A 287,446-nucleotide genomic window follows, 5' to 3' on the forward strand; every position below is an offset into this window, starting at 1 on the left:
AGCATCAGTGACTGCACAGCATGAGTTCTCCTATTAGCAGCTATTATGCTTTCACTTTCTTCTATTTATTTTTCCCTCTTTTCTTTTCTCTTAAGACTTGCTTAGCAAAAAACAGGGCCAGGATCACTGGTGAGGTGTGTCTCCTCTACACCACCAGCACCTGTGCAATCCAGCTCAATTAGAGTAGCCAACCCTCCAGGAGTTGCCTGGAGTCCCCAGGAATTAATGATTATTTTTTAACTAAAGCTTATGTCATGTGATGAAATCTCCAGGAAAACAGCCAGCCAACGTTTGCAGCCTTAGGCTCAATAGCTGGTTTAACTGCTTCGGGGGATCACCCCAGTGCACAGGTGATTCTGCAGTGACATTGAGCCGCTGTACAGTCTGTTATAACCCGTCTCTGCTGCCAGTATTGCGGGAAAAGGAAGTGTGGTCAGAGGAAAGAGGCCATGGCTAAGATGCCCCCAAGCCACACCAATTCTTGGCTGTGGCTTCAGCTCCTTGTAACCAGCTTCAGCTCCTTTGCAACCAGCATAAGATAGAGCAGCGGTCAGGAAGGGGGCCACCAACCCTGCACAGAAGCCACAGCAAGATGGGAGGAAAGCACCCGTGAGCTTTTAGCCACCTTTCCACTCCATCCCCTTGGCTATGCTCTGTGTAGTTCATCCCTACCCCAGCCTCTGGCCCAAACAGCCTGATCCTTCACTGCTTTTGCACCTCGTTTAGTCATTTCCTCCTATTCAGAGAAATGAGTGTAAAACACGACCACTGCTCTGAGCGAGTGGAGAATTCTGACTGGTAATGTTTTATGTTCACCTTCACTCACATTGCACATGTATAAATAGGGTGACCAGACAGCAAATGTGAAAATCGGGACGGGGGTGGGGGGGGGTAATAGGAGCCTATATAAGAAAAAGACCCAACAATTGGGATATCTGGTCACCCTACGTATAAACGGTAATACAAGGTGCACGACGGAGGAGACTCAGGACCAGTGAATATTGAACCTAGTCGCCCTTCTCACTCCTTTACATTGTAACCTCTCTGATTGAATTTAGGTGAACTGCTCCGAGATCAGAGGTCACAGCTCACGCTGCACCGATTCAGTATGAACTGAGCTAGAAATCAGATTTTGGCTTCAATGATACTACACACAAACCCACTAAAAGAACATAGTTAAGACTGCAAAGTCAAGCACTCAAAAGCTAGGAAATGCCAGAATGAAGGTTGTCTGTGCAATCTTAACACAGCTGCTTTGTGCGTATGTCACCCCACTGCCAAATTTCAAGTCCCTGCTCCAAAGCAGGTTGGGAGGGAGGGGGGGCAAGAACATTTTTAAAAGAAGTCTCAATAATTTTTTAACATAGACAAAACAACGTATTTTCCCCTAGGCTCTCTCTCAGAAAAGCTGAACCATTTTGGCTGAAATTTTCCAAACCCATTCAGCCTGCGGCAGATGCCCAGCATGGAAAATTTCAGCAGAAACGGTTACAGTTTGGCAAAGTTATAAACAGCTGTAAACAAGATCTTATCATGTGAAGTGTTGGGCAGGTTTTGCTTCCAGCCCTGCCTCTTATATATGCTACAATGGGGCTGCTCCAACAGTACAAAGCAGCCCCAAAGCCAGCACACCCCAACAGGGAGAAGAGCCCCAGTCTTGCTAGCACCAAACGTTCAAAAATAATGGCCAAAAATCATGATTTTTTAGAAGTCCAGGCGAAGGAGGGAGAGGGAGGTTAACAGAGAAGGGAAACTCAAGAGCAGAAAATCCTTTTCATTCCCCCTGTAAAGTGAAGAAGAGTTCTAAGCTTGTGCAGATCATCAGCAAAATGGAATGAAATGCCCTCTGATGAACGAGGTCACTCCAACACTTCGCTGTGCTTGCCAGAATGTGCCCGGTGCATTCAACCAACAACATGTTCCTGGGCTGCTCACGTCACGGCACAATGTCAATTTCAAAAGGCAGCACAGAAGCCAGTGCATTGGGAGGGGAAAGGAAGCGAGAGGAGAAAAGCAGCCCAATGATGCCAATATTGCAGCTGCTAGGGCCAGATCCGCAGCTGGTGTAATTCAGCAGAGCTCCCATTAAAGGGCTATGCTGATTTACATCACTAAGTTAAAACCATACATTCAGATAAAAATCAGAACCTGGGGTGCCGCCGCACCTCTGGCTTGAAGTGGTTTCCATCATATCCAGGGTTTACAGTTGGGTTCATGGCTCTCAGCTCCCCCACTATACACATTGTTCCAGCTCCCCTGATTTCAGAACCCTGTGACTTAAAGTCAATGGAGCTGTGCTAATTTTCATCAGCAGAAAATCTGGCCCAATGGCCAGTGCCCGTGTGTAAAGTGACGAGCCAAAGCAGCATGACTTGATAGTAAAATCACACGACACTGTCACTACTGCCAGGTAATTTAAATGGGGGAGGAGGGAGGTGATTGTGAACAGAGCAAAGTAAAGTAAATTATGCACTCCTGGATATAGCAAGAAGCAACCTGGAAGGGTTTTCATGGGATGAACAGAGTTTGTTCAGAGCCAGACGTTAGCAACTCTAAATAAATGAATTGCCTCCTCTTGCTCTCAGTTCCCCAAAAAACAAAAACATGGATAGAAACCTTTCTTGCAATTAGACTAGCTTTGAACTTGTGATGCATGGCATTGAATTGAATGTGATATGGTCAGAGGAGGTCTATTGGGCATTCAAAGAACCCCTGGCTCACTATGACTTCTGGCGGAGGAGGATAGTACAAGCAAGGGTCATGTGTCAATGAAACCTCTCCAGGTCTGGATTAGCTAAAGAGCCAAAAGTCTAGATGCTTGCCTGAGGATCTTTTCCAAACTATCCAAAACTCATACATCTGCCAAAAGAAGGCCTAATTCATGCATGCCTGAAAAGCTGATGCCCAGTGGACCAGGATGCATAATCTTTGCACCCATTCCCAGCTCTGCACAAGCTGTAGTGGTCACACACTGTAAGTAGAGGAGTACTTGTGGCACCTAACAAATTTATTTGAGCATAAGCTTTCATGGGCTCCAGCCCATTTCATCGGATGCATAGACTGGAACCACAGAAAGAAGATATTTATACATACAGAGAACATGAAAAGGTGGGAGTAGCCATACCAACTGTAAGAGGCCAATCAATTGAGATGAGCTATCATCAGCAGGAGAAAAAAAACTGTAAGTGTGACACTGTAGGGATGCAGCATGTACATCACAGGTCAACCCACCAGGTCTGGCACCGACTACTACTCCTCTAGCAAGGATAATCTTTGCAGGCAACAGCACACAGGGGGAGGAGGAGGGGGGAATTCTGAACACAGGTCTGTGAACAGACTGTGCTGTAATTGCCGGTAACTTGAACTGGGCCCTATGGGTCTTTCCTGTGAGATTTCCAGATCCATTTTTTTCAGTTCTCCTGCCCCAGGTCAGCATGAGGTGGCACGGTGCAAGTCTCTTGCTGTACTTCACTGCTTGGAAGGTGTGACCAGGAGTCCCAGTTAAGATTTTCATCATACTGTGTGAAGGTGGAAGTATTTCTGTGTGAGGGATCCAGTGATATTGACTGAGCAATGACAAAGTACAGAGCATCATCTCATCACCGCAGCAGGGAGCAGTGCTGCCACTGAAGGTTTTTTGGGGTAGCCACCCTGTCCTGACTTAGGGGTAGTACCCTGCCCTATTGGGACACCTCCAGTCCCTTGAAGTATATCCCATTTGGGTGGGACTTTGAAACAATTCCAGAGTATCTGCTTAGGATAAGCAGATGCAGCCACCCGAATCGTGTGACATGTTGACAGCTCTGGAGGGCAAGATTTCTAAAGTAACAATTTTGCTTATTAAATGCCTGTACAGTAAGGACCCTATCTGGTCTAATGCATAGAGCAAGAGAGAGGCAGTGAGGGCTTCTGGGTAGAGCTGGGTGAAATTTTTCTGATAAAACTTTGTTTTGCCAAAAAAAAAAAAAAAAATGCAGTCAGGTCAACCAAAACACTTCATGACTCCATGGTAAATTTGCCAAATTGTCTCAGTTAAAAAAATTCAGAAAAAAAAGTAAGATGTTTCATTTTGACATTTTCTAAGTGGAATGGTTCAGGTTTTTGATTTGGAATGACTGAGCATTTCAAAATTTACTTCCAGCTTATTCACTTTTTCTAAAGGGTAAAAATAGCCAAAAATTAAATGAAATGTTTCATTTTGGGTCAAACAAATGATTATTTTTTCCTACTTCTTTGGTTCACTGAAAAAAAATCAGAATTTTTCAGTTTCGGGTCTGCCCCAAATACATTTATTTAAATTTTTAGTTCAGCCAGTGAACTGAGACAACAGTTAGTCACACGGCTTCTCTTCTTGGCTCTCCCGCTACAATTTTTGTGCGACTCTGGACAAGTCCCTTCCCTTTTCTGTGCATCAGTTTCCCCATTAGTAAACGGGAGCCAGTTGTGAAGCTTAAATAATTCAAGTTTATGAAGTGCCTCCAGATGCCAGATGGAAGTTATCTCAAGCCCTATATAACAACAAATACGATGGGCCTGATTCTTCGCTGCCTTGCACTTGTCATCACTGACACCAGTGCAAAGTGCTCTGACTGGAAGCCTTTAACATTCAGCTTGCGCAGGGCTAAATGATGCAAGGGAAGGTGCAAGGCAGTGGAGACTCAAGCTGCAAAACTGCCTTTGAAATGAGAATGTTTTTCTCAGTTTCCCATAAGGTCTCAATGGTTCTCTAAGGCTTCTGTGCTAATAATAGTAATATTCTGTGAGTTATTACAAACCATGACCTTGCTTGACTATCTAGCATCCCTGTAATGAGGCCAGCTTGTGGCAAAAGGCACATTTTCTGAATACTCCTATCTTGGAAAACATACAAGGTCTTAGAGGCTTGTAACAAGATTAGCTAAGGCAGAACTTTAAATCCCAAAGCCTCGGAAAAAAGCCAGCCAGATTCGTTGGAGCCATTTGTATCTGATGTAGCTGGAGAGCTCATTTGCAGTGCTGACCAGCAGGGAAATGAAAGGGAGAATGTCAGTGTGGAGTGGGGGGAAGCTGAGAGAATTTACATTCCAAACTCCTTCCTAATAGCCAAGTGGTGAGAAGAGACACAACTTGTGTTTATGTATTACACTTTCCCAGCAGGCGCCCTGCCCTGTGTATGTCTGCAGGGCTGGGGACAGGGGGGATGAGAAGACTGGCCTCTTTAGATTCTAGAGCGACATAACTAGAGAAAAGACATAGGAAGAAATCCTGGCTCCATGGAAATCCATGGGGGCTTTGCCATTGACTTCAGCCAAGAGAGGATTTCACCCAGAGAACATACACTAAACTACACCAAAAAGCACTCTAGTGGGTTGGGGCCCAGCGAACGCTCTTATTCCCCCACCTGTCTCCTCCCTCAGGTCTCTGTCTTCTTTTGTGAATTGTTCCATGAAGATATGGTGCCAGTTACAATGGTGGTTTTAGTGATGGTGACACCTGTTCAGAAGGACCTGGACCAGAGACCTAGCACCTCATTTTACATGGTTCCCTGCCCTGGACAGCCTTCAGATGGAAGGCTGGTGTGATGCTTAGCAGGGCAAGGATGGTGGTTTAATCTCTGTAACGCAGCATGTAAAATGATGGCACCAGGTATATGACTTCCAGTACCATAGTATCTGAGGACTTCATAGTCTGGGGACTTCGCTGAGGCAGGGCAGTACTGTTATCCCCATTGTACAGATGGGGAACAGAGAGACAGACTATGTGACCTAGCCATTGGACTAGCTTTCTGCTTCTGTCTGTATTGCTTTACCAGTACCCTGAGCCATCCAGCTTACCTGAAACAATCCTTTTTGGAAGTTCAAACCAGTTAGCTTAACTTTTTCATTTTTGCATTGCTCTCTTTGTCCTGTTGCCAGCTGGGCATGGAAGTAGAAGAGTTAAAATAACAGAGGTCAGGTCAAATTACAAAATTTCACAGAGATTGTGAATATCCCAAAGGTCACAGGATTTTTGACTTGACTCAATGTAGAAACAAGGACTAGAGCCAAACTTCCACAAAAGTTCAGGGGTGTTGGGTGTGACGTTGCACTCTATATGATCTTATAAATATATGCTAATGAGTGAATATAATGTATCTGAAACTAGAAATATGAAATATAACTCTGAGGGCCTATTGTAATTATGCAAAGTGTGAGCCATTAATGGTGGTTTGGAATCTTGATGGCTCCCATCAACCAGGACAATTGGGATCCAGGGTTTTGGTACAGGCCCAGCTCTACAAAATACCAAGGAAAAGTCTGTTCTGCTGACATTTCCATCCCATCTTTGTAGACTCACGGGAGTCAGATTTGTTCAGACAATCATTAAGAATTTGGGGACCTTGTCTGAACTTCCAAACCTTCTGGAGATTCACTCCTGGCTAATTGTAATTCACAAACTCCACCTCCAAAGAGACATGTTGATTCTACCAATCTGAACTAGTGGATAGGTGTCCAGAGTTTTAGTTGAGCACATTTAAAAAAGAATCTCAAAAAACGACCATCATAAATGGCACTAAATGGCCCCACAGCCTCACTGACACGCTCAGTGGAAAGGTTAAGAAATGAATGGACCATTGACAATGGCACTGCTACAGAAGGTCCCTCCACGGAGGCACACTAGTGAGAGAAGCTTCCCCTGCTGCTACCCATGCTCTGTGTGTGTGTGTGTATTATACATTATATATACACATACACACTGAAGATAAACAGAGGTGTTCATTCTCCAGAGCTAATAAACCAGCACCTTTCACCAGAACTAACGTCATTTAAAAATGTAAAAGAGAATGGGGTTGCGTCTATTTTTAAACAGCTCAGAAAGAAAGTTGTTCTGGAAGAGAAACAACTTAAAAATAGCTCGAGAAATCTGAAAGTGGACTATTCTCTAAAGATCTGTGACCTACTGAAATAAAAGGAGGGCAGGCTTTGGGAACCTGATTTTGGCAAGTCAAAGGACACAAATTCCAGCGAGTGTTTCATTTTATGATGCAGTTTGGTTTATGTGTGCTTTAAAACACATCCTGTTACTGATGGGGGTTTACACAGCATCAGAAATGGATATGGTTTGTTAAAGACAAATAAACAACCTGTTCCATACCCTGAGGAGCTGACAAACTGAGTTCTAATTTTACAGCCTAAGTATCCAGTGAATGATCGCTTTAATGTGTCCACTCAGTTAGGAGTTTCATTAGCTAGGAGAGGAGTCTTACAGCTCCTTCTAAAAATGGCCAGGTTTGTGCTAGTATATGGTTCAGTAGGAAGGTAATGTCAGAGGTGCAGGCCTGTCACAAAGAACACCTTGTATTCAGCTCCCTCAAGCTTCAGGCTTGGGATGTCAAGTTCCAGGCGAATTTCGGTTGTATGGGAGGTAGGAACTAGCGAGGAGGCTTTTAAGATAACAAGGGCCTCTACCTTCTAGGTCTTTGCATTTGGTAACCAGCACCTTGAATTTCATCTGACAGGCACAACAGAGTCAGTGCAGGGAGAGTATCCTGGTCACTCAGAAGAGAGGAAGCTCACCAGATGGAGCTTCTAGGTGAATTCCACGTTTAGCCTCATGTGGACCCTATTGCTGTAGAGTAGCCAAGAGGCTACGAAGGCATGGATGGTTGAGGTGAGATCTGTATCTAATAGGAAGGAACACAGTCTCTACCACTGTAGGGGAAGGAGTGCTGTGTGGGTGACTGAAGCAAACTGTGAGTCTAGGAATCTGGGAGCAGTGGGGAGTCTAGTAAGAACAAGGGTTGTAAACCCCCCTCTGATGCCCAGTTGAACTGTATTTTGCCAGGCCCTTAAAACACTTCTCCCTGCAGATCAGCATCACCACCATCTTGTCTGGGATGAGCTGCAGCCAGCTGGCTTTATTCCAGCTTCCAATTACTGCCAGACACTGGGGGGGAGTGTGCCAGCAGTGCTGTCTGGGTCAGAGGAGAGGAAGACACAAAGAGGGGGGCATTACCAACCCACAGCCTCTCACACTGTCTTTCTCAGTAGCGTCATGTAGCTGGGAGAGAAAAGAGATAGCAGGACTAAGCCCTGAGGGACCCCACAACTGAGTGTCTCTGGGAAGAAGGAGCAGTCAGCCAGCTTCACCTGCTGGCAAGGAAGAGAAAGGGATGAGGGGAACCACTCGACAGTGATTCCACCCACCGTTGCTGGATTGTGTAGCTGTGTGAGCAACACCTGGTGATCAACAGCCTCCCAGAAGTTGAGAAACAACAAGGAGTCGGGTGGCTCCTTAAAGACTAACAGGTTTATTTGGGCATAAGCTTTCGTGGGTAAAAACCTCACTTCTTCAGATGCATACTGAAATTATGCCCAAATAAATCTGTTAGTCTTTAAGGTGCCACCAGACTCCTTGTTGTTTTTGTAGATACAGACTAACACGGCTACCCCCTGATACCAGAAGTTGAGGAGGATCAGCAAAGACATCCGGCCTCTGTCCAATGTCCTGACGAGATCACTGACCTCTGCCCAAAGCTCCCAGCTGCTGGACACAGAGTGTGGGCAGTAAGACCTGCCGCTCATATCGTTTGACATTGGGATGCTTTAGCCACATCTCAATAATGCCTGGGTCTGGATGCATGTTAACTACTCTGGGTGTCAGAAATGGCAAGATCAGTTTCCATTTGTTCCAGGATCACAGGTACATAGAGACAGGAAGGACCAAGCTCTACCAATGACCATGGATCTCTGTGGAGATTGGAGGAAACTAAACAAGTCAGGTGTGTGGCCTATCTGAATCTCAGTGATGATCCTTGCTTAATCCCCAGAAGGAGGAGAAAACTCCCAAGGTCCTCGCTTGTCTCTACTCCCTGGAGACTGGGGAGATGGAATTCTTCCTTGCAGCGTGAATGAGAATCACTATCATGAAACATTTAATTGCATTTATATTCTGAGATTGATTGATCAATCCCTTGATCTAAAGCCTAACTACTGTGATATCTAGGCATGAACCACACAGTACTGAGAACTGTCTATTTTTTAAAGTCCTAATAAGGTGGATTGTGCCTTGATGCCCCATATAACTGTACCCTGTCCCTTGATAAAGCCTTCCTGTTCCTAATCTCAATCTCCTCCACTCCCTCTCCCTCGCTCAGATGATGCGGAGTGCCAGCAAGTCCCTCAATGGTGTCATATCTGTCCTTTTTATTCATTGCAGGGTTTATTTTTAGCCTGAAACAACTGCTTCCTAAAAATGGAGTTCCTAATGACACAGGAGCTGGGCAGAGCTATGTAAGGTATCCAGGGCTTGGCCTCGCAGCTTCTCCTGTCTGTCTCTTTGTCTTCAGCCCAGGACTGCAAAGTTTGCTGCTTCCCACTGGCCTGGACTGATCATTAGGAAGGCAGAGGAAACTTACACTCAGTTCAAACTTCACCCTGAGCCTTTGGTTTCTTCTGGCTCTTTTCCCTTCCCTTCTCAGAGATATAAGAAAAGACACCCCACGCTGTCTCCCAATGAAGACAGCTTGCTGGCTACTGTCAGGTTTTTACCTGTTCTTCTGCTGCAGGGCTGAAGAGGGACTGGACTTCCCCACCTATGATGGGAAGGATCGGGTGTTTGACCTGAACGAGAAGAACTACAAGCAGGCCCTGAAGAAGTATGACGTGCTCTGCCTGCTCTTCCATGAGCCTGTGGGCTCTGATAAAGTCTCTCAGAAGCAGTTCCAGATGACAGAAATGGTACTGGAGGTAAGTGCTGGTGCATGTCTGGCTGCACAGCTGTTTCAGCCAGGGTTTACTACTGCAGTGCAGTTTGGGGCCATCTGGACTAGCCAGGGGAAAGGACTCAAAAGGTTCAGGTGGGACAGATCCCCAAAGTATTGGGTGTTGAATTCAGCTGAAACCCTTGGGTCTGGAAATCTCATGAGAATAGGTTTTCCGGTGCTGCTGTTAGAATTTCTGTATCCATCCAAAACCAAGAAACCTTTTTCTACAGAACCAACAGAAAACAAGATGATTGAGCTTTCCCAACTCTCTGGAAAGAGTTGAGGCTCCAGTTTGAATGCTGGGCAAATTTTCAGGTCACTTCACATTTTATCCAAGCTGTTTCGCCTGTCCATATTTTGGACTTGAACCCAATTTTCTAGCCCACTAGGAGGGCTCAGCAGAGGAGCCCTTACTAAACAGTGCTGCAAAGACAATACTTAGCTGCCTTTTTTAAAAAGCTCTCAGTCCCTGCCAATGCTTAATCCTTTGTGCTCCCCTGACATTCAGTTGCCTGCTTGGAGTCTTTCTGTAGCTTCTTGTTAGTTTCTTCAATATAACTATCGGTTTCTGAGCTGGAGAATATGTGATTAATTTCCCAGCAAGGAGAGGTTCTAATTAATTGATCCTTTGTAAAGGGAAATGCAGTAAAAATTACATGGTAAATTTGTAGCACTGGCTCCTGCTCATAAAGGTGCCTGTAAACTACTGGGTCATATTGGGGTGGGGGGCACCTGAATTTAAGGGGGGGGGCAAGTGTCTTTAGAGATTCATTTTCCACCTTGGTTGAGGAGGCTCCCCTAATCTCAGCTCAGAAAAAGTAAGGAGAGAAGAAGGGACAGTTACACTTTGCTTCCCAGACCTGGGGTTTAAATGCGTTGCATCCTAATAGCATGGCAATTGAAAGCTAGAAAAATAGAGAGACCTGCTGAGGGTTCACTATCCTGACAGCATGTTAATCCAGCTTCAGAATTACCCATACAACTTAACAATGAAGGTGACAGAAAAACTAAGGAGATTTTATTCGCCCATCAAAACTATTACTTGCCCCAGGTGAAAGAGGAGGTAGAGTTCTCGGCAAAGCTGGGTGATCAGCTGAGTAACTTAACTGCAGATCTCTAGCCGAGAGGTTTGTACTGATGCTATAATTGCATTGTTATTTAATAGGATAGTTATGTGCTACATAAATGGCAATCGATTACTAAATACATATTTATGGAGGCTTGACAGAAGGTATCTATTATATATTACAGGTGCTATTCCCTGCCAAAAATCTGTCCATGAAAGTCTGTCACTAGCTATCTTATTAAATGTGTATGTGAGAATTCCCCCCCTCCCCTGCAAGGGACAGTCCAGTGGTTAGGATATCATTAGCTTTGGACTCTGGAGACCTGGGTTCAATTCCCAGCTCTGCCACAGACTTCCTGTGTGACCTTGGGCAGGTCACTTAATCTCTCTGTGCCTCAGTTCCCCAGCTGTAATATGCAGATAATAGCACTTGACAGGGATGTTGTGAAGATAAATACATTAAGGTGCATGCGGTGCTCAGACACTACTGTTATGGGGCCATAGAAGTACCACAGATGGATAGAACTATCATTCAAGGTGCTACCAAAATAAAACTCACTTAAAATGTACTCCTAAGAATCTGCCTGTTGGCCTGAATGAAGTGCGTTGGTGGGGTTTGTCTGTTCATAGAATGCTTTGGTGTCCACAGGTTGATGGGGCCTGGCGGCACACTGCCATGACATTCTTAGCGGAGATTGTTGGAAAGTTTTTGTTCCAACATTTTTCCATCAGAAAATACCATTTGACTAACCTGAAATTTTCATGAAATGGGCTCAATTTCAGCAAAATTTCATTTGGAAACAGATTAGAAAAAATGTTTTGAAAAGGTCAACACTTCCCCTTGTGACCTTTTCAGGATGGAAAGTTTCAATTTTTCATTTCTAAATGGCTTTTTGTTTCAACATTTTATATAATAGATTTAAATGAAGGGTTGAAGTCAAATGAAACATTCTGAGTTTAGCTAAATAATTCCCCCTCGCCCCCCGAATTTCTATGTGCAAAAAATTTTGGCTTTTTGTCCATCTTGGAGATTTAAAAAAAAAAAAATTGCCAAATTTTTTTGTAAGATGGAAAATCTATGTTTCAACCTGTGCTAGTTCTGAGTTCTTGGTTGCGGGAAGTGGGGAAACAGGGTTCTCTAACAGCCCCTGCTGTAGGGCACTCTGAGGCATGAGAGCAACTTCTCATACGACGTTGTGGTGGAGGAGGAGGAGTGTACAGGGAAGGAGATGAGACAGTGTCACAGGGATGGGGTGGGCAGAGACAGACCCTGCTTCAGAAAAGCAAGTAAGCACCTCATTAAAGTTAAGCACAGGTTTAAGTGCTTTGCTGAAACGTGGCCACAATGAGCAGACTGGAGAGTAATACATTTTCAAGGAAGCCACAGCTAGTGTGACCAGATAGCCAGTGTGAAATATTGGGAGAGGAGGTGGGGGGTAATAAGGGGACTGTCCCTATAAAATCAGGACATCTGGTCACCCTAGCCGCAGTGCAGCCTCATGTGTACCTGCAAAGACATTCGCACAGTCTGATCACATATGTCCACTCTGACACGTTCATTTTCAGGGTGGTGAGACAATGTGCCTTGTCAACAAGCCATTGACTTGTTGGAGTAGAACATGTAGAGGTAACTGTGGCTGGAACAAGTGACCCAGAGGTTGACAGAGCCTGGAGTAAGACAATAAGTGTATATTGGAGCCTCCACAGTTCGCTTTTGTTTTATTAGAAGTGCAGGAGTCAAACCGGCAGTGGTGCTCTCAGCGCCACCCACAACCCAAACCCTGCCCACTCAAAGCCCCTGTGCTCAGATACTATGGGCATGGGCACACTTTAAACAGTCAGACAGCAAAGAAGAGTAATGCCATAGCGATGGTGCATGGGGATTGCTCATTGTATCTTCAGGTCCCTCTTTAGGGTCCCACCCTGGTGTGCACGGGGGTCCCGTGCTGGAGTCTGGAGTGTGCTGGGCTTCCTCGCTGGGTCTGGGATCCTGCACTGGAGTCTGGAGTCCTACTCTGGCCTGCAAAGGGGTGGACTCCGGTTCTCTGGCAACTGCTACTCCTTCCAGGTGCAGGCAGCGAGGAGGTATTCCTCAGCAGCTGTAGTTCCTTGGACCTGCTCCTGCATTTGCTGCCTGCAGGGAAGGAACTATGGCTCCCACAGCTCCCCCATGGCAGTGGCTGCCAGTGTGGCACCTGGTGGGGGAGCAGCAGCTGGGGCTCTTCTGCCAGCCTCAGGCAGCTGCATTTCTGATTTTGTGCCACTCTCTCTGATTGTGGAGTGGTGCCACTAGGGGCTGGAAGGGAGTGTTGCAAAATGGCAGCAGAGTGGCGACGGTAGGGGTGTGTGCCAGCTGTTTCTAAGCCCTGGCTAAAGGGCTTTTCTCTCTTGCTCTCCCCTTCCCCCTCCCACCATATTAATTGTTATTGTACAGCACCCATGGTGTGCAACTATAAGAGCCGCCATCTTGGCTGATCCTGGGGATTGAAGCAGAGACTTTCAGAGCTAAAAATATTAGTGTCTACAGCCTAAGTGAAAGAGCAAGGCTGGACCAGACCCCTGTCCTCTGTGGCCTGGGGCCACAACACACACTGATCACTGGGTTACACTAGGTGCTTCACAGATAAGTCAGCAGAAAAGTTCCCTGATGATCTCACTCTAAATAGGCAAAGTGCAAGACAATGAAGCTGAAGGGAGAAACATCCCTCTCCTGCCCTTTCCTTTGGCACTCTCCCTTCCCCCCTCCTTCTCCTTGGCATCCCAACCTCACTTCCTCCTGTTTCTCCTCCCCATTGCCTCCTCTGCTCTTGTGTTTTCCAGTCCCCCTCCCATTTGAGACACCTGCCTCTGGACCCATCTCTGCAGCAAATGTAAATTGAATCATTCCTCCTTCCAGTGGGACAGCATCCATCTCTAGGGATAATAATAATCCATGGGATTAGGGGCTTTGCTTCTAAAATGGAAGGTTTTAGCAAAGGAATTCAGGTTCTCAAATACTGACCAGGCAACTTGCAATCAGACATGGCCTACATCCCTGCTCCCCTCCTTTGTTCCTTGCCATGTGGGCGTGTGCAAGATCCTTAATAAAAAGAGGCTGAGCTAGCCTGACCATTTTAAGTATCAAAGCAGCAGCATCCGCAGGCTGAAGTTTCATGAAGCATTGTCCTAGCACAAATTAGTCTTGTTGAAGTTAATAGAAGAGGAACATGCTGGTGCTTCCCATTCCAGAAGAGGTCTAGCAGCACACTGGTATTCTGCCCTCACAACAGCCAACACAGGCTGCTTTAGAATGCCTCTGCTCATAACATACTTGGCCAGTTCTGAAATACTCTAGATAATGGGCTATTCCTCCTCCGTACCTGGGGAGATCAGCTCCTGAGATCGAATTCTCTCTCTCCTAGCACATAAGGACTAATATTCTTAGAGATGAAAAGGCAGCTTTTGCATCCAGCACTGGATTAGGATTAACATGGCAGTCAGGGGTCAGGTTTAAGGCCCAAATGGGACAAGAGTTTGTGTTTGGGTTAGATGGCACTGAAATCTCACCAGCTGTTCTCATGAGATTTGGGGCCAGGACAGTGGAAATTTTATGAGATCAGCTATTCTCAGGATAGATCCACCAATTTGGGCTGAATTCCCTTGAGAACAGATGATTTGTGCGAGAACTCAGATGTATCTGAAATAGAAAATAGGCCTGTCATAGCCCTGGCTTTGCTCCCACTGCTAGACACTCACCAGGCTTCAGACACTGGACCTGTGTGCTTTTAAGCTCGTCTGAGTCTGGGTAGGCTCCAGCACGGTTTCTTTCCTCGGCCTCTGGCACACTTCCTGGACACAGATTGTCTGCTACTCCTTCATGGAAACGGGTTCTGCAGCCCTGCTGCCATAGGCCCCCAGGACTAGTGCTGATCCCCTCCAAGCATTCCCAGAGTTAATCACTCCAACCTTATGGGCATCTCTGGTTTTACAGTTCATCTCTTCAGGGACATGTGACAGTGGAAGCACATAACAGAGGCTTTGCAAAGGGTTCCAAAACCAATTATTCTCCACATTAGCTAGCACAAGAGATATACAGATCTAGACAAGTTAATAAACTCCTGGAAGTATTTCCCTGCCTCAGTTTCCTCACCATTCTTGAGCGATTTTTGGGCTTAGGTGAAAGTCCTCTAAGGAGTCCAGAATCTGCCCTCCCCTCTCGTGACTGCACGTGGCTTCTCCAAATCAAGGAGTCTTCTCTCTAACCTCTGCAGCCAGCTTCCTTCTTCCTCAGCTGGTCCTGCAGTTGGAAAGGACACCTCTGCTCTGCTACAAGACTTTCCCCTCTGTTCCTCTCCCCCACCTAAGCTTTTCTGTGAATTCCGAGTTTTTAAAAACTAGCACTACCACCTGGTTTCTTTGTTTGCCTGTTTGGGGATTTTTCACTCTCCAGACCTACTTCTGGTATGAGCTGGGAGGTGATCGGAAAGCCTCCTCAGCATACCCACTGTTCAGCCTGAGCATAGGCATTAAGTTTAACAACCTCTTTTGTTTGTTCTGTAGCTTTGTCCAAGTGAGGGAGTGGTCACGATGCTGATATGCGTCAGGGACCCTGTTGGCCCATATTTGAGTCACTACACATTGAGGCATTCAGTAATACAGCAATTTCATAACATTAACCAGAATTCATAAAAAGAACAGGAGTACTTGTGGCACCTTAGAGACTAACAAATTTATTAGAGCATAAGCATATGCATCCGAAGAAGTGGGCTGTAGTCCACAAAAGCTTATGCTCTAATAAATCTGTTAGTCTCTAAGGTGCCACAAGTACTCCTGTTCTTTTTGCAGATACAGACTAACACAGCTGCTACTCTGAAACCTGTCAGAATTCATAAGTTGTACATACACTCCGCAGATCACCACAAGAGCCTTCTCGCTTTGACATGGAAATTATAGGGGTGACTTCAGCTTTGAATCTGATTCACCCCAGATATTCAAAGGTGCTAGAGCTTGGGGATCTAGTTTTGCACAACTGTAGTCCAGTATTAGTGCACATAAAACTACCCACTCTCTCTAGGCACCCATGTTGTACATTTGGTCCGTCTCCTTGATTGACTGAAAAGGAGGTCATCCTTCTTCACTGAAAATATGCTCATGAGATGGGGACCTCAGTCCAGCACCCAGTGGACAGGTATTCACAGTACGCAAGCCAGGTTAATTAGCACTGATTGGCCCTCTTGCTTGCAGCATGAGCAAGAGAGGCCAAAGACTGAATGGGCTACAGAGATTGAACATGCTTCTAACTCCTAAGGACAGTTCCTCCATGGCACAGATAAGGCACATGTGTTGGGCAGGGTGCATGGAGGAAGCTTGCACGGCTCCATTTGCCATATCTGTTCTGGGGATAAAGAGAAACTTTCGGAGTCCATGGCTGCCAGCCAGTCCAGCAACTTTCATCAGCACTAAATTCATGAAGGGGGGAAAAAAAGAAAAAAAGGGGGGGGGGAAGGAGAGAGAGATCATGCTCCAATACCCTGGCCTTGTGGGCCATATGTACTGCTCTCTATCCACCAGCTACTGCATAGCAGAGAAGGAGCACTGATGTGCAGTAATAACACCTAGAGCTGTGTGTCTGTACAGCTCAAAGCACTTAAAAAAAAGGGGGGGGGGAGAGAGAGCAGATAAGCATCATTCTTCCCATTTTGCAGTTGTGTGAAATGAGGTCCAGAGCAGCCAAATGACTTGTCCAAGGTCACACAGCAAGTCAGTGGCAGAGTCAGGAATAGAACGCAAGTCTACCCACACCTTGGTCTGTGCCCTACCTACTTGACTATCTTCCCTCTTTAAAAGACAAAGCACCCTTACCAAGTCTCAGCAGGGAGTTTTGACTAGGTGTGAGGGGTTAGTAATACAAAACTCCATGCTTTGCCCCCATTCCTGTGTTTGAAAGGGAGAGTGTGTGCTAAGATCAACCTCTGGTACTCCAGCTGTTCATTGCCAGATGTCATCAAGAAGCCATCAGTGAGAGTTCCTTGTTGGCTAAAGCATTATGAAAGTAGAAATGACAGCTGTTTGTTCTAGGAGCAGGGAACAACTAACTCCAGGCCCTCTAGAACTCTTCTTTCCAAGAAAGTTCAACGATCAACTGGTCCTTGGATATAACCAACACTATGCGGCTGCTACATGGAGACACTACAGAGCCCTAAGGGAGAAGAGCTTGGGCTAGTATCCAGACACTATGCAAAGCCAGGGCTGCTACGGAGCCCCAGGTGATCCTAACACCGGGTAGGCAGCTGTGCTGTTCGCCCAACTGGATAGCAAGCACACTCTGGGGCTGCCATGCAAGCCTATTAAGCCATATGGATTGCTTCATCTTTTTATTGTCCTCCCTTATAGCATCTATATAACAAGATTTGAGGATTGTCATTGTGTCAATGAAGCCTAGAACGTCTGTTGAGTCAGTGTGAACTAATGGAAACAGCTATAATCATGGTGGAGAGCTCCTTTTGTTCAGAAGATCCCAGTGATGATTGACCCTGGTGATCTGCAGTCAGTTACTGTCCAGTTTTTAAGTGCTCAGCCTTTCTGATTTTATGAATTTCACTGGTGTGGTGTACAGGTTAAAGACAGACATGTATCTGTGCCATGCATGGGCTGCAGGTACAAGAGGCTAAGCCTCCCCAAATTGGGCAAGAAATGCCAGACGCAGCTGAAGAGTTCAGATCCAGATGTGAATTCTCCCAAGTCTACAGGAGTTTCAGATCCAGGAATCTGTCTCGGAACCATTTCAGGTATCAACACAAAAACCCAAATTGTACCTGGCAGAGGGTCACAGCCCTGAGCCCTGCTCAGCACCAGCCAAGCATGGAGAATAGAGGGGGTAAGCGACACTGACCAAGGGGATGGTGCTTTATGCACCAGCCCCCGGACACTGAGGTGCTGGAGGAGGGATTGCGCTCCCTGAGCTCCCACTGAACCAGGGCAACTACACTGCCCTCAGCATGGACCTGTGCATTAATGATGGAATCAGGCCTGAAGTTTAAAAGGAGACGCTCTTATGCTTAGACAAAGCAGGGCAGAGGAAATAGGGATTAGAAATGGCCTCATCACCACTGATTTCACACCTTCTTTCCCCCCCCCCCCGTGCCTTCTTGCCTCAGTTCTCTTCAGAGGGGAGTTTAGTTTTGTGGGCCAGTTGCACGGTGTTAGGGCAGTTCTAGTGTCAAATACTGCAAACAGAGGGGCAGGCCAGCATAGATAAATGACATGCCCAGTTCCACATGGCTGTTCAGTGGGTCGGCTGCCCAGCTCAGTCAGCAAAATAACCTTCCTGGTGATGCCATTGAGCAGTGGTTAAATGAAGTGCCAGGGAGCTGTGTGGGAATCATGCGGAGACATGACTGGACCCCAATCAGTGTCCCTTTAGCTCATGGTTGGAAACTTGTGCCTTGGCTGAGAGCACACTTCAAATTAGGAACGCCCAGTTCAGATAAAAATACAAACCTAATAATGTTCAACCTTTTGTCAGGCATCTAAAGAGCCTATTAAGTTCCCACTGTGCAGAGATACTCCACTGTGTGTAATTAATGCCCACAAAGCTGCATGCCAGGATCACTAGCTGAGAAATCCACCTTCCAGTGGGGGGACAGCCAGAGAAGGGGCTCAGCCAGAGTGTGACTTTTTGGTGTTGGCGTTTTGTCTTTCAAGGCCTGCTTTCTGATTTGAGGGGCAGCAGCCTTCTGGAGGGGAGCCTCGGTGCTGAGTGGCCTCCCCATCTGGTTCTAATGGAGAAAGGGGGAGACTGGGTGATAAGTCGGCTCCCCTCTGGTCCCAGTGCCGGAGGGTATGATCCCCAGTAGCCACTCAGCTAGGATGACCAGACAGCAAATGTGAAAAATTGGGACGGCCTGGGGTGGGGGGCAATAGGAGCCTATACAAGAAAAAAGACCCCAAAATCAGGACTGTCCCTATAAAATCGGGACATCTGGTCACCCTACACTCAGCTGAGCCCCACCACCTATGTTCACCCCTACCAACACACTCCAAGACTCAGATCTCAGAAACCTGTGGGGCTGTCTGGTGCACAAGTTCTCAACAGCCCAGAGCCCCACTAGCAGAGCTATGGTGACAGATGCAATAGAGAGGCAACTGGGCACCACCACCCAGCTATTGCTGCAGCTGGAAGGGGAAAGAGGGTTTCCTTCTGCCCAACAGGTCATCTCTAGTGCTAAAGGCAGGGAAAGCCAATCACTGGGTGGAAGTGCAGGGAGGGAGACAGTCTATTATCCTGCAAGGCTGCACATGGACTCAAAACATTTGACTAAACACCCAGGTCTTTGGCCACTGCTCCAAACAGTTTCCCAGCATTTTCGACACTCAAGGACAGCCAGTTCCTGACCATCAACATATGCTTTAGCTCAGAGCAGTGGTCTCCAACCTTTTAATGCCCAAGATCGCTTTTTGAATTTAAGGGCAACCCAGGATTTGCCCCACTCCTTCCCCAAAGCCCTGCCCACTTCATCCCCCCCTCCCTCCCTTTCACCAGGCTGGGGCAGGGAGAGGGGTTTGGGAGAGGGTGCGGGCTCTGGGTTGGGGCTGAGGTGTTCACGGTGTGGGGTGGGGCTCCGGGCTGAGCCTGGGGTAGGAGTGCAGGAGAGGGCTCTGGGCTGGGGCAATGTTGGGGTGCAGCAGGCAAGAGGGGGTGCAGGGTCTGGGAAGGACTTTGGGTGTGGGAGGGACTCAGGGCTGGATGTTGGGGTGAGGGGTGTGGGCTCCCACCAGGCAGCACTTTCTTCAAGCAGCTCCCAGTCGGCAGCACAGTGGGGCTAAGGCAGGCTCCCTGCCTGCCCCAGCCCCATACCATTCCAGGAAGGGGCCCAACATGTCCCTGCAGCCCCTGGAGGGGCATGTTGCCCCTCTCTTCAGGCACTGCCCCTACAGCTCCCATTAGCCACAGTTCCCCATTCCTGGACAATGGGAGCTGCAGGCAGGAGCAGCGCCTGCAGGCAGGAGCAGCAGGCTTGCATGTGCTGAGACCCCTGGGGCTTGCTGGCCACTTCTGGGAGTGGCATAGGGCCAGGGCAGGCAGGGAGCCTGCCTTAGCCCCACTACACTGTCAGAGCTCGTGATAGACTGGGAGATTCTCCAGGATCAACCAGTCGATCACAATCGACCCGTAGGTGACCACTGGACTAGATGATCGTAATGGCCCTTTCTAGCCTAAAAAAAAAAAAAAGAATTTCTCGCTGGCCTTTCATTTAGGACAAAGCATCAGTTTAATAAACCTGCACTCTAAAATGGGCTGGAGGCTAAAAATGGGAAATGTCCTACCATCCTCAATCCCAAAGCTCATTGTTATCAAATGTGCCCTGCTGGAAGCACATATGGGCCTTCCAGTTGACTCCCATGGCTGAGATGTAGATTTTGCTCCCAGAGGCTGCGTGCACTTGTAGCTGTACAGAGGTCTTGAAAAGAAAAGGGGGCGGGGGAGAAGAGGGGGAAGAGGATTCAGATTATTGGACCTGAGACAGTTGAGTAGCATTGCCTTAAGTTTGTATTCCCTTAGATGAGTCACCTTAGCATAGAGGAGCCACCGGAAGGGCAGGAACAACAGGGAAATGTAGAAGGAAGAATGCAGCACCTTGCGGAGGTTTCCCTTCATTCTCTCTCCTTCCTTTTCAGTCTCTTATTCTTCCAGCTATGCAGACTGGAAAAGAAACTGTCCTTGCTTAGCAGGAAGCTATTAATGCCAACTCCCTCTCACAGGGTCTACTTACCACATGTAGCACCTCCTCCTGGCCACTCTGGGGAGTCCACTTGTTCCAGGTCTGGGGTCCCCTTCTGCTCTCTGTTGCTACTCTCTCTGCAACTCCAAGTGCTCCTCCTTCATGACTTGACCCTCCAGTCAGGTCACTGCATGTTTCCCCCTTCTGGGGTACCAAAGTCTTTTATTACCAGCAGTCTTCCCATTCACTGCCACTTCTCCAGTGGCTGACAGGGGAACCCAGGCCCTCTACTCCAGGTTCCAGCTCAGGGAGCCTCTATTCAGCAGCCAAGGTCTGTTCCCTTTTCCCTGAGCCTTTCCTTACCTTCTGGCTCTCCACCCGTCTCTGTGCTTGCCAGCCTCATCACAACTCCCTTCTCCCAGGGAGTAACCATAGGCTAACTGCTGCTATAGCATCAACCATCCCTCCCAAGGAGTGACTACAGACACTTCCCTGCAGCCTCTCTGCTATCAGTTCCCTGGCTTTATAAAAGCCAGGCCTGTTCCCACACAGGTGAGCTTCCCCTAATTAGGGCTTTCCTCTCAGCCTTCAATCTCCCAGCTTGCAGGCTAATTGGCCCAGCTGGCCTCCATTAACCCCTCCAGGGTAAGTGTAGGGTGAACACCCCATCACACTCCCCCGGAGATCCAAATTCATCACCCCTGTCCATCCCTGCCGGTCGGGGGAGCTGAGAAATGCTAGCATTACAGTTAGTGCGGCCCTGCCAGGCATGAGGCCAAAGGAAGTTCAGGCCACAAAACAAGCTGCCACCCTACAATGGGAAGCAGACAAAGCTGAGATTTCCCCAGGGCTTCCCCCACCTTCCCTCGGCTTCTCTGACATTTGCGAAAAAAACTGACATAAAATACAAGCCTCGGCATGAGCATTAATATTTCCATCAGAATTATAACCATCCCTCTCTGCGAAGTGAAGGGAGAATGGTCAGCTGCAGAGCTCAAGAACTGCCTTCCTCACAGTCTGCCCAGACAGGATGCCTCTCTGCCCCTCCTCTAGTCTACCCAACCTCACTTTTGTTATTATACATCCTGAGATTTTGGAAACAGCCTTGAGGGCCTTATTAATCACCCAAAAGCTTTCAGCTCCAAAGCCTAAGCCCAAGTAGGTCCAGAGAGCTCTCCCTTAGGCCCCAACAGCTCTGGAAAGGAGATGTTTCCTCTCCCTGCGTGAGACAGAGGTTCATGTTGCTGTTATTCCAGCTGTCAGTGATTCAGACTCATAGACTTTAAAGCCAGAAGGGACCATCATGATCATCTCAGTCTGGCCTCCTGCACATCACAGGTCTCAGAACTTCACCCTCCCAACATAGGCGCCAACTTTTCCCGGCACCGGTGGGTGCTCGAGCCCCCCCAGCCCTGCCCCAACTCCACCCCTGCCCCCTCCCACACCCATTCCAACCCCTTCCTCAAAGTCCCCCCCCCCAACTCGGCCCCCTCCCTGCCCCTATTGGACCCTTTCCCCAAATTCCCGCCCCGGCCCCGCCTCTTCCCCGAGTGCGCTGTGTTCCCACTCTTCCCCCCTACCTCCCAGCACTTCCCGTGCAAAACAGCTGTTTCACCGCACAAGTGCTGGGAGCCAGGGGGAAAAGCGGAGACGCAGCGCACTCAGGGGAGTAGGCGGAGCTGAGCTGGGGAAGGGGGGCAGGGTGGGGAGCTGCCAATGGGAGCAGAGCACCCACCAATTTTTCCCCATGGGTGCTCCAGCCCCGGAGCACCTACAGAGTCGGCGCCTATGCCTCCCAATCCTGTAATAGATCCTTAACTTCTGGCTGAGTTACTGACATCCTCAAACCATTATTTAAAGACTTCAAGTTACAGAGAATCCACCATTTACTCTAGTTAAACCAACAAATGACTCATGCCCCAGGCTGTAGAGGAAGGTCGTCCCCCTCCCCCACAAGGTCTCTGCCAATCTGACCCTATATATGGCGATCGGTTAGACCCTGAGCATGTGGGCAAGACCCACCAGACAGACATCTGGGAAAAGGAACAAAGAGTCCTGTGGCACCTTATAGACTAACAGACATATTGGAGCATAAGCTTTCGTGGGTGAATACCCACTTCATCAGACTCAGCATACCTGGGAAAGAATTCTGTGACCTCTGACACCATCAGCCATGAGGTCATGCTGACTTGCCTTTAAGAGCTGGGGTGTGTAGAACAAATTGCTTTGGGCTGACTCCACTAGTTCCTCTCCAACAGATGCCAAAGGCCCATGATGAGCAATGTCCCTCCTCCCTGAGCTCTTATCAGTGCCGCTCCACAGGTCTTTGTCTTGTCAGCCCCTTTACTCACCATCTGTGTAAGGTCTCTAGAGCAGTTCATGAGGCACCATGAGCTCCATTTCCATCAGTGTGCCAGGAAACCCTGCTCCACATCTCTTCTGTATCCAGTGCAAACAATGCTGACTTCTAGTTGTCCCAAAGTCTGCAGGAAGTTGGAGCTGGTTCAGACTAGCCCCAGGGAAGATGGAGGTGATGCTGATAGGAACACAAAATGCATTGAGGAAGTGGAAAAAGCTATGACTCTATGCTCCACAGAAGGCATCAGCCCCCAGGGTTAAGACAGTGTGCCAGGGTTGTACTGGACTCCTGGGTGGTCCTGGACACTCAGATAGCAGCAGTAGCCTTAAAAACACCATCTATCATCTTCCCTTAATCCAGAGGCTGCCCCTGACCCTTTGGCCCCCAGCCATCCCATACCTGGATACCCTGCATGGGCTGGGCCCTGACTAACTCAGAGATCACCTCTTTGTCCACAGCCTACTACAGATGCTGGGATCCATCAGGTTGTTCTGCCTGACTGAGAGAAGGCAGAGACTCTTAATTGGCAGAGCAAGGAATTAATGGCGGAAGTCCCTTGGCTGTGGAACTCCCCACCACTGTAAATCAGGATGAGCCTGAATTTTGCAACCATCAGGGGAAAATGTAGGACTCGTCTCTTTGCATAAGGCCCTCCCACAACAACAGTGGGAGCAGAATGACATGGAAACAAATAACAGGATCATCCCATTTAAGGGAGGAATGTAATACTAGGGAGAGAGGAGTCCTCTCAGACACAAAGCTGCTATTCCGAATGCTGTACATAGCACCTAGATCCTACGGGGTGGGACACATTATGAAAGCACAGTACCGATAGGAGAGAGATGGGCTGTGCATTGCCAAATGTGCATGGAATGTGGAGCCTTGAGAGTCCAACTGCTTTGCTCATGTTCAAATCCACCCCTGCCTGCCTTGAACTCCTGCTGCACCTCAGGACCATCTAGCATGACCAGTTAGGTCCAGTTCTTCCAAGACAGCCTTTTTCCTCCCCCTCACCATGCAGCTGTTATAGCCAAATTTCTCGCTGTTGAAGCAGACACCATGACAAGGGCTCGGGTGGGCCAAACCTTCAAGGGATCTGCTTTTAAAAGGCAGGGCAGAGATGGCTGTGTTCGCGCATTAGAGCCCCCTCCCTCCCACGGTCCTGAGCCAAAAGGATTGTTGAAGTTAGAAACATTATCTGTATTCAAATCCCACTGGAATCAGAAAATACTGTAAGTGGATACATAAATGCCAGATACTGTATAAACCAGGGGCAGCCAGCCAAGGTGCTGTGTCTCTGGCATTCTCTGTGCTCTGATATTTGATGGTGGATCAAATGCAGTGGCACGGAGAAGGCCATACCTAGGCAATGCATCAGACTCCCCCAACCAGCTGGGGTTAGGGCAAGGGCAGTCAGGCTGGTCAGTTCCTGTGTAGCTGGCATTACGGAGAGATTCCCCAGTGCGGGACTCTGGAGTGCCGCACATGGGCACATGCTGTACGGCATACCTGACGTTATCTCAGTGTGACTGTCCCAGCAGAGCAGTCTGTTTGCCTGCATAACTCCCTGCTCAGTGCTCGCACACTGGCATATTAATACATACCCTCACAGAAACACTGCCAAACACACATACCCACAGAGAGAGACACGTCCAGAACTACTCCCCCACACACAACACATACCTTAATAGACCCAGCTCCAAACACACATGCACACACAGAATTCCTATCACACATACACACCTCCAGCCATACTTTCCCCCTCACAAACTCTAACAAACACATATGCACACACTATCTCTCTCTCACACACACACACATACACACACACTGTCCTACCACAGAGGCTCTGATCCCATCCCCCACATTTTCCTACACACACTTACCCCAACCACCCATGCTCACAGTCGCACTCACCCCGCTGCCTGTGCCATGCCCCCACAAAAACTCACCCCCATTCACCCAACCACTCTTATACCCGAACGCTCATGTACACATGTGCCTATTCACAATCCCATCACGCAAACACCCTCGCTCACCCACACCCCCTCACGTCCCCCCCCCCGTCCATGTGCACATAGCAGGTGTTTACACCTCAAAAGATGGAGACACATTTCAGAGCCCAGTTAAAGGCCTTTAGACACACCAGCCCAGATCCCAGTGTGTGGGGCCAAGGAGTGTTTGGCTGATAATAGCCATAGTCTTAGTTTCTTGGGCTGAACATATTTTACCTCAGTGCTCTCCTCTGGTCACAGGGCAGGCAGGGGCTCGAGTGCTGGACTCGGGGCCTGAGGAAACTGTTATTGGTCTATCGAACGTCCTCACTGTGGCAATCTGCTTACAATACTGAGTATTGCTCAGGAACCTCATACACTCCAGTGCTCACCATTCCTGTGTTCAGCAAAGAGGTTCTCTGGATAGGCAGCCCCTCATAACATGGAACAGGAAGGGACTTCACCCCCCACAGACCTCTGCTTAGCTGGCTAAGTACCCTAAAAGAGGGTTTAATCTTCCTCTGAATCATCAATTGCTACTACCAGATGCCTAATGCGGGTTTACATGGACAAATGGTCTGAACCAGTAGGGTAGGAGGTGGGGCACCTGGCTAGTGAGACCAATGTTCTCAGCCAGTATAGCGGAAGGTAGAATAAGGGAAATAAGAATTAAGTGCCCTAAGGGTATACTCCACTATGACAGAATTCTTTATGTTTTTCTGTATACAAACAGTAACCATAAACTTTCAGACTATCTGTCTTAAATAAGGAAAACAACAAAACAAAACAAAACAAAAATAAAGTCTCCATGAAAGAGAGCCCAGTGAGTGTCTCCTTTGTAACATGCTGCATCAACTCTGCCTCACAAAATGGCAGCTTCCTTCACCAAGGACAAACCCCAGGAAGTTGTAGAGAGGAAACAAAATCAGAATAGTTATATGACTAGCTACACTACAAAGGGGAGGACTAGGGTGACCAGACAGCAAGTGTGAAAAATCAGGACGGGGGTGTGGGGTAATAGGAGCCTATATAAGAAAAAGACTCAAAAATCAGGATGGTCCCTATAAAATCGGGACATCTGGTCACCCTAGGGAGGACTGGGGGTGAAGAAACTGGAGCAGGCCTGGGAACATATCCTTTGGGGGAATGGGAAGCATAGGTGTGAGGGGCGGGGGGATGGACCTGGGGGCACATTGTTAGGGTTAAGGGAGTGAGAAGGCAGGGTGTGGGGAGGGGATGTCCTTTGGAGCAAGGGGGAGTCTGATTGTAAGAGTGGGGTGGTAGTCGAGGACATATTTTGTGGGGGAAAGGAGAGCATAAGAGTAAGGAAGTGGGGTGCAGGCATGGGAGCACGTACTTTGTGGAAGGGGAGAAGAGAAGGAAAATTTCACAAATAATTGTATTTCCCATTGTCCAAGCAAAGCATCTAACAGCTTAGCCATTAAAGTGCCTCGTTTTGCCCTAAAATTTTGGCAAAGGGTTTAACTGCTGCCAATGAATGGTGATGACTTAACCACGCATCCCTAATGAGAGACTCGGGTTCTGTAGCCAGCGTTTATCTTTCTTAATCTCCTGTCACCCTTGGGTTCAGACACAGGCTATTTATAGGAGGGAGGTTAGCATGCTGCACTTCTAAGGGCGGCAGCAGCTCAGAGCTATTGTGTGACATTCAAACTAGCCGGGAGGCGGGGTGTGGAGAGCACAGGATGCCCACAATGCTAGGCCCTGAAATGGGCCTTGCATCACTCATAAATCATGCCACAATCTGCCTGAAGGTTTTCTTTCTCCGTCTAGTCTTGTGGTGGCGTCCAAATGTAGCCATGTCCTAATAGGGGCATCCCTTTCCTACAAGCCATGGAGCTCCGTTCCTTGGGTCATAATGTTCTTCAAATACCAGTATGCAGAAAAAAGAGCCGTGGGGTTTTGTGGCGGTGAGCTGCCTTGTGACACATTCCTGGCCATGCCTCCTCCTTCCCCTGGCATACCCTCTGCCACACACACACATACACACCGATCTGCCCTCAGCACGCACCCTGAAGCAGCAGCTCTTGTGAAGGCAAAGAGGCCCATGCACCAGAAGTATTCTCCAGGGGCAGGGCTTTCCAGCTGCTTTGCAGCCTCTTCGTGTCATTGGCACTGGTAGGGTCTGGGGCATTCTGTGTGGCAGAGTCAAAAAGGCTTGTCACTTGGGAGCTGGGACTGGGTGGGACTGGAGGTGGCCATGCAGTGGAGCGGGCTATGCTTAGTCATTAGAAGCCATTTCCTGTGCTATCTCAGCCAATTTGTACTGGGATTTTGTTTGTCTTGTTGCCAGTATCCAGCTGGCCTCTGAAGTTAATTGAAACAGTCTGACTGGCTAATTTGGATCCAGTGACATCATAGCTCTCTGCTTCCCACAGCACCATATCTCTCCCAAACGGCTGAAGCATGTTTGCGTTGAACACTCCTGGGCTTCTGGTTCATTCAGGAGAGACAGTGACAAAGGGGGCAGAGAGTGGAGATGAAAAGAAAAACCCCTAGTGACCAAGAGAAGCGGCAAGAGAGGCAGACAGCCGTACATGCTATTCTAGGAGATAAGGCACTGGTCTGTATTTCAGGGTTCTACTCAGCCATGCCCCAGCTCTGCCACTGACTACTATGTGACCTTAGGCAAGTCATTTCATCTCTCTGCATCTCTGTTTCCCCTACACATGTCCTGAGCAAGGCAATGACTTGGGCACAGTTCGTCTTTGCAGTGAGTTTGGCCCCCAAGTTTCCGGTTGTTATCTGCTGCTTACTGTGAGTAGAAATCTCTGGGTTAAAATAAGTGGGTTCCCCTCTGCCTTGTGCCATAGGCTGGGGACTATGTGTTTTATATCAATGCAAATGGATCTTTTTTCAAAGGTGCCTCCCTGATTCGGGCTGTGAGCCTTCTCCCAACACCTGACTATCTGAGAGTAGTTAGCAGCAGATACTATCTTAAGCCAACCCAGGTCTGTAAGCAAGTGGGATGAGATCCAGTCACTGTGCCCTATGGGTAGCATACCTCAGCCAAGAAATGGCAAGTGATATGATCCACACATCAATTCTGCCCAGAAAGCAGAATGTGGGTCACTTGTCACTATGGTGCTGTCCCGGTTGGTCCTGATGACTTTTAACTGTCTTGTGGTGTTCATTTGAAAGACAAGGTGGGTGAGGTAATATCTTGTATTAGACCAACTGCTGTTGGTGAGAAGGACATACTTTTGAGCCACACAGAGCTCTTCTTCCCACCTGGAAGAGGTGCTTAGATCGTCACAGCTAAATTCAAGATTGAACAGACTGTTTGGCATAAGTAATTAGCACATATTCTAAGGGACCATTCAAGGTGAAGTGTCCTGTAGTCATAGGACAAAAAGGGGGAGTTAGTGGGTTACAGATCATTGTAATAAGCCATAAATCCAGTGTCTTTATTGAGACCATGATTTTTAGTATTTATCAGAGTTATGAATTTAAGCTCCCAGGCTCATCTTTTGAAGGTGCTGTGCAGGGTTCCTTTGCGGATGAGGCCTGAGAGGTCAGACACAGAGTGCTCACCCACAGATGATAGGGTGTTTTTGTCTTTTAGCATTTTCCTGTGTGAGTTCATCAAGAGCATATTGTCCTCATTTCACCCACATAATTGTTATTGGGCATTTAGATAGAGTGACCAAATGGCAAGGGTGAAAAATTGGGAAAGGAGGTGGGGGGTAATAGGCGCCTATACAAGACAAAGCCCTGAATGTCAGGACTGTCCATATAAAATTGGGATATCTCATCACCATACATTTAGTGCACTGGATGAAGTAAACCACATGTGTAGGACCCCTGGAGCTTGAAAGATGAGTTGTGGGGACTGTTGATCATTGTAACAGATGCAGTGGAGATATGTCTGCAGGTTTTGTATCCGTTTTCTGGCAGGGTCTCGTGCCACTTTGAATTGATGTGTCCTGGTCTGTGGGGAGCTTGCTTCTGATGAGCTTGGCGAGGTTGGGGGGCATTGTTTGAAGGCCAGAAGACGGGGGTCAGGAAAGATTTCTTTCAGGATGGAGTTCCCATTGAGTATGGGTTGTAATTGTTTGATGATACCCCTTATGGGTTCCAGTATGGTGCGGTAGGTGCCAACTAGGGGTGTGCGGTCAGATGGGGGTTTATTTTGGTATTGAAGTAGGTTCTCTCGGGGTATTTGGGTGGCCTGTGTTCATGGCATTTATGTTCCTGTCTGGGTTCTCCTACAGCTGGCTGCCCAGGTCCTGGAAACTAAAGGTTTCGGCTTCGGGTTTGTGGATTCCAAGAAAGATGCAAAAGTTGCCAAAAAGCTGGGTAAGTTTCATCTCTAAAATCTCTGAAAACATACACAGAGCACATGGGAAACGTACCACACTGACAGCCCTGGAGAGGGCAACCAACTCATTATCCACAGGACAGAACGGTAGTGACAGCTTTCCACATGCATGCTGCCCCACCCAGCTCTAAGGGAATCATTCACTGTGTAAGGGCCAGAGGGGAGTTCAGGATCCATGGTCCTTTCCCCCTTTTAGCTTCCTTGCTGAGACTGCCAACAAAGAAGCCAGTCCTTGCTATTTGTGATGGCTGGATGGAGACTCACAATTCATTTAACAGAGCGTTGTCAGAGGGTAACAACCCTCCAATTCCCTTAAAGGACTAATGGACTTAATATATTTGTCCTGTCCAGGAGGGGGCTGGGCAGTACAGAACATCCATTTCTGGGGGGAAATGCAGGACTGGGGTGTGTGGGGGTCACCCTGCAGTATAACCCAGGCTGGTGAGAGCCAGGGTGTGGCTTGCATGTGGAAGGCTGTTTGTGAGCAGCCCAGATAGGAGCTACTTCAGCAAGGCATTGTAAGGCACCCAAGGTTGCAGGGCAGGGGTGACAGCCCCACACTGATCCGGACTATACCCTGGTATATCACAGTGGCGCAGTCAGTCCTGCACTGAGCCAGATTTGAAGCAGTGATGTAGAGCTGAAACTTTCCGTAGCATATCACCAGTCCCCAGGAAATCATCCAGTCCCTTAACACATCCCAAGCTCTTCCTGGAAGATCCTCCCCTCCCCCAAAGAAGATGGGCACCCATCCACTTATGACTATGCTCAGGCACTGTTAATAGACTTTCTTTTTCCTGTCCATTTTCTCTCTCTTGTTCTTTCTTTTCAAACTCTTTTTTTCTCTTCCTCTGAGCATGGTGGTGGTTTTGGGGTTTTTTTGTGGCTCTCCTTCCTGCACCCCACTTAGCAGGAGGCTACAAACTGCTTCGGATAGGAGCATTCACTGGTGGCAGGTTGCAGCTCAGTTGAATGTTACAAGAGCAGAGGAGAATAGCTAGATTCTGTAGCCTGCTTCTTGAGCCTGCAGTTCTATACAAATGAGCACTCCTATGGTTCTCTACATTAGGGGCTACTATGGGAGGAGAGGGAACGGGACTCTCAAGAAGCCAGTCATTGCATTACTTCATGGTTGTGGGTGCATATTTATATTGGGAATGGTAGATCTGGAGTCATGCTACTTTCTCCACCCCCAGTGTTCTCCTCTGTCCCCTGCCCCCTAGACTACTTGTGATCACCCCTACAGGGGCTTGCCTCTCTAGTTGTGAAATATTGCCATCCCTAAAATGGATTCAAACTGATGACCTACTATAAGAGGTGTAAGGTTGCTGCATTTCACCCCAGGAGTGGCTGCATTTCAGGAGTGGGTGATATCTTTATATCTAGTCTGTGAAGCACTTTGGAATCCATCTATATACATGGTGCCACACAAACATAAGCTAGGCCTAGGTGAGTCTTAGAGAGTTTGAGACTCACTTTGGCTTATTGCTTAGTTCTTATTTTATACAGACTTGGCACAACCATCTCTAGGGATCCACCCACAACCATGAAGGCTAGATCCCAGATCTGAATCCAAACCAATTTTCTGAAAGTTCTGGGGTGTTTGGCTTTGGAACACCAGTTAGAGCCCAATATTATTTATTTGTATTATTTGCTTAGCAAAATTCTTGCACTTTAAAGCGAAAGAAGCCCAAGTCATGAAGCTCACATCTGAATCAGAAACTGAACTTTCTCAAAGTTTGAGAGAAAACTGATCCAAGGTTCCAGCTCCGGCCTGTCCCTAGTTGTGACGTCTCTCAGCGGATAGATCAGATTTGTTTCCCACAGGGAACTTTCACTGGCAAGTAGGCACACGCAGCTGGGCTGCTAACCATATTTTCCCAGAATGCACCATTAACCCTTTCTGTAGCATACTGACCATGTTGCATCTCTTCATCCCCTTCTTCCAGGCTTGGATGAAGAAGGAAGCCTCTATATCTTCAAAGAGGAGCGTATGATTGAATTTGACGGGGAACTGGCTGCAGATGTCTTGGTTGAATTCCTCCTGGACGTAAGCACAGATAAGATCAGAACTGGGCAAATACTTCCAAAATGTTTTTGCAAATATTTGCCTCAAATGAGCTTCAGCCCTATTTGCAACCCCTTCTTGTCTGAAAACATGACTTAATTACCCCACACGCTTTTGTATGTCACAGACGAGGGATCTGACTTCAGTTAGGGAAACAGTTGAACCGCAGGCCCTGTTTAAAGATAAAACCGTAATGGGGGCTGGCAGCTAATTTTCTGGGATAGCAGGAAAAACTCCATCTCTGCCTAAAACCAGGGTAAGTTACAGGAGACCAGAAGTTGGTGGCAAGAGATATGGTGCAGGGCCTGGTTTATAACAGCTTACTGCATGGATGGTAGTGAAGCTACTTTTAATTTACACTAAGTAAATTAGGCAAGAATCAGGCCCACAATATGTGCATCCCACTTGTCCTCAGCTTCTCATCTGGAAGATGGCACATCCGTCAGCATTATGCTGGGTTACTGAGTCAGTACTAGGGTGACCAGATGTCCCGATTTTATAGGGACAGTCCTGATTTTTGGGTCTTTTTCTTATATAGGCTCCTATTACCTCCCACCCCTGTCCCGATTTTTCACATTTGCTGTCTGGTCACCCTAATCAGTACAGGCTTGCAGGGAACAATGCTGCATATTGGCTTCCCACCAGAACGATGCTACTTCCAATATTGCTCCAGGGCTGGGCTCAGGGTAGGGATAGGGTCTCTGCTTTGGTGTGATAATGATTCTATGGCAACGACTTTGTGGCCCCCCAGCACTTTGCTATCATCAATAGCTGTTATAGGGTTCATATCCTCTGTCGGACAACCACTAGAGGGTCCTATAGTAACAAACACTGGAGCTGTTCTGGTTTTCCAGCTACTTTCTAGTAGGAGATAGCAAACACACATGATGTATACCCAAGCGTCATTATGTAGCACAAGTCGCTTGGTATGATGTTTTGTTTGATGTATTTTGACATGTGCATATAAAACATATGCAGTGACAAAAGAGAACAAAGATCTTCTCTTCTCTCAAGAGGTGCCTTGTAATAAAGAAAATCCCAAACAAACAAGGGACAAGAATGACAGAAAATATCTAGTGTGTGAGCAGAATTGTCCCTTAAGAAAATGGGCCCAATTCTCTCTCATACAGCTTTTATACTGATCTCTCTCAGTAGATAAAGGGGGGAGGGATAGCTCAGTGCTTTGAGCATTAGCCTGTTAAACCCAGGGTTGTGAGTTCAATCCTTTAGGGGGGCATTTAGGGATCTGTGGCAAAAATCTGTCTAGGGATTGGTCCTGCTTTGAGCAGGGGGTTGGACTAGATGACCCTTCCAAACCTGGTATTCTATGATTTCCAGTGCAGTCACTTCTGATTTACATCAGTGTCATTGAGAGGGCAATCAGACCAATCCTTTCCTTGTCTGTGGCAGCTTAAGAAATCAAAGGCTGAGGTATGCACTAGACTTGGGTTTGAGCTGCAGACAGGTCTGGAACCCCTTCTTCCCTCAGAACTTGATTTGATATAACCCACTGCACAGATAGGGTCAGCCATAAAAATTCAGATTCAGATCCAGACTTTCCAGAAGTCTCTGGTAGTGTTAGGCCTAACTCTGACTTGCCTTTGAAATTACATTGTCACCCAGCATCATTTATTTGTTTACAATGTCTTCCCCCTTTAGCCTCAACCATTTGCACTAAAGGAATTCAAATAACCTCATGTTGATAATCAATAGTTTGTCAATGTAAAGGAGCAGACTCACGCCTGCAGGCGCCTCCTGCTGGTCATCCAGGGAATTAGCTCTCCAGCCTCTGGAGCGCCCTCTGCAGGCTGGTGATCCACCTGTCCTCTCCTTCTCAGCTCCCATGTCCCTCCCAGGACCCCAGTGCCCCTTGCTCTGGGTGCTGCCCCCAGCAGTACCCACACACTAGGTCTCCCCTCCCAGGGGAACCCCCACCCACTATCCCCACCTTGCCTCAGCACTAGCCCACTGCCAGTCACCAACTAGCCCCCGCTCCCTGGGGCAGACTGCAGTACAGACCACACATCACTGGCAAGGGGGGTTTGGACCTGCTGCCCTGGACTGCCCTCTGCAACCCCCAGTACCCCTTGGCCTTCCACTAGGCCGCAGCCTGGGGCTTTCCAGGCTAGAGCTCCCCAGCCCTGCTCCACTCAGGTATACTATCCCTAGCTTGCTGCAGCCAGGCCCTTCTCTCTCTGCACTCAGAGAGAGACTGCTAAGCGTCTGGCTGCCCTGGCCTTTATAGGGCCGGATGAGTCTGTTTGGGGCGTGGCCGCAGCTGCAGCCACTTCCCCCAATCAGCTCAGCCTAAAGGCTGCTTTCTCCAGCCACAGCCCCCTCTGGACCGGAGCAGGGTTACCACCCCGCTACAGTCAATAATCAATAACCAATAATTGGTAGGAATTTTAACTGTGATTATATATTTAGTGAGAAGTGTTCTCTCCAGTTCAGATGAGTTTAATAATAACAGACCTCTGATAAGTCAGCTTTGATTGTATTTATTAATCAAACAGTTAAGAAAAACAGTATATACACAGGGAGGCATACAATTACCAATAGCTGTGGAAGACCTTCCCTGTAGTTTCTAACATCTGACATCCAGTCTGCCGATGATCTTACTTCCCCTCTGATTTAGGAGCAATCACAACCTTGTTACCCTTATTGTGTGTCATTCTGGTCTTTATCTAATTTCTCTTTCTGGTACATACATCTCCTTACCTGATTTCCAAGGTTCCTTGTTACATTGCAACTTTTCCAACTGTATCATCACCTGGTGGCTAGTCAGTGACTATGCCCTTTTTTGGATAATTTCATCCGTTACACATCTTGTGGCCAGCACACTGTAAGAATAGATCTTAAAAATAGCATTCAAAATAAGCGAAGGGTTACTGCACAGTAAAATTCCAGTCTTTGTTAGATATTGTTATCTTAACTGCAACACTATGGGAGTCTTGCTCCCAGGCAAACCTTAAAATCTTTCTTGGCCTATCTTAAGTGTCAACACTCAACCTCATCAACAGCTATTCTCCCAACCACCCCTCCAGCCTCTCTCAGCTGCTGATCACTCATTCCCCCCAACCCAAAGACACCCACCATCCTGCCTCCTAACACTCATTCCCCCACCCCACCAGGTTCTCTGTGTTCCTTTGGGCTGCTGATTGCTTCTTCTGTCTTCCCACAGCAGACCTATTCCTCACCCAGCTATCTGACCCTCATACAAACCCCTTGGAGATGCCCCATTCTGTGGCCAGGTCTCAAATTCTCCCTTTCCACCTTCTCTCTGTCAACCATTCACTTCCCTGGTCCAGCCTTCCTTACTGACAGCTCCCTTTGAGAGTGCTCTCAGCCAAATCGACTGCGGGTTCCTTGCCTCAGGGCTGGGTTGAGAACCTGCTGTCGGGGTTGGGTAAGGCTTCTGGCAGCAGGGAAGCATGCTAAGACCTCCCCTTTAGGCCCTCTGTAAAAGTAGCCTGTAGAAGGCTGGTGCTGCAAAAGTAGGATTGCTTATCAAATACATTTGTCATGGCAGTTGCTGGAGGACCCAGTGGAAATCATCAACAGCAAGCTGGAGCTACAGGCCTTCGACCGCATTGAGGACGAGATCAAACTCATTGGCTACTTCAAAGGAGAAGACTCTGAACGTGAGATTGACCTGTTCCTTGCTCTAGTCTGGTTGGGCTCTAGGAACAAGGTGGGGGATTCCTGATCAGGGATCTTAAGAGGGGAAGGTGTGCCAGAGAGGATCAAAATCTCTGTCAACAGGTGGAGGTGAGCTGAGAGCACCTGGAAATTTTGATCTGCTCTCTTTGTTTGAGCTTATTCACATGTTAAATAAAACAGCAAAAAACTGTACAGCAAAAGCATAGGTGTTCCAATCCTAATCCCACTGTAGGGTCGTAGGAGCAGCTGTTTCGGAACAAACCATTGGCCCATCTACTCTGGTTTCCTATCTCCCTGCCACAAGTCGTCCAGCTAGTCCTGTATCCTGTCTGTATAATGGTCCATGCCGGATGTTTCAGAGGATAATGAAAACCCTCCAAAACAAAGCACCTATCTGTGCAATGCTTATACTATAGTGAGGAAGCTGCTCCTGACTCCAGCTGGGGAGCTGATATCAGCAGTCATAGCGGAAACTCCCCCCACCCCCACAGTGAGGGCTAAGGGAGCTTGCATGGACATCCAGGAACTCACTGAAATCATTACCACTAGTTTAGCTGAACAGGACTTTCCAGCTGATGGTACATTTCTCAGACTGAGCTGCAGCTTTGTGTGTGGGAGGGTGGCTGCGGGCACTCTTGTCATCGGTAGGAGTTGGGACCAGGAAATTACCTTGCTCAGTAGGGCTGCTTGGAAAAGTATTTGCATTGCAGCATTGCCTGCTGGGATCTGTAGTTTCCATGGGCTACCCTTCTACAAAGATACCTTGGGAACCTGCAAATATTTATACAAACAATAAATCAGCACCAAATAGTTCTTGTTTGTAAGTCCAATAAAGATGAAAAAGGCTTGGTACTGTTATTATCTGCAACATGTTATAATAGCAAAACTTTGCATTGCCTCAGCTCCTTCTGCCCAAGGATCTCAAAACGCTTCACAAACAGCAATGACCTTAGCTTCACAACCTGCCTGAGGGGTGGGTAAGCACCATTATCCCCATTTTATCAATGGAGAGACTGAGGCACAGAGTGGTCAATTGACTTGGGTAAGGCCACACAGCAGCTGAGCCAGGAATAGACCCCAGTTTCCTGACCTCAAGGCATATTCCTTAGGTATAAGAAAGTCCTCCCTTCCCTGCTGCGTATTAACTTGAGTCCTCAGGGTCCTGACTGACAAGTTCCACTGGGTTTGTGTAGAGCACAGTTTGGTCAGATACCTTTGGAATCTTTTCTTTAATGCCCTTTTCTGTCATTTCTCCTTTCAGATTACAAGGCATTTGAAGAGGCAGCGGAACACTTCCAACCATCCATCAAATTCTTTGCCACCTTTGACAAAGGGGTAAGCATCCGGAAACACCCTCCTGAGAGCTCACAGTCTCCTTTCTGCACAGCCAAAGTGCATTCAACTTAGAGTTCAGGATTAGGCTAACAATGACTGAAATCAATGAAGTTAAGATCAGGACTTTCCCAAAGCTCAGCAGATTGGGAGTTTTCAGTCAGGGTTTTGAGAACCTGACTCTAAATTCCGTCCTGAGCCCTGATGCATTACTCGGCCTTGGCAAAGAAAATGCTCTTCTTCCTGGAAAACAAGAGGGGCTTCTATCCCCAGCCAAACAAAGCAGTGACCGCTCTGATCTAGGTCGTTGTCTAAACACAAAGCACCAGGTTCCAGAGACTGTTGGCTTCAGTGGGGTTAGACCAGGGATGAATTTGTCTCAAAGAGACAATTCTGCTAGAAGTCTCTGACCTAAATTCAGCGGTGTACATTATACATCAGGTGTAAATTAGTCAGAAAACAGCTGTGACGTCATGTAGCTTGAACCAATTTGGCATTCAATGAGTATATAAAACAAGTGTAACCTGCTCACGGGGAGGGCGGGGGGAGGGGGGCTTGATTCTGGGTTGCGTGTGTAAAGTGAACACTTTAGCTATAATTCGGTGATTAATTCTAGTGTATGTGAAAAAAGTAGACCATCCCAATTCTCCAGTAATTTCTACTCCAGACTTGCACACAGCAGTATACTGGGGTGACTGGGGCAGCAAACGTGGGGGCTTTGCACCCACACCCCCATTTCCCTCTGTTCAGTATCACCAAGTGTCATACATTGGACCTGAGACATGTCTCTGGCCCTCCCACTCTGTCATGCATTTCCTTAGCCCTGCTGAAATGAACTTCCCCATTCAGCAGGGCTGCAGGGACCAAGTGGCATTTCCCGGGGTTAGCTGTGAGACTGTCACTGAGGACAGGGAGATTGTCTCTCCTCCTCCTCTCCCAGCCAGTGAGGATCCATTGGGAGCAGGGAGCAGAAGGTGGGTGAGTGGAATCACTCCTGCCCCGGTGCCTCTCTAGCAGGAATAGGTTGTGGTACGGGGGCAGGCTAGCATAACAAGGGATGAAGGGAGATGGGGCAGAGTGAGGACTGAAGGAGGGACGGGGACAGAAGGCAATAGCCTTGGAAAGGGACAAGAGCTGAAAGGGGAAGCAAGTTAATGGGCTGGGGCAGACGAGGAATAATACAGGACTCTGGGGCAACTGTGAATAGCCTCACACATGAGGAGCAATATTAGACAAGAAGGTGCAGTAAGTGTTACACAGTAAGTTGGCAGGTAAAACAGACTCAGCTGTGGAGAGGATCTTTAAAAAAGGGAAGAAGGAGGATCCGGGGAACTACAGGCCAGTCAGAGTCACCTCAGTCCCTGGAAAAATCATGGAGCAGGTCCTCAAGGAATCAATTATGAAACACTTAGAGGAGAGGAAAGTGATCAGGAACAGTCAGCATGGATTCACCAAGGGGAAGTCGTGCCTGACTAACCCAATTGCCTTCTATGATGAGATAACTGGCTCTATGGATGAGGGGAAAGCACTGGATGTGTTATTCCTTGACTTTAGCAAAGCTTTTGATATGGTCTCCCACAGTATTCTTGCCGCCAAGTTAAAGAAGTATGGGCTGGATGAATGGACTGTAAGGTGGATAGAAAGCTGGCTAGATCGTCGCGCTCAATGGGTAGTGATCAATGGCTCCATGTCTAGTTGGCAGCCGATTTCAAGCGGAGTGCCCCAAGGGTCGGTCCTGGAGCCGGTTTTGTTTAATATCTTTATTAAAGATCTGGAAGATGGTGTGGACTGCACTCTCAGCAAGTTTGCAGATGACACTAAACTGGGAGGCGTGGTAGATACACTGGAGGGTAGAGATCGGATACAGAGGGACCTAGACAAATTAGAGGATTGGGCCAAAAAAAAAACTGATGAGGTTCAACAAGGACAAGTGCAGAGTCCTGCACTTAGGACGGAAGAATCCTATGCACTGCTACAGACTAGGGACCGAATGGCTACGTAGCAGTTCTGCAGAAAAGGACCTAGGGGTCACAGTGGACGAGAAGCTGGATATGAGTCAACAGTGTGCCCTTGTTGCCAAGAAGGCTAACGGCATTTTGGGCTGTATAAGTAGGGGCATTGCCAGCAGATCGAGGAACGTGATCGTTCCCCTTTATTCGACATTGGTGAGGCCTCATCTGGAGTACTGTGTCCAGTTTTGGGCCCCACACTACAAGAAGGATGTGGAAAAATTGGAAAGAGTCCAGCGGAGGGCAACAAAAATGATTAGGGGTCTGGAGCACATGACTTATGAAGAGAGGCTGAGGGAACTGGGATTGTTTAGTCTCCAGAACAGAAGAATAAGGGGGGATTTGATAGCTGCTTTCAACTACCTGAAGGGGGGTTCCAAAGAGGATGGAGCTCGGCTGTTCTCAGTGGTGGCAGATGACAGAACAAGCAATGGTCTCAAGTTGCAGTGGGGGAGGTCTAGGTTGGATATTAGGAAACACTATTTCACTAGGAGGGTGGTGAAGCACTGAAATGCGTTACCTAGGGAGGTGGTAGAATCTCCTTCCTTGGAGGTTTTTAAGGCCCGGCTTGACAAAGCCCTGGCTGGGATTATTTAGTTGGGAATTGGTCCTGCTTTGAGCAGGGGGTTGGACTAGATGACCTCCTGAGGTCCCTTCCAACCCTGATATTCTATGATTCTATGAGGCCCACCCCAAGAAGGGGAATATTTATCAGCTAGAGGATGAGAAGCACATGTAATTTTGCTTCCTTGTGGATAGGCAGGTCATGCACCTGCTGGCATTGAGAAGTGGAGTCTCTAGAGACAGACCTGGGAATCAGGATTACTATGTTCTGTCTGCAGCTCAGCACATGAGTCACTATGAAATTTTAGGCAAGTGTCTTCATCCCTGTGTGCAGCAGGTCTCCATCTGCAAAATGAAGATAGTAATAATTAAATTACCTGCCTCCCAGGGGGTGTTTGGAGAAATTGATGGTTGTACAGCACTTAGTCCTTGGCTACACTTGCAGCTGTACAGCGCTGTGAGTTAAACCTGTCTTCGTACAGCTGAGTAGGGAAAGCGCTGCAGTCTGTCCACATTGACAGCTGCCAGCGCACTGTCGTGGCCACATTTGCAGCAATTGCAGTGCCATTGGGAGCGGTGCATTATGGGCAGCTATCCCACAGAGCACCTCTTCCCATTCTGGCGCCGTGGGTTGTGGGAAGGGGCCGTGGGTGCGGGGGATTCTGGGTCCTGTCCCAACACCCCATGATGCGTCGCTTCGCATCCCAGAAATCCCTTTGTTTCCGTCCACCTTTGGTGCCATCTTTCAACGGTTTCTGTGCAGCGCGATCTGTCCGAACTGCTGAGGCGTATGCTGATGAGTCTCGCCAGCACGTCACGTTTGGCTATCGAACTATTCCTTAAGATCCAAAGTGACAGTGAGAATGAGGAGTCCGACGATGCTATCGAGCCGCGTAACGCGTATGACACAAAATTGCTTGTGGCATTCACGGACATGCTCAGCACCATGGAACGCCGCTTTTGGGCTCAGGAAACAAGCACTGAGTGGTGGGATCACATCGTCATGGAAGTCTGGGATGACGAGCAGTGGCTGCAGAACTTTTGGATGAGAAAAGCCACTTTCATGGGACTGTGTGAGGAGCTCGCCCCCACCCTGCGGCGCAAGCACACGAGATTGAGAGCTGCCCTGCCAGTGGAGAAACGGGTAGCTATTGCAATCTGGAAGCTGGCAACTCCAGAAAGCTACCAGTTGGTCGCCAACCAGTTTGGAGTGGGAAAGTCAACCGTTGGAATCGTGTTGATGCAAGTTTGCAAGGCCATTAATCGCATCCTACTCAGAAGAAACGTGACTCTGGGTAACGTGCAGGAAATAGTGGATGGTTTTGCACAAATGGGGTTCCCTAACTGTGGAGGGGCGATAGATGGGACGCACATTCCTATTCTGGCACCACTCCACCTAGGATCCCAGTATGTTAATCGGAAGGGGTTCTCTATGGTTCTCTATGGTTCTCCAGGCGCTTGTGGATCACCGTGGGCATTTCATTGACATTAACACAGGCTGGCCAGGAAAGGTGCATGACGCACGCATCTTTTGGAACACTTGGCTGTTCAGGAAGATGCAGGCCGAGACTTTTTTCCCAGAGTGGAAGATCACGGTAGGGGAAGTTGAAATGCCCATTGTGATCCTTGGAGATCCCGCTTACCCGTTAATGCCGTGGCTCATGAAACCCTACACAGGGAGCCTTGACAGCAGCAAGGAACGGTTCAACTACAGGCTGAGCTGGTGCCGAATGACTGTGGAGTGTGCCTTTGGCCGTTTAAAGGCCCTCTGGCGATCTCTGTATGGGAAGCTGGACTTGGCCGAACACAGCATCCCCGCGGTTATATCCGTGTGCTGTACCCTCCATAATATTTGTGAAGGGAAGGGTGAAAGCTTCACTCAGGCATGGACCTCCGAGGTTGAACACCTGGAGGCTGAATTTGCACAGCCAGAGAGCAGGGCTATTACAGGGACCCACTGCAGGGCTGCAAGGATTAGGGATGCCTTGAGGGAGCAATTTGAGGCTGAAAACCAGCAGTGATATCTGGTGCCCTGCATGGGACTGAAGTGCAGTAGTTCCAATCTTTAGGAATCAGTGTTTGCTAAGCAGATTTGCAGTGCCTGTTTATTTCCTGGGCTAAGGAATCTTATTTTATGCAATAATAAAGAATGTTTTCAAAGCCAAAAAATCCATGTATTGAAAAGAAAATTTATTTATTGAAAAGAAACACAACTGCTTAGGAATCAGAAAGGGCAAGGGGGTGGAGTGGGGAACGGTACAATCACAGATTCGCATATGTCCTGCCTGGTGTGCTGTGCAGTGAGTGCTGCACTTCAGGACAGCTATACTGCATGGTGATGGGGGTTGAGTGCAGAGGGTAAGGGTCGTGGTTTTCAGGGCTGGGTGGTGAAGATACTGGTGTTGGAGGCAGCGGGTGGCGTGAAGAACCCGGAAGTTGGGGAAAGTGGGTTGGAGGTGACCGTGGGGCACAAGGGAAAGAGTTTTGGGACAAGGGCTGTAAGGGGGGGCGTTTGCGGTACTGCTCCTTCTGCATGGCTACCAGCTCCTGGATAGCGTCTGCTTGGTGCTCCAGGATGCTTATGAGCCTATCAGTGCTTTGCCACCGGTGCGCTGCGTTTTCCTGGCGGATCCTGCTTTCTCTCTCCCTCCAGTCCTGTGCTTTTTCATTCTCTTTAATAGATTGCCGCATCACTTCTTGCAGCATGTCTTTGGTTTTTCGCGGTCTCTTCCTGAGTCTTTGCAGTCTCTGAGCAGGAGATAAGAGGGACGGCTGAGGTCTCAAGGTTGTTGCAGCTGTATAGGCAAAATGCAACATTTAACAGAGGCAGCATTGTTTATACCAGACAGAGTAATGATTTCACCCGCACTTAAGGAGGGCACACACAGGGTCTACACAATAGCATAATTTTCCCGTCCCAAACAGAGCACACATAACCCACGGGAGCCTCAAAATGGTGAGTAAGGGGGACTGATTGTTTCAGGGCTGTACTGTCCTCTGGGTTTCTGTGCCTTGGGGAGAGCCAACAGCTTCAGGGGGCACCTACACTGAACACTGTCCCAACATTTTCCACAGGAGTTCCTCCTGGATGATATCTCGCTGAGGGTGACCTGGGAAGCAAGGGAGGGTCTTCTACTGCAATGCGGCTTCCGCCCTGGCCCATATGCAGCTTGCCTGTGTGCAGCAATGGTCCCCCTGCCCTTATCGGCACAGTGGTGCGGACACGTTAGCCTGGCTGGGACAAGGACCATAGTGGCTCTCCCGATAAACCTGCGCAAGCGCATTGCACACGTTCTGGATGAGACATTCGAAGAGATTACCGAGGCCGATTACCGCGATGTGATAAACCACATCAATGCACTATTCGGCATCTAGGCATGCATGCCTAACCCTCCTCTCCCAGAGAGCCCACACCGAAAAAATTCCTTCCCGAAAAAAAAAACCGCTTACCGGGAACCTGCTCTTCTGTTTGTCCTCCACCAAGTACCGGCGGCTGCGACTGGCTACCTTCCTCCTGGCTCGAGAAGAGCTCCTGGCTGCATGCCTCCAGGGATTCCGGGGTGTCTCCATCCGCTCCACCACCCTCACTCCTGTTTTCCTCCTCCTCCTCCCCCCACACACCGGCTCTGAGGTGTCCATGGTGGTGCTCAGAGTGGAGGTGGGGTTAACCCCAAGTATCGCCTCCAGCTCTTTGTAGAATCGGCAGGTTGCGGGGGGAGCACCCAGTGGCCGTTTGCATCGCGGGCTTTGTGGGAGGCACTCCGCAGCTCCTTCACTTTAATCCTGCACTGCAGGGCGTCCCGGTCATGGTCCCTTTTCATCATGTCCTTTGATACCTTCCCGAAGGTATCGTAATTCCTACAGCTGGAGTGCAGCTGGGACTGGACAGCTTCCTCCCCCCAAACACTGATGAGGTCTAGCAACTCGCCATTGCTCCGTGCTGGGGCTCGCTTGGCGCGTGGAGGCATTGTCACCTGGAAAGATTCGCTGATAGCACTCCACGCCACGCCGGGCTGAGCAAACAGGAAGGGGATTTTTAAAATTCCTGGGGAATTTTAAGGGAGGGTCACATGGTTGGTTACCTGAGGCCAGGGCAATAGAGTTTGAACTGATGACCAGAGTGGCTAGAACAGGCATTGTGGGATACTGTAGAATACTTCTGGAGGCCAGTCACAGCGCATTGGGCAGCCACACTGGTGCCGCAGCGCTGCAGCGGCGGCGCAATACACAGTATTCCTCTCGGGGAGGTGGAGTACATGCAGCGCTGCAAACACGGAGATACAGCACTGTAAGTGCCTTGCCAGTGTGGACGGGGAGTGAGTTACAGCGGAGGCTTTACAGCGCTGTAACTCGCAAGTGTAGCCAAGGCCTTAGAGACGTGTGGATGGGAAAAGGGTTATAAAACACAAATGAATATTCTGCTTATCAAAAACCTGTTCATCACTGCAAACGCAACAGCTTGCAATAGTGCTTCTAAGATCTAGAGATGGTCCCATATCTAAAATTTGGTTCCAGATCAGGATTTTGATCACTCCAGGTTTTAATTTGTCCCTATTATAAGGATAAAGGCCATTTTTGCAATTCAGATGCAGATCCTGGTTTGGATTTGAAAACCAAGGGGTGAGATGTGTGGGCCCAGTTCTGACACAGTGTTTGAGGCCATTACTGTAGAAAGCAGTATTGACAAGGGAAGGATTGGGCTATGTGTGCGACAGATGCCCATTACAAGGTGTGCTCAGAGGACACCACACTCACCACTCCTCTGCAATAGGGAAGACATTTGCTAACCCCGGTGGGTATGTCAGACCTATTCACCTGTAACTTCTGTGATTGCCATAGGTTGCAAAGAAACTAGCTCTGAAGCTGAATGAGGTGGATTTCTACGAGCCATTCATGGATGAGCCAGTTCATGTCCCCGACAAGCCTTACACGGAAGAGGAGCTGGTTGAGTTTGTGAAGGAGCACAAAAGGTACATAGCCTGCTGTTCAGGGACTAGGGGCTTGGGCAGTTGGGACTTGCCTAGGAAGCATGTCACCTCAGGGTTGCTGGTGCCAGTCCAAACCATCTCAATAGTAAGTGAAGGTTACTACCATCTGTTAGCTGCCCAGTGGCCTATGTGACATTAATTTTGTGAGACTGTGCCTAATTCCTAGTGTACAGGTTACAGTGCCTCACAACCAGCCATTCTGAACTAAGGATTGAATGGAAATTGAACTCCCCTCTTCTTCACAGAGGTGGTTCCTCTACGTCAGTGGTTCTCAATCCGCGACCCATGGGCCGCTTGCAGCCCAATCAGCACACAGCTGCGGCCCATGTAGATGTACAGGTAGTATATATATTGTGTGGATGCGGCCCACATAACACATAGACCTGCCTATGCAGCCCACAATGGTAAATAGGCTGAGAACCACTGCTCTAGGTCCAGATTGAGACATACTGATAGCAGAGTGTGGAAAGCATGCACTGCTCATGCAGTTCCTTCCTTTGTGGAGAAATAGAAGGCCTCGTTCTCCAGGGCTGTCAAGGCAGCACTAAATGCAGTCCAACCCCACCCCGCCCCTGACTATCTTCTGCTCCTGATGTTAAAAATGACCCATCAGCACGTGTACTGAGCTAAGACCACGGTGCATTATTTGAGGTGGGATAAGAGGAACAATACTGTACTGTGTGCTTGGTCTGAGTGGGCTGATGAAGGAAGCTACTTCATATGTGGTTATACTGGGCCTGGTCTGGAGAAGTTTCCACTCAAGTCAATGCAAATTGTGGATGCTCCAGACCAGCTTTTATATTCAACTAGGGATGGGGCAGGGATAAAAAAAAAACCTGGTAGCCCAAGATTCTGGACATGCCTAACGAGGTTATTCCCATCTCAGGGGTTAAATCTATGTATGCACCTATGCATTTAAAAATAAAGTGCAATGGAGTTCAGACAGGGCATCACCCCGCACATATAAATTGCTTTTCCCAACAGTTATACATATCCAAATTTATCCAATAGGCTATCAAGGATCAAGAAAGGATTCAAGGAAAACATGGTCACCAACGGTCTCATGGGTCATAAATGGGATTAGATTGGTGATTTTTGCTCATGCACATGAGGTTAAACTCATTGTGAGGTTTAGAGTCAGGAGGGAATTTCCCCTGGATCTGTGGGCAAAGAACTCGGAGATGGTTTCACTTTCCTCTGGAATGTTGAAGAAAGCTCCTGTCCATCAGGTAGGTTCATCCCCATCATCAGTGTCCTGCTCTTCTTGGACTGATGTGGAAAGCTTTGGCCCCCAGCTCTTCCTGTCTTTTTCAACACATTCTTTCCATTAAACAGCAGGAACAGGAGGCTGATTAAACACTCAGCCAAACACCAGGCCCTGAGGTTCTCCATCTGCTGCTAACCATCAGCAATGAAAAGGCAAAGGAAAATCTCTGACCCTCACAGATTGCAAGATGATACGGCAGGTTTGGTGGGAGGCAGGGGACGACTGACGCCATCTGCACCCAGGATTGGGGCGGGGGGGAGGTAAAAGGGGTTTAATGAAATCATATATCTGTGAACATCCAGCCCATCAAGAGCCTATTGTGTCATGAGGAAAATCTTCAGGTCCCAGTGATGTGTTCCTGGCAGCTCATTTTGAGTCCCTCACAACAGACAAGCTCTTCCTGTCCTGCTTCTGGACCTGGGGCATACAACTACATAAGCCAAAACTGGAAGGTGCATTTAGCTGGAAATGGAAATGACCAGCCCTGTATGGAACATGAGGTTAAGTCAGCAGTTGAGCTCTTTAGACAACTGATGAGGAGTATATCACTTCCTCGCCAACAGATGGAGTACAGCCCCCTCCCAGCTGAAGATTCATTTCTCACTCCTCCCAGCTTGCCATCTCTCAACCCCTCAGAAGTACTCTAACCTGGCCTTTTGCTGGTTCCCTACATCTCCCAGCTACAGCCTCCTGTATGTTCCTGCCATTTCCCTGCTCGACTCCTATGCACGTCTCCTTCTATCCAACCCACCTGCCATTCACTCGTTTCTCAGTGGTCAAGTCAGCAACAGGCAACAGAGAGGCAGGTTGGACAGAGTTCAGAAAGGGAGTGTGGCAACGGATAGAGGGGCCACGTGGGAGAAAGAACGTATTACATTAGTGCCTGCTACCTGACATCTACAAGTCCCTCAGACATTTTGTTGTCTGGAGTTCTCCACTCGGGAACTAGCCAGGTCCTGGAATCACTGTTTTGTATTGGTGCCATGGCATTGTAGAAAGCTATCAAATGTACAGAAGCAACCACTCCCTCTCATGTGCTATGATGACTCTTCAAGGGCTTTCCTCCACCTTGCAGCACATCTTCATTAGGTACGCACTCCACCCTGTGGTGAAGAGTTGCTGAATCACAACTTCACCACCATCCCAGAGCATGCTGCTGTGATTTCACCTAAGCAGTGAGAGAAAAGAGAAAGTGGGCTAGGAAACAGGGATGTGGAGGTTCAAACCCCAAAAGAAGAGCGGGAAAGGAATAGCAGAGAGAGTCTGTAGTGAATCCATGTGCTGCAGGCAACAGGCATAGTTAGATGTCTTCAAGTCTCCAGGGCCTGATGAAATGCATCCTAGAATATCTGAGGTATCTGAGCCATTAGCAATTATCTTCGAAAAGTCATGGAAGACAGGAGAGATTCCAGAGGATTGGAAAAGGGTAAATATAGTACCCATCTATAAAAAGGGAAATAAGGACAATCTGGGGAATTACAGACCAGTCAGTACCTGGAATATGGTGACCAGATGTCCCAATTTTATAGGGATAGTCCCGATTTTGGGGTCTTTTTCTTATATAGGCTCCTATTACCACCACACCACACTCCGAACCCCTGTCCCGATTTTTCATACTTGCGGTCTGGTCACCCTAACCTGGAAAGATAGTGGAGCAAATAATTAAATAATCAGTTTGCAAACACCTAGAAGATAATAAGGTGATAAGTAACAGTCAGCATGGATTTGTCAAGAACAAATCATGTCAAACCAACCTAATAGCTTTCTTTGAACGGGTAACAAACCTTGTGGATGGGGGAAGCAGTAGATGTGGTATAGCTTGATTTAAGTAAGGATTTTGAGTCTGTCTCACATGCCCTTCTCATAAACAAACTAGGGAAATACAACCTAGATGGAGCTACTATAAGGAGGGTGCAAAACTGGTTGGAAAACCATTCCCAGGGAGTAGTTATCAGTGGTTCACAATCATGCTGGAAGGGCATAATGAGTGGGGTTCCGCAGGGATCAGTTCTGGGTCCAGTTCTGTTCAATGTCTTCATCAGTGATTTAGACAGTGACATAGAGAGTACATTTATCAAGTTTGTGGACGATACGAAGCTGGAAGGGATTGCAAGTGCTTTGGAGGATAGGATTAAAATGCAGAATGATCTGGACAAACTGGAGAAATGGTGATGAATTGGATGAAATTCAATAAGGACGAATGCAAAGTACTCCACTTAGGAAGGAACAATCAGTAGCACAGATACAAAATGGGAAATGACTGCCTAGGAAGGAGTACTGTAGAAAGGGATCTGGGGGGTCATAATGGATCACAAGCTTAATATGAGTCAACAGTGTAACTCTGTTGCGAAAAAAGCAAACATCATTCTGAGATGTATTAGCAAGAGAGTTGTTAGCAAGACACAAGAAATAATTCTTCCACTCCACTCTGCGCTGATTAGCCCTCAGCAGGAGTATTGTGTCAAGTTCTGAGTGTCACATTTCAGGAAAGATGTGGACAAATTGGAGAAAGTCCAGAGAAGAGCAACAAAAATGATTAAAGATCTAGAAAACATGACTTATGAGGGAAGATTGAAAAAGCTGGGTTTGTTTAGTCGGGAGACGAGAAGACTGAGTGGGGACATGATAACAGTGTTCAAGTACATAAAAGGTTGTTATAAGGAGGAGGGAGAAAAATTATTCTCCTTAACCTCTGAGGATAGGACAAGAAGCAATGGGCTTAAATTGCAGCAAGGAAGGTTTAGGTTGGACATTAGGAAAAACTTCCTAACTGTCAGAGTGGTTAAGCACTAGAATAAATTGCCTAGGGAGGTCGTGGAATCTTCATCATAGGAGATTTTAAAGAACACCTGTCAGGGATGGTCTAGATAATACTTAGTCCTGCCATGAGTGCAGGGGACTGGACTAGATGACCTCTTGAGGTCCCTTCCAGTCTTACGATTCTATGAGTATATAATTCTTAGCCTAATCTCACACACACTTGGGGGAGTCATAATTAGAACCCTGATTCTTCAACTCCAAATACAAAGGCTTTGTAAAGGTTCATAAATTCAGCTTCACACTACACCTGCATGCTACAGCAGGACAGTACGATCTCCAGTGCATGGCTCAGGAAACTGATCTATAGAGCAGTGATGTGACTTGCCCAAGATCACCAGCAGATTAGTGCAGAGCTGGGAATGGAAGCCAGGAGATTTGACTCTCGGTTTCCAGACCAGACCGAATTCTGCTCCCAATTGCACCAGTGTAAATTATGTAGTAATTCCACTGAGTACAGAGACGTTTCTTTGGATTTTTACATCCATTTAACTGAAAACAGAATTTGGCCCACTCTGCTTTAACCACTAGACCATACCCACTTTCATGTCGCTGTGCTTCCTACTTCTGAGTGGTTAGTGTCCAAATTCCATCAGAGAGACTACTCGTATGGGGCCAGATCCTCAGCTGCTGTAAATCAGCTTAGCAACATTGACTGAAAGGTATTTTTAACCTTAATTGATATACCTGACTTCTCATTAGGGCGTTTGCTCTCTCAGGATCTCCAGTTCTTTTACAGCCCCAAGCAGTTCAGACATTTTGAATAAGCATCCAAAATTTAGGGTGTTTATTTGAATCTAACCTCCCAGTTCTTTGGGGGTTCCTCTATCTCTAGTGTAGATATATTCGGTCAAATTCTGCTCTCAATTACTCACATAAAACCCATAGGTCCTAATTCTTCTGTAAATCTGGAGTAACTCCATGGAAGTCAGTTGAGTTACACTGAGGTAAAACCAGCAGAAGTGAATGGAGATTGTGGCTCATTTGGGAAGTGTGAGTGTAAATGGCCCTGGATTGTTGTAGAACTATACCTTGTCTTCTCAAAAAGCTTATGGGCCACATTATGCTGTCAGTTACACACAAATGGGACAACCCATGGTGTTTGGAACCATATCTCCAAAGTGTCTCCAGTAGGGTGTGACAACAGAGTTGTACCAGTATAATGGTGATGAGATTACAAGTTTGGGTGATAAAGGTAATAGTGTTGATGTAATATACTTAGACTTCTGTAAAGTGTTTGCCTTGATACCACATGACATTTTTATTAAAAAATTAGAAACATATTAAATGAACATGGCACACATTGAATGGATTAAAAGCTGGCTAGCTGATAGTTCTAAAAATGTAATTGTGCACAGGGAATCATCAAATGGGTGTTTCCAGTGGGATCCTGAGGGATTGCTTCTTGGTGCTACACTATTTGACATATTTATTAACCCCGTGGAAGAAAATATAAACTCATCACTTATAAAGTTTGCAGATGACACAAAAATTGGGGGAGTGGTAAATAATGAAGAGGACAGGTCACTGAGACAGAGCGATCTGGATTGCTTGGTAAACTGGGCTCAAGCAAACAATATGTGTTTTAATATGGTTCAGTGTAAATATATTCATTTAGGAAAAAGAATGTAGGCCACACCTACAGGATGGGGGAGTCTATCCTGGGAAGTGGAGACTCTGAAGAGAATTTGGAGTTCATGGTGGAAAGTCAGCTGAACATGAGTTCCCAGTGCGGCACAGTGGCCAAAAGAGCTAATGTGATCCTTGGATGCAGAACCAGGAATCTCGAGTAGGAGTAGAGAGGTTATTTCACCTCTGTATTTGGCACCGGTGTAACTGCTGCTGAAATAGTTCCCGAAACAGTTCTGGTGCTCACAATTCAATAAGGATGTTGACAGATTGGAGAGGGTTCAGAAAAGAGCCACAAGAACGATTAAAGTATCGGAAACATGCCTGATAGCGATAGACTCCGGGAGTTCAGTCTGTTTAGCTTAACAAAGAGAAGGTTAAGGGGTGATTTGATTGTAGACTTTAAGTATCTACATGGGGACCAAATATTTAATAATGGGCCCATCAATCTGGCAGAGAAGGGAATAACACGATCCAATGGAGGGAAGCTGAAGCTAGACAAATTCAGACTGGTAATAGGGCATAATTTTTTAACAGTGAGGGTAATTAACCATTGGAACAATGCACCAAGGGTCGTGGTGGAATCGCCATCACTGACAATTTTAAAATCAAGATTGGATGTTTTTTCTAAAAGATCTGCTCTGGGTATCATTTTGGGGCAGTTCTATGGCCTGTGTTATACAGGAGGTCAGACTAGATGGTCACAATGGTCCCTTCTGGCCTTGGCATCTATGAATCTATGAAATGAGAGCAGAATTTGACCCTTCTGTCCACACTCAGAAGGGGGTGAATCCCACTGGTAGGTATCCGCTCCATGATTGCTTTTTCCATTCACACCAGCAATGTGAATAACCTGCCTGCATCCTAAGAGAAGGTGCTTTTCTTCTTTCCAGAGCCACCCTGAGGAAGCTGCGCCCAGAAGACATGTTTGAGACCTGGGTAAGCATGCAAGGGAGGGAAGCCTTTAGTCCCCTGAAATCTTTGAATGAGAAACAAATCTGCTCTGGCTCGTGAATTACTACAGAAAAGCTCCAAGCTGTGATGATTAGACAGCAGCATTATCCCCCAAAGCCTCTGCAGCTTTACGAGCACATTGGATGATTATGCAGCTTCATCCATAGCTTCCAGTGTGTACAGTTTAATCACATGCTTAAGTGCTTTGCTGTTTGGAGATAGACTGCTGAATCGGGGCCAGAATCAGGGACAATGGTGTTGAATGCACAGTGCTGAGGAAAATCAAAACATAATAACTATAACAATTCATCTCCTCGCGTAAACTGGTCAAATGGCACTCTGGGTCAAGATTTAAAGAAGCAATTTCCCAGCACCTTAAATAATTGCTTCTTGGAGCAGCTGGGTCTAGAGTACAGAAGAGGAGAAGATATTCTCACTTCAGTGTTAAGTAATCACTCTAGCTGGTTCAAGATGTAACTCTTATTGAGCCTATAATGGTGACTACAATATACTCATATTCAACATCCTTGGGTAAGGAATCCTCTATTCACCTGTAGTGTTCACAGGATTAATTAGATAGATCAGCCATGTAGTATTGTTTCTGGATGACTTATGGAACTTACACAGCATGAATTGTGAATGTTACAATAGATATCCAATTCAAAATTCAGGCTGGGATTGTTAGGTTAGTCACATGAGTTACAGAACAAATTGTACATTGATTGTAATAGCCACAGTTTGAATGAACTGCAGTTAAAAGAGTCTGAAGAAATTCACCAGCAATTTGAAATGTAAGAACATAGGCAAGAATTCCATGTTCTGTGAACAGGGGGAAAGTGGTGACATTCATAGAATGAGTTATTTGCTACAAATGACTCAGCTCTAATAGGCATGGGTGTAACATTAAAAGCCAGTCAGGAGCTCCAATTGTGTCCAGCATTCTGACAAATTCACTTAATATTATTCATTCATGGCGTTGCCACCCATGGTGCTTTACAGACATTGAAGAAGATACGATTATTTCTCCAAAGAGCTCAGGGCCAACATTTTCAACTGTGTCTGCTTGGCTGCCCAATTTGAGACACCTTGGGCCTGATTTTCAAAAGAACTGATTGCAGAATTAGTCCTTGAGACAATAAGGAAAGAAATGATGCAACGAAACCTTGACGATTGAGTCGTTCAGTCTTTATGTCTTCTTGGACCCAGGGTTTTCAGTTATTTTTTAAATATGGTTTTCATATATTGGGTTAAATCCTGGCTCCAGTGATGTTAATGGTCATTTTGTTTTATCATTGACTTCAATGGGACCAGGATTTCACCCATAGTGATTTTGATTTAATATTAAATATGTCATAATATAGTCTTGAAAAAAGCATGGATTGTCAGTGCTGGAAAGTTTGCTAATAACCACAGTGTTAAAATACAGGGTTTTCATCCATTAAGGTAAGGAGATTTTTATACACAAGAGATCAGGGGCTAGATTCTGATCTCAGTTACCGAGGTGTAAATTCAGAATAGTCACAGTGGCATCACTGGAATTACTCCAGGTTTACACAAGTGCAGCTGAGATCAGAATCTGGCTCCATTTGTCTAAGGAGAGAGAGATTTTTTTTTTAGTCTGTTGTGCAATGATCTTGCTGGCAAATGTAAAGGAAAAACAAAACTGCAGGCTACACAATCTGTTTGTGGTCTGATTTCTGTAGCAAATCTGCCCTAAGTATCCCTGTAAAAATGGGATTCCCCAAAGAAGCTAGGACAGGCCCGACACCGTCTCTTGTTTTTAAAGATAATGTTTTCCATTTAATCCTTTAGCTTGTTTTATTGTGTTGTTGTTGTTCTTTTTAGTTTTGGATAGTGTTTTTGTCACCTCTGGGCTCAAAGGGGAAAAGAAATTAGCATTTAGATGGGAATTTTTTCTTGCATTAAAATCAATTGAAATGAAAACTGGGATCGGCAGAGGATGAAGAAACTGAGGCTTTACCGTGGGATAATTCCGAGACGACTTTCGTAGCAGGTGCACAATAAACAGCCTGGCTGATACATTGGCTTTTGCCAATGTCATTAGCCAAGCCCTACTCGCACCCCCACAGCTTTCATGGAGCAAATCACCCAAGCCTCTCACATCAGCCTCATCTAAGTCTGTCAGATCTCACAAAGACACCCATCTGAGCCCCATCACCTCTCACTGACCCCGTCTGATCCCGTCACCTTTCACCCGCCCCGTCTGAGCCCCTTCCCCTCTAACCTGCCCCGTCTGAGCCACCTCCCCTCTCCCCCGCCCCGTCTGAGCCCCTTCCCCTCTCACCTGCCTCATCTGATCCCCTCACTTCTCACCCGCCCCTTCTGAGCCCCCTCCCCCTCCTCTCCCCCGCCCCGTCTGAGCCCCCTCCCCTCTCCCCCGCCCCGGCTGAGCCCCCTCACCTCTCAACGACCCAATCTGATCCCCCCACCACTCACCCGCCCCGCCTGAGCCCCCTCCTCTCTCATCCGCCCCGTCTGAGCCCTTTCACCTCTCACCAACCCTGTCTGATCCCCTCCCCTCTCACCCGCCTCATCTGATCCTCCCACCGCTCACCCGCCCCATCTGATCCTCCCACCGCTCACCCGCACTGTCTGAGCCCCCTCCCCTCTCCCCCGCCCCGTCTGATCCCCTCACCACTCACCCGCCCCATCTGATCCCCCCACCACTCACCCGCACTGTCTGAGCCCCCTCCCCTCTCACCCGCCCCATCTGATCCCCTGACCGCTCACCCGCCCCATGTGAGCTCCCTCCCCTCTCACCCGCCCTGTCTGAGCCCCCTCACCTCTCACCCGTCCCGTCTGATCCCCCTCCCCTCTCACCCGCCCTGTCTGATCCCCTGACCACTCACCCGCCCCGTCTGATCCCCTCACTGCTCACCCACCGCGTCTGAGCCCCCTCCCCTCTCACCTGCTCTGTCTGATCCTGTCACCTTTCACCCGCCCCGTCTGATCCCCTCACCTCTCACCTGCCCCGTCTGAGCCCCCGCACCTCTCACCTGCCCCGTCTGAGCCCCTCACCTCTCATCGACCCTGTCTGACCCCCTCACTGCTCACCCGCCCCATCTGAGCCCCCTCCCCTCTCACCCGCCTCGTCTAAGCCCCCTCCTCTCTCATCCGCCCCGTCTGATCCCCTCACCTCTCACCCACCGCGTCTGAGCCCCTCACCGCTCACCCACCGCGTCTGATCCCCTCACCTCTCACCTGCTCTGTCTGATCCTGTCACCTTTCACCCGCTCCGTCTGAGCCCCCGCACCTCTCACCCGCACAGTCTGATCCCCTCACTACTCACAGTGACCCCCCTCCAAAACCTCATGCTCTTCACCTCTTACAGAGACTCATTTGAGCCTCTTCATTGCTCCCATTATTGGAGGAGGAGGGACACCAGCTGATGCTATTGGCATCACTCACCAGCCCAGAAGGGGCATGTCTGTGGGGGGTGGGGCATGGCCATGGCCCTGCACACTGAGCACTGGCAGCAGGGAAGCATTTGGGAGAGTTCAGGCTCCAGCTAGTGTAGAAAGACCCTGTACTCAGCTGGCTCTCTACAGCACCCCATGGGGCACTAGGTCTTCTACAGGAACAATGCCTCTCCACCACTGCCAGGCCTGCAGGAGCATCCTTATCTCTCTTAGCAACTGCGTCCAAGCCTTACAAAGTGCTCTCTTCCTCCTTCTTCTCTCCCCGCTTCCAACCCTATCGCTTGGCGTGGTGGCCTCCTCCTCATCTTTCACAGCAGATCCCATCCAATGCTGTGCGTTACTCCACAGCAACCCCAGCCAAACTCTTCTTTGTGGTACCCATCACCTCCACATCTCTACCCCACCTAAGCCCCACCCTCTAATGTCACATCATGACTCAGTCTCAGACGCTCTTAACAGTGCCCCTCTCTTCCTCATCCAGATACTTCTCCTCATGGCACCCCGTTTTTCCTCATCTCCAACAGCAACCTGCGCTCGAGCTGCCCCTCCCCCTCTCAATGCTCTCTCCTCCTCTCTCCTGACCAGTCAGTAACAGCTTTCTTGTCCACAGGAGGATGACCTGGATGGAATTCACATTGTGGCCTTCGCCGAAGAAGACGACCCGGGTAGGAGGCCCTTCCCCACCTCCACATAACTCCTGTCTCTCCCCACACCTAGCTGGAAATCTATTGTACCTAGGATCAGCTTTGAATTATGGTTGCCTGGTATGAGCCTCACACATAGGCCCTCTTCTCAGCCCCAAGGTCTTACACCACCTCACCCCTTCTTGCTAGTTGCTTTTCCTGCAAGACTCCTGCCTCCCAGCCCCACAGTGTGTGTTACATCAGCTTACACTCTGTTAAACTGACTCCACATCTTGGAGCCACCTTCTCCTCCTCCCAATCCCTTCCCAATCCCAATCCCTGCACTGAGCATCCCAGGATCTGTGCTGATTCTAAAGGGAAGTCTCTCTCCCCTTCACAAGTGCAGCCACAAGGAAGCGTCGCCCAGAAGGAAGGTGTGTCTGCTGCTTTGCAGTTCAGTTACCATACCTTACCTGGCATGAGAAAGTTTCCAAAGCAAATGCAGTCTGGCAGTTGGCAAGCCTGTCAGACCAGTTCAGCAGGGCCTGCCTCCATCGAGCAGCGAGAACCCCATACACAAAGTGGGAAAAGGGAGAGAGGGATCTGGAGTCAGGATGCTTGTGTGAACTTTTAGCCAGTGAATAAGAATAGCCTCAGCAACTACACCAGTTAGGATTAAATTGCAAGGATTATCAATCCTCATGCTCCAAGCCTTAAATTGGTCACCAGCTCGGGTCAGGAAGAAATTTACCCCTCTCTCTGGTCAGTGTGGCACAGACAAGCGATTCGTGAGGGGCTTACATCTTCCTCAGAAGCTTTTGACTCTGGCAGCTGTTGGAGATAAAATAATATTCTGCATGAACTATTAGTTAGTTTCAGATGGCAGTTCCTAGAGTCCTACTGCACAAGCTGAGTGAGCAGAGAACAGGATTCAGGACCGTTAGTTTTTTTGTCCCAATTCTGCCAGTGACTAGTTGTGTGATCTTGGGTGAAGCACTTAGGATGAGATTTTCAAAAGTGCCTTAGTGATTCAGGAGCACAAGTCAATGGAATTTGTGGTCCTAAATCACTCAGGCATTAGTGAAAATCCCACCCTTCACTCGCTCTGTGCCTCAGTTTCCCCATCTGTAAAATGGGGATAATGCAAATGCCCCACTTCACAGAGGGATTACGAGGCTTAATTGATATTTCATTCATTTTGATATGCTCGGAGGAAGGCTGCTAGAGAAGTGCAAAGCATTGTCATGTAGCAGCCATCATCACAAGGAACAGAGGTTAGCTAGAAACTTTTTAAATAAAAAGGAGCCTTGTACGCCCTCTTTAGCCTGGACATTGCAACAAAACAAGGAGCGTGTATCGGGGTGCTTGTTTGAGAGACTAGGAGGTTCATATATATCATTTCAGATGGCTTTGAGTTCCTGGAGACTCTGAAGCAAGTCGCCAAGGAGAACACCAACAATCCTGACCTAAGCATTGTGTGGATCGATCCTGATGACTTTCCTCTGGTGAGTGGCAGAGGATCATTTCCCTCCTTGGCTGTTGGGGTGTGTGTGTGTGTGTGTGTGTATGTGTATGTGTGTGTGTGTGTGTGCACTCATCCTACCAGAGCACACAGAGAATGTATAGGAAGAGAAGAGAAAATGTGGGAGAAGTTGAGACATAACATGGCAAACTGGGAACTAACCAGCTAGGATATACCTCCCAGTCAAATCTGCATGACAGTGCTGGAGAAGAAACTGATCTGGTGTTGCCACCATTAGATGGATGCTTTTGGGACAGCCCACTGGTTAGCTCTTTACACTGCCACACAAGACAGCCCATCTCTGATTTCCAGGACCAGACTGATCACTGGATGGCTTGTTCTTCAATAGCCAGCTGGCTGTGTTAATATGAAGTGGTTGTTTAAATACCTTTGTCTTAGCTTCCTTTTTTCCCCCCCAATTGCTGCAGCTCATCACCTATTGGGAGAAGATCTTCAAGATTGACCTATTCAAGCCACAAATCGGGGTGGTAAATGTCACAGATGTGAGTATGACAAACACAGCAAATCCAGTAAGAATCTGAGATGCTAAGAAGGACAAGACTTAGGGCAAAATCCTGGCCCCGGTGAAGTCAATAGAAGTTTTGCTGTTGACGTCAGTGGGACCAGAATTTCACCCCGGTGAGCAGAGCAAATGTTAAGCCACAAAATTTACCTTTAGATCTGGATTTTCAACACTTCAAAGTGCAGGAATGTTCAGATCCAGTTTCAGTTTGGGCCCAGTTCTACTACTGAGTCACTTGTAGGCTACCTCTGGCCAATGCGCAATTGTTCCCTACAGACTGTTCCCCAGTGCTTTATCCAACTTAATTTTAAATGACTCGTACAAGCAGGGGACTGGACTCGATGACCTCTCGAGGTCCCTTCCAGTCCTATAATCTATGATTCTATGATTCTATGAGGTTTTCATCACTTCCCCTGGGGTCTTTCCTAGTCAGTCACTCACAGTAGGGTCTTATTTGCATAGAATTCTATAGGTCTCAGCAGAGAAACAGAGCAGCAAAAGATAGCTTAGGGACTGAAAGAAGGAAGAGGGTAGCTGCATGATAAAACCAGAAGGGCACAGTTTGACTGTGTGAGGAAAGACGGTCACTAACAGACAACAGTGAGCAGCTGCACAGATTAAAAAAACAGTAAGAAACCCGAAGGATACAATATAAATTGACAATGGTGGGAACTTCGTGGAAAGAATATTGAATATCAGGGCTTCCTCTAGGCTTCCAGCCCATTGTGAGACCATTGTGTTCAGTGGCACTACGGAGAATTTGATCACAGGCGTAGCATAGTGTCAGTGGATGTATCAGTCTTCACAACCGTGAAGCAGATGAGGGTGAACTCATGTACTTAGACCACAGCACTGGGTTTAATGTACAGGGAGCAGAACTGGTCCATAAGCAGGTGCTGTTCTTACATAGGCACCTGGCTGACAATAACCACACTAGCATATTCTCTCTGAGGTCTTTTAATGGAATTTAATTACGCCTCACTTTCCCCCAGGCCTTACGCAAACTGTGAGTGTAGCCGTTCCTTCCCAACTGCACACCCCCGTAGTCTAGAACCAAAGGCCCTTTTCTAGCCATGACACTGCTCGATCACAAAACCAGTGAGGGCTCCTGCACGGCTCGAGCTGCAATGGGGCAGAGGAGGAAGAAAGACTTAATTCTTCTCACTGCCTAGGGTAGGGGAAGCCCTTGTCATACCTGTTCAACAGGTATATCCAATACATTCCACCATGCAGCCATCCCAGCACAGAAGAGTCACAATCCTGGCTTCACTCTGCCCAGAAACACAGGCTGGGCCTCCAGTACTGCCGGCAGCACTGACCAGCCATCCCCGCTTCATGTTCCCTAGTGACGAGAGCCACAGTGAGCCTAGCCCTGGGGAGGGTGCACTAGACCAGAGGAGTGAGGGAGGTTCCCCGAGTCCCTCCCCACCCATGCACACAATCTGGGGAGTATAATTCAACTCTTACTCTATTTCACATGCATGCACAGTAAAACAAAAGCTAAGTAGCCCCGTCCTATTGCACTTCACAAACACATGGAATTTTCCTCCCAGGTTGGCAACTGTTTCTAAGTCATGCCATTGTGTTACCATGGAGAGTGCAAATCAACTCAAAACATACCCATGTAACCAGTGCAGTTGCTGAGAGGTGCTGAGTCCTAACTCGCATTGGAGTCCAGGGTGCTCAGCACATCCCAGGATCAGGCTCTGGGTGACTCAGACTTTGCCATTGTGCTACCTGCCTGGGTTTTATGAGCAGTAAATCTTGCCATTAAAAAGCTATTATTTCCACTGTGTTGTACCAGGCTTGTGTGGGACTAATGTCGGGTTGCAAACTCCCTATGTATGTACTGACAGTCAGGTGAGGGACCCAGTCCTGCTTCCAAGCAACAACTAACCATAAGGAACAGTCAGGAAAATAAAATGCACGTAACATGCCAAATGGCAAGACAATGGAGGAAAAAAAAAAAACATTTTCCTCATTCTGACAGAAACGTCGAGATTATCTGAGAACTTCTAAGACATACTCCAGATTTACAGGCTTCTTCTTTTCATGGCTGGATGCTGTGAAATGTAACCTTTTATAACCATAAAAAGGAGCTGTCTGGAAACGCAGCAGCTTGGGAATCAGAATTCCCTCAACTATGTAAATACTCATAACATGGAGTCTGGGTTTAACGACCCTTTTTGTGTTTGAAATTTTGTTAATAAAAAATCTGAATGTTAATTTGACCTCAGAGGAGAGTCAAGAGGGACTTCAATGGGCTATGACAATTTATGCCAGCTAAGGATCCAACCCTTGGGGTCTATTCCTGGCTCTGCCATCTACTTCCTCTGTGACCTTGAGCAAATCAGTTCACCCTTCAGTTTCCTCTTCTCTACAGCAGGGATAATGAAACCCATGTGTATCGGAGGGATACTACAAGATTTCATTTGCTCCTATTTGACAAGTGCTGTGAGATCTGTGGATGGATGGTGCTGTAGAAGGGCAAACCAGTAGTATTATTAAGTAACTCCAGGCCTGCTCCTGCTCCTACTGGAGTCAGTGGAAAAGTTGGAAATGTAGAAAAACAGCAAAGTTTGGGTCAGAAGTTATCAAGCAGCTACACAGATTACCAGATGTGGCTGATTTACTATTATGATTATTTATATTGTTACCCCTTCTGACCCAAGTGGCTAATCAAAGTTTGAGGCCCTGTGTGTGTTCCACATGGAAGTAGAAATTGGTGATGGGGGCTGATGTTTTCTTTGGTGCAGCCTTGTTTATTTACAAAGAATGGACAAAGTCCTGTTTCTCTGAACACAGTAGGAATCACATAGCAGTAGACGGTTTCTATGTTCACTGTTCCAAGCCTGCCTTTCCAGCCAGAACTCTGTGTCCAAAAAGCTTTTCTCTTAAATAAATAAATTAATGGAGATATCCCATCTCCTAGAACTGGAAGGGACCTTGAAAGGTCATCGAGTCCAGCCCCCTACCTTCACTAGCAGGACCAAGTACTGATTTTGCCCCAGATCCCCAAGTGGCTCCCTCAAGGATTGAACTCACAACCCTGGGTTTAGCAGGCCAATGCTCAAACCACTGAGCTATCCCTCCCCTTAGATTTGTTTCAGGGCCACATTACTGTGCTTTCAGGCAGTGTCTGCTTGACTTTCTCACTTTACTTCTGTCTTGCTTCTGTCTCTCTCTTCTGTTGTCTCTCGGCTTGTGTTCATTTTGTACCACCTACCCACCCACCCGCACAGAGGCCTGGCCTACACTAGGGATTTATATTGCTAAAATCCACATGCCTGAAAGACGCAGCTATACAGACCTAACCCCCAGTGTAGACAGTGCTAGGTCAACAGAATACATTTTCTGTCAGGGAGGTGGGTTACCCACGCTGACAGGAGAATCCCTCCTGTCAGCATAGGTTGTGTCTACACTGAAACACTGCAGCAGCTCTGCTGAAGCATTTTAAGTGTAGACTAGCTCACACACATGCACAAACAATCCCTAATGGAGCTCTCCACCCACAAAATCCAAATCATTGAGTGGGCTCACATACCCCTTTGTCTTAGATGGGGCTGTTTATCTGTCTCTGAGCAACCTTAAATGAGGGGTGGAGGTTACAACAGTTTAGATGAGGTTTAAGCCAAGCCATTTAACAATATTAAAGCAGTGGATAGAGGCCCTGATCAGAAACTGGGGCCATGTTTTGCTAGGCCCTGTATGTACACATATTAAGGGACGGACCCTGCCCTGAAGAGCTTACAGACTAAGGGCTTGTCTACTCTTAGAGCACCACAGTGGCTCAGCTGTGTCGCTGCAGCTTTGCCGCTGTAGCGCTTCAGCATAGACAAGCGTGGGTGGGTTTTTCACACCCCTGACTGATGTAGTTAAACCAACCTAATTTTCTACTGTGGACCAGGCCTAAATAAACAAGGCAGGGGAAGGAAGGAAACCAGAAGCATGGAGAGATGAAATGTCTTACATAAGATTGCCCACTAGGTCATGTAGGAATAGAACCCAATGCCCTGGATCCAGCGCCCTGGATACTAGTCCCAGATATGTCCTGTTAATGAATTTGCAGCAGTTGTTTGCCTTTTAAGTAATTTTAAAGTTATATTAAATAGACACCAATGGAAATTTATGGGAGTAGACCAGTTGGTAGCAAGAACATGACACGTAATGAGATATTGGCCATGAATGCCGGTTACCCATTGGAACATATTTACTATCCAGAGGTTATCTAGACATAGGCACTGAGTCCATGGGTGTTCTAGGGCTGGAGCACCCACGGGGAAAAATTAGTGGGTGCTCTGCACACACTGGCAGCCAAGCTCCCCTCACCCCCCGCCCCACCTCCTCCTCCCCTCCTGAGCGCGCCGTGTCCCAGCTCCTCTGCCTACCTCCCAGCGCTTCCTGCCCTGGGAAGGACAGTTGTTTGGTGGCATGCTGGGAGGGACGGGGGAGGAGCAGGAATGTGGCGCACTCAGGAGAAGAGGCGGGGCCGGGGCGGGGATTTGGGGAAGCGGTTGGAATAGGGGCAGGGAAGGGGCGGAGTTGGGGTGGGGATTTTGGGGAGGGGTTGGAATGGAGGCAGGGAACGGGTGGGAAGGGGCGGGGCCTCATGGAAGGGGTGGAGTGGGGGCAGGGGCGGAGGGGGTCGAGCACCCAGGGAAAAGCGTGGAAGTCGGTGCCTATGTATCTAGAGATCTTTCAGAAGAGGTGAATCCCATCATTTGACCACAGCTTTGCTATAGTTTTCTTTGTAAACAAGCTAGATTGTTGACCATAGGGGTTATAAGAGTTTTAGTTCATTCTCCTAAGTATGTTTTCCATTTATCTAGAAGGACGTTTTAAGGAAGGTGCATTTTGGTGCGGTATAAGAAAAGAAAAATGTTGGGCCTGATTCAGCACTGCAATGCTCCAGTTTGACAGTGATGTAAATCCATTGAGATGCACTGATATAAAACGGAGTAACACCATTTCCATTGACTTCAGAGGGAGTAGCCTCTCTGTTCCCATCACTTCTCTAGAAATCCGCCAATAAAAATACCATTCTGTTCCAGGTTCCCACTGCCTATTCTCACTGTGGCGGTGTATCAGTCCTGCCACTGTGCATTGCAATATACTGCAGCTATATTTGCCACACAAGCAATGAGTCTGATTCAGCTGTCTTTACTCACAGGAGTAGCCCTCATTCACCCAAACAGTGCCATTGAATTCAATGGGACTACTCGCAGGGCATCAGGATCAAGCTCTGTATCTCTTTTGATAGTTTCCTGTTTGATAAAGGAAATACTTGGGGATCTAATCCCTCCCTAGAGGCGGAAATGTGACCAGACATTTTATCAAAACATACATCAGGACCCCAAGCAAATTAGGTCCCTCAGGCAAGGAAAGACTTTGCTTTGGGGATTTCATTGCTCCAGTGCCTTTCAAAGCATGAACGAATAGTGTCATTATCTCCGCTTTACAGCTAGGGAAACTCCATAGTCATGCAAGGAATCTGTGGCTAAACAGGGAATAGATCCCAGGTCACCTGAGTCCCCTTCCACTAGACTATGCCTCCTCTCACTACTCCACAACTTTATTTTGTACAGTGTCTTTCATACCGACAGAAATCCACAGTGGTTTGCAGCTTTAAATGATATGAGCAGAGAGAAGAGTTTAACACATACAGACCAGGGGGATGGGCAGTATTTTCTGCAGATTTGGAATGAACTGTGGAGTCAGTGAGGCAAAGAGGTGTTATGGGAAAAGGCTCTTCCAGATGGCAGGAGCTGCTGTAACCCCAAGAGTGTCCCTCCAGACTGTGTGATAGGCCGGAGAGAGTGCTGGCAGGAGAAGAGTGGAAGGCTCAGGGAGATGAGTAGACATGATGAGGTCTGGAAAATCCAGTGGAACAAATCCATGGAGATAGTTGGAGACAAGGAGAGGAATATGAAACTAATTTGTGAAATGGGCTAAAACCAGAGGAGCTACTTCCCTATGGACTATTGGTTAATATAATTAGCTAGCTGGTCCAATAATGAGAAAAATGTGATCAAAATGCATGCTATTACCTGCCCAGTTCCTAACCATCAGTTTAAGAACATGATCAGTTCCATGCAGTACAGCTATTACAATCTTTGGCCATGTCTCCACTACAAAAACTATACCGTCATAAACCAGTAGTATAGGCACAGCCTACAACGATGGAAGGGGTCTTTCTGTTAGTGTAGGATCACCACCATCCCAAGCAACAGAAGCTAGGTCTTCTGTCACCCTCGCTGAATGTACACCAGGGGCCAGGCTACAGCGGGTGGATTTGTCACAACCTTGAGTGATGTAGCTATGCTGACCTAAATTTTAAATGTTGCCCAGGCCTTAGTAAAGCAGTACTGAGTCCCCCTGTTAGAAAGGGGGGGCTAATCCTGCCAGCCCCTGCTTGACATATGAGCTAATCCCACCGCACCTAGTTAGAGAAATGAGCTAATCCTACCCCTTCCTTGGAGAGGTGAAGTAATCCTACCACCAGCCAGCCCCTGGTAGGGAGGTGCTCTGATTTCTTGCTGTGTTATCTGTTCCTTCAGGCAGACAGTATTTGGATGGAAATCAAGGATGATGATGACCTGCCCACAGCTGAGGAGCTGGAAGACTGGATAGAGGATGTGCTCTCTGGGAAGATAAACACGGAAGATGATGACGATGATGACGATGATGACAATGATGATGACGACGACGATGATGACGATGATGATGACGACGACAATGACGATGATGATTAGATTTGACCCTGTACAGTTTGTCTTCCGGACAGTGAGCATTTTTCACTTGGGGCAGGTTGCTGTACCTCCTAAATGGCTGTCCCGCCTACTCGGCCTTATGAAGACTGTTTCCAACGGTCACAGAATACCCGTCTCCTCCTCCTTTCCCATCCCTCCTGCTCCCAACACCAAAAACACTCCTTGGCCTGGTTTCCAGAGGTTCTGCACACCCACAGCCCTCAGTGACATCAACAACAGCTGCAGATGCTCAGCACTGCTGAAAATCAGGCCTCACCAGTACGGACAACAGAAATCTGCCGGGAATTTCCCCTGACGTTTCTGTGAGTTACTCCTGGGAAAATGGTAGGGGGCCTTTCTCCGTGTCACCAAAGGGCGTGGGGAGCTAATTTCTATTTCCATGCTAATTGGCCTCTTATATTTTAAAACCTAATCTCATTGTAAGATACCAGGAAGGTCACTGAAAAATACTGCCCATCACATTAAACAAAACATCCTTCACAGCTGCTCAGCTAAACAGCACAGCAAAGACCACAATATCCCACAAACTCTGCTTTGGGTGTCTGGTACTACTTCACTGATGACATCATAAATGCCGTGGTAGTTAAAATCTCAATTATCCGTATAATGAAAGAATATTCCCTTCGTGCAGAGCTGTGCAAAACAATTGCACCCAAACCCATGAAACCTGCCTGGATTGGTGTGTCACTGCAGGCTCCAAACTCAGGCGAGGTTGGTGAAAGAGTAGAAATACGGATGGGTCAGAACATCAGGTCTGAAAGATCCTGAGGAGTTCAAATCAAGGTCTGAATCCAAACTCTGAGGTACAGAAACAATGGACTAAAATGAAACATTGATTCCTGACCCCAGAGCTTTGAGATAATCCAGATCTGAACTCTGCCACTCTGATCCATCTGTATGATGGGTGGAACCAGAGCACCATATACGAACTACCTGAATTTTGGGGAAGTTTGCATCCACATCTGAATCTGGATCTAAACTCTCTGTCTTAGGCCTAGCTCTTCTTTTAAAGGATCCTTAGCTGATTTGTCGTTGTGCATTGAGATCACATGAAATACACAACTTGAAATTACATACGGGGCACACCCCGCCATACGTGGAAATCAAAAGAAACGTTCATAGTAATCCACCCACAAGCCCTCCCATTCTGCATGACTGTACAACCCTAGAGTTCTCTGAACCTTATTCCTGCATCGCATCTTTTCCAGTGAACAAATTGCCAGACGGGGACAGGTCTGTTCAGCTTCACTAGACAAGCTCATTGGATGAATAATTTTGGTGTGGTAACCATCAGTGAAAGGATCAAATTGTCTGGCTTTTAAGTAGTTGTGGGACTGGATTTGAAAGTTATACTCCACATAAATTGTTCACACATCCCTTAGTACTAAGGGGGCAGCCTCTTTTGGCTGCAGACTCTAAAGGACATCACAGCATTCATCTGCAGTCAAAGGGTCACTCACAATAGGGGTCAGAAACTTGATCTTGCAGAATGCAGGGCCGTCTGTGAGAAATCCATACATAAACCAACTTGACATCTTTAGGGCTCATGGATTTCCCTCATCTGCAGATTTCAATTGTCCTGCTTTATTAGGTTTTAGTGCAACAGAAGGACGATCTGAGGACATTCTTACCCGTAGGAATTAATCCTCAAATTGTCTTGCCTCATTAGCTTAGTTAGGGTCTGTTTCTCCTCTCTTACTAGAGATACACAGCCTTCTGATCTTGTTTACACTGGGGCAAATCAGAAGTAACTATTGAAGTCAATGGACTTAATACCGATGTAAAGCTGGTGGAGGTGAGATGAGAATCAGGACTCATTAGGTCACTGTATTAATGTGAATTAGCCCAACAAGAGCTAAGGTTTACACTCCAGAAACTGCCTCTGTCTAAGTGAACTGCAAAGCAAAATTTTATAGTGCTATCTATATCTACATATAGCTATAAACCTGCCCTTTCCTGCTTCTGTCCCAAAGGTTTAAAATATGTGCGTTGTGGGGGTGGGGATTTTCTATGTATTTACATTTGGAACATCAAGCGCTCACTTCCCTTTCTGTTCTAGAAGACTTGGTGAGAGCTTTGGAGGATTTGAAGGATGATGTCACTCTAGGCTGTGCTGTGAGCTGTCTCCTGCTTTCTTACTGCTTCCGGAAAGGGGGTGCTAAGTCTTAACCCTTCTCCCATTGGTTGAGGTGAGGGGGAGTCACAGCTCAGTCTACAACCACCAGTGATAACCTTATGGTTCAGACTCTCCAGAGTTCTGCCCAAGATCCTCTAGGGTGACCAGATGTCCCGATTTTATAGGGACAGTCCCGATTTTCTTATATAGGCTCCTATTAACCTCCCACCCCAGTCCTGATTTTTCACACTTGCTGTCTGGTCACCCTAAGATCCTCCAGCACAGAGAGGGATGTGAGGACCTGGGACGCCTCGTGTAAATACCAAGCAGGATTTTTATTTAAGTGTGAGGACATCTTTATGCATTGTAAAGTGCAGGAAAGGGTAAAGCCAACATTTTTCAGTCTCTCTTCTCAGTTCACCACTAAGGGACAGATCCCGCTTGCATCCTCATGTGGGAAGACTACCGGCTTTGCCTTCACCTTGGGGCTACACACATGAGTAAGGCAAGCAGGGTTTCACCCTTCCTGGCTAATCAGAAAGGTTTGCAGATTACAAGGGAATAAAGACCCCATGCATTTTTGTCCTCACCGTTCACAACATTAGCTGCAACCCCCATTATAATCCCTGTTATAAAACACATTTTAGTTATTTATACAATTTCCTGATCTGCTTCTCTCTCTTTGAAATTATGACCCATTCTCAGGAGCTGTTTGGGTGACATCAGCTACGCTGAGCAGTTCTTCGATTGGTCTGAACTGGCTCATGGGAGGGTAATTCCAACATGAGTAGACACTGAAACAGACACAGATTTGTAATCTGAAAGTATAATTAATTTATGTGAACATGAAGAAAAACAAATTAGTTATTTTATCCTTTCCTGGTCATTATCACTAATGGGACATCCCAAATGCTCACTAGCTTTCTGCATGCCTCTTTTCAGTGTCTTTTCTGCTCTAAGGACCTGGCTACATTAGGTATATTTGCATCACTAGCTACACTGGTGCAAACCTCTCCCATAGATGCACTGTGCCAGTGTAAAATGGGGTGAGTTGCATTTGTGCAAGCCCCACCTACCATGTGTCTTGCACTGGTGCAGCAATATTGGTAAGGCTACACTGATACAAAAAGGCATTTTAAAGCATCAGGCAATATTTATTTTGGGAAAAGAGACACTTAGAACATGGATATGTTCCATGCAGAAATTGGTGGGTGATGTTGTATCCTGTGCTGTGGGATTTCAGTGCTTCATAAATTGGACTAGAAAGCTTTTCTTTGTATTATAAAATAAAAAGTTAAATATGCAACTGTCATCCCTGTGGCCTGTGAAGTTGCTTTTGGTACTATCCTTTCTCCCTCCCCATTCTTCAAACATGGCTTTCTCTGCTTCTCTTCACCCATAGATCATCTGGGAGCTTTTTAACTTTACCTCTTAATTAAAAAGCTACAGCTATTTAATTCTCTTCCGTTTTTTGCCTTTTTAAAAAATAAGTAAAATTTTAAGGGAGGGGAGAAGGAGGCAGTTCTGGCAATGAAGAAAGCAGGAGGGAAAGCTTATTCGAATGCGTTTTTTTCATTCATTTGGAATGTCCCAAATGCTCAGTAGTTTTCTGTCTCTTTTCAGTACCTTTTCTGCTATGATTTTACAGAATGGGGCAATAGCTCTTTTGGGGAAAAAGGAGTGATTAGAATGTTACCATGTTCCCTGCTGTGACTGGTGGGATGTTGGGGGTTCTGTGCTACAACTGGTGGACCATAGTCTCTTGGGACCTATGACTACTACATCTTACAGTCACTGGTCAAGCATTAAACAGCTACACTCAACTTTGCTAATGAATAGCAGTAACCATGGAAGGAAGGGTGCTCAGTGATTGATGGGGGATGGTGCCTTTTACTTCTAGTTCGCTGGTTTGAATGCAACCCCACTCAGTCATTATAAACCAAAGGCTTCTTGGCTTACAAGAAATGAGATTCCTGGTGTTGCTCCCATTCCCAGAGCACGGGGACTCACATCCCAAAAGCCACCATAGTTGGCACTAGTTGGCCTCTTTGTTGTCAGTCTCAGCAGAGACTGAATGAGTCCTGGAGATTGACTTCCCACCCCTCGAGTTGGTTCCTCCCTGTTAGCCTGGAGGCACCATTGTGAGGGCAGCATGATGGGGGAGGGTGTTGGCGTTTAATCCATCACTACCAGGCCCATATTCACTAGGAGAGAAAGAGACATATTCAGTCCCGAGGGCCGTCAATCTAGCTTCTTTCATGGGCCACTGATTCAGTTAAAAATAAAAAGTCAATGAGTTATGAAGGGGACCAGCAAAAAAATGTTTTTTAATGTTGGCCTTTCTGAATGCTGGCTATCTCACAGGATGCAACTTGTTAGCACTCACATCTTAGCAGAGAGTCCCTTTCTCCAAAATGTTGATTAGTTATTTACATTAAACAGATGGTAATAAAAATAAATAGAAACGAAGGGCCAGGCCCTGACACTCCCCCACCCCCATGGATGTCCCTTTGTGTTCATCAGCCAGTGCAAAGCAGTTACAAAACTACCTTCTTGCTACCCAAAGATAGTGGGGGACTCCCCAGGTGGCATAGGGCCAGCATGGCTGTTCCTATGCCACCCCATCCCCTGTCCCCAGATATAGGGGGAAAGGATGTGTCCGGAAGGCCGCCACATCTTGCCAAGCCCTGGCTGCTGCAGCAGTCTCTTAAGAGTCATTACCAGCATGTGTGGCTTAGAGAAGCCCGGAAGTGGCTCTAAATTGCACCTAAGGACCAGCCTGATAGTCACAGGATAGAAGAAACATAAAAGTGCTTTAAAGCCACTTTAATGTGCCCCTCCCCCTCTACACCTCAAGCTGTAACTGGTGCAGAAGAGCCATTTGCCAGGAAATGCCCCATATTGTTTTAAACCCTCTGACTAATAGTCACTTAAGAACATAAGAACAGCCATACTGGGTCAGACCAATGGTCCAACTAGCCCAGTATCCTGTCTTCCGACAATGGCCAATGCCAGGTGCTCCAGAGGGAATGAACAGAAGAGGTAATCATCCAGTGATCCATTCCCTGTCGTCCACTCCCAGAGTCCCAGCTTCTGGCAAACAGAGGCTTAGGGACACCCAGAGCTTGGGGTTGCATTCCTGCCCATCCTGGCTAAGGAACTTATCTAGTTCTTTTTTGAACCCTGCTACAGTTTTGGCCTTCACAGCATCCCTGGCAAAGAGGTCTACAGGATGACTGTGCGTTGTGTGAAGAAGTCCTTTCTTTTGTTTGTTTTAAACCTGCTGCCTATTAATTTCATTGGGTGGTCCCTGGTTCTTGTGTTGTGAGAAGGAGTAAATAACACTTCATTATTTACTTTCTCCACACCAGTCATGATTTTATAGACCTGTATCGTATCACCCCTCAGTCATCTCTTTTCCAAGTTGAAAAGTCCCAGTCTTATTAATCTCTCCTCATAGGGAAGCTGTTCCATGCCCTTAATAAATTTTGTTGCCCCTTTCTGTACCTTTTCCAGTTCTAATATATCATTTTTGAGATGGGGTGACCAGATCTGCACGCAGTATTCAAGGTATACCATGGATTTACATAGCGGCGTTAAGATATTTAGTGTCTTATTATCTATCCCTTTCCTAATGGTTCCTAACTTTCTGTTGGCTTTTTTGACTGCCGCTGCACATTGAGAAGATGTTTTCAGAGAACTAGCCCTCCTCAGGCATTCAACTTTTACTCTATCATCATCATTTCACTGGTTCTCCCATAGAGACTTCTGGGCTAGGCAAGATCTGAACTGTCACTGTAGCACACAAGCAAAAAATATCTTTAAAAACCAACATGCTGGTCAGGCCCTCTTTACCCATCAGAAAGAAGCAAAAAAGGGCACAAGCCCACTGCTCTTGCTTTTGCAGTTCACCTTAGATGGCTGTAAGAAAAGGGATCAAAATGGTTAAGCGAGCCAGACGCTGGGTGATCTCAAACCATTTAAGTGACAGCTTCAAAATGAAAGGGAGAGAAACACATTGGAACACATGGTTTATCTAGTAGTTTAAGACTCAGTAACCCTCTGGATGTGCAGGAGGATGCCTCTAGGGATGATGGCCATGAGATTTAACTGTCCCTTCTCTATGTCTGGATAAAGTATTCAAGACACCCTTGAGGATTTCCTCGCCAGAGCTGTGCTGCTCAGCCAGACATGCTCAGTCAGGATACAGGGTGCTTTGCTGACTGTCCGCACACACCATGCCTAAAAAATGATTCCGTGGTTTGTTATCAAGGCTGAACTTATTTCTGGAAATAATCAGTTGGACTGAAATGTATCTGATCCTGCCACCTACTCCCACAGCCCTCTGAAATTAGGCCAGAATCACTACAATTATTTTTGTTTCATGCTAGCTTTGGCTATTACTGGAGGCTCACTCCACAGCCATCCTCACACAGGAGCCTGGCTTCTTGAGGCTGTAGAAGTTGTAGAACTGGGCCAACAGGTAGCACGCGGTGGGAGAGCAGATTGCTCTCTGTGCACACAGAGCTTGGCACAGAGCTTTGATACTCTTAATACCACAAGCATCTAGTGTTCCACTGCTGGTGCTGGGCCTGCCTGCCACCTGTCACCACTGGCATCTATGCAGAGCGGATGTAAGACACTACCACGTGGTGTACGTGATCCACGGTTCCTTCCGGCCATTTTGCACAGATTGAAATGAGGCTACAAGGCACGAGATGGGGGAGAATCAGGCTCACTTTGCTCAGCTAGTCCCCGGGAGATGTTCAATACAAGGCTGAAGAGGTGAGGACAAACTTTATAAAAAGCTCCGGGGGTTCCCTGCTGCTCACAGACCTGTGTCTGGAGCCAGATTACAAGTGGCTCGTGTGATGAAAGCAGAGAGCCTTCCCTAGTGTCTCAGCTTCCCTCCTGTAGCCTACCTCCATGCTTTCTTCTCGCTCTGGGCCTGACTCTTCTCTCACTCACACCAGTGTAAGTGAGGAGGAAGTCAATGGACTTACACCAGGGGAAAACCAGTGTGAGGAGGAAATCAGGCTATCCCTTGCCTCCTTCCTCTTCTTTTTCCTCTCTCTCGCCATCTATCTCACTCTGTCCCTTGCTTTCTCTCCTGAGTTCTCCCTATGCTCATTTTCTCCTGCTCCTCCCTCTCCCTTTTCTCCTGCCCTCCAATATCTGTTGTCAACGTCCATTTAAGGACAGGGCTAGAAACTGTCCCCACTACCTCATCTCATCTCCGTGCTCTGTCACTGCCAGGCGACCACACTGCTGCTCACAAACCTACCGGTTCGGGAAGCACGCACAGAGCTGCTGCTGCCGCCTCCCCATCCACTTCAAGCAGGGGAACTGTCTCTAAATCAGAGGTCCCCAAACTATGGGGTGTGCTGGGGCATGAAGGAACTTTTGGGGGGGAGGATGCATCGGGCCTGGGCCAGTCCCCACCCAGCTCTGGCCCCACCCCCAGCCATGGCCCCAGCTCCCGGCCTTGCGCCTAGCCCTGTCCCCAGCCTTGGCACAGCTCTACACCTGGCCCGGGTCCCAGCTGTGGCTCCACTCCTGCCCTCAGCCTCGGCCTCTGACTGCAGCTTCATCCCCGCTCCTGACCCCAGACATACCCCCAGCTGCAATCTTTTCCAGTTGTGCCAAAGCCCTGGTCAGTTGCAAAGCAGAGTTTCTTCCCAGATTGTTTCCTGCAGTAACTAAAGATGCGACGTAGCTCTAGTTTGTACTCCAATAATGTCTTTCTCTGTGGGTGGCTGAACAGTGGCCAGAGAATGAATCCAAACACCACATTGCCACCTGCTCCTAGGTTTTGTTTTAAGCTTTGAATCCAAAATGTCATAGGCCCCCACCCAGTTATTTCCATAGAAACACACACAATTAGGCAGCCAGGTTACTGAGCTGCAACCAATAATCATATTAGTCAGAATTTCTTTTTTTTTTAAATCTCATACAAAACCACATCTGACAGCACTCCAAATCAGCAGCAAACTAGTTATGGCCACCCCCTGAATCGTTACAGAACAACACAGTTGGTATAAATATTGGGCCTAGTATTTTCAGTGCCCAGGAACTCAAGGCTGGCCTTTGCAAAAACCAAATCAAAAGATTTACAGCTTCCCCACCTTGTCTCTCCAAAACACACACACACCCCCCTCCCTTTTAAGTTGTATGTCTGTACTGCTCACGCTGTTCCAACATGGTAAGCAGTTCTGTGCTGGCCATAAAACATTTTCTGAGCAAGCTGAAAGACTGTTGAGATGATTAAAGGCACTTTACCAGGAAGCCCCCTGCCCAGTTTTCACTGAGGTTACCTTTACTAGCAGTAAAAAATGAAAATTCAATCAGAGAACAAGCATGTATCCACTTGGGAGTCAGATTATCGCCTTGTAAAAGAAGGAGGAAAAATATTAGGGCTTAAAGAGTAGCGTTGTACATGTAGCAATACAACCGTCATGTCTTTGTTTTAAGTGCTCTGCACTTTTATGTTGCTACTATGGGCGGCCGGTGAATGAGCCGTTGGGGGAGGCTACCAAGAGGCCGCGTCCCTCCCCGCCAGAGCCCAAAGCACAAGCACACACCCTGTGGGCACCGGCCCCCCCGTGCATCCCCAATCCCAGGCCCGGAGTGCCCCCAGCCCCAGTGTGCCGGGCAGGCAGGGCAGCTGGAGCACCCCCCAACCCCAGCACTGGGCAGGAGGCACAGTCCCAGCACCTTCAACCCCAGTGCTGGGCTAGAGGTGTGGCCCCAGCCCCCTCCAGCCCCGGGCCTTGTGAGCACCAGGCCCAGCCTGCCCCAGGCTCTCCACCATGGAAGAGCAGGAAGGGAACTGGAAACAGGCAGGAGGAGGCCTGGGAGCAGAATGTGGGCGGGGCCACACCAGGCTGTTTGGGGAGGCACAGCCTTCCCCAGCCTATGCTACCCACCACCTTTGGTTTCTACACTTAACTTGGTAGAGTAGTCTACACTACAAAGTTAAATCAACATAAGCTACCTTGCACCAACTTACTTGTGCACGTGTCTACACTTACATGTGTCTCCCACCAATGTAAGCGCCCCGTTACGGCGACGCAATAACACCATTCCCTGAGTGGGATTGAGCCATGGTTGATGTTCTGAGATCAATGCAGTGCGAGTATAGACACTGTGTTACTTATGTTGACCCTAACAGTCCTCCAGCAGCTCTTTCACAATGCCCGGCACTGACCACTCTGGTCACAACTGTGAACTCCACTGCCCAGGGCTCATGTAGACTGGAAGCCCCCTCCCCCCATACACTTTAAAACCGCATGAATTTTTTTAATGCCTTTTCCTGATTGTCCAGCGTGGCAAGCACACCTAGCAGCTCTCCTGTGTTGTATGCAGCCACCCAGCTTACCATGCCCGCTTCACGCTCCATACATGCTCTGGCCTGGAGTAGACAGTAGATGTTGGATCTCCTGGGCCTGTGAGGAGAAGATGCTGTGCTAGGGACCAGCCATAGAAACATTAACAGCTACGAGCAGATTGCATGAGGGCTGCAGGAGACGGGCTATGACAGGGACCAGCAGCAGTGGCGCGTGAAAGTGAAGGAACTGCAGCAGGCCTATCCAAAGGCCGGGGAGGCAAACAGCCAATCGAGCGAGAGGCGCTGTGGGGAGTGGGGAGGGGAGAGCTGGGCTGCTGGTGGGTGCTAAGCACCCGCTAATTTTTTCTGTTGGTGCTCCAGCCCCAGAGCACCCACTGAGTCGCCACCTATGTGTGAATGTATTTCCCATTTCAATGATGTACTGCTGGTGCCTTTCAATTTAACAGGACACAGCTATTGACTTTTCATAGAAGAGGTAATGGCTGGTGCTAAGTGGTGCCAGGCACAAGGACTCCAAAGTAGACATGTCAATGGGCATGTCTTATTTAAAACTTCAGGGGAGCAAGGGAAGGGAGTTCTGAACCTTAACTGTCACTCTCCATTGTGACTATACTGACAATGGTACCTCTGCCGCTGGGTGTTTTATCTGCAGCTGCTGCCATTGCAGCCTTGAAGAGTTCCCTATCCACACCCACAGAATGCCTCAGATACAGATGAGAGAGAAGAGGACTCGGGATGACACGTTCTGAAAGAGCTCGCAAGCCAGTGCGGCATTGGACCGTGAGCAGAGGGCCTGGTGGGTGAATATTGCAGCTGTATGGAGAGGGAAAGAGCAGACAGGAGAGCGGCCCAGGAGTCCCAGCAGGAAAAGGAAAGGGAGATGCACCAGGACATAATGGCGCTTCTCTGGCAGCAAACACAGAGGCAGCAGACTCTTGAGGACCTACAGGTCCAGCAATTCCAGGCAGGGCCATCTCTACCCATATGCAAAGTACGCAGCTGCATAGGGCACCAGGAAATTGGGGGCACCAAATTTCCTGGTGCCTTGCACAGCTGCGTGCTGCTCCATCCCCTGCTCCACCTCTTCCCCATGGCCCCCGCCCCAGCCTTGCCCTCACTCCACCCCTTCCCCAAATCCGCCTCCCCTGCTCCACCCCTTCCTTACCCTGCTCCTTCCCCGCCCCAGCTCCGCCCCTGAGGACTGCAGCAGGGCTGGGCCTGCACTCACCGGCAGTGGGAAGTGCCGCGGCCCGGCCCTAGCTGTGCCGCCGGTGAGTGCTGGGGGGTGGTTCCCCCTTGTCCCCAAGCCAGGCCCCCCCCCCCCCCACGATGGCCTGGGCTGTGGGGGGGGGGGGCTGCGTAGGGCCCCAGAATAGCTAGGGACAGCCCTGATCCCAGGTTAGCTTCCCTTTGCAGTCCATGGAGAACTCCAGTCTAGTGCCTCCCTACATCACCCCACTCAAATATTCCACATGTCATCAGGGGCTGCAAGCCCTACTCCTACCACTCCACTCCAGGAGACAGTAAGGACAAGCACAGCTTCACATACACTGACCTGGGAGAACCACGGTTGATGTATGAGTAGCTAAAACGGACAAGAATGTTCCTTCCTCTTCTTTAAGCCATTTTCCATAAATTTATTAAGGTTTTGACGTATTTGCTTTTAACTAGCACAACATGTTTTTTGAAGTGTTTTCATCATTCAATAAAACTGTGTTGTTTGGGAAATAATTCTTCTTTATTAGTTCCCAACATATGCTTCAGGATGCCTGGCAGTAGTAAAAGTACCCAATTATTGGTACTGTACAATGTGATGCAACTCAGAGGATCAATGACAAACACAGTGTGATAATCATAGAACCATAGGACTGGAAGGGACCTCGCAAGGTCATCTAGTCCATTCCTCTGCACTCGTGGCAGGACTATGTATTATCTAGATCATCCCTGGCAGGTGTTTGTCCATTCTGCTCTTAAAAATCTCCAATGATGGACAGTTAGGAAGTTTTTCCTGATGTCCAACCTAAACCGCCCCTGCTGCAATTTAAGTCCATTGCCTCTTGTCCTATTGTCAGAGGTTAAAAAGAACAATTCTTCTCCCTCCTCCCTCTATGTACTTGAAAACTGTTATCATGTCCCCTCTCAGTCTTCTCCTCTCCAGATTAAACAAACCCAATTTTTTCAATCTTCCCTCATAGGCCATGTTTTCTAGACCTTTACTCATTTTTGTTGCTTTTCTCTGGACTTTCTCCAATTTGTCCACATCTTTCCTGAAATGTGGCATCCAGAACTGGACACAATATTCCAGTTGAGGCCTAATCAGCGCAGAGTAGAGCGGAAGAATTATTTATTGTGTCTTGCTAATAGCACTCCTGCTAATACATCCCAGAATGATGTTTGCTTTTTTTGCCACAGTCTTACACTATTGACTCTTATTTAGATTGTGATCCACTTTGCTCCCCAGATCCCTTTCTATAATACTCCTTCCTAGGCAGTCATTTCCTATTTTGTATGTGTGCAAATGATTGTTCCTTCCTAAGTGGAGGACTTTGCAATTTGTCCTTACTGAACTTCATACTATTCAGACCACTTCTCCAGTTAGTCCAGATCATTTTGAATTTTAATCCCATCCTCCAAAGCACTTGCAACCACTCCCAGCTTAGTATTGTCTGCAAACTTTATAAGTGTACTCTCTCTGTCATTTTCTAAATAATTGATGAAGACATTGAACAGAACCAGACCCAGAACTGATCCCTGCAGGACCCCACTCAACATGCCCTTCCAGTTTGACTGTGAACCACTGATAACTACTCTCTGGAAACAGTTTTCCAACCACTTATACACCCACGTTATAATAGCTCCATCTAGGCTGTATTTCCCTAGCTTGTTTATGAGAAGGGCATGCAAGACAGTATCAAAAGCCTTACTAAAGTCAAGCTATGCCACATCTACTGCTTCCCCCTATCCACAAGGCTTGTTACCCTGTCAAAGAAAGCTATTAGGTTGGTTTGACATGACTTGTTCTTGACAAATCCATGCTGACAGTTATTTATCACCTTATTATCTTTTAGGTGTTTGCAAATTGATTGCTTAATTATTTGCTCCATTATCTTTCTGGATACTGAAGTTAAACTGGCTGGTCTGTAATTCCCCAGGTTGTCCTTATTTCCCTTTTTATAGATGGGCACTATATTTGCCCTTTTCCAGTCTTCTGGATTCTCTCCCATTTTCCATGACTTTTCAAAGATAATCGCTAATGGCTCACATATCTCCTCAGTCAGCTCCTTAAGTAATCTAGGATGTATTTCATCAGGCCCTGGTGATTTGAAGACATCTAATTTGTCTAAGTAATTTTTAACTTGTTCTTTCCCTATTTTACCCTCTGATCCTACCTCATTTTCACTGACATTCACTATGTTTGATGTCCAATTGCTACTAACCATTAATGTACAGCATGCACCACAAAACTAATAGGTGCATTGTCAGTGCTACACTCAGAAATGTGCACCAAGCACTACACAATTCCTAACAGAGCCCCAAAGTACAGGGCCAGTTAGAGCACAGCCCATCACAACACGTTACTGCAGCTTGCTGTTAAAGTGCTCTTTCAAAGCCTTCCTGAGCTGTACAACTCCACATTGAGCTTTTCTGATAGCCCTTGTGCCTGGCTGTTCAAACTCAGCAGACAGACACTCCACCTCCACCACGTCAGCAACTTTTCCCCCTTTGCCTCACAGATATTATGCACAACACAGCAGGCAGCTACAGCGATTGGGATATTTTTCTCATTGAGATCCAAGCTTGTGAGTAAACAACGTCAGCATCCCTTCAATCTACCAAAAGCACATTCAACTATCATTTTGCATTTGCTGAGCCAATAGTTAAATTGCTCCTTGGTGCTGTTGAGGTGATCAGTGTACGGCTTCATGAGCCAGAGGAGTAAGGAGTAGGCTGGGTCCTCCAGGATCACTATTAGCATTTCAACATTGTCCATCGTAATCCAGTGGTCAGGAAAGAAAGTCCCTACTTGTAGATTTCTGAACAGTCCTGTGTTCTTAAAGATGCAAGCATTATGCACCTTCTCTGACCAGCCAATGCTGATGTCAGTGAAATGTCCCCGGTGATCCATCAATGCTTGCAAAACCATCAAAAAGTAGCCATTTCTGTTGGTATATTCTTTGGCAAGGTGGGCTGGTGCCAAAATAGGGATATGTGTGCCATCTATCACCCCACCACAGTTTGGGAACCCCATTGCTGCAAATCCCTTCATTATGTCTTGCATGTTGCCGAGAGTCACAGTCCTGCAAAGCTGGAGATGATGAATGGCTCTGCATACTTGTATGACAACAGCCACCACAGTGGATTTTCCAACTCCAAAATGATTTCCCATTGACTGGTAGAAATACGATATTGCAAGTTGACACATGCGACTGCCACTAGCATCTCCACTGTCGGTGCAGATCTCATTCTGGTGTCCCTGTGCAGGAGGGCCGGGGTGAGTTCTGCACACAGATCCAGGAATGTGGCCTTGCATGGGTGGTAGGCCTCACAAGCCACAAGAGGCTGAGCCTCCCCATACAGCGAGGTGTGGCCCCACCTATGCTCCGCCTCCAGACCCCTCCTGCTTCCTGCTCTTCCCCTGTGGCCCAGGCTGGGGCTGGGACTCGGGGTGGCTGGGGCCAGTGCTTGTGCTGCCTAGCACTCCGGGGCTGGGAGTACTGGGCTTGGGGGCACTGGGGCCACACCGCCCGCCCAGTGCTCCGGGGCTAGGGGTGTTCGGGCACCCCGGGGCTGGGGGACCAGCAGCTGCAGTTGGAGGGGGTCTGGGCTCTGGCGGGGAAGGGGGGTAGAAGAGGCAGGGAAGGTGTGGGGCATTGGGCAGAACGGGAGGGGGCAGGGGCCAGTCTCCCCAAACAGGCGGCTCACACGCTGCTCATGTGGCTTTGCACATCCAAAAGTTCTGCAGCCACTGCTCGTCATCCCAAGCCTGCATTACAATGTCAGAGCTCATTTCTCAGGCACATAAGTGGTGCTCCATGATTTGCAGCTGCTTCATGACCACCACCAAAAATCTTGAACTGGTTCTTGCTATGTCCCACAGCAGTCCGCCCTCAAGGAAATTATCATGTTCCCCATGGCTCTTGTTGTGGTGCTGCAACTACCAGTGGATCGTGCACCCTGTGTTTGCAATGCTCATCATAGTGCAGAGCTGTGCAGGCTCCATGCTTCTGTCAGAGATGATGGACAGCGACTAGTCCTGCTTGGATTCATGGGATATTCAAATTCGGTGCAAAAGACATGAGATAGAGATGGCATTATGGGGCTGAGAAAGTTGCATTATGGGAACTTGACCCTACAGTACCAGTCACCCCCTGCGTGACTCATTTCTGCCCCAGCATGTATCACCAGAACTTCCCAAAACATGGTGCGCTGGACGATGAGTTGCACAGTGAGATACCTACCCATGGTGCACTGCACTGTGCATCGATAGAAGCACTCCTGGTGAGTACACACATCGCCAATGCCAGAAGCCCAGTATGCACGTACCCAAGTGATATACAAACTGCGACAGCTTTATGCCGCCATAACTTGCATTGGCCAAAGTTTTAGTGTAGTCATGCCCTGAGTCAGCGATGCTGCAGCATGTTACAGAGAAGACGAAAACACACACACACACACACACACAGTGCTCTCTCCTGCTGACTTGCCTTTTCATTGTTGTTTTCCTTAAACTAAAATAAAAGTAATTCAGGGTCATGGTCTCTGGCTGATCTCCATGTATAGCAAATGGAACAAGCAACAAGTGTCTTGTGTTCCTAAAAGCTCATGCTTCAGGGTTTCAATTAAACCCTGAAGCATGAATTGGAATTTCTCCCCAAATGTATCATGGCAGGGTTTTTTTTTTTTATTTCCTTCTCAAGTATTATGTACAGCCATAACTGGCAAAGGGACATTGGATGGGGTGGGGCTCTGAGGTGGCACCTAGTATTCTGTCTCTCAGGGGCTTGCCTGGCTGGTTCTTGCTCACAGACTCAGGGTCTAACCAATTGCCATATGTGGGATTGGGAAAGAATTTCCCACAGGTCAGGGATTATGACTTAAGGCCAATGACGGTACAAGCACATAGGAGGGACGAGATGGTATTTCCTGTTAGACCCACTTGATTAGGGACCAATATCTAATATGTGCCTGGAGAAAGCCCTCTTCACAGGGCTGCCATTACTCTCAGGGTATGTCTACACTATGAAATTAGTTCGAATTTATAGAAGCCGGTTTTATTGAAATCGGTTGTATACAGCCGATTGTGTGTGTCCACACATAAAATGCTCTAGGTGCTCTAGTCGGCGGACCGCGTCCACAGTACGAGGCTAGCGTCGACTTCCGGAGCATTGCACTATGGGTAGCTATCCCACAGCTATCCCACAGTTCCCGCAGTCTCCTCCGCCCCTTGGAATTCTGGGTTGAGATCCCAATGCCCGGATGATGCAAAACAGTGTCGCGGGCGGTTCTGGGTACATGTCGTCAGGCCCCTCCCCCCCCCGTCACAGCAACGGCAGACAATAGATTCGCGCCTTTTTACCTGGGTTACCTGTGCAGACAACATACCACGGCAAGCATGGAGCCCGCTCAGCTCAGCTGAGCTCACCGTCACCATATGTCCTCTGGGTGCCGGCAGACGTGGGACTGCATTGCTACACAGCAGCAGCTGTAGACGGTGTAGCATGAGTGATAGCCGTGGGGCTGGCAGCCGTAGGGCTGCATTGCACCAGCCCCTTGCCCTTTGGTAGGCGATGGTATATTATGACTGGTACCCATCGTCGTCATACTGGAGTGGCTGTCAATCATGGCCACCTGGGCAGACATGTTTCGATGATGATGGCTACCAGTCGTAGTATACTATTTTCTGCCAATTGCCCAGTATTGTCTGCTAAGCACCCAGAAGAGGCCGAGGGTGATGCTGGGTGCTGGCGGACGTGGGGCTGGCAGACGTGGGGCTGCATTGCTACACAGCAGCAGCCCCTTGCCTTTTGGCAGACGATGGTATATTATGACTGGTATCCATCATCATCGTACTGGAGAGGCTATCACTCATGCTGCACCGTCGGCTGCCAGCTTAAGATGTAAAAAATAGATTTGTTCTGTATTCATTTGCTTCCCCTTCCTCCGTGAAATCAATGGCCTGCTAAGCCCAGGGTTTTCAGTTTAATCTTTGGGGGGACCATTCTGTGTGACAGTTGTTCGTGTTTCTCCCTGTTCCTGTACGCCATGTCGTCACTCGGCCCTCCCTCCCTCCCGCCCTCCCTCCTTCTCCTGGTCCATCAGATACTACTTTTGCGCCTTTTTTCTGACCAGGCGCCATAGCTAGCACTGGGATCATGGAGCCCGCTCAGATCACCGCGGCAATTATGAGCACTATGAACACCACGCGCATTGTCCTGGAGTATATGCAGAGCCAGGACATGCCAAGGTGAAACCCGGACCAGCCAAGGAGGCGATTGCAGCGCGGCGACGAGAGTGATGAGGAAATTGACATGGACATAGACCTCTCACAAGGCACAGGCCCCAGCAATGTGGAAATCATGGTGTCACTGGGGCAGGTTCATGCCGTGGAACGCCGATTCTGGGCCCGGGAAACAAGCACAGACTGGTGGGATCGCATCGTGCTGCAGGTATGGGACGATTCCCAGTGGCTGCGAAACTTTCGCATGCGTAAGGGCACTTTCATGGAACTTTGTGACTTGCTTTCCCCTGCCCTGAAACACCAGGATACCAAGATGAGAGCAGCCCTCACAGTTGAGAAGCGAGTGGCGATAGCCCTGTGGAAGCTTGCAACGCCAGACAGCTACCGGTCAGTCGGGAATCAATTTGGAGTGGGCAAATCTACGGTGGGGGCTGCTGTGATCCAATTTGCCAGGGCAATGAAAGACCTGGTGATAGCAAGGGTAGTGACTCTGGGCAACGTGCAGTCAATAGTGGATGGTTTTGCTGAAATGGGATTCCCAAACTGTGGCGGGGCCATAGACGGAACCCATATCCCTATCTTGTCACCGGAGCACCAAGCCACCGACTACGTAAACCGCAAGGGGTACTTTTCAATGCTGCTGCAAGCCCTGGTGGATCACAAGGGACGTTTCACCAACATCAACGTGGGATGGCCGGGAAAGGTACATGATGCTCGCGTCTTCAGGAACTCTGCTCTGTTTCGAAAGCTGGAGGAAGGGACTTTCTTCCCGGACCAGAAAATGACCGTTGGGGATGTTGAAATGCCTATCGTGATCCTTGGGGACCCAACCTACCCCTTAATGCCATGGCTCATGAAGCCGTACACAGGCAGCCTGGACAGGAGTCAGGACCTGTTCAACTACAGGCTGAGCAAGTGCCGAATGGTGGTGGAATGTGCATTTGGACGTTTAAAAGCGTGCTGGCGCAGCTTACTGACTCGCTCAGACCTCAGCGAAAAGAATATCCCCATTGTTATTGCTGCTTGCTGTGCGCTCCACAATATCTGTGAGAGTAAGGGGGAGACCTTTATGGTGGGGTGGGAGGTTGAGGCAACTCGCCTGGCCGCTGATTACGCGCAGCCAGACACCAGGGCGGTTAGAGGAGCACAGCAGGGCGCGGTGCGCATCAGAGAAGCTTTGAAAACGAGTTTTGTGACTGGCCAGGCTACTGTGTGAAACTTCTGTTTGTTTCTCCTTGATGAACCCTCCAAACCACCCCCCCCAACCCGGTTCACTCTACTTCCCTGTAAACCAACCACCCCACCCCACCCTCCCCTCCCCAATTCGAGCACCGCTTGCAGAGGCAATAAAGTCATTGTTTTTTCACATTCATGCATTCTTTATTAGTTCCTCACAGAAGTAGGGGGATAATTGCCAAGGTAGCCTGGGATGGGTGGGGGAGGAGGGATGGAAAAGGACACACTGCATTTTAAAACTTTAACTCTTATTGAAGGCCAGCCTTCTGATGCTTGGGCGATCATCTGGGGTGGAGTGACTGGGTGGACGGAGGCCCCCCCACCGTGTTCTTGGGCGTCTTGGTGAGAAGGCTATGGAACTTGGGGAGGAGGGCTGTTGGTTACACAGGGGCTGTAGCGGCGGTCTCTGCTCCTGCTGCCTTTCCTGCAGCTCAACCATACGCTCGAGCATATCAGTTTGATGCTCCAGCAGACGGAGCATTGCCTCTTGCCGTCTGTCTGCAAGCTGACGCCACCTATCGTCTTCAGCCCGCCACTTGCTCTTTTCATCCCGCCATTCAGCCCGCCACCTCTCCTCTCGTTCATATTGGGCTTTTCTCATCTCCGACATTGACTGCCTCCACGCATTCTGCTGTGCTCTATCAGCGTGGGAGGACATCTGCAGCTCCGTGAACATATCGTCCCTCGTCCTACGTTTTCTCTTTCTAATGTTCACGAGCCTCTGCGAAGGAGAAACTTTTGCAGCTGGTGGAGGAGAAGGGAGAGGTGGTTAAAAAAGACACATTTTAGAGAACAATGGGTACACTCTTTCATTACAAGGTCGCATATTTCGGCTTGCAGGCAGCCATGGTAGGCCACAGTGTTTTGGCTTTTTTAACCTTCTTAACATGCGGGAAAGCTTGCAAACAGCAGCGCATTTCCCATATCAAGGATGAATTGGGTTGTCCATTTAAAATGGGTTTTCAATGTAAAAGGAGGGGCTGCGGTTTCCCGGTTAACATGCGGCACAAACACAAGTAAACCACCCCCCACACACACACACACACACGATTCTCTGGGATGATCACTTCACCGCTCCCCTCCACCCCGTGGTTAACAGCGGAGAACATTTCTGTTCAGAAGAGCAGGAACGGGCGCCTCTGAATGTCCCCTTAATAAAATCACCCCATTTCAACCAGGTGACCGTGAATGATATCACTCTCCTGAGGATAACAAAGAGAGATAAGGAATGGATGTTGTCTGCATGCCAGCAAACACCGGGACCATACGCTGCCATGCTTTGTTATGCAATGATTCCAGACTACGTGCTACTGGCCTGGCGTGGTAAAGTGTCCTACCATGGCGGACGGGATAAGGCATCCCTCCCCAGAAACCTTTTGCAAACGCTTTGGGAGTACATAAAGGAGAGCTTTCTGGAGATGTCCCTGGAGGATTTCCGCTCCATCCCCATACACGTTAACAGACTTTTCCAGTAGATGTACTGGCCGCGATTGCCAGGGCAAATTAATCATTAAACACGCTTGCTTTTTTTTGTGTAATGTTTACAAATATTTACAAAGTTACACTCACCAGAGGTCTCCTGTGTGCCCTGAGGGTCTTGGGTGAGTTCGGGGGTTACTGGTTCCAGGTCCAGGGTCACAAACATATCCTGGCTGTTGGGGAAACCGGTTTCTCCGCTTCCTTGCTGCTGTGAGCTACCTACAGTACCTCCATCCTCATCTTCCTCGTTCCCCGAACCGTCTTCCCTGTGTGTTTCTCCAGTGAGAGAGTCATAGCACACGGTTGGGGTAGTGGTGGCTGCACCCCCTAGGATCGCATGCAGCTCCGCGTAGTAGCGGCAAGTTTGCGGCTCTGCCCCGGACCTTCCGTTTGCTTCTCTGGCTTTGTGGTAAGCTTGCCGTAGCTCCTTAATTTTCACGCGGCACTGCTGTGTGTCCCTGTTATGGCCTCGGTCCTTCATGGCCTTGGAGATCTTTTCTAATACTTTTCCATTTCTTTTACTGCTACGGAGTTCAGCTATCACTGCTTCATCTCCCCATATGGCGAGCAGATCTCGTACATCCCGTTTGGTCCATGCTGGAGCTCTTTTGCGATCCTGGGACTCCATCACAGTTACCTGTGCTGATGAGCTCTGCGTGGTCACCTGTGCTCTCCACGCTGAGCAAACAGGAAATGAAATTCAAACATTCGCGGGTCTTTTCCTGTCTACCTGGTCAGTGCATCTGAGTTGAGAGTGCTGTCCAGAGCGGTCACAATGAAGCACTGTGGGATAGCTCCCGGAGGCCAATAACGTCGAATTCCGTCCACACTACCCCAATTCCGACCCGCAAAGGCCGGTTTTATCGCTAATCCCCTCGTCGGAGGTGGTGTAAAGAAACCGGTTTAAAGGACCCTTTAAGTCGAAAGAAAGGGCTTCGTTGTGTGGACGTGTCCAGGCTTAATTCGGTTTAACGCTGCTAAAGTCGACCTAAACCCGTAGTGTAGACCAGGCCTCAGAAAGCCGGGAAACCTGGACAAACGCCCCTTCCTACCATTCTAGGGCAGCACCTCAGCATTATTGATAATCTACTACTGCAGGCCAACAGGTATACATGAATCAGGGCTCTATGAGTTAGGTATGGGGCATGGGACCTGAAACAGACATTGGTTCCTCTGTAAAAGTAACTGATAATCAGTGCCATCCCTTGGATGGGGCAAATTGGGGCAACTGCCTCAGGCCCCATGCTTTGGGGGTGGGAGGGGGGGGCGCACTTTGATAAAATCGGAACTGTCCTGATATTTAGCCCTTTGTCCCAACCGATGTTCGATCGGGACACCATTTCCCCCCAATATTCAGGTGAAGAGGGGCGTGAGGAGGCAGGCGGGCAGGCGCCGAGAAGGAGAGCAGCAGATGGGTGGACGGGGAAGGGATCCACCGGACAGACGGGGAGGAGGAGGCGGCAGGCAGAGGGGTGGGTGCTCTGGGCAGACAGCGAGGAGACTAGCAGGGAGGCGAGCAGCAGGCAGGCGGGTGAGGAGGTGAGCAGCAGGCAGGTGGGAGGGCGATCTGGGCGGACAGGGAGGAGACTAGCGGGGAGGCTGATTTGTCCTGGGTCCTGCACCCCCCTAGGGATGGCCCTGCTGATAGAGAGAGAATATGCACAAGCAGGATTCTCTCTCTCGCACACACACACACACACACACACACACACACACACACACACACACACACACAGTATCACACCATCCTCCCCCTCCCACGAACATGCTGTGCACACATGTGTGCACCTGTGTAGCAGACAAAGGGGTGTGTGTGTGTGCACACATGACAAGAGGCAAGACACACACCCCCGTTGGCTTATCTGTCAGTACCAGAAAGGGCTGTAACCCAAGCCCAGTGCCTTCCTAGTCCAAGATAAACTCAGATCAATCTTTCAACACCACGCTCTGCTGGCCAATCCCAACAACAGGTCTGCCCTTCCTTCATACCCAATGTGACATAACCTGCTGCAGAGGGATCCTATTCCCCAAGGTACCCCACCCCTTCCAGTGCTTCAGGGCCCAAATACTCAGCACACATGCCTGTGACCGGCCCCAAGCTTAGACTCTTCCCACCCCTCAGAGAAACCTCACTGCTGGTTCGGATTCTGGAGCGAGTGCCAGGGTAGCTCAATGCCAGCAATAAAGGCCAGTGACATAAGCCGGAAGGTTGGTTCTGTGGCCTTGAAACCTTACCCCTCTACCCAGCCTACACAAGGTGTTTTGCCAGCTGAAAATGACAAGCCATTAATTTCAGACCCTAGGACAGAGGGACATGCAGCAGCCATGTTTGCTAGCACCATCCAGGGCCGGCTCCAGCATTTCTGCCGCCCCAAGCAAAAAAAGCCGCGATCGCAATCGGCGGCAGCAATTGGGAAAAAAAAAAGCCGCGATTGGCGGCGGCAGTTCAGCGGCAGGTCCTTCTCTCGTAGAGGGAGTGAGGGACCTGCCGGCCCCGAATTGCCACAGGTACCGCCCCTCTCCATTGGCCACCCCAAGCACCTGCTTGTTAAGCTGGTGCCGGCCCTGGCGCCATCACTCCCTGCAGTGCTTCAGAGCACCCATGCTGTACACCCAGCTCATGTAAAATCGGTGGACCCTGCCCACACGCAGCTTTTCCCCCAGTGAGTGATGGGACCCCCCCCACCCCACACTTCCCCGCACAGCTCTCCAGAGTCGCCGCTTTCTGACCAGCCATGGATTTTGGGTCTAGTCCCAATGCATCAGTGGACCAACTGGTCTCATTCAGAGTCAAGAAACTATTCCAACAGCTGGCTCCACCCTGCCCAAGGACAGCCCCTGAAAATCTCCTCCCTGCATGCTGAGGGCACCATGGACAAGGGCAGCCAGAGGTCCGTGCTCCTGAAGCAATCCCAGCCGGCAGCTCCAGCTGCGAGGTAAGGCACTTTAAACTCCACAAAATGGTGATAAACAAGCCTGGCAGAGCTTTATAAGTTACCAGTCGTGGGGCTGGATCCTGTGCGTAGGGCACACCCTCAAAGCTAAACCCTCGTGACTTTGATGGGAGTTTGGGTGAACTGGAGCTGTAGCCTCAGCCCCATATTTCCAATGAACTCATGGCTTCCCCTTATGATTCAGACACAGGATTCAGCCAGGCAGAGCCCAGTGCCTTCCACCACCTCTGCTCCTTGAGCCAGTAGGGTGGGGAGCAGGGCCAGAGGGCATGACTAGGGACTCCATCATGATCAGTGGGTAACATGAGGGGTAGACTACCCCACCTCAGCCTGCTGTGGGGATCTCACCCCTTCCTCAAGCACCTGCTGCTAGCAACTACCAGAGACAGGATAGTAGATGGACACTGGGCTTGATCCAGTCCAGCAGTTCCTCTCAGGGCACAAGGAGTGGCCAGCAGTGACTAGAGCACCACCAGGTAAATCTGAGGTTTATTATTTATTGGAGGGATAGAGTAGCTTGCTCTCATTTGTGCCTGTAATTTATTTTTCACTGCAGTCCCTCTACTATTTCTTTCAGATCATCAGGGACTGATCCTTAGGCAACTCCCAGCGCTGGGCACCACAAATGGCACCGCAAACAACTCCCAGAGTGATACACCAATCAAAGGGGAAAGGATCAGGAAGCTGGGGGGGGTGGAGAGGGGGAGTGGTGTTGAGCAGTGCCAAGTGCTTCCCCACCACCCTTCCTGTTTCCTACTGGTTTGAGATTAATGCTTTGTAACCTTGTTTGGTAATCCCAGGAGGAGAAATCCCCTTCTGAGGCTCTCTGCACTAATGTTTATCCACTAACTGCTCTTATCTCTGCAACTGTTGGATTGTATTTTTCATAGCACAGCAGCATCCTGTGGATTTTTCCAACCGTTTCTACAGCAGTGCTGACGGCAGCCTGGTAAATGCTTGGCCTGTGGTGGGGGCACAGCTCGTGGGGATGAAGCTGGGAGGCCTAGCGCATCGGCACCACCGTTTGCAGTGCCCATGGAATCACTCCACACTCTTGTTCCTACAGTCTGCAACAAAATTGTACAAGTCGAGCTGGTGACCAGACATGCTGGAAGGCTGTTCCCCACCTTGATTCTGGCAACAGACGAGAGCTGAGTCTCTGTTAGCTGAATCATGTAACCAGAGTGGTGGTAACGATGCCTTTTTGCTTTATTGATGATAAAGTGCCTGAGAGCTATGTTGGTTTGTCTGTTTGAATATAACACGGCCTGAAGTTTGTAGACACCAAAGGCACCACCCCAAAGTACTGCTGCTTCCCCAGCCCCCTCGGACTCTTGTGGAGGTGAGACTCCAATCAGGAGTCCCAGCGAGTTTGAGGAACAGCTCTGGTACTTCATGATTTGGTTGTGTGCAGGGTGGCGTGAGCTCAAAGTAAATAAAAGGGAGCAGGTAGTTTTACTTACTGAATTCTAACTCCTTTCCCCCACTGCCAATTAGCTCCAGACCCTCCTCCTGCATTTCCTCCCACAAATCTGAGATTTAAGGCATTCAGCACAGCCTCCTACAGGTCTCATTGTTCAAGAGTGATAAATGAGCACGCCCCCTGTTGTGGCAAGACAGATGGAAGAGGCCTAGAATCGGGCAATGAGGGTGATTGGAGGTTTAGCCTGAAAAGGCTATGGCACTTGTTTACAGGGTACCACTCTCGAGGTGTAAAGAACGCTCAGAGAGGGGGGGGAAGATGTTTCCCAGGCTGAAATAATCAAAGGAAGACTACGTAGGAGCACAGAATTTCTGGTTTCAGTTTATTTTCAGAATTTTACTGTACAAAATATGCAAAGTGTAAAATGGTTTCATGTTTCAGTTCAAAAACAAAACCATCAAGCTATAACTTAAGAGAACCCAGCTTGGAACAGAACAATTCACTCTGCTAGACACACAGTGCATGAACATCACAGACACCAGGAGTTTGCTACTCAAGTTCACAACTGGCGGGGGAGGGGAAACAAAAACCGATTTCAGAATTTAGTTCAGACCACATATCACTGCAGTTAAAGCCACATGTGCAGCAAGAGGCTGGTTAGTGTCTATTCATTAGAAAACCTCAGCAGAACCCACCGTACTATATGCAGTTTGTGTAGAAAAAAGTAGCAGGCTGTACATTACACAGTGATCAGAAGAGTTGTGTGGAAGCCGGGAGATCCTGGCCCCTAGTACACAATAACGTTTATTCATTACAAGATACAGGCACAGAGGAGTGTAAGAATCCTTCACAGATAGATCTCCGTGCAGGCAGCGAACCACAGCAAAATGAACACACGTGTGTATGTGGCTCCCAAGTGAATTAGTTAGTGCTGGTGAAAGGTGCCAGATCAACAGTCCTAGAGAATTCAGTACTCTCTATGCACAGGACAGGCACGGGTGGCAGAGGCACAACGCTTCCCCTACACACTGCCCTGCCATGTGGGGTGAAAATTCTGTCTCTATTAACTGGCCCCTTTCTCGGAGAGGCCATGCTCGTGGCAGTCATGGTGCTGTGGAGACCTAGCCCAAGAGGAACCAAACAGATCAACACGGAAGTTGCACAGGTTACTGACCACCTGTCAGACGGTAACTTTTGGTCATCATCTTTAATGGAGTCGGAGCCAGCCAACGGCAGGAGAAAGGAGCTGTGTATCCATCCCATTGCCCACCTGCAGCCACACAGCCCCCCGACAGAAGTAATTTTATGACTCAGTCCCAAGAGTGCTTCGTTCTCCATACAGTCCTAATGGGCATTACTGAACAACCACCCCTGGCTTTAGGCATTAGACAGGAATAATGCACACACCTACAAAGAGACAGCACGTACAAATACAAGCTGAATGTGAAAACAACAGATATCTGCACATTCATTTCCTATTCGTCTAAATGTTGATTGCGTGGCAGACTGAAAACTTAAGGACATTTTGAAGATAAAGTCTGGAGCCAGAATACAGTTCTCCCCAAAGACCCAAAGTCAGTTTTATTTATATTTTTTAAGAGGGGAGGACAGATTTGCAGGCTTTTTTAATGTGATAGCTATTTTAGCTTAATTGACTTGAATAAATCTTCCTGTGAAGTGGGGCAAACAAATTTGTGATCTTTCAGGCTTCTTTATCATTACTGTTTAAATAAATTTATGCCAACAAGACTTTAAAGCAGTCCACGGGGCTAAATGGAATTGCCAGTTTTTAAGAAACTGGTAGTGGTGTGATTTTCTAAGATTTTTGGTGGAGTCCATGGTGGCAGGGGAGGGGTGGGATGGGATGGGATAGGATGGGATGGGGTGGGGGGGGGAATGGAAGTGTTTCCTGTAGCTGGGAGGCAAGATTGGGATTAGGATGGGATCCACCCAAGAGCCCTGCCTTATCATGAGTTCCAGCCTGTGCTCCTGATGACATCCATCTCGGCTGCTACTAGTTCCTCACCAGGCTTTTGGCCTGAGAAACAGAGATCAGGCAGATGGGAGTGGAGGCTGGAGCAACAGAGGAGGGAGAGTGGGTGTTCTTGGCAAATGGGTCATCAGAGGCAGTGAGCCCAGCAGAGGGGGGGAGACGGAAGAGGATAGGAGTAGCCATGGGCAGAGGTACTGAAAGCTGGTTTACATTTATCACCACTGTCCCCATCCAAAGACACTAATGACTTGCGTTATTCCTCTGCTATGGAGGAACGGGGGCTGCTGTCAAGGCGTATGCTAGTTCAGACCCTGCTCTGCAAGAGTTGTGTCATGTCATCCTTTCGCTCTGCTTGCTGCCTCTATTCTCAAGCACCCCTGCCCTCAAGGGGAGTGAGATTACCAGCAGCCACCAATTCTTCCACTACCACCCTCTTCCGCTATTGATAGAGCGCACTTGGTGGAGGCAGCAGTCACCCTAGCCCCCTGGCAGCAAGGGTTGGTTGGGGACCATATCTGCTCCACTCTGCCCCACGTAGGGTGGGAGCGCTACCACCAATCACCTTGCTCTAGGTCCATTCCAATTCCATTCCTTCCCCACCCTGCAGAGCAGAGGGTCAGCGTGCTGAACCCCCATGCCGTGGTGAGAAAATAGTAGCGCCTCAACAGTGTTTCTGGTGGGCTGCTCAGTTCATACACTGCCTTTCCCCATGCTACAGCCCTCGTTATGGGACTGGCAAGAACCAGGAGACAAGCATCTGCCCCTTCGTTCCTACAAGGGGCCAGGGACCCTAACATTTTCATTATCCATTCACTCCACTCTACAAACACCACATACCACTTTACTACAGAAAAGTCACCTCAACTATCTCCATGGATCTTAAACTGATCACAGCAGCTTTGCTTGCATCTACTTGGGAGGTGCCCTGCTAGACCCCTCCAGGCTTTAAGATTTGCACCATGCTGCTGACTGAGAGCAAAGACGTGAAATAGTGTCTTTGGCAGTCCAAGCTACATAGTGGGGAGTAGGGGAAATAGCAGGGAGCAAGGAGATGGCTTGCCGCTGAGCGACCAGGAGACCTAGCTCCTTAGGGAAAGGCTCAGCCTTACATGGACTTCATCTGACATTGTTCAATAGGAATTTCCTCGGTCACTTGGCTTATGGTCAAAGGCTGGGGTTCTTTAACACTTTAAGTAGGTATCCATTCATTTAAGAGCTTTCCAATAAAAGAGAGGAGAAAAGGGGAGGAGGGTCAGAGTGAAACAGCCCCCTTCAGAGCAAACCTTCATTGCACTGTGCTTCCCATGGACGTGAGCGTAAAGCAAGGACTGTGGGATTGGGTTGGAAATGCTAACACTACCTTGCTGTCTCCCACATCTGATTCTCATCCACTAACAGACTATAAACGGCAAGTGAAATAGGCCGGTCTAGTTTCACTGTTCAATTCTTTATTAGAAGACAGTTTGTGCTTCGATAGCAAATCTCAAGTCACTTCACAAAGGTTAAGTTTAGCCTCACAACATCCCTGTGAGGTAGATGATATCATGGTCCCCGCTTTTGCAAATGGGGAGATGAAGGCCCAGAGAAGTGAAGTAACTTTCCTAAGGTCTCACAGTGATTCCCGTGGCAAAGCAGGGAATAGAACCCAGGAGTCCTGGCGCCCAATCCCCCACTCCAACCACTAACCTCTCCTTCCAAGCTCAGCAAAGTGCAGAAAGGTAAACGGTAAAGAGTAAATGACCTTTTCTCTCTCATTTGGGTTTAGACCTCTCAGGCATTAGCAGTAACAAAGTTAAGGACATTCCATTTAAAGGAGGTTTATGCTAACAGTGACAGACAGAAATGATGGCACTTTGAACTGCAGCAAGTAGGTTATGTAGCAGCTGTGAAGACACTCGGCTTCTATTTGGTTTTATGTTAAATCCTTACATGCATTTAAAAACAGAAAGACGTGTTTCCTGAGCAAAGTGACTGTCAAAACACTTCCAGTTCTGAGGTGGTACAGCAGGAATCATGAAAGGAGGAAATTCATACTGGGTGCTTTTGTTCTAAATTCACACATCTGAGCCAACTGAACCAGGGTTGGGGCCCTGAATTCAGACAGCCAGTTCAACCCTGATCACAGCTTTATCCAATTACCCCCACAGTCCCTGCCCCACAGCCCGACGGAGTCTCTTCTCCAGTTGCATTTGTTATCCAAAGGTTAAAGAAACTCATTTTTTATGACGCATCATGCACAACACTATGTGACTTTCGTTTAAAAAAAGGGTACAAAACCAACAGCGTTTTTAAAATTAATATACAGCAAAGGCCATAACTGTTAAAAACCAACAAAGACTGCCAGAAAGCCTGCCTGAAAGAACTGGGTGTGCTTTAGGGCTGGGGAAATCTATAAATGTCTCATGCGGCAGTGAGACGAGATTCTCCCATAGACCCATCTCCCTCCACACCCTCCAACCACCAGTGCAATTTGGCTTCTTTGTAATCGTTCCTGGTGCATAAATACAAAGGGGGTAGGGTCCTTATAAATACCATAGGAGATACCTAGGACCAGCAGGAAGGGCCTGGCAGACCACAGATAGACCATGGCTTGAAAATCACCACTTTAGGCCCTGGTTCAGCAAGTTGCTTGAACACACAACTGGTCCCATAAACTTCAATGGGACCTGCTTAAGTATCTTGCCTTAGTGTGTTAAGCATCTGTCTGTAACAAAGACAGGCAAGCAAAACAAAGACATTCACATTGTAAGAGACTTCCCCCCAGACTTTCCTTTTAATCAAAATAAAGTTAGACATAGTCCCAAGCCAGGAAATCCCCCGCCAGATCCGGAACTGAACTTGCCAGAGTCTGGAGGTCATCTGGACCTGGGTTTTGGTTTAGCTCATGAGAGAAGTAGGAGCTGGCTCTGGAGTGGAGACCTGGACCCAAACATTCCTTGAATTCAGAGTGCAGGGAGAGGGTTCAGATCCAGAGGTTCTGTTTAGGCCCAGCTTTAAAACAAACCTATTTAAAAACCTTGAGAACAGAGCTGCACTGACAGAAAAAAAGCCTTAAAAGTAAGTTCTCTGGAGAGCTAAGTGCCCCTCACCCAAGAATAAACAAATTCCAGGCTAGCTTGGTGACTAATACCTAGGAGAACAGTCACACAGGGGTAAACGGTCAAGACTTTTTTTTAAAAAGCAATTGCAACATTCAGACGCAGTTTGGTCTCCCTTAGCTACAGCAGAGTTGGGTGGGATGAACATACTATAGTGCATTTATATATACTGTCTTAAAGAACTATGGCACTCAACCACATGTGTCAGTCAAGGTCTGCCCTTCCCCTGCTCACACTCTCTCTGGGCCCTGTGAGGACAGGGGTTAAGTGTTCCCCCTTCCTTCGAGATGCACTTGAAGCCCTTCTAGAGTATGATGCCCACATTCCTGCGCATGCTCCCTTTGTTTGGGACCAGGCTGTCAGGGTTAGGGTAAACTCCACACACCTCCTAGGAGAACGTTTACTCAGCCAGGCTGTAACTGTGCAAATACATAGTGAGAGGGGGGTGGGGAGGAGGTGATAACACAACTGACCCCAGGAGCTGTTGCTAGAGAAACACATTCAGAAAGCTGCAAGAGGGGCAGAGAGGAGAGCGAGCATGGGACATTCAAATTAGTGGGGCAGGGATTAGAGATCAAGGGGCCGAGGGGGAGAGTTGCACCATGCACAAATCCCCTGACGTCTCATTAAGACAACTGGTAATAATTCAAACAGCTGCAAAATGAGCAGTGCCCGTACACTGATCCGCAATACAAGCAACTGAAGAGACTGAAGGAAACAGATGGCAAAACCCACCCCTGCTACCTCCTGGTTCACAGGGGTCCAGTGCTATTGGAGAAGAGCAGCCCTGGAGGGGGAAGGGCTCTTCAACCACAAGACAGCCTGGTTTACAAACAACTATCAATTCTCTCCCCACTCACCACGCTCTCCTTCCTAAGCAGAGGGGAACTGCAAATTCTCCCTCATACACAGACTTCTATACATGAGAAAAAGCTGCTTCCCCATAGAAATCTACACGTGCAGGACGCAGAGACCAGGTCAGGCCTGAGTAAGGGAGATGTACACACACTACTGAGCACTGCAAGGCAGGGCTCCAAAGGAAACATAAAGGCCGTGTTTGTTCACACAGTCTACAATATGCCTGGAAAACAAGGAGGACCATTTTGTCTTAAAGGCTGAGCTAACTCAACCAAGTTGCCTTGTGAGCTTTTAAGATATTACTCTCTAGATAGATATCCCAACCCATTACCCCCGGCCCTCCTTCCAAATAAAGTGCAGATGGTCAAATATTACTGGTCTGTCATCTGCCAGTTTCAGTCAGCATTGGGGACACAAAACCCAAAAGCAGAAGAAGAAGAGAACACCGCCCCGCACCCTAAACCGAAGTCTCAGACTGCAAGCGAAGGACAAATTTGTGAGATTTGGGATCTATGAACTCTTCCGAGAGTTTGATGAAGGGGATTTTCTTCACATTAATTACAAGGCTGAAGTCCAAGCACTTGAGAACAAAAACGACACCATCCCTTAATGCACTTGTGACTGCTTCTTCACTGACGAGCGTCCACTGCTTGGAGAACCAGCGATCCCTGTCATATTGGAGGGTTGGGCCTGGATTGATGTAACGCTCCAGGAATGCCTAGACACAGAGAGAAACACATACAGAGAGAGAAAGAATGAATTGGTGCCAGGGGAACTCCACCCCCTCATGACTCAGGTCTGCCTTGACACTTTCTTTCAATCTCATGATTTAGCCCTGCGGACAGAGATATTCCCTGTAGCGAATTGTTTCAGCTAGCACACTTGGTAAACCTTCCTCTCCTCCTGCCATTTCCTACCCCTAGGACCTGATCAAGTAGGTGACAGCTAGAGATTTGCTTTATCTCATCCCAGACAGTTCACAAAATTATGGCTCCAACTTCCAGTTTCAAAATTGTCTTTTAAATATAAATTTAGCACTAGGGAAAGGTCCGACAGCGCTGGAGAGTGGAGGCCTCTCTCTCCTAGGGTTACCATACGTCCGGATTTTCCCGGACATGTCCGGCTTTTGGGGGCTCAAATCCCCGTCCGGGGGGAAATCCCCAAAAGCCGGCATGTCCGGGAAAATCTGGAGGGAGGGAGGGCTCGGTGGTGCTCGGCCGGGGCCTCTTTGGCTGGGGTCAGCGGTGCCGGGGGCCGGGAACCAGGGGCGCGGTGCCGGGGGCCGGGAACCAGGGGCGCGGTGCCGGGGGCCGGGAACCAGGGGCGCGGTGCCGGGGGCCGGGGTCCGGGCCGGGAGCCGGGGGGCCGGGCCCGCGGGGCCGGGAACCGGTCCGGAAGCCGGGGTTGCGGGGCCGGGCCCGGTGGGGCCGGGAGCCGGGGCCGCGGGGCCGGGCCGGGAGCCGGGGGCGCCGGGCCGGGAGCGCGGGGGGCGCGGGACCGGGCAGGGGTCCAGAGTCGCGGGGCCAGGCCGGCAGTGCTGGGCGGGCCGGGGACCGGCGGTGCTGGGCGGGCCGGGGGTGCTCGGCCGGGGGCCAGCAGTGCTGGGTGGGCCGGGGGTGGTTGGCCCGGGGCCGGCAGTGCTGGGCGGGCCGGGGCCGGCACCCCAGGGCCCGAGCCGACCCAGGCTGGAGCCGCCGGGGGGGGCCAGCCTGGGCCGCGCCTCCTCCCCCCCCCCTTACCTGCTTCAGGCTTCCCGCGAATCAAATGTTCGCGGGAAGCAGGGGAGGGGGCGGAGACTTTGGGGAAGGGGCGGAGTTGGGGCGGGGGGGGGGGGCGTGGGCGGGGCTGGGGCCCCGTGGAGTGTCCTCCATTTGGAGGCACAAAATATGGTAACCCTACTCTCTCCAGAACGGAGGAGCCTGGGCAAGGCACAACTTCCCCTCCACCATGTATACAACTCACTGCCAAAAAAGCCCCATCTTTGACCTGGAGAAATCCCCTGTCCCGGTGGGAGGAGATTTCAGTCTCCGTGACCCACTCAGTCCTTGGCAGGAAAGTACTTTAGCTCAGACACCTGGAAGAACAAGCATCACTTCAAGCAGTTTACTTGATGTTGTATTTTAAAGTTCCCACTGCAAACTCAGGGGGCAAGTTCTGCTGTCAACACACATCATGCCAAGCGCCCCCTAGGATTCCAACGCTGGTATTAGGTCATAACAGACCCCGTGTTTAAAGCCAGCCTAAATGCCTGTCCTGCCCACAGTGTCTCTGCTTCTATCACATATGGTTACTAATACTGGGTAAGATAGTAAGTGCTTTCGCACTCCCTCAGTGGCCTTCATCCCAAAGGGGACTATATGTAAAGCACCAAGCCTCACTTCACCCAGCACTCAAATGCAGCCCCCTCTGGAAAGGACGGTGGCAGCCATTTAACAGTTGCACAGCAACTGAGGGCAGGAAGCGAAGCATAATCATTCAGCTGCATCTGCAGGGAAATGTAGAGAGGCAGAATGCAGTCGTACGAACTGGGGGTTTGGCCAGGACATGAAGCCTAGCACTCCTTTTCTCACACACACACACACACACACACACACACGTAACGTGCCACGGAGTCATTAGCAACCGCAGCTCCTTGGGGAGAAATCCAATCCAAAGAACAGCACCCCCGACGCTGCGCCTCTGAGGTCAGTGCTGGCAGTGGGAAAATTGCTCCTTCCTGAATCACCCACTCCACCCCTCCCACCACCCTAGGGCACAGAGCTAGAGAGCTTCCTACTGAATTGCTAACACCACTTCCTGCAGCAACCTGTGCTTTCCTTGGAGGTCTCCAAACCAAGGATCAGCCAGGCCTGACCCCACTCGATTGGTTAGAATTGCGGAGATCGCAGCTCATTGATGCTCACAGCTTAAAAAGGCAGATGGGAGAAGGGGCAGTGGGATCTGAGTTCACTCCAAGACCTAAAGCCAAGTTACAAGCAAGGGACTGAAACATACCAACTGAATCATCAATAGCAGCCCTCAAGTCTCATTACTCTCTGCCTGACCCCCATTCTCCCTCACATACACACCCCCTGCAGCTCTGTGGCTCTAAAGCTGAAGGCAGCATTACCTTGGGCGTCATGTTGTTGGTGATGCAGAAGGACAGGTGCTGCAGGATGCTCTCCATGCTGTGGTAGTGCTGCTGCCGGGTGGTGCGAAGGTATTTCTGCAGAGCCCTCGCCATGGATGGGAAAATTGCCTGGGCTGCCTCACGGGGATCCATCACTTCACCTGGAGCTTTCTGCTGTTCCTCCGCCTGGAGACGTTTAATGTGAGTGAAAGCCTCTTCCACTGCAACCACAAGCCTGCAAAAAAGACACGAGGAAGCCAGATTCACCACCAGGGAGGACGGGAAGGTCCTGTAGTTAGGGCACAGATTGCTTGGGAGTCAGGAGATCTGGACTCTATTCCTGGCTCTGCCACTGGCTCACTGTGACATGTCAGGCAAGTCACTTAACCCCTTCCGCAGAGAGGGAAACAGAGGCCTGGGGAGGTGAATTGGAGTTTCCTTTTTCTTGCACAAAAAGTCACCCAGTACGTCAGTGACACAGCCAGGATTAAAACTCAAGAGTTCCTGGCCCCAGTCTTGCGTTCAGGTCACTAGACAGTCCTGCCTCCAGTTGCAACTTTGGCCCACAGCTACTCTCATATTGAGTACAGAGGTACGAGAGTAGTGGACCCAGCATGCATTGCTCCAAGTTTGATCTGGGGGAAGGTGCTTGGCTCAAGATAGAGCACTGAATACACTGGGACCCATAGTCTCCACACACCTCTCCATGTTCATGACCTGCACTCTATTCCATTTTATACAAGCTGGGGTGCAGTCCTCAGGCTCCTGGCAGGTTGCCCAAGTGGCCCTGAATGCGGCAAGGGTTGGGTTCCCTGTCCTAGCACAGAGCACTTGCAGCCAAGAACGCATCCTATGCGAACCATCCCTGTTTCAGCACAGCTGTGCAAACAAACTCAGACCACACTGGAGCAAAGCAACAGATGCCAGAGGATGTTCAAAAGCTACCCTAGCTGAGTTTAACGAGTAAAAGAGAGCACTGCAGTTAAAGGAAAGCTGTTAGATTGTAAAATACTCATGTTTCACATTGGATTAAATTAATGGAACTAAGTCACTAATAACAACTTTTCTACAATGCCCTGCATATAAAACCTTTAGATATTAACGCAAAGAGAAGCTGTACTGTCAGCCTGATCATGTGTAGGAAGAAAGAAATATTAGAGACGAGCCAGAGACACAGAACGCTTCAGATAGATACGTGCAGGAAACAGCAGGAGGTCCTCAGAGCTCTTTTTAGTTAGGTTTTGATGTTTTCAGAAAGCTTCCCCATGTATATGCCAGCAGGCTGCATCTCCTACTAAATGAAGGTTTGTCTTTAAGCCAGGAGCTGCCCTAGCTGAGCTCAGTGAGTAGGTGAAAAGGACCCAAGTTGCTAGATTGCACAGAAGGAAGCCTGTGGAAGCCCAGAGACACATGCTTCCCTTTTTGCTGAGAGACTGGAGAAAGCCTGACCAGCAGCAAGGGGTCAGGCTGAGCTAGCATGAGACAGACATCATATCAGCACTTCACTGCTGACTCTAAACCCTCAGTTAGGGCAACTTGTTTAGTCCCTCTGGTTACAACGGAAACCTTCCAACTGCGACTCAGCTCAGGGACTGTCAGTCTGCTGCAAGTGGCCTGCCTGAAACAATAGCTCGGAGGAGCTGCCTACCCAGGTTAGCTTCAGTCGGGTGTTAATTCTGAAGGCGATTAACACCCTGTAATCAACATGCTGAACTCGTACGCACAGAGGACCATTCCAGCAGAAACATCCAGCTACTCATGTCCCTGCCTCTACCAGACCTGTTCAGATGGACAGTAAGACTACAGCGTTTAAGCAGAAGTGTTGTACTGCCGTGTCAAATGCTGCATTCACCTACTTCTGAAGGAGGGAGAACTCCTCCCTGTAGAGACCAGGTGGCACTGACAGTGCTATGGATTCAGCCCTTGGATTACTTGGGGAAATAATGGGATTTCATGCACTGAGCTATTATGAATTTCTCAAGCACTGGACCCTTCCCTAATCCATAACATTCTGTTAGCTGATCTGGAACATTTACACATGTTCTTTGCTTATGTATTTCTCTAAGCACTCCCTGTCCCAAGCCATTGCCACCCCTGGGTGTCTCTTTTTTCCTATACCTTTTTAATATAAAGGACTTTATTTATACCAAACCACTCAGTCCCTTAAACAAAACCCTCTCAACCCAATTCCCCGCTTTTTTATTGGGCCCATCAAGCTGTTCAGATACAGTTAAGAGAATCCAGCATGCCAGCAAACTGACTGTGGCGGGCAAACAGTCGCTGCAACATGAAGGAGACAGCATTACCTTGCTCGACGTTTTTTAACTCTGCGATCATGGTCTGCTTCTTCATAGTAAAGCTCATTGTGACTGGAGTCTCTGCGCCGGGCGGCAGCAGCGATCATGGCCCGGGACTGGCCGGCAGCATTGTTACCTGGGCCTTCAAGGAGAAGCAGAAGTAAGAGGAAAAGTTTACTGTTGCAGAATGGGAGTTGAAAAGGCTTAAAATCCAAGAGTGCCTGTCACAGGCAATTGGTGGGCCAAGTGGGGCTGTACCTGCCCAATGCTCTGGGGGGGGGGGGGGGGGGGGGGATGTCAAAAACCCTCCCTGCAGATACTCCCCCAGGGGAAGCATGCATAGGGAGGGAGTATTTCCTGTCCACTTCAACTGCTGCAGTCAGTGGAGATGGGAGAGAGAATTCAGAGGGGATGAAGTAGCCAAACAGTTACAGTGACTGACTACACCAGGGGTAGGCAACCTATGGCACGCGTGCCGAAGGCAGCACGCGAGCCGATTTTCAGTGGCACTCACGCTGCCCGGATCCTGGCCACCGGATGTTCTTAAACTTTTTAAAAACCTTATTTACTTTACATACAGTTTAGTTATATATTATAGACTTATAGAAAGAGACCTTCTACAAATGTTAAAATGTATGACTGGCACGCGAAACCTTACATTAGAGTGACTAAATGAAGACTCGGCACAGCACTGCTGAAAGGTTGCCGACCCCTGGACTACACAAACTAGGAGACAGAGTGCTAAGGATGTTACTTACCATCCGCTATATACATTTTCAGTTTGGCTACAAGGGCAGCTGGAACACATCACATTTCAGCAACAAGACAATGAGAGAGCACAAGAGGAGTTGGGAGGGGGAGAAAGACAGACAGAAAAGAAGAACATCAAGAGACATGGAGACAACAGCCACACACAGGAAAACACAGAGCTATGCTGGGATGTCTGGGCAGTGACATCATCTTTAGACAAAAGACAGACACTTTAACAAATGCAGTTACTGTTAGAGAGAAGTGACTCTGCAGAATGTAACTCTGGGCTCCGTACTGGTTCTCTGTGGGTCTGAAAGTTACATCTGTCTAAGAGTTTTTATGTCTATTAGCAGAGCCCACTCAGCTCTAGGAAAGGGAGCTGGAGTCTGCTCTACATTGCATATCGATATCAAGTAAGTATCTATCATTTGATTACTAGTGATGCTTTAACAGCCCAGCTAGGTTCTGTGATCCCACATGCAGCGTGCAGCGCTAGGAGTTATGGAAAAGTGTCGTCATTTGATGAACAGAGCACATCAGAGTCAGAGAAAGACATATAAAACAACCCCCAAAATGTATACATTTTTAAGAGCCACTTTTCCTGACTGTAACTATGCTTTAAGAGCCAGTCTATGCCATTAAACTTGCTTGTTTACACATTATCAATTCTGTAGGGTAGACAGGCCCAAGAATGCTCTTCTCACACAATAAGGGCTGCTTTTTTCTTAAAAAGAACATGGTTTCCAAGAAATAAGTTTGATGTTTAATGATGAATAGTCTAGGAATTCAAACAAACAGCTTCTCCGGAGTAAACACTTTAGATTTCATTTGACAGCCTCGATGTGTAGTGGTACGGCTTAGGAGAGGCGCAGTTCCAGTTTGGTTTAGAATTATTAATTGTCTGATTCATCACGCGTGGTGATGAAAATACAGCCTTTGGGCAAGCTCCCATTTTGCCAGCACTATAGGGACTTAAGCAAGACCTCCTCCTCCGCCCCCCCTCCCCCCGGCTGCTGTAACACCAAACTCAAAGGCTGCCAACAAATTGGAGGTCTTAACAGCATTACTGTCCTCTCACGCGGAGAGCATGCAAGACAGATTGTTCCACTGCCAAGAAGGTCCTGGCTAGAGCTACACAGTCCACTTAGTAAATCCACAGGAATTCTTCTAAAGGATATGCTTCTATGCCACTGAGTTCAGCGTGCATTAAAAAAACCCTGCTGCACAGCAAGAGAAGCTATCCAAAAGCTCGGCAAACTCTGGGATTGCACAGTATATTACAATGGCTAAAGTCCTGCTATATTCATTACGGCAATAAAGCCAAGAAGTACCGAGAGACCAAGGAATTGACAATTATTGTAAGATCCTGTGTTAGAAGCCACTAGTGCCGCATATAAATGCTTTATGCTCCTGGAAAGTTGGGAGTTCCTCCTATCCAGCGTCACGAGGCACTTGTTTCTAGCCCTGCCAGACAAAGATTTTGGAACTGAAAAAGCATCCCATCCAGATCCCTAGCTTGCTTTTGTCTACTTGAGTTCTGACAGGATTTTAAACTATGCTAGCTCACAGACTGCTAGTGCTAGAAAAATCACTGGATTTTTCCTCTGAAAGTTTGGAGTCCCAACTTTCCAATGGTCTGTATCATTAGCCTCTTCCTGCAGCAGCTGTGCCCTGCCACCTCACAGTTATGCTGCAACTGCACTAGAAGAGATGGTAATTGGAACAATGTGACATTAAATAAGCCTAATGCCTTACAACCTGAAAAGGCTGGGAACACTTTGGCGGGATCAAATTTGGAAATACCTTCCAGACCAGTAAGTTCCCCCTGACACTAACCCATGACCAGAATGAAAGAGAAGGTTTCCACCTGGTCAAAATGGTTTTTTTCCAAGACTCCCTCCCAAATACACACAAACATTGCCCATTTCTACAACAGAATATGCCAACTTACATCCCTTATTACTGATGTTACTTACTATTTCACACACCCCGCACTTCCTGCACTAGCCAGGACCAGAAGTGCTACAAAACAAAGCTGCCCCTCTCCGGGTTTCTGCCCCCCCCCCATCAGCAGCAGGTCTCACTAGAGGAAGCTGCTCTGGCAACATTTCCAGGTCCAATTTTTGTTGTCTCTAAAGATTCAGAGGAGATTTGGAGAAGCATCCACAGCGCCTCTGAACCCTTTGGGGGCACCGAGCAATGCAAAGCAAGATATAAGCCATGTGCGAAAGACAGGGCAGAAGTCTTAGATTCATCTCCCACATTCCTGTTGCACGTGAAAAACAGCCGCTCTCTGCAAAGTCAAATCCCCTCTGAACACACCCTGCTGCAAAACCTTTCAGTGCTAATCCACACATGTACAATACAGCCCTGATTTTTCCAACTCCTGTGAAATTAAAGTTGGCCGTGTTTCCTGGGACAGCTCCTCTCCTTTGTATTTTAGCTTCAGCCTGTTGAGTTTAAAAGCTTCCCTATAGAACTGCAGCTACCCAATTACTGGAACACCTGATTTTATCAAGGCTGTGGGTGTCCTGACACAACCTTGGCTTGTTTAAACCTGTCTTATTTAGAGTCAATCAGCAAAGAATTGATTCAAGTTTGGTTTAACTCAGGCCTTGGCTACACTTGCAGATGTACAGCGCTGTGAGTTAAACCTGACCGTGCAGCTGAGTAGGGAAAGTGCTGCAGTCTGTCCACAGTGACAGCTGCCCAGCTCACTGTCGTGGCCACATTTGTGGCAATTGCAGGACTATTTGGAGCAGTGCATTATGGGCAGCTATCCCACAGAGCACGTTTTCCCATTTTAGTGCTGTGGGAAGGGGGCGTGGGTGCGGGGGATTCTGGATCCTGTACCAATGCCCCGTGATGCATCGCTTCGCATCCCAGAAATCCCTTTGTTTCCGTCCACTTTTGGTGCCATCTTTCAACGGTTTCTGTGCAGCGCGATCTGTCTGCGGGAAATGGAGTCCGAACTGCTGAGGCGTATGCTGACGAGTCTCGCCAGCACGTCATGTTTGGCTGTCGAACTATTCCTTAAGATCCAAAGTGACAGTGAGAGTGAGGGTGAGGAGTCCGACGATGCTATCAAGCCGCGCGCGCGCGCGTACGACACGAAATTGCTTGTGGCATTCACGGACATGCTCAGCACCACGGAACGCTGCTTTTGGGCTCGGGAAACAAGCACCGAGTGGTGGGATCACATCGTCATGGAAGTCTGGGATGACGAGCAGTGGCTGCAGAACTTTCGGATGAGAAAAGCCACTTTCATGGGACTGTGCGAGGAGCTCACCCCCACCCTGCAGCGCAAGGACACGAGATTGAGAGCTGCCCTGCCAGTGGAGAAGCGGATGGCTATTGCCAGCTTCCAGATTGCAACTCCAGACAGCTACCGGTCGGTCGCAAACCAGTTTGGAGTGGGAAAGTCGACCGTTGGAATCGTGTTGATGCAAATTTGCAAGGCCATTAATCGCATCCTACTCAGAAGAACCGTGACTCTGGGTAACGTGCAGGAAATAGTGGACAGCTTTGCACAAATGGGGTTCCCTAACTGTGGAGGGGCGATAGATGGGACGCACATTCCTATTCTGGCACCACTCCACCTAGGATCCCAGTACGTTAATCGGAAGGGGTATTTCTCTATGGTTCTCCAGGCACTTGTGGATCACCGTGGGCATTTCATTGACATTAACACAGGCTGGCCAGGAAAGGTGCATGACGCACGCATCTTTCGGAACACTTGGCTGTTCAGGAAGATGCAGGCCGAGACTTTTTTCCCCAGAGTGGAAGATCACGGTAGGGGAAGTTGAAATGCCCATTGTGATCCTTGGAGATCTCGCTTACCCGTTAATACCGTGGGTCATGAAACCCTACACAGGGAGCCTTGACAGCAGCAAGGAACGGTTCAACTACAGGCTGAGCCAGTGCCGAATGACTGTGGAGTGTGCCTTTGGCCATTTAAAGAGCCGCTGGAGATCTCTGTATGGGAAGCTGGACTTGGCCGAAAACAGCATCCCCGCGGTTATATCCGTGTGCTGTGCCCTCCATAATATTTGTGAAGGGAAGGGTGAAAGTTTCACTCAGGCATGGACCTCCAAGGTTGAACACCTGGAGGCTGAATTTGCACAGCCAGAGAGCAGGGCTATTACAGGGGCCCAGTGCGGGGCTGCAAGGATTAGGGATACCTTGAGGGAGCAATTTGAGGCTGAAAGCCAGCAGTGATATCTGGTGCCCTGCACAGGAGTGAAGTGCAGTAGTTCCAATCTTTAGGAATCAGTGTTTGCTAAGCAGACAAGCAGACTTGCAGTGCCTGTTTATTTCCTGGGCTAAGGAGTCCTTTACTTTATGCAATAATAAAGAATGTTTTCAAACCCAAAGAATCCATTTATTGAAAAGAAAAAAAAATTATTTATTGAAAAGAAACAAGGGGGTGGAGTGGGGAATAGTACAATCACAGATTCGCGTATGTCCTGTCTGGTGTGCTGTGCAGTGAGTGCTGAACTTCAGGACAGCTATACTGCATGGTGATGGGGGTTGAGTGCAGAGGGTAAGGGTTGTGATTTTCAGGGCTGGGTGGTGAAGATACTGGTGTTGGAGGCAGCGGATGGCGTGAAGAACACGGAAGTTGGGGAAAGTGGGTTAGAGGTGACAGTGGGGCACAACGGAAAGAGTTTTGGGACAAGGGCTGTAGGGGGGGTGGCGTTTGCGGTATTGCTCCTCTTTCTGCATGGCTACCAGCTCCTGGATAGTGTCTGCTTGGCGCTCCAGGATGCTTATGAGCCTATCAGTGCTTTGCCGCCGGTGGGCGGTGCTTTGCCGCCGGTGAGCTGCGTTTTCCTGGCGGATCCTGCTTTCTCTCTCCCTCCAGTCCTGTGCTTGCTCATTCTCTTTAATAGATTGCCGCATCACTTCTTGCGGCATGTCTTCTTTGCTTTTTCGCGGTCTCTTCCTGAGTCTTCGCAGTCTCTGAGCAGGCGATAAGAGGGACGGCTGAGGTCTCAAGGTTGATGCAGCTGTATAGGCAAAATGCAACATTTAACAGAGGCAGCATTTTTTATACCAGACAGAGCAATGATTCCCCTCGCACTTAAGGAGTAGAAAACACACAGGGTCTACACAATAGCATAATTTTCCCGTCCGAAACAGAGCGCACACATCCCACGGGAGCCTCAAAATGGTGAGTAAAGGGGACTGATTGATTCAGGGCTGCACTGTCCTCTGGGTTTCTGTGCCTTGGGGAGAGCCAACAGCTTCAGGGGACACCTACACTGAACACTGTCCCAACATTTTCCACAGGAGTTCGTCCTGGACGATCTCTCGCTGCTGAGGGTGACCTGGGAAGCAAGGGAGGGTCTTCTACTGCAATGCCACTTCCGCCCTGGCCCATATGCAGCTTGCCTGTGTGCAGCAATGGTTCCCCCGCCCCTCGCGCACAGTGGCGCGGACACGTTAGTCTGGCTGGGACAAGGACCCCGGTGGCTCTCCCGATAAACCTGCGCAAGCGCATTGCGCACGTTCTAGATGAGACATTCGAGGAGATTACCAAGGCCGATTACCGCGATGTGATAAACCACATGAAGCACTATTCCGCATCTAGGCATGCATGCCTAACCCTCCTCTCCCAAAGACCCCGCACCGAAAAAATTCCTTCCTAAAAAAAAAAAAAAAAGCTTACCGGGAACCTGCTCTTCTGTTTGTCCTCCACCAAGTACTGGCCACTGCGACTGGCTACCTTCCTCCTGGCTTGAGAAGAGCTCCTGGCTGAATGGCTCCAAGGATTCCGGGGTGTCTCCATCTGGCCCACCACCATCACTCCCGTTTTCCTCTTCCTCCTCCTCCTTCTCTCCCCCCCCCTGGTTCTGAAGTGTCCATAGTGGTGCTCGGAGTGGAGATGGGGTTAACCCCAAGTATCGCATCCAGCTCTTTGTAGAATCGGCAGGTCGCGGGGGGAGCACCCGAGCGGCCATTTGCGTCGCGGGCTTTGCAGTAGGCACTCCGCAGCTCCTTCACTTTAATCCTGCACTGCAGGGCGTCCCGGTCATGGCCCCTTTCCGTCATATCCTTTGATACCTTCCCGAAGGTATCGTAATTCCTACGACTGGAGCGCAGCTGGGACTGGACAGCTTCCTCCCCCCAAACACTGATGAGGTCCAGCAACTCGCCATTGCTCCATGCTGGGGCTCGCTTGGTGCGTGGATGGATGGTCACCTGGAAAGATTTGCTGATAGCACTCCACGCCACGCTGGGCTGAGCAAACAGGAAGGGGATTTTTAAAATTCCCAGGGAATGTAAAGGGTCGGTCACATGGTTGATTACCTGAGGCCAGGGCAGTAGAGTTTGAACTGATGACCAGAGTGGCTAGAACAGGCATTGTGGGATACTGCAGAATAATTCTGGAGGCCAGTCACAGCGCATTGGGCGGCCACACTGGCGCGGCAGCGCTGCACTTGCTATTCCTCTCGGAGAGGTGGAGTACATGCAGTGCTAAAACCACGGAGATACAGCACTGCAAATGCCTTGCCAGTGTGGACGGGGTGTGAGTTACTGCGCTGGGGGCTGCTTTACAGCGCTGCAACTCGCAAGTGTAGCCAAGGCCTCAGGTTCAGAGGGGCCACACAGGGCCTCACAATGGTTTAACTACATCTATTGAAAAAACACCCCTTTAAATTGGTACAACTTGTGAAGACAAGCCCTAAGCTTGCAAAGGTTTGCAGGATACTAAGCCCCTGTCCTTATATTTATCTATAAAGTGCCATACCCATCTAGGCTTTGTGTTGAGTAGGGAAGTACAAATCAAATTTAAATTGGGCTTAGCTAATACATACTAGCTAAACCTGACCTAAACTTGGCCACTTTTCCTAGTCAAGACAAAGTTCTATTGTGTTTTGTAAGTCTGAAGTGATTTGGGACCAATGGACTCAGTAGTGGTAGGAGGATTTCTGACAAGAATTTTGGACGGTGAGAAGGTAGGCATGTGCCTGGAACAAAGGATAAGAAGAAGTCCTGCTCTTCTCCACCCCACACATCAATTCTCAGCTACTATTCCACCCTCACCTACCATCCACATTGTAGACTTTCAGGCCAGCCATGTGTTTGGCTGCGCGAGACTTGGAGGCCATTAGCAAGCTCGGGTTATAGATGGTGAAATCTCTGTAGTAGTTTTCCAGAACCACCAATGCAGCTCGCTGGATGCTAGAAATAAAATGCAACAAAAAATTTTACAAAAAGACAACTTAACATTATATAGAGCAACACAGATAATCACATTAATTGGAAACCGGTTATTAGTGTCATGGCTCTGTGTACTATGCAATTCTGCAATTGACAAATCTGTCAGACTACACTACTTGTGGAATTGGGTTCCAGGATCTTCTAGCTTTCATTTTTGAGCAAAGCGTTTGCCTTTACAGTTGCTAAGAAAAGCTTCTTAAATGCAAACAGGGTGTAAACTGACATAGTATCTTCAAATCTGCAGACAGCCTGGAACAATAGCTCATCTCATCTCACCTTGGCCTTACCTAGACCAGAAGCTAAGCTGCAGTCCTAGCACATATTAGCCAGCCAGCCTGCCTCAGGTTGAGGCACTCGTGCGGTACTGATTGATGCTTCCCCCTCCAAATCTTATATACCTCTTCTTGCAGCACCTAGTGGTTCTTGAGATGTGTCTCACCCCAAGTACGGACATGGCACAGTCTTTACAACTTGTGAGCTCAGATAAGATCACAGCCTGAGGTAGTATGGCTGCGTTATAGCAACATTCACAATTTCTGATTACATCCCACACTCGGGTTGGGACATAAAACAGTGTCACCTCCTCCCTTTGAGTTGACTTCTACTCCTAATAGAACAGCCAACACAAGCAAAGCAAACACAAAACGGTGCTCAGCTGCAAGGTTTCCTTTCCTCATAATCAGCTTGTCAAACACAATGTAAAGACGGGCATTGTTTAAAGACATTAGTCTAAATCAGGCAGGGTGCAGGGAGATGCTCTACAAATTAGGGTTTGTCTACAATGCAACATGGTCAACAAAACTTTTGCTTTTCACGGGTACTTAAACCTCCCTCTCCCCCCCCCTCCCCCCGCAAAAGACAAAAAAGTTTTGCAGACGCAAGCGGCAGTGTGAATGTGGCTTTGTGGGCAGGAGCGCTCTCCTGCCGACAAAGCTAACGTCGCTCGCGGGGCTGGAAGTATTGCGTCGGCAAAAGTGCCGACAAAATAACGACAGAGCGTGTTTACATACGCTGACTTCTAGCGACAAGGCTGTGTTGACACAGCCTTGTCGCTAAAAGCTGCGTAGTGTAGACAAATCCTTAGCTCCCATCACACAGCTCTGCCAATGCACCGCTGTCCTGAGCGTCCCCTTCAGCAGAGATTTCTTCATGTCACTACCCAGGGGAACCAGCCAAGAACACCATGCTGGTTTCACTTTTAACCCACAAGGATTTGAACTCAACAACTAGCACTTTAGCTTCTAGAACCAACCTAACCTGTTTTAATTAAGTTACATTTGTCACGAACAAGCAAACTCCCCCATGAAAACAACAGCAGATGATTCTCACACGAGTTATAAGAAGCAGGTTGCAGGATACGTAAGCATAGGAAGGACAGTGTTGCGGGAAAGGTACGAACCAAGAAATGGAATCTAGAGTCTATTCTCAGCTCTGCCACTGACTCACTGTATGAATTTGGACAAGTTACTTAACCTGCGTGTCTAATGTTGATAAAAGCCTTCATACCACGCTACTCTGAGCCCACATAATACATACATAGTCTTCCAAAAAAATGCCAAAATCCAAACGTTTGTTCGATTACCTAGGGCTAGCAGAGTAAGGAGAAGCAAGCGGTAGCTCTTTTGTTGGACACCTTCCTCATTAAGTTTCACTGTACAGCTAAGTTGCTTTCCTTAGCTGTGTACATTAAAAGCTCAGGTTTAGATTTTCAAAAGTGAATAGTATCAGGGGGTAGCCGTGTTAGTCTGTATCTACAAAAACAACAAGGAGTCTGGTGGCACCTTAAAGACTAACAGATTTATTTGGGCATAAGCTTTCGTGAGCATGCATCCGAAGAAGTGAGGTTTTTACTCACGAAAGCTTATGCCCAAATAAATCTGTTAGTCTTTAAGGTGCCACCAGACTCCTTGTTGTTTTCAAAAGTGAATAGTGATTTTAGACTTGATTCTTGAGGATCCAACTTGAAACACCTGAAAGGTGTTTGATTTTCAGAAGGCGAGTGCTCGGCACTTTCTGAATGGTCCCTTAAAAGCATCTCAATCTTTGATAGATTTCTCCCCCCTCCATTCACAGTTGAAAATTTAAGTCTTGGTGAGAAAGTTCTCTCCTCAGCAAGGGTGATTTTCCTGCCAAATTTCTGTTGGCCAACCCCAGTCATTCTAACTGGGGGGCTGTTAAATGAGTGCCTATTGTCTCCCCCCTCCCATCATACTTACACATGACAACTTTTTTTGCTCAAGCTTCCCAAAGTTTCACCCACATGTCTAGAAAGGCAAAAGGTTTGGAAAGCGATGAGCTCCTGAGAACAAAGTTAGAACAGAGACTGTCATGCTCATGTTCTGCTTGTGGACAGTTTGGGCCGCATAAGACTATGTGCAAAATGGGCAGAGCATCTCCAGGGAGGTGGTGTGTTGAGTGATTCCCTCCTCAGTGAGCAGAGGCAATACAGCTCACAGAAAGCATTTTGTTAACTTTAATGTAAGAATTTTCCTGCAATCTAGAAAGAACATTAAAATGTAGACGTCCACTGTGCCCCAGTGACCAAAAAAAGAAAAAAGTCAGAATTTAACTTGCAAAAAAAAAAATGCCATTACCACATAGGCACCCTTAAGACATCCCCCTTCAGCAGGGCCTGTTCAACTACAGGTCCCTCCCCAGAGCTGCTATTGTCGGAGAAAAACAGAGTTCTCACTATTTGTTTATTTGCTTCCACGCTACAGATTATATTAGTAGAGTTTCATCGTTTCCTAAATCCTCCGTCAGCCCAACTCTGGCTCCCATACAGTTACATGGGCATCAAATTAGTAAACAGCTAGAATTTCATTTGCAGGGCTTTCATTTTAAAGCTAAATTCTCTTGATTTTTTTTTTTTTTTTTTGAAGACACCGATGGTATGGATAAGAAAATTAGAAGGGTCACAATAATTAGACGAGTGAGCAAGTGGTTGAATCAGAACCTCCAGGCTGTATTGCTCAACCTCTCTACCCACATCAAGGGGGAGCACCGCCCTCAACTGTGCAGCAGGAAAACTATTTCTGCTCTGCGTTACAAGCTATAAAGCAACAAGAATCCCCCACCCCCAAACACACACCCAGCCCTTCTCACAGCTAGGAGAAAAAGGCACAGAGAAGGAACGCATTTGTGCAAGTGAGAAGGCAATAAAGTGACCACCAAATACATCTGGCCACTTTACCTGCCTTCTCACTTGCACAAATGCGTTCCTTGGAGCAGTGGTTCTCAACCAGGGGTCCAGGGCCCCCTGAGGGGCCACAAGCAAGTTTCAGGACGGGGGGGGTCACCAAGCATAGACAGCTTTAGATTTGCTGAGGCCCAGGGCAGAAAGCTTAAGCCCCACCACATAGGGCTAAAGCCCGGGGCCCTGAGCCCCGCCACCCAGGGCTGAAGCCTGAGCAACTTAGCTTCTGGGGCCCCATGTGGCATGGGGCCTGGGCAGTTGCCCTGCTTGCTATCCCCTAAGGCTGGCCCTGGCTTTTATATGCAGAAAAACAGTTGTTGTGGCAGAGATGGGCCATGGAGTTTTTATAGTATGTTGGGGGGGGAGGAAGGATTAAGAGAGAAAAAGGTTGAGAACACCTGCCTTAGAGGGTAAGTGAACTGACTAGAGTAGAATGCTAAATACACACAAAATTCAGCTCTGATTTTATATTCTCTGGGACTTTCTGCTGCAGGCTAGTTGCGCTGCTTCTTTAGTAATGCACAGAGAAGTAAAGTGGCTGCTGCAGAAAGCCCTCTCCTCTCCACCCACACTCCACGGACTCCAGATCGAATGGAAACTGGCTAGGTTCCCAAGCCGATGTTCGGAGACTTTCCTGGCAGAGCACCTCTACAAGGAGTTCAGCCCTATGTTAGCTGGTAACACTTCACTCAGCACCCCTGCAAGTTAACTTTCCTTCCATTTACAATTAAAATAAGGGGATGGGCTGGGAAGATTTCAGTGCACTGTAACTGCAATGACCCACTCAGATGGTTGCAGCTGGAAGTCTCACCTGTATCCTATATATGACAGTGTCCAGTAGAATAGGCTACGAGATGAAGCATGCTCTAACATTATGCTAACCTACAACTGCGTAAAGCAACCTTCAAAAGGAATTTCAAAGTGTTTTACATCATGAGTTCAGCCTCAAATCACTGTCGGGGCAAGGCAGAAGACAATTGCCCTTTGTCTAGGCTGCAGAAATCAGGATATTCCTAACAAATAAGTTTCTGGATACTCTGATGTGAAATCAGTAAAAGGGTCATGTCAGAGCATGCTGCGACTAAGGGAAGCCAATAAGCAGATATAACTTCAGTAGTATGTTGCATCTGAGGATTGCAAAGCCATTTACAAACAGTAATGAATTAAGTTTTACAATGCCCCCAAGGAGGGATTTGTTTTTTCTTCGTGTGAAACACTTCCCCCTCCTGCCATAGGTAACTCAGGAACAGCTGCTTGGAAACTTGTCACTAAATATGATTTCAGTTTTAGGAGATCACGAAACACTTTGCAACTTGCAGGCCAAAATGGCCTTAACCTTGGCTGCAGTGATGGACTTAATCACGCTTTGACTGAAGTCTTTTTTCAAGGAGAAGATTCTTCTTGGAGGCTTTGCAGAAGACCGGAAATGCTAGGACAAAGCTTAGAGCAGAGAAAGGCAATCCCAGCAGTTATGTCCAAATCCAATCTGCAACAAGGAACAGTGCACAGACATGCAGAGCTAAGACTTTTAACCATTGGAGTCCCTGTCTTCCCAGTATGTTACTGGGAGCCCTTCCCGCACCAGGGGTTAGGTTGAGCGGAGGTTTCTGAAGAGGTGGCTCTAAACAAAGTGTCTAAAATCCGCAGGTGTACTCAGACGGGCCGACAATTCCTATGCCAGTTGATAGACCTGGGTTGTGTTAGTGGTGCACACTGGGGTCTGAAGTGTTCCTGAGAGAAGTTTCTCCCCCAAATGACCTACTTTTAAATTTTCTAGTGCTCTAGAATCTGGCACAATGCACTGAAACTGGGGTGGGTAGCAGAGAAGAAACATGCTCCATTCTCAGTCACATGATACTGAGACCAGGCAGAAACTGTGGAAACTGAGCTCTGGGTCCTCAAGGAAGAGGCTCAATGAGACACCTCCACTCAGCTGATGGCTTAGGGAGGGTGGCACCAAAATGCAGTCCCAATGACCATGAGTTCAAGTCCCCTTCTAGGCACATTCTGGAGAGTAGTTTTGTGCACATGGACTGTGTACTCAGCCTAAAACTATGGCCAGTATCCACAGAGATGTCAAATCACTGGGATGCCCTGAGCTCATCTAGTGTAGGCGATCAACAGCAAGTCTAAAACATACAGATTTGCTGGGCACACATAGGGGTAAGCCAGTTATGGACTACTCTTATCCCCTGGCGCTGCCTCCCACTGGTAGCTGAGGGGCTGTGAGAAATGGCCAGGAAGCTTCCCCCACCTTCCCAAAATTGTCCCTCAACTTTGCCTCCCTCGTTACTCCCACTTTCTCAAAAAACAAGGGACATTCACACACAAAACCCCTTTGCAAGCACAGAGGCCAAAGCCACTCAGCACTGCCCTGTGCTTGCCATGTCCTGCAAGGGTATTACAGTGTAGCTCCCAAAACCAAGTGTTGCAAAACCTGGAAACCCAGGACGAAGATGACATTTCCCACACAAACTGGAATCTGCCCCTGTAGGGATGGCAGTAGTGAAGAGGAAGATCAGTACCGTACCACTCTCAAACATACTGCATTCCCTGTGCCTACCACAATCCCAAGTCAGCATCATTCATATGCCCCCTCACAGTGCTCTGGGCAGCACCACTGATCCAGGAAGTACTTGCTACTGGATGGAAGAGGTTAAGGGAGGGGAACAATATTGTGCTCTTCCATTGGCCCTTGCGCTAAGGTGGCTGTCAGGGCACAGGATTAAGGTTGTCTCAAACTGGAGGGAGCAGCAGCATTTCAGTTTTATATCTGAGAACACACACTTAAAACAACTTAAGAAACCTGTTCAACTATTGTGTCAGAACAAGATCTTCAGACTATTGCAACAGCAACAATATTCCATTTTAGTTTCCTTGGGCTGTGGTCTCATTCTCTCAAATGACAGGAAAACCACATTTTCTTGTCAGACAACCACATTTGAAGTCTACAGGCAACTAAGAATAAGTGCTCAGAATTCCTCACTCCGCAAGCCTGCTCAGGAAATGCACTAGGATGGATAGAATTTGGCAAGTATGTTTTAAATACATGACTAAGGAGCAGGACTCCAGGCAATTGTTGGACAATCTTCGCAGCTGGGGAGGGGATCCACATGGCCAATCCTTAATTTCCCGTGTCCTGGGAGGGAAGGAGTCCCCAGCCTGCTCCCCAGCTGACTGTATAGCAACAACAGAACGGTTCTTGTAAACACTTGGCTCTATTAATTGAATGCGTACTAATGGTTCAGTTAAAGGGACATGTACTTCATACAAGTATGAAGGATTTGTTGGACTGGCTCCAGGAATCTCTTCCTATGTCCGTTTCTTCTCTCCCTTTAAAGGCAGTTTAGGAAATTAAGTGCAAGACATCTATATTAAGGCAACATTAAAAAAAAAAAATCCAGCTAAACACACTGCAACATTAGTCAGGAAATGCATTAGTTAAGTTTCCAACAGCAGGGTTATCTCAGCTGCTTTGAACATCCCAAATATTTTTTGGCACACATCACACAGAACATCAAGTTACACATTTAACAAGATAAAAAACTAAAAAAATAGTGTGTGCAAAATGTCCATGGTAACAGTTCAGTAGGGATTTTGTACAACCTTAATTAAAAAATTCAGGAAATATTGAAGTTTTTTTTCATCTGATACTTTTAAAAAAAAGTTTTCATAAGTCTACCACAAATGCGGTTTATTTTATATTATATAATAAATAAATAAATAAATAAATAAAGTCCACATTGGAGATAAAATAGCATGAAAAGTTACATTTTAAAAAGGAAGTTTTTAAACAGCATGACATCAGTATTTTTTTTTAAAGGAATATTTTAAATGAAGTGTCCAGAACAAGCTATTTTTAAAAAGTAAATCTACAAATATTCCCAGGCCAATGGTTAAAGTCCACAATTTAATCCAGAACGCTTTCATAGCAGTTCTATAAATCCTGTAAGACTCTATATTACAGCCACACTCTGATTGAAACACTTATTCTGAGAAACTGACCAGGCAAGGAGCTTGGTGAAGTTTATTGTCTTTAGAACATTTGTACTGGACTGCCCACTAAGCAATTCTGCAACTGTCTTTCACCAGGCAGTTTTAGTAGTGGAGATTTCAATTGACGGAGTTCAAGATTAATGTTTTCCTGCCATTTGTAAGATGGAGTACAAGCTACTTTCAGATGGTAAGAGGCATTGGTTTTAGCGCTAGAAGCTTGAGAATGCAGCTAGTACAATAAGTCATGGCAAAATTCAAAGATACTGTTGATGGGTGTGAAGGGGGATATGATTTAAAAGGTCCAATAAGACACTGGCTTGTCAGGGACAGAAAATGACTAGCAAGATGTGTCACACTTCACTATGCCCCTCCACATCCAAATAGCCAAACCTTTTACTCCCCAGTATAGGGAAGGACCTACACATGGAGAAGATATGAGAGCCAAGGGTTCTCTAATCTAGCAGACAAAGACATACCAAGATCAAATGCATGGAAGCTGAAGTCAGATATAGACTAGAAATAAGGTGCACATTTAACAGCGAGGATAATTAACTAGTGGAACATACCAAGGGATGTGGTAGATTCTCCATCATTTTCAGTCTAAGTCAAGATTCGGTGTCTAACAGATATGCTCAGCCAAAAGTTATGAGCTTGATGCAAGAGTTAATGGGAGAAGTTCTATGGACTTGTGTCATGCAGGAGGTCAGACTATGATCATAAAGGTCTCTTCCAGCCTTAAAAGTCTATTAATTCTCTGCTGCACTGAGGAACAAGAAGAAGAAGCAGGCAGAAGATAGGGTGACGCCAGTCCCTGCAGGAGAGAGGAAGAGATGGAGATATCAAGGACTGGAGCCTAGGGGGGAAAATGAGGATGAGGTACTGGGGACTGTGAGAGAGAACACAAGAGATTCATACCAACACAAGGAGGGGGACGGGGGGGGGGGGGAAGACAGGCTTATGTGATCAGGGATTCCATAGTCAACCGAATCAACGGGCTTGTCATACCAGAACACATCCAGAGAACAGAAGAGCGTGCTGTCTGAGAGGAGCAAAGCTATGAGATGTGGACATGAGGCTGAAAAGGATCCCGAGGAGAGCAAGGGAAAAAATTCATTGAGCTGTGCTGCAGGTTGGAACGAATGACACTGCTAGATTCTCACTGGAATGGATAAAGAGTGACTTCGCTAAGCTGGGTAAGACACTTAAAGTGAAAGCTCAGATGATTTTCAGCAGAATACTTTTGGTCCCTAGAGAAGAAGGGACAAGTTAATGAAGATGAACAGGTGATTCAAGGATTGGTGCTGCGAGGAAGATTTTGGAATGATCGACCACTAGGAGACATTCACAGAAAGAAGACATTCCTCAGTTGATGGACTTCACTTGAGTACATGGAGTATTAACCTTCTGGGATCAAAGCTGGCATGATTGATAAGAATGGTTTTAAACTAGGAGACAAGGGGAGAAAGTTGGGAGAGACCTTGAGAAATCTCCACATTTGGCTTCAATACACAGCAGTAAAATTCAGCTAAATGAAGATATACTAAGGGATAAAGGAACATCAGAAGGTGAGAGTATGGACAGCAAGGTGAAAAAGTACAAATACTGATTTGAGTAGCAGTCAAATCTACTGCTGATGTTACCATTAGTAAAGGACTATACCTAATCCAGGTAGAAAACTGGATGAGAGCTGAGAAAAACAACTGAAGAGCTTGTACATGAATGCAAGGAGTCTGGGCAATAAAATGGAAGAACTTGAACTACTGATGCAGGAGGTCAAACCAGATATTACAGGAATGACAGAAACATGGTGGAATATCATTTCTGAATGGACTAGAGCAGGGTGGGCAAACATTTTGGCCTGAGGGCCACATCTAGGTGGGGAAATTGCACACAGGGCCATGAACGTTTCTTCTCTTCCTTTAAAGACAGTTTAGGAAATTAAGTGCAAGACACCTTAAGGCAACATTAGCTGGATTTTTTTTTTTTTTTTAAACACACTGCGGTGCATACGAGGGGGCTCAGGGTAGGGGGTTGGGGGCTCGGTGCAGGGTGTTGAGGTGCAGGCGGAGTGTGCAGGGAGCTCAGGGCAGGGTGTTGGGGTGTGGGTTCTGGCTCAGCACCGCTTACCTTGAGCAGCTCTGGGGTGGCAGCGGCATGCAGCGGGGCTAAGGCAGGCTCCCTGCCTGCCTTGGCCCTGCGCCACTCCCGGAAGCGGCCGGCACCATGTCCCTACGACCCCTGGGGGTGGGGGCAGAGGGCTCCGCGCACTGCCCTTGCCTGCAGGCACCACCCCCAAAGCTCCCATTGGACACGGTTCCCCATTCCCAGCCAATGGGAGCTGCAGAGGGCGGTGCCTGAAGGCAAGGGCAGCACACAGAGCCCTCTGCCCCCCACTCCCTCAGGGGCCGCAGGGACGTGGTGCTGGCTGCTTCCAGGAGTGCTGCGAGCCTGCCTTAGCCCTGTGGCACCACAGGGGGCAGCAATCCCAGGGGCCATAGTTTGCCCATCCCTGGACTAGAGGTATTCAAGGGTAAGAGCTATTTAGGAGAGAGAGGAAAAAAGGCCAAGGTGGTAGGGTAGTACTGTGCACCAAGGAAGCAGTAAATTGTAAAGGAGATAAGAAGCAACAGCACGAACGAAAAAAACCTGTTTGGATCAAAATCAAAATCTTTCCCTTTGGGGAAGGGCTGCAAGAGAGGCTGTATTAGGCAAGTGTTTGGGTCTCCTCCAGACCTCCAACAGTCAGACTCAGATATGGAGAGAGATCTTTTCAATAACATTAGAGAGATAAATACATTTGGGAATTGTGTCATGATGGGAGACTTACTTCCCAGATAGAGATTGGAGAATAAATGCTACTAATACAGATGGGGTCTAGTTTTTCCTGGATATGATACAAGAGTTTTCTTTATCAGACCACCAAACCAACAAGAGGTGAACTTTTTGATAAGTAGTGAGGACATCATAGAATAGTTGGTCGTAGGAAATAATCTTGGATTGAGTGATCAAGAGCTGTTTTAGTTTAAATTAAATGGAAGAACCACCAAAATCAGGTAACAACTACGGTTTTAAATTTCAAGGGTTTTAAGGGAAGAAGAAGTTAAAGTTAAAGTTAACTGGCCTGAAGAGCTCAAGGACTTAAATGTGGGGGAAACTTAGCTTTCGAATCGCTGATTTGAAGAAAGTCCATTTGCCATTTGCATCCCATGCAAGGGGCAAAACTTGTAGGAAAAGGCTCCAAGCCCAGCTGGATGAATAGCCTCCTCAGAAAGGTTAGCAGGTGTAAGCAGAGAGCCTATAGGGAATGGGAAAAGGGACTGATCCACAAAGAAAGCTACATCATGGAGGTTAGAAAATGGAGGAATAAAGTGAGAATTGCTAAAAGTCAAGCTGAATTAGCTCTCGCCAAGGAAGTTAAAATACGTAAGAGGGTTGTTTTTTTTTAAGTTATATAAATAATAAGAATAAAGAAGGATGAGATTAGGCTGCTATACAGTGTGGATGGGAAGGAGTTTAAAGATGAACTAGGTGTGGCTCAAAAACTAAATGAATACTTTGCCTCTGTTTTCAATATGGGCGATAATATGAAACATGGGTATGAAAGACAGGATGGCTGATGGAAGTGAGGGTATAGAAATGGAAGGTACCACATCTGAGGTGGAAAGAAAAAAATTTAAAGAGCTTAAGGTGCTCAAGTCATGGGAACCTGATAATTTCCATCCCAGAATATTGAAAGAACTGGCACATGAGATTGCTTGTCTGGAACATGGATTGTAATAAGTCGAGCTATTTGGGGAGTCGTACCATATGTCTGGAGAATAGCTAATGTTGTACCTATATTTAAGAAAGGGAAACAAAAAACAAAAAACAAAACAAAACAAGAGATCTGGGCAATTAGACCGGTTAGTCTGACCTCAGCAGTACGCAAAACTTAAATTGTGAAGGAAAGAATCATTAAGTTCCTGGAGGTAAAGGGAATGTAATGCAACAAAGGTTTACCAAAGGCAGAACATGTCAGACTAATTTGATTTCCTCCTTTGAGAAAATATCCGATTCTTTTAAAATAAGGGAAATGCAGCAGATTTAATATACTTGGACTTCAAGTAAAGCATTTGACACAGTACCACATGGGAAATTGTTTAATTAGAGAAGATGGGGATTAGTATGAAACTTGTAAGACAGATAAGGAACTAGCTAAAGGGGAGAAGGCAAGGGGTTACACTAAAAGTTGAACTATCATGCTGAAGGGAGGTTACTAGTGGAGTCCTCAGGGTCCGGTCTTGGGATCAATCTTATTCAATATTTTTATTAATAACTATGGCACAAAAGAGTAGCAATGTGCTAGTGAAATTTGCTGCTGATACAAAGTTGGAAGGCATCGACAATACAGAGTATCATCAGAGTATAGCCAGCCCAGAGAGGCAGACACATGCTAGCTCTGCTCAAGCTCGCATACTAAAAACAGCAGCAGGGACGTAGTGGCACAGGTACAAGCCTGTCCCACTCTGTGGCTCGCCTATGGCACGAGGTCTAGACGGCTACATTTGGCATGCTAGCTTGAGCAGAGTTAGTGCACATCTGTGTACCCAGGCAGGAAAACATGCTCCCAGCTGCCGTATTGACAACCTTAGAAGCTAATGGCTCTGAGTCCAGTTAGTATTTATTTGTATTACGGTAACACCTAGAAGGCCTAAAGCATTAATTCCCCTAGAACAGATTTTAATATATATATTATATATATATAAAAGCCGCTAACACTCACAGAGCAGAGAGCGCGCCCATCTTATTGTTGGCAGTTCACATTTGAGGCTGGCACAAGGAACTGAAAGAAGAAATAAGTCACTGCCTCTCCCTAGCCACACCACCACCACAAAACAAGAACACCCAATGAGAAACAAACCAAGGCCTGGCCAGATGCCCAAAACCCTCATTACAGGCTTGAGCCAGTTCTCATTGAAGCTAACGGTAGCTGGATCAAATCCTAGGAGGAGGCGGGGACTGGATCTCAGAAGCTAGCTCAGATTTAGGATTCTGCCAAGCATGCTGCCAGTATGCCATGCCGACTGTCTCCACACCATGGTTTTGTGAAGTGGCTGAGTATCCCTGTGGGAGTGAGAGAGAAGACTAACTTGTTCATTTAAAAAAAAAAAAAAAAAACCTACCAACTGCTAGCACTGAAACAGGCCTAAGCAGTGAAAGGCCTTCATTATCAATTGATCGACAAGGCTGGGGGAAAGGCTGACCGAAGCACAGAAATGGCAATTTACACGAAGGGATGGTTTCAGGAAGTTGATCCACAACATCTCAAAATTAACGGCTCAGCAGGCACTCTGAACCTGCACAGCATCACGCAGCTTAGTGCGCATAGGTGCAGTCAGTAGCAGCACAAGCCAGCTGGTCATTCCAGCTTCCTTACAGTAAAGTGAACCCATCTGCCCTTAGCTCTTTGAAGGCTTGAATTAAATCAATCCAAGTGAACAATTTTGCAGGCTAATTACTACTGGGGACTATCAATGCTTGCTACAGAAGTCGGTCTTATGAGAAAGATCTCAGCAGCAGGAAAGAGTGGAACAGCAGGTGACAAGAAGTGCTGGAGGAAGAAATCTGGAGGGCTCCGGAGCTTGGATGCGAGTTTGAGACTCATTTCTAGGTCAGCGATTCCAATCCAGACTAAGTCTGTAGCGAACAGAAGTTATCACACAATATCTGGGAGCTTATGAGAAAAGCAAGTTGATGGTCTCGGTTCCTGATGTCCAAATCACAAATGGTCCCCATTGCTGACGGGGTACCAAAGACCGACCAGGACATGGAGAGACAATGTCACTTTCACTCTGGAGGTGGGTTCTTTAGGACAGGGGATGAGGCACACAACTGGCACCATACTGCAGGAGGCATGTGCTATCAAGTGCTGTTCTTGTTCCGCAGACAAATAGACTGCAGTGTCCAATGCAGTCCCTCCACACTGTCCACTAGCACTTAAAAAGGCAACTGCAGAGTAGGGTTACCATACGTCCTCTTTTTCCCGGACATGTCCGGCTTTTCAGTAATCAAACCCCCGTCCGGGGGGAATTGCTGAAAAGCCACACATGTCCGGGAAAATGGCCGGCACTTCCTCTCCCCCTGCGGCTCTGCTCTGCTCCTCCCCTCTCAGATTTACAGAGCCAAGCTGCCCGAGCAAGCGCTACTGGCTTCAGGCAGCACCCCCCCCGCCTCCGGACCCCGAGCCCCCAGCCAGGCACTTCTCCTACCCGGCTCCAGCTGAGCTGCTCCCACGGTGCAGGGTCCGGAGGCAGGGGGGGTGCTGCCTGAAGCCGGTAACGCTGGCTCCTGCAGCTCTGCTCTGTAAGTCTGAGGGGGCGGAGCCGAGCAGCTCGGCTTGAGCTGGGGAAGGGACGTGTCCAGCCAGCTCTGGGTCCTGAGGTAGGGGAGGGCTGCCAGAAGCCAGCAGCTCGGCTCTTACAGTCTGAGCTGGCAGGAGCAGCTCAGCTAGAGCCCAGGTAGGAGAAGTGCCTGAAGCCGGTAGCACTAGGGCAGCTTGGCTCTTAAAGAGAGCCGAAGAGTCAGGGAGCAGCAGCAGTCGCCAGAGCCTGCTCTAAGGTAAGCCAGGGATGCCAGCAAAGCTGGGAGTACCATGCGCCGCTGATTGCACAGGTGGGGGGCAGCGCTGGGGGAGCTGCTCCGGGGAGTCGCCAAAAAGCACTGACTGTGGTGGGGGAGGAGGGGAGGGCAGTGTGAAAAAGGCAGGAGTGTGCAGAGGGATCAGAGCTCTGGCTGCGATGGGCATCGGGCTGCCTTGCCTGCAAGTGGATCAGAGCTCCTGGGGCTGGGGTGTGCTGTATGGCACTCAGCTCCCCATTTGTGATGAGACACAGCAGTGTGGTGGATCACTGCGAAATACCTGCCCAATCAGAGCTGCGGGGGCAGGGCTTGCAGGGGCTGGCTCCGACAGCTCCCATTGGAGCTTTTCCCAGCCAATGGGAGCCTCTGAGCTTGGCTTGTGGCGGGCCCAGCACGTGGAGACCCTGGCTGCCCCTGATTCTAGGAGCAAACACAATGCCAAAACGAAAATACAAAGTTCACTACATATAAAGAATTACGTTTTAGAATTAAAGAATTAAATAGCTCAAAATGTCCGGGATTTTACCGGGCAGGGAGGAGAACTGGGTGCTCCAAGGCATCTGGGGAGCTGGGAAACAGAACAGTGTGAGCTGCGTGTCCTGACCGCTCCCAAAAACTGAGCGCCGGGGCAGATCCTCCACTGAGCAGCTTCATTAAAGTCATGGGAGTCTATACTAGTGGAGTGCCTGACTTTAGAATTGGTGCAGCTGTTTCGTGTGGCTGGGAGGGAGGAGGGGGAATGTGGGGTGCTCAGGGGAGGGGGCGGAGACTTTGGGGAAGGGGTTGGAATGGGGACAGGGAAGGGGCGGAGTTGGGCGGGGCCGGGGGTGGGGAAAGGGGTGGGACCGGGGGAGGGGAAGGGGCGGAGTTGGGGCGGGGCCGGGGCCCCATGGAGTGTCCTCTTTTTTCAATGTTCAAATATGGTAACCCTACTGCAGAGAGACCTAGAAAACGAACGTGTTCATTTCAATATTCATCAGTAATCCATCGAAGCGGCAGACACAACCTGTTTCTCTCAGGCTTCTTACTAACGTAAGACACCAGCTCATAAAGAACATCAACAAGAATTTAGTGTGCGTTTGTTTGTTTAAGAGGCACAGAAACATTTAACTTCCAAAAAGCATTTTAGTGTAAAACAGAATTTCTAGTTTTGGATTAAACTCCAACCAAAGCACTTCGGATAAAGAGTTAGAAAACAAAGGTAGACACCAAAAGAGCACACCGCATATTGTTGGTGCTTGACTGAGTAAACAACCCCCCTTTCCCCTTTTCTTGCTTCCTAACAACGAAAGCTGTCTATAGGGAGTGCTCTGCCTAGGAACCCAGGACTTAAGTGCCAGTGTGTAGCTGAGCACAGGAACAGAAGGGGATAGGGGCCTGGGCGCCTCGTAGCACCCAGGAAACAGAAGCCCTCTAACCTTGCTGCTTTCGGTCACTGGCCCTACATCTATGGCTCCTGAGGTGGGGTGGTGGTAGGGGTGGTATAGAGACTCATCCTTCTACAGCAAATTCACCACTAGCCTAAGCAAATATCTCCATTTACATCAGTGGATTTGTCCCGATTTATACCTGCAGTGAATTCAGACCTGAAAAAAACACAGTAAAAATAAAAACAAATGCAGAAACCTGAATATAAAAACTCTAGCTTCCTCCAATTTCCCTTTTCTTTTTAAATATGGAAAAACCTATTTCTTGTACATATGCAAAATTGAATCTGAGTAATAAGAGTCCATGTTTTAAAAAGGGCATAAGGCTAAATCAATTATCTTTCGTATGCTAGGTGAGATGGTTGAAGAGCCTTTGTGAACGCTACTAGGAAATTCGCCCCCATGCACATACATTAATAGCTTTGAAAGTTAAAGAAGGAAATTATATTTAATGTATTTGCCCAGTTTATCTTGAAGTAAATAAGCAGGAGAAAATGTTCTAAGTAACCATTAGAACAGTTTTAAATTCATACATCAGTGTAGTAAGAGATTCTTTTTATTTAAAAGGGTCTCATTTGTTGCAACAAGGCAAAAGCACTCCGGTCTCATTCCAGGTCCTGGCCAGCAACCTGACTGAGTGCTATCCCAGGGAAAGGATCATTCATTACTTGATTCCTGGCAGGGCTCAGGATTAACAGATTCAGCATTCAAAGGCAGTTTGCCATTACCCTGAATTAGAACAGCTTTAATCTTTTGGGGATATTTCTCATGATTCTCTCTCAAACCCCCAAATTTTGCCACAAAGCTACTCGTAGCTGAACGATGGGGTTGAATACAGACATACAGGGGCAATAAGCTGAACTACATTTTAGGCTTGGTCTGCACACAGACTTGCAGAGATGTATCTACTCGGTTTCCCAAAACGGAGGAGTTATTTCAGTGTCAGTCAGGGTGAGGACATTCATTTCAGATGGGAACCAGCTAAAGTCAGTAGCTAGACTTCCACTAAACCAACATTAGCCACTTTCTTCCAAACTGGAAGTCCACACAAACTTGCATGGAAGTAACTAAACCGGTTAAATTCACACCTTTTGTTATTTCTGTGAACAAAAGACCAGCCCTTAGGGGCTGTTTTGAGACTGTGCCGTATAGGGCCGTGTGTGAGAGGGACCCCATCTCTCACACTCCATTTCTAAGCCAGAGCTCAATCTCCCATGCAGAGCACATCCTGACTGCAAAGTTAACTTGAGTTACTCCTCTCAAGTTAGCCCAGCTCAAATGAGAGCACCCCACTGAGAAGCAAGACTCAGGTCCGGTCCATACTTAAAATTTAGGTCAATATAGCTAGAGCACTCAAGGGTGTGAACAATCCACACTGCTAAAAGCCATAGTCAAGCCAATCTAACCCATGTTGTGTTCGCAGCTAGGCAGCTGACGGAAGAATGTTTCCATTGACCAAGCTACCATCACTGGGGGAGGTGGAGTTCCTGTAGCAATGGAAAAACCTCTTTCATTACTGTAGGAAGCATTTATGCTGTGGGATTAAAACAGTGTAGCTACAGCACGCTACCTATGCTGCTGTAGCATCCATAGCGTAGATATAGCCTCAGTGTCCACAGTGGCGCTGCATTCATCCGTGTGTGTCACTGGGACTTCTGGGAACACATCCCATGAGTCTTAGTGCTGCAATAAGATGAACTGCTCTATAAATTCTTTCCCAGGGAATTGCGGGAGAACCTGAGCACACAGGAGAATTGAGGGAAGGGCACTGGAGGACAAGTGGCTCTTGAGTGATATTCGCCTGCATCCAGTACTAGAGTAGTTGTGTCAGTAGCTAAAATGTTTTAGCTTATACTCTGCCCCTAAACAGGACAGCCAACTTGAGTTAAAAACATTAGTACACTTGAATTAAGGGTTGTATGTGTGGAGGGGACCATGGTGGGGAAAACATTTTTTTTTTTAATTTAATTCAGGTTTTCTATTATTTAAATTATTATAAATTTTCATTTTAAAAATAAATCTGTTTAAAATGAAATGTGAGTTTAATATAGAATGTGTTACAGCCTAAACGTATTATCTCTTAAGACATTTAAATAAAATTATATATATATACACACACACACACAGAATCCATTAGCCTCTATAAAAACTGTGTTAAAGAAAACATGTTGATTTACATCAGCCTTGGAGAATGCACGTTTCTTTAGAAAAATAACTGAAGTACAAATGGAAAAGTGATTAAAATTGATAATTTAAATCAAGGCTTTCCACTTGGTGATTTAAATCACTGATTTAAATTGCCTTGATTTAAATCAATCGACACTGGAGAGAACTCAGGTTAGGATTAGCAGCCATTTTACTTGATATTTTTTATATTATGTATATATAGGGAATGAATTATATATTTATTGAAAACAATTTCTTGTACACCAGGTCTGGACCTGTATTACTTTGATGCAATCCTAGTACCCCATGATTTGTCACAGGGAGTCTGTGTTAAAAGTTTGGGGGTTTTCTTTTTTCAGTGTTTGTAGATGCCTGGGCCTTTTCTGTAGTGGCCACAAAGTTCACAGAAGGCACTTCAGAGAAGGCCAGCTGGCCTTTTGGGTGGCAGGACAACAATGGAAGAGGAAATCAGATGACAAACCCATAAGTACAGGGAATGCTGAAGTGCTTGTACATCTACTGCTGTGTGCTGTCAGTTTGCAGAACTAAAACAAGGAGAAAAATCCCTGCAGACTAAGCCATGGCCCCTCAGGCTGCCCTTCAGGAGATCACATAGTAAGAGGAAGAGAAAGCCAGAGATTAATAATTGACTCTAGGCCCTTCACCTGCAAGTACACATTCGGGACTGTTAAAATATTAAGTTACAAGTATTCCAAAAATGTGAAACCATCACTCCAGGGAATAAAGGTCACTCCCCAGTCTCTGCTGGTTGGAGCTCCTGTAGTAGCAGAGAGTAACTGTTACACTGGCTGGTGTACATCATATGACACTCCACACTCATGTTTTTGGGACGCAAAGCAATTGAAAAAAAAAAAAAAAAAAAAAAGCTCAGGCTCCCTTGGAAGGCGGAGGCTGCAGCCCAGTAGCTTGCTAGGCCCCAGGGCTGCATCATTATCTCATTAACATATCCTATTTCAACAGAGTATCAAGAATAGCTTTCTACTACCACAGCACATCTCAGGAGAGGATCCCACTGCACTAACTTTCATTACACTAGCCTTGCCTCCAAACCTGTGAGGTAGATGGGGAAACTGAGGCATAGAGGTAAAATGACAGGAATAGGGTCACACAATGGATCAGGCAGAGGCAGGAATAGAACCCAGGCCATCTCAGCTCCCATTCTTTTATTCGGACCCACTGCCTAATCAGTTTTTGGAGGCAGGAGTCCAGTTCTAGATTTAAATCAATATTTAAAAGTCTGCTGGGCAAATCTGTGCAATAAGGGAGTACACTGGTTATACCCATTCTCTTCAAACACATGCACAAAACCAACCAGTCAACCAAATAGACTTTGGGGGTTGAATTTCTAAGTGTAGTAACCTAGGGAAAACTGTAGCACACAGGCAGATCACCCTCCATCAGATCTCTGAGAATGCTCATTTGTAACAGGAGGGGGCTAGTAGTACCAGACTTTGCTGTTAGATTCAGTCACCAAGAAATGCTCCAGTAGACAGTGGCACTGCTTTAACTGCCATAAGAAATCCTGATGCTCCCTTTGCCGGTGCACAATACAGACTGTGTCAGAGCAAGCTGCCAGACAGACAAACCCTCATAAAAGGGAATTAAGAAATAAAATGTTCCTACCAGCATTCATTTCTAGGTGCGAAGGAGCCCACAATACCAGCAAAAAGGATTTTCAGAGAACACTGGCACAGGCACTTGTATGATACTCTATCACTGTGGCCACCACCCCCCCACCCGGATGATGCAGCAGGCAGCTGTTTCTCCTTGTGTGTACAAGGAAGTGGGGGTAGGGGAGGACCAGGTAGGTCAAGTGTCTGGAAAACCCAGCACTAGACAGCAATCAGAACTCAGTTGGATCAGATGTTATTTGGTGGTTGAAATGCGTTGGACTCTCAGTGCAACTCCCAGTGATCAACTGCCTATATCAGAAACTACTGCTGACATGCCCAGAGCAGTAAAGAACTGAATGGGTCTGGAGGCAGAAGAGCTAGCCTCTCACCCCTGGAGAGGGCCCAAGCAAGTCACTGTTGCAGTCTAGTGGCAAACACAGGTGTGGGGAAGCTTGCACTGTCATTGTCTGTGCTGGGCCAGTTCTGTAGTCGGGAGGACTTCAGTCTCCAGGGCATCAGGCTGGCACCTTTCACCAGCACTAAAAGGCTACATTGGGGCTGACAGCATAGGTTCGGAGAGAGCTTTACATCCTCAGTGGCAATTAGCCACTTTAGCAGAATGACACTCAGCTTCCTAGGAAGTTCTGGGCTGGCTAGCGTGACGAAGCGGGGAAGCTGTGGGGAATGAGGAGTTGTATCATACAGAAGTGGGTAGGGCTAGCTTCGATTTGAGAACACCCTCCAATTCTACCAACATGAACATTTTTAGAGATGGTGCAATTCAGCAGGGAATGAGCAAGTGGGTGTCCAATTCCACTTAGGCTACTGGGTTTGACTGCGGAGTTGGCTGTGCTACTCCACTGAGCACATACTCAGCCTGTGGAACTTACTACTACAGGAGGTCAGAGTCTCTGATACAATAGCTGAATACATTTCAAATTACTAATAAAATTGGTAGTTATAGGCCAAGCTCAGAGTAATCAGATCTCATGCTTCAGAGCAAAGGCTGATCACTGCAGGAGGTTTGGAAGACCACACTTTCCTCTTTATCAAGGGGTTGGATTCTCCATCTCTGGAAATTTTTAAGTCAAGATTGTATATTTTTCTAAAAGATATGCTCTAGTTCAAACAGGAATTAATTCAGGGAAGTCCTATGTGGTCTGTATTATGCAGGTCAGACTAGATCACACCAATCCTGTCTGGCCTTATAATCTATGAATCTCAGTGAGGAACAAATTGGCCAGATACATTAGGGAGTTTCTTCACCATCATTTGCAGGATCATGCCCTGCCTGAAGCAAGAGACGACTAAATGGGCCATTGCTCTGATCTGGTCCAGTAAACCCTGTGATGGAGAATGGGGGTAAGAGGTAGGTACTCCATGAACAGCTTGCATTTGGGGTGGCTGAGACAGAGTGTCCGTAGCCTCCAAGAAAAAAAAGCTTCAGCAGGACTCTGGACAGAAAGCAGAGTTTTCTATTCCGTTCAGATGATGCACAAGTATTCTCGCTGACTAAGGGCATGTCACTCTTTAAGCATTGCCTGGAGTTAGCGAGCCACACTTCAGGAAAGGCTTAAACATGCAGACTTTGGTTTGAGGAACCGACTTCCCCCTACCCTTTGTTCCTTTTCAGTCCATTCCCCTCCTCTCACACTCCAACTATGCCCGCTGCACCAACTGGAGGAGCCTGGATACAAGAGGCAGCTTATCAAATGAGATCATTAAGTGCTGAAAACCCAGAGAGCAATTTCACAAGTGCCAGGCCTGCTGTTTGTTTAAGTTTGGGTATTGAAGAAAGAAGCTGATTGTACTGGATACAATCAGAAAAGAGGTGGCATAAATTTGCCCTACACAACTCTGCCAGCACAGATTACTTCTGCTTTGCATTACAGTCCACAGGTGTGGGTGGACATTCGCAATGTGTGCCTCTATGGACAGTTCTATTATCTTCTGCTATAGTGGGTGGCGAGCTTTCTCTGAGGTCTTTCATATAGGCCTAGATGTGGTGACTGCATCTGCTCTGTTGTTGATCACTGTGCATGCAACAGCACCTCTAACCTGGAGGCATTAATGACTTCTAGATGGAGATGGGTCTAGAAGGGATGGACAGAGTAGTAACAGATGGGGGTGTAGCTACAACCAGTTTCTTTCTTGGCCTCTTGACTACAATTAAGGTCAGGTTAAATATCCCATATAGCTTTCAGCAAGGATTATATCCTACCTTTGCAAAGGGATGGGCGAGGGGATCTAGTTGACACTGTAGTCCAGAGGTTGCCAAACTGTGGATCGCAAGCCGCATGCCGCTCTTTTACAGTTAAAGTGCAGCTCACCGAGCCCTCCATGTCCCTCCCCCACACACACACCTCCCCTACACCCGGGGGAGGGGAGCTTGGGACCTCTGCCTTATAGCAGGGTTGTGGGATAGGGGCTTCTGCCGAGCGGGGAACGGGGTGTTGGGGCTTCAGCCGCGGCTCTCGAACTTCTGAAGATTGTCATATGTGGCTCAGAGGGCCAGTAAGTTTGGCCACCCCTGCAATAGGCCTTTCCAAGTACTCAGCCTTTCTGGATTAAAGACAGCCAAGTATGTCCACTTGTGTGGATCGCACTGCAAATGTTGTGGCCGGATGTCCAGTAGAAGCTAGATTGAGACTCACAAACTAAATCTCACAGGCAGCTTGTTTGAAGAGGTGAAAGGCTAGGGCAGATCTGTGCTCTCCACCACAGACCTGGCATTGTACAGACCCATATAATTATAAATGGACAACTGTGAACAGTATCACCTGTCCCTCCTCCACTGCTCCTTGTTTGGGATGTCTTGTCCCATCCATGTAACAGGGTGGAAATAGACTCTATGACCCACTAATGGCCCTGTTTAACCCAAATCATTCCAAGATAATGCAGGCGCCTGACACTAATTCTATCAATGTTTACAGACAAATAATTACCATGTGCTTCTGAAACCATTCCTTTTCCTGAGCTGTCTAGACTAGCACTGCTCTAGGGTGAGTCGGGGTGGGGGGCGAAGAATGCATATTCATTTGAAAGGAAGAGAATAAATTTAGCGGCCTGATTAAGAATGGGAGGGGTTTTTAAATGGGGCCTTTGCTAACAACCTATGAGGCATCCAGAAAATTTTGGGAGGAACTGGCCTGAAAGAGCAACAGATGCCCGGGTTGTGTGATACAAACAGGGACATTAAAAAATTAAGTCCCCAGAATATCAGTCCTGCTGATAGAGAATGCTTTATTTTTCCTTCTCTCTCCCTTCCCCTTTCTGTTCACACCCCTTTCCCCTGCTTTCACTCCTACCATCTGCTTCCCGACCCAGTCTCGCTTGCATGTTCCTCTGTTTTCCTTTCTTTCTCTGAGTTTTGTTCATCTCTCCTCTTTCTTTCTCACTCTCTGTATCCATGTGCATTTGCTGAACAGGGTTGCAAACAGCCCTCATGTTGTGTTCCTCTGCCTCTCAAGTGATTTCACCATTACCAGCAGTGCAGCAAACATTATAAACTTATAAATTTACCAAATAAAGCAGGGTTTCGGCTTGGCTGCACAATCCTGGGTACAACTCCACCTTCCACCTGCATTGCAATGCCCCACTCCCTGCTCCCAAACAAAAATCACAGGCCAGGAGGTCCTTAAACTGGGCAGCTAAACTTGAAATCTTTGGAACTGGTGGGGTCCCTCTCTCAGCACTTTAGCCAGCCTGCTAATAGGAACCACTCTTGGAAGAGAAGTGACCTGAGCCTGCTAGAGCTGAGAAGAAGTCCTTACTGGCAAGTTCAGCTCCTCCCCATTCCTTCACTCATTTGGAGCCAGCACTGGTGGAAAGTTTTCCATCCGAACCTCTGCTGATAGAAAATTAGGTTTGTGACAAGACTTTCTGCAGAAAGTGTCTGCGTGCCTCAGAATTTTGGTTGTTCCATTGGAAAAAAAAAAAAAAAAACCCTGATGCTTTCAGTTTTGACAACCTTGAAATTTTTCTGCAAATTTTATATATATATATATATATATATATATATATATATATATAAAAACAAACTGACCAGCTCTGTTTGGAGGTTCTCTGAGAAACAACATTAGGAGGAATCATAGAATATTAGGGTTGGAAGCGACCTCAGGAGGTCATCTAGTCCAACCCCCTGCTCAAAGCAGGACCAATCCCCAACTAAATCCCCAAATGGCCCCCTCAATGATTGAACTCACAACCCTGGGTTTAGCAGGCCAATGCTCAAACCACTGAGCTATCCCTCCCCCCAGATATGTTGAAAGCTCTCCCAGCCCATCCCAAAAAAGCATGCTAGACACTCAACGGAAGGGGGTGGAGGCGGAGAAGTGGGGCTCAAAACTGCGGAGATGGAGAGAGACAGACAAAGTGAAGACAGGAACAAACTGCTTGGCCTTAGGATGAGAAGTCAGTCCATTTATTTCAGTTACCATGCCAGTTAAATGTCACTGACCGAATAGTTAGGTGCAGCTAGGGGTTTTCCAAAATAGCCAGATATATCAGGCTCTAACAGAAGACCTGTTACAACTTTAGGCATCATGTTCCTGAGATTTATGCAGGTGCTTAACCTTAAGCATGAAGTCAATGGACTAAGCTTGTAGATATGAATAGTTTCAAGCATGTTTGCAACAGAGGCCCTTCTACCTGTGCATACAAACCTGGGATTTCCCACCATTTTGTACTAAAACACTCAAAAGCAAGAATTTTTTTTTTCTTTAGGAAAAAACAGATACCCAAAGTTAAGTTTTAAAAATGCAGAACTCTTCTTCTTGTAACAATGGCATCTTCACACCCCAATGTGTGAAGTATTAGCGTATAGATGAATTCTTACTTTGGTGGCTACCCTTCAGTCTCTCTGGGCTGAAAGGTCTTGGTCCTTGCCTGATAAGATTCTTCAGTGATCGGTTTTAGTGTTTAACATTATGTGATCTAAACTCTCATATAGGCAATAGATTAATTATGCTGATAACAACAGTGTGGTCCTACAGATTTAAGTGATTTACAAACAATAAGTTAAGCCCTGCTACTCTGCCACTCTCTATGAAGATAGGTATCTTCTCCCATTTTACAGCGGCAAAGAGTTGAGCTAACTTACTCAGAGTCACATGAGTCACCAGCACAGCCAGGAACAAGGACCAAGAATCCCAACTCCCTGGCTCTTGCTCTAACCACTAAGCCCTACTTCAAAGCAATTCCATTGCTATGCTAACAGGCTGCATGAGACTGTGTTCATATATCCACTTAAACCAGCAGACACTAATCTCTCCATCTGCAGCAGATCTGTGCGCACCACAGGGATCTGGACAGGATAAGTTCGACAGATGTTTAATCCAGACACTAGTTGACAGGATCTTCCCTTTCATGCTTGAGGTCATTCCCTCCCCCAGCCTGAGAAGCCATCAGTTTCATGGGGTGAGTGAACCAGAAAAAAGCCTTCTCCCCCCCAAAAAAGTTCTAGCCAGCGTGACCTGGCCTTTCCCACACCTGAGAGAGGCAGGAACCTCAGCGGGAGGGGTGGGTTGTCAGGCATGAGTCATACAACTAAGAGTATCAAATGACATCTAGGAGGTGCCGGAGTGCTAAGAAGGTCTAATAACTTTTAGGCACCCTGGCCCCACCTAGACACCTACAAAGTAAATCGTTCCACCCACCACCAACTGAAGCAGCAAATAATCTAGAAACCAAACTAAGTAGTAACAATATAGAGCAACTGAAAAGGCAGCCAAAGCTTACATATGGGACTGACAGCAGCTGAAACAAATACTCCAGAGTGTGGGGTCTTCAATTATCCAAAGAGGGGAGGGAGAAGCTGGGGTAGCTCTTCCAAGAGGAGCTAGTGCCACATCCTGGGAGCTGCCACAGCAAAAGCTTGCTTATCTGTATCCCTAGGGCATGCAGACAGAACCCCTTCACATCAAGTAGCGTCAGGGTCCAGACGCACAACAGGACAAGTCTTGAACATAGCCCCCACCCTGCCCCCATCTTCATCTGAGGCTTGAGAAACCAAATCATCAGTTTGAAAAAAAAATTCCAATCTCATAGCTGCTGATCACTTAGCATAAAGGACCCCTTTCCCCCTGGCTACCCAATGCGGGAGCATTTAGGGATTCTTCAGGCAATCCCAATGCTGGCTCTTCATAGGAAGAGAAGAGAGGAAAGCAAGGACTAGAGCAGACGTGGGCAAACTATGGCCCGCAGGACTGTCCTTGCCCGGTCCCTGAGCTCCCGGCCAGGGAGACTAGTCCCTGGCCCCTCCCCCGCTGTCCCCCCACTTCTGCAGCCATGCTCTGGCCCGCCATTCCCGCTGGGAGGGTGCAGCTGGCTCTAGCCGGGTGTCGCAGCTGCGAGCTCCTGCTGCTGGTAAGGGGGTGGGGAGCGGGAAGGTTGGGTAAGGGAGCGGGGGGCTCTGGGGGGCAGTCAGGGAGGAGGGGATGGTTGGATGGGGTGGAGGTTCTGGCGGGGCAGTCAGGGGATGGGGAATAGGGAAGGTTGGGAGTGGGAGTCCCGGGGGGCCTGTCAGGGGGCAGGGATGTGGATGGGGTCAGGAGGGCAGTCAGGGGACGGGGGGGGGGGGGGGTTGGATAAGGGGGTGGGATCCCGGGGGGCAGTTAGGGGCCGGGGGGGAGTGGTTAGGGATGAGGAGGGCGGTTGGATAGGGGGTGGGAGTCCCGGGGGGCTGTCAGGTGGCAGGCATATGGATAGGGGTCGAGGCAGTCAGGGGATAGGGAGCGGGGGGGGGGGTAGATGGATTGGGGGTTCTGAGGAGGGCAGTTAGGGAGCGGGAAGTGGGAGGGGGCAGATAGGGGACAGGGGACAGGCTGTTTGGGGAGGCACAGCCTTCCCTATCCGGCCCTCCATACAGTTGCACAACCCTGATGTGGCCCTCAGGCCAAAAAGTTTGCTCACCCCTGGACTAGAGGTTAAAATACAGGCCTGGGACTGAGGAGATCTGCATTCAATCCCCAGCTCTACTGGCTCTTACCGTGGGCAAATCACAGCCTTTGTTCCTGTTTCACTATCTGTGAAATTGAAACATTCCTTTCCTACCCCACTGGGGAGCCAATAGGTTTAATTTGTTAATCTTTTCTTTATGAAGGACTTGGAGAGCCTCAGATGGGGAAGAAGGATAGAGAAACCCAATGGATATCACGTTAACAAAACCATGCTCAATGGATTGCATTCTCGGCTATTGCACTTGGATCTTTACACAGATTTCCAGACATTCCCCTGCCCCCAAGAAATTTCAACGTACCTCAGGTGCCCCAAGCTATAATATCGCGACTCTCCGTCTGTCGACCGCACCACCTTGACCGTGAACATGGGCTGCAGTTGCCTCAGCTCCAGCAGCACAATGGCTAGATAGTGAATGAAGAGGAGAGCATCTACGAGAGACACCGCATACTGCACTATCCCCTGGTAATTGGTGTCCTTGGAGTCCAAGATGCGGACGCCATAGAAGAGCCAGTAGGAAAAAACAAACAGGAATATAAGGACCAACAGGAGGGCCCGGAACACGAACACTCTTGGTATATCCGCCTTCGGCTGACGGAAGAACAGAGCCCAGGTCCCAATCAGAAGAATCAGGAGTTTAAAAGCCACAGAGATGAACAGTCCCTCGCAGACGGTGCCACATGGCTCCAGTTCATCCCGCCACAGGATCTGGGGTAAGAGAATGAAGGCAATGGGGGTAAGGAAGACGAGGAGTCCAAGGACAGCAGCCACTGTTAAACCAAGGTAGCGTTTGCAATCCAAGCCAACACTGTCCTCCAGATCCTTACTGATCCTGGCAATGTCCTCCTGGGAGATGCTGTGCTCCGAGGTGCCTGTGATAGCTGTTGTGGTCTCACCCCAATTGTCATCCTGAAAGGGAAAGAGAATAAGGAAACATCAGTTTATCTCAATTCCTGACATTCTGCGTTTAGCAACCAAAGAGCCACATGATCGCCAAAGAAGACTTGACTCTGCCACAACACAACTGAACAGCAGGTTTAGAATCCCCAAAATGTATTCAACAATAATGTGGGAGGGTGGGAAGCAGGGGTAAATGGTCTAACCAAATTTGGAATTTTTTCCTGCATCTACAGCCCCAGGAGAGGTAACTCAACATAAGAATGGCCGTACTGGTCAGACCACTGGTCCATCTAGCCCAGTAGCCTGTCTTCCAACAGTGGCCAATACCAGGTGCTTCAGAGGAAATGAGCAGAACAGGCAAACATCAAATGATCCATCCCCTGTGCCCATTCCCAGTTTCTGGCTAACAGAGGCTATGGACACTCAGAACATGGTTTTCTATCCCTGTCCATCCAGGCTAATAGCTGAACCTAACTTCCATGAATTTATCTAGTTCTTTTTTGAACGCCTGTTATAATCTTGTCCTTCACAATAACTTTACATGCTGATTATTGTGCATGGGTCTTTCCTTTCAGTTCCCTGAAAGAAAATCAAATACCCTGCCAATCTGTAGGGACAACAAAGATTACATGTTACGGTGTGAGCATGAGTAGAAGGGGATTCATGAAGGGAGAGAGACTGGGAGCATTTGCTCCTGCTACTTAGAAATCTGGAGAGCCAGCTCGGATAAAGAAACCCAGAAGTTAAAAATAGAGGAGCCCACCTCCTGCAGATACAGAACATTCTGTAAATGCAGGAACTAGCGCTCTTCCAGTCCGCAAGTACTTATAAGTGCACTACAGAATCTACCTGCAAGAGAAATACGGTTTCAATGGTCAGCAACGAGTCAAGTGCAATTATGGTTATAGTGAAACCTCATCCATAGTAAAGTTGTGACATAAATGGTTTCACTTTCAAAGGGTTCCACTGCATATTTTCTCAGTTTCCCTCACTAGTGGAGGAAACATTACACACACCCTCTGCTAGGGTTACCATATTTCCACAAGCAAATAAGAGGACACGGGGGGGGCGGGGGGGGAGGAGCCCCGCTCTAGCCCTGCCCCGCCCCCGTCCACTCCCTCCCACTTCCCACCCCCTGATTGCCCCCCTCAGAGCCCCCAACCCCCCGCCCCGCTCCTTGTCCCCTGACTGCCCCATCCTGGGACCCCTGCCACTAACTGCCCCCTAGGATCCCACCCCCTATCTAAGCCGCCCTGCTTCTTGTCCCCTGACTGCCCCCTCCTTAGAACCCCTCACCACCCCCCTACGACCCTACCTGTCCCCTGACTGCCCCGACCCTTATCCACACCCCCACCCCATATTGACCCCCCCGCCCCCAGACAGACCCCTGGGACTCCCATGCCCTATCCAACTGCTCCCCATCCCCTGACAGGACCCCCAGAACTCCCGACCCATCCAACCCCCTCTGCTCCCTGCCTGCCTCAACCCCTCTCCACACCCCTGCCCCCGACAGCCCCCCCGAACCCCAGACCCATCTAACCCCCCCTGCTCCCTGTCCCTGACTGTCCCAATCCCTCTCCACACCTCTGCCCCCCTGACACTCCCGACCCGTCCAACCCCCCCCTCCCTGTCCCGTGACCAGGGCCAGCTTTAAAGAGCTCAGAAATCGGGCTGCGCTCGGGCCGGAACCGGCGCTGCTGGGGGCCGGAACCGGGGCCAGCGCTGCTGGGGGCCGGAACCGGGGCCGCAGCCCTGGGGCCCGGGCCGGAGCCGCTGGGGCTGCCAGGCGCTGCTCGGGCTGCCAGGCGCTGCTTGGCCCGGGCCGGAGGGAGCCGCTCGGCCCGGGCCGCGCCTTCCCGGAGCTCTCCTCCTCGCGCCCCCCCGCCCCAGCTTACCTGTTTCTGCCTCCCACCTGCCCCTGCTTCTTTTCAGACTTCCCGCGAAGATCTGATTCGCGGGAACAGGGGAGGGGGAGTAGCAGGTGGGCGGAGTGTTCAGGGGACAGGAGGAGGGGGAAGACAGCTGCAGGGCCGGACAGCGTGGTAAGGCTGCAGGGGATGGGGGGAGCTGGGAAGGGGCTTTGGCTGCCCAGCGGGGCTTGGCCGCCGCTTTTCTGTCTATAAATAGCCGACCGGGGGGAAATCCCGGATATTTTTAGATTTTTAAAAATCCCCCCCGGACAGCTATTTATAGACCGAAAAGACGGACATGTCCGGGGAAATCTGGACATATGGTAGCCCTACCCTCTGCTGAACTGTTTTAGCCAATGTTTGTCAAGCTAACAACCAACTCTCCAGCAGTTGGAGATAGATATTTATAGGTGCTGGACCATGTGAATTTGTGGGTCTCTACAACACCTGTTTGCTCCTATATTAAAGTACTGGATGTGTCCAAAAGCTGTTCAACCTGAAGCCAGCATATTTGAAAAGTTGGAACAATTGCCAAAGAGTCAAATTTCAGTCTACATTAAAGTTTTCTGAAAGTCAGCAATAAAAGGATTCCAACTTCAGAGAACTTCTGCCACAGAGATCCTGCACACTGTTCTTCCTACTCCATGATGCATCTGCTTGGACACCCCTACACAAGGCAATGATAAAGAGTTAATCTGACATGTATGGATCTGACTTGGAACTGCTGTTCAGGGAGTGACTCAGACTTCTGAAGACTTGACAAATTTACACCAGTGCATTCCAAACTGCATTAAAGCTTCTAGACAGTAGATAGATTCCTTCATTCCACATAGTGGCACCTTAAGCCTTTGTAGTCACCAAATCAGTCATTAGCACCCAACATGTTTTCTGGAAGAGAAAAAGATATCCCAGTGCAAGTGTGTCAGTGACTGACAGGAGTAAACCTTTTTGGCTTCTGCACGGAAATATGCTGACAGAAGTGTTTTAACAGAAACAGGCTTAACTTAATTGACAGAGGTAGTGATGTTGTGTTGTTCTCGTTCTGTGGTTTCAGGGCCTCCATCTAATCAGGGCCATCAGCCCAGTATCTAATAAAATCATTACAATCACTTCTCAAAAGAGTTATAAAAAAGATTAAGTCTAAAAGTATCCTTGTGACAGGAGCAGACTGAGGCAGCATAATTATTTAGAATAGCTCCAAGAATTTCACTTCTGGTGCAATTTGGGACATTAATATCTCAGGCCTAAAGCACTGAGGTTTTAAAAAGAGACACCAACCACAGCCAGCATCTTGACATGGTCTCAGCAACGTTAACACTTTTTGTAGAAACAGGCCCTGGAAAGGCCTAAGGAGTTATCCAGTGGAGTGCAGTACTAGAGTACACTGCCTTTTGCTAGCACCTTCCATATGATCATCTAAGCATTTTCGACACAAACTCTTACCCTCTCACTCACTCGATGAGGTGGACCAATATAATTACCCCCATTTTACAAATGGAGAAACAGTGACAGAGAGGGGAAGTGACTTGCCAAGATCACAGCAAGTCGGGGCCAAAACCTAAAACAGAACACACAAGTCCTGGTTCCCAGCCTCACTGTTCTAACAGTTCTTCCCATTTAAAATGGCATTATCAAGAGTTCATGCAGTCAAGTGGAGCTACTGAGCTGATGTTCGTCCATCGTTATCAATGAAGACCTCAACAACTCATTTTTTCGATGACCGGGCTCTGTGCATCCAAAGATGACTGATCAGTCTGATTCGGGCGTGGAACGTCCTGTTACACGTCAGGCAGACATGTAATGGCACTGTCGATGATGTACGAGCAGCTCTGGATTTGCGCAGCTCACGCTTTTTTTCAGCCTCAGCAATACGCCTCGCCTCAGAGGTATTACTGCCTGTGTGAATGAGGCTGTGACATGCTGGATGGTTCAGTGCAAAGGTTTCCCATGTGGCGGTGTTGATCTCGAAGGACTTCAAAGAGGTCTTCAGCGTGTCTTTGAACCGCTTCTTTTGTCCTCCATGGGAGCGCTTTCCCTGAGTGAGTTCTCCGTAGAAGAGCTGTTTAGGAATGCGTTCATCTGACATTCTCACAACATGTCCGGCCCATCTGGTCTGGGCTCTCATCAGCAATGCGTGAATTGACGGCAGACTGGCTCTAGTAAGGACATCAGTATCGGGCACTTTGTCCTGCCATCTGATTTTTAGAAGCTTTCACAGACAGGAAATGTGGAAGTGATTGAGCCTTCGTGCATGACTCCGATAGACAGTCCACATCTCGCAGGCGTACAGCAGAGTTGGAAGCACCACTGCTCGGTAGACCTTCAGCTTCGTTGGTAGGCTGATCCCTCGACGTTCCCACTGAGCTAAATTTGTGCTGAAAAGCTGCCGGAGCATAATGTCTTTGAGTTGCTAAGAGACAATCCTTCTCATATTTTTTTTGTATTTTTCTTCGCTTTTTAGTTTACATTACTAGAGAGATTTGCATGAAGATAAAGACCTGTTTCTTAAGAACTCATCAGCATATTTTGCCCCACCTGACACAATAAACTCACCCATTCACAACTGTTTAACTGGCAGTTTGTGAAAGCTATTGTCCAAAAAACAAAGAAGGTTTATTTATGTACCTCCATTTGGCACCCTCTGCAGTGGCATCTGGGTGCTCTAACAACTATTAACGCATACATTGCTGGCGGGGAAGAGGCAGCAGACTGAGGTCTGGTCTACATTGGAGGCTTACATTGGTGTAACTACGGCGCTCATGGGGTGTGAAAAATCCACACTCCCTGAGCAAAGTAGTTATACCATCCTAACACCCACCCCCAACCCTCCAATGTAGACCGTGCTACATCAGCGGGAAAGCTTGGTATAGGAGCATCTTCATTAAAGTGCTACAGTGGTGCAGTTGCACTGATGCAGCCTTTTATATGTAGACAGGCCCTGATTCCCTGAGAGAGTTCTTGGTTTTGCGTAAGACATCAGTACTAACCTAAAAAGTACATGCAGAAAAAGAGTGAAACATAGGATGCACTGAAACGCTATTTGGAAACTATTCCAAGTTTGTCTTGAAGTGTCACTGCTCTTTAAGGCTACTATTCACACAGTATGACTGCTTCAACCCGTGGAGCTCCCGGTATAGAAGGGCCGCTGTTCTGATCCAGATATAATATAGAAACAGTAGCTTTCCATTCTTTGCCTGACCTAGTGTCCATATACCTACTGCATGGACTCAATTTTTTGCTGTCATTCCTTTTTCTTATGTTTGTTGTAGATTGTCTCTTGCTTTCCTCTCTCCACTCAGCATCTTGGTCGCCTGTTCTGTTACCTTTAGAAAGAGGTTTTTTTTTTAAAAGGTCTAGATTTTTTTTTTTAAATGGCATGTCGCTAAAGCAAAAAGTGAGGGGGGCTGGGTTGGGTAACTATCCTTGATCAGATGGTAAAAACAGCTGGCTTGGTACGTTTGGCATGACACAAAGCATTGGTGATTCAGTAGTAAGCGCTCTTCGAAATCAATAGTGAACTAAAGCCCTCAGTGTGTTCAGACAGGGCATTGTACTACTGAAAGTGATGCTTTCAGAAGAGACAAAACAAAAGTCCTGACCACTTGTAAGCTCAAAGGTCCCATGCCTTTTAATACAAGAGTGGAGGTATAAATGGATCATTGCATTCTGCCTCCCTAAAAGCCTGTGACCATTTCAATTCTTCATATTTTATCTTTAATCATGTGTTACTCTTTGTTAAATTGCTACCACATCCCACCACAGAAGTGGCTACATTTTGGTGGTAGGTGAAGTGATGCAGTCCCTATAGGTAGAGAGTTTTGCAAAGCAGTTTAAGGCCTGAAAAAAACCCAAAACAGCATTAACTATGATCCAAAGGGACCCGAGAGCCATTCCTGCCTGCTACCAAGAGTCCAACGAACACATTTCCATCAGCGTGCAGGCAGGCAAAGACAGTCACCAAAGCAGAATGCTGTCCCACAGCCCGCGCTTTGCCCATCCACGTCTCCATTTGCTTCCCATTCCTTACCTGACCCTCTTCTGTCCGAGAGGCATCATTCCCCAGCAGCGGTTCCGCGGGAGGCGTCTGGATGGTGACCGATTTCTCTGACCTACTGCCATCTTTACTCCGTGGCGATTTGTGCCTGTCCCGACTCCTTTCCCATAAATAAAGGCAAGGGGAGAAGAAGATTACAGGACCCATTCACCAGAAGGCATCACAGACTCAGCCCTCCCAGTGAGATCTATCCATTTTCATTAACCTCCTGTAAATCAAGAGGTGCCCTAGCCTCTTGCCAGTTACCTTTGCGATACAACCTTCCACAACATAAACTCCACCTGCTATGCCTCCAAGGAGGTTGGGAGCCAACATAGATCCCATGTCTGCAGATGGTTTCTGGCAATAGGATTGTAGAGGACTCACTCCACCGAGGAGCCTGCACCTGCCCGTACAACATGACCCTCTTTCCAAACTTTAAAGGATAGCCTGATTCCAGGTGCCATCTCACATGCCAGTCCCCAGGGCATGGCACATTAGTTCAGTGCTCACAGAGAGCTCAGAGCTGTATAGGACAGTCCCTGGCCTAGAAGACTTAAATTAGAAACTTTGTACCTATTTCTTCCCTTCTCAATCCCTGGTCACAAACACCTCCTACCCCAGCAACATCAGAAGAGGCCTGGAGAAGGGGACACTCTCCCACATGTATCCTCAGTGTAACTGAGGGAGTACTCCCTCTCCCCAAAGGATTTCAGAGGGAGATGGGGGGTTGGGGAGTCAGTAATCAAGCTGTCTCAAGGGGGCTGAGGTAGTACTCAAAGGAGCACTGACAGCAATATTTAGACTAAGATCTTCAGGACAGGGAATGTCTGGGTCCATACAGCACCTATCACAGTGGGGCCCTGATCTCAGATGAAAGCCACAGGCAAACGTTGCCTATTTTTAGCTGTTTTTCTAAACACCTGAATTACCCACAAAAGGTATTAACATGGCAGCTGAGGTGAAGAGAAACTTTGCCCCTAGCTGAGGAAGACAAACAGGAGTGGAAAAAAAGGAGGAGGAATAGCAAGCATTTGTTTAAAAAGTTGGTCAGTCCTCCATCTGGGGACCCTATCCAGCCCTCTCAGTTAATGTCTGAACTAACCAATCTTGTTCCATCTCCACCTTCTGTGGCCCTATTTCTAGTGTCCTGAGAGAGAGAAAAAGTCATCCCACACTTTGCCTCCTTTAGAGCCACAGTGTTTTGGTCTGCGAGGGGCTTCAGCATGATCTAAGGAAGAGGTCATGACACTGTGACACTGCCCAGCCTAAGGACTAATTTGTTAATAACGGTTTCCATACCCTTGTCTGTGGGCTTTTTTGGAGTGACCTGAGTAGTGGGAATATCCCGAGTATGTCGATTCGGTATCCATGGCAGCAGACGCTTGCCCCCCGCTGGGAGGGGCACTGATTGCCTTCCTTAGAGGGTGAGCAGCTGTTGCTACTGAGGTGGGGTCCTCAGAGAAAGTACTTTCCTGGATACTCTCAGCGTCCCAATCATGAGTAGCTCCAAAACATCAGGCAGCCAATGACTTTCCACCTAAAGAAACTCTAAGGAGGGAAGAGCAGGTGCCTTAATCTTCAATACCAACCTAGGAAAAAAGAAACAGATGGGCATACAATACCGATACTCTACTAAGCAAAGCAGCCACATGTTTACCCTGGTAGCCCTTGTCCTCCTTCCCCTGTAGCATCTATCAACATTTGTCACACCTGGTCTAAGCATGTAAGCTCTTGGGGACAGATACCACAGCTTTTTTGTTCAGTCCATATATTTGTGGAGTAATAAATTATAAAATAAGCAGCTCCTGCTATACACAACGCAGCCCCATTTATCTCAAAGTCTCCAGAGGACAGCAGAATCTTTGGATAAACAGAGGGGTCTGGTGAGGGAAAGGCAACACAGCCCATGCCGTAGATTTCTGTAACTCACTACTGGAAAATGCATAAAGATGCATTGGGTTTGCGTCTCCACCACCATCTTGCCCTGTCTGTCATTTACACCTGTGCAAAGTAGATATAAAAATGTTACCAAGTCAGAATGAAAACATTTTACACTCACATTGCACAGGTATATGTCAGCGCATAAGGGGCAAGGCAAAAGAGAATCAGACCCACCGTGCCTGAACCTGTATTGTTTTCATAACTACAAGGTGTGTCCATTTTATTAGCATTACTAACTATAAAATACCATAGATTACAAGGTCCCCTCTCACTTACCATCTACATGCTACTTGGGCTCAGAAGGGCAGCTTTTTAAAAGTCATAGGAGTCAGGGTAGAGATTATTAGATCACATTTACTTTACACACACCCTGGATTTGTGCAGCATTTGTTTCCTGGAGTATATTTTGTAGGGCATTCTGGTGTGTGACATCTTTGTAATGAGGAGGAAAGGGAACATGTTTTGGAAAGAACAAGATATTGGAATAACAATCAAACATTTCCAGTAGCGAAGGACTGGTGGACACTAATCCATTTCATTTTGGGGAACCCAAATTCACACTTTGGATTAGGTTACAAGTTAAATTGAATAGCGGATAGAGGAGCGATTTGCCAGTTTTCACGATGCACACAAACAGGGTTGTCACTACACAGATCCCCAGACTCTAGAACAGTAGGTGGCTGAACTGCAGCTCAAGACAGTGGGCCCTTGGCAGAGCTTGGTGCTTGGCATGAGGAAGGAGGGAGCAATCTTATACATTTCCTGCCCAGGCTATTCCTGCCTCTCATCAGTGTCGTGGCCTTTACTTTCATTGGTGTTACATTTATTTACAAGTTCTAAAACAAGAGAGAGTTTGCTTTCATTAAATCCTCCAATTATTTTCTGCTCACAGCAATTTTCAAACCTCTTGCAAGAAATACTCAACCTCCTTCAAAAAGAGCAAGAGTTGGCTTTTTAACTCATCTGGGCTAATCTTTTTAACACCTCATGTGCTAATTAATGATGTAAGTGTATAGCACACTCATTACACTGTATAAAGTGTACAGAACAAAGAACAAAATGCCTGCCCCATGGAGTTCACAGTCTGATGGAACAAATGGGGACAATATTACAAAATGTTACATAGATGGTGGGAGCTGCAAGGCCTTGTCAAATAGGTGGGCGCTTGCAGGAGTTATTTGAATGGAGAGGGCATTGGCTGTGTGCATGTTAATCGGGAGACTGTTGCAGCTATAAGGCAGGAAGGTCTCCTAATGAAAGGAGGCATGAAGCTGGGTGGGATGCAGGAGGGTAGAGACCCAGGCAAAAGCAGAACCATGCAGAGATCTGAAAGCAAGTAGGAGAGGCTTGAAGTGTAGCCAGGAGATCAGAAGCTAGTGCAGATGTGTGTGCAAGGATGGCCGTGAGAAGAAAGCACCCTTAGCAGAACACGATCAATAGAAACCACCTAGAGCCATAATCTGCAATTCCCGTAAATCAGCAAGACTTGCATGCAATAGAGGAGGAACATCCTGAATTAGACAGAAGTTGCAAGTAAGAAGCATGGGCTCAAAGTCATGATTTCCAATCACAAATTGTTTGTGGCCTTACTCAAATCTATTCTTTGAGGACAGCTATCCTCTCCACTAACACATGTACCCCTACGATGGGAACAGCAAAGTGGGGAAGAGAAGAGGGCTGTGTGTATACCCAAGGAGAGGTAACCACCCCTAGTATAGAAATTACACTAGCTTCTACTATAGAGACTAACACTCTTACCTCTCAGAGGTTCTCCATGCACTTTGCAAACATGCATTACTTAAGTCTCACAGCCTCCCTGGATGGTTGGTATTATCCCCATTTTACAGATGAAGAAACTTAGGTATAGAGAGCAAGTGGCTTGCCCAAAGATCACACAGCAACTCAGTGGCAGAGCCAAGAATAGGAGTATAATTCCCCACCCCCTCCTCTAACTACAACCCTAAGGGAGTAACCAGTGCTAGGACATAGAAATTCCTTGTGTGTTAGCAGTGGAGCTTTTTATTGAAGGGATGGCGGCAGAGAGACAACACATGGCATACTGCTTTACAGGCACGAGCATCTTTGTTGAGAGTCAGCATAGCATTTCAGCAGACCGATACTACAGAGAAAGTATCCAGGCTTTCCCCGCATGAATCAAGAGCAGGCAGTTCCCATTCTGAGGTAGGAAGAGGTGACAAGGGATCAAGCGGAGAACATGCCCCCAGGGCAGGCAGGATCCTGGTGTGTGGGTGTGTGTAAACAAAAGCAATGGTTTTGATGCAGCTCCACAAAAAGTCAACGAGAGGCCCCCAAAAAGCCAACCCTCTTGGATCAATCACCACCAACAGCAATACCCTTAACACGAAAGTTCTGCAACACCTCACAGCCTTGGCCACAGGACACTGACGGTTAAACAGAGCGCTCTGCCAAGGCTGCAGCAGGACTGCTATGAATGGGCACTATATCTGTTTGAATTCAGTTGGAAAGAGACACCACTGGTTTTGCCTATCAGCCAGCTAAGGGCACCCAAACTTTGGGCAACCAAGGGCTGCACTGGCAACTTTCCAGAAGCCTGAAGACCATACCCAATTTGAGCAACACCACAGGCAACCTCCTTTGGAAGACTGCAGCAACCACAATCCTACAATGCTGCATTGACATGGAATGTACACACCCCACACCCAGGTCAGGCACGGAAGGGTGTGTGGTATGTAGCCCACCGTAGGAAATGGCTAAGCCCAGCTGGAAGAAACTCCCAAGAACCGCCAGTGGGGGTGAGAGAAAGGAAAAAAGAAGAGTCCTCAGGGAGGGCTCATTAGGTTGGGGAGCCACAAGAAGACAGTAGTCCTCGACTGGCAGGCCCAGAAAGTAATGGGAAGGCTCCTACAATTAACATTCTGCACAGAGCGGACATGAGTGCAGTGCCTAGCACAATGGGACCGAACCTGGTTGTGGCCTATAGATGCTATCACAATAAAAGTAACAATAAATCTCTTCATGGCCCTAGGACATGGGCAACTGTACTGTACAGAAGCCTTATCTATTCACAAGCTTGCACCAGTTTAAACCCCAATTTAAGTTAAAATGGTTCAACTTTGTTTAGACAAGGCCATCATCTTGTGTGACTACTCAGGGATGCCCTGATTTGGACACTTTGGACTGGCACTGAAGGAAGTCCTTTTGGGCACCAGTGTGTGGTGGGGCAGGGCTTGGGTAGGACTTGGACTGTGTTTGTCCTTTTCGCAGCCCATAAGGGAGTTGCTGCTGCTGAGCACACAGGAATACAGAGCCCTGCTATGCTCCCAAAGGGAAGGTGGCTATGCTGGCAAGAAGAGCACTAGCCCTTCACATCAAGATAAATCACTGCCTATCAGATAAGATAGTCTCCACAGAGTACAGCAGAAATCTCTGCAATTAAGGTTGCTAAGTAACTTATTGTAACTCCCTAGTTTCAAATGCTCATAAACCTCTCATAAAATTTTCTTCTTTGGAATGGCCATTTTCCTTGCTTAGGGCCCAAGCCTGCTGCCAGTGAAGTCAGTCTGGTCATTGATTTCAAGAGAGCAAGGCCCCGGCTCAAGGCAATTACAAAAAAAGAGGTTGAGTTGAGTTGGTTGCATTCAGCCCTTTAATTTACAAATGTGAACAAAAACACCCAGCCTTCTGGGCTACCCCATCAGTTTCCTCACAGTTTCAAGGTTTGCTTATGCAGTGCTTGGGAAGATAACTCTAGATCAGCTCAGTCTTAAAGTTTCAAATTTAGTAAGGAATTAATCATTATGCAGGTTTAGAACTTCTACTGAATTAGAATTTGGCAGTTAGTTTGTGAAGTTACGTGCATTTGAAAATGCCATTTGGAGCATAAGCAGCAGAAAGCATCCACAAGTACACACATGTTCAGTTAAGTGTGCAGTTGGCCTCGATATTTAAATGGCACCAACTGTCTATTGGCCAATGGAGGCCCGTAAGCTGGCAAACAAGGGAAATTTCTCCCAATTTAATTTAGTAAAGACTTGGAAATTAAATACAAAAACCTAAAAGCTGTGTTAAGGCAATGTTAGGATTGCACAGTCAAAGACCGAGAGTCAGGAAATTTACAAGTTAAAAGTTCCTGCAGCAGCATTAACTTGGCTGCACAATATTTCTGTGGTATTTTCCTAAAGTGTAAAAGTCATTGTAGTTTAATATATTAAATTACACACCTAAGAACAAATAGAAAGAGCCACGTATGAGCAACGTCACCAAATTCATGTTGCAAGAACATTAACTTCAGCATTTCCTGACTCAAGCCCCAATCCAGAAATCAGATCCACGAGGGCAGAATGATCTGTCTACATGAATCCAATTGTAGGACTGGGGACTTTCATTTTAAATGCACAACCTACATTACATACTTTTTTTGCACTTGAGTTTGTGGCACGTTTCAGTTTTCACTCTGGCAGTTAACTTATATATTTAAAATAAAAAAGCAAGGTCTTCACATTATATGGCATGGATATTTCTACAGGAGGATTGTTTTAATTTGTTTTAAATAGATAATACAAACATATGGGTGAATCATTTGAACGTGTATTACAGGTCCAAAAACGCAGCAGGGCTGTTTGCTTTGTAATAAACAGAAGTGTTTATCAAGCAAAAAATTTGAGTTACAGCCCACACCATGTGCAGCCGCTAGTCTGCGTCCTGAAACCCTCCTACTGGGCTTTCTTTAGGGCCCCCACAAGCTACTCAGCAGCAGCAGAGCTTCATTGTGACTCCTTCTCCAGCCCCAAGGCTACAGCAGCCTTCCCCAAATTTCTGGAAGCCAAGTCTGTACCTCTTAGTTTGTATACCTTCTATACCCCCCCATGAACCTAATCTTTTGTGGGACCCATGGGAGGGGCACAACCGACACATTAGAAAACATTGGTCTTCATTATATGATATATGCTTTCATGAGCAGTGACATAGTGAACAACGTTGACATTTAAAGTGTCTTGGCCTGAGTTAGCATTTGTTGAAATGAACAGGGCAGCTCAACCTTGGAGCCATTGTTGCAGGCCCTCGGCAAACTCAGGCATACTAATCTGCATTGGTTATACTAAGGTCACATTTTCAAGGTTCTCTCTGAAACCATAACAGCTAGACTTTTGTGGGTTCTTCTAAACGAAAGTGGAGACTCTGGAGAACAACAGAGGTCTGTTTGTACCCCCCAGAGGGGCTAACCCTCCTTTCAGGACTCTCTGTGCCACTGGCATTTCAACTACAGGGGGGTGGAATGGCCAGTGGATCTACAGTCCCAAACCCAAATCCCGACTGGGCAAACCAGTTGGGCTTCACAACATGCATCTCTTGCAGGGGCTTCACATCCTTTGGAAAGAATTGCACTGGCTTTGCAACGCCCTCAATAACCATGGGGGAAAGGGCAGGATTTGCTCCAAAGAGAAGAGTGAACTCCCTGTATTTATCTCAATGGGACAGTAAACCTGAAGTGATGGTAAGCAATTTATTTCCAAAACATTATCACCGTGATGGTAACACCCTGCTGGATCTTTCCTTTTCTGCTGGGAGCACTAGATACCCATGGTACCAGCAGCACTAACATTTTAACCACTCTTTCATGCAAACACTGCTCTGATAAGGGTCAGATGTTATGGTGCTCAGATAGCCACTGGCAATCTGGAGCCCTAACTGCACTACCCTTCCCTCCAGTGTTGGAGTTGAAAGGACAGTAGCAAACATGGGAATTTAAAAGCAGTATCCTAACTGAGACACAGTCTGTATATCTGCTTAGCTTTCATGCTCCTGGCCGATAGCCATCAGCCGTTAGCTACCTCTCTGTGTGGCTGAACGTGGGCTGGAAATCCTTCCAGAATTTTGACTTGCAAGGAGTTTTTTTTTTTTAAATAGGAGGTTTTCTGTAACTCTATTCACCATTTATTTTTAAGATTAACAAGTTAAATTACTATAGAACCAATATTGGTCGGAGCTTTGCAGCCAATTATATATTCAAACCCCAAAAGGAGTAAAAAGCCAAGCCTGTTTAAAATCTAATTCTTAGGACGTTAAATACTCGGCAATTATGAGGCAAGAATTACTACCCCGAACAGCGGAATACAATTCTTCTCCCACTAATCAAAACTATTTCCCCAACGGATATTCTAACGCTATGTACAATTGTTAGTTCTGCCTCCCTAGACTAAGAAAACTGATCCCCTGTCACTTGCACCTTCAGGAAACATGTAGCTAAAGAGCCCAGCTTTTGATGCAGGAATGTTATTTTGAACCATTAAGTAACATTCTAAACAAGGAAATTAAGTCTTTTTTTTTTTTTTTTAAAGTGGCCATTCAAAGTTTGCAATTGTTATAACAAACTGGCAAAAGTAATAACTTGGTCTTCTGTGGGGACACGATCACCACCTATATTGCTAAAAACTAAAAGGAGTGTCCCCTGCAGGCCAAGGGCAGGCCTGTGCTTTTGGAGCAGAAGAATCTCACATCTCCATCACCGAAAGGTTGTAAATTGCCATGGTCTAAACTTAACAGACAGCCATGCAGACCTGTGTAGCCATGAATTGTCATATTAGTCCAACTGATCAAACTAACTTCTGTATAACTAGATCACATTATGCTTTACTAGCTTTTTTGTCTTATACACCTACCCACAGTTGCCCAAACAGACTTGGAATTTAAACAACTTGATTTACATCATCCAGGGAATTAGATATATTTGCAGAGTACTGAACTCAGTTTTAATTCACTTATTGGTTTACTAATCAATTACTAATTTGCTCCAAACACAGGGCTTTAAAAATTCACTTGCCATTGGTGAGTGGGAAGCTTTCCCTGGCAACCCTGCACAGGGCAGCGTTGCCTTCCCAGGTCTGCAGGCAAGCCTCAGTGTGCCTAAGCTGCTGCTCATAGCTCTGCCTGAAATTAGCAAGATTCCAGTTATGTGCACTGCTGTTATTCAGGGCTCTGTGGGCAGCAATGCCAAATGACAAGAATCTGGTCCAGTTCATGCTGCTGAATGGGAAAGCTCTGAGCAGCAAAGGCAGAAGACCTAGAAAACAGAGGCTCCGGCAACCCATGCAGCAGCCAGAAGGCTTAGTGTGGGCAGGAGAAGTGACAAAAAGCTCTTTCTCCCTTCCACCAGGAGCGTGGCGTGCCCAAATGGATCAGGCACCTCCTAGCCAGGAGCTGCAACTGAAGTACACGCTCGCTTGTAGCTGAGACTTACAGAAGCCCGGTTACTGCTTCTCCCTCCCTGGTTTAACAGAGGTAGCGAGATGCCTGCCAGCGTGAGCCGAGGGGCCACCCAGCCTTGAGCACAGATGCAGCCCAGCAGCTAAGAGCCATCCTCCATGCCGGGCAGCACCCGACGGGAGAGGGGCTCTGGGCAGCCAGTCCCCAGGCACAGAGCACGCCAGGCGCGAACCCCATCCCGGGTTAGTCCCCTGCTGGGGCCGAGGGCTGAACAGGCCCGGCAGGGTGGTGCGGGGGCTGCTGGAGGGGGGACGGGGAAGGGGTGGCACGGCCTCAACCCCCTGGGGCTGCCTGCCCCGCGGAGAAGGGCAGAGGGGCGCAAGCCGCAGCAGGACCCCAGCCCGCCGGGAGAGGGGATCTGGGGCCAGCCCGGGGAGGCAGGAGCAGCCCCGGGGGTGCTGGGCGCCAGCCGGGAGAGCCCCGGGAAAGCCCCAGCCCTGCGGCGGGCAGCGCTGCAGAGCAAGAGCCCGCGCCCCGCGGCGGGCGAGGGGAGCCCCGGGCAGGGCGAGCCGAGCCGGGCCGCGCCGCCCGCGCCCGCACCCGCACCCACCTCTCGCGGCCGCTCCATGCTGCTCCCGGTACCAGCCCAGCTGCTGCAGTTGCTAGCGCCGCCGCTTTCCGCTTCCTGTGCCCGGCGCCGCCCCGCCCCACCGCAGGGACCAGCCCTTGCCCGCCCCCCAGGACTAGCCGCCCGACAGTCCGCCTGCCGGGACCGCCCCCCGCCTGCCCCATAGCCCCTCCGGGACCCACCGCCTGCTGGGACCGCCCCCCGCCTGGTGGGATCACCCCTTGCTGCTGCCCAGTTCCCACTGGGTCCTGCCCCGGGAGTGCTGGAACAATTTGTATAGTGGGGGTGGTGAGAGCCATTGAATCCAACTGTAAACTCTGTATTTAATGGAAACCACTTGAAGCCAGGAGGTGCGACAGCACCCCTAGTTCAAGCACTCCTGACCTGCCGTACTGCAAGCTTCCCTCAGGACCCCCAGCATTCCTAACTATACCCCCCCACACCAAACTCTTACAGACACCCACACATAAGAGCAGCCTCTGCCCCTCACTCCCACTGCAACCCTCTTTAGGATCAGCTCTTCCAACACTGTAACCTCCCCCCTGAGCCGAGCCCAGCCCCTTGAACCCCCACAGTGCTGCATCCACCTCCAGGATTCTTGCAACCTTCACTCCTGCAGGACCAGCCATCTCCACCCGGGGCTCAATTAATCACTAGGTACACACGTGTCTACACTCTGGGGTCACTCGATATCACCATGTACTGGAACCCTCACTCTGCAGTACGAGGCAGTATGCTCCAACCCAAGAGGCTGCAGAGAGAACCCCGGACAGCGCCCACTGCTCTTCAAAGGAATCCAAGGAACCAGTAGATGACACCCAGAGGAACTCTGCCTGGGTGGGGGAAGAGCCAAAGGACCAAAAATAGGCCCTGCCGTTGCAGAGCATGACCCCTGCTTGCCCCATTAAGCTTCTGTTTAAAATCCTCCAGAGATGCTAGTGACTGGATACCCATCGTGGGCTAGTTGATATGGCACTAGACGGAGTCAGGAGGCTTGAGTAGGGTCCTTGGTTTTGCCACTGACATCCTGTGTGGCCTTAGGCAAGTCACTTCACCTCTCTGTGCCTCAGTTTCCTCCCCCCCACACACACCTTTTGTTTGTCTTGTCCTATTTAGACTGTAAAGTTTTCAGTGGCAGAGCAAGCTACAGAATCTAGATCTCCTGGCTCCCTGTCCTGTCCTTTAACTACTAGAAAATGTTCTGACCTTTAAAGGAAGCAGATATTTAAGATGTTTGTTCATGTTATATGTTAATACAGGATATTAGGTTATTGTAGTGTTAGTTGGGGGATGTTGGGTTATGTGTTTTTTTCCTGCACCCTCTTCCCCTCCCTTCCCTGAGCACTGTCACAATTGTATTTGCAATATCTGTGAATTTGATTAATGATATTTGATCTATATCATATGCTGGGTTATAATAGAACAAAAGCACAAAGCTGATTACAAATTAGATGAAACTTTCATTTCACTTGGATTGGGTAGCTTGTTATACCTACTTTGCAGTGGTGTATGCAGGGTATAACATGAATGGAGTATCAATTTATTAACTCCATTTTATATGATGTGTACACACATCTAAACTTGCCTGAGGGCAGCATATTGAATTGCATTCCAGACAGTTGCTCTGCCCTGGAATAACACTTTGCTGAAGGACCAAGACACAGCAATATTGAGTGAAGGACTCAAGTACTGGCACATTCCCATGGAACAATTATTTTTCTATGCCAGGGTTTGCTTGGGGCATGGGGCAAGCTTAACAAAGGGGTGAGGAGGTTGGAGCTTCCCAGTTTGAGCACATGGCACAGAGGAGAGACCCTGCTTAAGAGCAGGGTTCTGCTCTGTGTATGCCTGACCACCGACACTTGTAAGAAAGAAAGTTGTGCTGTTTAAAAAAACTGACATGGTTTAGAGGGGAAGTGAAGGCAGATATAACACATGGAAGAATGGAGAAGTTGATCGTAATTGATATAAATCATAAGTTAGGAATTATAGCAAATTGATAAGGGAAGCAAAGGGACACAAGGAGAAATCTATGGTTAGCAGAGTTAAGGATAATAATCAGGTTTTTTTAAATATACTAGGAACAAAAACAATCCTGAGAATGATATTGGTCCATTACTAGATGGAAATACACCTCTACCCCGATATAACGCTGTCCTCGGGAGCCAAAAAATCTTACCGCGTTATAGGTGAAACCGCGTTATATCGAACTTCCTTTGATCAGCTGGAGTGCGCAGCCCCCCACCCCCAGAGCACTGCTTTACTGCATTATATCCGAATTTGTGTTATTTCGGGTTGCGTTATATCAGGGTAGAGGTGTAGTAGAATTATTAATAGTAATGCAGAAAAGACAGAAGTGTTCAATAAATATTTGTTCTATATCTGGAGGAAAAAAGATGGTGATGATAACACTCTTTCCTGTCACTAGTATCTCTGGAGGATTTTAAACAGAAGCTACTAATAGTTAGACATTTTTAAATCAGCAAGTCCAGATAGCTTTCTTCCAAGAGTTTTAACAGAACTAGCTGAGGGGCTCACTGGACTGTTAATGTTGATTTTTAATAAGTTTTGGAGCACTGGAAGAAAGCTAATGTTGTACCAATATTTAAAACAGGATGACCTGGGCAATTATACGTCTGTCAGCCTGACACTGATTCTGGGCAAGATAATAGAGCAGGGGTCGGCAACCTACGTCATGTGTGCCAAACACGGCACGCAACCCGATTTTGAGTGGCACACTGCTGCCTGCCACAGTCCCGGCCCCCAGCCCCACTCAGCCTCCCCGCCCACCGCTCTCCCCTGTGGGGGCAGGAGGCAGAAGCTTGGTCCTGCGGCAGCCAAGCTTTCCCCCTCCCCCGCTTCTTCCCCCAGCGTGGTGCTTTCCTGCCCCGCCTCCTCTCCTTCCCTGCGCTGATCAGCTGATGGCCCTTGCGAGGGGGGGGAGGAGTGGCAGCATGCTCGCTGCTCTGTAGAGGAGGCAGAGAAGAGGTAGGGACGGGGCCTTGGGGAAGGGGGTGGGATAGGGCATATCCCTTCCAGCCCCCTGCCATGAGCTGCTCAGGGCAGGGGGCTGGGAGCACCCCCACACACCCAGCCTTCTGCCCCATGCCCCCCAGCCCTCTGCCCTGAGCCCTGAACCCCCCCACACACACCCAGCCTTCTGCCCTGCACCCCCCACACACAACCCCATCCCTCTGTCCTGACCCATGAACCCACACACACACACAGCCTTCTGCCCTGCACCCCCCACACACAACCCCAGCCCTCTGCCCTGACCCCTCAACCCCCCACACACACACCCAGCCCTCTGCCCTGACCCCTGAACCCCCCCCCCCCCAGGTCTGGGGTCCCGGCTGCTGGCCCCTTGCAAGCCGGCATCCCGGCCGCAGGCCCCGCTCAGCCCGCTGCCGGCCTAGGTGAACAGAACCCCAGGCTGGCAGCAGGCTGAGCAGACTGGCGGCATAAGATCAGCATTTTAATTTAATTTTAAAGGAAGCTTCTTAAACATTTTGAAAACCTTGTTTACTTTGCATACAACAATAGTTTAGTTATATAATATAGACTTATAGAGAGAGACCTTTTAAAAAACGTTAAAATGTATTACTGGCACACAAAACCTTAAATTAAAGTGTATAAATGAAGAAAGGTTGCCTACCCCTGTAATAGAGTGTCTGATTCAGGACTTATTTAATAAAGAATTAAAGGAGGGTAATGCAATTAATCCAAATCAACATGGGTTTATGGAAAATAGATCCTGTCAAACTAACTTGAATCATTTGATGAGATTACAAGTTTGGCTGATGAAGTTAATAGTGTTGATGTAATATACTTAGACTTCTGTAAAATATTTGTCTTGGTACCATAAGTTTTGATTAAAAAGTTAGAACAATATCAGATTAACATAGCACACATTAAATAGATTAAAAACTGGCTAACTGATAGGACTTAATATAATTATAAATGAAGAATCATCATAGGGTGGGTCTGTTTCCAGTGGGGTTCCCCAGGAATTGGTTCTTGTCCCTACGCTATTTAATATTTTTATTAATGACCTGGAAGAAAACATAAAACCATCACTGTTAAAATTTGCAGATGACACAGAAATTTAGGAGGTGGTAACAATGAAGAGGAGAGGTCACTGATTGGTCAATCTGGATTGCCTGGTAAACTGGGCACAAGCAAACAATATGTGTTTCTAATACTGCTAAATGTAAATGTACTTGTCTAGGAACCAAAAATGTAGGCCATACTCACAGGATGGGGCACTCCATCCTGGGAAGCAGTGAGTCTGAAAAAGATTTGTGGGTCATGGTGGATTATCAGCTGAACATGAGCCTTAGTGCAATGCTGTGGCCAAAAGAGCTAATGCAATCCTGGAATTCATAAACAGTGAAATCTTGAGTAGGAGTAGAGAGGTTATTATTCTATTATTCTCTGTATTTGGCACTGGTGTGATAGCTGCTGAAATACTGTGTCCAGTTCTAGTACCCACAATTTAAGAAGGATGTTGATAAATTGGAGAGGGTTCAGAGAAGAGCCACAAGAATTATTAAATGATTAGAAAACATCTTATAATGATAGACTCTATGACAGTCTGTACTCTTATGTTCATCCCTTTTATAGGACTATGATAAATTTCATACAAAGTATGCCTTGTGAGGTATCATTTAAAAACTCATAATTTGCTGATCATCATTGTCCTGGTAAAATGTATGTGGCAATATTGTATGTAAAGTTATAAGAGTCTACTGTATGATATTACAACAACATGTTCAAAGTTTGGGGAACAGGCACAAATCAGTTCCTCAGAGACAATAGAGAAGCCGCCATTGCCTCTGCCAGGTGTCAACACAATCAAAGGAACCATCACTTAGTTAAATGATTGTTCTTTGGCAAAAAGCTACATCTTGACAAAGAAACAGCTTGTGATTTCCATCCACTCAGACTTTGTTTCCTGAACCTCAGCTGGAGATAATTCTCAAAGAAGAGGAAAAATTATAAGAGGTGACAGCAGATACCCAAATCTCCCACAGCATAAACAATACCTGAATAACAAAGGAAGCAGCATTGGACTGGGGAGAAATCCTGACTGAAAGGTATTCAGCCAGTAAAACTACAGAAATATGTGGTGAGAGAGACTTTGCTTTGAATTCACTTAGCTTGTTCAGTTAGGCATTAGTTGCATTTTACTTTTATTTTCTTGTAACCAATTCTGTCTTTTATGGCTCATTACTTGTAATCACGTAAAAAATCTATCTTCTGTAGCAAATACATTTCTTTTATTTTTTATCTAAACCAGTGTGCTTAGATTGAAGTGTTCGGGGGAACTCCATTTGGGATAACAGGATTTGTGCGTATCATTTTCTATTAATAAATGAAAGACTTTATATGAGCTTGTGTTGTCCAGGAGAAAGCAGGGCAGTACAAGATGCACATTTTGGGGGGAAAGTCTGGGACTGGGAATTTGCTGAGTTGCTCTGCAGTGTAGTTCAGGAGTGGCTAGCTATAGCACTCATATAACTGGGAGTAACTTACATGCTGGAGGTTGTGTGAGAGCAGACCAGGAATGGTAACTCTCACAGTGAAGCAATGTAAAAGGCACCTCAGGCCGGAGAATTGAGGGGGAAAGTCCAGATTGTACCCTGGGTAATGTCACAGACTCAAAGGGCTCAATCTATTTAGCTTAACAACGAGAAAGTTAAGAGGTGACTGACTAGTCTGTGGCTACATAGGGAACAAATATTTAATAATAGGCTCTTTAATCTAGCAGGGAAAGGAAGCTGAAGCTAGACAAATTCAAACTGGAAATAAGGTGTACATTTTTGACAATGAGGGTAATTAATGGTTGGAACAATTTACCAAGGGTCCTGTTGGATTCTCTATCACTGACTACTTTTAAATCAAGATTGGATGTTTTTCTAAAAGATCTGCTCTAGGAATTATTTGGGGGACATTCTATGGCCTGTGTTATACAGGGGGTCAGACTAGATGATTGCAACGGTCCCTTCTGGCCTTGGAATCTCTCAAAGGACTTACAGGAGAGAGAGGACCGGGAGGACTCCGCCCAGCCTGAAATGCTGATGAGCCATGGCCTTACAGAAGGAGTGAGCTCAGACTAGGGTAGGGAAGATGTAAAAAGGTTTACAAACCCCATACATAACATAGACAGAAGAGAGCCGTCCCCCGCTCACAGAACCAAGTTGACCGTACCCCAGCACAGCTACCAGAACTGCCAACCATGGAGACAAGCACCCACAGCTGGGACCAATAAGGAAAACAAGCCGAGCTATAAAGGAAGGAGAGCAGACAGAGAAAGGGAAGGCAAAGGGGCAACAGCCTTACACCAAACTGCCTTCAGGGGACCGATAGACTGCAAGCCTGAGAGTTTAAGGGCTGCTTGATTTATTTTATGTCAGGTTGATAGACTGGCCTAATCTGAATTAAATAGAGGAAAGCCAGTTTGGCAGAAGTGGCCCACCCAAACAAGTCTGCACACAGAACTTTTGACAGTAGGTCTCAGGACTTCAGGATAGCTCAGTGGTTTGGGCATTAGCCTGCTAAATCCAGCATTATGAGTTCAATCTTTGAAGGGGCCACTTAGGGATCTGGGGCAAAATCAGTACTTGATCCTACTAGTGAAGGCAGGGGGGTGGACTTGATGACTTTTCAAGGTCCCTTCCAGTTCTAGGAGATAGGATATCTACATTTATTTATTATTGCTTTCAAAGACCTGTAACTCTCAGTGCTCTAACAGCAAGGTATCTGTGGCTAATTCCTTTGTTAAGCCCATGTTCCTTGCTTTCCTGCCACGTTCCCCCAGAAGGGTTAAACGAGAAGCCCAGAGTACCCATAGCCCAGGTGGAACTCTGGGGGAGTGTAAGTAAGCAACTGGGGGTCTTGGGAGGTCTGACACTGGTTGGGGGTCTAGGACAGCTGGATGGCAGTGTCCCATCAAGGAAGGATGGCTCATGAGCTCTGAACCTGGGAATGTGTCCTAAAGTCCCAGAACTAGAAACAGTGACCAGGATCTACCCAGATTCAGTTGACTTGGCAGACTGTGGGATCCAGCAACTGGGTGGACTCACAACAGATTGGTGACTTGTAACACAGGGCAATGGTAATTTGAGTCCACTCTTCCCAGGCAGACTCTAGTAGATGGAATGTGTGATGTGTTCATAGTTACATGCTGACCTAGGATTGGTTATATACTTACCATTCACTGTCTGTTTAAAGCACAGGGGCAGGGCCTGATTCACTGTCCTGTGGGCCTTGGGCTATTAGAGAGGGCTGCCCTGGGGTCCCCGTATACAAGTCTTTTTCATAATTTAAAACAAAATGACAATTATGGAATTGAGGCTATTAATGCTATATTAAACTTGCCTTTTAATTAACATAAAGCTGTTCTGTGATTACATTTTAGTCTTAAAACATGTAGAATATAGTTAAGTTAAATTAAAATAGCCTTCTTCTTACCATAGAACAGCTGATATATTAGTTTCTTTCTGGAAGGGAGTTTGCCCCAGCCTGGAACCCCCTCTCCTGCACCCAGAGTGTTGTGGGGTGCAGGAGACAGTGACGGGTGCAAGTTCTGGGATGGAGTTTGGTGCAGGAGGAGATTCTGACCTAGGTAGGGGGTTGGAGTGCAGGAGGGAGTGTTGGGTCTGGGAAGGAGTTTGGTGCAGGAGGAGATTCTGACCTAGGTAGGGGGTTGGAGTGCAGGAGGGAGTGTTGGGTCTGGGAGGGAGTTTGGGTGCAGGAGGGGATTCTGACCTGGGGCAGGGATGCAGGAGGGAGTGTGAGGTGCAGGCTCCGGCTGGGAGGCACTTACCATAGGTGGCTCTCGGCTGGTGGCGCAGCAGGGCTCAGGCAGGCTGCCTGCTTGCATGCCGTGGCCCCACACTGCTTCCAGAAGCAGCCGGCTGTTGACACGTCTCTGCGCGCTGCCTGCACCTGCAAGCGCCGCCACCACAACTCCCATTGGCTGGTTTCCGGCCAATGGGAGCTGCAGGGATTGCGCTGGGGGCAGGGGCAGCACATGGAGCCATCTCCCCCTTTCCCCCCAGGGCCGCGGAGGCATGCCAGCAGCCGGTCACTTCCGGGAGTGGCGTGGGGCCACGGCATGCAGGCAGCCTGCCTAAGCCCTGTTGCACCAGGGACCCCTGAGCCCGGAACCCTGGGCTGCAGCCCCTAAAGCCCCTGCGTTAATCTGGTCCTGCACAGGGGCATGATGAAATGTTTGGCACTAGTTGAGCTCTTTGGTTAGGAACATGGCTTGGATGTTTGTAAAGTGCTGTGCATATTTATAGCACTGAATACTGAGCTAAAATCATTATTTCTTAATTTGACCCCCTAATTGTGCTTCCCCAAACTAGTGAGGGCAGTCTGTGCCCCAAGGAGTGTGCATGCTCAATGGCACACGAGAAAACATCTCAATAGGTCAGTTCCTTTCAGTTTTAACCTATCTTCCCTTTCACTTCTCATAAACAAGATGGCAGAAGTGAGTTTTAAGCAGGGATTGATTGTGGTGAAGTAGCTGGCTTGGGAGACTTTATTCAGGGAGGGCATTTCAAGCAGAAGGGTCAGCAAAAAAAAAAAAAAGCCCCACTGACGCCTGCAAGAAAGGGAGATCAAGGGGTTATCAATGTGAAGGGCAATGGAGTTGCACCCAACTTTTGTGAGGGTTGCTCGAGGTGTCTTTCCACAGGTTCAGTAGATTGGTGTTTGTACACATCCCCATGCCTCGCAATCTGCCAAGGCCCAAATATGGGACATAATACGTGACAAAGTCCCAGAGTGAGGGACACTAAGAATGATTCATGCAGGCAACTGGAAATGCTGTGGGGATACATTCCTTTGGTGTAAACAACTGTCTAAAATGATTCTGCATTTCTGTTGTAAATATTTTGCAATGTGAAAAGTGCGTGTGGAATTTAGATAATCTGGACCTAGAATGAGGGGCATGTGAGAAGCATGCACATTTCTTCTTCCTGTACTGAACTCGTGTTTTCAGTCATTGTGCCAGCACTTTGATCAGCTGCTCATGGCAGGTGACACACTTGCCAGCTTCTTAAGCTTGCTAAGTCGACTTTTTAAATGTTCTCCTCTAGGACATCGATTGTTTAGTGGTGGCTAAGATTTCTCATGAACTCTAGAGATTTAAACTTCCTTCTAAGTAGTCTCTTTGCTTTGAAGTTTGCTCTCATTTTCCCAGCAGCATCTAAGCTATTGATTTGTTTTAAAGAATCCCAACTTTTTCTGTTTATTTTTTTTCTGTTATATTTTCATGTCAGATTTTGGATTCTCTGCCATCCTGGTAAAGTAAGAGACATACGTGGGAATCCCTGGGTCACTTTTGTCAGATACTGAGTTGGGGAGCTGCTGTATGTTGGTCCTGCTTTCCCTCTCCCAAAAATCTTTCTGGGATTTTCATTCAGTTCATAAAGTTGACCCCAGGCTCCATCTCTCCCAGCACCATGGAAGAGCATTCCCAGCTGACTAAATCAAAGGTCTTTCTGGGCCTGTAAGCAAGACTGATTTCCCATTTTCCTTTTGCTTATTATACTGCAGGACAATTGGTCGCAGAGTGCCAAATAACCTTAAAAGACCTCCCGATCAGAAAAGCAATGTCAGGGCCAAACCTTCCTTCCAATAAGCCCATCGTTGCGATTAAGCAGCTCAACATTGAGGGCCTATGCAATGCAAAGTGCAATTATATCACAATGATTCTGGGGACTCAAAACATCAATGTCTCTGTGCTACAAGAAACACACCTGGAGAGTGAAGGCCATTGATCAAAAATCAATGGATGTGTCCTCGTATCTGCAAGCCATCACCCCAAATATGGACTCATGACATATGTAAAACATGACCTTAAGGATTCCGTCCAGGTCATGCCGATCCTCAACCTTTACTAAATTGCCATCAAGATCAGCAATCTAACAGTCATAAACATGTACAAGCGACCATCAATAGAATCGCCATGTCCAGTGTTACCAACGCCATGCCATCCTACCATCCACATTGGCATTTCAATAGCCACCATAGCTTATGGGGGCATAACAAGAATGACCATGCTATAGAACATCTGACATCCTGGTCTTTCAACAAAGACCAGCACCTGCTTTACAATGCCAAATAGTCTGGCACATTCAGGTTGGCCGAATGGAGGAAATGCTACCCTCTTGACCTTTCCTTGATGTTGTGCAATATTAGCAGCCATCCAATACCATCTAGAAGGTCAGTTCTTAATGACATTCCCAACAGCCATCTCTGCCCGGTCGCAATTTGTGTAGGCCTAGAAGTTCCACCCCTTTGATCCCTTCTGAAACTGTGCTGGAATTTACAGTCTGCTGACTGGCCCTGCTATGTGGCAAACATAGAGAACACAATAAGCCAGATCCCACCATAACCAGCTCATTACCATTGCATTGTAGGTCTACTATTGGCCACCAAATCGAGCCCTGCGAGGGGTCTCAGCAAAGCATTCTTCATTCCTTGCTGGATGGAAGAGATTGAGGCACTCCTTCCAGCAATATCAAGCCAACAAACTCCCCAAAACCACAACAGCATTGGCTGAGCCTCTGAACTCAGCAAGATGAAAAAGGTGGTATGAAACTCTCGCGGCTCTTGACTTCCCAAGGTCAAGCCACAAAGCCTCAGTTCTCCTCTGTCTTTTAGATAATGTGACTCCAGCAGCCTACAAACCACTTCAAGTAAGTGCAGATGCCATCTCTGCGACAGTTAATTACCAACTCCCATGTGCCGGTGGATAAAACATAAGGCAGTAAGTCCACAATCAACTTTACTACACACTAACCAGTACCAGTTGTCTTCACGCCTTTCTGCCCTCTACACAGTATGTAAAGTGGACAAGGGTCTCTCCAACACTAAGTCCAGGAAAGTGGCAGGAATGGACAGAATATATCCAGAATTCCTGAAGAACCTTGGCCCGAAGAAAAGAAGGTGACTGGCAGACATCTTTATCAACATCCACTTGTCTGGAATAACACCAAGAGTGGAAGGTAGTTAAGATCATAGCATTTTGAAACCCGGAAAAGAGACCACTGACCCAAAAAGCTACCAGCCCATCTGCCTCCTGAGGTATTGCTATAAACCGTTGGAGTGGCTCCTACTTCAAAGTTTACAAATGATACTAGAGCAACTGGTTCCCAAAGAGCAGGCTGGATTTGGGACCAGTCGCAACTGTTGTGAGCAGGTGCTGGCGTTCACCAACTACACAGAATCCCGCTACCAGCAAAAATTAAAAACAGTGTCAGTGTTAATTGACATTTCTTCCGCATATGATACTCTATGGCACAATGGGCCCCTGTTGAAATTATCATTAGCTTTCCCATGCCAATCAGCTATCAGACTCATCACTGAAATGTTGAGTAATAGAAGATTTACCCTGCACCTTGGTGAATCTGCTAGCAAATCATGGAGACTGAACAATGGCCTCCTACAGGGATCCATTTTAGCATCTGCACTGTTCAGTCTCTATACCAGCGACATTCTGGTCACTCACATCATCCTGGAAATTCATCTATGCAGATGATTACTGGAACAGTGCAAGCATCCTCTCTGAAGGCCACAGAAAAGGTCATGAACAAAAATATCTGGATGCTTGAGGCATATTTCAAAGCTTGAAGACTGAAAACACTTTTCAATGCCATCAACTTGAACAACCACAATGCCAAAGTGCCTCTGAAAGTGGAATTTTGTGGTCTGCCTTTATCCCATGATCACAATCCACAGTACATTGGAGTTACCCATGATTGGACATGAGCTATCGCCAACATCTTGACAACCCCAAAAAGAAGATTAAAACAAGGGTCAGCATCATTCAGAAGCTCACTGGCACATCCTGGGGATGTGATGCATGCACACTTTGAACGTCAGTATGAGCCCTGGTTTTGTCACCAGCGAAGTATTGCGCGCTAGTTTGGTGCAACAGCTCACACACCAATCTCATTGACACTGAAATCAATGCCGCACTCAGGACTGTTAGAGACGCTCTCAAATCAACACCAATACTGAGGCTCCCAGTTTTGGCAGGCACAGCATCAGCCAACATCAGGTGAGATGCTGCCGTGGTCCAAGAGTACAATAAGAGCCTGGCCGCTCTGGACCTGCCGATACACCAAGATCTCATTCACGGCCACGCTCCCAACTCAAATCCAGGAAGCCTTTCTGGATCCATGTGTCAATGCGACAGGCCAACAGAAAGAATGCCAGCAATGGCTGACTTGAATTGTGGGCCGCTTGTGATGTCCCAAACAAAGACCTGATTGAAGATCCAATGAAAGAAGTCTCGGGGATTCTGCCTTCCCCATAAGCAGTGGTCTGCACTCAACTGCGTTCAGACAACACATGGAAGGTGTGGATATCTGCTCCACAAATGGAAAATCAAATAATCACCAAATTGTGACCATGGTGAGGTACAAACCATGTGACATATGATGGGCAACTGCCCACTCACACTTACAGTGGTGGCACAAGGGGGATCCACCTACCTCCCCCAGAAGCATTAGAATGGCTTTTGAAGCTTAAGATTCAATTATAATCCCAGCCCCTTGCTTCTCAAATGCCATACAAAAGAAGACGACTGCATGACAATGAATAACTTTCTTATTAGTCATACATTTACATGGACTAACACTTGATTGCTTTGGGTGGATTATGCTTACGAGTCAGAGGTGGCTGGGCCAAAATTAGCAGGGTATGTAGTGCTTCTCCTGAGATAGATCAGAAAGTAACAAAATAAAGGGGCCTGGTCCAGTGAAATCAGTGGTGAGCTGGAGCCGGTTCGCACTGGTTCGCAAGAACCGATTGCTAAATTTAGAAGCCGGTGTAGAACCGGTTCCTAAAGGGGCGGGTGGATGGACAAACTCTGGTCTGAGGGCCACATCCGGCCCGCAGGATCGTCCTGTCTGGCCCGCCTGAGCTCCCAGCGGGGGAGACCAAGGCCCCCCCCGGCCCCTCCCCAGCTTCTCCCGCACCCTCGCAGAGCCGCCAGAGCCCTGGGGGAAACGGCGGGGCTCCAGCAGCTATTTAAAGGACCGGGATAGCAGAGGCAGCTGGAGCCCCCCGCTACCCCAGGGCTCTGGAGGCTATTTAAAGGGCCCGGGGCTCCCGCTACTTCTACCACGTGGCCCTTTAAATAGCTGCCGGAGCCCTGGAGTAGTGGCAGCGGGGCTCCGGCAAAAATTTAAAGGGCTGGGGCGATAGAAGCAGCGGGAGCCCCGGACTTTTTAAATAGCCCCCAGAGCCCTGCAGCCCTACCCCAGGGCTCCAGCAGTGTCTGAGAGCAATGGCAGACAATCGTTTTGCGCCTTTTTTCCACGCAGACGCCATACCACAGCAAGCATGCAGCCCGCTCAGCTCAGCCACCGCTGTTGTGTCCTGGATGCTGCTGGCAGCAGACGGTACACTAGGGCTGCAAACCATCGTCACACTTCCGCTGCCACTCTGCTCTCCTGCTCTGCAGCTGACAGTACAATAGGGCTGCAAATCATCGTCATCCAATGGCTGCTTCCGCTGCCACTCTGCTCTCCTGCAGACACCATACCACAGCAAGCATGGAGCCTGCTCAAATCACCGCGGCAGTTATGAGCACTGTAAACACCTCGCACATTATCCTGCAGTATATGCAGCACCAGAACCTACAAAAGCAGGCGAGGAGGTGACGGCAGCGTGGTGATGAGAGTGATGAGGACATGGACACAGACTTCTCTCAAAGCACGGACCCAGGCAATTCGGACATCATGATGGTAACGGGGCAGGTTCATGCCATGGAACACCGATTCTGGGCCCAGGAAACAAGCACAGACTGGTGGGACTGCATAGTGTTGCAGGTCTGGGATGATTCCCAGTGGCTGCAAAACTTTCACATGCACAAGGGCACTTTCATGGAACCTTGTGACTTGCTTTCCCCTGCCCTGAAGCGCAAGAAAACCAAGATGAGAGCAGCTCTCACAGTTCACAAGTGAGTGGCAATAGCCCTCTGGAAGCTTGCAACGCCAGACAGCTACCGGTCAGTTGGGAATCAATTTGGAGTGGGCAAATCTACTGTGGGGGCTGCTGTGATCCAAGTAGCCAGCGCAATCACTGAGCTGCTGCTATCAAGGGCAGTGATTCTGGGAAATGTGCAGGTCATAGTGGATGGCTTTCCTGCAATGGGATTCCCTAACTGTGGTGGGGCGATAGACGGAACCCATATCCCTATCTTGGGACCAGAGCACCAAGGCAGCCAGTACATAAACTGCAAGGGTTACTTTTCAATGGTGCTGCAAGCACTGGTGGATCACAAGGGACATTTCACCAACATCAATGTGGGATGGCCGGGAAAGGTACACGACGCTCGCATCTTCAGAAACTCTGGTCTGTCTGAACGGCTGCAGCAAGGGACTTACTTTTCAGAAATGCCTATAGTTATCATTGGGGACCCAGCCTACCCCTTAATGCCATGGCTCATGAAGCCATACACAGGCACCCTGGACAGTAGTCAGGAATTGTTCAACTATAGGCTGAGCAAGTGCAGAATGGTGGTAGAATATGCATTTGGACGTTTAAAAGTGCGCTGGCGCAGTTTACTGACTCGGTTAGACCTCAGTGAAACCAATATTCCCATTATTACTGCTTGCTGTGCGCTCCACAGTATCTGTGAGAGTAAGGGGGAGACGTTTATGGTGGGGTGGGAGGTTTAGGCAAATTGCCTGGCCGCTGATTACGCGCAGCCCGACACCAGGGCAGTTAGAAGAGCACAGCAGGGTGCGCTGCACATCAGAGAAGCTTTGAAAACCAGTTTCATGACTGGCCAGGCTACAGTGTGAAAGTTCTGGCAATAACGTCATTATTGTTTCAAATTCATGCATTCTTTATTAATTAGTCACAGAAATAGGGGGATAACTGCCAAGGTAGCCCGGGAGGGGTGTTGGAGGAGGGAAGGACAAGGCCACACTGCACTTCAAAACTTATTGAATGCACGCTTCTGTTGCTTGGGCAGTCCTCTGGGGTGGAATGGTTGGGTGCCCAGAGCTCCCCCCCCACCCACGTTCTTGGGCGTCTGGGTGAGGAGGCTATGGAACTTGGGGAGGAGGGCGGTTGGTTACACAGGGGCTGCAGCGGCAGTCTGTGCTCCTGCTGTCTTTCCTGCACCTCAACCATACGCTGGAGCATATCAGTTTGATCCTCTAGTAGCCTCAGCATTGCCTCCTGCCTCCTCTCATCACGCTGCCGCCACCTCTCCTCTTGATCCCACCACCTCTCATCTCGCGCATCTCTCCTGTCCTCGCGTTCATTTTGTGCTTTCCTGGACTCTGACATTGTTTACCTCCCGCACTGAAAGAGCCCAGCAGAATGCGTGGAGGACTGCATGAGCTCAGGTAGCGTTGAAACATTTGCAGCTGCGGGAGGAACAAAAGGAGAGTTGGGTTGACCATTTAAAATGGGTTGGCCATTTAAAAGGAGGAACTAAGGTTTTCGGGTTAATGTGCAGCACAAACTCAGCTACCCCCCCCCCCACACACACACACCCACCCAATTCTCTGGGATGATCGCTTCACCCCCCCACCCCCTGCGTGGCTAACAGTGGGGATGATTTCTTTTCAGCCACAGGCTCACAGTCCAGCAGGAACGGCCACCTCTGAATGTCCCCTTAATAAAATTCCCCTATTTCAACTAGGTGACCATGAATGATATCACTCTCCTGAGGATAACAGAGAGATAAAGAATGGATGTTGCTTGACTGCATTCCAGTAGCTTTACTGGCCGTGAATGCATCCCAAGTCTTCAAGGCAAATTAATCATTAAACACGCTTGCTTTTAAACCATGTATTATATTTACAAAGGTACACTCACCAGAGAGGTCTTCTCCACCTTCAAGGTCTGGGAGCCCGGATTGGGAGGGTAATGTCTCCAGCGTGATAAACAGTTCCTGGCTGTTGGGGAGAACAGTTTCTCCACTTGCCTGCTGTGCGCTATCTTCCTTGTCCCCAAAATCCTCATCCCTGTTGTGTGAGACTCCCTTGCAGGAGTCCACATACAGGGATGGGGTAGTTGTAAGGGCACCCCCTAGAATTGCATGCAGCTCATGATAGAAGCGGCATGTCTGGGGTCTCACCCGGAGCAGCCATTTGCCTCTTTGGTTTTTTGTTAGGCTTGCTTGAGCTCGTTAAGTTTCATGCGGCACTGTTGCAGGTCCCTGTTATAGCCTCTGTCCTTCATGCCCTTGGAGATTTTTTCAATTATTTTGGCATTTCGTCTTTTGGAATGGAGTTCTGATAGCACGGATTCGTCTCCCTATACAGCAATCAGATCCAGTACCTCCTATTCGGTCCATGCTGGAGCTCTTTTGCGATTCTGGGACTCCATGGTCACCTCTACTGATGAGCTCTGCATGGTCACCTGTGCTGATCAGCTTGCCACGCTGGCCAAACAGGAAATAAAATTCAAAAGTTCGCGGGGCTTTTCCTGTCTACCTGGCCAGTGCATCTGAGTTGAGAGTGCTGTCAAGAGCGGTCACAATGGAGCACTCCGGTATTGGCCTCCGGGAGCTATCCCATCGAATTGCGTCCACACTACCCCCAAATTCGACCCGGCGATGTCGATTTCAGCGCTAATCCCTCGTCGGGGAGGAGTACAGAAATCGATTTTAAGACCCCTTTAAGTCGACAAAAATGGCTTCATCGTGTGGACGGGTGCAGGGTTAAATCGATCTAACGCTGCTAAATTAGACTTAAACTCGTAGTGTAGACCAGGGCCCAGATGCAGGACATGATCCACGACAAAATTTGTTGAGAGGAGACTGGAAAACCCTTCATCCTGTCTGCCATGGCCACAAACAGTTGAATGGACTTCCAGAACGGCTTCGTTCTTTCAATGTAAAAGGCTAATGCTCTGCAGACATCCAATAAGTGAAGCCTCTGCTCCCTGCCGCTTGCATGCGGCTTAGGATAGACCACTGGAGGAAGATGTCCTGGTTGATGTGAAATTGGGAGACAACCTCCAGGAGGAATGGTGGATGTGGCCTGAGCTGAACCTTGTCCTTATAGAACACGGTGTAGGGGGGTTCTGATGTTAGGGCTTTGAGCTCAGACACCCTCCTGGCTGAGGTTATCGCTACCAGAAATGCCACCTTGTACAAGAGGTAGAGCAGGGAGCAAGTAGCCAGCGGTTTGAAGGGCAGCCCCATCAGTTTGGAAAGGACCAGATTAAGGTCCCAGGCTGGGACCGGTTGTCGGACGTGAGGGTAAAGCCTGTTGAGACCTTTCAGGAAACGGCTGACCATATGGTTGGCAAAGACTGACCGGCCCTCTGAACCTGGCTGGAAGGCAGAAATGGCGGCCAAGTGAACCTTTATTGATGACATGGACAGCCCCTGCTGCTTAAGAAGAAGAAGGTAGTCCAGTATAAGTGGTATAGAAGCGAGCATCAGAGATGGACAGTGATGCGCCAACCAGATTGAAAATCTCTTCCACTTGGCCAGGTAGGTAGATAGCCCTGGTGGAGGGTTTCCTACTGCCAAGAGGACTTGTGTAACCGGGTCTGAGCAGGAGAGCTCCATCGGATTCAGCCATGGAGCTTCCACGCCATGAGATGCAACAACCCGAGGTTCGGGTGCTGGAGACAGCCATGATCCTGAGTTATCAAGTCCAGGAAGAGCGGCAGGTGATTGGGGCTTCCATGGACATTTCCAGGAGAGATGTGTACCAGCGTTGGGGGGGGGGGGGGCAGGCTGGAGCTATCAATATCACCGAAGCTTCTTCCCTCCGTATCTTGAGGAGCACCTTGTGAACGAGAGGGATGGGCAAGAACACGTATAGGAGACTGCCTCCCCACGGGATGAGGAACGCGTCTGTGATGGAGCCCGGGCTGTGATTCAGGAAGGAGCAAAACTGCTGGCACTTCCTTTTGTGTATTGTGGTGAACAGGTCTATTCAGGGTCAGCTCCACTGTTGGAAAATAGAGTTTGCGACATCCGGGTGTAGGGACCACTTGTGGCCGTGGAACGACCTACTGAGGCAGTCCGCAAACTCGTTCTGTACTCCAGGGAGGTACTGCAAGTGTATCAAATGCTCCACACAAAAGTCCCAGAACCTGCCGCCTGCACAGGAACGCGGCCACGACTGCCATGCACTTGGTAAATACTTGAGGCACCACTGACAGACTGAACGGGAGGAATGTAAACTGGTAGTGGTTGTTGCTGACCACAAGCCTGAGGTACCTTCTGTGGGACAGCATGATTGCTATATAAAAGTACGCGCCCTTCAAGTCGAGGGCGGCGTACCAGTCTCCTGGATCCAGGGAAGGCTAAAATGACCATGTGGAACTTGAGTTTCTTCATGAACCCATTGAGCTCTCACAAGTCTAGGATAGGCCTGAGCCCACCTTTGGCTTTCAGTATTAGGAAATACCAGGAATAGAAGCCCTTGCCCTTCAGCTCCCGAGGAACCTCTTCCACTGCCCCCAGCGATAGGAGCGAGTGCACCTCCTGTATGAGGAGTTGCTCGTGAGAAGGTTCCCTGAAGAGGGATGGGGGGGGTGGAAGTGTGGGAGGGCCGAGAATTGAAGTGTGTATCCTCTTTCTACCATGTGGAGAACCCATCGGTCCGATGTGATATGGGCCCACGCAGGGTAGAAAGGGGATATAGTCGGGACGAGAAGGTAAGGTGGGTTGGATCCAGTTCATGAAACGTGCACACCTTCAAAAGACCTGTTTCTGGCTGAAGATGGCTTGGATTGGTCAGAGCCCTGGCCTGAGGATGGCTGCTGTCTTTTCCTGCCGCTCCTGTTCGTCCTCCGGGAACTGTCCTACCAGTCTGTGATTGGTAGATCAGTGACAGAGGTTGCGGTTTGAAGTGCTTCCGCTGGTTGGCAGGAGTGCGGTGGCTCAGTGACTTGACGGTGGCTCTCTAGTCCTTTAGGCTATGCAGCTCCTTTTAGCTGTCTTTTCGGAAAAGAGAGCCAAACCCTCAAAGGGGAGGTCCTGGATAGTCTGCTGGACTTCATACGGCAGACCGGAGACCTGTAGCCAGGAGCTCCTTTTCATGGCAACCCCTGTGGCCAAAACCCAAGTGGCCGCATCCGCCCAGTCCAGAGCAGCCTGCAATGAGGCCCGGGAGATAAGCTTCCCCTCCTCCACCTAGGGTGACCAGATCACCCAGGTCAAATATTAGGACGCGGGGGGGTGGGGCAGAGGGGAAAAAAACGGCGGCAGAGCAAAAAAAAAACCAACAACCCCCCCCACACACCATTCCTCCTCCCTCCGCAAGTGCTGGAGGGAGGCCCGGGAGACGCAGGGGGAGTGCGGGGCCGGGGTGAGTGAGTTCGGCCTGGCTCCGAACACAGGACTCGGGCAGTACCTGGAGGGAGATTAGGGGGGCGGCCCGCGGGGCCAGGCAGCGGCTGTTCTCCCCACCTGGGCAGCAGGACTCGGGAGCAGCCGCTGCTGCAGCTCCCACTGTCGCGGGGGGAGGTAGCGGCCAAGCACGTGGCGCTTTGCAACTGCGGCTCTGGTGCCCGCGAACCCCCCAAGCCCAGGCCTGCTGCGGGGACCCAGCGCGCACGCTGCGCACACCCAGCCCCTAGCCAGTCGCGTCTGGGCTGGCTGCTCAGGTGGTGCAATCCCGCGGGCGGCCCCGGAGGGGAGCAGCAGGCCCCAGCCCCACCATCCCGCTCGGGTCCCGCAGGGGAACGAACGGGGCTGCCGATGCCGCCACCTGTGGGATTGCACCAGCTGGGCAGCAGCCCAGATGCGACTGGCCAGGGGCTGGGCGCAGTGTGCGCGCTGGGTCCTCGCAGCAGGCCCCGGGCTCGGGGGGGTTCAGGTTCGGGCCCGGGCGCCAGAGCCGCAGCCACCAAGCACCACATGCTTGGCCGCTTCCTCCCCCCACGGCAGTGGGAGCTGCAGCAGCAGCTGCTCCCAACTCCCACTGCCCAGGAGGGGAGAACAGTTGCCGCCTGGCCCCGCGGGCTGCCCCCCTACTCTCCCTCCAGGTACCGCGCCTGAGTCGTGCCTGCGCTCGGGGCCAGGCCGGACTCACACTCACCCCGGCCTCGCGCTCCCCCTGCGTCTCCTGGGCCTCCCTCCAGCGCTTGCGGAGGGAGGAGGAATGGCTTGCTTGGGGAAGAGGCAGGGATTTGGGGAGGGAGCCAATGGGGCAGTGAGGGGGCAGGGATTTAGGGAGGGATCCAATGGGGGATGGAGGGGGCATAGTCGGGGCGGGGGGGGGGGCGGCACGAGCCCTTCCGGGCTCCGGAGCCTTTGCTTGTTTGTCCAGTGTCCCGACCTAACATTCGTCGGGACGTGGGACCAACAAGCAAATATCGGGACAGTCCCGATAAAATCGGGACGTCTGGTCACCCTACCTCCACCAGAGCTGAAACTCTGGTACACGAGTCCTGTGGGAGCAGCTCCATAAACTTAGCCATCGCCCTGCACATAATATAGCAGTACCTGCTAACAGTGCCCTGCTGGTTAGAAATACGGAGCTGGAAGTCGCCAGTTGAGTAGACCTTTCCCCCAAAGAGGTAGAGTCTTTTCGCCTCCCAATTCTTTGAGGAGGGTTCCTGGTAGCTCTGGTGCTCACGTTGATTAGCAGCGTCCACTACCAGGGAATCTGGTGGAGGGTGGGTTTATAAGTGCTCGTAGCCCCCGGATGGCACAAAATAGCATTTCTCATTGCACTTAGCCGTAGAGGGAAATGAGGCTGGGGTCTGCCACAAGTCTTTGTGGTGTCAGAGATGGTATTTATGAGGGGCAGGGCAACGCGAGCAGGCCCGGAGGGGGCAAGGATATCCACCATGGGATCGGCGACCTCCACAACCTCCTCTGCCTGGATGCCCAGGCCCTGAGCAGCCCACCGCTGCAGCTGCTACAGAACTCTGCTGTCCTCTAGGGCTGGGGCTACAGCAGTGCACGCCACTGCCTCATCTGGCGAGGAAGAGGATGAAAACCCCGGAAGAATTGGCTGTTCCCTTCCCTCCATGCCCAGGGGGTCCCATGGCGCCTGGGGTTCCCGGGATGCTGATGTCGACCCCGACAGTGCTGTCACTCTCGGTGCCGGGACTACAGAAGGAGAGTCGGTGCCGACGTCAGGACCACCGGTACTTAGGGTGACGAGATGTCCCGATTTTATCGGGACTGTCCTGATATTTGCTTGCTTGTCCCGCGTCCCGACCAATGTTTGGTTGGGACACTGGACAAACAAGAAATTTTGCCCTCCTGGAGGGACTCTCGCCCCTCCCCCGCCCCGGCTCCACCCCCTTCATCCCCCATTGGCTCCCTCCCCAAATCCCCGCCCTGGCCCCGCCTCTTCTCCAACCACGCGGCATTCCTCCTCCCTCCCAGGCTTGCAGCTGCATGGCAGCGCAAGCCGGGAGGGGAGTGGTGGCAGTGCCTGGAGCTGGTGAGTCAGCTCGAGCACCGGGCGGGCAGGTAAAGGGGGGCTGGCAAGGGAGGGAGGGAGACAGGAGGGCTCAGCTCGGAGCCCCCCGCCGTGCCAGAGGGCTCCTGCCCGGCCCCTGGACCGCTGCACATGGGAGCCCGGGACCGGGAGCGCAGCGTGGAGGCTGCTCCAGCCTAGCAGCCCGTGGGGCAGCGCGGTGGGTCCGGGCGGGGGGCAACGTGGAGCGGGCAGGGGCCGGGTGGGCAGCGTGGGCCGAATCCCCGCTGCTGCCGGGGAGCCCCGTGCCTCTCCCTCCCGCTCACGGCTGCAGCTCCTTTCTGGTGGGACGCGCCTGAGGTGCGTGTGGTGCGCGTCCCGCCGCTGGCGGGGAGCCCCGCACCTCTCCCACTTGGCTGCGCTCCAGTGGCTCCTTCCCAGCGGGAGGGAGACTAGGCGCGAGGGACGCGAGCCCCATGTACCCGGGGCAGTGGGAGGCGCGTCCCGCCAGGAAGGAGCTGCAGCCGCAGCCGCGAGCGGGAGGGAGAGGCACGGAGCTCACCGGCAGCAGCGGGGATTCGGCCCGCGCCGGCCACCTGGCCCCTGCCTGCTCCGTGCTGCCCCCCGCCCGGAGCCACCGCACGCCGCATGTGCCCGGGGCGGGGCGGGAGGCTCTGCGGGGAGGGGGCTAATGCCCCCGGCCCCTTTAAAACTTTTTTTTTTTTTTTGGCTCGGCTCGGCCCGGCCCCCCCCGCGTCCCGATATTTTATATCTCTGATCTGGTCACCCTACCGGTACTGGAGCTGTCAGTGTCGACAATGTGTACGGTGGTGGCGGTACCACAGAAGCTGACGTCGGTGCATTGGGTGGTGGTAACCCAGTAACGGGAGGTGCTGTAGCCACTCCTGGTACTCTTGGAGCCAGAGGTGGTATAAAGGTAGTCGAAGCTACTGATGCCACTCTAGACGGGGGCCCCTGACTTTGCCCTTGGCTTTGGTGGAAGGCCCAGGGTGTCCAGAAGGGCCACTGCATTGGGTGTTGCTATTGAGCGGGCCACGGTGCCGGGTAAGCATGACGATCCCACTGTAACCTCGATCTCCTGCTCCTACTCCTGTCTGAGCGCACGGAGTCCGACTCAGAGGTCTCTGAGGAGGTCCATGGAGGAGCTGCACGGTAAGGGACCAATAGTTCGCGGAGTGAGCTAGGGAACTGACATGGCTCCCGCCCCTGGGCCATTGGTGCTGGGGAGAGGTCCGGGGATGGTTAGAGCTGTGACATCATCGCTGGCTTTCCCCTTGATGGTGCCTCGGAGGGGAAGACAGCGCCGTACGGTGCAGTAAGTCCTGGGACGCCACGAATGCCTCAGGAGTCAATGGGAGCTGTAGCTGTTAGCTCCATGGGACCAGCGAACGGGGAGGGTCTGGACTCGACGCAACCCTAGTAGGCGAAGGGGCCGAGGTGGTGTGGCCCGAGTGGGGTCTCACAGTGGTCAGTTCCTTGGTCTTGGCCAGGGGACAGCGGCCCCTTTCCGGCCTCCTTTCTTTTTTGGCACGGGCGATTGTGAGCCCGTAAATGGAGCCATGGTGGTGCCAGGATTCTTAAGAAGAGTCTTTCCTCGGTTCCTGTGCCGACAGTGCTGGGGCGCTCCACACCGAGGATGAGGTGCTCAGCACAAGGTCCCTGATCCGGGGTCTGACTGGGGCTGGAGTGCAGCCTCCATAAGAAGGACTGTGAGACGCTGATCTCTGTCCTTCAAAGTCCTAGGGTGAAACCCACGACAGATCTTGCGCCTGTCTTTCTGGTGACTCTCCCCTAGGCACCTTAACACGAGGTGTGCGGGTCACTTTTAAGCATACGCTTGCCACAGGCCTCGCAAGTCTTAAAGCCGGGGACCATGGCATACCACGACTCCAGGGGCGTTGGGGAGGTACCCCCCCCAGAAAACCTAACACTAAACTATATCTACACTAAAGTTACTACTAACTCATGAGAACTACGTACAAGGGACACTGCTAATGGTGCTTGCCAAGGCAAGAGCTACGGGACGTTCCAGCTAACCGTCACAGCTAGTAAGAAAGAACTGAGGGGGTGGCAGGTCAGCAGAGCTCTATATTGAGCGCTATGAAGGCACGACTCCAGGGGGCGCCCAGGCCAACCCAACGGATGCTGCTAGGGGAAAAGTCTTCCAGCTGCTGTGCACACACACACACACACACCTGACTGGAATTGACACGAACAAGCACTCGAAGAAGAACCTTGGTTTAGCTTTCACACTGCAGGAGGTCTTGTTTTGAGGAAGATGGGGCTGGAGGGATATGAATACAGGGAATTCCTTCCCTTATGGCTTGACTGCTATTTGAAAAGGGGGAAAGTGGAGCAGCATGTACTAGTACGAGCAGCACAACACATAACAACTTACACACAAAATATCTCCCCCAGCCCTTTATAGAGTTAAATAATCTAAAAAAGAATTCTATGCGATGAGGAGTGGGGGCTCTGGGTTTGCACAAGCTCATTGGCTGGGTTTTGCAAAACCAAACCTGGGTTTAGTTGGGATCTGATTTCCATTTCTCCCAACTTCCTAGAATTTGGAGGTGGGAGGTATATGTTTTAGATAAATGCCTGGTTTTGGTCCATCTCTAATGCGGATTTAAGAAATAATATTTAAAAAACAAGCTACGTAACCATTTCTCCTGTAAAGTTTGAAGGAGCAAAGTTAAGGCAGGTGCTACCTCCAAAGGGTAAGAGGTCTACCGAGTGGAAGAGGAACTAAGATCAGAAGCTGGCCTGCTTTGCCCCAGAGGTCTGGAATAGAGTGCAAGCAATGGCTGCCCCTCTTATTTCCAAACCGCATATCTGGATCCTTGTCGAGATCTCATGAAGGAGCTCCTGGAGGTTTGGGGGAGGTAGAACCATGGTATGGAGGTAGCTTTTCTCCCATCAGACCCATGGGTGCATACTCCCCTTTACTCACAGAAGAAGAGACGAGTATATGAGGCCCCAAGTAAGTACTTCAGCATTTGGCCTCATGACTCTGAAGTTGAGTCTCATGTCTGGCCACCAGTGGCTGACTCAATATTGGTAAATAAACTTAAATCTATTTTGGAGCACTCTAGCAACATACCTGACAGAGCAAATTTATCCTCAGTGTAGCTGCACCGAAGCCAGAAGACTTACAGCTGGGAGGGATTTGGCTGTAGGTGTTTGTGAGGCTGTGAAGAACATTGGCACATGTTGAAAGGAGAAACAATTGGAAATTCAACCAATTAAAAGATGACATCAAAAGTAAGGGGGAAAGAGGGGTAGAGGAACAAAGTCTTGTGTCTTTGAATTGCAATTTCACTTTAAATGTTGAGTAAAATTGGTAAAGAAAAATGAAAAACAATATTTATATTTTAATTTGGGCAAACCAGAACATTTTTCTATGCTGGTGCAGAACATTTCCGTGCTCTTTGAAACCAGCCGAAGAGCAACATGTGTTGCTTGAGATAGTTAACAGTGCCACCAGCTGGCCAGTTCAGAGAATGCCAGTTGTTCATATCAATGAAAAGAAGGTAACATACATTTAAATAGCACCTTTCATCTCCAAGAGCTTTACAACGTAAGGCCCTGATCGTGCGAACTCTTACCCACGTAAGTAAGGGCTGTTCACATAAGAGCTGATAGGGTTGGTTCCTAAAGGCCTGATCCTGCGAGGAACTGAGCTCCTTTAACTCCCATTGGTTTTAACGAGAGTTGAGTGATCAGAACGTGTGTGTGTGTGCGCACATACGTAAAATCTCAGTAAGGCTGCTTGTGAAGGAAAGTAGTTGTCAATGGGAAGAAGGGTGCCAGAATCAGGCTCAGTAACATTATTGAGAGTCACCACATGGTGCTATTACAGTGTTACATTCAGCAGAGCGTATGTATGCAGTAACATATTTAAGCACATGCTTTCCATGGGCTGCAGTGCACTTTCTTTGAGAAGCCGAACAGATCACCAGTGATGCCTGTTCACAGCCTCTCTGACTGAATCATTTGTTAGGGACACTACTGCTGACCGGCGATACCCAGCAAGTGTGTTACATGGTGCCAAAAACATTATAGTCAGAAAGGTTTTACTGTGCCATACAGAGCAAAGCCAGTAAGAAAATAACATTTTGCATTCACTTTTTTTTCTGTAATTGGACCAAAGGATCACAAAACTTTTAGAATAGCATAAGGAAACCAGCTTTGCCTGACAGGAGCAACAATCCAAGCATTCTATAATAAAGAGCAGTAGTGGGAGGAAGAAAGGTGTCTCTTATAAAGACCACCTCAGATTCTGTCAGACTTGTGTGTCCTGGCAAAGGATATTGGTTAGATGGATACTGCTTGGTTGCAAACATGTGACTGTGCAACTAGTTCTAACTTAGAATTTTCTGTTTGAAGAAACATCATTAAAATGGGTTTCTTTGGAGTTGGGGCTGTTTACATTAAGGGTGTGTTCTGTTGAGTTTTTGCCGCAGACACCTCCCTCACCAAAGAAAGAAGTTTTATCATTAGACTTTATCTCTCGTTTACATGAATGAATTTTTTTGCTGGCCCTTTGGCGGTTCCTTGAGACAATCCTCTCTCTCTCTCTCTCTCTCTCTGTATATATACACACACACACATACATATACACACACACACACACACACATAATGTGTGTGTCTACATATTTGTTAGGGATAGCTACAGCCCCACCCACCCAAACTGTCTCAAGCAGCCACCAAACAACCAGCAGAAAAATCAGTGTTTTAAACAAGAGATAAGGTTTTGAAGCAAAAGTCAAACAAAACCGTACTGCAAACCCTGAGAATAATTTAAGATGGTGGCTTAAAATAAGGGCTTAAGATTGGTCTTTAGTGAAGGTTTAATTTTCCATCTTAAAAATTAGACATGGGCCCAAACAAACACCCCAGATACATGTATTTCCTGAAGTTTGAAGAAGTTTGAACGCAGCTCAGTTCCATAACTAATATAAAAACCACTCGGAACTATAGAGGTATAGAAATCTGAAAACCAACAGTGACTTTGGATCTGCTTCAGAGAAGCGACGTAAATTCAGGCTGGCTGTAGATGTGACGTTGAAGAGATCATGGGCTTCTAGAGATCAGTACACTTCTGAGTTAAATCATTGGAACTTCAAGGGTTTGAGGTTGTCATTGAAGTTGTAGATGGTTGTGAAGAAGAGGAAGAGGCTTTATTCCTAGGGAAGTAGTATCTAAGGAGAAGTGTCAAGGAAATACTCTAAAATTTCAAACCACATATCTACTAATGGCATCAACTTAAAGAGGGAAGGAGGTAGAATACTCACTATACTCTACACCTTTGTTCTTAATTTTCTCTCTCTCTCACAGCATTGCTGAACATGGCATTATACAGCAGCTGCATTTTCCCCAAGAAGTGACAAAAATATAGTTTTAACACTTCTTACTCCTGCCAGGCCTGCAGAACTTACTCACCTATGGAAGACTCAGCTGAATTCTATTCTGCTTTGCACATCAAGACAGAGAGAAACTGAACAAACAGCATACACAATGAAAATCAAATTGGATTTGTAGGATTCTTTCCCAGTTTTAATCATCAAAAGTTGTCAGTAGCAATGTAGATAAGGACATTGGTTTAAAATATATTAATTTGAAATTGGTAAGTGTCCCTTTTCTTTTCACCTGGCCAACATTTTATAAAGTGAACTATCCTGGAGCTAATGGTCCTTCCTATTCCCCCACTCCCCCCCGCCCCATCTCCCTCAAAGACAATCCTTTAGTTGATGTTTACTGACTCGCTGATCGTTCCATCTTGCGTGATCTGTGATGGTACGACACATAATTGCATGCACTGGTGAGCTACTTCAGTGCAATGACAGCGTGGTAAGCAAAGCAGTACCTTTTACATTTTGATATAAAGTAAAGTTATATGGCCATAAAACCCTTAAAGTGACTTTTTTTCCACATAAGCTGTTCACTTTCTATGTAAGTGCTATGCTATTTTGTTACATACGTGTATTCTCTCTCTCTCTCACACACACACCACACTGTGATGGGTGTTCACTCCACACCACCCCTGAAGGGGTGAAGGTGGCTCAGAAGGGGCTAATTAACCTGGGAGGCTGTATCTGAGGGGAGACTTTGGCTTGACTGACAAGCATTTATTAAAGATGGAGTCCATCTGGGCAGGAGTAGGCAGGGGCTTGTATAAAGCCAGGAAGTAAGAGCAGAAGGCGGCTGCAGTCACTCTCCAGGCCTAGTGAGGAGAGGAAGAAGAAACCTGGGGAGCAAAAGCCGATCCGGACTTTGAGGGCAGGGGCTCACACAGAGGGGTGGTGGAGAAGGAAGCCTGCAGAGGGCAGAGTAGGAAGATGCCCAGGGAAACGGCAGCAAGCGCTGAGATGGTGCAGACTTGGCTGCTGACTGTAGAGTCCCTGGGCTGGAAACCGGAGTAGCGGGTGGGTCTGGGTTCTCCTCCCAGCCACTGAGAAAGTGGCACAGTCATGGGAAAACAGCCTGGAATGGCACCTGGACAGCTGGTCTAGTGAGACTTGTTACCCCAGGAAACCTGTATAGTGACCAGGCCGGAGGGCCAAGCCATGAAGAGGAAGCACTGCAATTGCTAGAGAGCAGAAGGGACCACAGCACAAGCGACTGAAGGAAAGGGGCATCAGACCAGGCAGAGCTAGTCCCCAGATGCAGCCACAAAGGGGTGTCCCAGTGCCGAGTAAACCCCGCCTCTCTCTTACACACACACTTCTTTAGAATGTGCTTTTCCTAATCTGCTCATTGTGTTTGTGTCTGGGTCAGTTTGATAAATTGATTCTATAACTTCAGTCACATCACTACAAACTTGGGATGTTACAAGAAGCCCAATGGCTGTCACCAGAGGACCAGCGTATAGTTCACACACACACACCTCATCATACAAACAAATATCATCATCTAGCATGCTTAGTATTCTCTATGTAATGTGTACTTAAATGAGAGTGAGATTTAGACATCTGTTCAACACAGGTTTGAGTTAGACTGTCCTAGTATGATATCCGTAGCCCACAGTGGATCTAGATCTTACAGTGAACATTTTGGTATTTGCAGATATGACAGGTCATTTTGATTTGAACAAAATAAAATAACCATACTTCAAAGGATACATAAACGTGGGGATTCCTCTCGTTGCCAAATATTTTCGGATGAGCCGCTCAGTACCGTACCAGTTAAATCCCTTAGTTGCATGTCCAATACGTGGAAGATGGACGCTTGCTGGAAGAGAGAGCAGAAAAGCTCTTTAGGGCCTGATGCATTAAAAAAAATAAATGGATGTGCCATTTAAGCTCCACTCAAAGGCAGAAGAAATGCCTGTGTCATAACGTTCTAGTTGCAGTGGGTAAATGTGTCCCCTCTTCTGTTTCAGAAGACAATCACAGAAGAGATGGAAGAGACCCATTAGAATTAGATCATCCCAATCCATGACCCTGCCAGAATCTTTAAGTGGAATTTCATGCACAGCTCTGGGGTACATCATTCTTCCCATTTCAGAGGCACACAGATGGACAGATGCACACTTACCATTCCTTTTCTTGGCTGCTAAATAGATCTTCTTTAAGCCGTCTTCCAAAGCGGACAGCTTAATGCCAGACAAGTTGTTGGACCGATCCCGGTGCTGTGCTACAATCAGGGCCAACTAGAAAGAAAAACATGGGATGTCTGTACACTGGCAGTCATGGCGATGGCTGCTAGAAAATAACATTAAACATACACTTTATAGGCTGGAAAAAAGCTTTCCCTTATCTTTGTTAACACTTATTTCAAGCCAGTCCTGCGCTGTATTAGGGTCACTGTTATTTTGTGTAACATGTAACATTCACTTCATGTTGTTTCAGTACTTCAGTAGAGAGAACATCAAAGGGGCTTCTTATAGTTACCAAGTCCTGGCCTTTATTTCTGGATTCTTTATCATCAATGGGGAATAAGAGGGTTCTTCCCAATGCCACATCTGTCCAAAAACATAAGAAAACATTCAATCCCATGAAGAACAAGGGTGAGTCAATGCAATGCTAATTGTTATAGGCTTCTACACCATCCTTTCTAGTTCTCGACACTGTGCACCACACAGACATTTTCTTCAAAGGGGGGAGGTGAGAAAACGGAGAAATAAAGTGATTAAAAGACATGAGGGGAAAGACAGACTGAGAGAATAAAATTCCAGTCTACAGTGAGGTCTAATCTGTTCTTCACTAGCTCCGTAATGGTTTCAGATCACTACTGTGTATGTGCACATAGGAGAACAAGGGGTACTGGAGAGAGCCCATGGCCTGGCTAGACACATATTGAAGTTGCTCCAACCCACCTCCTCCTCTGAAAATCATTTTGACATTTGAACTGCAGGTTTAGCTCTGCCTTGTAGAGAGAAGAAACACTGTGACTAAAGAACAAGATCTTTTTCCCCACAAAAAGATCAAAACAACTGAGTTCTATGAAGAATCTTCTCACTCCAGAGCAGAGGTCAGGGACGAAATGTCTTCCTGTATTGTCACTTCCACACCACACATAGCAAGTGCCAGACTAAAAGGAGAGACCATCAGCTTCAAGCACTAAGATTATATTTTTCTCTTTTACCTTTCATCCTTCCTGCCAGCTCGTATATTTTCCTGGGCTGATCAGAACGAACCTCCAGAGCTGTAAATAATCCTCCCCTTCCCCATCGGCCAGAATCATCTAAAGCAAAATTACAAGTTAGATTCTTTTTTTTTAATTGAGATCCGTGTCCAAAGAGATGAGCTTCCAAGTGTATCTGTGCTAATAATGCCTTTTGCAGGGAATAGACATGTTCTCACTGCACAGCATAGGACTTATTAGAAACAGACATGGAAGATGAGATGAAACAAAATCCCTCAGTGTCCCAGCTCCCTCATTCTGTGCCGGAAACAGATCACATGATCCTAAGAGAGGATCCCTGCTCAGCACTTCAGGAAAGTAAACCTCCCACACGATCCTTGCCAAGCCAACCCAGGGGAAATTCCTCCCCACCCCATGTGCAATCAGTCATCAAATCCTATTTGCAGCCTGGTAACCTGGTACTGCAGTCATCCATTACTTCCCCTCAGATGCTGCCTGCACCTCCAGAAGGCAGAGGAGGATTCCCCCCACCCCCAGTGTGTTTTTATTTTTAAACAGAGCATGTTGGCTGAGTTTGAAATAAATGCCACAATCTAGCCAATCAGCCATCGCCTTGCGGCTTTAACACCCACAGAGGAGAAGCTCCAACAGGGGATTTTGTCTCAAGAGGCACAGTCCACTGCCTCACCCCCAAGCTACATGTAGCACAGGAGGAACGTGTCCTCCTTCCAGGTGCATGTGTCTGCCTCCCCCGCCCCTCCCGGGGTTGAGGTTAAATGCCCCCCTCAGAATTCACATAGGAGGCAGGATGGAATCCAGGGACTGCAACTGTTCCTAGCAATAGGCTCCCTCCCTCTCCTCCATCCAAGGCCCAGCAGGGGCTGGCCCATAGCTTTTCCGAGTACGAAGGAGAATTAGAAAGATAACTTTGCTCGGAGTAAGAGATTAGTTCAGAGGAGCTGACTGCAAACCACACAGGCGGGGGAATCCTCGTTCTAGCCCCCACTGTCCCCTCCAGCAGGACATCATGTCAGAGACACTGCCTTAGCCTAACCATGACCTGGGGGCATGACAATGGCAGACTGGGAGAGCTGGAGCCCTGTACAAGTTAATTTTTTTTGCTCTTGCCAGTCCTACCTATGCAATGGACGATGATCGCATCCTCCTCTTCGGCTCTGGGGTGGGTAACGTCACCCATCACATACTTGATGGAGTTCAGCTCTGGGTCTGTGTCATCCAACTCCACAACCAGCCTGTCCTCCCCCTCCCCAAAGGCATCCTCTGAGTCGCTCTCCTCTGAGGGAAGACAGGGGGATCTGTAGTGATTTGCCTCCCACCAGGCCATCCTGAAACAAACGAGGCAAAAGAAGAACAGGCCAAATGAAAACTGGGAAGCCAAACGTCTGCTGCGTTAAATCCTTGTCATGAATAGCTAGAGATGGGGTTTCGAGAGACAAAGCTCAGCTCCAGATCCAGAACCACAATTTCCCCCCCAAGTTCGGAAACCGCACAGGGTGGCTGGCCCCTGGGAGTGCTCCCAGCTGGGCCAATGAAGGGTCTATGGCTGCACCTGAGGCTGAAAAGGGTCAGAGGAAGTGCCAGTGAGAGAGGAGAACTGGCTGAGACAGGGCTAGGAAGCAGCAGCAGCAGGGCTGCCAGAGTCCCCTGGGAGGGAAGGCAGCAAGAAGAAGCCTGAGATGTAAGGAGGAGTTGGTTTTGTTTAAATTTGGACAATAAACCTGCCTCAGAGAGACTGTGGGTCTGGCAGTGGGTGCTTCAGAGGCTGTGGAGAAGCCATGCCTTGATTCATGTAGGCACTTTGGTCAGCTCCTGATACAAGAGGAGAGTAAGGAATATCATTGGTGCAAAAGGAAACGAAAGAGGGCAAGCCCTTGTCATTGACTGGCCCCACTTTGCAGGGGTGACCCGGAATTAATGGAGCAAGATTATGTGGCAGCTTGCTTTGCTTACGGAAGCTCTGCTGGTGCATGGAGGATGACAGCAGTGGCAGGAGTTCCCATTCCAGTTTCCGCAGGCAGCCAGATGAGAGAGGCAGCAGGAGGTGCAACTGGAGCTACAGAAGTGACTAACCAGGTTTGAGGAGCAGCAGCAACTCTCCTAGAGATCCTGCAGAGGGAAGGGATTGGTGGGCGCAGGTTCAAAGCAGGAAAGAGGGGTTTGAGGGCTGTGAGGGCCAACAGAGGGAATGTTCTGCCTATGGGCAAGTGCAGCATAAAAAAAAAAGCTACTGTCCTTATGTGAACTGTGCTTTTAAGACTGTCTTCAGCTGCGCAGAGCACAGAACAAACCCAGGAGACTCTGGGTGGAATCCTGCCTTGTTACTGCAGCTCAAAAAGAGGCCAGGACAGGAGGGTTCCCAGGGGTTGTGGGGGTCTGAGGCACATTAGAAGGTACTGCCCCACTAAAAACGGAAACTGTGGGAAATCTGGATGCCAAAGATTTGGGTGCCCCAAGTGACGGTGTAATCAATGGAAGGTTTGGTAGGAGGCAGCCAGAATGTTTCAGGTGTGGGGAAATGGGACACATCTCTGACACTCACTGGGAAGAGTGAACTTGAGAAGAAGAGGGGAAGAGCTCTGCAGGTAGAGGGAAATAATTCCACAGGCAGAGGCAGGTACCGGGAAGCAGAAGCTCACGGTAGAGACAAAACACTGTATCAGGAACCCAGACAGGGCCTCAGAGGAAAAGTGAGAGAAGGGCACAGGCACAGAGGCTGCAGGAAAAAAATGGAATCACCACTTACAGCTACTAAAACCACAGTTACAGCACTGAGAGGAGAGGACCGCTCTCCTGGGCAGAAAAGTGCTTGGTGGAGCTTGCTACCTTGGAAGAGGCCCGACAGCAAGCCCAGAGAGAGAAGGAGTTGCTGGAAAACCAGCAAGAGCTGGAGTGCCAGACTGAGCTCCTGCAGGAGGAGCAAGTGGGATTTCAAACATAAATCCAGGGCATGCAAAAGGAACTCCAAGGGAGAGCTGAGTTATTCTTTAAAGCCACCAACCGACGGGAGAACCGGTGCAACTACAGACTGAAAAACCGACAGGCAGAGGTCACAGAAGTGAGATGAGGCTCATGACAGCGTGCCTGGTGAAGATGTAAATTGTACGGCTGGTGTTAAAGACTGTGGGGACTTGGGAATACTGATGTGTATGAATCTGTACGGAAATTTTTTGTATTTTTAGGGGTGAGAGCCATCCAGATGGGGCCTTACAGGCTGGGGGGTGGGGGGGTAGGAGGAAGGAAAGACGTGCCTATGAAAGAGGCAGTTGTTTTCTGAAAAGTGGGGGAGGTGCATCACAGGGTGACTAAAATCCAACTCCCCTGTGCCAGAGCCGGCGTTCCTAGCTGGGCCAATGAAGTGTCTATGGCTGCACCTGGGGCTACACAGGGTCAGGGGAAGTTCCAGTGAGGGAGGGCGAGCGCAGCTGCTGGAAGCAGCAGGACTACCCGAATCTCCCGGGAGGGGAGACAGTGAGAAGCCTGAGATGCAAAGGGTTACGGGAGGAACTGGTTTTGCATATGTTTGGACAAAAAAACTGCCTCAGAGAGACTGTGGCTGTCGCAGTAGATCCTTTAGAAGCTGGGGAGAAGCCCTGCCTTGTTTCAAATACTATTATGACAGGTGGGTTTGTAGTGTTAAGAAGGGGAAAGGAGCTTTGTGATAACCATTTATAGAAACATGAAGGATATGACTACAGAGGAAGGGGAAGAGTTGCCCAGGGTGGCACAAAGGGGTACAACTAGAACTAATGAGATGAAATTTAAACATAGGCTCAACCACAAAGTTCAAATCCAAATTCCATTGTACAGGTAAAGGGTCAAGTGTCAAATCTGGATCTGAATGTGAGCTGCCCAAAATCTGAGCAGGGTCAGCGATGGGGTTCTTGTTCATAGAAATGTAGGGCTGGGAGGGACTTTGAGGGGTCCTCTGCTCCATCCCCCTGTGCTGAGACAGGACCAAGTAAACCCAGACCATCCCTGACAGGTGTTTGTCCAAAATGTTCTTAAAAACCTCCAGTGATGGGGATTCCACAACCTCTCTTTGAAGCCTGTTCCAGAGCTTAACTAAATTTATTTGAGCATAAACTTGTTAGTCTCCAAGGTGCCACAAGTACTCCTGTCCTTTATATCCTTACAAAGTTTTTCCTAATATCTAACCTAAATCTCTATTTCTGTAGATTAAGCCCATTACTTCTTGTCCTACCTTCACTGGACATGGAGAACAGCTGATCACAATCCTCTTAATAAAAACCCTTAACATATGTGAAGACTTATTAGGTGCCTCCTCCGTCTTCTATTTTCAAGACTAAACATATCCTGTTTTTTTAACCTTTCCTCATAGGTCAGGTTTTCCTAAACATTTAATCATTTTTATTACTCTCGTCTGGACTCTCTCCAATTTGTCCACATCATTCCTGAAGTGTAGCACCCAGAATTGGACACAGTACTCCAGCTGAGGCCTCACCAGTGCTTAGTACAGCAGGACAATTACCTTCTGTATCTGATAGGCAACACTCCTGTTAATACACCCCACAATATTAGCCTTTTTTGCAACTGCATATGAATTGACTCATATTCAATTTGTGATCCACTAGATCCTCCAGATCTTTTTCAACAGTACCACCACCTAGCCAGTTATTTCCCATTTTGTAGTTGTGCATTTGATTTTTTTTCTTCCTAAGTGTAGTACTTTACACTTGTCTTTATTGAATTTTATCCTGTTGATTTCAAACCAGTTCTTCAATTTGTCGAGGTCATTTTGAATTCTAATTCTGTCCTCCAATGTGCTTGCAAACCCTTCCACCTTGGTGTCTTCTTCAAATTTTATAAGCGTACTCTCCACTCCATTACCCAAGCCATTAATGTTCTGGATTCAGAACAGACTCCTGTGGGACCCCGCTAGATACACCCTCCAAGTTTGACAGCAAGCCATAGATAACTACCCTTTGAGTATGGTCTTTCAATCAGTCCAAAACGTACCTTAAAGTAATTTCATCTAGACAAATTTTCTCTAGTTTGCTTATAAGAATGTCATGTGGGACCATATCAAACCCTTTACCATAATCTACAGATTCCCCTCATCCACTAGGCCAGTATCCCTCTCAAAGAAGGAAATAAAGGTTGGTTTGGAATGATTTGTTCTGGACAAATCCATGCTGGTTATTCCTTATAACCCTATTATCCTCTAAGAGCTTACAATTGAGTTGTTTAATAATTCGTTTCGGTATCCTTCCAGGTACTGAAGTTAGGCTGAGTGGTCTTCGTCTTTCTCTTGCTCCCAGTGTAGTTATAGAGTCTCTTATTATTGCCTTTTATGTCCCTTGCTAAGTGTAACTCATTTTGTACCTTAGTCTTTCTGATTTTGTCCCCATATGCTTGTGCTATTCTTTTGTACACATCCTTAGCGAACATGTTTCCACTTCGTGTAGGATTCAGGCCCATCTCTATGAAAGTTAGCAAAAATCGATGCTACCATTGTGTCAAAAGCCATTTCTACATCAACACCTCTACATCCTGCAATTTAAGCACACACTTGAAAAAATAATGTACAGTTGTGGCTCCTTTTAGACATGACCTGCAGCCAACGTCTCCTCCTCCACCCCTTCCCATGTCCCAAATGCCCCGTTATTGCAAGAGTAATCAGAGTTTGCAGCTTCCTGACTTGTTTTATCAGTCTGACATAGCCAGTTTCCCCACTAACTGTAACAGACACCACACTGCTTAGTAGCAGGCAAAACACAATCCTACTTTTTCTTGTGTTCAGCTTCTGCTTGCTTCTGTTTCTTTTCTTCCATGAGCCGTGCTCTCTTTGCTGCTGCCTCCTGTCGTTTCCTCCTCCTGGCCTCCAGCTCTTCTGGGCTCAGTGCATGCTTCCTCCTTGTAGGCACCTCCTGAAGACCCGTGACAAGTACCTGGAAAAGGAAGGCGACTTGCAAATCAACAGACATTTCTCATCTCAAATTCCTATCAGATCCCATCTTATCCAATGTCCCGTATCTGTTCCCTACAGTCTATTCCTCCAGGGCTTTGTCTGCATTGACTCACACTCCCCAACTCATTTCAAGTAGGCCACCAAACCATCAGCTAATGACAGTGACCTGCGCTGCTATGACCTGCATTTGAACCTCTTAATGCTCGTCTCTGATCCGTTCCCAATCCCCCTGAGACATCCAATCCTCAGAGTCTACTGTTAATTTCAGCACATTTGTAATTGAGTTTAAGTTTTTCCTCCACAAACTGGAGATTAAAATCTGCCTCAGTTTCAATGACTCATTGACTGCATCACATGAGTCATTTCTTTCATTTTACATTTGCTTTATTTCGGAGGGCTCTTCCTTCTTGACTGGTCTCTTCAAGGACTTTCTGAAGATCCAAAAGCTGGTCAAATGCTCTTCTGTCTTCTCTGCTCGGGTCTTTCGAATAATCTTTGCCTTCATAGAGGTACATATGATCTTAAAAAAAAAATGAAAACATATAAAGGTCTCCCAAAGGGCCAGCGGTATCTGCTAAAATTACAATAAGTAACAAGTAATAATTAAAGTTACAGTAAGTAAGTAATTGGAACTCACACCCTTTTAGTAACACCATTGCGCGTTCTAACAGGGATAGCTGTTGGGATAGTTTTGTGAGGAAAAACATAAGCATCTCATTGAGACAACTAATCCAAATTTCTGTCAAGGCATTAATCCTCACTTGCATGGCAAGAATGAAGAATCAAGTGGAATTTGTTTGGTGCTATCCAATACAGATGGAATCCTGGCTCCTAAGGTCAGAAATGTCTTCAACAGCTACCACACAGTGGGATTTGAGATACCACAGTTCTTCTCTCTGTCTGCAATAGGAAATACCACTGCGTGGTAACCATTGGCAAATGGTGACTTATTACCAGCCGCCTCTGGATGGGACAGAAGGCCCATTTTATAGGATCCCATTTTTGTAATATTATGGAAGCCCCAGTCACAACTCCATAGTTAAGGATGAGTTCCATTTTCAACTTAAAGCAGAGATTATGGATCAAACACAGTGCATAGAGTGACACTACAAGGGGAAAATATGTGAAAAAAGGATCTTTAAAAGTCAGTGTAATCCAGTCTGGGACTGCACACACTAACATCTCTTAATCCTAATCGTATGGTTATTGCACGCTGTCGCCACAGGACAGAGTTAAGGTTAATTGGGTGCTCTAACTATGCATTGCTTTCCCTAATGCTTGGATTTTTTAAAGTGTAACCTTACCTCTGAAATTCCAGGGTTTGTAACACTTGGTTTTGGGATAATTACAACATCCCAATGATGTTTTTTACCCTTAAGTTACTTATTTGTAACTCCCTCTTAAAATATATGTTTTTCTGTGAATAAAGTCAATTATAATACAAACTAGACCCTTCCCTAGAGTCTTACATCCAAGGATATCAAAGCATTTCACAGACATTAATGAATTTAGCCTCGCAACCCCCTTAAAGGCAAATCAGTTATTATTATCCCCATTTTACAGATGGGGAAATTGAGGCACAAAAGGAGGAAGGGAGTGTTCAACAGTCACAAATCAAGTCTGTGGCAGAGCCAGGTATAAAACTCATTTCTCCTGATTTCAAGTCCCCTACTCTAACCACAAACCCATAAGAACATAAGAAAGGTCCATCTAGCCCAGTATCCTGTCTACCGACAGTGGCCAATGCCAGGTGCCCCAGAGGGAGTGAACCTAACAGGCAATGATCAAGTGATCTCTCTCCTGCCATCCATCTCCATTCTCTGACAGACAGAGGCTAGGGATACCATTCCTTACCCGTCCTGGCTAATAGCCATTAATGGACTTAACCACCATTAATTTATCCAGTTCTCTTTTAAACTCTGTTATAGTCCTAGCCTTCACAACCTTCTCAGGTAAGGAGTTCCACAACCCATTTTTCTTCCTTCCAAAGTTACCCGAAAAGCACAGTATAACCCCTTGAAATCTCCTCTAATAGCATCCAGACTTGAGTGTGTTTTGTGTGCATTTAGGATCCTCGAACTTACTTTCTGTATCTTGCTCTCCGCTTTCTTCTTCACTTGGTAGCACAACATCCATTACCCACATTTCTTCTTTTGTCTCTCCAAGGATATTTTCCAGCTCCACATCCTGGATGGTGCTCCCCTCTGAAGACAGCAGCTTATCCAAACCAAACTTCAGGATTTCACTCAGCTTTAACGAACAAGAGGATGACGTTTAACATCACCATAATATTTCATGCTGCTCCTAGCCTACTGTGTCTCTAGGTTGAAATGAAAATAGTTTGTGGAGAGGGAAATCAGACACTTTATGTCACCCAGCAAAACACTCATGCTTTGACAGCTGTTATTCTCACTCTGCCCTTACCAGGCATGCACCAGCTAATTAGACCCATATAACAGATCATGCTCAGCAATATCCATCTTGACAGCCCTGGATCACTTGTAGCTGCACAGACAGCTACTCAGACTACATGCAGACTCAGGCAGACAGCTCTGCATTGGGTCACAATCAGAAAGGCCAGAAACTTTTTTTTCTTTTTAGATGAATGCTTAAATGTCTGCAGAAATCAATGGGGTGAAAAGTGCCAGCGTGGCATATCACCACACACAGGCTCAGTCCAATTTCTCAAACTGGAAGCCATCATTGTTCAGACAAGTTTGTGGGGAAGAGGGAAGGAGAGGGGCTGTGCCATAGTTTTTCATTGTTTCACTTTACATGGGGTTCACATCCCCCTACATTTCACTTAGTTTGGAGTTTGACTAGGTGATCTCATTGTCCCTTCTGGCCTTATACGCTACCAAATTCACATCCACTTTGGTCAATTTCACAGTCATAGGATTTAAAAAATCATAAATTTCATGATTTCAGTGATTTAAATCTGAAATTTCACTGTGTTGTAACTGTAGAGGTCCTGACCCAAAAAGGAGTTGTGGGGTGGGGGGGGTCACAAGGATGCTGTAGGAGGGTTTGCGGTACTGCTACCCTTACTTTGGTGCTGCTGCTGGGTAGATCTGAAGGCAGCACCAAAGTAAGGGTGGCAATACTGCAACGCCCCTACAATAACTTTGCCACCCCCCCCGCAACTCCCTTTTGGATCAAGACCCCCAATTTGAGAAACCCTGGTCTCCCCCATGAAATCTGTATAGTATAGGGTAAAAGCACACAAAAGACCAGATTTCACAGGGGGAAACCAGATTTCAAGGTCTGTGATGCATTTTTCATGGCCATGAATTTGGTATGGCCCTAGCTATGGCTCTTAAGTCCCAACTCTCAAAGCAATACTCAGCTTTTGGTTCCTAATCACAAATCCCCCCTGGGATTCCAATTTGCCTAGAGCTCAGTGTAAGTTTCGTCTGAAAGTTTTGCAAGCCTAGGACAAGTTGCGGGTTAGTAACAAAAATCTACCATAGCGCTGATGATATAGTTCTGTTTGTGCAGAGAAGAAAGCAAAACAAATGAACTCCTAGAAGCAACGATGCAATTTTCATGTAAATAGCTATTATAGTCAAAAACAAGGAAAGAAAACCCCTCAAAATTAGCATCTGATTGTCCCCAAAATTCAATGGTGTTTGGATCTGGGATTTTGGTTTGCTCCATAAAAGAGAGGCATTCAGATGCCATGTTCTTCTCCAATCTTCCCCAAAGACAATGGTGTTTGGATCAGGCCCATCTCGAATACACACACAGAATGGGGCCCTCTTACGTTTCTAAGGGATGATGCTGTTAAAGTCATGCTCAGTGATCATCTTACCTGCATGTCTGTTGCTTCCTGGCACTTGGGTACTCCGAGAGCAAACTGCCCCCCTTCGATAACGGTGTTTGTAAACTGGAGCTTCGACGCAGCTCGACGGTAGATTATTTCTTCTACAGTGTCCCGTCCAATCAAGCGGATAATTTTTACAGGCCTTGCAAAATTTAAGAGAGTCAATTTAATCATTTACATTGCATTAGAAGAGTTTCCCTGAATTAGGGACCAAACCCTGCAGTCAGTCCTGACCCAGCGAGGTGCCCAGTTGGCGAAGAGAAAGCACACGTAGAGCTGCAGAAGGTGATGCTGACCCAACCACCATGGCCAAAAGGGGAAGGGGACACTGCAGAGAGCAGCCAACCTCCCATTCTGTTCCCCCTCCATAACTACAGAGTTCCAGATTCCGGAGACTTGGGGAGGCCAGAACTGCATGGGATCAAGGAAGGGAAGAGGTGGAACTACGCCGAGGACCCATGGTGCCTCTTCCTTTGCCCCCGCATTATCCAAACTGCTCTGCTTAGGTCTCCTCTGCTGGCAGAACTTGGGGGTGGGGAGTGGGGATTAAGGGAAGCATTAGGGTGGCATTTAATGAGAGAGTGAGCAATCAAATGCAAAATGAAACAGTTCTGTTCCTATTTCTCACTTGTTCTGGCCAATCCTGTGAGCTCTCGCTGTGGCTTGCAAGTCATTTTGTGGGTTAAAATCACTGTCAACAAAAATAACTGTATCCGCTGCAGTTAGATTCATGCCGACGCCACCTAAAAACGAGTTTTAAACAAAGGGGATGGTCAGTAACACACATTAGCAACATGAAATAAAGGGAGAAATGGTGTTTAGGCTACACAAAATAAAAATAAACCCAACTTTGCTCCATCTCTCAAACCAACACTGAATCGTTTATGAGGCTCAGAAAAGTTTGGTTAACTTTCTGAATTTCATTTTCTTGCACTTCTATGCTTCCAGCTTTCCACCAGGCCTCATAACAGACGTGTTGTCTAGTGCACTAAAAAACAATCCGGATTCAGGTGTAATCAATCTAAAGGGGATTGTTTGCTGAGGCTGCTGGACACAGATGGTGCTCTCTAGCTGGCAGACCAACTAACACCACTGGGCTGCCTCGTGTCAATACAAAGGATCTCCCTAAGTCCTGGCAGAGACCAGTGTCTCTGCCACAGAAACTGGAAACATGAAGTAAAATAATACAAGCCCAAGGATGGTGGACAGTCTGGGTTCTTATCCAAACTAAAACTTCAGAGATTTGCCTGTCACTAGTTTCTGAAGTGCTAGCTCTCGTAGGCTGAAAAGACAAGTTAAACCAGAATATATACTGCCACTAAAAAGGAGGTACATGCTGAAGAGCATTTGCCCCTATCCAGGAGACGCACCTTTCTTCCTAGTATCCCTACCCTCCCTGCAAACGCTGAAACAGCCATACCCCTGAAATTCTGTACCAGTATCTGAGGAGGGGTGAAGATGAACCCACCATCTTCATGTTGGGCTAGATACAATCGTTGGTCTTCACTGACTACTGGGTCTGAACAACCTGTCTAGTGTTGACCAGGAGAATCCGGGCATGGGGGAGGCAGAGTGAGAAAAGCTTACACGCACAGTGGGAGGGAGGGGAGAGGAGAGCTGGGATAGAGGGTGGGTTTGGAGCTGGGCAGTGGGCATATGACGGATCCAATCAAGGAGGTGAGAGGGGGAGGAGATGAGAGGGTGGCCCCAGAATGCACTGTACAGCCTTTATGGTGGTGGGGATGGGAAGGTTCCGATATTTTACTTAAACGAAGACTGTTACTGACACAAGGCCAGTATTTGCACAAATTAATGTCAGTGTCATTCCTAAGGTGAAGCTGCCACAGGTACAGGCATTATAAAGCATAAGAACGGCTATGCTGGGTCAGACCAGAGGTCCATCTAGCCCAATATCCAATCTTCCGATAGTGGCCAATGCCTGGTGCTTCAGAGGGAATGAATAGAACAGGCAATCCTCAAGTGATCCATCCCCTGTTGTCCAGTCCCAGCTTCTGGCAGGCAGAGCCTAGGGACACTCAGAGCATGGGGTTGCATCCCTGCCCATCTTAGCTAATAGCCATTGATGGACCTATCCTCCAGGAATTTATCGAATTCTTTTTTGAATAAAGTTATATTTTGGCCTTCACAACATCCCATGGCAATGAGTTCCACAGGTTGTTGACTGTGGGTTGTGCGAGGAAGAATTTCATTTTGTTTATTTTAAACTTGCTGCCTATTAATTTCATTGGGTGACCCCTAGTTCTTGTGTTACGTGAAGGCGCAAGTAACACTTGCTTGTTCACTTTCTGCACACCATTCATAACTTTATAGACCTCTATCCTATTCCCTCTCAGTCGTCTCTTTTCCAAGCTGAACAGTCCATCTTTTAAATCACTCCTCCTATGAAAGCTGTTCCATACCTTGAATTATTTTTGTTGCCCTTCTCTTTTACTTTTCCATTTCTAATATGTCTCTTTTAAAATGGGGTGAACAGAACTGCACGCAGTGTTCAAGGTGTGGGCGTTTCATGGATTTAGATAGCGGCATTATGATATTTCCTGTCTTATCATCTATCCCTTTCTGAATGATTCCAGACATTTTTGACTGCCGCTGCACACTGAGTGGATGTTTTCAGGAAACTATCCACAATGACTCCAAGATCTCTTTCTTGGGTGGTAACAGCTAATTTTAGACCCCATCATTTTGAGCTTAGTTTAAATAAGTCACTCAATGGACTGCACTGTAAATTGTGTGTTGGCCTCAGGATCCTGAACTTGGGTCTCAGCCTGAAGATAAAAGAGTTGCCGATATTCAAACACATCATCTAAAACTATAATTAAAATAAATCTCCATACAGATTCTACCACTGACTAAATTGTTTTTAACTGAGGTTATTTAAAAGCTTTGTTTTCTTTCCCTTATGAAATCCTATTTGAATATTAAAACTGGGGTTCTCTAAAGAATTCAGACCTTCCCAAAGTCCGGTCAATCCCTGAAGACAGCAAAAGGCCAGGAGATTGTGGAATGGGTTGTTTATAGTTCTAGTTTTGGCTCTCCCACAGTTGCCTTACCTGCCCTGGTGCTCAGCAGGAAAATAAAAATGGGCTGCTGACCAAAATTCTTAATGGCCAGGTGCCTCTCTTCCCCTCTGACAGATCCATCCAGCCGCTCATAGCTGTAGCCTTTCCAAAGAGACAAAAACAGTATCTGGTCAAGAAACCACTATTCTGACCCTATCCCTCTCCAGGCTGGTTTCTCCTTTCCCAACCATCCTTTTCTGCCCCCTGCTCTACAAGCTGCTTTCCGTGTTTAGTCTTCCTCCACCAACACCCCACGCCTCAGATTCTCCAGGCTCTCCCCATTCTCCACAGATTCTCTTTGGCTTTCTCTCCTTCATCTACATTCTCCTATTTTTGCTCCTTGCTAGTCTACTCTCACGGGGCAGGGGGGTTTGTAGCTTTGTTGCTCCCTCATGCTCCACCAGCACTACAGAAATGGAGGGCCAGATTCTGTCCCAGTTGATGTAAATCCAAGTAATTAGACTGACTGCAATGGAGTTCCTCTAGACTCACTGAGTGCAGGGGCTACCAGAACTAAATGTGCAGCAGAAATTTTAGTTTGCTGTATGCAAGCAGAGTAGAAAAATTCCGAGCCAAAGCAGAAGAGTGTTGGTACAATGGCCTCTTTTAGGTCAGGCCACTTTGGCAACTGGCCTCGCATTATGGGCCAAAGCATACAGTCCTTTCTCACTGACTTCAATGCCAGCTTTTCTGAGTCAGGACTACAGGATTTGGCCTCATGTTCGGCTTTAGACTACGTTATTAGTTGTCTACGGCAATAAACACTAAATAAAAGCCTCTCTCATGAGAAATAATTGGCATAAAGCCTCATGGATTGAAATGAAAGAAAATATCTCATGTCTCAAGAACACGTCTGGTAACTGCCAGAAATGATGGGATCCTGCCTACCCTTGCACTTACACGATTTCCAAGGGGACATATTGCTAACAACAGTTTTCAGCAATAAGTTCATTTTCTGGTGTAGGCTACTTGGCCTGATTTTTATTTAATTCACAGAGATGTAAATCGGGAATACATCTATTGGTTTCACTGGAGTTTATAGCTCTGCAGCTAAGATCAGAACATATGGAAGAGTCCTGAAGCACAGGGCTCTTTGGAGCCAGCACCATTACAGGATGACTTTTGCATCATGGCACAATGTCAAGCAAATAGCATTGTATCACCATGAAATGTCAGGGCATTATAAACCAAGTTCAGGCCCTTGGGTAATTAGCTGTAACTCCACTGAAATTAATAGTGTTGCACTCACTGACACAAGGACTGAATATATCCTATGACCACTAAACCTGCATTCATGTAGTTTAAGGTATTAAAAAGCAGATTCTTACCCATATCATATAGCAAAGAGGATACGGGAGTGAGAGAGAGGGTTTGGCCTTCGCTTGTCTTTCATTCACGGATTTCAAAGCTCTCTGATCTCATTGAACCTCATAACATCTTTATTATCCTACTTTCACAGATGGCAATACTGAGGCAGAGAGAACTGAAGAGACTTGCCCAACGTCACACAAGCAGTCAGAAACCGCAAGAAAACTTCTTCTGCCTACTAGAAATAAGTCCCCAGTATTATGGTCCCTTCTCTGTCATGCAAGGATCAGTCAGGTACAACATCTCTGTAGCTGACAAAAGACAAATATGACAAGACAGCTGCTCCAAGAGTACAAGTATTTCACCTCTATAGTCCATGTAGTCTTGCAGAATATCCAGCATCCGAGTCATCTGAGAAAACAGCAAGACCCGATGACCACTGCAGAAATAAAGTGAAATCCCGTAAGTTCAATGTACCTTTTGTAGCGTTTCACAGAGAGATAGATAAGGTTAGCTTAGTTTAATATACAGGAGTATATTTAATCCAAACATTGTACAATTTCAGTTTCCCCAAATATAAAATGACTTGCCAAGATCATAGATTTCAGAGGTGTAGCCGTGTTAGTCTGTACCAGCAAAAACCATGAGAAGTTCTTGTGGCACCTTAGAGACTAACAAATGCCCAAATAAATTTGTTAGTCTCCAAGATCATAGAGTGAGTTAGTGGCAGAGCTGGAGTTAGAGCTCAGGTCTCCTGACTTCCAGACCTGTGCTGTATGCCTTATACTGTGACAACACTCTATTCAAGCCAGCTGATACTGACTAGCATCATTTTTTAGGTGCAGCAGACCCAGGGGTCCTGAGAGTTTTTGTGGCACAGGACCCAGGGACAAACACGCATACACACGTGTGTACACACACATGCGTACACAGTCTCTCTCCCTAACACTGCTGTACAGCAGAGAAGCAAAATCATCCCAGATACTTTAAAAGTTTCATTTTTGCTTTAAAATGTCTGCTTAAGGACTTCCTGAGGAACCCGTCTGAGGGGAGCTGCATGCTAGTTAAGGTTCTCTTGTTTGGTATCACTCTGCATCATGGAGGAGGAGCTGTTCCACATCCTGTACCAAAAGTTGATCCCAAGTGTGTCCTGGTTTGGTTAGCTCTCTCCCGGGAGATGGGCCGAGTATCTAAGACTTCAATTCCAGATTCTGAAACCATCAAAGTTAAGTTCCAGAATCTGGGTCCAGATCTCAAAACCCCCATCTTCGGTGTGTGAGTGTGTGTGTGTGTGTTCCAGGCTTTGATTTGTCCCAATCCTTAGGTTTGTTTGTTTTTTCTCCACGTATGACTATTTTTCATTTTGACTGCATATTTGTGTTTCCTCGGCCCAGAGGAACTGAAGCACAGCATGAAAGTCTGTTCTCTTGGAATCTGTGGCCAAACCAGAAGCATCAGACATCATGTAAGACAATTTGTTCTTCTAGGATTTCCAGCCCAAATTTGGAAGGCAGAAGAGGTTTGAATAAATACAGAGAAGCAGCCAGTATTCTGGGCTCTTTAAAAGGAAGCTTCAAACCTTTTAAGGTTCCTGGGTCATCCTTAATGTAGCTGCAACATTGTAATTACTCCTGTAGAGCTGTCAGTAATTCAGCATCGGTTAACTGGACTACTACACTGTTTGTTTCTTGGTGTATGTGGGTAACAGTTATGGATAAATTAGTTTGCTTTTCCCAGCCAGGCTTATCTAGACCCCCACAAGTAAAGCTCAATGACACCACATACCCGGCATACAAGAAAGAAAGGAGTTTGTCTAACAAGCACAGCTTCCCACTGGCTTCGATGAGGTGGTCTCCAATTTCAAAGGGCTCTGGTTCGACACCTGGAAGGGAAGAAAGTCTCAGAAGCAGTACTACTAGTAGACCAACGCTAGCGAGAGCCTCCACGGTCATCCCAAGTTACCCCAGTGTCATGTATGGTAATTCATAATTTGCACAGCTGTGGCTAAACAGAACTAGGTAATAACCTGGGTTCCGGATTCGAAACTGACAGTGCTTTGTTATCTAGTAGGAACACTATAGTAATGATTCCATGCCAACAAACTAGTGTGAATGCATTGGTTAGGCTGAGAAATCAAGCACTCAAGAGAAAACAAGTGCAGAGTTAAGGCTGAAAGCTCAGCCTTGACATAGGCTTATCCTTGAAACAGAGTCCCCTTTATATATCACTATTAGTCAGTTAATATGGATTGGAATTTATCATACAACTTTACATACAGTCTTCAGGCTTGACTCAATTTTTAAGTGTCAATGAAATCTACAAAACAAGCCATGTTTGAAGAAAATTGGCTCATATCCTATGATGATTTTTGGTTACTTTCAAACAGAGAAGAGTTCTTTCTTACCACTGAACAGGTATGGATGGGCTACACACTTTCGAAGCTGAATTAAGACATTCTGTAGTTTAACCTTCCTCCCTGCTTCATTTTCAAATGCATCTGAAACACAAAAATGAAACGACGAACCCATTCAACAAGAACTTTGGGGATACACTGTAAATGTAGTGCCTGGAATTATCTGGACACCGAACATAGCTCTATAGGGTTTATAACAGAGAAGGGAAATCTCACAGTGGTATACTTTACTGTTTGAATTTAGGTTCCAAATTTAACACACTCCCTCTTTATGCATTGTCTGAGTTTTCTCGCATATTTTCTTGGTCAAATATTTACCCAGTTTGGCAGAGGAAACACTGAAAAGTGACACCTTGTTGGAAATTTTCCCCTGAGACCCTAGTTAGAGAGCGACAGTCCCTGCCACTTCACACAGCTCAGGGATTTTAACATTTTCCAAATTAACAAATCAAGTTACTTGGTATAACGTATGCGGGTACTGGAGGAAAAGCTGGCAGCAGCGTCAAGATCTGCTCAGCCACCACCTGTGTTCTCTGGCGCTGCCAACCTTACTTCCCAGCTCTGCTCGGAGTCTGTGAAGGGCCAGTGAGACAAGCTGGTCGGAGGAGGGGCAATAAGCGAGGCTCTGAGAGGTTGAGCTGTTCATAAGAAGCTTGGTGCTGCTGCCTTGACTCTAGACAGCAGAATCATAGGGAGACTATGAGAATGAGGACCAGAAGAGTGAGTGGGCCTGTAGGGAGAAGTGATGCTCAGCAGGGCTTTGGGGAGGCTGTGCAGAGGTTACAAGAGGATGTGTAGGAGGAGGCTGAGAGTGGAAGGGGAAGAAGATTGTGCATGTCTGTTGCCAGGGTGGCCTTGGGCAAGCACATTCCCTCTGCACTCCGCATCAGCATTTGAAAGGCTCCCTTGGCACTGTGGCCTCAGCTCTCTGGTGCACTGAGCAGTAGCACCAGATGAGCAGAGTCTCTGCAAGGTCATTAGTATAAGCAAGGGCTCTCCAGTGCTACATGATAGACATGTGCATGCTGGTAGTTTGTAGATATAAGGACGCAGGGACTAGAACCCAGGTCTGCAGAGCCTGGGACAGCTGATATTCCCACAGTGCCACTGGGAGGCCATACAGAGGCATAGCTAGGGAGCACTATGGAGAGTAGGCACTGCAGGAAGTGCTGCCCAAGAGACCTAGAGTGATGGTGCCCTGCAGCCCTCTGATTGTCCCAGCACCCTATTTAACCCCAGGGTTGCCCCGGGAAGTTGTCTGGGCAACCACATGGACTTTGCCCTGCTGAAATGCCAGACTTTGTTTGATCTGGCTAGCAAGTTTCATAGAATATCAGGGCTGGAAGGGACCTCAGGAGGTCATCTAGTCCACCCCCCTGCTCAAAGCAGGACCAATCCCCAACTGGTCCTCTCAAGGATTGAACTCACAACGCTGGGTTTAGCAGGCCAATGCTCAAACCACTGAGCTATCCCTACCCCTCCTGGTCTCCAGTCTTTGACTCCAGCCTGACTCTGACCCTGACTCTTGCTTATGGAACCTGGCTCTTGAGATCCCTCCATCTCCTGCGTGGCGATTACTGCTCCTGGTGGGCAGACCTCATCCCAGCTGTAACCGCTAGGCCAGACCTCTTATACCTTGGTCCCTTACAGTATAATGTAGCATTCACACAGGAAAGAGTACGAGGTCAGAATAAGGAATGAACAGCTGAGTGTAATTCAGCAGAAATGGTGTGTTCATTTTGATTGGTTATATATTAGACATACAAGGGAGTCTGGTATGAAGGTGAAGAATCTACAAGGGTGTTTGGGTGGGTGTTAACATATGTCACTGAAGGATGGTTTAACTGGTGATACTAAAGATATTTCTGAAGATCTTTAATTGCATCTAAAGACCTTTAATTAGAGGTTGGCCCAAACTGGAATCCTGAGATTGACTTGCTTCCACACTTTGGGAAAGTGCAGATCCAAATGCCAGTGGACCAAACCAAAAGCCCAAAATCAAACAGCCACGAACCCTAGGAAAGTTTGCATCAGGGTCTAAATTTTGAGGCTCAGACTGATCCCCAATTTTAATAGTACTTGCTTATCAAATGATCATTCAGAATACTGAACTCAGCACAATCAGTCAGAGCATGTTCTGAATGCTAATGCATCTCCTATTTCCCCACAAGAGTGCATGGATTTACAAAAGGGAACTAATTTTGCTTTTAAATAAACTGATTAGGTCCAACCCCCCACATGCCCTACTTACCTAGATCTTTCATCAAAATAGCCTTGTAGTATTTTCTCTGCAGGGCTGACATCCCATGATACAGAACCACTTCCACCTTCTTAGGCAGCTCTGCCGCGACCTCAGCCTTTACCCTCCTAAGCAAGAAGGGTTGCAGAAGACTGTGCAGTTCTTTGGCTGTTTGGAAAAAAATGCTGCAGTAAGTGAATTAAGTGTAAAGGAATGTCTTCAGCACTTTATTTTTTTATACAAACATTAATAAAACCTCACACCATCTTGTGAGATGTAAGTATTTTCTCCATTTTATAGAAGGGGAAACTGAAGCAAACTTGGCTGCCTAAAGGTAGGTACCTAAACACATATGAAGGCACCTACATGCTGATGCAGGCGGCATTTTTTCATAGCTAATCAGTTTCAGAGAAAGCAAACCCCAAACTCCCAACACCCAATCCCCTGTTCTAACCAACTGACAGCACTGACCCTCAAGTATGTTTTATGACTCATTACTTGCCTGACTTGCTCTCCTTTTCAATCCCATGGTAACACTGAACAAACTCTTCCACTTGCTCTTTAGGAAAGATGTCAGACTCAATAAAACTGAGTAGGGAGTACAGCTCCTGGAGATTGTTCTGAACAGGAGTACCGGTGAGGAGGAGACTGAAGCCCACTGAAAACTGAAATAAGCAAAAGCAAAGTAAAAGGAACTGCAACATGCAATTGGAATGAAAAGTCACTTGCCACACAAATCCCTTCACTACTCTCTCACTCAACCAAAATCTGACAGTTAGTAGAGAGGCACCTGTAGAACTCCACAACCTCAGTGGAAACCAGCAAACTCAAGATCTGGAGTAATAAATAAACTTACAGGGCCTGACTCTCCTCTCAAACACTCTGATGTAAATCAGGTGCAACTCTTCTGAAGTTAATAGAGTTACACCAGAGCACAAAACATGTATGAGCAAGGGAAGAATGAAGTCCAACGATGGTGCCATTAAAATCTTGATCTCTGCCGCACGATATGCGCAAACCATGTGCACTGTGTTAAATAACTAGAGCTGGTTGGAAAATTTCTACAAAAATCAAAAGACCAAAATGAAATTACACAAAATCCACACTCTGCTCTCCTGTTTTCAGGCCAGCTCTAATAATGTTGATATTTATCTGCACTGTGCTATTTGCAGCATTCCCTGTACTTAGACTGGGGAACACGGCTACCACTATGGCAAGTTTAATACTACATTAAATTCCCACCAAGTTCAAAATGGGACCTAGGTGAGCAGAATGAAAGTGGGATTGGGGTTATCTTTTAGCATTAACAACGATCATTCTGGAACTAGAAATAAAACAACTCAGAAATAATAGAAAATATTTCTTGGGCATATTCTGCCCTTGAATGTGCTCCTACTAGGGCAGATTTGGATCTGGGACACCTGGGTATGTCGAGAACAACTCCACTGACTTCAATGAAGAGAAGTGACTTAACCAAGGTCACATAGGAAGACCACAGAAATAAACCGGAGGAGTCATGACTCATGGTCCCCTGCACTCACCACTGGACAAGACTTCCAAATTCACAGCTACCTCACTTTGTTGTTTTTAATAATTTATATCAGAAATACAGACTCCCGATGCAGATTGTCACCCGGTTGTGATTTAGTGCCACGTCATTTACAGCTTCTTTACATTAATCCTTTTCTCACATTCCTCGAACTTCTGAAGCCCAAACGTGAGCCAGAATGTGAGACAATTTCCAGACTAAGGAGTCCCTGTCCAACATAGGGCCCAATCCATCTGCCACTGAAGACAATGGGAGCCTATCTACTGACTTTGAGAGGAACTGGATCAGGCCCACAGATGAACAAACGTGATGAGGGATAGTGATGACATAAATAATGAACTTGTAGCCTTAAAGGGGAGAAAAGTCCTTTAATTGCTAAAAGGCTGTTGGGCTCTTTTTTACCTCTGAAAGGGTCTTGTGCAGCAGTGAATTCTGGTTTTTCAGTCTCTGAGCTTCATCCACAACCAGGGCAGCCCAGTTAAAACTGTAAAATAAATTAATAGAAAATATTGTTTTCATTTAAAATTCAAATATTTCTCGCCAATGTGAAAGGGTCAATATCAAGCTGTGTCTCTCTACATCTGTACTGGAGATGGCCCTCAACCAAGACCCAGGATCTAAAATCCCCGGAATATCGAGGGGGGAGGGGGGAAATCAGATCTTCACCTAACATTTGCCACTTGTGTGCGTTTCTTGGTGTCATAGATGCCTCGAAGCAATCTATATTTCAAGTTGTAAAACCTTTTCCATTCTCCCCTCTCATTTTCCATCACTCATAACTCTCTGCAACAGTCATCTTTCAAGCCTGAAACTTCCCAGGGCTGTGTGTCTGCCCGAAGACTAACTTTTGGGGATAAAATGAGGGTGGGGACATGGGGAAACAGTTCAGCTGCTTTTGACAGAGTAAAAAAAAAATTACACTTTTTTCCATTATAAACAAATATTCCCGTGAGCTATTTTTGAACAGCTGGGGTAGAAGTCGGCCATTTCGCAGGGAAACAGACCTGACTGAGAAATACGTCACAGCCTTGTTATGGAGGAAGGTGGCTTTCCACTTGGCCAAGTGAGCCTTTGAAAATCACATGCTGAGGATATACAGTATATCATTTGTTTTGCTAAGCTTGTAAAGCACACTCCTAAGGCAGGGTGCACTGCATTCCTACCCACCTCTGTAAAGTGCTCTGAGATCTACAGATGAAAATGTGTGAAGTATTATTATTATTAGTCATATTTTTCAGATGGAACAGTTCAGGCTCAAATAATTTGAGTGACATTTCTTGGAGGCACTGAGGTCTCGTGGGTTAAGCACTGGCCTCAGAACCAAGAGACTGGTCCTGAGGCTGACGTTTATGTGATAACAGGCAAATCACTTAACCTCCCTGACATTCTTTACTCTACATACTGCGCTGATGGTGTAAATTACACAAAACTATAGGGAATTAAGCAGAACGTAATTTGGAACTAAGAGGACTGAATGCATTCTCCATGGTTTATTTTTTTTACAATATACACAAAATGTTTCATAGTGTGTTAATTACCAGCTCAAGACATGGATTCTCCCATGATGTGTTGATCAAACCCTGTATCTTGTCTCTAGCAGTGGCTAATACTTGGTGCTTCAGAGGAGCCCCATCATACACTTGACTAGTTGTGAATTGAGGCTGAAGGGATGAGGTGAGGCAGTTGTTTTTTTGACTCCTACTGAGTCCCTGAAGCATTCATCAGATTGGATTGCCTCCAGAATTCATAACGAAGTGTTTGTATTATGAGGCATCAGCATTAGTGTTATAAGATATCTAAATCCCTTCCCAGTACAAGTACAGCCTTATGTAAAATCTTCTGTGATCATGACCGAAATATCTGCCACTGATTGGATATACTAATAAAATACAGATCTCACCAGAAAGTGAGAGAACTAGTCAAAGAGCAATGTTGGACTGGCAATGTGATGTGATACAGTTTAGCTTATGATCCTGTCATGTGTCCACCATATGATAATGCAATTCACTTTCGTCAAAGTTTGTACCTATAATCTAAACCAGCAGTTCTCAACCCACATGCGGCCCAATTAGCACACAGCTGCAGCCCAGCTGTGTGCTAAAGACTGCCTAGCCTGCACAGCAGGGTCTGGGGTCAGGGCTGCCGCCTGGCCCCACACAACAGGGTCCAGGGTCCCTGCTGCCCACCCCGGCACCTGGGGCTCCACTCTGTGGAGGGGTCTCTAGGCTGGGGACACTAGGCATAGGGGGCTGTAGGAGGGCTGGAGGGGAACTGTAGTTCTCAACCTGTGACCCAGGTAACACATTGTGGGCCACATATGCGGCCCACAATGATAAATAAGTTGAGAACCACTGATCTAAACCAATGAAGCCACTTTTACCAGAATGTTACACTATGTACTGTCTTCTATTGGTGCTATTGCTTACTCCCTGGGAGATAACCTGGGAGCAAAAATCCACTCACTCCTTTTACGCCAGTTACGTGTGACCAGTGCACAACATTTCCTATTTCATCTGCTTGAAAACTGTTCTTTTAGAGGCTGGGGGGAGGGGGGAGGATTTGCTCATGTACAATGTGCCTGAATGTGAAAAGATCCTTCACTGAAAGTTGCTAGAAGAAAAATTCTAATAATCAAAGAAGAGTGTCAATGGCTCATGCGGAACAACAGACATGTGACCTCATATCAATGTGCCTAGACAAACTGTTGACAGACCTATTGTATAAACCCAATAAAATAAAAATTAACTCACAATTTTAGAAATGCTCCATCTTTCAGGCAAATCTGTAATCAAACAAAATCAGTGTTACACACAATGCCTTACAGTTATATAGCACCTCTGAACAGGAGATATCCTGAAGTTATTTACCAATATAACAAACAGATATATAAACAGTTCACAGACAAGGATCACTTCACCAACCCTTGAACTACAGCTGCTTCTTGAGTGGAATATGGCAGCTACTTAACAGCACATAACAAGACTACACAACAGAATAGGAGAGAAAGTGAAAGAAAATTGAAACTGCGGGAAGAATTTAGAGGATGGAACGTAATTAATGGAGTTGCGATTTGGCCTAGACACCCAAACTGCTCTTATGGAAAGAGCCCTGGGATCTATAATGACCACAAGTTGCCAGGACCTTAGTTTTAGGTCTCATCCGACATACACTACAAAACACAAGCAGAAAAGCTCAACCAAGAAATATTAAAAGAGACTCTCAAGCTGGGGAAAATGTTCAGCTCTCTCAGCCAAGTCTTTTCACCTCTGTCATGCTTTCTCAGGTAATGTTTCTTCCCACATTTGAGAACTAGTGACGTTATCTATGTCCCCTCCATGTCCCCTTTTCCCTCTTCATTGACCCTGCATTAAAATAAGTGATAATGATGAATTTGTGGCATCATAACTACTTGCTAATGTCACAAGCACAAACCCTGTCTACCTTCAAAAAGGAGGAGAAGCTGGGCTGTGTCAAGAAGAAAGCCCTTATTAAAAGCACAGACCTCATCACTGGCAACAGCAAGCAAAGAGAAATACTAGTCAAGTGAATTTATGCATGGCTAGGTAGGACTTTCTCAAGTTTCCTCCAATGTGAAAGTCGCCCTCCCTTTAGTGCCCTCAGGATAAGTATTCTCATAGCACAGACAGGATCAAGGAGGAGTGAGAGTGGAAAGACGGGCAGGGTCAGAGGGGACAGCATGGGACAAACAGATACGATCTAAGGGGGAAGAGAAAGCGAGAGACCCCAAAACAGGGGAGGGAAAGGGGCAGAAGCAATGAAGGAAGGTCAGATAAATCAGATGGAGGAAGCTAATGGGGAGCTAAGAGGGAGACCTTTCACCACTATTAGATTGATGTAGATGTGTTTGTTTATTTTTAAAAATGGATTGAATGAATGGTGCTAAATCACTCCCGTGAGGAGCGATTTATAATGGAGAAGATTTTTATTTTCCCCTCAAGAATAATTAAGCAACAGAACACTGTTTTAATAACTGCAGGAGAGGCCAAAGCAGCGACTAAGGGCCCAATCCTGTTCCAGCTGGCTCCAATCCTGCTCCCATTGGCACCAGTAAGAGCAAGACTGGGTCCTAATCATGGGCTCTGTTCAGCACTCCTTATTCAGCTCAGACTCCTATTACCTTCAATGGGAGTTTCACTGGAGAAAGGCCTGAGAACGGGTTTCTATCTGAGTAAGGAATGTGGAATAGGACCCTACAGCAGCCATTGAATGGGATGAAGGGGAGGGTAAATACAAGCAGAAACTTCCACTAAATGTGATTGTTCAGAGGCTCCGGATAGAAATGAAGCTGTGTCCCGCACACAAGTAATGCTCTTGCCCGCTGACAAGTACCTCATATGTAGTTAACAGCACGTGGAAATGAGAATGCGCTTTCAGGTCCCACTGCAGCTTGGCCCTTTCCTCCTTGTCTCCTGCATATGCCACATAGGAAAGACCTGGAGCAAATCTGTTTTAATTATAAAAAAAAAAACAAAGTAGTGAGCTAGGCCAGGCTTTCATGTAACTAAAGGACGTAGTCTGCTTTGAACCCAGACTATCAAACAGTGTATAAACCAGAGAAAGGCCAAAACTGCAAACTCAGATCCAAACACCTTGAGGTTTTGGAGGATGGGATTTGGATTCAAGTCTCTGACTCTAAATATACCCAGATGGGTTTGGAGCCAGGCTGGATCCTATTTTGTGGTTCTGGTTGGAGGAGTCCAAACACCTTATGAGAATGGCTACTCTCTCATGGCTCCTGATGCTCCAGATGGGAAACCTCATGACAGCGACCAGTCTCATGGGATTTCCACCACACTGAGCTGAAAAAATCTGATAAAAAGGCAGCAAGAGTTTGGTTTTGCCACACCTGAGCCTCAGCCATGATTCAGCCTCCAACCTGCACCTCGAGAGCAAACCTAGCGCTAAGATCCAAAAGTCCCCCCATTCCATCTGCAACGTAGAGCTCCTTTAAAGCAATAGGTTCCCATGGGTGTCAGCAGGAGGCTGGCTCTATCCCCAGATTACCTGCAGAGAACAATCCTGCAATGCACCACACCCCCGCCATATCCCACTGAAGTCAAGTTCATAGCACCCAGTCCATAGCTCTTTACTTTCACTGAAGTCAATGGGAATTTTTCCCTCAGCAAGTAGTTCGGGTATGAGCCCAAAACTCCCCAATCCAGAAGATCCAGTGGTACCCAGCTCTGCACAGGGCACAACTATCCCCATAGTCTTTATAAGCTGGAGAGAGAAGGAGGTAAGAAATACTGTGAAAGCAGAGTTAGGGGAGTCATGATAATGGAATTCTCTCTGACTTCCCACCAAAACCATTTGCTTAGCTCCCCTCTTGGACAGATAGTCACTACTTGTCTATATTATTAATTTAAACATATTGGATCCATATTTCCCCAGCCATCCCCTAGATAAAGAAATTCTGTCTAAACTGCATCTATTCACTCTCCTGAGAAATTGTTAAGCTCCTGCAAACCCTCTGAAGTCCTCTCCTCCCCTTCTGATCCTAATCCTCTGACCCTCCCTCAGGGTCATACCTTGGGCCCTGCACATTCAGTACATCAAATGCACATGAAAAGTCTGTGTTATGTGAGCAGCGATAAGGGTGTTTGTCATGCCCAATTTGTGCATGCATAGAAGTGCATGCTTTTGTGTGCAGACTTAATAGTTTGGGCCTTATCCTTCACTCAAGAAAAGCTCTCATGACCTTCAATGTGATTCTGCCTAAGGGATGTTGAGCATGGAGATTACAGCCCAAAACAATAAAAGCAGGAAAGTGCACACTGGAGTTGGGCCATAGATCACCCAATATCATCATCATTGGTAACGTTTATATCGGGGACAATCCAATGCACCATAGTGGTGTAAGGAATAGGATCTGGTCATTGTGAATGGTGCTGTTTGGTGCCATAGCTTTCACAGACTGATACATTCTAAAGCCAGAAAGGATGACTACACTAATCTAGGCTGACTTGCATAATGCAGGCTGTAGGGCTTCTCTGAAATAATTCCTGTTTGAACTAGAGCATATTTTTTTAGAAAGAGACAGGGTGGATAAACATCAATAATTTTGAAAAAAACATGGATTTTTTTACTTAAATACATTTTTTAAAGAATAAACCTATTTAAAGTTAAATTTGAAATTATGGCAATATATGTTAAGGTCCAAACTTACTATGATCTACTAAAATCATTTAAATTACATAAAAAATATTAAGTAGTACATATTCGCTCCTGAAGTTTTAAGTCAAACCCCTGAAATGGTAGAAGTCACTGGCTAAGCACCTGGAACCAAAAATTGTTGAAGTGCTTTTGACAACTGTAGTCTCTTCTGTAAGTACAGAGAGAATATTTTCTTCATTTCAGTGTATTCAATTAATTTATTTCAATGACTAGTTCATTTAAAGTTAAAAAACTGATTGGGAGTTGAAAAAGCAGGAAAGCTGGTTTTCATCTTCCAATCTATGAATCAAAATGAGGTGTGAGAGGGTCAGACCTACTAGTTCAAAAATCTTGAAGAATATGGAGACCAGAAAGAATCACTTAAATTCACTAACTACTGATTATTATTATTTGTATAACTGTAGCACTTAGCCACAGCCGGTGAATAATATTTCCTTTTTTTAATAATCAGTATTAATTGCAAAATGTGTTTTGATACATTTATTTTTTTCCTTATGTATCCAGCACATTTAAGGTATTTTTATCTAGCTAATTAAAACAAATGCACTATGCTGTTTTTGTAGATTTTTAATTGAATTCCAATTTCCATCCATACAGAGCTTGACACAAGTCACAAGAAAGAAATTAATTAGCATCTAGTAAATAAGGAACTGCATCATTCACCATGTTCTCACATAATAAAAATGTAAATATTAAGAATCTGAATAAATATATGGTAAACCATATAATTGCTTAAATAAATGTGTATAGATATAAGGTATCCTCCTGGTTAGCAAAAAGGAGTACCAAATATAGTACAGAAACTATATTTAGTTGAAAGTCAATATATTTTAATGTTTGCCAACTGCTGGGAATGAAGCTCTCTTTAGGGAAATAAGTAAAAAGAACAAACACAAAACAAGAATAAAATAGTTGATTTAAATCAAGGTTCCCTGCTTGCTAATTTAAATCATGATTAAAATCAGAGTTTTAAATTGCTTTTCTTTAAGAAAAACATCCAGTCATCCAACTTGGAAGTTTCAATGGCTGCATTTCCATAAAAACAAAACAAAACAAAAACCCCACACGTGGGTGACTGAGCATATTTTAAGAGGACCTTTGCAACTATGGTTGCCAGCCTCCAGGATTGTCCTGGAGTCTCCAGGAATTAAAAATTATGTCGTGTGGTGAAACCTCCAGGAACACATCCAACCAAAATTGGCAACCCTATCTGCAAATAACAGAAATAAGATGATGATACAATTGCTGAGGCTTACCTCTCCAGCTCCTCCTTCCAGTTGCTCAACACAGATAGAGGACAAAGAATCAGAAATGGCCTTTTGTTTAACTTTCCAGTCAAATAAACAAGCAGAGCGATAGTCTAGAACACACATGAACAGACAAAGAGGAGATTATTTTCCAATAACTAGAAATGGACTCAAACCATAGCCCTGTATCTAAACACACCCACAGCCTCCCAGCTGGCCCCTGCAGGTTCTCTACAGCAAAACAGGACCATAAATAAATAAAAAATCCAAAATCTAAAGAACTCCAGACTATGGAAAAGTTTAGGTCTGAATGCCGCAGCTCAGACCCAATAATCCCCTCCCACAAGAATCTTCTCTCTCACAAGGACAGAAGTTTATCTACTCTATGTCAATGTTTAAAACAATTCACTTGTTATTTAAGATGCACGGAATATTGTCAGATGAAAATACACGTCAGACTCATTCTCCAAAACTTGCAAGACTTATTTTGAAAAATGTTGTCACAAAAAATCAATATGAAAAATCTACAAGTTTTACCCATCTCTGACCTAGAACTGAACTTCATAAAACAATCTACCCAGACTTGCATCAAAGTGACATCACGATTATATTGACAGTATGTTGTTTTTACTACTTAATGGGGGTGTCTCATGTATGGCCATCATTACTTTTATCCACAATGTTCAGTGCAATGTCTCCCGACAGAAGATCATTTTGCCTTAAAATAAAAATAAAATAAATAAAGTCCTTACTGGGTGTTACTCAGGCAAAACCTTTACTGAGGTCAAAGGGAGTTTTGCCTGAGTAACCACTAAAGGAATCAAGATTTAGGCTTTAATCCTTTAAATATGCACTTCAGAATTTGATCCTTGGTATTTTTCTGCCTCTTGTAGGAATGACTGGGAAAACAGAAATTTGGCCAAGTTGTTTTTCTACATAGTAATGAAAAAATGCACCTGACAAGTCTTTCCGAGACCCATCTCATCACCCAGGATGCAGCCGTGCTGAATGTCGTAGCACTGTACTAGCCACTTTACTCCTTCCATTTGGTAGGAACGGAGTTGGATACCTAGAAATAAAAGTAAATATTGTGTAAAGCTACATCCTCCTGTAATGCAATTTACATGGCATTACATCCAGAGACTGTGCAGAATATGCCTGCCAGCCTGCCCGTCCGCCAACCCAGAGCACATAGCATTGGTACTTCACCGGTGGCACTGGCTGCAAATACGTTTTCAGGTGGAGTTTAAGGCACTGGTTTTCACTAATAAATCCCTAAATGAGTTGGGACCTGCCTGCTTTGTAGATCGTCAAACTCCTGCAACTGAGATCAGTGGAGGAGATGCTGAACTGGTGCATTTCCTCAAATTGAACAGGAGGGAAATTCTTGAGTGGAATTTTCCATGATGGGGTTCTCAACTTTGGAACTTACACCCCCTGCACCCCGGTCTGCCAGGGTGCAGCTTTGTTAACCTACGACAAAGCTCATCTTTTCTCGCTGGTGTTTGGGGATGGAATTATTGGCAACAAATTGAGGAATAGGGTAGTCTAGTACAGTAGTTCTCAACCAGGGGCCCCTAGGGGGCCTTGAGCAGGTTTCAGGGGGGCCTCCGAGTAGGGCCAGCATTAGACTTGCTGGGACCCAAGGCAGAAACCTGAATCCCCACTGCATGGGGCTGAAGCCCAGGTTCCTAAGCCCTTCCACCCGGGGCTGAAGCCTGAGCTATGTAGCTGCATGGGGCCCCAGGCAATTGCCCTGCTTGCTACCCCCTAAGGCTGACTGGCTTTTCTATGCAGAAAACCAGTTATTATGGCACCGGTGGGCGTGGAGTTTTTATAGCATGTTGCGGGGTGCGGGGGAGCTCCGAAAGAAAAAGATTGAGAACCTGTGGTCTAGTAAGTTTATTATTACTGATGCTTTGTTATTGTGAGTTTTATGCATTGTAAAAAGCACCTGGAGCTTTCTGTATGGATGCTTCTTGCTAGATGAGTTTTAACCAAAATAGAAATAAATCCCCACACTCCCAGATTTCTTTAGCATCCTCCTCTGTAGTCATCAATTGTGCTACATGTAGCTCTGTTCATACTCACTGAAGACATTAATATTACAGATCTTGATAAGGTGATTGTATTGAACTGTCTTTGTGCCTGCCTACATTGGGGGTGGAGGATGATTCTGTGGTTAAAGCACAGGACCGGGGGGAGGGAGAAGAAGAGCTGGGCTCCATTCTAAACTCTGCCAGAAACTCCCCACATAACATAGGCCAAAGTCACTTGGAACACAATTTTCAGGAACATCAACTGAATTGTTATCCAGCTTGAGACATCTAGGCCAAGACTTTCAAAAGTGGGCGCCTAAAGTCAGGCCATGTACACCTCTACCCCGATATAATGCGACCCGAAAGAACACAAATTTGGATATAACACGGTAAAGCAGTGCTCCAGAGGGGCAGGGCTGCGCACTCCAGTGCATCAAAGCAAGTTCGATATAATGCAGTTTCACCTATAACGTGGTAAGATTAAGGTAGGTAGAGGTGTATTTAAGTGCCTAAATGTGGATTTTGGCGCCTCTGTGGAAATCAAATATATAGTCAGACACTTTAAAATGCAGCCTCATTTTCAACACAGGCCATTTATTTAGGCGCTCAAATATGGATTTAAGTGTCTAACGTCAGGCTCCCACTCTTGAAAGTCTTCGTCTCAGCATTTACTATGGTGTGTTAATCATTTCTAAACAAGCTATTTGCCGGATTTTCTATATTTAAAACAGGGTAGGGCACAGTAAAGGCAAGTGTTGTATTGTAGCCGCCACTGCAAAGCAATGTACATTTATATTCACAACATAAAAACAAAAATTAATTAAAGACTCCTGTATTCTTTTCTTCAATACCTTGGCTTCGATACTGTGACCCACACCTTAATTCCTTGCTATAAAGCGTGAAACCTCTCCCACTGCCTCCATGAAAGACCCAGAGAGTGGATTGAAATATAGCTCCCAACTGTGATGTAGAGCGTGCAAACAAGCCGACTGGAGAATTGCTCTGCAGTGGATTATAATAAATAATACTTTCCCTTCACTAGCACCTGCCACCAAAGGAGCAGAAAGCACCTTACACCTGTTGAACAAGCTTCCGAGCCTACTTTGAGGTAGGTGAGAATTATCCTAATTTCACAGACAAGGAAACCTAGGCACCAATAAATGAAGGGTGCACAGGAAGTGTTGCAGAAGAGTCAGGAGTGGAGTCCAGGAATTTCCAACGCCTGAGCTCTAACTAGGAAGTCAAGAAGCAGGTTGATGAACTACAACCTGGGAGAGTTAGAGATGTAGCAAATGGGTTAGGGAACCATTCTCTACAGTAGGGAAACAGAGAATAGGAGCAAATGTAAAGTCTCATACCGAAACCAGCCTCCCTCCAGAAAGTCTCTATATTATTGTAAACCTTTAGTGTAAGTGTTAACTGATTGCAGTTGATTGGGACCAAGAAAAAAAATAAACATAGCATTGTGGCAGATTGTATTTTATTTCCAGGGAGAGTGACAGACACTGGAATGTTAAATGTGGATTTATTTCTTTTCTGCAATTTCCTAACATTACAATAATCTTCATTTTGGAAATGCTGATGGTAGAAAAATAGTTCTTGCTTTCTAGGATATTGTTTTAGAAGACAAAACCATGTGGCTGTTATTTTTAGAGCCTGTCACCCTGCCAAAATGAAGGAGTGTCCCCCTTTTTAAATTTACTATGTAACATTTCAAACTTTTTTTTTGTGTACAGCTACCTTCTCCAAGCTCCAGGGAGCTGGACAGTTTCCGTGGGAAAAGATAAAAGAGAAGTTTATTTGATTTAAAAATAAATCTTAACCATAAAAATGGGCAGAGTAAACCAAATTCTAGTTTACACCAGTATAATCCCAGAATAACTCCACAGAACCAAATTCTGCTCTTAATTACAACACTGCCTGACTAGGTTAGCTAGAGAACTGCATTAACTGTAGTGGAGTTTATTTACTGACAGCAGACCCTGCCCCAGTTCTACTACCCAGTTCTAAGCCACCTCTCACTGCTGTAGGGAGAAGAGCTGCCTGCGGGCTCACCCCAGTTCACACACCATGTGCCCGGGGCACTGACACCCTCGGGATCAGCAAACCCTTCACTTACTTTACCCTACAAACAAGTAACTTCTTCTGACAGCTCAAGCCATCCCCACTAACCTGTCAGACCCCATTGGTGCAAGTCCTTCTCTTTAACGCCTGGCCCGCCCGTCCTTGCTGTGGGTTTATTGCACAGGGCCTGGAAGAAGTGAGACATCGCGATCTACAAATACTCCTCCCTTAGGGTGCTACCCCATTGGCTCCCCGCAGCGCTGCTCTGTCCAGCCAGGCCAGCAGCAGTTACAGGAAACCCCCTCTGACAGAGCAGAATTGTCCCGGAAGGATGCAAGTCAGAGTAATTATGTCATTGGCTGATTGAAGCACGGTCTTTATGCAGATCCTCCCTGCAGTCTTGGATTGGCTGGTTTCACAAGACGACGTCCCTCATTGGGTAGACACAGCTCACAGCTGTTGATTGGATGAGTGGCTGGACTGCTGTAGCACTTTTCTTGGCGCAGCGCCTGGGATGCTATTTCCATGCAAGCTAGCTCTGCAGGTGTGCAAAACTACTGGTGCTGGAACTCGGGGTGTTACTGCACCCACTGGCTTGAAGTGGTTTCCATCATACAGGGTTTTACAGTTTGGTTCAGTGGCTCTCACCACCTCTGTGCAAAACCGCGTAAGAGCTTCAACTCACAACATAGCTGTTTAGGAGGGGAATTTGCAAAGCTACAGGATTTTTCACTCACTGCAGGTTTCTTGTCTGACTTTTGAAATAAAGAGATGAAAACTCGCTTTATAACACACTGCATTTCCCTAGCAGTTTCCATCAGAGCATCCCGAAACTTATCAGCTAGTAACCGTCATTAAAAAAGTCACAGGAAAAAACGTTTAAAACATTAATCTTTGTGACAACTGTATTTACTCTTATTTTTTTCTGTTTTTATAGCTTTTTTCCCCCTCTGCCTCATTACTATGGGAAAAACACATAATGGAGAAAAGTGACTGGGCCATAAGCCTGCTAACAGCTGTGCACCTGCTTAACTTTATACATGAGAATTGTTCCATTGAGATCAATTGGTCTTCAAACCATAATGGTAATCAGGTGATTAATCGAAGGATTAGGGCTATGCAAAGTTTTACACACAACTATATCGTAAAAGAGTTGGGGCATTATTGACTATACAGGGGAAACAGTGACACCGACTGTGCACTAAGTGCTACCTGTGAAATTTTTTTTTCTCATTTACCCCTACAGACTGCGTTCACTTCCCCTGTAACCCCCCAGTACAATCCACCACCGCGCGTCCCCTTCAACCTCCTATGAGCAACATCACGCTGCGTTTTTCCCGTCCCTGAGCAATATACACCCAACCCTCCTGTGGTCACTCCTCCTTAAACCTGCTGCGGACCCTGCCCTATTATATCCCCTGTGCAACACCTCCGCAGCGTTCCCTTTCCTGTGCAACCCCCCACCCTGCTGCATCCCCTTATTATCCCTTCACTGTGCAACCCCACACTGCATTTCCTTAGCCCTTCCGTGTGCACCTCTCTGTGCAACCCGCCCTTTGCATTCCCTCACCCCTTCCCTGTGCAACCTCCCAGCTGCACTGATCCTTTCTCTCCCTCCTCTTACAATCCCCCCGCCCAGTGTCACGCCCCCACTCCATTCGCTCCCCCTTCAGCCCCCTCCCCCCGCGAAACTCCTCCCGCTTGGCTCTTCATCCCCCTGCACAGCGCGTCTCCTCCTCCCCCCGTGCACACGCCTTGCGTCGCCTCCCCGCGCCTGTCCCTGCCTTGTCCTGCCCCCGGGCGCTGCGCTGAGCCGCCCACTACCCCTGGAGGCTGCTCCGGATCATCATGGCGCCGCTGCTGCTCTCGCTGGCGGTCGCGCTCCTGCTGTTGTATCTGGGCTTCGTGCGGCGCAGCACCGGGTCCCCCCGCACCGTCTTCCGCCGCCGAGAGCCGGGCCGGGCCGGGGACAGCGATCCCCCGCCCCCGCGGGACGCAGTAAGTACCGGGCCGGGGGCTGCTCCCCGGCATGGGAGTGGGGTCGAGTAAAGGGGGCTTTGCCTTCCATCTCAGCGGTGGGGTTGGGGTGTCTCCCCCGGGGGCTAGGGGGCGGGGAGGCTCCATCCACCCATCCCCGCCCTGCGCCAGCCTCCCCACCCGCAGCACTTCTCTCTCTCTGTCTCTCCCCAGTGGGGTCCCCCGCTGTCCGGCTTCCCGCTGCGCCTCTTTGTCCATGTGGCTAACACGGTGAGTACCTGCCCTGCGCCGGGAGCCCCAGCCCAAGAGGGGCTGCGGAGAGCCCGCCCCGCCCCAGTAATAATGGGATTTGGCACCTATGTCAGTTGCCAGCTGCTTTACAGCTGTTATTGTTGGCAGTCTCCCCTTCTCCAGGGAGGCAGATCTGAATTAACCCCATTTGATAAAGAGAGGCGAGGCGTCCAAGTCAGGAGACGTTAAAGCCTTGTCTTCACGAGGGTGAAGACAATTTTTTAAACCTTTATTAAGCTAACCTCTATCAAAATCCTAGTGAGGACAAGGCAACTGTAGAACTACAATGTCGGGCAGGTCAACACATAAAACACTGCAGCGGAAGGCTGTAGGTCAGGAGTGAAGATGCTCCTACCCGCAGGATGGGAGAAAGCTCTCCCCTCAATGTAGTTAATCCATCTCCCCCAGTGGTAGCTATGTTGGCAGGAAAAGCTCTCCAGTTGACACAGTGCTATCTTGGGGGGGGGGGTTAGGCCAGTATAAATATGTTGCTTGGGGGTGTGGCTTTTTCACACACCTGAACAATATAGTTATACCAATATAGGTCTCCTAGTGTAGACCCGACCTTAGTTTAGACATGCTAAAAATACATCTTTTTTTCCTCTTGTGAACACAGCCTAAATGTTTAGTTCTTAGTTTGTGATAGATTTGGGATTAGAAATAAATAGATTCTTAACTTCCAGTGCTGTGCTCAGACCACTTAACACCACTTCTCTAATGCCATGGCTAGAGGGGATAAAGGATGCTGTTGGCATGAAACTCATTGGAATTAAATACAATCATAGAAATGTAAACCTGACCGGGACCTCAAGAGGACTTCAGGTCCAGCCTCCTGCACTGAGGCAGGACTAATTAAACCTAGACCATCCCTGACAGGTGTTTGTCCAACCTGTTCTTAAAAACCTCCAATGATGTGGATTCCACAACCTCCCTTGGAAGCCTGTTCCAGTCCTTAACTTCGGTATCCTTACAGTTAGAAAGCTTTTCCTAATATCTGACCTACATTTCCATTACTGAAGATTAAGCCAATTACTTCTTGTCCTATTTTCAGTGGACACAATAATTAATCTCTGTCCTCTTTATGACAGCCCTTAACATATTTGAAGATTATCGGGTCCCCCTCAGTTTTCTTTTCTCAAGACTTAACATGCCTAGTGTTTGTTTTTTTTTTAAACCTTTCCTCATAGGTCAGGTTTTTTAAACCTTTTATTATTTTTGTTGCTTTCCTCTATACTGTCTCCAATTAATCCTCATCTTTCCTAAAGTGTGGTGCCCAGAATTGGAAACGTTACTCCAGCTGAGGCCTCCATGTAGAACAGGACAATTACCTTCTGTGTCTAATATACAACATTCCTTAATGCACCCCAGAATGATATTCGTCCTTTTTGCAACTTCATCACATTGTTGTCTCATACTCAGTTTGTCATCCATTCTAACCCACAGATTTTTTTCGGCACTGTTACCATCTAGCCCCCTTTTGTTGTGCATTTGATTTTTCCTTCTTTAGTATTTATCTTCATTGCATTATATGTTGTTGATTTCAGACCAATTCTCCAATTTGTCAAGGTTGTTTCTAATCCTGTCCTCCAAAGTGCTAGCAACCCCACCCACCTTGGTGTCATCTGCAGATTTTATAAACATACTTTCCATTCCATTATCCAAATCATTAATGAAAATATTAAATGGTACTGGGACTGATAACAATTGATAACTACTCTTTTGAGTAAAATCTTTCAACCAGTTGTGCACCCACTTTATGGTAACTTAATCTAGACAATGTTTCCCCAGTTTGCTTATAAGAATGTGATGTGGGATTGTATCAAAAGCCTTACTAAAATGAAGATGTATCACATCTACTGGGTCCCCATATCCACGTGGTCAGTAACCCTTTCAAAGAAGGAAATTAAGTTGCTTTGGCATGATTTGTTTTGACAAATTGATGCTAGTTATTCCTTATAACCCTGTTATCCTCTAAGTGCTTACAAACTAACTGTTTAATAATTGATTCCAATATCTTCACAGCTATTGAAGTTAGGCTTACCAGTCTATAATTCCCTGCGTCCTTTGTGTTCCCCTTTCTTAAAGAGAGGTACTGTATTTAACCTTCTCCAGTTTTCAGGGACCTCACCTGTCCTCTTTGAGTTCTCAAAGATAATTGCTAACAGTTTCAAGATTGCTTCAGCTAGTTCATTAAGTACCCTAGGATGATTTTCATCAGACCTTGCTGACTTGAATACATCTAACTTACCTAAATCCTTTCTCTAAGTTATCAACAACATGGCTAAACCATTAAAACTGTAAGAGTGTTGTAAATATTATTTATGATTTGCATTACAGTACATCTAGAAGCCCTAGTCTGGGATCAGTCCCCCATTGATTTTGGTGCTGTGTTCTCTCTCGCTCTCTCTCTCTCTCTCAAAAGATGGTCAATGCCCCCAAAGCATTTAATAATTTACTTTCTGCATTTGACAGTTGCACTTTGATTCTCATGTCCTATTTTTGATTGATTATATAGCACCAGCCGTCTGTGAAATGCCTAGCAAAAAAAAATTGGGTTTCCAGCACTGCAGGGGAAATTTTATTTATTTGTTTGTTTGTTAGTTTTCATTGGAATAAGAATAAAAATCGCCTTGTGGGAAAGCCATTCCTTAAATTTGTGTAAACTCTTGCATGTCCCTTCTTTTTAAAACAACTTCTACATTTTAGTCCCAAAGTTAGTCAGTGGGAGGACACAGAGGAGTGTTTTACAATTTAAAAATCCAATATTTTTCCCTCACTATTCATAATTGCTGCTTGGAAGAAGAAAATGGGGATCTCTGTTGAGTGGGACCAAATCCAGCTAGCTTCACTCACACAAGTAATCATGTTGAAGCCAGGGGGGCTATTCACATGAGTAAAGTGATCAGGATTTGTCCATTTCTGCAGCTCATGCACTGCGATTCTTTGAGAGATCGCACAGACCTAGGCTCCTGTAACAAGAATGGCCAGTTTAATGGGTTGACTGTCTGAGAAGTACTCTGATCAAGCTTTACCAGCGCAGAGGCTGGTAGGTAAACAAAGCAGTGAACAGTACCAATTTGCACAGGGAACAGTACCAATTTGCACAGTCTAGTTACCTAAGGTTTGTCAGTGAAAACATTTTGGAATAAAACAAACTTCACCCCTTTAGAATAGTCATTTTCCTGCTCTGTGCAGGTTTAGAGGACATGGTTATTTAAAACACCGGTGACTGATTGGTATTACTACAATGGTGGGGCGTGTTTTTTAAGAAAAAAGCTCAGTGTGGAGACAGACATTCTCTAGGGCCCCATGACAGGTAAATATTTGTTTACAATACGTTCTGAACTCCTTGGGGAAATCCTGCAGCTGAGGCCAAGTATAAAAACCCTTTCCACATGGAAAAAATCATGACATTCCAGCTGCTTATGACTTTACTGTAAGCAGATGACAGAGAATCCACCATCCAAACAGTGCAATCTCTCCTCACCAGTTTCCTGAGAATTTTTAAGCTCTTCTTGGTTCATTGATTTATTCCTACCTCCCTGGCTGCTCCTGATCTCTTCTCTGATCCTGGCACAACCATGTGATTTGTGCACAGCAGAGTGCTGATAGGGATAAGTGACTGACCCCCAGTTTAAGGTGATCTTGATATGTGACCAGACAGAACACACATTTGCCTGAGCTCCAGAATAGGTTTTTGTAAAACGTTTTACTTTTACAACATATTGGGGTAGCAGCTTTCTTCTTAAAGCTATGTACAAAGAGCTATTGCCAGAGCTACATAAATTACACCTCCCTTCCCACCACGTTTAATTGTGTGGCTTGTTCCTGAGCTTGACAACTGCAGGGAAGGGGAAGTAGCTACAGGGAATTTTTCTTAATGGAGCTGTCTTTATGGCTAAAACACAGGATGGAGAGCCAGGATTCTCTTCCCAGTTCTGCCACTGACTTGGTGTGTGCCGTTGGGCTAGTCACATTGCCTCTCTGTGCTTTAGTTTCCCCATATGTAAAATGGAAATGAAAATATTTCCAAACCTCACGGGGTGTCTTAGGGGTTTAATCTTTGTTTACATTTGTAAAACATGTTGATGTCTCAGAAATAAGGAGCTATTATAAATACAAATTAATAATTTAGTCTATTGATCTTTTCTACCTTTTTACCTAAATGCAGGAATAAGAGATGCCTGCAGAAAATTTCAGCATATTTTTCCCTACCCTGAATTCTGTCAATAATTAATTTTTAAGCACAATCGTGTACTGTTAAATCAGGGCAGAACATGACTGATCTCTGGAATCGTTAATATTGCCACATTAGCAAAGGCATAAAGATAGTTTGAATGCCTTTGTTCCCAGTGTGGAACATTTACATTTCTAATGCTTTACTGAGATGACTAGGTTGAGGAAGGGGAGCAGGTTCACTGGTGTATCAGGGCAACAGAGTATTAATGGCATTGTGAAAGCTCCTTGCAATGGATTAAATAAGATAGAAACTTTATAACTCTTTTATTCAGAGTTTGTGTTTTGCAGAAAGCTACAAGGATTGTGGATGGAACTTACAGATTTCTTGTGGCTGACTTGACTTTTTTGTTTCCAGTCTGTGAGCACGTGGCTTTTGGGATTGTCTCTCTCTGAAGAATGGGTATTGATGGATTTTGGCTAGTGAATGGAAGGAGCATATATCAGGAATGTTCAGGATTCTGTAAATGTGGACCAAATTTATGGTTTGACAGTTTCCCTTTAAGGATTGCATGAATGGAATTCTCGTATCTTTGGTTTGTATTATAATTTCCTTATAGTATAGAGCTCCCCACAGCTAGCGCTCCCAGTTGCGGGAGAGAGGAGCTAAGGTAAAATTAGCTGTCAACTAATTCTACCTGTTTTTCATCCTCTTCTCTTCTAGGCTTTCGGGCAGTTTTGTGTAATGCCACTTTTACTGAGGTAAGAGTATGTTCCATATCTGCACTCTGAGGTTTGCATTGTTAACAAATCTGGGGTATCTGCAATGACCTCTTTAAAGGGGGAGTCTGTAATTTGGGATTTTCCTAGGGGCCCTGAGGAGAGTGGGCAGAACTATTGAGCAGAGGCCCTGGTGTTTGCTGGCGTTTTCTTTAATTTTTCTAATTTGATGACATTCAGATTTTCTATCAGGGAAGATTTAACCCTTTCTTTTCACAGCCAACCTTGTGCTTGGAAACTTCCTTTGGGTTGCCTCTCTGCCATCTCATATGTTCTTACTAAAGAGCAATCTCCTCTTTCTCAAAGTTCACGGGCATACCGATCCGATGTTTTTGTTCACCTGTAGCAGGGGCAGGAGAGCAGTAAGGGGCTGTGAAAGATTTCCAGGGTACAACCTGAAACCGTGGGACTGCTGTGCCCCCTTAACTCTCCAGCCTGGGCTGTCTCTCATGATGCTTTGCCAGTGACAAGCAGCAAACCCCTCCAGATGCTGCAATCACAGTTGACAGCATACAGGCACACACCCAGCTAAATTGCATGAATGCTCTCTCAGCCACTCATGAACTATACAGAGGGAGAAACCAGCAAATCCCCCTAGCTCTGCATCCCCAGAATTGTACCTTCTTATGCTGGGGAGGAGGGATAACTCAGTGGTTTGAGCATTGGCCTGCTAAACCCAGAGTTGTGAGTTCAACCCTTGAGGGGGCCGCTTGGGGAGCTGGGGCAAAATCAGTACTTGGTCCTGCTAGTGAAGGCAGGGGGCTGGACTCAATGACCTTTCAAGGTCCCTTCCAGTTCTAGGAGATGGGATATCTCCATTATATATTTTTTTTCTTCATTTTCCAACTCCGCAAACCTGTTCCTGAGCGCTCTTTCTCCTTCACTAGCCCGTCTTTTCCTCTGCCTGGTTCTCGTAGTCACATGCTTCCACTGTCCTCTTTCCTCACCCAGCAGTCTCCCCTCAGAGTTCTTTAGTCCTGCTTCCATCTGCAAGTCTGAGCTTTTCCCTTCAGCCTCCTCATGTCTTTGCTCCATCATCTGCTTGAACCCCCTTCTAAACTCAATCAGAGTTTCCACCTGCATCTCCAATCCTCAGATCATTTCTTCCATCAGCTCTATCAAGCAGCACTTCATGCAGACAAAACTCTTTTCAGGTACCCCCTCCAGGATCATGTACATGCCACAGCTTCCACATCCAGTCATCCTCATTGTGTCTTCCGCTGCTTGGGTTACTACCACTGCTGCCTCTGTATCTGTCATAGCCTTCTCACCTAAGTCCTGTTAGTTCAGGAAACACAAACCAAACCAAAACACCACCACCCACAGCAACACAAACCCCCAACGAGCACCAAAACACTGCCAGACCCCACACACTCCCTTCACTAGCCTGGCTCTTAGTCTTCCCCTCAAGCTCCCCTTGAGAACTCGCACTCAAACTCCTGTTTACAGCTCTGTTTGCTGGCTCCTGTGCCACTGCAGCTGTCTATGCCTTTGACTGGCCGGCTGCCTTTATAGGACCCCTAGTCAGAGAAGCCCCGCCCCCTACTCAGGGCTCAGCTTCTCTCCCAGCACACTGCCCCTTACCAGCCTCTACAATTACAAATACCTTCTCCTCCAACAGAAATCCCACTCAAACTTCCCTGTTTACAGCTCTGTTTGCTGGTTCCTGTGCCGCTGCAGCTCCTAATTTGCCTCCTGATTCCCAGTCCTCACACCTTTCCTGTGGCATCTACAGTACTTGATTGCACGAAAGTCACATTAGGACGGTGTTATGGAGACAAGACGAAAATAAACTTTCTTTTATAGGATTAGTGCAATTGCTTGAATATGAGTACATGTTCTCGTTTTGTATCTGTGATGCTTATTTTCTCTCTGGGAGTGCAGGGCTTTCTAGGACCAAATCTCTGCCTGCAGTTCTCCATGTTCTAATAATCTGTCCAGGTCACTCTGCAGTTTGGGTCTGCTCTCCTTGCATGTTTTGCTCCCACTCCAATTTCAGTGTCACCTGCGGATTTAATCCTTATTTGAATTCACATCACAGAAATACCTAACAAAGGAGGACATGGAATGTTTGGGCTTAGCTGGTGGGGGGGAAAAAAGCCTCTTCGTATCCTAAAAAGGGAATCCTGTACTGGACTATAGATAGCAGGAAGTATCATTGCTTGGAGCTTGACTGATGTTTTGGCATTTTTGAGACCGGAGCAGCTTCACAGACTATCAGGATTCTTAAGTGAGAGACTCTATTTCTAGAGTTAGACAACTTTGATTAACAAAGAAGTAAACAAAGCAGAGCCAGGATGATAAGATCCCCACTTCCTGCTTGTTTCTTATCTGCCAAATGAAAAAGTACAAAATGCATAGGACAAGGGGCTTTGATAAACTCTAAAGAAGTATAATAGATCACCACCAGGTTAAGAAGGTTCTTTATATCTTCAGCTATATGCGGTTACCTTTTCTTTGCCTTGCAGAGACTTTGGTTTTGATTGTAGTTCCTCTTGTTCTGTATATTCCCAGGCATAAAAAATGGAGCACCAATTGCAGAAGGGCTCCCTACATCTGCCAAATCACTAAAATGTCCTGAGTTTTAGCCACACATCTCCTTTTGATGCTGATTTTGATACAGATCTCATTTTCACTACTGTGTGTTATTGACATGGGACATGGGGAATCCTGATGCTTGAGAATGTAGGCCATGGTATATACACTTCTACCCTGATATAACATGAATTCGGATATAATGCGGTAAAGCAGCGCTCCAGAGGGGGCGGGGCTGCGCACTCCGGTGGATCAAAGCAAGTTCAATATAACGCGGTTTCACCTATAACGCCGTAAGATTTTTTGGCTCCCGAGGAGCGTTATATCGGGGTAGAGGTGTATATTAAAAAATTACATCACTTAAAGTTGCTTGTACTTTTTTTTTTTTTTTTTTTTTTCCCCAACCCTTATTTTTGTCTTGGGGATAAAATCCTGGCTTGACTGAACACCACTCCCATTGACTTTGACTTTAATGGGGCCAGGATTTTTCCTTGTGTTACAATTTGGGTGTCTGCAGGTTGACAGATAAGGACTTCACATATTTTAGGAAGTAGGAGGAATTGCAAAACAAGCAGACTGGGGTAGCTGGGATCCCAGCATTTGGAAATAAGTTGTAAAAGAGGAAGAGAGTTGTATAGAACTACAGAATAACTGGTGTACACCATGTGGCCATCACAAGATGGTGCGAGAGCATGGCTGTCTGCAACCCATTTGATGACAAAATGGCTGAGTGATTATTCATGACTTGTTCTTCGGCTTTAACCTGCCTTTGCCAAATTGTCATGAATATTTACAGGCACAAAGTCTGCCTCAGGCGTAGTACAGTGATCACTGGAAGGAAAAATATTTTATTCAACCTAGAAGGAAAAATTTTACTCTTCTCAGGTGAGCAGAACTTTGTAATGCCAGTTAAAGCTGATGTCTCCTTTGACGACTTTCGTTGATGTCTCCAGCTGCAGGAAGGCGTAGCTATTGAAGACCTGCTTTGTCATCACACTGTATTCCACTACGAGTGCAGAAGCAGGCTCTGATCACTGGGAATGTTCATTTCTAAATGACATTGGTTTCTTTCTGGGACCCTCCTTCTCAATAATAAGAGAATTGTGTGGGTGGTGTGCTGTCCTTTGTAGCGGATATGTAAAAGATATATACAAGATCTGCTCTAGGAATTATTTTGGGGAAGTTTTATGGCCTGTGTTATACAGGAGGTCAGATTAGTAGTCCTTTCTGGCCTTGGAATGTACAAAAAATAATGAATAACCTAGTAATCCTTCTGCTCCACCTCTGCAGAGGAACATGGTGACAGAGAGAGAAAATTGTTTTCTAGTACTTCTGCAAAACAGTGCACATTGTTCAAAAGAACTCTCCAGAAGCATTTTCCTTTTAACAAAATGTTTGTGAATTAAAACATTAGGGTTGGGCTTACAAACTCAAGAAGTGACTCTCCGTCTCTCTTGCAGGATGAATAACTTCACTCTCATGCACTATCTTGATATCCATGAAGACCCCACGTTTATTCCAGAGGTTGCTGCTGAGGGAAGAAAGGAAAAGCCTGAGACTAAAAACACATTGGAGGTTCTCAAGCAGTTGATGGAGACCAGGTCAGCATGATGTGCAAGGAGTAGGGGGTTTGTATGTGTGTGTATTAATGCAGTACTGCAGTACTGGGTCATTGTGTCATTGTCAGTAGTATGGACAAAATCAGGTTTCCCAAAACGAAGTGACGTTCTGTATGTCTTAAACAGTGGCCCAAGTTATAAGGATCCCCCCCCCCCCCCCCCCGGATGCTTTCTGAATTCTAATGTGCAGCATCCTTTCCTTTCTCTTCCTTTGCAGTTTGTGTCCTTACTCAATATCTCCCCATGCTATCTCTGCACCTTCTGATACCGAAAACTCCCCTTACTTTGTTAACCCTTGTCTAGACTGTGGGGAAAATCTGGTTTGAATTAAGATGCATTTGAATTATGTACTGTTTGTGCTAGGTACTTAAATGTTTTTAGACCAGTTATGGCAACTTAGTGCTTAAGTGCCTATACGCAAATGCAAGAAGCCTGGGAAACAAGCAGGGAGAACTGGAAATCCTGGCACAGTCAAGGAACTATGATGTGATTGGAATAACAGAGACTTGGTGGGATAACTCACATGACTGGAGTACTGTCATGGATGGATATAAACTATTCAGAAAGAACAGGTGGGGAAAAGGTGGGGGAGTTGCATTGTATGTAAGAGAGCAGTATGACTACTCAGAGCTCCGATATGAAACTGCAGAAAAACCTGAGTCTCTGGATTAAGTTGAGAAGTGTGAGCAACAAGGGTGATGTCGTGGTGGGAGTCTGCTATAGACCACCAGACCAGGGGGATGAGGTGGATGAGGCTTTCTTCTGGCAATTAACAGAAGTTACTAGATCGCAGGCCCTGATTCTCGTGGGAGACTTCAATCACCCTGATATCTGCTGGGAGAGCAATACAGCAGTGCACAGACAATCCAGGAAGTTTTTGGAAAGTGTAGGGGACAATTTCCTGGTGCAAGTGCTGGAGGAACCAACTAGGGGCAGAGCTCTTCTTGCCCTGCTACTCACAAATAGGGAAGAATTAGTAAGGGAAGCAAAAGTGGATGGGAACCTGGGAGGCAGTGACCATGAGATGGTCAAGTTCAGGATCCTGACACAAGGAAGAAAGGAGAGGTGCAGAATACCGACCCTGAACTTCAGAAAAGCAGACTTAGACTCCCTCAGGGAACTGATGGGCAGGATCCCCTGGGAGAATAACATGAGGGGAAAAGGAGTCCAGGAGACCGGGCTGTATTTTAAAGAATCCTTATTGAGGTTGCAGGAACAAACCATCCCGATGTGTAGAAAGAATAGTAAATATGGCAGGCAACCAGCTTGGCTTAACAGTGAAATCCTTGCTGATCTTAAACACAAAAAAGAAGCTTACAAGAAGTGGAAGCTTGGACAAATGACCAGGGAGGAATATAAAAATATTGCTCAGGCATGCAGGAGTTTGAAATCAGGAAGGCCAAATCACACTTGGAGTTGCAGCTAGCAAGAGATGTTAAGAGTAACAAGAAGGGTTTCTTCAGGTACGTTAGCAACAAGAAGAAAGTCAAAGAAAGCGTGGGCCCCTTACTGAATGAGGGAGGCAACCTAGTAACAGAGGATGTGGAGAAAGCTAATGTACTCAATGCTTTTTTTGCCTCTGTCTTCATGAACAAGGTCAGCTCCCAGACTACTGCACTGGGCAGCACAGCATGGGGAGGAGGTGACCAGCCCTCTGTGGAGAAAGTGGTGGTTCGGGACTATTTAGAAAAACTGGACGAGCACAAGTCCATGGGGCCGGATGCGCTGCATTCGAGGGTGCTAAAGGAGTTGGCAGATGTGATTGCAGAGCCATTGGCCATTATCTTTGAAAACTCAAGGCGATCGGGGGAAGTCCCAGATGACTGGAAAAAGGCTAACGTAGTGCCCATCTTTAAAAAAGGGAAGGAGGAGGATCTGGGGAACTACAGGCCAGTCAGCCTCACCTCAGTCCCTGGAAAAATCATGGAGCAGGTCCTCAAGGAATCAATTATGAAGCACTTAGGGGAGAGGAAAGTGATCCGGAACAGTCATCATGGATTCACCAAGGGCAAGTCATGCCTGACTAACCTAATTGCCTTCTATGACAAGATAACTGGCTCTGTGGATGAGGGGAAAGCAGTGGATGTGTTATTACTTGACTTTAGCAAAGCTTTTGATACGGTCTCCCACAGTATTCTTGCCGGCAAGTTAAAGAAGTATGGGCTGGATGAATGGAAGATAGATGGATAGAAAGCTGGATAGATCGTCGAGCTCAATGGGTAGTGATCAATGGCTCCATGTCTAATTGACAGCCGGTATCAAGTGGAGTGCCCCAAGGGTCGGTCCTGGGGCGAGTTATGATCAGTATCTTCATTAATGAGCTGGAGGATGGTGTGGACTGCACCCTCAGCAAGTTTGCAGATGACACTAAATTGGGAGGAGTGATAGATACGCCGGAGGGTAGGGATAGGATACAGAGGAACCTAGACAAATTAGAGCATTGGGCCAAAAGAAATCTGATGAGGTTCAACAAGGACAAGTGCAGAGTCCTGCACTTAGGACGGAAGAATCCCATGTACTGCTACAGACTAGGGACCGAATGGCTAGGAAGCAGTTCTGCAGAAAAGGACCTAGGGGTTACAGTGGATGAGAAGCTGGATATGAGTCAACAGTGTGCCCTTGTTGCCAAGAAGGCTAACTGCATTTTGGGCTGTATAAGTAGGGGCATTGGCAGCAGATCGAGGGACGTGATCATTCCCCTCTATTCAACAATGGTGAGGCCTCATCTGGAGTACTGTGTCCAGTTTTGGGCCCCACACTACAAGAAGGATGTGGAAAAATAGGAAAGAGTCCAGTGGAGGGCAATAAAAATGATTAGGGGGCTGGAGCACATGACTTATGAGGAGAGGCTGAGGGAACTGGGATTGTTTAGTCTGCAGAAGAGAAGAATGAGCGGGGATTTGATAGCTGCTTTCAACTACCTGAAGGGGGGTTCCAAAGAAGATGGATCTAGACTGTTCTCAGTGGTACCAGATGACAGAACAAGGAGTAATGGTCTCAAGTTGCAGTGGGGGAGGTTTAGGTTGGATATTAGGAAAAGTTTCTTCTCTAGGAGGGTGGTGAAGCACTGGAATGGGTTATCTAGGGAGGTGGTGGAATCTCCTTCCCTAGAGGTTTTTAAGGTCAGGCTTGACACAGCCCTGGCTGGGATGATTTAGTTGGGAATTTGGTCCTGCTTTGAGCAGAGGGTTGGGGTACATGACCTCCTGAGGTCCCTTCCAACCCTGATAGTCTATGATTCTGTGAACTTTAAAAACATGTTAGCTGCTCATAGTCAATCCTAGGCTCTACCCTGGGCTGCTGCCCTATCCCCCACCGAGTATGTTAGCTGTGTTGACTATGACCTGTGAAACGTGTGTTGAAACTGGTCAACATTAGGTTCTGATACATGTTTTGGTTTTTTTGTTTGTTTTTTTTTGGTTTTTTTTACAGCACGTAGTTCAAAGTTACTAGCTAACATGTTTAAAGGCAAGGCCTTAATCACCCACGTACTTAGGAAAGTTTTATGTTTGCTTAGAACATACACAGGTCAAATGCAGATTTGTCTGTCTTACCAATTAACCTGTTTTAACTGATTTGTACATGTCTGTCTCGATATTCTAACATATTCCACACCAGAAAATACAGAAAGCTATAGATTAGATCCTTGTTAGGCTTATTGACATGTTGAATTATTCTTTGTGATGTGTTTTGAGTGCAAGCTTTTTGGGGAAGGAACATGGGTTTTGTATAGTCTCTAATGTGCCTAGCATACTGTTTGTGCTATGCAAGTAATAATAGCTTTTCTGTGGTAAGTTATTCCTTAAACCTTCTTACAAACTCTGGACTTCAGTTGCTGGTAGTTCTAATGTGTGTCTATCAGTGTATTTAGGTTTTGTATTTAAAAAGACTTGAGGCAAAATATTCAAATGTACCTAAATGATTTGAAACCCTTAATTCCATGACTCAGACTCCTTAGGCATTTTTGAATATTGTACCATTCTATAGTGAGGGATTTCTTAACAGCTAAAGACCTCAGCTGGGATTTCCAAAAGGGCCCAAAGCAGTTAGTTGAATTTCAGTTGGATTTTGGCAAAGAAGGTTTTCTGGTTGTTACACTGGAATCTGAAGTACTAGGTGAAGATTTCCTAGTCAGCACCTCATCATACCCTTCTTGGCATTGTGAGTCTCAAGGAAGGTTCTTTGGTGGTTGACCGTCACTTTTTTATTTCTCTCTTTGCAGGTCTCATCGTGCCAACACTGGGTTCAGTTTCAAAGGGATCCAGGACTATCTGAACTGCTACCGGTAGGTGAGATTAAATGATTGGTGGAAAAACCTACAATATTAGGGCATCTTGTCTTCCCTTTTCCCCTCCGTCGCTTGATGTGGTTCTCTGTATCTAACGGATCTGTGTTAGGAATTTCTCCCCCAAAATTTGGCCTACTATATGTACCTCCTCTTAACTTCATCCTGTTACTTCTAGTCCTTCACTCTAATCTGCTGAATAAATCCTCTTCCTAATTGGTTTTTACACTTTTCCAGTAATTGCAGATTCTCGCAAAGTGCTGCTAGGTGGGGGACTTACATCCGAGTCCCTAGCTCTTGGGCTTATCCATAGTCTTTTCAGTGTAATAGGAAAGCAGGGGAAGATTCCTTGTGTCACTTGTTGTTGAGCAGTGGATGGAAGGTCACCACAATGCAGAGCCTTTGAGGATCCTGAAGAACCTCCACTGAGTCTCCCTGCTGCTTGCCCTCCCGGTTTGACACCGTTCCACCCAGGGAGTGTGAACAGACCAGAGGTCACTGGAACAAAAAGATCAAAACAATTCTAGGAAGCAGTGACCAGAGATTGGGAGAGGATTTTGTTCAAGCCAAACTTCTAGGAGCTGTATGCCTCAGGCCCATCTCTCATGCTAAGACAAATTATACCGTCAGAACAAATGGAAAAGTGGGGCCCACCCCAAGACTAGGGGGGGAGGTGTGTGTGCGTGCATGCCCTAACCTCTTGCAACCTCTCTGTGCATCTCAAGTGTACACATCAACCTGGTATCTAGGAGCCAGAATTACTGGAAGTGTTACTGAAACCTAGGGTACGTTGACTTTCTGAAGGCTCATTTTGGGGGGTTGATTATGAAGGTGGTGATGTGAGGCTGTTTGCAGCCCTCACCGTCAGTGGGAGACCTGCACAAAAAGTTGACTTCCGTGTTGTGCTCTGAGTTCAGCCCGTTCTCTGGCCAAAGCGCGTTTCACAGCCTTGGACCCTTTGCCAAGAAAGTGCAATAGTTCTGTCCGTAGCTCTGTCATCTACAACACTCCGGCTGATCTTGGTGTCCCAGGCTTCAGACTGGGTTTCCAGCTCCTATCTTGCTCTTTGGGACTGGCAGTGCTGTGGAGACAAGCTCTCATGGGGAAGGAAGCATTTCATGTTGCTCAGTAGCACTAGCTGTCTAGGGAGCGTCACTGATCTGCTCCTGATTGATTCCTATCAAGTTCTCAGCTCAAAAGGGTGATGGTATGACACCTTCCTGCCAGAGGATGGTTTCCTTCAGAACTGTGCCTGAGAAGCAGAGAACCATCCCAGGAATCACAGGCGCTGACTCTGTGAGTGCTCCAAAAAAAAATAGTGGGTGCTCAGCACCCACCGGCAGCCCTGTGGATCAGCTCCTTCCCCTCTCCCACAGCACCTCCCGCCTGCCAGTGGCCCCACCAATCAGCTCCTGTACCTCCCTCCCATTGCCTCTTGCCCGCGGCAATCAGCTGTTTGGAGGGGGCGGAACAGGGTAGGAAGAAGTAGGGCAGGATGGGGGATTGGCGGAAGGGGTGAAGTGGCAGTGGGGCCTGAGGCAGAGTGGGGGTCGAGCACCACCCGGGAACACACAGTCAGCATCTGTGGTGGGAATTGTAACAGGATCCCAATCTCTAAACTCTCCTCTGTTTTATAGGACTGGGGAGTTGACACCCTTCCAGGTTGCTAAGAATATTATCTCCTCGCTGGAGGACTGTGAGAAATCCAACCCCCCTCTCCGAGCAATCGTGCAATGGGACCGGGCGCAGATACAGAAGGTATTGCTACTGAGCAACATGAAATGCTTCCTTCCCCATGAGAGCTTCCCTGCAGAAGAGGATATGAGCGACTAAGAGGCTCTTGCTCTTATCTGCTACATAGATGTTCTCAGATCCTGGGATATGATTGCTGGAATGAAGTGTGCATATTTCACCCTTCTCCCCTGTTTTCCTCATTCCCTCCCCTCTCAGAGGGCCATAAATGACTCGATTTCACTTACTCCTGAGGGAGACTAATATTACAGGAGTTGCAGTTTCTACTGAACGTTGCTTAAACCAGGATGTGTTTCTCTGTGGTGTCCATACTATTCTCCCCACCCTGTGGCTCCTTTTGCTCCATGACCTCTGGACCTAGGCATAATCGATCAGTAGCTTCTCTCGCCCATGGTAAAAGGGCTCGGGCCATCATGGGGAGATCTCTCTGGGTTGTATTTAGTTTGCAATATTGATCATGTCTGTCTTCTCAGACATATCCCATTGTCCAGCTAAGATAAAATCTTTCTCTTTCCAGATGGCTGAAGCCTCCACTACTCGTTACAGGAATAAATGCCCCCTTTCTCTTCTGGATGGAATCCCAGTCTGCTTGAAAGAAGAGATTAAAGTTGTAAGTTCCCTTCATGGGCAGTTCAGGCTGTGAGAGATTATAAGCACTTGTTGTGTATCCGCCAGTTGAGGGACACTCAAAGGCACTTAAAAGCAGCTCATTTTAAAATATATAAAAGGAAATGTGTTACTTAAAAAAAAAAAAAAAAAAAAAAAAAAAAAAAAAGTGATTAACCTGTGTAACTCACTGCTGCAGGTTGTGGTTAAGGCAAACATCTCAGTAAGATATTTGAAAAAAGGTGTAGACATTTATAGGAATAAGTAGAATCTGCAGTTACAGTAGCTAGACTAAACCAGTAAAACCAACCCTGGAATATGAGCATATAAAAAGCATATTCCATATCTGGTATTCAAATCGTAACCTCTAACAGCATTTAACCCATGAAACCCAGGAGGGGGCTGGAAGAGGAAAAGAGATGCTTCTTATTCTGACAAAGTAGAAGGTCAGTAAACTTAGTCATAGAGTTAGAGGATGGGATTTCCAAAAGTTCTCAGCGTTGGCCAGACTCAGGCAATTGGAGTCTTACCATTGACGTCGGGGGAGTGGAGTTCGGACTCGAGTTCGTTGGAAAACGCTAGTTCACTGAAGCAAAATGTTTTGCCAGAAAACAAGTATGTTTCCATTGGAAATATTAACTGTTTGATTTTTAGGTTTTCTGTAGCCTCCAGAGAGAAACGCAGCACAAGGAAGGCAGTACCCCGCCTGAGCAGTGAGGCTAAAAGCAGCCGTTGTACTTGCCCAGCTCTAATTTCACCACAATGCCTTGAGCATCTGGGCCAGATGGGCACTGATTCCTCAGAGAATCCTGTTCTGCTGTTGTGGAGAAGAAGTTGCTGGATCTTACGTGTTCAGTACACCTAATGCACTCTTCTGTTCCTTACTAAGGTGCCTTATCACTTCCGAGCGGGAACAGCATACCTTGGGACAGAGCCAGAGACTGAAGATGCTACAGTGACTAGGAAGCTGCGGGAGGCTGGAGCAATCATTATCGGGGTCTCAAACATGCATGAACTAGGGACTGGAACCACTGGCTGTAACCCCAACAGGTAAACAAGTCACATACGCCACGCTCCCCCCTCCCCTTTTTTTGTCATTCAGGTAAATTTAAAAAACCCTCAGTCATGAAACTCAGCTTTTGAACATTCTCACATCTGGCAAGGAGAGCATCTTAGCCATGTGAAGGTTTGAGTGTCTGAGGGGTGGGGGTCTAAATCGAGGCACAGGATGCCTAGAGAGTAGCACAGTGCCTGTGGGACAGAGGTGGATGAACTACGGCCCGCGGGACCGTCCTGCCCGGCCCCTGAGCTCCTGGCCCGGAAGGTTAGCCCCCAGCCCCTCCCCCACTGTTCCCCCCTCACCTGCAGCCTCAGCTCGCTCCGCCGCCAGCGCAACACTCTGGGCGGCGGGGCTGCGAGCTCCTGGGGCAGCGCTGCTGCAGAGCCCAGCCTGACCCCATCTCTGTGCTAGGCGGTGCGTGGCTGTAGCGCCGCCAGCCACCGGTGCTCCAGGCAGCCCGGTAAGGGGGCAGGGAGCGGGGGGGTTGGGTAAAGGGCAGGGGAGTTTGGAGTGGTAGTCAGGGGGTGGGACGGTCAGAGGGTGGGGAATGGGGGTTGAATGGGGGCATGGGTCTGGGGGGGCAGTCAGGAAGGACGGGGGCGGTTGGATGGGGCAGCGAGGGCAGTCGGGGCGGGGGTTCTGGGGGCGGTCAGGGGACAGGGAGCGGGGGGGGGTGGATGGGACAGGAGTCCCGGGGGCGGGCCGTCAGGGGGCAAGAAGTGTGTGTGGGGGCAGATAGGGGGTGGGGGATGGGCCATGCCCCCCTCCCCTAACCGGCCCTTCATACAATTTCCAAAACCCGACGCGTCCCTCAGGCCAAAAAGTTTGCCTGCCCCTGCTTGCAGGGGGGAAAGTTAGGTTATTTCTGAGACATGATTTTGGTTCCTCCCCTTCCCTAAGGTGTGTCCAACCTTTTGAAAAGTCTACACTCTCATTTTATCTCCTTCAGATTCCATGGCACCGCTAGGAACCCATACAACCCCCAGCATTTCACTGGTGGCAGCTCCAGTGGATCGGCCGCTGCTGTGGCGGCAGGTGAGATGAACTGAACCCACCCAGGGGAAAAGGACACCTCAGAATTTGCTGGAGCCTTTGGGGAAGATTCTGGGGTGTGGCAGAAGTTTTGTGGGTGGGTGGAGAGAGACCAGGGGTGTTTTGGGAGCAGGGCAGAGAACAGAAGATGGCAGAGTCCAAGGGGAGGGGCCTGGGATCATGAATAAGCCAGCTGGAGTAAATAGGCTTTCCATGCAGTGTTTTGTCTGGTGTAAAAGCTGGTTGTGGTTGGGCCTCTGTAAGGGGATTTGGAAGTCAGTGGGTATTGCCCTTTGTAGAGATGGCCGCTTCTGATGTACCATATGCCAGCTCTTTCCTGTTAAAGATGCTGGGAAAATGGTGTGGGAAGGGCTGTATACAGTCTTTACGGTCCCAGGCAAATACACATTTCTCTGTAGGTCTTTGCCCATTGGCTCTTGGCACTGACGGAGGCGGCTCTGTGAGGATTCCTGCTTCTTTCTGTGGCGTCGTGGGGCTGAAAGGTATTGCCCCTTTACCTGGCTGGGGATCCTGCATTTCCTGGGGGGTGATGGGACCCCACACAAGGGCCAATACCCTCCTGAGCATGAAACTGTTCCCCAGCCCTCTGCGGGGTTGGGATTATAGTGCTCGTTCAGCGTGTGGCTGTAACTTACTATGACAAGGATTTGACTTCTGAGATCTGTTGTATTTGACTTGTGACTTTAAATTGTTGTTAGGGGACTTAGAGCTTGTGTGTCAATGCATCTTACGGATTTTAATTAAAATGAAAATAATCATTTGCAGCCAAACATGGAGACATTTACTGGGTTAGTTGGTACGTCCCCGACTCCAGATAACAACTGGGTCATTCTGTACTCCAGCCCCTCTTGTCGTCTAGCCCCGGCACAGCGACTTGCCCTGGCTGCAGGAGCAGGGATAAGTAGATGTCATTCTGAGCTGGAGAGTGGGGATTTGTTTTTTGGAGGGGGAGGGGTTAGAAGGGAAGGAAGCCACAGCATGAGCCCCACTAGCTCTGGGTTCAGGGTCCAGAGGCATCTCTGACATGACATTGCTGCTAAGGGTTTGGAAAGCACTCCATGAAAGTGGTCTCCCTCCAGCAAGTGTTGAATTTGCCCCTTCTTTCCTGTATTCCACCAGGGAGGAGAGGACTAAGGGGGCAGAGAATCACCCAGTTGTAAATCTATGTACCTCTGTTGGAGATCTTCTGCAAATCCCCAGGATTGATTTACAGCCTGTAAATAAATCTTCCCCAACCTAGGAATTCTGTAGTTTTGAATAAGGTGGTCACCTCAGCCCTGTATCTCAGGTTAGGGCGCCAGTTACCACTGGATTAGTAAACCCAAGTGAACTTGTTGTCCTTTCTCGGGGGGGGCATGTGTAGTAGCTTACGGCCAACCTTCTCAGAAGTGGGGAGGGAATACTGCTAGTAGGAAGGCAGTGTTATTGGCCTCAATCCTACTGACCCCTATGCACATACTTAAAGTTACGCACATGCATGAGTAGTCCTGTTGACCTCAGTGGGACTGCGTATGTGCTCAAAGTTAAGCATGTGCTTGTTTGCAGAAGGACTTGGTTCCTAGTGTAAAGGTGGGCGTTAGTCACTTCTGCTCTGTAAAGGCTCCCCAAGGATCTAGAGCTTGGTTTCCAAAATGTTAGTCCTACTTCCCCCTGAGCACTTTTGCTACTGGTGCCTCCCCTAAAGTAAATTCTTCCCTAAGTTTTAAATTGGACTGGAGGCCAGACTTAGGAAAGCAGCCCTGCCATGGGCCCTCTGGGAGTGGCGGGATGGAACTTCATACTGTAGGTTTCTTCCATCTCTTGAATGTCTGTGCTGTAATCAATGCTAGCTTCTAGCTATACCAAATCCTAAGCCAAAGATGCTCTTATTTTCCCCCTCTCCCCACTCCTTGCCTTCTTTAGAATCTCCTCTCTGAAGGGTTCTGAACCTGATTGGCTTGATGAAGAAACCCAGTCTAGAGCCACTAGCTGTGTGGGACTGATGCCGTCTCACTCCAGGCACACACGAGGATGAGGGTTGAGGGTATTTAGCCTCATCCCCTTGTAGGTTAATACTGGAGATGGGCCTGAACCAAAACCCAGATCCCAAACAAGGATCTTTAGGAAGACTGGGTCTGCCGAGCACTGGTCTGTCTCCACTTAATACAGTTTGTTCCTCCATCTGATCTCTGTGTCTGTGTCTTGCTTGAAGGTACATTTGGGCTCATCAGTGGTCACGGCTGCCTTCCGCTCTCCTACTCCACCGCCAGCCTTGGTAAGAGGGTTCTCGCGCCGCCGCTGTGACTTTCCTGTGCTTGCACATGTGTGAAGAGAGACAGCGGTTGTAAGCCCCTGCATGGGAGTGCATGTCACTGGGAGTGGGTGTGTCCTGCTCACTCCTTGTCATGTTTGTAACCATTTCATTTATTCTGGACAGGCCCCATTTGTACGTCAGTGACAGATGCAGCCATTGCATACAGCATCCTAGCTGAGCCAGATCCACTGTACCCATATGGTGAGTGAGCCTCTGTCTCTCCCTGCCTGCCTCCCCTTGGTTACCCCATGCTAATGACTTGTTTGATATCTCGCTGTGGGTAGGTCCCTGCCTGACGGGGATCTTTTTGTTTGTCCCTTGCAGGACTACAGCAGCCAAAACCATCCCTATCTGAAATCCTCAATCCTGACATCAAGGGCTTAAAATTGGGAGTGAACTGGACTTTTTTTAAGGTGCCTGTTGTCTCTTCTCTTCTTTATGGTGCACTGTGTCAGCTGTCAGTTCCTTCAATTCAGCCGTCCCCTCCTCTAGCCTGCCAGCTGAGGATTGATTGCAGAGGTCTTTCTCCTGGCTGCCCTTAGCACTACAACCTGGTCAGAAACTTCACAACAAAAATCTTTTTTGAGGGAAATTTTCCAGAAGAAAACCTTGATTAGGATGAAACTTTGCTGAAGCAGCATTTTGCAGTGCAACATTTTGTTTATCTTAAACAGTTTAGCTTAAAATACCATGGCAGAAATGGAAATATCAACATTAGGAAAGGAAGTATTTCGGTTTGCATTGACCGCTTCTGAATTGACATTTTGTGAGAATGCTTCATTCTGTGAAAAGCTTCAGTATTTCAACTTTTCACCCCAATTCGGGACATAAAAAGTCTTGAAATATCAGGATTTCTCACAGGACGGAAATTCCGTTTTCCAGCCAGCTCTACCCTGCGCCCACTGCCTGTCTCCTGAAGACTGTGCTGGGGTCGCATTCCTTCCACCCAAGCCGACAGACGGGGGCTGTATGCTACTGGGCTTGATGCTGCAAGGGAGGGTTCATGTGCTGTGTTAGCTGTGCCATGGCTCTATTTTTCTCCCCCTCCTCCAGAGCAGCAAAGGCAGGGCTGTGTGGTCTTGGAGCTGGGGCCCTAAAAATAGCCATGGTGTGGGATGTGTTGGATTTATGCCTAAGACTGTGTTTCAAGGAGGAGAGGAGTGTGTAGCCTTAATTTGGTGCTCAGGATGGTGGGGAGGCTGGTGTCGGGTTCAGCCTGGGGGAAGAGGGGATGACCATTGATAAAGGCCTTTAGTTAATTAATTTATTTTTCTGTCTTGTCTTTCAGGCTTGTGATGCAGAAATTTTGGCAGTCTGCCAAAAAGGTAGAGCAAGAGTTTCTCCATTTCTGATAGCTGCTCCCCCATGGCCCCATAAAAAGCTGCAGTAAAGGCTGGAAAGGCTCCAGCTGGTGGCAGCCTGCAGCCTTGTTTGGAGGAGAAGTGTGTTGAGTCTATCGGGGGCAGCTGACCAGAACTCCAACTGTATTTTGTTCTCTTGGCTCTCACCTGAGTGGTGCTTTTGTTTGCGTAGCTCACGTGAGAGTTCTGGAATTGTAACCTTGGCTAACCTAGCTCCCACTGGCTGGCTGCGTGACCGCAGTGGCCATGGTGCCCTGAATAACCCTGATCTTGCTGGAGTTTTAAAGCTAAGTAGGTTCGAGCTTGTTTAATTTAAATGGAAGCCTTCCCCACTCCCCCACCTTTGAATCTGGCTTTCTAGGCTTGTTGTTCCTTTGCTGTTGGATAACCCAGCCTGTGCGCCATCATATTTACAATATAAACTTACAAACTTGTCTTCGGAAAGCCTTTCTAGGTTTGCCTTGTCTGCTAGCCTAGTGTTAGTGCTCTGTTGGGTGGGAGATGTGGGTATGAGTCCTGCTCCCGTCAACCCACTATTTGGGGCTTCCTTGACTACAGCCAGATCAGCTGTGCTGCAGGGATACTATCTTGGGGGGAGGGGGGTAGTCTTGTTAGATCTTGTCAATTAAGCAAGGATGGACCTTGTCAGTACTAGGAGGAGAGACCCATCTCCTCCAGAGTTTTTGTTGTTGTCCTGAGTGCATTTATCCTGTCTCTTCCCAACTCCTATTACTACTGTATATATAAATATTATTGCAGTGTCTCTCTGTGAAATTTTAATTCAGATTTCCCCCTTGCAGGCCTCAGGGCCCCCCTCTGCCTCACAATCAGCATTCAGCACTTGGATGCCAAGATGACAGACTCCTTAAAAATACCAGAGAGTTTTTGCTTAATTAAATGCAACATCAAGGTGGAGTTTTAGCTACCCAGAAATCAGGAAATTCAGAGCTATGTTTCCCACTGCAGTTTTAAGCCTGCTCCCTTTTGTGTAGCCTCGTGATGTCTTTTGCTGTCAGACATTGGGGGCAGATTGTGAGTGTATTAATTAAAATGCACACTGTGATGTGGTCTGAATGCATGAGGGACTCAAACTCCACCTATGCTACTACAGGTTGGAAAGCCGGTCAGATGTTATTTTAAATAATATTCACCAATTCATATTTGAATATGTGCACGCCAGTGAGGTGGGTAAGTTGCCTTATTCTCATTTTACAGATGGCAAAATCGAGGCTCAGATGGGTTGAGTGAATTGTCATGGTCCTGTAGCGAGTCTGCGGCAGTCAGGGACAGAGTTCATGAGTCCAGAGTCCTCATTCAATTTCTGTAACCGACAGACATGCAACCACTTGGTGCCCCCCAATTTGCAGCATCGTGTTGATTTTGGCTTTGACTTCTATTTCACATTGTGCATTCTGAATGTTCCTTGGATGAGAGCCTCAGACTATAATTGACAACATTGATAGCGACCTCACACTAGTCTAGCATTGTTCATCCCAGCAGATCTGGAAGCACTTTGCAAAGTCAGGGAAGCATTATTATGCCCTTTTTATAGACTGGGTAACTGAGCTGCAAGCGACTTACCCACGATGTAGTAAGCCAGTGGCAGAGTTGAGAGCAGACCCGTGAGTCCTCACCCGTGGGTCTGCTCTGTCATATGGATAGCTGTGATCTAGTGGACAAAAGCCCTGCAGTTTTTTCTATAACTAGATGCGGCCAGGTGTGTTATTGCCCATGCGCTGTGTGATCATACGAGCAAAGAGCCTGTCGTCATGTGGTTGTGGGAACGCCTGTCTTTTGTAAGATTAAATCTCAGCCATCTCATTGTAGCCTTCTGAACACAAGGAACTCACTATTCCTTTTGCTCCTCCTGCTTCGTGCTCAGCTGTAGAGCACCTGCAGGCTTTAGGTGCCTCTGTGGTGGACGTGCCCCTGCCGGAGATGGAGGAGGTGCGGGTGGCGCATGTGATCTGCATTCTCAGCGAGATGAGGGATTTCCTGCAGCCTGACTTCAACACCCACTTCCAGCAAATGGTAAGTGGCAGAAGCATGGATTGTTAGCATCAGCCTTGTGTCAAGCCATCTGTGTCAGTCACTGCTACACATGAGTGGATAGGCTCATGGTGTATGGGATCTGGGGCTTTTTCAGCCTTTGCCCCACACAGGAGTGCGCAGCCGTCACCCAAAGTTCCTTTGTGTTTCAGAATCTGGAGACGCGGTTCAACCTTGCTCTGGCTTCCCAGTTCACAGCTCTGGATTATATTAAGGTGAGGAGCGTGCTGTGGAAGAGGGGGAGGAGGCAGGCAAAGAAGAAGGCTTCTTCCAGCCTGGCGAGGTTGTGGGGAGGAGACAGCCCACTTGGAAGCTCTCTGCACCCGGGTAGAAAGCCGTGGAGAGACGTTACCCAGCAGTGCTGCTCTCTGCCTAAGAACCGATGCAAGCTTGGAGGGGCCCAGAGGGGGAGGAGTCATTTGGTCTCATGCTCTTACATCGAGTTCGATCAGTGAGTCTGTGATGGTGCTGGCTCTTTATCAGGGAAGGAGGCTGTGACCCCCAGTGACAGGGGGATAGGCACCGCTAGAGGACTCTGTACGTTCTGTAAATTGATGCCTTCTTGGTACATCCCACCTTTGCACTGATACCATCTCCTTCTCTTTGCAGGCAAATCGGCAGAGGACTCGGAGCATGAGCTTTTTGCGAGAGATCTTCGCCAACGTGAACTGTATCCTCACCCCAGGTCTCTGCTCTGTGGGCTGAGCATGGGTTTTACTGTGGCTTGGAGTGAGACTCTTGGCATAAATGTGCACATATGTATGATGCACTTGGCTTCCAGGGTTAATGTTTAATCCATTTGAACTTGCAAAATTATACCTTTTATAACTGCCGTGAGTCAAACGTCCTTACTTTGCTCTGCCCCAGCTCTAAGGAAACATGATTTTAAAATTGCTCCTCTGTGTTCCCCAGGCCTGTTCCCTGTATGTTTCACAGTCAGAACTGCTCATTTTGCTGACTAAAATAGGAATTGTAACACTCCTGTTAATTGAGCTGTGCTGGCTCTGCAGGGCTACAAGGGCGGGAGTGGGAATCTATTCTCTGCTGTGCATCATCAAGAAACTCCTTTTCTAGTTGCAAAGTTGTTCTTCCTGATGATGATGCACAAACCAAAAAGAACTTGGCTTGACTCCAGAGATGAGTTAGAGCAAACGGGTGCCTTAAAGGAGGCATAAGGGGGCTGAATTGCCCCTGCAGATGGTGATTGTTGATTGCCTGTTTCTCTCATGCAGCCACCGCTTGCACTGCCCCAAGAATCCAGGACTCTGACCTCTTGACGGGGAACAACGACATTCTAACAACACTTCAGAGCATGAGGTGAGAACTGTGCGGCAGTAAAATGTGTTCATGGTCAGGCTGTATGGAGAACCCTGGGGATGCTCCCAGCTGTTCTGTCCCAGCCTCTGCCACCTGATCACTGGCTGTCGAGCAAGAGAGATCACAGCTGGTCCAGTTTCTGCCTCTCTACGTAGAAATGACTTCACTACAGTCCAACAGTGAGAGTGCAGGTGACTTTTCCCAACTCTCTTGCAGATACATGCAGCTTGGAAACTTCACAGGCATCCCGGGTCTGGTAGTGCCAGTCGGGTACACTGCCACTGGGCTTCCCATCAGCTTTCAGGTAAACACTTACCCCCTTGCTAATGCTAGTAGGAGAACTGCCCAGACCACACCGCTCTGTGGGTAGAAGGGTGTCTAGTGCTGGGTCTTCATAGCTAGCTTATGAAGTGGGTGGAATTTGGTGCTAAAAAGTGTAAGCTTCTGCTCTTCCTTGTCCACAGACCTAATACAGAACTATGTATTCTGGGTCATCAGGAGAATGAGAGTCCAGGGGCAAGTGGAAAACACTGGATCCCCTTCACTATCCACTGTCCTCCTCAGTTGTTCTCCTGGGGTCTGTCCCTCTTCTGTTCCTGTTGCTTCTTCTCCCTTCGCTCTCTTGTTCCCACCTTCGTTGCTCCCTTTACTTGGCTCTAGCGCAGTGGGATGCCCCAACTTATCCTGTCATGACCCCCCCCTTACCAGTAATGGATCTGTCCGCGCTCCCCCTCCATTACTGCACAGTCCGCTCAGCAGAGGAGCTTGGGCTGAAGGCGCGGATGGGAGAGGAACTGGGGCTAGAGGTGGAGCTGGCCTGGGGACAGAGAGAGAATAAGGGCAGAGCTGGGCTGGGAGTGGAACAGGGGATGGAGCAGAGCTGGGGCTAGAGCTGCTGCTGGGTGGCGCTCCTTCACCACCACCTTGGAGGCTGGCCTGGGCCCCACCACGTTGCCCCCAAATGTTCCTCTCACCCAAGAGTTTGGGGACGACTGTTCTAGCACCTTCCCCACTGAAAGGAGCGACAGATGTCTGGGGAATATATAGGGGTGTCCTTCTAAAACTTGACAAGGAAGGATGGTCCACTGATTAGGGTCTAGCCTAGGGCTTGGGAGACCAGAGTTTAATTCCCTGCTGTGCCACAGACTTCCCGTGTGACTTTGGCAAGGCCCCTTAACCTCTCGATACCTCAGGTCCCCATCTGTGGTGATGGTGTTAATAGCGCCACCCTAGCTCCCAGGGGTGTCAGGAGGATAAATACATTACAGAATGTGAGGTGCTCAAGTACTACAGTGATGGGGGCCACATAACTACCCTTGATAGATGGATTTGTGGCCATACTCCCAAGAGACCTGCTGTGGATTCTATTTCTGTCATCTTGGGTGGAGAAAGGGGGAAAAGACGGGGACAGGAGGGAGCAGAGATGGTTGTGAGCGAACAGAAACCTTTAGTCTCAGCATGAAGCTGTACAGGGTATGCCTCCCCATTCCACACGGTAGGGATTTGCCTCAGCATAGCCGGGAGCAGCTCTGCCTATTATTAACAGCACACGCCTGTTCCTCTGAATGGCCTGGGGGACGTCCAAAACTTGCAGGTAACCAGGTGTTGGGAGAAGCAGAAATGCTGTTAACTAACATAGGGCTAGCCGGGAGACACCCTGCACACTCAGATAAGTAGGGATTTTGGGATCAATGGAATTTGGATAACTGGACTTATGCTGTGCTATTATTTGTACTGGGGTAGCACCTCTGAGCCCCTGTCAGGAACCAGGACCCCATTGTACGGGGCGCTATACAAACACTGAACAGAAAGATGGTCCCTGCCCCAAAGAGCTGACTGTCATGCACTGGAGGGCTCCTGAAAGCAGTGGGAACAGTGTCCCTTGGCATTAGCATGGGGGTCTGTAGACAGATCATCTGGCATCTTTCCAACTCATGCTGCTCAAAACAAGAAACTGCTGGAGGCTTCAGCCTCATCACAGCATCGCAGTCAATGGTAGCCCGTTGCTTTGGCTGGCTGGATGTCTATGACTACAGCTCCTCTTCCCCCCTCCACCCCCTCACCTCCTGAGCCATCCATGTAAAAGGTCCTCAGGGGCTTCAGAGACTCACACACGTGGGGGTGTGGGAATTCCTGCATCCTGAGGGAGGCCAAAAGCATGGGGGCAGCTAGGAAGACTACATGGTGCACAGAAACTGGGGCTAGGGAAGGGACAGTCTTTGGGAGGGAGCTGGATGGGGCCCTGTAATTTTTACCTCCAGTAGACCTCTGCAACATGGAGGGCCAGCCTGACCACCACAAGCCTACTTTGCTCCAGGAACCACCCAGTTTCGTAGAAAGCCAGTCATCCCCCCCCCAGGAGAGGGCAACGGTCCCTGTCTGTTCCAGCCTGTCCCTCCAGAAAGCTCTCCCACCTTGCTGGATTTCAATGTCCCTGTTTTGCTCCCCCCGTGTCCCTGGTGGGGGTAGCCTTTCAGTGTTGGGCCCAGTGATTCCTAGGTGTCATCCAGCTGGGTGCTAGCTAGATTCCAGAGGGTGGCTTCAGCAGGATCCATTGCTGAGAGGGTTACAAGATCATTCATTGTGTCTCTGCTATTCCTGCTGGCGAAGCCGCCCCTCAGAGCTTTCTTACCAAGCAGTGCCCTAAAGCCCTGCGGGTGACGGTGACTGTGTCTTCCACTTACAGGTCATGGCAAAGTGGTGGGACGAGGCGGTTCTTTTCCGGGTTGGCCTGAAGCTGGAGGAGTTCCGTGACACGACCAGGAAGCCAGCCATTTATTACGACATCCTCGCATGACGGGAGTCCCAGAAAGGAGATGCTGTGATTGTTCTGGTCTGATCCGTCTGAGCGTTACTGGGGAAAGGAGTTACTGCTTTTAACATTGATCTCAACGAGGGGTGGTGGCAGCAGCAGGGCCGTTTACATATTGGAATAATAGAGTTTGTTCTAGGATGATATTTGTTCCCATCCAGGGTCAATGCTGCCCTCAGGTGCAGGGGCTGTAAGAGGATACCACTCGACGTATGGATGTCGGGCTAATGGATGGGTGCAGAAACACATTTATTTTTGTAGTTAGGTTCGGTTCAAGGTGTTACATGGATAGGACCAAACAGGAATGCTCTCAGGACGACCTCCTCTATGTGGGCTGCACTAGTAAAAATCAGCTATGGGTGTACAGCTCCCCTAGCCTTCCATGGGAGGTGGGAGAACATCCCTGGCCAATGCAGCCTTGAGTAAATCCTTTTGCCCTAGTTACACTATAGAAAAGGGGAATGAAACACTGCACTTTCCTGGGTGTTGTGTTTTCTGTTTTGTTGGGGCAGGGGCGATCTTTCGGTGGGGGAGGCAGCATCCCTGCTGCAGCAAGAGAGTTTTTCCACTCAGGATAATTTAAACAATTTGACTGCTCCTGGACCAAGTAGGTGGTGCATATAAAATGTCGTTATAGGACCAGTCTCTCTTGCAGTGTGTGATATAATAGAGAAACTAAACTAAACTCTGCAGGAACATAGGAAAATGAAGTCTTTTTTTTAAAGTTGCTTTTAGATTTCTCCTGCTTCCCCATCTCTGCTGGCAGCATAACTTGGCATTTATTGTTAGTGTGGGTTTTCCCTGTGAAATGTTATGAACTGAGCCCTTCTTAGAGCCTGAGGGTGGGATGCACAGAACTGCAGAAGCCCAACAAGCATGTCTAACTGCAGCACAGCAGTAGATAAGGGCTAGGTCATTATATCCCTTCTCTTATGACCTAACAGCCAGCACCTCCTGCTAACACATTTGCTAGAGGAGCTGTCTAAGCACTGAAAGGGGAACTAAACTGTGGACCAAGGAGAGGGCAGCTGTCCCTGTCGAGGAGGGATTTTTACTGATCCACCCTCTCATAGTCTAAAAAGCACACAAAGTGAACCCTGTTTACCACAGCCAGTCACTGTTCTTGTTTCCATGAAGGAGCTAGGCCCTAAGGCCAGGCCTAACTAAAGATCACAGCCTATAGGAAAACCTCCTGCCTTTAAGCTCTCATAGGCACATACCTCTATCCCCGGGGATTGCTTGAGGCTTCTGCCTGCCCTTTCCTGCACTCGTGCATTCAGCTTAGTCACTTTATCAGAGCAAGAAAAGGCCTAGCGCTAAACCTGAGTAGGTGATAGGGCTTCCAGGTGAGAGACTAAAGAGATGAGGCTCCTTACGTATCCTGTTCAGTAACACACCTGACACAGATGCACTTAACAGGAAAACTCCTGGATTCATTCAATATATTCTTCCTGCTACACCCTCACTTCCAGAAGGTTTTAAATATAAAGTTGTTGCAGAAGCTGCTGCTGCGCCAGGGTAGGACAAGAGCCACGCCCCCATTTCCCTGATTAGGAAAGGTGGAGCTTTCACTGCAGGAAAAAAAGGGAAGGTTTTTGTTTTGTTTTGTTTTTTTAAACCCCTCTCAATCCATTTTCTAAATGGATCTGACCTTACCCTGAGGATTAAGACTGCTGGTTTCATGACATTCAAATGGAAAAGCACCACACTGGACCCTACTGTCTCATCTACCTTCAGTTCCTGCTGGGAAACATCAGCAGCCACTGCTAATTGCTAGCATCATTGGCAGTTAGAGATAGTGAAACTGTTGGGTCTCTCTGAATGTTTTTCAGTTCCTCTTCGCTTAGCTAGGTTGTTACAGTAATGAGAACTAGGCTCTGGTATCTTCCTCAGAAGAGCAACTGCCATATCACTGATAAACAAATACTTTTCCAACTGTAACCTTAATTCTAGTTTGGTACATTTCTGTGGAGGGGCTACAAGTGTATGTGTATTGCCTAAAGGCACTGGAAGACTTTACCAGAATGTCCTGCATTGGGATGGTTATGGATGATGTATTTTCACTCAAATAAACAAGTTCTCTCTTTCTCTGCTAAGTCTGCTCTTTGTAGGTGACTGTGGGTCTCTATTTGCAGTGGTGACCTCAAAAGGCTGCTGTGAAGAGGGGCGGGGGTAATGGAAACAGATTTGCTCTGATTCAAATTCACGTAAAGTATGTCCTGATATGGCTTTAGAAGGTTCCCATCACTGGGGTGTTATAAGCTGTCAGCAGCAACTGGGTGGGGTGGGGGGAACCTAAACTGCTTCAAGTCCACTCCCGTGCCATTGGAGTTGAAGACCTGGTTTGAATTTGGCCCATTCTCTAAACCAGGGGAACTCCTCTTCTGCTCTGAAGAGAAGAATCAAACCCCTCCAGGTGGAAGGGCTCACATCTCCTTAGCCTCTGGAAGAAAATCAATGGGCAGGGTGTCCCCCAGCAAGCCCTATGTTAGTTAACAGCATTTCTGAGTGAGGGCTAGATCCACAAAGTGATTTAGATGCCTAACTGCCACTTTAGGTACATAAAATCCAAAATGTAGATCCTCAAAACCCTCACTCAGCTACCTCCTAATCTTGTAGGTGTCCAGATTCCCCTGACATCTAAAAATCTGTGGCTGAGCATGTGCACAGCTTCCTCAAGCTGGGCCCGAGAGCCCCAGGAAGATCCTCAAACCAGGCATTACCCCACTTGGCTTGATTGCAGGGCCTGAAATGGTAGGTGGTCAGGAACAGCCTCCCGTGTCCTAGAGGAGTGCTCTAACATACTGATAGGCTTGGGAGGATTAGACTTTTATTGGTAAATGTCAATTTCACCAACACACACACAGACTGATGAAAAAAATACTTCCAGTGATAACTAATTTATAGATAGGCAAAGTAAGAAAAATATCTTGACTTTAGGAGTTTGATTGAAGGCTATTTACTCTATTTTGATAGGTGGTGGTGACAATTTGTGTGAACAGCTAAAGCTTCAACTTTCTGAATTAACAGCAACTCTTATTTAATAATTGTCTGATACCCCCTAATTTTGCACAACTCTGAAAATGTAAATAGATAAAAATGCTTAAAAACAAATATTGCTATTATCCAGTGAAATTGTAAAAAAAAAATCCAATGCTGCCAAGCCTATTTGCTAAGCACTAGAGTCACTCATTCTCTGGCCTTAATGACCATTCCCTTATTTGTACAAAGTGGTAGGGAGCGTGGCAAGAGTCCTACAGCAGAAGATCCCAGAACTCAGGGGTCAGAGCACTCTTGTGAGAGATGTTAGTTCAAATCCCTGCTCCCCATCAGACAGAGGGAGATACTGAACCTGGGTCTCCTGCATCCCAGTCGAGTGCTCTTACCCCAGGGCTAATATGGCACCACTATCACTAGTTTTTGTGACAAGCCAGACAGACACCTAACTAAAGGAGAAGGGTCATGATGAGAGAAAGGTGCTTCCCTCCAACCTGGAACTAGATGCTCATGTCCCTTTGTGATGGCTCCCGTTTCAGCTTGCTGCCTCTCAAGGTTCCCATTCTTGAGTACTGAACGCAGGGCTGTGGATTCTACTAGGCAGGCACCCGAGCACCCGTTAGGCAGTGCAATGCTGAATCTAAGTTCCTTTGTGGATTTAGTCCTAGCTTCTGTGCTAAGCCCTGGCACTGACCTGCTAGAGCAGCAAAATGCTTTTCCTCTCTGTCACCAGAGGGGCATACATGTCCCTGAGCAGCATGTGTCTGGGCGCAAGGCTCTTGGTACTAAGCAGTCAGAGGAAATCCTCTGGAAATCCCCTGGTTTTAGTTCCCTTTGTTGATTAGTCTCCACCATTGGGTTTGTTCACACTCCCACGGTAGGAGACAAGTTCTCTACCTGGTAACAGACTCCTCCTGCCCTCTCCCCCTGCTCCCCAAGAGAGGGCTTAAGAGACCGTGGCAGTGCGATTGTGTGAGCAAAGCAGACACAGTGACCACACGCACAAGCCTGTTGCTTCACATAACTGTATGTATGGATATAGATATACGGTATATACACACTGATTTGATAGATAGATAGATAGATATATAAAATAACACCTTGTTTATAAAGCGACATTTAATTGCCACTTGCCCCCTTCCCACCCCACAAACAATAGTATACAAAATATAAAATATCTTAAATATTTATAAACAGCGCAAGAAAAAAATAGAACTGTACGAAAATAGTTTTTCTGAGGTTCCCCCCCCACCCCCCGCTTGGTGCATTTGGCAGGTTAATGTGCCTTGAGTCCGTAGCTGTTGAGGGGGTAAGAGTAGGCCCTGCCCAATACTATCCGGTCCCGAAGGAGCTTAAATAAGACGTAGTAGTTGCAGAAGAGGATGAGGGCCATGGAGAGGGTGTGGTTCCACTTCTCCGAGCGCAGCAGGGAGTACAGCTGGTAGCAGACGACGCTGCCTTCGATGAGGATAAGCAGGTTGAGCAGCCGTAATGGACGGTGAAAGAGGAACTGCAGGGGGGGGAAAAATCTGCATGTTTGTGGTTTGCTCTGGTAAAGAAGCTGACAGAGTATTTTTGTAGCGGTTGTAGGGCCTGGGGCATTGGGGTAAATACTCTGTAATGTCCAGATCAGCTGCTAGCCAAGAAAAATGCTCTCGCAATCTGGATTCCCTGCTTTGTAATGCGTTACTGTGCTGGAGAATGGCTAATGGCATGCGCTGCTGCTGTGGACTTGAAAGTGCTTTCAAGTTAGCTGAGCGCTGTGAGTAGAAAGCCCCTCTGCCCAGAACCAGCAGAAGGAGATTACCTTCCCTTCCTGAAATTTCCCTACCTGAAATCCCTTCCCCTTCCAACCCTGACTGACAGGAGAGTTCGCTCTCTGTGGCTCATTCAATATTGGCCTTTTTGCTGTGACTGCAAACAAGAGTGCCCATTTGGGACACAGCCACTTCACCCCTAGGAGCTGAACTGAGATTCACCCGTGTGTTAAACACGGGCCCCAAACAGGTGCATGTTAACCTAGGTGCACACTGCAACAGACAATACAGGCTCCATCTCTCCCTCCCACTCTGCTGAACTGCCAGGCCCGCAAAGTACCAGAGCAACTTTGAATTTCAATTCTTTTGCCATTTTCAGCTGTCAGGGCAGCAGCAGCTGGCACCAGGCCACATCTAGAATTAAACGTTTGCAAAACTACAGAGGGCCATATGTTTAAAACAAAACTACTTGAACCGAGAGAAAAGAAAATAAAGGGGACCTATAATTAGGAAAGAAAGCCAGGCCTTCTGGGGACTCAAACTAAAAGTAGTCCAACCACCTTAAATCTTATTCTTTGCTAGTCACTAACCTGCAGTTGTTTCAGTAAGAGGTTTAGCACCAAGAGTGCAACAAATCTATAAAGTATGTGTTTATAGCTGAAGTGGAGCTCTGTATCTAGTGCCAGTCTGCAGTGCACACTAGAAAACTTCAGAGGGCCCCAAGGGAAAGAGCAAGAAATTAAGAAAAGGGTGGGACCAGGCCCTGGCTTTGCTGGATTAAAGAATCCAGTTTATTCCTTCTGCCTGACTTTCAATTCAGTCTCATCTCAACCTGCACTGCTGCAGCGGTGCTCAACTCCGCCTCCCACTCCCAGAATGACACATCAGGAGAAGAGATACTTGCATAAAAGCGGGCGTGGGAGACGTCTGAAGGCACTGCTACATTGTAAGGCCCTACTGCCTTGTACAGGCATCGACTGTGTCGCACCAGCACGCCCTGTGGCCAGATCGTACTTTCTGACCAGCTGAGGAGAAAAAGAAAGAGACCTGCCATTAGCCTAAAGGAGTGGTGATAGTCGGGGGGGGGGGAGGGGGGTGGGCGGGGGGGGGGGTGTTGCCTAGATCAGCTCAAGAGCTCATGTCTCATGCGAGAATTTCAGTGCACCTGCCAAAAGCAGGTGAGTATCATTATTCCTTTCAGGGAAACAGAGACATGGAGTGGTGACAAGATCACAGAGGGAGTCTAAGATGAAGTCAGGAATAAGACCAAGCAGAGCCCCATTAATAAGGATGAGATGTCATGGAGGTCATGGATTCTGTGACTTCCAGAGACTTCCATGACATTTTCCACCTCAGCCCCGGGGCAGCAGGGCTGGAGCTCCCAGCCTTTAGGGGACCCCCACCAGCTCCCAGTCACCGGTCCCACAGCTCCAAGCCGTCGCAGGCAGCGGGGGGACCCTGGATCCCCGAGCGAGCAGGTGCTGGACCTCCTCACAGCAGGGCTTGGGCTCTCATCCTCCTCCCCAGAGTTCAGTCATCCCCTGTCAGCCCTCCCCCCACATTATTTTTAATAAAAGTCAGACAGGTCATGGGCTTCCATGGATGTACTGCCCACAACCTGTCTGTGACTTTTTCTAAAACGTGACAAAATCTTAACCTTACCCATTACCACAAGGTCCAAATGGCTCCCACCACAAGAACCAAGAGCACTTTGTATTAGTGTCAGTGGGGCTGTTCGGAAAACATCCCACCACCCGGTGTGAACTAACTGCTTCAGGTGGTGGCAAGAGCGTGAGAGAGAGTCCCAAGGGAACAAGAGCCAGCGCTGCTAGGGCACTGCCACGAGGAAGCTGACAGTGCTCAGGGGTGGGCAGTGCTGGCCCTGGCAGCACGGACAGAGCAGAACAGCCATGACCTTTCCATCTAATACTAGGAGGAACGGAGAAGCTTCCTCATTGTAAACCCAGCAGGCAAAGAACAGCCGCATCTTAGAATGCCCTTGTTCAATGGGGAGAGCGCACTGACCCCTCCCAGCCTGCACTTACATGTGCTGTGGGGCGTTGCTGTATGAGCCATGTTCTAGCTTCTGCCACTTGCCCAGGTGGGCGGCCGATCTGTGCAGCAGGTCGCAGTACTTGGGGGGCAGCAACTGCGTGGTGAGCATAACGAAGGCGTTGATCCACACCATGATGAGGTGCTCGCAAGACCAGCGCATGTCGTAGTATTGGGTGCTCTGCAAGAGACCGGATGGGAAGTTAGCACCACTGGCATGTCCCAGCAGAGAGCACAGGGGGGTGCTGTGTGCAACCAGCAGACCAGCTCCAGACTTCACAGGCATGCACTGCCAGGCCAGTGAGTTCGGAGGGTTACCACCTAGGAGACACCTCAGAGTTCCTTCTCCTGGGCCTAGAGGAGAATGGGCAGGGGATGATGCAGCCTGTGATGTACCTGTGCATCTCCTCCCCCAGCAGCTGATACCAGAAGGGTAGCTGAGCCATGGAGTGTACATGGACCTGGGTCGCGCCATAGACTGTGAAGCCCTTTCCCTTCATTGCAGCAGATTAATGATTAGACAATCTTAACAAGCTCCTGTCACACAACAATGGACAACAGAAACAGGGTTGGCTGTGGAAGTCTCTGATTTCTTAGTTAATAGACAGTGAACCTGGCACAATTTAGAGAACCAAAACACAGCCCCGGCACCAACACCTCAGATCTTTAGCTCAGGTCCAGACTTCCCTGCTGGCCTGTTCTACGACAGGCCGAACCAAACCCCAGATCCGAACACGCACACCCCAACCTTTGGCAAAACTTGGGAGGTGAACATGGCAGCTGGTGCCCACTTGTGGTATGACCACAGTTATCTGTCGGTCTGGGGAAGAGAATGGGGGTTAGTAAACGGGGAGGGGACCACGGGTGCATCACGTGTATGGCAATACCTATCCGCCAACCAGGAGCGGTACTAGTGCATTCCAGATGCAGCCACACTCCACCATCCAGGCTGCCAAAGGGGAGACAGAAAAAAGGGGATTAACCAGTAATCTGGCACGTCAACGATTTCGTGCAAAACTGAGGCGGCAGCAGCGATGGGGGGAAATGGGGGAGAGAGCGCCGGAGCTGGACAACAGCTACCTTCACGAAGCACAGCGGCAGGAAGGCCACGTAGTAGGCACTGAAGAGGGAGTTGAAGAGAACCTCCTTGATCCTGCGGTTGAAGTCCGCTTTCAGGCACTCCACCTCATTGCGGATGAGGTCCGGGGAGAGGGGGCAACTGTGGGTTGGGATGGCCGTAGGGTTATTGAACTGTTCTTTCAGGGACTCCCGCAGGAGTGAGAGGAAGTCTTTGGGTTTGACTAGGCTGCCAACGCCTGAGGTCCCGTCATCCACCATCTGATCCTGCACCAGGTAGCTGCAGTCCGTTGGGAGGGGCTGCGCTCTGCTGTCTTGGTGGAAGCAGCACAGGGGAACGTAGACACCGAACCTGTGGGAAAGGAGGGTGAGACGGCTGCTGTCCACACATGAGACCAAATGCCATCACTGAGCAGACACAAGCATGCTCCAGGGAGAACCCCACGGAAGCCAGTGCTGTCTGGTACTCAGAGCCCAATGGTCTCCTCCCTTCAACTTGTAAGCCTCTGCGTGGCACAGAGTTGTCTCTCTAAAATTCTTGGCTAGGAGACCCGTGAGCCCACCCACAGGCTTCAGAGGTTCAATAAACCCACTTACTACTAACAGTATATCCACCACTTCTCTCCATGGCTCCAGGGCTAATGGCTCCCCTCTCCTTCAGACCCCTCCCTCCCCCATTCCTACTCAACTGGGGCTCAGAAGCCAGGAGCTCCTCTATCCACACACCCCTCCAACGTGGGTCACAGGTCAGCAGCTCTTCTCCGTACAACATTCCCAACATGGCTGCTGTCACGCATCGCCCACCTCCACCAGGGCTCATGGCCCCGTCCTTTCCCCAAGATAAGGGCAATACTCACGGGTAGCCCAAGAAGAGGAGGTTGAGCACAGAATGGCTGCGGAAGAGATTGACCAGAGTCCAGCAGAGCACCCAACCGCACAGCGTGAGCAGCACCAGGCGCGCCATAATCAGTGCCAGGTAGTGAATCACTGACGTTGCGCCCACCTGAGAGGCCTGCAAATTCAAAACCCAGAAAAAAGAATTACCTAGTGCCATGGTATGACTATGTGGCAGGCACTTGAGGGGAAGAAAGAGGGTCAGCAGGATTCCAGCAGGAGGTGGAGTGACTGCTGCCCTCTTCCCCAGGAACAGAGATCTCCTTACATCACTGATGGTATGGGGTGTTGGGAGATAGCTCTTATATCTCATTCTTTTGGACAATCCAAAATATTAGTGACTATTTAGAGCTCAGCCTGAACCCACTTTAAGTGACAGGCCAGCACGTTCCTGCAGCCCGCAGTTTCCCACAGCTCCCATTGGCCAGGAACGGCGAACCACGGCCACTGGGCGCTGCAGGGGGCCGTGCCTGCTGACGGTCAACGTAAACAAAATGTCTCGTGGCCCGCCAGCGGATTACCTTGATGGGCCACGTGCTGAAGGTTTACAACCCCTGTGCTAGGTTATTCCTAGAATAGGGCCTTTTAAAGTTGAAACGCAAAGTAGGAAACAAGTATTTTGTTAGCCCTTTATTGCTCCATGATGATGAGACACATGTTGAGTTTTGAACATTCTCTCCCCCAACTCCAGCAAATTTACAGGCTGCAGTCTTGCAAGGAGAAGATAAGGTTGCAATAAGGGAATTATTTGTGGTCTCCAAAGAAGTCAGGGCAGATTATATTAAGAAAAATTTCTTAGGAGTCAGCAACTGAGCAGGCAATATAACAGATGTCTCAGCAAGGGGTTTCAAGGCCCCATCATCATAGAAATCCAAGAAAGGCCTAGGGGAGGTATTACTGAGGACGATATTCTAAGTGGAAATGATAGAACTCAGAGACGGAGAAGAGCTTTTGAGGTCCCACTTAATCCAGTCACCTGCTGAGCAGGGCAGGATTGCTCCCTCGTATACGTTCTCCAGCGCTCTGTCTGTCCCAGCTTTAACTATCCCAGTGGCTAGAGCTTCCAGCACTTGTCTTTTCACTTGCAAAACTGTTGGCGGCCCAAGCGATCTTTCCTAGCCCAAACATGGACCACTTCTGCCCTCAAATACACAGACACAATTCTCAGTGAAATCAAGGAATGTTGTGCTCCTGGGAGGCTTATGAAAAGCAACCAGAGCTGAAGAAGAGCAGGCCTACCAGCTACGCACGCTTCCTATTTCACTAACTTCTCAGCCTTTATTTTATACCCAACTCAGAGTTAGCCATGACCTTGAACTCTCTTGAATCTCTGACATTTCCCTTGTTTGGAAATCTCCTATTTTCCCCTCTAACATCATCAGAATTTAGCCTTGGTTGAACAACCTATTCTCTCCTTCACTGCCTCCTGACTCAACTATTGCAATCCCCTTCGCTGCTCCTCCCAAATGCCTGCAGCCAGATGACTTCCACAGAGGAAGTGAGACCATTTCACCTCCTCCCAGTTCTCAAAGAGAGAACAAAAAGGCCAGGATACTCCTGAATGCTACAGGGCAGGTGGGAGCCAGGAAGCAGAGCACAGCCCAGAGGTAAAGGGGGAGTTCCATGGGCACCAGCAAAGCAGCGTGCTCAGCCCTTCACACCCGTAGTGTTCCTCCCCACACATGAATTCACTCAGCTCACTAAAGACCTCTCTACGACCAGTATCTACATGTGGTAGAAGAAGCAACTGCAGACTGTTACCTCGGAGATGAGGGCCCACACCAGCCTCCGTGCCAGCATCACCGTGATGAACGCCGCCAGGTGGTAATCAATGAGGTGAAAATTCTAAAGGAGGAAAAGGAAAAGGTTTACACCAGGAGAAGGCACCAGTGAAACCTACCTGGCAGGCTGGCTGGAGGGGGAGAACCAAGAGCTCTGATGAGCAAGCACCAAGTCTGCCAGTTGTGGGGGAAGAGAAGCTAACAAATTCGTCACACTGAAGTCCCCTGGGGAGTGAGGAAGCAAGACATTCACTATACACAGGTCCCGCCTCCCTTAACTACTACAGCTTAAAAAGGAAACCCTGAGCCAAAGATAGATCTATAGTCAGTAGCATCTTGAGGAGCACTGCGCACAAATTCTCTTGGAAAGGTAAGATTACCAACCAGAAACAGGGTTTCCAAAATGCCATTCCCAGAATTCTGCAAGGCAGCCTGCCTTGTTCTTTAGGCAGCAATATGGGCTGTGGAGACTACAAGTTCCAGCAGGCAATACTCCAGCTTGATTTGAGAACGGTCATCTCCACAGGCCACAGCTCTATATTAAAGTTAACAGCAGCTGCAGTAGTATCAAATTAGATACAGCTTTTGGGCTCCTTGGAAACTGCCAATACAGTTGTCCAGTGGGCTAAGCCTGGGTGCCACTGAACTTGGTGTCTGGTACCTGGAAGTTCCTCGAGTGAAAGAGAACGTTTGGCTTCTGATAGGGGCAGAGATGACATAACTAAGGTAGATTTCACAGAGAAGGTCTAAGACAAAACATTCTTTTTTCACAGAGAAGAGTGATCAGGCCTGTACTGTAGCTGAATTTCAAACAAAGCGAAATAATTTCATTGCCAATAATGTTTATAGATATGAATACTGAGAAGTCAAATCAAAATCTCATGCTTCAAAGAAGGATTACCACCCACCCCATGTGCAGTATTGCTTAACTGACTAGGTGCATTCTGAGGAGGGTTGTCCTCCTTGGAAGCCTCAGGAATAAGCTATTATCCAAAGGCAGGATGCTCACCTTGCTGGGCTACCCAGTCTGACTCAATAGGGCAATGTTGGTGCTTAAGGCCTACATTAAACTCGGGAGAGCTGAAGTCAGTGGAGATCCACAGCTGTTATATATCAGTGTATCCGTCTCCTGTATCTATTCCTAACTCTGCTCTGTGACTCTCATGGAAATTCCAGCTATCTTCTTCAAGTGGTTTCTGTTGGTCTCAGTTGGTTTTGACTACAGGAGTAGCCACCCCACGAGCCAGGAGTCTAACAGACCCTTTGCTCCATTCCAAAACCAAGGTGCAAACTAGAACTGGTAAATATCAGATCAACATTTTCATCTACAATTTCCGCTAAGGGACCTTGCAGGTCAACTAAAGGACTAAGTCTCTTCACCTCTATAACCCTACCGGATTGGCGGATTGTGGGGCTTATTTCGCTCACTTATGTCAAATGCTCGGCGATCTCTGGATTGAAGAAGGCACAAGGAGAAGCTGTGTAATGGGGAGACACGGGCTCTCTGCGGATAGGTGTGACACTCAGTACCTCGGGGGAACACCCTGCACCCCCATGTTCATCCTTATAATATAATTGTGTGGTATCCAATGCAAAGTTTGTTATCTCGGATGTCTTCAGAAGGCTCATGATGCACTGAGCATTGTTGTTGTAGTAATGTCATAGGTTGTAATTTCATGTATATAGTTATAAGGCTGAAAATGTGTCCTCATGGCTTAAAACAAGCCCAGGCAAAACTCTCCAGGAGCAAAGGGGCAGCTCACACCTCATCAGGCCATGTATGGGACAAACCCAGCCCAGCCTGACAGAAACAAAGGACACTGGCCTAGGCAGCAACAAAAGATCTGTTGGACTCTCGAGTGGGGTCACTCCCCTTCCCTTGGTCAGTCTGGAACTGCGATGAGGTAATGCTCACCTGACTCGAGGGGAAAGGGGGGGCGCAAAGCCAAGAGGGAAGAAACAACATGATAAAAGGGAGAGACGTTTGCCATTCTCTCTCTCTTCCACCTCCATCTACAGACACCACCACCAAGCGACTGAAGTGCTGATCAAAGGGGAGAGCCTGGCTGAAGGGCAACCAGCCAGCCTGTGGTGAAAAGCATCTAAATTTGTAAGGGCACTGAAAGTGTTAAAATCAGCTTAGAATGTGTTTTGCTTTTATTTCATATGACCAAATCTAACTTCTTGTGCTTTGACTTATAATCACTTAAAATCTATCTTTTGTAGTTAATAAGTTTGATTGTTTATTCTACCTGAAGCAGTGCTTTTGGTTTGAAGCATGCCAGAGACTCCCCTTGGGATAACAAGCCTGCTACATATGAATTTATTTGTTAAATTGATGAACTCATAAGCTTGCAGTGTCCAGCGGGCATAACTGGACAATGCAATACGGAGGTTCCTAGGGTTGTGTCTGGGAACGGAGATATTGGCTAGTGTCATTTGGTTGCACAATCCAAGCAGCGGCTGGCCAAAAGTGCTCACTCATGTAGCTGGGAGCAGCTTACATGCTACAGCAGGGGTAGGCAACCTTTCAGAAGTGGTGAGCCGAGTCTTCATTTATTCACTTTAATTTAAGGTTTCGCGTGCCAGTCATACATTTTAACGTTTTTAGAAGGTCTCTTTCTATAAGTCTATAATACATAACTAAACTATTGTTGTATGTAAAGTAAATAAGGTTTTTAAAATGTTTAAGAAGCTTCATTTAAAATTAAATTAAAATGCAGAGCCCCCCGGACTGGTGGCCAGGACCCAGGCAGTGTGAGTGCCACTGAAAATCAGCTCGCGTGGCGCCTTCAGCATACGTGCCATAGGTTGCCTACCCCTGTGCTAGAGGCTGTGCGTGAACAGCCAGGCAGTGGGGGTTCTCACAGCAGAGCAGGGTAAGGCTGGCTCCCAGAGTCGAGGATTGGAGTGACCTAGCAGATCACCAGTCCAGAGAACACCAGGGAACGTCACAATGGGGAACTCACCAGAGAGGTGCAGGAGGCAGGGTGATTGTAGGGATACCACCAGACAGTCTTGTAGATATTGATGTACTGAATAAAGAGGGCCACTAGCAGGTAGATGAAGAAGAGGAATTCAAAGAGAAGGCTCCCGTCCAGTGGCAGGTCAGGGATCCGGCAGTGACGCACAGGCTCTGGGGTGATCAGGGCCGTTATGGGAGGAGCTGAGAGGCTGATTGCACTACCATTCCTGAAACAGACAGACGCCATTAATTGTAGGGTCAGCATCCTGTACTGCCTCAAGCTGCCTCCCTAAGGTTTCAGGGTCATTACTGAATGCTGTGGGGGCATGGGATTAAGGAAAGCAGAACCCTGCTGACCAGAGTTTGCATCATTCACACATCTAGCAGAGGGCAAGTAGATGCTCCCTACTCATCTTAACACGGTCGACACCCTTCCCTGGCCTCTTCCATAGATGCCTCTCAACTTCTCCAGGAGGTCAGAATTATTATTACCATTTCACAGAGGAGGACTAAGGCATAAAGAAGAGAAGTTACTTCCCAACCTCATACCCTAGTGGCAGCGCATCTCCCCTTACACACACTTCTGTTCTAGCTTTCCTCCCACCCCGCAGCAGAGGGGGAATCACGCCTATGCTCGGACACATTACAGTGATTCCCCAGTAGCGCTGCAGAGAACAGAGCAGAACGGGCTAGGATTGCACAGTTCTAGGATTCACGGCCCCCAATCTTGCTGCTGGGGAAACAGATGAGAATTGTGCCTTCCTAGTCTCTATCACTCTGTCCTTTCCAGTGACACAGGAGGAATGCTATGCTTGTGAAAGGGCCACAATTCTCCCATTGGGACAGATATTAAAATGTAAAACAAATAGGAAATGGGTCAGTCAGTGGCACAGCAGGGGGACAATCTAGGAATTCCCTTCTAACCACAGACCACACTCCTTCGGAGAGCCAAGAATAGAATGCAGGAGTCCTGGGTCCCAGCTTGTGCTCTAACCACTAGAGCTGCTCCCTCCCAGTGCCACTGAAAAGAACTCAAGGTTCTGGTCTGCCAATCTGCTGCTTCAGCCATTAGGTAAGACTGCTTCACAGACCTTAGAACAGAACACAGGCTTCCTGGTTTCCAGGCTTTTGCTCTAACCATTAGAAAACACTTTCTCACTGTATCATAGTGTGTCTTGCTGGCCATACTGTTTTGTCCTCACCTGTTTCTCAGACCAGTGCCGTTGCCACAGCTCCCGCCAACCAAAGTCTGGAGAGAAGGCAAAGCTGAACGGCTTAGCTGCTGCCGACTGGGTCCCCTCCTTCCACCGGGCATGACCAGGAACCGATCCACTTCCAGTGCCTCCAGCAGGCTCTGCCCTGAGACCCAGACAACAACCCCAAAGCCTTCCCAGCTCTGCAGGGGAGAAAGCAGGGGAAGGGGAGGGGGAGAACAGTGGTGTTAACTAAGCTGTAAACTTCCAGTGATCCACCTCACAGTTGAAACCAGGTCAACCCATCCACATTTATTTGTACAGAAACTTCTGGCACACCTGAGACTCCTACCAATACTCTGGGGCCAATGACCCCTTAAAACAATCTTAGGTCCCTTGTCTGCCTGAATAAATAGGATGGAACAGTGCTTACAGGTAAAGGCATAGTTCTAATATGTCTGAATGTTTAAGAAGTGATTGTGTAAATGAACTGCCAATGAACAGTATAACCTTCTGTTGGCTGAGAAGCTGGACAGATGATCTCTAGTCACTAAGCAAAGAAGAAGTATGTGCTCTAGTGTAACAGCAAGAATGAAATGAACCTCTCTTTGCTTCAATGTAAGAAACTGTGAAAGATGTGCTGTTCTCCATAATTTTCTAAAACAATTTACAGTTGGAAAACAGTTTTTGAAGTTGGTGGATAATGAGGCTCTGTGTACACTGGACTTCAAACAGTGTCAGCTATTGACTAGTCTACAGCTAGTGTTAGCAAACAGCATCTCACTCTACACTGGCAAAGAAAACCATCTTACTGCATTGCTAGCAAGAGTCATGTTTAAACATGGTTCTAACTAAAATGGTTTGATTTCCAGAACAGACAGGATCCTAAGGTAGAAGATATATGTGTGTGTATATCTCTCAAGTGTATTGTAAGGTAGGAAACAAAAGTCCAATAGTATTAACCCCAGAGAGATGTGAATGTCTTACAATCACTCTCCGCCCTTTATAAAAGCAAGCTTTTTTAATGCATGTGAACTTACTAATTTCTTTAAACTGAAAACTAGCATGTGTTTACTTTTTTTTTTTTTTTTTTTTTTTTAAAATCGATCCATAGAAACTGTGAAGCTCAGATTTATAGTACAAAGCTGGATCTTCTGGCGCAGCAGTCACCAATTCCATGATTATTGTTTTTTAAAATATATCTATGACTTATCCTTACAGGATTTTAGTGGGATTTGATAGTTAACAGATAGACAAAATGTGAGTGACAGCTGTAAATTGGAGCCTCAGTCCTGCAAGTCACTCCATGTTGGCCAACTTTCCAGGATCATGATCTCGAAGGTGAAACCCAGACTAAAAGCACACTGACCTGTTTGTAAGTTTCCGAAAAAGTGTACCTTCCGATAAGTTAGAGCAAGAACTGAGCCTGAATCAAAGCCCTGCATCCGAACACCCCAAACTTCTAGGAAAATTTGGATCTGGCTTTAAAATTTGCAGATGGCCCCTCTCTCTAATTATAAGCCAATTATCACCTCCTTTAAAATCCTAAGTAGTCACAGCTGGCAGAGATGCCAAGAAGTATGTTGAGCGAGTCATATCACTGCCATCATGGACATAGCTTACTGAAGAGCCATTCCACCCTAAACATGTCCTCAAAGAACTTCCATTTTGTATTAAAATGTCTTATGCATACTCTCCAGCTGAAGGCCAATTTTCATAAAGTTTCAACAAGATCGGTTGAGCTGTTTTTGAGATGACTATTTTGCATGTGCCTCTGTAAAGGTGGCCTGCAAAAATGAGGGGGGGAGGGGAGAATGTACTAAAGACCTCCCCCCTTTTTTAACCCGTTTATGTTTGTACAGTAGAATTTCAAGTTTTGTCTGGAGTGGGAGAAATTATGGTGCCTGGAGAACTAGTGAAATGGTGACACAGCTACAGCCAAGAGAGTGAAAGTTGAGCAACCTGGGCTGTGAGAGAAAGTACTTTTTTTTTTAATTGTTATTTATTTAAAACTTTTTTTGGTTAATATCAAGTGAACTGTAATAACCAATTAACATTGTGAAGAATTGAAGCCTCTTTGCCTTTTCAATTCATGCATGAAAACTTGCAGTAGTTTCTTTAGACCTTTTAGAGTTCTCCAGCAAAATTAGGGAAGGCTAGACTTGAGGTTTCTGATATTTTAAGGTAAAATACAAGCAGAAAAGAAACGACAGGCTTTTTTAAAAATCTATTGTAATGAAGGAAAAGAGGGTACAAGTTCAACTGTAAAAAAAAAGTCTTTGAAGTCACCTTAAAAAGAAAATGATGTTGTCTTTTCTTAAGTCACTAATGGTTATTAGACCTCAAACTTGCCATGGACTAAGCTCTCAGTGGAGCACTTGTGCTTAGAATCATAGACTATCAGGGTTGGAAGGGATCTCAGGAGGTCATCTAGTCCAACCCCCCGGCTCAAAGCAGGACCAATCCCCAGACAGATTTTTGCCCCAGATCCCTAAACGGCCTCTCAAGGATTGAACTCACAACCCTGGGTTTAGCAGGCCAATGCTCAAACGACAGAGCTCCTCCCCTGCTTATGACAGGTTAGGTAAGGCAAATCACTAATAAAGGAGTTCTGTGCAATTGATGTGTTGGCCATGTAGGGGACTTCCCACTGGCCACTTTCAGTCATGAGCATCTGTACAATAACAAACCAGCATCTATCCTACAGAAGGGGCAATATATACTGTAGAACTCACTTGCAGCTTCCTGAGACTTCTTATAAACTATGAGAGAGGGAAGGATGGAAGACTCTAAAACATTAAAGGAATAACTTTGAAAGGCATTTTAAGCAAAACGAGATTATTTTATAAACTGGGAAAACTATTAATCTAATTCTCCCTAAAGGAATGCTTTATGGGGCATCATATCCAGGGGCCAGTTATTTAACTATAGGCATTAAAGGGGCACTTACAAAAATTCTTTCCCTGTGTTATCCATTGCACATTCAATAATTCATGCAAAGAATTTAACAAATCTAATTTGTGTCTAGCAATTTATGGAGTTTGTTTACTTATCAGCTTGCACACTGAAAGCAGAGTGGCCACTTTCACCTTCTGGTTTTAGGCCTTAGCACAGATGCTGGAGGGTTTCCATTGTTAAATAAGAGTGTATATAAAAACCCTTTTCAATTAAATTAAAAACATTCTACTCACAATAGGTTTTTTAAAATCTGCCTTTCTTATCCCTATACACACATACAGGGCTAAACTCTGATCTCTGTTATTCATGATTTATGTGGATAGAACTCTACTGACTTCAGTGGAGTCAGTCTCAAAGTCCCCTGGTGTAAATAAGAGCAAAACTTGCACACCACCCACTGTTTTAATAAACACAAATGGGCCAGATTCACCTCGGTTTAACTCCGGGGAAGTCAATGCAGCTATAACAGGAATGAATTTGGACTGAAAACTACATTTTGGGCCTTAAAGCCAGTGTTCCTTTAAGAAAAACAGAATATTTAAGGTTTTTAATTATTTCATTTAAGGTATGGTTCAACTCTGAAAAGCGACTGCGTAACAGTGCCCATAATCTCTTATTCCAACACACCCGACCCCTACGTGTATCAAGCTGCTCATGTGAGACAAAAATAAGTATGTTCTTCTCTTTACTCGTTACCTCTGCAGTGCCAGCACAACTACTGGAGAGTGAGCTGGAGTCTATTCTGGCTTGTGCACCACCAGCAGAATTGTTTCTCAAAACTGTTCCAAATGCACAGCCAAAACCTTCTATCAATTGTAGCTCTGAAACCCAAGGCAAAATGGGGTTGCACTGAAGGCAGTATTTGTTATTCACAGGCTTTGTTGCTGGTGATGATGTGCAAGCTGAAAAGCACCCAGCTTAGCTCTCAGATCCTAGTTTGAGTTTGCAGGGCTGGCAGTTGGAAAAAAAAAAAAACCTTTTACTTGTAAACAGAAGAGCAGGAGTACTTGTGGCACCTTAGAGACTAACAAATTTATTAGAGCGTAAGCTTTCGTGGACTACAGCCCACTTCTTCGGGCCGAAGAAGTGGGCTGTAGTCCACGAAAGTTTACGCTCTAATAAATTTGTTAGTCTCTAAGGTGCCACAAGTACTCCTGTTCTTCTTTTTGCGGATACAGACTAACACGGCTGCTACTCTGAAACTTGTAAACAGAGTAATTTGATCTGAAGTCATCAAGAGACAAATATAATATCCCAAGATGCCATTTTCACAGTCACTTTTCAGAGTAGAACTGCATTTTAAAAAGCACAATTAAATAAAAAAGTTGTCTAATATGCTTATGTATTCTCTCAAATAAGAATATTGAGAATTTTTAATTATCTTGTAACATTGCTTCAAAAACAATTACTAAAACGAATGGCTTTGGGATTGTCTAGTCCTCATTCCTGAAATCCATGCACTCCCTACAGCCACAGGTTTAAACCCCAGTAGGAATCAAACCAACTCTTTGTCCTTCCAAGGTAGATACATTGAATATCGTGCAGTTTATGCTAGCTGGTGAGAAGGGAGCCCAGAACTTGAAGTTCTGAAAAGATGTGAAGATCCCCTGATTTCTGTTGTTGCTGAGCTCTGACTGGCCACCTTCTACCCCACAGGTGGCTGCATGTCAGGGATGCTTCATGTATATAGTCTCAGTCATAAGAAGTGAACAAAAATGGCAGATATCAGCCCTCTCTGTTGAGACTGTTAGGTACCTGGATTTGACACCATATTGTCCTGCACAGGCCACCTGTTATCCTCCTGCACCATGATCACATGAACAGAAAATGTATCCTTCCTCTAAGCCCCTAAATAGACATTCCTGTCTCCATCCCATCTCCTTGTGCCCTACAGGCGCATGTGTACATTACAGTACATACACGACTCACAGGTGAGCGTGATTCTCCACTTGCAGGCCCCTGCTTTCTGGCTAAGCAGAGACAACGACCAGGGTGCTGCCATGCCTATGAAACTGTGCGTTGCCGACCTGATGCCCCTTCACCCTGCCACCCACAGGAAAGCACAAGAAGCTGTCCCAGTGGAATCACTAAGAAGAGTGCTACCAGCAGTAACCATAAAAGGAGCTATCAGCAACAGCTGACAGAACGCTATCAGCATTTCCAGTACCCGGATGCTAGTCACCAGAACTAGAACCGCTGCCAGTGTCCAAATCCATTAGTGCTGGAAGGTGGGGGAAGGGAGGTAAGCAGCAAGGAAAAGGAATGAGCAGAGAGAAGACTGGCGACAACTGAGGAAGGAAGAGGAGAAAGACCAGGGGGACTTCTGATGTCCCTGTGACAGTTCCCTCGCTTGAGGTAACTACATGATGTGGCAGGTCCCCTCATTTATTCCTATGGCATAGCACATCTTATAACCACACCAGGACCAGCGCACTCTAGGACCCTTCCAGTACCTACCCCATATTGTCTTGCCCTGCTTCTGGGAGCAGGGGCTTCTGTGTAATTTCCAAACATGGGGCACTGCATTCACTGGGTTGGGGTTCAGAGGACTGGCTGAACAAGTGCCGTTGCAATTCTTGTGGCAAGAGACTTTTTAAGACTACATCAGTTCAGCCAAGTCTGAATGACAGACTTCATCCCAGGTGCTGCAACTGAATGGTACAGCCACCACCTGCAGAACACTTGGGACAGCAGCTGCAAGTGGACACGAGCAGCTGTACAGATGAGAGAAGCTCAGTGTATTCAAACCAATGGTTTGTTTGGAATGCCTGGTTTGCAAAGGGCAGACAGAGCCACAAAGGGAGCTTCCTACCCAGAGGAAGGATAGAGGAGAGCAGGACAAAATCCTCTGGCTTTTGGGAGTATAACAAATAAAAGTCGAGGTATGACTTTTACTGTAAAAATATACAATCCTTCCATTCCTTTCTCTCTCTTCTTTTTCCTCCCCTATTTAATCCCCCCCCCCCCAAAATCAAACAAATAACGCTAAGAACCTTGGCTATAGCTGCCCCAATCAACTCCTTTCCCCGATCAATCTAATCCCAGACTTCCATTCATCTAACAAAGCTTAATCCCATGCCTAAAGGATCAATTAAGTTACATTACATACACCTTGGGGGGAAAAAAATGCTTTTCTCTCTTCAACAAACTTCTACAGCATGTCCTGACATTAAGGCCAATTTCTAACTTGTTTTAAACCCTCTGCACAGCCTCCGAAACCAGAGAATCTTTGTCCCCATTTTACAGATGGAGAAGTTTAGACAGAGAGAAGCCAGGTGACATGCCCAGCATAACGTAGAGCTAGGAACAGAAGGTAAGAGTCCTGACTCCCAGTCCCGTGCTCTAACCATTAATAACACTGCTTGCTTTGTCACATTGCTGTAGCTAAAACTGAGATGGTACTTGTACTACAGCATTGTACTAGCATCACACGAGCTAAAACGGAGGTTGTACTTACATTTTTCCAAACCCATTTTCATGCAGAAATAACCGACAGGTTGTCAGACTGCAAACTAAATATTTGGCTTGCACAGCCCCCAGCAATAAACACAACTTTTCAACACCCACTGGTAATACATGAACACACCTGCCACCTGGAAGCAGAACCCTGTACCCCTCCCCCATTCAGGGAGACATAACCAGTTAGCAGACCTCTGAAGTCAGCACATTTTCCATGTTCCCGCGCTGCATGGAACACTCGGAAGCAACAGATAAAGAGAGTATTAAACCACCAGAGAGAGAGAAAAATTATAAAGCATAGTCAAGGTCTGACTCTAGAGCCACTGATCCAGCAAATTCAGAGTTAAGGCTTCAAATCTGTTCCAAGATCCAGGGCCAGGGGACTCATCATCAGTACTATTGGATTCATTTTTAATCAGTGACTGAGAATTCCTTTCTCCTTCAGAATTTAAATTCAGAAGTAACAAGCCGACTAATGCAGGGTTCCACCATAAAGCACAATATTGGCAAATGGAAAGGAGCCAATCAGTGTGTGACCCAAAACTGGGAAAAGTGCAGAAATTAATAATGAAAGACAGACAAAGCCTCATTTGCTGTATATATACACAGTACCACTGAAATGCATTCATCTCTGAGGAGGAAAACGGCCGGCAAGAAGGGCACTGGTGTGGAAAGTATTGATCAAAGACAATGGGACAAACACCTGCTCTTTAAAACTTCCATGGCACTCAATGTACATGCAGGAGACAGGAGCTTGGGTGTGAAAGTCTCACCTGAAAAAAACACCCACAGCAAAGTGCATGGGGCTCAATTTAGCTACATTTTTGGGGCATACTCACTGCAAGTTTGGGACACATCTATACACACCTCATTTTTATACCCCTCAGCCATTCCCTCAGACCGCCTTAATGGAGGGGTGTGAAGAAGAGACTTTCAGAGGTGGGGATGGGACCTGGCCATCTTTAAGGTACAGGGGAAAATGTGTGTGGGAGGAGGCAGTCAGGCACTCTTACTGAACCCTTCCCTTAATAGAAAAACAAAGCATAACTTTAAAAGCAGTAAGAGAAAATATATATATAATTATCCCATGGCACTCACTGCTGCAGGATGCTGTTGAAGCAAACAGCTTAGTAAAATTGTAATGAAGGATTAAATAGTTGTATGAATGAGGACATTTGTAGTTATGCTAGCAAGGATGGAAAAAATTACAGGAGCCATCAGTCTTCATGCCTCAGGGCGTAAACTGATCAACAGCCAACAGTCAGGAAGAAATTTCTCACCAAGAGTATAGGGTTACACAATTACCCAGCGGCACAGTGGGTTCTTCGGCCTCCTTTGTAATATGGCATTAGTATCTGTCAAAGGCAGGATACAGGACTACAGACAGCATTGGTTTGTTCTGGTAAGACAAGGAGAAAGAACTGCAGAGCTGGTCTGTTCTAGAACAAGAGTTCTGACTAGTTGGATCATTGGTCTATTTTGGTCTTACTATTCCTATGTTTCTCAATCATAAAAGGAAGGGGACAGCAATGCTCAAGTCTCATCCAGCATGTGAGATTTAAAATAAAGAAGCTGGCAGGAATTACTAAACTAAGAACGTTACCCAAAAGCCATTTGGCTTTGTCATCCGAGAGCTGGAAACAGTTTAAGCTTGATACCCAAAATAGCATTTCTATACATAATAATGACACAGTTATAAGGTCTGATATCTCACATCCTACCAGGGCTAGAAACAAAAGCCTTATACACTAATAGGAATGAGTAATTCCCCGTTCATCTCACTGGTATAAAACAACTGCTTCTATACCTGATGAGTTATGAGATCTTAGACCTCAAATGTGCCACTAGTCCAGGGTTGAATATCACCCACCCTCGGCCTCAAGATAGAATAATTTTGGGGGAAATTAAAAAAAACACAACAGTTTTATAAATGGCATTTCTGAAGCAGCTCAGAAGTTGGACTGTTGGATTAGCAGGCAGAGTGCACATGAGCCAATTTATTGCCACTGTATGTGTATATAAACACACAATTCTTGAATTGCTAAATTCTGTGGAATGAAGACAAACAACTGTACATACATACAGTATCACTGAAACGCAGCCACCATTGAAGAGCAGACATGCAGCCCTCTAGTTGACAGCCCACTGCATGAAAATGCAGAGGGAAATTTCAGCTAGGAGCACTGAGGATTTAAATATTGTGAGTTATGTGAGTGGAGGGGAAAAAAGGTTATTTTTAAAGCCACTTGTATGACAAAAAAAGATTCTGACCTCGGATACTGTGTGCTAATTTCAGCCAGTGGCAATTTTTTTATGGTCAAGTTAACTACTGAAAAAATCAGGGTTTACTACAAACTCTGAGAAGCCCCAAATATTCTCACCAAGCCTCTCACACAAAAGACACATGACCTAGTGGCCCACATACAGGACTGGGAGCCAGGAACTTCCGATGTTCTAGCTCTTCCACTGACTTGCTGTGATACCTTGACCAAATCACTTCACCTCTCTGGGCCTGAATTTCCTCATCTGTAAAACAGGGATTATTCTTTGCCTTGCAGGGGGGTAGTTAATGTTTGTACAGCACTACATACAGTAAAAGCTGTGTTATCTGGCCCTGTACCAACCGGAAAGCTCCATAAACCAGCATTTCTAATCTTCACAGAAAGTCTGGTTTATAGTCCAGTTGGTGGGGGCCAGCAGACTCCCTACCTGGCTCCCTGGAAGCAGCAACATGTCCCTGCTGCTCCGAGGCAGAGGAATGGCCACGAGGGGTTTGGCATGCGGAAGGGGGTATGGGGCTGCAGCGCGGGTGCTAGGAGGGAATTTGGGTGCGGGAGGGGGCTTGGGGAAGGGAGTTGAGGCGTGGGATGGGTTTTGGGGTGCCAGATCTGGGGGGCGCTCACCTTGGGCAGCTTCCCGCAAGCGACAACCTGTCCCGGCTGCTCCTAGGCGGAGGCGCAGCAGTCGGCTCTGCGCGCTGCCTCCGCCCACAGGCAGCCCCTGCAGCTCCCATTGGCCGCAGTTCCCGGCCAATGGGAGCTGCAGAGCCAGCGCTCAGGGCGGGGTGGGGGCAGTGCGCAGAGCCACCTGCCATGCCTCCACCAAGGAACAGCAGGGACAGATTGCCGTTTGTGGGGAGCCGCCCGAGGTGAACCAGAGCCCCCCCAGATCAGCACCCTGAAACCCAGCCCCAATCCCCAGCCCCGAGCCCCCTCCCGCACCCAAACTCCTTCCCTCTTAGTTAACTGGCATTCTTCACTTACTGGTACTCCCAATTCCCCAACATACTGGGTAAAAAAGCTTTTACTGTAACTGCTCATTGTTTTTACAAGATTTTCTTAAACAAACAAAAGCAGCGTTTCTCCTGTCCGTGCCTGTTTACCAAGTACAATTTTTAATATAAAAGGTAATTCAATCAGTACAACGCATAAAACAAAGCAGAAATCACTAGGATTTTTACCAATCAGAAAGATGGAAATTTTCAAAGCTGTTTCAAATTCTAGTATGTGCGTCTGTGTTTGATGTTAAATTTACCTGTAATATATCTAAAAAATCAGAATTTACCTTGCAGCAACTTTGAATGTCCCTGCTTTCTTGTGCAATGAAATGAGAGATGAACTGCCCGAGTCCTATTCCATGTCATTAGGCTAGAATTCATGCTGGAGAGTATCAGTGCAATGGCAACTTCTAGCAACTGCCAATTCACACTTATGGAGACAGTGAAATTGTGACAGGTATTTTTAAAAGCTGTTCTGAACATTTAATTTGTGTATGGGAGCCTGTATATACACAGTCACACATGCCATTGCTCGGATATACATTGCTTATACACCGCTACCTCGATATAACGCGACCCGATATAACACAAATTCGGATGTAAAGCAGTGCTCCGGGGGGGCGGGGCTGCGCACTCCGGTGGATCAAAGCAAGTTCAATTTAACGTGGTTTCACCTATAACACGGTAAGATTTTTTGGTTCCCGAGGACAGCGTTATATCGAGGTAGAGGTGTGTGTATGTATATGTATTATATATATATTTTCTGTGGGATCTAGATAGCAAATATTTAACTACGTAAGACACTATAACTAATCATCTTGCCCTGGGAGGTTATGAATGCCTCCTGCCAGGTGCAAGTGCCTTCAACTCTCATTGACTTTGATGGAAGTAAGCATTCAGGACCCTACAAAAGCATATGGGAGGGGGAAGGGGGGAATCTCACCCAAGAAAAATACAACAGGCCACGCTGACTCATTCTCAGTGTAACTCCACTGAAGTGATTAATTAAACCCAGGGACTGATTTAGCCTACTGAGTTTACCTGCATGCTCCTTTAAAGACATTCCCAGACCATGAGATCCATTGACACTTTTGTTTTAAATCAACAATTCTGAACCTGCACCCACAGGCACATGCAGCAGTAGCATGTACTGTAACAGTCAGCCAGACCTCCTGGCTTTTACAAGCCAGGTTGCATAATGCATACTGTCTACTTCTCACCAGAAGTCTCTGCTTCCGCTTGCAAAATGTTCAGTCCAAAAAGTCAAACAGGCCTGGAAATGACTTAGTAGAATGCACATGCCCCATTAAAGATGTCAGGAAACCTTTCACGAGGCATTGTGATGTCTAATGAATGATTTAGCCAAGTCAAATGATTGAAGATTCACCTATTTAAAAAAATGCACCTGTTAACAAGTTTCACACTGTAAAATGGTTGGGGAAGGAGGGGGAAGGAATATGCTCCCCCACCCCAAGAGGGGAGCATAGAGCAACAGATCTGGTGGTGGGGAGTATTGTTCAGAAAAGCCAGTGCTGGGGGTTGAGTAAGTTCTCCAAGGAGACTAATCGGGGGGAAGGCTGCTCATGTGGCATCATCACCCCCCCCCCCCCTTCGCCTGTGGGAGCTCTCTGAGCAAGTCAGAACCATGGAGGTCAGCATTAAATTGTACCAGTTCCCCAATCATGCTCTGGAAGCCCTACGCCTATCATGAAAGTCACCCAGAAGGCCACGGTACCTGTGCTTCGTGAAGAGCTAGAAGAAAGTAGGGAGAGACACAGAGACGTGTGGAGACACAGGCTCACCACACACATGGCCCATGAGGGAACTCCCAAAAGTTGTGGAGATGGGTTGGGTTTGAGGGGCTCAAACTTCTGCTGTAACTGAGAGCAGAATTTGATCCCTGTCTTGTCTGTCTCTGTTAAGCACTAAGCAGTTTATAATGCTATGTTAACAACAACACTCAGCTTACTAAAAGTAAAAGAAGTTTAGAGTACTAGGAACAGAGTTTTCTAATCACTTTTTAAAAAATATAACGTTATCCCCTTTAAAAAAATATTAACCTCTACTTGACTGGGGGCGATGGGGCATATTATTTAATCTTTATAGATATTACAGTAGGGCCCCAAATGTGCTAGACACTTTACAAAAATGTAAGTGGTGCTGAATCTGCTATAACATAAGGCAGCTCTCAATGGGTTGCTCTGCAGCCCAGAGTGATCAGAGTACACAGCATTCCAGCTATCCTTTAAGCCGCCCCTCCCTCCCTCCCACCCTATGCGTGGGGCTGTGCAGGAAGGGGGACCCAGAGCTACTGTCCAGAGGTATTTCTCTGGAGCCAGCTAAGTTGGCTTTGCAGCCTCTTTGTCATAGAGCAGAACAGGGTAGCAGGCCTCAGGCCTGGGAAAAGAAATATATTCAAGTACAATGAAAAAAAAAAAAACATTACTGCAGAATTAAGGTTGCAAGATCAGGGAATAAAAAGTCAGATTCCAAGCATTCAAGTAGTTCCTGCAACCTTAACTCAGCCCTCCCATATATTAATAGTCTGCACTAATTCCATAACATTAAGGTTCACATTTAACAAGGGAAAGAGGGAGTGGGCTGAGAATTGGCCAAAATTTTAAAATTTGGGTTCTTGCACCTTAATCTGCATTTAGGGACTTGAGTAAAAGTGGCTTGATTTCCGGAAGAGCTGAGCTCCCCCAGCTTCTCATAGTATCTGCTCCTTTGAATACCAGGCTACATTTATTTCGGTCCCTTAGTGTGCATTTAGATACCTAAACTGAGTTTAGGCCATAAATACACAACAGTAATGCTGGCTGATTTAATACTGCCAGAGCGATCTTAGTTTTCAGATTGTCCTGATTTCTGGGCATAGAACGTGGGACCACAAGGTACTTAGGTTCTTATGTCTGGGGTCTGGGTGCCCACATCCTAATTTTGGCTATACTGTGATCCACAAAACTGCTGCTGAACACTGCATAAACTCACTCAGCATCTAAGTTTTTCAGCGCAACATTTCCCTCAGTATTTGCGTTACTGCAAGCCTCTGGGCATGCACACTGCTGCCTCCTTCAAGGTGTCTGGACACCTGTCTCCCACCTAAGCCCCAGAGCAATTCACAAATCAGGGGAAGACAAGCATTTGGCCAACTAATTTACATGGGGGCGCAATCTGGGAGGAGGCGGCGGCAGCAGCAGCAAACCACCTTATAACTTTTAGTCCATCACTACAGCACTTGCCTAGGATATGGTAGACCCAGTACAATTCTCCCCTCTCTGTCAGCAGGGGAGAAGAGATGGGGAAGACTCATCTTCAAATCCTAAGAGAGTGCTCTAACCACTAGGATCCAAGGTAGTCTGATCTGAGGCTCCCTCAATCTCTCCTGTTGAAGCTGCTGTACTCTGGATAAATAATGAAAAAATGAGTGGAGCAGGGACACTGGAGCCAGAGTCTCCCACCGTGGTGCCCTAACCACTGGACTAAAGACTCATTCCCATTTTCTCTCTGTCTAGTCCAATGACTATTTAAGTATTTATCCACAGTGGAACAGTCATTGGGCCAGAGAGAGCACGCATGGGAATGACTCGGGAGTCCAGTGTTTAGGGCAAGTTTGAAGATTCAAAGTTCAGCTGTTTTGAGTTTTACACACCCACACAAAAATAGTTTGGTTTTACCCTCTCCTAAATCCAAAACACTGGATAGGATTTTACTCAAACTTTATTAAAAAACAAACAAAAAATCTTCCAAGAATTTCAGCCCAAAAGGTAAAAGTAAGAAAACAATGCATTAGACTAATTTATACCAGTATACCAATGTCATTACACCAGTGCAAACATTTCCCTCCTAATGTCCGGTTCAGGCTAGAAAGCTGATCAACTGACCAGTCAATTGACGTATTATTTGACCACCATCAAATACTCCAGCAAGAATGCCCTGATGTAGGCCCAATGTGTCTTTTTGATTGCCATCTGTTAGCAAGCCTACTTAAAAGTCTTGATCATTTACTTTACTACATGCTAATCCCACCTGTTGGGGGAAAAGGGCAAACTAATTAAAAGTTAAGCCTCTTGATTGGCTAGAATCTTCCAGAACCAATATTGTATGTATCTCGATCCTTATGTGTAAACAGACCATCAATGTACATGGCAATTTACAATGCACATGAAATAAAACAGAGTCCCTGCCCCCAAGAGATTACAATCTAAACTGACTAGACCAGCATACAGAAATTAACTCAGAAGGGACTGGGGAAGAGAGAAGAGGGTTCATGGTCATTAAACCTTTTCCCCCAGCACAAAGAGAAAGAAGCACAGCCATTAAGCTACTTGAATGCCTATTGCCTACCTAGAAAAAGTGGATTTAAACATGACTTTTTCTTTTATAGTTGTTCTGTGTTTGTTTTATTTAATTTCAATTTTTTTCTTTTGTAACTGTTCAATCTTGAGTAATGTTCACATTTAAATGCTAACCTAACATTGCTAAAAAAGGTAATAATAATTATTCCTTTACTTTTTATAACTTCATTTCATTGTGTTTTGCATTTTTCTGAGTTAAAACAACTCAGTTAACTAACTTGGTTTTTGCAATTACACATAAGTATCTATCTAAGGCTAAGCCTATTTGAGACCATAAAGTCTTACTTGGTTACTATTTTAATAAATTAGTGCTATAAAATATGTCTATATCTGACATATTTTGACAATATTTGACCAGTTAATTGGCAAATTATTTTTGGACTGGTCAAATGCCCAACCCTGGTCCTATCTACACTGAAACTACTTTGCAACCTTAGCTACAGCAAGATCCTATCAGTATCACTAGAAAAGTGATAGCTTGCAAATGCTATTCATCTAAAGAACTCAAGATGCTTCACAAGAACTAATTTACTCTCACAAAACCCCTGCTCAAGTAGGAAGGTAAATATTATCCCTTTTTTACAGATGGGAAAACTGAGACACAGAGAAGGTAAGGCCCAAATTTGAAAAATTATCAATTTTGGGTGCTCAACTTGAGACAATTTGGACCTTGTTTTCAAAAGCACTGGGGCAATGCCTGCAGAAGTCAGTGAGAACTGTGGTGGCTCAGCCTTTCTGAAAAAATTAGGCCCCACGGCTAGCATCCATGAAGGGACTTAGGCATTGCAACACTGAGTGTCATGGTGCCTAACTTTTAAGCACTAAGAAAATCACAGGAACACCACTCAGATCCACAAAGCCAAGCTAAGCACCCAGGCTCACTACACAGTGAATGTGGAGAGACATGCACCACACAATGGGATCCACAAAAACCAGGACACTAGGTGCTGAGCTGCCTAAACTACTAATGGGAGATGCTGATGATAGGGGGGTGTGGTAAGCCTGCCCCTCTCTGAGATAGGCATCTCCCAGATGGATGCCCTAACCACTGGACTGCAGAGTCATTCTCCCCTCTCCCTCTGGCTGGGCGAGTCAGTCATTGGCCCAGACAGTGAGAGAATGGCTCTGCAAACCAGTGGTTAGAGCACCCATGTGGGAGATGGAAGACCCCGTGTCTCCAATCACTCTTTCATTATTTATCTGCAGTGGAACAGCTTCAAAAGGAGAGACTGAGGGAGCCCCACACCAGACTATCCCAGAGCACCTCTCCTGAGATGATGAGACCCCTGTTCAAATCCTATCTCCCCCTCTAGCAGAGAGGTGGGAATTGAACCTGAGTCTCCCACATCCTAGGCAAGTGCTCTAAGCCAGTGGTCCCCAACGCGGTGCCCGTGGGCACCATGGTGCCTGCTGGGGCATCTATGTGCACCCACCTGCTGACAAGGGAGCACCCTGCCGCCGAGGGGCGCGGCCATCGGACAAGCAGCCGCCGAAATGCTGCCGAAAAGCGGCAATGCCAAGAAGCGTCGCTACCGAAATGCCACCGAGAAGCAGCGGAATTTCAGCGGCAACACTTCTTGACATTGCCCGCCACACTGAAAGGTTGGGGACCACTGCTCTAAGCACGGGGCTAAAAGTTAGGAGGAGGATGGCAGTGCCACCACCTCCTTCTCCAGACTGTTTTTAAATAGGCCCCAATCCATCAGGTGGCCTCTGAGCATGCCTGCTAGATTGGGCCCCACAGGCAACTTAGGCAGCTGAATGCCTGTATTCTCCTGTATGAGAAGGGTAGTCGTGTTAGTCTGGATCTGTAAAAAGTGACAGAGTCCTGTAGCACCTTATAAATTAACAGACATATTGGAGCATAAGCTTTCGTGGGTAAATACCCACTTCGTCAGAGGCATGCTTTCACTCATGAAAGCTTATGCTCCAATACGTCTGTTAGTCTATAAGGTGCTACAGGACTCTTTGTCGCTGTATTCTCCTGGTCTATGAAACAGGTCTATGTTTAGGCAGGAGATAGGCGCCTGGACACCTAGAGAGAGACACCAATGCACATGCCCTGAGACAGAAACATAGGCTCCTAGGGAACTTTTTCCCAGAAAACTTAGGCACCGAGCGAGTTTAGGCACCTAAGAGTTTATCAGCAGTTTTGTAGACTTAGGCACGTAAGTACTTTGTGGATCCCTCCCAAAGTGCCTCAAATTAGGCACCCAATGTTGCTAGCCACTACTAAAAGGGTCTACCCAATTGGTTTTCATAAGCGTACAGACTGAGTCAGTGTCAAAGCAAAGAATAAAAACCAGCAGTGCTGACTCCTAGTCCCCAGCTCTCGTCAGTGGGCAGCACTCCCATCCTATATGCTGGTTTGGGCTGCAAAATGAAAATTGACAGCCGCTTGAGAACAAGACACAGAGCAGAAATGTCCACATCTTAGAGAATCCCAATATGATCAGGGCCTACAGGTACTGGGTAAAACCCTGGGTTCAAAAAAGTCAATGGCAAAACCCCATTGACGTCAGTAGGGTCAGGATTTTACCCGTTGGGTATTGATAGGGCCAGATAGTATGGTGCTTTGTGTGAAGGTCTGTTTTAGAGTAACACTTAAAGAAACTTCCTAGAGTGGGGAGTAAGAGGCACCAACAAAGAAACTTGAATAGACATAAAGATCAAGAATTTTAGGGAGACCAGAATGGGAATCAAGAGGCTTGGCTTCTATTTCCTGTTCTGCCACTGACACGCTGTGTGATCTTGGACCCGCCCTTTCCCATCTCTGTACATCCGTTTCCCTATCCAAAAATTCCTGATGGCAGTAGGTACACAGTCCTCTGGGTTGGCCACTAAGATGAGGTCTTCTCTCTTAGAACTTCACAATCCACCACTTTGGAGTACGGACATCTCATTCATTCATGTATAGTCATCACAAATGGGAGCGATATGAGGGGCCTGCTGTTCACATCCAAAAATCATGCACAAGAGCTATCATACACTGAAAACAAAGCTATCCTTGTTTCAGTTGAATATTCATTGTTAAAGCGACCCCAGAATAGTTAACATGCAGCCTCATATAATAAGCAGAGTCGTCATCTTAACTGCCACTCCACATAATGGAGGATAATCAATACATGGCTTTCTTAGAGGAGTACAGGGAAGTGCATTGCACACTTCCCACCTTCAGGAGAATGGGGTCTCATCACAAGTTTTATGGGCTTAGATTAATTATGTTTCAACATTTATGATATGTGGCTCTGACCAGTTCTATATATCCCATGTCCTACTCAATCTATCATATTGTCCTTGATCATTTAAAATGCTGGGCAGCGTTCTAAAAAACACCAACCCCAAACACGAGCCCAAATGAAGGTTGTCATTTGGTGTTTAAAATCCAAACACTAACTTTGCAAACAGCACATCTCTCATCTATTTTCCAAGCACCCCCCTATCCTTGGGGTGTCTGAAATCCAGAGCTGGAGCTCAATTTTGCAACTTAAACCTATCTCCAGAAGAGCTGCTGGAAATAAAGTTTAAAAAAAATCTCATCAGCCCTGCTGCAACTGTGTGTTTCAAGGTTTCTTTTAGACAATGAGTACTTGGGCCAGAAAGAGGGGCAACATTGGACTTACTGGTCCCCCTCAGAAGTAGCAGCCTTTCCTCTGGGGCAGTAATTCTTCCCACACACCCTGCAGCCCAGAGGCATCTAAAGAGTAACTCCCTGGGATAAGTGTACAGAATCTTCACACATTCCCAGTTTGGGTTTGTAGAAACCCCCCCCCCCAGAGCCACAAGCACCCCATTAACGGGGAGGAAAGCCCCACGCAGAAGCCCTAGAGATGCACTAAAACCAATCCTCCCCTCCCCCAACTCTCAGTTTAATGCATTTCAAACTCCCAGCAATTCGTGATTAAAGGAACAAAAGTTGCCTTGACAGAGCCATGGCGGAAAAGGGGGCGGGAAAAGGGAGCCAGGGCCTGAGGCTGGGGGTGAGAGAGATGGGGCTCACAGTGTGTTGGGGGGGAGGGCCCCAGGGGCTGGAGAAGGAGCAGTAGCTGGTACTCACACATCGAAGTGCGGATGGAGGAGGTAGTGGTGCAGCTCAGACATCAGCCAGGAGGAGGGTCCCCTTCACACAGCAGCAACAAAGAGCCACACTCCAGCCCCCTCCCCCAACACCAGCAGCTGCTGCTGCCGCTGCAGAGCCCGGGGTCCCTCCCCAGCCCTGGCAGCAGCAGGCACCGTGTTACCCAGGTGGCACGGGCGGGCAGCCTGCCTCCGGCTCCCCACCCCGCGGGGAGACTCGCCTAGCACCTACCCACCCTGCCACCACCCACCAGGGCCAAACAGGCGGGTGCAGCCACCTGCCCAGCAGGGCCAAGCTGCAGGGGCTTGGGGGTCAGCAGCTCCCCGGGGGGCAATGGGGAGGGGGCGGGAGAACCTAGCCCAGCCCCCCCACACTCCTCCTCTCGCCACCTTTCCCCGCGCTCGCCCGCTCCCTTTCCCCCCTCAGCTGCGGCGGCGGCGGCGGCTGCTGCTCCCCAGGAGAGACGTGGCAGTGAGGGCTGATGCTCTCATCACAGGGCGACAGCAGCGGCAGCAGCAGCCAGCCCAGGAAGGGAAAGGGGGGTGGCGGCCAGGGAGAGGAGCCATGTTGGTAGTGGCAAAGTCTGCTGTGGAGCGGCGCCCTCCCCTCCCCGCATGATACCCTCGCCTTTGGTGCCTGCTCTGCCCTCCTCCTCCCCCCTAGGGGGACCTGGAAAGCTACAGCAGGAGCTCAGCTCTCACTTGGGGAGAGGCAGTTTCCCAGCTCTCCTCCTTGTGAAGAGCCTCCCAAGGCAGCTGATCTCTAGGAACTGAAAGCTGGACACTGAATTTTTAAACAAACAAACTTTGTGTTCTTCAATCGCTGCCCTGGCCCTCTACACCCACCCAGGTCTGGCTTTCAGGATCTACGAAAACCTGCCAGGATTGCCAAGGCCGAGCACTCAGATCAAGCATCAGGCACCGTAATGCCTTCTGAGATTGGTTTATAAATTATGAGATTTAAAAACAATAATCCATGCTGGGTTCTTTTTCTTTGCCTGCGGTTTTGGAGCCTTCAGGGTGTGTTCAGTTCACGTTTTTCAAGCTTCTCTCTGCAACCATGAAGGTTAGAAACTTGTTTTTAAATGAAAGCTGAGATTCTTGTGTGATTCTGTGACTCCAGAAGTTGGAGCTTTAAAAAATACACCAATTATCCTGACAATTGCAATACCGTTATGAGAGTTGGCAACATTAAAACCATGCCATGGGTCCCTCAATTTTCAGGAGGAGGCCAGATAATTTCATGTCCGGAGGCTGGGATAATGCTGTCCAAGCTGCTGCTGCTGCTGCTGGCTAGTATGGACTCACTCTCACCTGGCTGCTTGCACTTAGGCCCCACCCACAGACTCAGAGGAGGAGCACTGGACCCAGTGCTTTGGACAACAAATGAGAAAACAGGGACAGGCATGAGGGTCACAGGGTCAAAAACAGGGAGCTAGAGGGGGACACTGAGCAGAGAATCTGGGACAGCGCCCACTGCTCCTCGAAGGTGTCCAGGGAGCCAGTGGATGTGGCCCAGAAGAACTCTGCCTGGAGACATAAACTAAGGGAGGAGCAGAAATAGTCTCCACAGTCGTAGAGCGCCTCTCCATCCAGCATCCTCCTCCTGATATGGTGTACAGCCATCTTGGCCAGCGCTAGATGGATGTTAATAAGGAGGTCTCACCTGCGGCCACGGATGGGGTGTGCGGAAATTAGGAGGTGTGGGGAAAAATGCAGCCAGAACGTAAGGAGACAATTCTGGAGGAACCGGAAAAGGGGCTGCAACCTGCCACTCTCGATGGAAATGTACACCCGAGTCTCCCTCACGCCACAGAAGGGGCAGGTGTCAGGGAGGGGAATGAACTGCACCAGGTACATGCCCGTGCTCATGGCTCCATGAAGGAGCCACCAACTAATATCACCGGCAGGCCAGGGAACCAGGGAGTAATGCAGACGGGCCCACCGGGGTCTGCTTGCAGTTGAGCAAACTCCTCTGCTGAGTTGTCAGAGTGCCCTCTGGGCATAAATTGGAGCAGCACAATAACATAAGTGGTAATGTGGTTTAATGGCCTAGGCAGGCAACTAAGAGGAAGGGAGTCTGGAGTGCTAATCCCAGCTCTGGCACTGAGAGTACATCTATATAAGAAATGCTACAGCTGCACTACTTTAGTCCCTCCCCTGCCTTCCCCCACACTAGGGGGACCTGAAAAGCTACAGCAGGAGCTCAGCTGTCACTTGGGAAGAGGCAGTTTCCCAGCCCTCCTCCTTGTGAAGAGCCTCCCAAAGGCACCTCCTCCATCGGCACTTCGATGTATGTGTACCGGCTACTGCTCCTAAAGTTATTGACTGGGTACATGTCACCTCAGGACGAAATGCAGAGACAAAATTTCTCGCTACATTAAACGACTGCTTCTTGGAGCAGCAGGTGCAGGAACCCACAAGGGAGAGGCAATTCTCAATTTAGTCTTGAGTGGAGCGCAGGAGCTGCTCTAAGAGGTAACTATAACAGGACTGCTTGGAAATAGTGACTATAATATAGTAACATTTAATATTTCTGTGATGGAAGAACACCTCAGCAGCCCCAAACTGTGGCATTTAATTACAGAAAGGGGAACTATGCAAAAATGAGGAGGTTAGTTAGACAGAAATTAAAAGATACAGTGACTAGAGTGAAATCCCTGCAAGCTGCATGGACACTTTTCAAAGACACCATAATAAAGGCCCAATTTATACCCCAAATTAAAAAACACAGTAAAAGAACTAAAAAAGAGCCACCGTGGCTTAACAACCATGTAAAAGAAGCAGTGAGAGATAAAAAGCATCTTTTAAAAAGTGGAAGTCAAATCCCAGTGAGGTAAATAGAAAGGAGCATAAACAATGCCAAATTAAGTGTAAAAATGTAATGAGAAAAGCCAAAAAGGAGTTTGAAGAACAGCTAGCCAAAAACTCAGAAGGTAATAACAAAATGTTTTTTAAGTACATCAGAAGCAGGAAGCCTGTTAAACAACCAGTGGGGCCCCTGGACAATCAAGATGAAAAAGGAGCACTTAAAGATGATAAAGTCATTGCAGAGAAACTAAATGAATTATTTGCTTCAGTCTTCACGGCTGAGGATGTTAGGGAGATTCCCAAACCTGAGCCGTCCTTTGTAGGGCACAAATCTGAGGAATTGTCACAGAGTGAAGTGTCATTAGAGGAGATTTTGGAATTAATTGATAAACTTAACAGTAACAAGTCACCGGGACCAGATGGCATACACCCAAGAGTTCTGAAAGAACTCAAATGTGAAATTGTGGAACTATTAACTATGGTTTATAACCTGTCCTTTAAATCAGCTTCTGAACCCAATGACTGGAAGATAGCTAATGTAACATCAATATTTAAAAAGGGCTCTAGAGGTGATCCCGGCAATTACAGACCGGTAAGTCTAACATCAGTACCAGGCAAATTAGTTGAAACAATAGTAAAGAATAAAATTGTCAGACACATCAAAGAACATCTATTGTTGGGCAAAAGTCAACATGGTTTCTGTAAAGGGAAATCATGTCTTACTAATCTATTAGAGTTCCTTGAAGGGGTCAACAAACATGTGGACAAGGGGGATCCAGTGGACATAATGTACTTAGATTTCCAGAAAGTCTTTGACAAGGTCCCTCACCAAAGACTCTTACATAAATTAAGTTGTCATGGGATAAGAGGGAAGATCCTTTCATGGATTGAGAACTGGTTAAAAGACAGGGAACAAAGGGTAGGAATAAATGGTAAATTTTCAGAATGGAGAGGGGTAACTAGTGGTGTTCCCCAAGGGTCAGTCCTAGGACCAATCCTATTCAACTTATTCATAAATGATCTGGAGAAAGGGGTAAACAGTGAGGTGGCAAAGTTTGCAGACGATAATAAACTGCTCAAGATAGTTAAGACCAAAGCAGACTGTGACAAACTTCAAAAAGATCTCACAAAACTAAGTGATTGGGCAACAAAATAGCAACTGAAATTTAATGTGGATAAATTTAAAGTAATGCACATTGGAAAAAATAACCCCAACTATACATACAATATGATGGGGGCTAATTTAGCTACAAATCAGGAAAGAGATCTTGGAGTCATCGTGGATAGTTCTCTGAAGATGTCCAGGCAGTGTGCAGCGGCAGTCAAAAAAGCAAACAGGATGTTAGGAATCATTAAAAAAGGGAAAGAGAATAAGACGGAGAATATCTTATTGCCCTTATACAAATCCATGGTACACCCACATCTTGAATATGGCGTAGAGATGTGGTCTCCTCATCTCAAAAAAAATATACTGGCATTAGAAAAGGTTCAGAGAAGGGCAACTAAAATTATTAGGGGTTTGGAACAGGTCCCATATAAGGAGAGATTAAAGAGGCTAGGACTTTTCAGCTTGGAAAAGAGGAGACATGATAAAGGGGATATGATAGAGGTATAGTGGTGTGGAGAAAGTGAATAAGGAAAAGTTATTTACTTGTTCCCATAATATAAAAACAAGGGGCCACCAAATGAAATTAATGGGCAGCAGGTTTAAAACAAATAAAAGGAAGTTCTTCACACAGCACACAGTCAACCTGTGGAACTTCTTGCCTGAGAAGGTTGTGAAGGCTAGGACTATAACAGAGTTTAAAAGAGAACCAGATAAATTCATGGAGGTTAAGTCCATTAATGGCTATTAGCCAGGATGGGTAAGGAATGGTGTCCCTAGCCTCTGTTTGTCAGAGGGTGGAGATGGATGGCAGGAGAGAGATCACTTGATCATTACCTGTTAGGTTCACGCCCTCTGGGGCACCTGGCATTGGCCACTGTCGGCAGACAGGATACTGGGCTGGATGGACCTTTGGTCTGACCCAGTACGGCCGTTCTTATGTTTTTATGTAGTACAGCGTAGATATTCACTACAGCAATGAAGGGGTTCTTCCATCATTGTAGTAAATCCACCTCTCTGAGAGAGGAGTCAAAGAAAGAATGCTTCCATCAACCTAGCAGTATCTATACCAGGGCCTAGGTCATCTTAATTACATCGCACAGGGTGTGAAATTTTTCACAGCCCTGAGCGATATAATTAAACCAACCTAGCTTTGTAGTGCAGACTAGCCCTGAATCCCTCTGTGCATTTTGGCCCTGGCAGGTTTGCACATGCTGGACAGAGAATGGGAAGGACAGAGGGTTATGTACATGCTTGCTGGGAGAGTTATCACCTTCTGAGGCATGAATGGCAAAAGAGGAAGCGGGATCAGGCTTGTGCTTGCCTCACAACCGTTACAAATAGATCACAAAATTTTTCACTGAGAGTCAATTTCAGCTCTCATGTGAATGGAAGCAACTCCAGTGGTGCCACTCCCACCAACCTTTCTGCTGTCTACACATTTAACTCCCTCCTTTCCTCCTTTGCTTCAGCCAAACTGCATGGCTTACCACCTCCTCCCCCTCCCCACATGTCCTTTTCCCACTCTCTTTCCCATTCCCTTGCCCATACCTTAAATCCCTTCTTCGGTTATGCCCTCTAGGCTTTTCTCCTTTTCATTCCTGAATACACCCTTCTTTCAAGAGGCTTTTCTGTCCGGGTCCTCCTCTCTTGCACCTAGGAAGTACTAACACAAATAATAAAATAAAATGTAAAATGAAAGAAACCATGGAACTCTCAAGACGTGTTGAATGTGGCTGCTCATTTATTAGCCTTTTGACTTAATCCCATTCATCTCCTCCACACTGACTTGATTGTGGGGTCTTCAAGGCAGATATCTCTACGTATTCTTTAAAGCACCTAGCACACTTTTGCTGCTGTAAAATAATGTATAATAAAACTTGGAACCAAGTTGTTTTGCATTATGAGATGCCAAAAAAATAGGGAGTTGCTTATTTAAAAAGTAAAAAAAAAAAGTTTGCTCTATAACTCAAAAATGACAACAGAAAATTCAGCTGCAATCTGTCTGCTCTCTGCAGGAGGCAATGAAGATCCCACTGATGGAGAAGAAGTGGCAAATTATGATAGGGAAGCAATTTACACCCACTTTGCCCAGGCGTAAATGACAGCACCATGGGCAAAACAATGGAGAATCATGCTCTTTCAAGGTATGTCTACACTGCAATAAAATACTCACAGCAGGCTCATGTCAGCTGACTCAGGCTCCTGTGGGTCAGGCTGTGGGACTGTAAAATTGTAGTGTAGATGATCAGGCTCAGGCTGGTGCCTGGGTTCTGGGACCCCTAAATGGGAGGGTCAGCTGTGGGTGTTTTGCTGCAGTGTAGCCATACGCTGAGAAACTTCGCAACGAAGAGGTAATAACCAGTTTAGCCACAGGGTGGCAGCAAATAATTAACTGTTGACTATCATAATCTATTGAATTAATAAAATGCCTTGGGAAGCATAGGTGGACTTTGTGGGCCAGTTAGTACACGTTGTCCCAAATCAGAGAGATGCCACTGCAAAAAAGAATCCCTCTGGGTGATCAGCTCTCATAGCAAAATAAAGGAGCAAGCATCTTTGCCATATCAAAAGGTTTTGTCATAAGACATATGAATGAGATAGAGGGAACTAAACTGATGTAATCTAGAAAAGAGAAGACTTAGGAACATAATCACAGGCTATAACTACCTTCATGGTAACATAAAGGTGTGTGGTTCCAGATGAAGCAGGACAGGAGCAATACCCTGACACTGAGGGTATGTCTACACTGAGAGTAGTTCGATTGTACTTAAATCGAATATGTGGAATCGATATTACAAAGTCTAATGTGTGTATCCACACTAAGAACAGTAATTCGACGTTGTGAGTCCACACTAACGGGGCAAGCGTCGACATTGGAAGCGGTGCACTGTGGGCAGCTATCCCACAGTTCCTGCAGTCCCCGCTGCCCATTGGAATTCTGGGTCGAGCCCCCAATGCCTTCTGGGGAAAAAAATGTGTCAAGGGTGGTTTTGGGTAACTGTCGTCATCCAACCGTCACTCCCGCCCTGAAAGTGCTGGCGGGCAATCAGTTTGCGCACTTTTCTGGTGAGTAACAGCGCGGACGCCACAGCACTGCGAGCATGGAGCCCGCTGCGACCATCGCTGCAGTTATGGCCGTTGTCAACACCTCGCACCTTATCATCCACCTTTTCCCGAGGCAGATGCTGAGAAATTGGGCGAGGAGGCTACGGCAGTGCGGTGAGGACATGAAGTCTGAGAGTGGCACAGACCTCTCACAAAGCACGGGACCCCGCGCCGTGAACATCATGGTGGCAATGGGTCATATTGATGCTGTGGAACGGCGATTCTGGGCCCTTGGGATGAATCACAGTGGCTGCGAAACTTTCGGATGCAGAAGGGAACTTTCCTGGAACTTTGTGAGTTGCTGTCCCCTGCCCTGAAGCGCAAGGACACCTGGATGCGAGCAGCCCTGACTGTCCAGAAGTGAGTGGCCATAGCCCTCTGGAAGCTTGCAACGCCAGACAGCTACCGGTCAGTCACAAATCACTTTGGCATCGGCAAATCTACTGTGGGGGTTGCTGTGATGCAAGTAGCCAACGCAATCGTTGAGCTACTGCTGTCAAAGGTAGTGACCCTTGGAAACGTCCAGGTCATCATAGATGGCTTCGCCGCGATGGGATTCCCAAACTGCGGTGGGGCTATAGATAGTTTGCCCTAGGCGCTCTACTTTTTAGTCCTTGCCAGTGCAGCTACTGGAAAATAAGGTCTATATGTCCGGGGATAGAGCGGAAATCCTCATGGGACAAACTAATCATGATAAACCGGACATTGTTAGATTCTTTTGCAGTAGTTGCACTGACAAGGACTAAAACGTTAAGCACCTAGGCCAAACAAATCATGAAAAACCCATTGTTAATATTCCTGTTCTGTTCAAAATAAATGTTTACATGTTTAAAACACTTACCGACTGATCCTTCCCCTGATCCAGGGTCCGGGTTAACGCCTGGGGACAGTTGGTAGGGGATCTCTGTGAGGGTGATGAAGAGATCCTGGCTGTCTGGGAAATCAGCGTTGTAAGCGCTGTCGACTGCCTCGTCCTCCTCATCACCTTCCTCATCTTCCCCATCTGCTAACATCTCCGAGGAAGCGGCCGTCGACAATATCCCATCCTCAGAGTCCACGGTCAGTGGTGGGGTAGTGGTGGCGGCCACACCTAGAATGGAATGCAGTACCTCGTAGAAACGGCATGTCTGGGGCTGGGATCCGGAGCGTCCGTTTGACTCTTTGGTCTTCTGGTACGCTTGTCTCAGCTCCTTGATTTTCACACGGCACTGCGTTGCATCCTGGCTGTATCCTCTCTTTGTCATGGCTTTTGAGATCTTCTTGTAGATCTTTGCATTCCGTCTTTTCTATCGCAGCTCCGAAAGCACGGACTCATCGCCCCACACAGCGCTCAGATCCAAGACTTCCGATCAGTCCATGCTGGGGCCATCTTTCTATTCTGAGATTGCATGGTCACCTCTGCTGGAGAACTCTGCATCGTTGCCAGTGCTGCTGAGCTCGCCACGATGTCCAAACAGGAAATGAGATTCAAACTGCCCAGACAGGAAAAGGGATTCAGATTTTCCCGGGACTTTTCCTATGTGGCTGGTCAGAGCATCCAAGCTCGGACTGCTGTCCAGAGCGTCAACAGAGTGGTGCACTGTGGGATAGCTCCCGGAGCTATTAGCGTCGATTTCCATCCACACCTACCCTAATTCGACATGGACATGGTCGAATTTAGCGCTACTCCCCTCATTGGGGAGGAGTACAGAAATCTAATTTAAGAGACCTCTATGTCGAACTAAATAGCTTCGTTGTGTGGACGGGTGCAGGGTTAATTCGATTTAACGCTGCTAAATTCGACATAACCTCCTAGTGTAGACCAGGCCTAAGAAAGAAACGTTGAGGTTAACTATCCTATAGTTTGCATTCTAACCCCTGGTTTTCACATGCACCAAAACCTTTCACTCTTTGGGCTGACATTTAGCTGGCCTAGTGTCTGCTTGCTGGTGATTTTTTTTTTTCATTAAGTTTGCATACAACCTCTCACTTGTTATTTTTTAATTTGACCCTCCCACCCAACTTGTCCCACTGAAACATAATTCAAACCACACCTTTTAAAGACAGGGTTACCTTACAGTAGAATTCATCCCTTCTCCCCCGTTCTCTTCTTCTTGCTGTGTCCCAGCACCATTAGATGAAACAAGGCAGCATCACCACATAGCATCCTATGTCCTGATTATACATCCATTGTCACAACACCTATCACCATCAAATAAGCCACCTAATGTTCCTCCTCCATCCTTAGCACCACTGGCTCAGCAGAAATCGGACTCATTGCTGGACTGGCTGGTAGTCAATAATTAATAAAGAAGCTGGCAGAGTTTAAGGATTAGCACATTTGACAATGATATTTCTTCCATGCTTAGGAGCTGTTCTTTTGTCTGTGGTATAAGACTCCCCATAGCCAACCACTCTCACCTGCTAAGTGACATGGGGCTCACACTGTTTCTAGTTCCTGATGAGCATGGTGCCCTGAACTTTTTTAGGGAACTTTATTCTTGTCACCCTGCGAGGGGTGAGGATCCTAGAGCCCAGGCTCCAGCCTGAGACTGAACGTCTACACTTCAGTTAAACAGCCCTGGAGTCCAAGCCCCCCCAAACCCGAATCAGCTGGAACAGGCCAGTCACAGGTGTTTAATTGCAATGTAGACATACCCTAATACTTGAATTCAGGGAGCCTGTCCTTGCAGGATCCATAAATTTCCACAGTGGAGGGGCAGCATTTATTCCAGCTGGATGGATCCAATTTGCATAGTCCATGGATCTCCCAACAACCATGTCCCAGAGTCCTGGCACCAGATTCCCTTTCATTTGCATCAGTTGGAAATAGTTCTGTTTGGCAGATGGGTTTGTTAAGGGCTTTACTTTATGAATTTGCCACAGTGGCCCCTGTCATAACCTGGACAGTTCCTGGTGAGTGACCCATGCCTGACCCACTCTGCACCTCTCCCCCTCTATCCTTGCTTTACCCTTATAGACCTGGCCTGGAGCTGAGCTGGACTGTGGTCTCACTGGCCCCCACTTTGCCCAGGTCTGTCCCTGTGCCCTGTCCCTGTGGTCTCCTTCCTCCTTCTTTGCCAGCACCTCAAGGTCTTGTGGACTGGTTCTTCTCTGCCAGTTTGGCAGCCTCTTGGAGGGATTCACACCAAACCCTTCATTACACCTCTCAGGAGAGCTCAAAAGGTTGTGTGTCCCTCATTTCCCCATGGTGTCGGCCTCTATCATGCTCAAATCATGGGGAAAAATAGGGGGATCCAGGGTTGCCAGACATCTGGTTTTTTATTGAAATGCCTGGTCGAAAAGGGACCCTGGCAGCCCAGATCAGCACTGTTGACTGGGCCATTAAAAGTCCGGTTGGTGGCGCAGTGGGGCTAAGGCAGGCTCCATACCTGCCCTGGCTCTGCACAGCTCTCTAGAAGCTACTGGCATGTCCCTGCGGCCCCTAGGTGCAGGTGCAATCAGGGAAGCTTCATATGCTGCCCCCAGCGCCAGCTCCACAGCTCCCATTGGCTGGGAACTGTGGCCAATGGGAGCTGCGGGGGCGGACCCTGCAGGTACAGGCAGTGTGCACTGTGCAGAGCCGCCTGGCTGTGCCTCTGCCTAGGGGCCAGACAGGCCGGCCACTTCCAGCAGCAGCACAGAGCCAGGGCAGGCAGGGAGCCTGCTTTAGCCCCCTGCACCGCCAACCGGGAGCCACCTGAGGTAAGCACCGCCTGGCTGGAACTGCACCCCAAACCCCCTGCCACAGATTGGAACCCCCTCCCGTACCCTAGCTCCTTCCCAGACCCTGCACCCCGAACCCCCGCCCCAGGTCGGAACCCTCTCCCGCACCCAAACTCCCTCCCAGAGCCAACATCCGACACTCCCTCCCACACCCCAACCCCCATCCCAGCCCTGAGCCCCCGCCCACACTCCAAATCCCTCATCTCCTGCCCCATCCCAGAGCCTGCACCCCCAGCCAGAGCCCTCATCCCCTCCTGCACCCGGAACCCCTGCCCAAGACCAGAGCCCCCTCCCGCACCCTGAGCCCCTCATTTCTGGACCCACCCCAGAGACCACACCCCCAGCTGGAGCCCTCACCCCCTCCTGTACCCCTACCCCAGCCCAGTGAAAGTGAGTGAGGATCAGGGAGAGTGAGCGACGGAGGGAGGGGGGCTGGAATGAGTGGGTGCGGGGTCTCAGAGAGGGGGCATGGCAGGGGGTTGGGCAAGGGTGTTTGGTTTTATACTATTAGAAAGTTGGCATCCCTAGGGGGACCATGAATATCAGGTGACTTGCTTTGATTTGAAATGGTAGTGAGAAGGCAGGGGTCATAAGACAAAAGTGAGGTAGCCCCTAAAAGTAGTAAGGGGGCCCAGCCACCAGTATTCAAGCACTAGGCCTGCCTCAGCTCCACCCATTTATTAAAACATTTCCCCCTTTGTGCCCTGAGTTTCACCAGCCTCTTCTGGGAGCAGCCATTGACTGGTGAATACCATCTCATCTCTGGCTGCAGACTCTGTGGCTTTAGTCTCTGAAGCAGTGACTCTGTGTTGCCCAGTAATGATGACTATATATAAAAACACCTCACACTAGAATCTTTCCCAACAAATTTTATTGCACCAAATCCTCAGTATAAAATCCCAAATGGGGCCAATTATTCTGCAAAATTTGGAGTCTTCAGGCGACTAAACTGTTCTTAGCCACAGCCAGAACGCAAGCAGGGCTGAGGTGCTGCCAATGCTCAAGGCCTCTGCAATGAGAGGAAGTTGTTGTGTGATCCTAGAAGATGAACCTGCTCAATGCTGCAGATGAAGGCAAAATCCCTCCAAAGTCTGCACCAACCTGACTTGGAGAAAAATTCCTCCCTGACCCCAAATTTGGTGGTCAGTTTAACTCTGAGCATGCAGCTAAGCATCTAAGCTCATAGGATTTACTCTTCCTTCCTCAGACCATTGCTGTACCTAGGCTGATGTCCTGCCTTCAGCTCTGGCCAAGATTTGATGCTCTGAAGGGTGTACAAACCACCTCCCTGATTTCATTTGGTCAATTCTAGCCAATTGTGAATTAGTGGGATTCCTTCCTGATCTCTGCTAGAGAACAGCTGAAGCCTGACACTTGATTAACATAAGAACATAAGAACGGCCATACTGGGTCAGATCAAAGGTCCATCTAGCCCAGTATCCTGTCTTCCGATGGCCAATGCCAGGTTCCCCAGGGGGAATGAACAGAACAGGTAATCATCAAGTGATCCTTTCCCTGTCGCTCATTCTCAGCTTCTGGCAAACAGAGGCTAGGGACACCATCCCTGCCTATCCTGGCTAATAGTCATTGATGGACCTATCCTCCATTAATTTATCTAGTTCTTTTTTGAACCCTGTTATAATCTTGGCCTTCACAATATCCTCTGGCAAAGAGTTCCACAGGATGACTGTGTGTTGTGTGAAGAATTACTTCCTTTTGTTTGTTTTAAACCTGCTGCCTATTAATTTAATTTGGTGACCCCTAGTTCTTGTGTTATGAGGAGTAAATAACACTTCCTTATTTACTTTCTCCACACCAGTCATGATTTTATAGACCTCTATCATATCCCTCCTTAATCATCTCTTTTCCAAGCTGAAAAGTCCCAGTTTTATTAATCTCTCCTCATACAGAAGCCGTTCCATACCCCTAATCATTTTTGTTGCCCTTTTCTGAACCTTTTCCAATTCCAATATTTCTTTTTTGAGATGGGGCAACCACATCTGCATGCAGTATTCAAGATGTGAGTGTACCATGAATTTATATAGAGGCAATATGATATTTTCTGTCTTATTATCTATCCCTTTTTTAATGATGCCCAATATTCTGTTCGCTTTTTTGACTGCTGCTGCACATTAAGTGGATGTTTTCAGAGAACTATCCATAATGACTCCAAGATCTCTTTCTTGAGTGGTAACAGCTAATTTAGACCCCATCATTTTATATGTGTAGTTGGGATTATGTTTTGCAATGTGCATTACTTTGTACTTAGTACATTCTCCTTATTATCTTAGCAAAATAGTTACAAATGTAAACAAGGTGGAAGCAAAAAAGAGGTTTGGAAGTGAGGAATGCTGGGAGGTGTTTATCTCCTTTCCATGGCACGGAAGCAAGGGATATGGGACAGGGTTATGGTTATATTTCCATCTGTTGCGCTTTACATATCTTTACAAACCACAGACAAGTCTCGTCCTTGCCCCAAAGGGTTTACAGATTAAAGAAGACATGATAAACAACACACACACACTGTCAGCGTCTCTGCCAGCTGTGGCTGCAGGGCAGACTTTTGGAGCTGCCCTGAGAGTCCCATGAATTTTATTGGTGGGCTCCATTCTCCTGCTGTCGCACTCTCTCTCTTTCTCTGTATGTATAGGTTCAAGATTCTTATGTACCGTGAGACCTATGGAAAAAGTTTCTTTATTATAGCAAAAATA

At 47.4% G+C, this 287,446-nt stretch overlaps 5 protein-coding genes across 10 annotated transcripts; 2 read left to right on the forward strand and 3 right to left on the reverse strand.

The window, feature by feature from the left end:
* Positions 1-9,193: 9,193 nt before the first annotated feature.
* Positions 9,194-66,780, forward strand: CASQ2 (calsequestrin 2). Its single transcript, XM_005292674.5, has 11 exons — positions 9,194-9,707; positions 29,080-29,164; positions 31,136-31,236; positions 34,784-34,895; positions 36,176-36,249; positions 43,659-43,789; positions 50,414-50,459; positions 54,525-54,579; positions 55,942-56,042; positions 56,488-56,562; positions 63,140-66,780. Exons 1-11 carry the CDS (start codon positions 9,474-9,476, stop codon positions 63,332-63,334), a joined length of 1,209 nt encoding a protein of 402 aa, XP_005292731.1. The 5' UTR covers positions 9,194-9,473; the 3' UTR covers positions 63,335-66,780.
* Positions 66,781-87,722: 20,942 nt separating this feature from the next.
* VANGL1 (VANGL planar cell polarity protein 1) lies at positions 87,723-149,412 on the reverse strand. 2 transcript variants are annotated; one of them, XM_005292672.5, is made up of 8 exons: positions 149,276-149,412; positions 140,839-141,128; positions 139,531-139,657; positions 132,995-133,602; positions 106,527-106,660; positions 98,732-98,864; positions 96,426-96,660; positions 87,723-94,034 (listed from the first exon to the last, which is right to left on the reverse strand). In XM_005292672.5, exons 2-8 carry the CDS (start codon positions 140,907-140,909, stop codon positions 93,774-93,776), a joined length of 1,569 nt encoding a protein of 522 aa, XP_005292729.2. In that variant the 5' UTR covers positions 140,910-141,128; positions 149,276-149,412; the 3' UTR covers positions 87,723-93,773. The 2 variants fall into 2 exon arrangements, with proteins under 2 accessions (XP_005292729.2, XP_005292730.2); XM_005292673.5 differs by having other exon boundaries at positions 140,839-141,087; positions 149,276-149,407.
* Positions 149,413-174,756: 25,344 nt separating this feature from the next.
* On the reverse strand, positions 174,757-211,549 carry CHD1L (chromodomain helicase DNA binding protein 1 like). Of its 2 annotated transcripts, XM_005292669.4 has the most exons (23): positions 211,304-211,549; positions 208,049-208,161; positions 207,102-207,205; positions 204,001-204,115; positions 202,401-202,432; positions 200,053-200,134; positions 198,604-198,766; positions 198,114-198,269; positions 195,854-195,946; positions 195,235-195,331; positions 193,815-193,888; positions 192,133-192,243; positions 189,690-189,804; positions 189,050-189,203; positions 187,323-187,488; positions 185,616-185,758; positions 185,055-185,218; positions 180,426-180,634; positions 179,289-179,387; positions 178,595-178,665; positions 178,239-178,353; positions 177,824-177,932; positions 174,757-175,903 (listed from the first exon to the last, which is right to left on the reverse strand). In XM_005292669.4, exons 1-23 carry the CDS (start codon positions 211,398-211,400, stop codon positions 175,825-175,827), a joined length of 2,661 nt encoding a protein of 886 aa, XP_005292726.2. In that variant the 5' UTR covers positions 211,401-211,549; the 3' UTR covers positions 174,757-175,824. The 2 variants fall into 2 exon arrangements, with proteins under 2 accessions (XP_005292726.2, XP_005292728.2); XM_005292671.4 differs by lacking the exon at positions 192,133-192,243 and having other exon boundaries at positions 211,304-211,537.
* A 1,339-nt stretch (positions 211,550-212,888) lies between these two features.
* LOC101954181 (uncharacterized) lies at positions 212,889-243,249 on the forward strand. Of its 3 annotated transcripts, none has more exons than XM_005292668.5 (20): positions 212,889-213,193; positions 213,386-213,442; positions 218,364-218,401; positions 222,415-222,555; positions 226,796-226,858; positions 228,496-228,616; positions 229,128-229,220; positions 230,106-230,266; positions 231,226-231,311; positions 231,728-231,811; positions 233,521-233,583; positions 233,746-233,823; positions 233,947-234,035; positions 234,911-234,947; positions 236,866-237,014; positions 237,185-237,247; positions 237,642-237,717; positions 238,265-238,349; positions 238,566-238,653; positions 241,036-243,249. In XM_005292668.5, exons 1-20 carry the CDS (start codon positions 213,044-213,046, stop codon positions 241,144-241,146), a joined length of 1,833 nt encoding a protein of 610 aa, XP_005292725.2. In that variant the 5' UTR covers positions 212,889-213,043; the 3' UTR covers positions 241,147-243,249. The 3 variants fall into 3 exon arrangements, with proteins under 3 accessions (XP_005292725.2, XP_065429026.1, XP_065429021.1); XM_065572954.1 differs by having other exon boundaries at positions 213,016-213,193; positions 221,840-222,555; XM_065572949.1 differs by lacking the exons at positions 212,889-213,193; positions 213,386-213,442 and adding an exon at positions 217,848-218,235.
* A 1,920-nt stretch (positions 243,250-245,169) lies between these two features.
* Positions 245,170-274,506, reverse strand: TMEM39A (transmembrane protein 39A). 2 transcript variants are annotated; one of them, XM_065572971.1, is made up of 10 exons: positions 273,987-274,472; positions 266,792-266,958; positions 255,887-256,080; positions 254,689-254,911; positions 251,700-251,783; positions 249,902-250,056; positions 249,048-249,396; positions 247,961-248,148; positions 246,820-246,940; positions 245,170-245,668 (listed from the first exon to the last, which is right to left on the reverse strand). In XM_065572971.1, the coding sequence occupies exons 3-10, from the start codon at positions 255,997-255,999 to the stop codon at positions 245,435-245,437; spliced, it is 1,467 nt and encodes a 488-aa protein (XP_065429043.1). In that variant the 5' UTR covers positions 256,000-256,080; positions 266,792-266,958; positions 273,987-274,472; the 3' UTR covers positions 245,170-245,434. The 2 variants fall into 2 exon arrangements, with proteins under 2 accessions (XP_065429043.1, XP_005292724.1); XM_005292667.5 differs by lacking the exon at positions 266,792-266,958 and having other exon boundaries at positions 273,987-274,506.
* Between the last annotated feature and the right edge of the window lie 12,940 nt (positions 274,507-287,446).

Source organism: Chrysemys picta, chromosome 1 (assembly GCF_011386835.1).
Source record: "Chrysemys picta bellii isolate R12L10 chromosome 1, ASM1138683v2, whole genome shotgun sequence".
In the NCBI taxonomy this organism is placed as follows: Eukaryota; Metazoa; Chordata; order Testudines; family Emydidae; genus Chrysemys; species Chrysemys picta.

Excerpts from the sequence above, each read along its gene's own strand:
- LOC101954181 (XM_005292668.5), top strand. The coding sequence starts at position 213,044 with ATGGCGCCGCTGCTGCTCTCGCTGGCGGTCGCGCTCCTGCTGTTGTAT. Across the intron at positions 213,194-213,385 it reads CCCCGCCCCCGCGGGACGCA|TGGGGTCCCCCGCTGTCCGG; the intron begins GTAAGTACCGGG and ends GTCTCTCCCCAG. Across the intron at positions 226,859-228,495 it reads GACTATCTGAACTGCTACCG|GACTGGGGAGTTGACACCCT; the intron begins GTAGGTGAGATT and ends TCTGTTTTATAG.
- CHD1L (XM_005292669.4), bottom strand. The coding sequence starts at position 211,400 with ATGTCTCACTTCTTCCAGGCCCTGTGCAATAAACCCACAGCAAGGACG. Across the intron at positions 198,767-200,052 it reads TGCACAAGACCCTTTCAGAG|TTTTCAGTGGGCTTCAGTCT; the intron begins GTAAAAAAGAGC and ends TGCTTATTTCAG. Across the intron at positions 180,635-185,054 it reads GAAGCTGAACACAAGAAAAA|GATGGCCTGGTGGGAGGCAA; the intron begins GTAGGATTGTGT and ends CGTTTGTTTCAG.
- VANGL1 (XM_005292672.5), bottom strand. The coding sequence starts at position 140,909 with ATGGATACCGAATCGACATACTCGGGATATTCCCACTACTCAGGTCAC. Across the intron at positions 133,603-139,530 it reads CTCGGACAGAAGAGGGTCAG|GATGACAATTGGGGTGAGAC; the intron begins GTAAGGAATGGG and ends TTTCCCTTTCAG. Across the intron at positions 96,661-98,731 it reads GTTAAAAAACGTCGAGCAAG|GCTTGTGGTTGCAGTGGAAG; the intron begins GTAATGCTGTCT and ends TCTTTTTTGCAG.
- TMEM39A (XM_005292667.5), bottom strand. The coding sequence starts at position 255,999 with ATGCCCGGTGGAAGGAGGGGACCCAGTCGGCAGCAGCTAAGCCGTTCA. Across the intron at positions 250,057-251,699 it reads TGTGGGCCCTCATCTCCGAG|GCCTCTCAGGTGGGCGCAAC; the intron begins GTAACAGTCTGC and ends TTGAATTTGCAG. Across the intron at positions 249,397-249,901 it reads CTCCTCTTCTTGGGCTACCC|GTTCGGTGTCTACGTTCCCC; the intron begins GTGAGTATTGCC and ends CCTTTCCCACAG.
- CASQ2 (XM_005292674.5), top strand. The coding sequence starts at position 9,474 with ATGAAGACAGCTTGCTGGCTACTGTCAGGTTTTTACCTGTTCTTCTGC. Across the intron at positions 9,708-29,079 it reads TGACAGAAATGGTACTGGAG|CTGGCTGCCCAGGTCCTGGA; the intron begins GTAAGTGCTGGT and ends GTTCTCCTACAG. Across the intron at positions 54,580-55,941 it reads CGCCGAAGAAGACGACCCGG|ATGGCTTTGAGTTCCTGGAG; the intron begins GTAGGAGGCCCT and ends ATATCATTTCAG.